Source organism: Saccopteryx leptura, chromosome 5 (assembly GCF_036850995.1).
Source record: "Saccopteryx leptura isolate mSacLep1 chromosome 5, mSacLep1_pri_phased_curated, whole genome shotgun sequence".
In the NCBI taxonomy this organism is placed as follows: Eukaryota; Metazoa; Chordata; class Mammalia; order Chiroptera; family Emballonuridae; genus Saccopteryx; species Saccopteryx leptura.
In genome coordinates this window covers 54,818,605-55,106,962 of record NC_089507.1, presented here as the reverse complement: position 1 = coordinate 55,106,962, position 288,358 = coordinate 54,818,605, and the positions used below count along the sequence as shown (strand labels likewise).

The window sequence follows — 288,358 nt, the reverse complement described above, 5'->3', positions numbered from 1 at the left end:
TAATACCTGTCTTTACTAAGCACTTTACATATATTAACTCATTTAATCCTCACAAAAATCTGTTAAGGCAAGTATTATTGTTCTCATTTTAAGATGGGAAACTGAAGTTCAGAAAGGATTTTACAAGTTCATGTATCTATGAAGTAGTAGAGTCATTTCAAATCGAAGTCTCTCTGATTCCTATAACTATTATGCTTTATTCCCTTTAACCATAAATTTTCATATTAAGGATATACTAGTACCAACTACTGATTAAGTACAATCAAAAGATAAATCATGTATAAATGTCAAAATTGATACAAATCTGAAAATAAGATGATCATTCAAAACTTACTGCAAAGCTACAGTAATCATGACAATATGTAATGGCACAAGGATAGACACAGAAGTTAACATAATAGAAGTAAGAGTCCAGAACTAAACCTTTACATCAATGGCTGACTGATTTTAGGCAAGAGTGCAAAAGCCATTCAATGGAGAAAGAACAGTCTTATCAACAAATGGTGCTGGGACAAATGAATAACCACATACAAAATAATAAAGTTGGACCCATACCTCATACCACATACAAAAATTAACTCAAATGGACTAAAGACCTAAATGTAAGAGTAAAAACTATTGAACTCTTAGGAAAAAATATAGCTATAAATCTTTGTGACCTTGGATTAGGCAGTGGTCTCATATATGATAATAAAATCACAAACATCAAAAGAAAAAATAGATAAATTGTATACTTCCTCTAAATTTAAAACTTTTGATCTCCAAAGGATGCCATCAAGAAAATGAAAGTCACTCCAAAGGATGAGAGAAAATTTTTGCGAATCTTATACCTGATAAGAGACTTGTGCCTGACCAGGTGGTGGCGCAGTGGATGGAGCGTCGGACTGGGATGCGAGAGGACCCAGGTTCGAGACCCCGATGTTGCCAGCTTGAGCGCGGGCTCATCTGGCTTGAGCCAAAAAAGGCTCACTAGCTTGGACCCAAGGTTGCTGGCTCCAGCAAGGGGTTACTCGGTCGGCTGGAGGCCCGCGGTCGGGGCACGTATGAGAAAGCAATCAATGAACAACTAAGGAGTCCCAGCGAAAAACTGATGATTGATGCTTCTCATTTCTCTCCGTTCCTGTCTGTCTGTCCCTGTCTGTCCCTCTCTCTGACTCTCTCTCTGTCCCTATAAAAAATAAATAAATAAATAAAAATTAAAAAAAAAAGAGACTTGTACCTAGAATATATAGATATAAAAACTCTTTACAACTCAATAATAAAGCAATAAATAACTCAATTTAAAAATTAGCAATGGAGCTAGATAGTTCTCCAAAAAGCTATAGAAACAGTCGATAATCATATGAAAAACAGCTCACTATTATTAGCCATCAGAGAAATGCAAGTCAAAACCACAATGTCATTTCATAATCACTAAGATGACTATAATAAAAAAAGAGACAGACAATAACAAGTGTTAACAAGAATGTGGAGAAGACAGAACCCACAAACATTGTTCATAGGACTGTAAAGAGGAGGAGTCACTTTGGAAACAGTCTGGAAGTTCCTCAAATGGTTAAAAATAGCTACCACATGATCCAGTCGTTCCATTTTTAGGCATAATCCAAGAGAAATGAAAGCATAGCCATATAAAAACATGTACACAAATGTTCATAGCAACATTATTCATGACAACCAAACTATGGAAACAACCCAAAAGCCCATCAAATGATAAATGAATAAACTAAATGTGGTATATTTATACAATGGGATGTTATTCAGTAATTAAAAAGAAACAAAGAATGATACATGCCACAACATGGGTGAACATTAAAAACATTATGCTAGCCCTGACCGGTTGACTCAGTGATAGAGCATCAGCCCGCCATGCAGAAGTACTGGGTTTGATTCCCAGTCAGGGCACACAGGGGAAGTGACCACCTGCTTCTCCACTTCTTCCTCTCCTCTCCTTCTCTTTCTCTGTCTTCTCCTCCCGCAGTCATGGTTTGGTTTGAGCAATTAGGCCTCAGGCACTGAGGATGGCTCCATGGCCTTGCCTCAGGTACTAAAATAGCTCAGTTGCTGAGCAATGAAGCAGCAGTCCCAGATGGGCAGAGAATCGCTGAGTAGCAGGCTTGCCAGGTGGATCCCAGTCGGGGCGCATGCTGGAGTGTGTCTTGCTGCCTCTCGCTTAATAAGAAAGAAAGAAGGGAGGAAGAAAGGGAGGGAGAGAGGGAGGGAGGAAGGAAGGGAGGGAGGGAGGGAGGGAGGGAGAGAGAGGGAAGGAGGGAGGGAGGAAAGAAAAAGAGAAAGGAAAGAAAAGAAGGAAGGAAGGAAGGAAGGAAGGAAGGAAGGAAGGAAGGAAGGAAGGAAGGAAGGAAGGAAGGAAGGAAGGAAGGAAGGGAGGGAGGAAGGAAGAAAAAAAACATTGTGCTAACTGGAAAATATAGTTTCAAAGAATCACATACTATATAATTCCATTTATATAAGTTGCCATGAATAGAAAAATAGATAGAAATAGAAAGTAGATTAACGATTAACAGCTGCCTAGGGCTGGGGAAGATGAGGAGATTTAGGGGTGATGGTTAGGAGATGTTGGGGGGGCGGTTCAGGGTAATGAAAATGTTTCAAAATTTATTTTTATAATGAATGCATAATTCTGTAAATATACTAAAAGCTTCTGCACTGTACACTTCAAATAAGTGAATTGTATCTCATGTGAATATGTCAATAAACCATTAAAAAAAGTTGTACATGATAGTCATTCAGGAATATTTAACCTTGAACAGAGAGGCAGAGAATCACACACTGATCTTGAGAGGATGTTGTTAAGTTAGATGTGGATATAAAAAACTACTCATGTAGCTTCTCTTCAGAAATGTATTAAAGACATTATTGGTTTCAAAAATAAAAAAAATTAGTGAGCAGATGAAAGAAAAGTATTTAAAGTAGTGAAACTACTGCAAAGTTACCCTGATGATATTGAAGACACAAGTTCATAAAGATAAGTCATTGACATAGACAATGGACTGTCCAGTTTCCTTTGCTATGAGGAGCGAGGATAAAAATGAGTCAGTATTCTTGTGCCAAAAACGAAGTATCAGTAAACTTGGAGATTATTCATTTTTTTAACCAGCCTTAAACTGACAATAGCATAAAGTCAAAAAATCATATTACTTCAGGAGAAGCCCTCTCTTGAGTTACATCTTTGGAAAAAATGAATTTCTAAAGAACATTGTCATACGGGGCAGACATTTGTAATATCTTAGTAATAAAAAATTGCTTTTGAAAAATATTCATTTTTACTTGGAAGAGTCATTCAAGGGCTCAAGGTAGAAAACACCAAGAATATTCTGAGTAGATATACATGTACATAGGTCAATTAATTTAATGTAAATGTTATACTTATGTTTTATTTTTAATCTTATAATTTATTTCTATAATGTATATATGCATATACACATACATATACATGTTTTTATAATTTTGTATTAAACTTTCATTATTTTAAATTTTAATTGTGAACTGCTATGCAGTTATTTAATGAGTTAATATACCAATCATCCTTTGCTAGATTATGCTACAGTAACACAAATCGCAGTCTCTCAAGGGCCACAATACTTACAACAACAAAAATGTTGTTACTTTACTTGTCAACTGGGGGTTAACTATGTACTCCATATCCTCTTCCCTTCATGATCTGGGTAAAGGAATAGCCTCTATGTGGAACTTTGTCATTGTTGTGGCAGAGGGAAAAGAGAGAAAGCAGAACCTAGCATGGTTCTTAGAGCTTCTGCCAGAAATGGTACACGTAACTTCTGCTTACACTCCCTTGGCCAACGTATGTCATGTGGCAATGCTTGACATCACTGAGCTAGGAAGTACAACAGGAAGAACACTGCTAGTCACATGGCTAAGCCTGACCTCACAGGATGGGGAATTATCAACCTTTCACAGGAAGAAGCAGCAGATCTGTAAGAATAATAATCTGCACCACAAATCACAGAATCTGAAGGAAACCTTAGAGATCATCTCATTCTTCTCATTCAATCTCATCTGTGGGGGAGAAATCAGATGCCTAGAAAGGAAAAATGATTTCCTTAAGGTTATATAATTAGCTAGGGCTAAATCTCTCATAAAGAGTTCCCTCTCTCTCCTCATGGTAGAATTTACCTTTTTTACACGAAAAATCTATAAATGAAAAAACAATAGAGTAGGGCTACTTAGCTATGAATCTGCACAAAAGAAAAATATATGCCAAGAGTAACTATTTCAACCAAAAAATTCAAAGGTATGCTACTACTAATGAATATCCTTTATATTCAACAGGGTATTTAAAAAGAAACAAAAATTATTTCTATTTATTTTTATAAATATTAAAAATTAAGTCTTGATTTTTTGTTTTAATGTTAGATCTAAGAAAATTATGAAGAATATGTTAATGCAGATTAAACAAAGTATTATGTCATATCACATTGTAACAAAAATTGGAGAAATATTCTTTCATTATTTGAAAACTATTAGATTCAGAAATGAAGTCACACACAATTGACGAATAATTGAACTTTCAGCATTGATCCGGTTTTTCTTCCATTTTACTTGTTAAGGTAAACTTAAACCAACGTTTTTATCAACCAGCCTTAGGTTGGGACCATGCTTGTTCATCAACTGCAACTGTAGGGCAGCTTTGGACACTACAGTTTAGTAAAAATAAATAAATAAAACTCTGTGAGAATCAATTGGATATATAAAATTCATAATATAAAACATTATATAGTTTATTAGTATCTGTAAATTGCTATATATCCCTTATGTCAATGAACTTTATAGTAAACATGTTAAATATATGCATATTTTTTTTCAAAACGGTGGTTATTAAACATTTACCAGCAATCACTAAAATAGAGAAATCTTCTGATATTCATCAAATGCTTTTATGTTTATATAATTAAATGCCTGCAAAGTGTAAGAGTCTATTTCTAATTGCCGTGTTAAATACAAAAGTGTAGTCTCCTCAGTTAAAAATCCAAGAGGTTAAAATTGGCATAAATATAACTACTGCAAAGCAGCAAAAAGGAGTAGAAAAGGTAATAATGAAGCAATATTCTAATGCACTTTTGTGAGAAACTTTAAATCTAGAATTAGAAATGATGTTTATACACATTCTAGACATTAACAAAGTTTTACTACAAACTAATAATTAGAATTAGTACTTATCACAGTGCTTCGTGCATGGCAGATGATCAACTTATGTGTCTTAAATTGAACTAAAGGTAAATGTACAAGAAAAAATAAAATTAAATAAAGATCTGTAGAGGGAGAAAGACTGGCAAAGATTGGGTTTAAAAAAGGGACTGTTCTTTTCTTGCTGTTGTTATGGAAAAACAGAACAGAATAAAAAGCCCAGAAATAAACCCTTGCATTTATAGTCAATTAATATTTGACAAAGGAGGCAAGAAAGTACAATGGGATTAAGATAGTCTATTCAATAAATGGTGTTGGGAAAATTGAACAGATATATGAAAAAAAAAAGGAACTTGGACCATCTTCTTTCACCATACACAAGAATAAACCTGCCTGACCAGGCGGTGGCACAGTGGATAGAACATCAGGCATGGATGCAGAGGACCCAGGTTCAAAACCTCAAGGTCATCAGCTTGAGCATAGGCTCATCTGGCTTGAGAGCAGCTCACCAACTTGAGTGGAGGGTCGCTGGCTTGAGCATGGGATCATAGACATGACCCCATGGTCACTGGCTTGAAACCAGGGTCTCTAGCTTGAGCAAGGGGTCACTCTCTCTGCTGTAGCCCCCCAGTCAAGGCATATATAAGAAAGCAATCAATGAACAACTAAGGTGCTGCAACAAAGAATTGATGCCTCTCATCTCTCTCCATTCCTGTCTGTTCCTATCTGTCTCTCTCTGTCTCTGTCACACACATACAAAAAAAAAAGAATAAACCTAAGATAGATGAAAGACTTAAATGTTAGACTCATAATTATAAAAACTTTAGAAAAAAACAAAGGCAGTAAAATCTCGTACAAGTTTCATAGCAATATATTTCTGATATATCATCTCACGCACAGGAAACAAACAAACAAACAAAAAATGGGACCACATCAAACTAAAAAGGTTTTGCGGCCTGACCTGTGGTGGTGCAGTGGATAAAGCGTCGACCTGGAAATGCTGAGGTCGCCAGTTCGAAACCCTGGGCTTGCCTGGTCAAGGCACATATGGGAGTTGATGCTTCCAGCTCCTCCCCCCTTCTCTCTCTCTCTCTCTCTCTCTGTCTCTCCCTCTCCACTCTAAAATGAATAAATAAAAAAAAATCTGCTTAATTTAAAAAAAAAAAAGGTTTTGCACACCAAAGGCAACCTGCAACAAAATTAAAAAGGCAACCCACTGAATGGGAGAACATATTAACTGATACATCTGATAAGCACTTAATATCTACATTTTACAAGGAACTTATACGACTCAATACCAAAAAAAAAAAAAAAAAAAGCCAATTAAGAAATGGGCAAAGGACCTGAATAGACACTTTTCCAAAGAAGGGATACCGATGGCCAATAAACAGATATAAAGATATTCAACTTCTCTCATCATCAGAGAAATGCAAATTAGAACCACAATGAAATATCACCTCATACTTGCCAGAATGGTTAGCATCAACAAATCAACACACAACAAGGGTTGGTGAGGATGTGGAGAAAAGAGAGCCCTCATGTACTCTTGGTGGGAATGCAGGCTGGTGCAGCCACTGTGGAAAGCAGTACGGAGTTACCTCCAAAAACTAAAAACGGAACTTCTTTAAGACCAAGAAATTCCATTCTTGGGAATATATCCAAAGAATCTCAAAACACTAATTTGAAAGAATATATGTACCCCTATGTTTATTGAAGCATTGTTTACAAGAGCCAAGATTTGGAAGCAACCTAAGTGCCCATCAGTAAGTGAATAAAAAAGCAATGGTGGGCTTGCCTGGTCAAGGCACATATGGGAGTTGGTGTTTGCTGCTTTTCTCTCCTCTTCTCTCTCTCTCTCCTCTCTCTCTCTAAAATTGAATAAATAAAAAATATCTTAAAAAAATATGTTGTTAAAAAAAAAGCAGTGGCACATTTATAGAGTGGAATACTACTCAGCGGCAAAATGGAAGGAAATCTTACCTTTTGTGACAGCATCGATGGACCTGGAGATTATTATACTAAATAAAATAAGTAGTCAGGGAAAGACAAGTATCATATGATTTTACTTATATGTAAAATCTAATGAACAAAATAAACTAACATAATAGAAACAGACTCACAGATACAGAGAACAGACTGATGGTGGTCAGTGAGGAAAGGGCTGGAGAACTAGGTAAAAAAGGCAAAGGAAGGCCCTGGCCAGTTGGCTCAGCAGTAGAGCATCAGCCTGGCATCTGGAAGTCCCAGGTTCAATTCCTGGCCAGGGCACACAGGAGAAGTGCCCATCTGCTTCTCCACCCTTCCCTCTCTCCGTCCTCTCTATCTCTCTTCCCCTCTTGTAGCTGAGGCTCCATTGGAGCAAAGCTGGCCCGGGCACTGAGGACAGCTCCATAGTCTCCGCCTCAGACATCAGAATGGCTCCATCCACAACGGAGCAATGCCCCAGATGGGCAGAGCATCGCCCCCTAGTGGGCATGCCGGGTGGATCCCGGTCGGGCACATGCTGAGTCTGTCTGACTGCCTCCACACTTCTGACTATGGAAAAATACAAAAATAAAAATTAAAATTAAAAAAAGAAAAAAATGCAAAGGAATTAAGAAAAGAATAAAAAGACAACAGTGTAGGAATAAAGGAGGGAAAGGGGTTGGGGGAAAGTGTAAGAAGATACAGGGGAGATAGGTAGTGATGGAGGGAGACTTGACTTGGTTTGGTGAACACACAATGCAATATATAGATGATGTTTTATGGAATTGTGCATCTGAAACCTGTATAATTTTATTAACCAATGTCACCCCGATAAAGTCATTAAAAAATTGTAAAGAACGATTTTATCTATATTTTTCTTTGCCCTCATTGTGTAGCAACAAGTTTATTACTCTTCATAAATAGACTCAATCACTTCTGCCAACACTTGAAACTCCTTTTTATCTTTTTTGTTCAGTGGCATGAATTGCCCAAATGGCCAATTGGATGTTTGTACTTCAATTGAACTCTACTTTTGTCCTCTGGTGGAACTATTTATTTTAGCTATTAAGACCTCTAAACCAGTAAAAACTAGTGTTCTAAAGACAGTATACAAAAAATTTACAAGTAGACATTAGATGCAATTCTGTGAACCACCTCTTATAGTTACTGCTTTCAAAACCCATACGTTCTGGTTATAAGAAAAACTGCACCACATTCTGACCTCTGAAGAAAATGCATTCCCACCTTGCACTTTGTCTTCAGTAGTATATCCTGAAAACCTATAAGGTAGGTAGTAAAAGATAAACTGTAAGCTATAAAATCAATTCCTTAGAGACAATGTAATTTGGAAGACAATGAGTGTAAATAAGATAGTCAAAAACTCCATGCAACTATGGAGCTAACAAAAATGTGGCAGGTAGAAAAAACTGATCTGTGTCTTTTCTAACTAAGTGCTCTCCACCTATGTACTCTACTTCAATTTATGGTACTGTGGCAGAAAGACCCTAAGGGTGGCCTTCATGATCCCACCCTTGTTACAATCTCCTCCTTTTGAGTGTGGGGAGAACCTATGACTCAGTTGTAGCCAATAGACTATGGGAAAGGTAATGGATGTCAATCCTGTTGCTACATTATATGGCAAAAGGTGATAGATATCATTCATGTAGTTACATCATGTTAAAAAAAAGTCTTCATCCTAACACACTAGACTGGAGACTCTCCTTACATATAAAACTAGCTATATAATTTGCAGTGCCCAGTGAAAAAGCAGATGTGAGATCTCTTCTTCAAAAATTATTAAGAATTTCAAGCCCTGGCCGGGTAACTCAGTTGGTTAGAGATTTGTTCCAATACGCCAATGTTGTGGGTTCAATCCCTGGTCAAGGCACATACAAGAATCAACCAATGAATGCTAAGTAAGTGGGACAGCAAATCGATGTTTGTTTGTGTTTTCTCTCTCTCCCTCCTTCTATCTCTCTTAAATAAAAAATATTTTTAAATTTTAAAAAAACTTTCAAAACAGCTACAGAAGTGCATTAAAGCAATGGCTTGTGGGTTTGAGGAAATAAGCAGACATGTTTAAGAAAACTGCATGTCAAGAAAATTTGAACAGCCTCCAGACAATTGCCAGCAAAAAGCCATGGCCATCAGTCATATGGCCAATAACCTGAATGAGTTTAGAACTGGATCCTCCTCCAATCAAGCCTCCAAATGGGAATACAATCTGCCAACACCTTGATTGCAACCTCACTAGATCTGAAGCAAAGGACTTGGCTAAGCCATGTGCAGACTTATGACCCATGGAAACTGTGAAATAATAAAATTGTGTTGTTTTAAGCTGCTAATTTGTGATATTTTCATGCAAAAGAAAAACTAATGGATTTATCACATAAAAGGTTGAGGATAAGTTGCTGCTATTGCCAAACTAGGCATTCAGCAATTGTAAACAAATCAGCATTCAGGAGTAAACACTGAGTCAATACATAATCTCTATTCTTGCAAGATGGCTATTTTATTCATGAGCCTATTGAGAAAGAAATAATGTGGCCATGGAAAGAGCTCACTGACAGTTAAAGGAATTATCATTTCTGCATCTGATTATTAAGACCCTCTTCTATGGTACAAACCTTTTGATGAGCATTCATATGGGACAATATTCTCATGTTTTGGGGTCCATTAGAAGAGGTCTGTTCATATTTTACTTCCTGAACTCTTTGTCTTTAAGATTTCAATCTTATCTTCTTTCATACAATTCTGTTAGCCAATGACCATGAATGAATGTGGATTTGTGACTCAGGCCACACCTTGCATGAAAACTGGAAAATTACCTGAAATACTTAAAATTCCACTCATTATGAGAAATTCCTTCTTATGGTACTTAAGGGCCTATCCCAAGTGAGGATGTAAAGCAGTGGCAGTTCAGTTCCACGTCGTACCAACAAGTCATGTAGATTTATCTGTTAACCAGAGTCAAATATTTAGAAAATAAGGAATTTCCCCTGAGGTCCTGAATGAGGCTGAGGGAGAAATAACACTGTGGTAGAAATAGAATGCTTAGAATGTGAGTCTTCTGTATGTGCAACTTACTTATGCCTCCAGATATTTTTATTTATTTTGATGCATACTACTTCCTTGAGGATGGAATACTAACAATCTTAAACATGACCAACTTTTTGGTGATTTTGGTTTGATAGCATGTGGTTCACCATAGGCAGCTATGATCAAGAGTTACTTGGTCTCACAATCAGGAATTACTGTCTGCCATTATGGTAATCATACCAATTTGTCTCTATTAAGTGCTTCTAATTAGCTTGTACCAATCTAAAATTTCTCATACTCACTGAAATAAAGGGAGTCCATAGTTGTTTGTATTCTTCTCTCCAATGTATTTCTCAAGGTCTTAGTGAAAAGGTTGCCTTCTGGAGAATATAGTTGAATGAAGAAAGCAGAATGCATATAACAAATTAATCTAACATTTCTATGTTTCAAATTTTTTCATTCTTTTCTTTTTTCTTCCTTATGGTATGTCAATGTCTTTTCATGTGAGCTATTGTCTTGATTTGTCAATCACTAAAGAAAACAATTAAAACCACTCCCAGGTACATTAGAAGTCAAATTCTGATAACAGTACTTATGCAGGTAAATTCAGTTAAATCTCAAATTACATTCTTCCTTTTTGTTGGTCTAGAATGCTCAGATTCTGTTATCACACATATTGTTCAGATTTATTTTAGCTAGTTTTCAATCTATGCTCTAAGTTAAAAATTTGAGAATGTCATTCCTTGTTTAAGTACTCAACATATTTAGAAACAACACTCCCATAGTACTTTTTATGCTCATCTATATCAGTAACCATATTTAGTTGAAAATGAAAAATAAGAAAGTTCATTTAAGTTAAGAAAAATATAAAATTATTTTAAAATTTTTAAATAGCTCAAAGAATCATTGGGAAACCTAAAAAGTTAGAGGCAGAGCTTTGCACCAAAAAAATCACACCATAAAAGTGGTCAAATAAGAACTATATTATGGCTCCCACCAAAGAACAGTTGTTGCAGCCTGAATTAAAAACAGAGCTGACTCTGTCTACTAAATGACACCAGTAATATTGGTGCCAATACTGCTACAAAATTTAATCTTGTTGCAATGAACTGCACAGCTATCCAGAGTTTCTTTTATCTGAGGCACTAACTCCCAATTTCAGTACAGAGCCAAGATTACATGTCCACTTCCTAGGTGCAAGGGATGCTGAGAAAGCATTTGACATTTCCAGTGTTTATAATGATAAAAAGGCTCTGCCTCCCACCATATTTGTAAAATGGAAAGTTTCCAAAGCATAGGGAGGCAAACTGGTTGATGAGCAGCCACAATGGATGAAAAATGTCAACTATGATTAAACTTACATATACCATAGAAACTGTATGATCCACAAATTCTGCCTCTAAAATTTCTAAAAATAAATTGTCACACATGTTCATGAAAGGAAAAAGTATGCTTTTTGAAATGCTGTATGTAATAACAAAAATGTGAAGAGATCTCAAAGCCATTGGTAGAGGATTCAATAAATAATTTGTGACATGTTAATACTGTATTTTTTTTTATTCAGGTATTGAGAAACTACTGTGTCAGACATGGTGCTAAGCACAGCGGACAGAGACACGGATGGGATGGAGAAAGGATTACAAATAAAAATTTTATTTGTAGATGTCTTTGAGATGCTAACAATAGAACAGGAGGATAGACACATAAGTATATCAGTAGCATATATGTAACATATCAAAGCTTCAAATGAAATCATGTATATGCTGCTGTGAGGGTTCACAAGAGAATAAGATGTAAAGGAGGAGAGATGCATTCCAGACAGTACCAATTTTATTTTCAAAGTCCTTTTACTTACAAAGGTTGTTATAGTACAGTGTTTTTCAGAAATTAGTTTTTATAGTGTTTGCTTTGTTTGATATTAAACAAACAAATAGTACTTTTTATCAGTATTATAGCCTTAGAGAAAACCTCCAGAAAAAAATATTAAGTTTCATAAAATCTCATCTTCAACCCAATACTAATGGGAAACATAAAGTAAACGGAAAAAAATGTAGCACTTCAATTCCTCTTCACATAGATCTCTGCCATAGCTATATAACAACATTGGAAAATTTTTCTACAAATAAAGCAATTATAATTTGGCAAACCAAAGATAAATAATTCCTTCACTGAAAACCAATCAATAAGAAATTTGACGCCAACAAATTGTACAACCTAGAAAAAAATGAATAAATTTCTAGAAACATACAACCCACCAAAACTGAATCTTGAAGAAACAGAAAATTTAAACAGACTAATTACTGGTAAGGAGGTTGAATAATTACTCAAAACCTTGCAATAAAGAAAAGTCCAGAACCAGATGGCTTCACTAGTGATTTCAACTAATCATTTAAAAAACTAACACCAATTCTTCTCAGTCTTCCAAAAAAGAAGAAGAGGCTGAAACACCTTCACACTCATTTTACAAGGCCAGCATTAATTACCTTGATACCAACACCAGACAAGGACACCACAAAAAAAGAAAATTACAGACCAATATTCCTGATGAATATAAATGTAAAAATATTCAACAAATATTAGCAAGTGAAATTCAACAGAACATTTAATCATACACTATGATCAAGTGGAACTTTTTCTTGGGATGCAAGAATGGCTCAACATACAGAATATGCATCAATCAATACAATATATTGCATAACAAAATGAAGGCTTAAAAATCATCTAATCATCTCAATAGATACAGATAAGCTTTTGACAAAGTTCAACATCCATCCATGATAAAAATTCTCAACAAATTAGGTCCAGAGAGAAGGTGTTTCAACATAATAAAAACTATATGACAAGCTACTCAATGGTGAAAAGCTGAAAGCTTTTCCTCTAAGGTCAGGAAAAAACAAGAATGTCCATTCTTGCCTCCTATTCAACATAGTACTAAAAGTCCTAACCAGTTAGGTATAAAAAATAATTAAATAAAAGGCATCAAATTTTTTTTAAAAAGCTTTTGTCTTTATTTGCAAATGATATGATTCTATATAAAGAGAACAATAAAGATAATACCAAACACAACTATTAAAACTTATAAGCAAATTCACCTGACCAGGTGGTGGTGCAGTGGATAGAGCTTCCGACTGGGACCCTGGGTACCCAGGTTTGAAACTCCGAGGTCTCAGGCTTGAGTGTGGGCTCATCTGGTTAGAGCAAGGCTCACTAGCTTGAGCCCAATGTCACTGGCTTGAGCAAGGGGTCACTCAGTCTGCTGTCACACACAGTCAAGGCATATATGAGAAAGCAATCAATAAACAACTAAGGTGCTGCAATGAAGAATTGATGCTTCTTATCCCTCTCCCTTTCTGTCTGTCTGTTCTTATCTGTCCCTCTCTCTGTCTCTGTCTAAATAAATAAATAAATAAAACTTATAAGCAAATTCAATAAAGCTGCATAATACAAAATAAATATACAAAAATCAATTGCTTTGTTTACACTAACAATGAACTATCAGAAAAAGGAACTAAGAAAACAATTCTATTTACAATTGCATCATAAAGAACAAAATAGGGGAGCAGTGGCAAGATGGTGATGGAATTGGCAGACGTACCAACTTCCACTTCCCAGAACTAAAGAGGATTACTATTTAATTTTAAGAACCATCATCTGGAAAAACCAACTTTGAACTAAACTAAGAGGACTCTTTAACCAAGGATCACTGAAGAAGCCACACTGAGACTGGTAGGAAAAGCGGAAACATGGAGAGGGCTGCCCAGCTCCTGGGAGCAAGCGGTAGCCCAAAGAAACTTGTGTGGCAGGAAGTGAGTTTAGCAGAGAGAGGAGGGTCCTGGGCCCCAGGAACAAAGCCCCAGCCTGCAGCCTCAGAGCCTAGAAGAGGTGTACAGACAATATTTAGCTGCGCAAAAAGCCAGGATACTATTTGCAAAAAAGAGACAGATTTCTCAGACCCGGATTCATTTTAAAGGGTCCGTGCAGAAAACATCTTTTACAATCACTCATCATGGGCCTTGGGGGATGGGGAGATCTGAGAGGACTGGAGTAGCATGAAGAGAGTGTAATCTAGGAGGCACAGGGAGAAACATTTCGAGGTACAGCCACCCTAACCCCTGGACTGAGTCACTGTGAATATTTTTCCTGGAACCAGTAATATCAGCAAAGGAAAGCAGAGCACCAGCCAAACAGAAGCTCTCCTGCTGCAGTCAGAGCAAAGAATTGCTTAGAAGCAGGGAGCCATCAGGGATACAGTATTGAGTGCTGAGGTCTGAGCTGCATTGCCACCCCCCTACTGCTGAGTGCTCCCCAGAGGGTGATCAGTGGTGGGATGTGGGAGAACAGTCCCATTGGTGAGGGAAAAAGCCAGGGGCCAGCTGCGTCTGCAGCCCAGGCATGAGTGTAATCCTGCCTGCGGGGCCGGAAGGCAGGGCTGGCTATGACTGAGGCCTGGCGTGAGCACAGTCCTACCCAGCAGGGGCAGAGGCCAAGGGCAGCCATGGCAGTAGAAGGGGCACACAAAAATTGTTCAACACACGAATGCAAGCCGGGTACGCAAGAGCTTGGGTCCCGCCTGCAGTCCCACCCACAGGGGAAAGGTGAAAGCTGGGAAACTGGCTGAGACTTGCAGATGGGCACAAGAACACAGCACCACCTGCAGAGCCGAGGTTTGAGGTCCCATCACGCAAGCACAGTCCTGCCCATGGGGGCAGAGCGAGGGCTGGGGGCCAGCAAGGGTTTGCAGCCCAGGCACATGAGCACAATCACACCTTTGGGAGCAGTGTGGAGGCCAGGCCAGCCAAGGCTTGCAGCTTGGGCATGCAAACACAGTTTCACCAGCAGAGGCGAGGTGAAAGCCACAGTGACCACCTCAGTGGGCCAGTAGGTGCTGGAAACACCAGTGCCCACATGCCTGAGGTGGTGGTAGAAGGGGTGGTGGGTCTGCAGACAGACCACACCTAGAGAACACAGAAGCCACATCCATTTAACTCCTGTGGCCACATCCTTCTTATACACAGACAAAATGGTAAGGCAGAGAAATAAAACACAAATGAATTAACAAGAGAAATCCCCAGAAAATGATTTGAATGAGATGAAAATAACTAAATTACTGGATGTAGTTTAAAATAATGATTGTTAGGATACTCAAAGATCATAGAGCAACAACAGATGGTCATAACAAGCATGTAAATAAAAAGATACCAAGTATAAAAAAGGACACTAAAATAATAAAAAGAATTAGTCAGAAATTACAAATACAATATCAGAAATGAAGACTACACTGAAAGTAATTAAAAGCAGGTTGGATGAAGCTAAGAATCAAATCAGCAAGTTAGAGGAAAGATAAACAAAAGCATGGAAGCAGAACAGCAAAAAGAAAAGAGGCTCAAGAAGTCTAAGAGACTCTAAGAGAGCTCTGTGACAACATGAAAAGAAATAACATCTGCATCATAGGGGTTCCTGAAGGAAAAGAGAAAGAACAAGAGATAGAGAACCTGATTGAAGTAATCATAGCTTAAAACTTCCCTAAATTGATGAAGGAAATAGTCACACAAGTTCAAGAAGCACAAAGAATTCCATTAAGGATGAGCTGAAAATGCCAACACCAAGACAAATCATAATTAAAATACAAAAATGAAGAGATAAAGAAAGAATACTAAAAGCTGTAAGAGGAAAGCAGTCTGTTAACTACAGAGGAGCCCCCAAAAGGATGACATCTGACTTCTCAACAGAAACATTAGAGGCCACAAGGGAATAGCAAGAAATATTCAAAAGTACTGCAAAACAAGAGCCTACCATCAATACAGATAAAAAAAAAAACCCTCAAGGAATTCATTACAACCAAACCAATACTACAAAAAATGTGAAGGGGCCGGCTGTAAACAGAATAAAGGGGGGGAACATCTAGTAAAAGAGGAATGTAGATTTAGAGAATAAAATTGCAATAAACAACTACATATCAATAATAACCATAAAGAAAAATGGATTAAATGCTCCAATTAAAAGACACAGAGTAGATGCATGGATAAGAAAACAGAACATATACATATGCTGTCTACAAGAGACACACCTCAAAACAAAATATACACATAGACTGAAAGTAAAGGGATGGAAAAAAGTATTTCATGCAAATGAAAATTTTAAAAAGCTGAGGTAGCAATACTTATATCAGACAAAATAGACTTTAAAACAAAGGCTATAGTAAGGGATAAAGAAGGTCACTACATAATGACAAAGGGAGCAATCCAACAGGAAGATATAACAATTATAAATATCTATGCACTCAATATAGGAACACCTAAATACATAAAGCAGATTTTGATGGGCATAAGGGCAAGATTAACAGTAATACCCGACTAACCTCAATGGACAGCTCCTCAAGAAAGAAAATAACAAAGAAACAGCAGACTTAAAAGACACATTAGATCAACTGGATTTAATAGATATCTTCAGAATCTTTCACCCTAATGCAGCAGAACATACATTCTTTTCAAGTGCTCATGGTAAAATCTCTAGGATAGGCCACATGCTAGGACACAAAACAAGTTTCAACAAATTTAAGAAGATTGAAATCATATCAAGCATCTTATCAAATCAGAAAGGCATGAAGCTAGAAATCAACAATAGAAAAACTGAAAAACACTCAAACACTTGGAAACTAAACAGCATGTTATTAAATAATGAATGGGTTAACAGTGAGATCAAGGAAGAAATCAAAAATTTTCTTGAAACAAATGAAAATGAACATACAACAACTCGAAATTTATGGGACACAGCAAAAGCAGTCCTGAGAGGGAAGGTCATAGCACTACAGGCATACCTTAAAAAGCTAGAAAAAACTCAAATAAACAATTTAACCTTGCATCTAAAAGAACTAGAAAAAGAACAGCAAGTAAAACTCAGAAGAAGTAGAAGGAAGAAAATAATGAAGCTTAGAGTGAAAATAAATGACATGGGGCTAAAAAAACAAAACAGGGGATAAATGAAACCAAGAGCTGGTTCTTTGAAAAGGTAAAAAAGATAGAAGAACCTTTAACCAGACTCACCAAAAAAAAAAAAAAAAGAGAGAGAGAGAGAAAGAGAGAGAGAGAGGACTCAAATAAATAAAATTAGAAATGAGAGAGAAGTAACAACTGACACAGCAGAAATACAAAGGATTGTAAGAAAATACTATAAAGAACTGAATGCCATAAAATTAGACACCTAGGCAAAATGGACAAATTCCTCAAAACATATACTCTTTCAAAAATCAATATAGAAGAATCAAAAAACCTAAACAGACCGATTACAGCAAATGAGATTGAAACAGTTATCAAAAAACTCCCAACAAACAAAAGTACTGGGCCAGATGGCTTCACATGTGAATTTTACCAAATATTCAAAGAAGAACTAACTCCTATCCATCACAAACTATTTCAGAAAATTCAAGAGGAGGGAAGACTTCCAAACTCCTTTTATGAGGTGAGCATAATACTGATTCCAAAACCATGCAAAGACACTACAAAGAAAGAAAACTACCAGGGGTCTCAAACTCGCAGCCCGCCCACCAATTTTGTGCGACCCACAGACTAATCAAACTTCGTGGATTAGTCTGCGGGCCAGTCTGCGGGCCGCACAAAATTGGTGGGCGGGCCGCATGCGGCCTGCGGGCCGCGAGTTTGAGACCCCTGCTATAGACCATATCCCTGATAAATTTAGATGCTAAAATTCTCAACAAAATATTAGCAATTCGGATCCAGCAATACATGAATAAAATAATACATCATGATCAGGTGGGATTTATTCCGGGGAAACAAGGCTGGTACAATATTTGCAAATCAATCAATGTGATTCATCACATAAACAAAAGGAAGGATAAAAATTACATGATAATATCAATAGATGCAGAAAAAGCATTTGATAAAATCCAGCACCCGTTTATTATCAAAACTCTCAGCAAAGTGGGGATACAGGAATCATACTTCAACATGATAAAGGCCATCTAAGAAAAACCCAAATCCAACATCATAATCAATGGGCAAAAATTTAAAGAAATCCCCTTAAGATCAGAAACAAGGCAGGGGTGCCCTCTTTCACCACTCTTATTCAACATAGTTCTGCAAGTCCTAGCCACAGCAATCAGACAAGAAGAAGAAATAAAAGGCATCCAAATTGGAAAAGAAGAAATAAAACTATCATTATTTGCAGATGATATGATACTGTACAGAGAAAATCCTAAAGCCTCAGTCAGAAAACGACTGGACCTGATAAATGAATTCAGCAAGGTGGCAGGATATAAAGTCAATATTCAGAAATCTGTGGCATTTTTATACACCAACAATGAACCAGCTGAAAGAGAAATTAAGAAAACAATCCCCTTCACTATGGCAACAACAACAGCAAAAAAATAATAAAGTACTAAGTAAATTTAACCAAAGAGGTTAAAGACTTATACTTGGAAAATTATAAAACATTGATAAAGGAAGTCAAGGAAGATACAAACAAATGGAAGCATATACTGTGTTCATAGATAGAAAGAATAAACATCATTAAAATGTCTATATTACCCAAAGCAATTTATAAATTCAATGCAGTTCCTATTAAAGTACCAATGACATACCTCAAATATATAGAACACATATTCTAAAAATTTATATGGAACCAAAAAAGAACACAAATAGCTTCAGCAATCCTGAAAAAGAAGAATAAAGTGGGGGTATCACACTTCCTGATATCATGTTATACTTCAATTCCATCGTACTCAAATCAGCTTGGTATTGGTATAAGAACAGGATACAGATCAATGGAACAGAACAGGGAACCCAGAAATAAACCCACACCTATATGGACAATTGATATTTGACAAAGGAGGTGAGACCATACAATGGAGTAAAGACAGTCTCTTTAACAAATGATGTTGGGAAAATTGGACAGGTACTTGCAAAAAAATGAAACTGGACCACCAACTTACACCATTCACAAAAATAAAGTCAAAATGGATAAAAGACTTAAAGGAAGTCATGAAGCCATAAACATCATGGAAGAAAATATAGACAGTAAACTCTCTGATATCTCTCGCAGCAATATATTTGCTGATTTATCTCCACGGGCAAGTGAAATAAAGGACAGGATGAACAAATGGGACTATATGAAACTAAAAAGCTTTTGTACAGCAAAAGACACCATTAACAAAATAAAAAGACAGCCCACACAATGGGAGAATAGATTTTGCCAATACATCTAATAAGGGGTTAATAACCAAAATTTATAAAGAACTTGTAAAACTCAACACCAGGAAGATAAACAATCTAACCCAAAAATGGGCAAAAGAAATGAATAGACACTTCTCCAAAGAGGACATACAGTTGGCCAATAAGCATATGAAAAAATGCTCAACATCACTAATCATCAGAGAAATGCAAATTAATACCGCAAGAAGATACTACCTCACACCTGTCAGAATGGCACTTATTAACAAAACAACACATAATAAGTGCTGGAGAGGGTGCGGAGAAAAGGGAGCCCTCCTGCACTACTGAAGAAAATGCAGATTGGTGCAGCCACTCTGGAAAACAGTATGGAGATTCTCAAAAAATTAAAAATAGAACTGCCCTTTGACCCAGCCATCCCACTTTTAGGAATATATCCTATGAATACCAAATCACTAATTCAAAAGAAGAAATGCACCCCCATGTTTATGGCAGCATTGTTTACAATAGACAAGATCTGGAAACAGCCCAAGTGTCCTTCAGTGGACGAGTGTATTAAAAAGCTATGATACATATACACAATGGAATACTACGTGGTCGTGAGGAAGAAGAAAATCTTACCTTTCGCAACAACATGGATGGACCTGGAAACTATCATGCTAAGTGAAATAAGCCAGGCAGAGAAAGAAAAATATTATATGACTTCACTCATTTGAGGAATCCAATGAACAATGTGAACTGAGCATTGGAACAGAGGAAGAGGCGGGATCAAAGGGACCAGAGAGAAAGCAGTCACAGGAAAAGTAGAAGAGAAGATGGGATCAGAGAAGGGAAAGAGATTAATGAAACTATATATACATAACACAGCATTATAGAGAACAGGACAACAAATCCTGGAGGGAAGGGGGAAGGCATTGGGAGAAGGGAGCATGGGGGTGTACCTGAGGGGAATAAGGGGGTGGGGGCGATATATTCCGTGGGACATTTGAATCTATGTAAACACAAATTAAAATCATAAATAAAAAAAACAAAATACGTAAAAATAAATTTAAATGAGGAGATGAAAGGGCTGTACACTGAAAACTATGAGATTCATAAAGCATTTTAAAAAATACAAATGAATAGATAAGTATTTCATACTCATAAATTGGAAGAATTAATATTATTAAATTATTCATACTACCTAGAAGTCTGCATATTCAATACAATTCCTGTCAAATTTCAAATGGCATTATTCACAGAAATAGAAAAATAGCCCTAAAATTTGTCTGAAGACACAAAAGATCTTGAATAAGGGTGTTTGAGAGAGAACAAAGCTGGAGGCATCCTGCTTTCTGATTTCAAACTATGTTACAAAGCCAATGCATTGGCGTAAACATAACAGTATGGCATTAACATAAACACTTAGATCAATGGAACAGAATAGAGAGCCCAGAAATAAACCTCCACGTATATGGTCAACTCATTTATGACAAAAGAGCCAACAGTATACAAGGGGGGGAAATAGTTTTTTAATAAATCGTGTTGGGAAAACTGTACAGTCAAGTGCAAATAATAAAACTGTACCTCTATCTTATATCATAAACAAAAATTAACACAAAATGGATCAAAGACTTGAACATAAGACCTGAAATATAAAATTCTTAGAAGAAAACATGGGTTTAGCAATGATTTCTTTTTATTTTAATTTTTTTAAGTATAATTGATATGCAATATTATATTGGTTATATTAGTTTGAAGTGTACAATATAGTGATTCAAAATTTTTATACCTTACAATGTGAACACTCTACTAATTCTAGTAATCATCTGCCACCATAAAAACTTATCACAATATTATTGACTATATTTTGTTTGCCCCTTTCACCTGTCTCCCCACCGCTTCCCTTCTGGTAGCCATTGCTTTGGTCTCTGTTTCTATGTGTCTGTTTTTGTTTTGTTTTGTTTGTTCATTTAGATTACATAAATAAGTGAAACTATACAGTATGTGTCTTTCTCTGCTGACTTATTTCACTTAATAATACCCTCTATCAGGGGTCTCAAACTCGCGGCCCACCCACCAATTTTGTGCGGCCCGCAGACTAATCAAACTTCGTGGATTAGTCTGCGAGCCAGTCTGCGGCCACACAAAATTGGTGGGCGGGCCGCGAGTTTGAGACCCCTGCAAGTCTAGATCCACTTATGTTGTCACTGAAAATGATTTTCTTCTATTTGACACTAATGGTAAGGCAACAATAACAAAAATAAACAAGTAAGACTAAATCAAACAAAAAAGCTTCTGCACAGCAAAGAAGACATCAACAAAATTTTAAAAATGGGAAAAATATTTGCAAATCATGTATCTAATTAGTGGTTAATATCCAAAATATATAGAGAATTCATACAATAGCAAAAAAAAAAAATGACTGACTTTAAAATGAGAAGAAGATCTGAATAGATATTTTTTCCAAAGAAGACACACAAATGACCAACAGATACATGAAACAGTGCTTAACATCACTAATCATCACAGAAGTACAAATCAAAACTACAATGAGATAACACCTCACAGTTGTTGGAATGGCTATCATCAAAAAAGATAAGAGATAACAAGGGTTAGCAAGGATGAGGAGGAAAAAAATCCCTTATTCAGTGTTTGTGGGAATGTAAAGTGATGTAGTCACTAAGGAAAACAGGATGCAAGTTTCTCAAAAAATTGAAAACAGAACTACTGTATGTATGATCCAGCAAACCCACTTCTGTGTGCATATTAAAAAGAAATGAAGATAAGTATTGAAGAGATGTATGTATCACCATGTTCATTGCAGTATTATTTATAAAAGGCAAGCTATGTAAATACCTTAAGTGTCCATTGATGGACACACACACACACACACACACACACACACACACACACACAATTTAGTCATCAGAAAGAAGGAAAACCTGCCTGCCATTTGTGATAATATGGGTGGAACCTGAGGGTATTGTGCTAAGTGAAAAAAGCCAGATGGAGAAAGACAAATACTGCATGGTACCAGTGTATGTGGAATCTAAAAAAAAAGAAAGTCAAACTCTTAAAAACAGATAGTAGAAAAATGGTTGCTGGGGTGAGGGATAGGGCAAATGGAGAGAGGTTGATAAAAGGGAACAAACTTTCAACTATGAGATTAATGAACTGTGAAGATTTCATGTAAAACATGGTAACTCTAGTTTATAACACTGTATAGTATAGTTGGTTTTTCTAAAAGGGTAAAACTGAAATGTCCTTACTAAAGAATTAATAGATAAATAAAGTGATGGATGTGTTAATTAACAAAATAGGGGATTCTTATCACAATATATACATTTATCAAATCATCATGAGGTACACTATAAATATCTTATAATATTGTCAATTGAACCTCAATAAAACTAAATTTTTAAAACAAAAATAAAATTGAGTTAGTTTTCCACCTTAGGTAATAAAAACTTTTGAAAATGATGCCATCTAGTGGCATCAACCTTTAAAATAAATAACCAGTAAATCAGTCAACCATGTTTCCTATGATAAGTTTCCTTAACAATTTAAATAAACAAATGTTACACTGTGCCTCTGTTTTAAGAGAAAACACTCTGCGTTTAGGCTGCTGGGTTTTAAAATTTGGCTTCATCATTTACTAGCTGACTGACCATAGGCAAGTTGCTCAATCTTTCTGTAAAATGCACATAAAAATAGCACCTACCTGTCAGAGTTGTTAAGAATTAATGAGAAAATCCATACAAAGTTGTTTAGCACAGCATTTGGCTCTTAGTACACACCCAGTAAGTAGTAATTATTATACTATTTCACAGGAAAACGATGCTGTCGGTGAAACTGAGGTTCAAGTGATGTATTGGTTAAACCATGGCACTTTATATTGTCAGTGAGTATTATACTATTTCCTTGAAGTAGCAGAAATGTTGCATTGGGAAATGCTTGCTATCTAGATGGTAGGTATTAGTGTCTGGTATTATATAATTTTGAATGATCACTGAATCAAACCATGATTGTGATTTATTGTCAAAAGATTTATAAAGTAGGCCCTGGCCGGTTGGCTCAGCGGTAGAGCATCGGCCTGGCGTGCAGGAGTCCCGGGTTCGATTCTTGGCCAGGGCACACAGGAGAAGCGCCCATCTGCTTCTCCACCCCTCCCCCTCTCCTTCCTCTCTGTCTCTCTCTTCCCCTCCCGCAGCCGAGGCTCCATTGGAGCAAAGATGGCCCGAGCGCTGAGGATGGCTCTGTGGCCTCTGCCTCAGGTGCTAGAATGGCTCTGGATGCAACAGAGCGACACCCCAGAGGGGCAGAGCATCGCCCCCTGGTGGGCATGCTGGGTGGATCCCAGTTGGGCGCATGCGGGAGTCTGTCTGACTGTCTCCCCGTTTCTAGCTGCAGAAAAATGAGGGGAAAAAAAGATTTATAAAGTATAATTTACCCCTGATTTGGTCTGTTGACTATTCTACAAGATAATATAAATCTCTCTATGACAGCATAAATGGAAGTGGAGTAAAAAAGTTTTACTAGTTGTTTTTTTAAATAATCTAGGACTATATATCTTAATATATAATCAGCCCTAAAACTACCCTTCCTGAAGACAGGGATGGAACAGGTCCTCTCTGTTTCTGACATCCTTTGTGCTATAGCATTGTTATGACTTATTTTACAGCCCTTGAAGTTTATTTTAACTTGATCTCACCTGTCCAATGAAGCATAAGTAGTGTGATTTTTAACATATGTTTGACAAATATGTCTCCTAAGAGATCCAAGGACATGATGATAAAATGTAAGTCCAATGACAGCACTATTGAGAATTTACAGCTAGTCAACCAGCAATATTCATAATATTTTAGAGTGTATAGGAATCAATCTGTGGAGAGTGGAGGGGTGGGCATGCCATAAGACTCCATCATGAATGCTCTTTTTGCAATATTATTATCAAAAACTTAGATGAATAAAGCATGCTTAAGTTGCAGAAAATTCTAGATGGACTGATGCGGTAAACAGCCTCTAAGAAGGTCCCAATGATTTATGCCTCTAGTATTCACACCTTAGTATAATCCCCTTCCTTTTGTGTGAACTGATCCTAATGACTCACTTTTAATGAATATAATAAGCAAAAGTGATGGGAATCACTTCTGAAATTAGGTTGCAAAGAGACTATGGATTTTATTTTACATGTTCTTTCTTGCTTTCTCATGTGAACCCTCTGTGATAAAATCCAGTTGCTCTTATGGAGATGCCCACCTGGCAAGGAACTGATGGAGGCCTCTGGCTAACTACCAATGAGGAACCGAGGCCTTCAGTCCAACAGCTCACAAGGAACTGAATCTGCCAACAACCACATGAGTGAGCTCAGAAGCAGATCCTCCCTCATTTGAGACTTCAATGAGACTGCAGCCCTAGACAACATCTTCATTAGAGCCTAATGAGGCACCCAGAGATGCCATGCTCTGGATTCCTGACCCACCCATAAAAATGTGAGATAATGTTTGGTACTTCAAGTCACTCAGTTGTGGGATAATTTGTTATACAGCAATCGATAGCCAATACAGTTGATCAGGGGTCAACAAAGTATAGCCTGTAGGCCAAATCTGGTCTCAGGGCTGCCATTGTATGGCCGTGGAGCTAAGAATGGTCTTAAGGCTTAAAAGAGTTTTTCCTTTAAATGAAAGAAAAAGTAAAATATATAACAAAGACCCATGGCACACAAAGCCTAAAATATCCAGTATTTAGCTTTTTACAGAAAAAGCTTGCCAACCCCTGCAGTAAATAATATAACCAATAAGAGAATCAAGATTCTAAATCAATTACAATAAAAAAACTGAACTAAATATGATAAAACTTGGCACTCTTTAATTAAAAGTTCTGCTCTTAAGTTCAAAATTGCGATCTCAGAAATGTAGGGTAATGATCATGTGAAAAGATTACAGGATTTTAGTGGATCCCAGACTCACAAGAGTTAAAATATTATGTAGGTGCTTAAAAAGAACTAATATAATCCAAGTTGTATAAATATAGATACGAATCCAGTTTGTAGAGAAATGTAACCTCAGGACTACTCTAACTTAGTCATATCACATATGGTGCATTTTAACATGGATCATTTAACAACTTTCTAAAGATAATGGAAAAGGCTATTGTTTATTTCAATGGAAAAGGCTTTTAAATTTATTTCCTTATCTAGTCATAAGATAGATTTTTTTTACATCACATGATAGGTGGAACTGCTAGTATCTGAAACTATGCATTTTTTGTTTAATCCCTCTCCATATTTTCATGTGGTTCTTCCTTTGATGTCTATTTGTATTTTCTACCACGTTGATGTTTTTCTTTCTGTTTTCTTTCCATGTATACCCAAAGGGAAGGGAAAGACACCCAAGCCATAACAGTATTCGATTATGGAAGTGGGAAATAGTCCATGTATTAAAGAGTATTGTGTTCTACATCTCATCTATAACTTCCTGAACTTGGGTCTGTTTCTATTTATCTATGTTCACTTAAGCTGTACACATCTGTGTCTACAAAAATGTATTTTAGAGGTTTGAAGTAAAAGTCATTGCAGAAAAAAATGCACATAGAAACAAAAAGCAGATAATTTAAAACTAACTTTAAGTTCAGATTTATGCATGTTATGAATGACAAGCATAGAGACTAACCAAATGTTTCAACTTATTTGAGTTCAGTGTTTTGAATCGAAATGGATTAAAGACTTAAATGTAAGACTCAAAACCATAAAAATCCTAAAAGAAAGCATAAACAGTAAATATTTCTCATAGCAATGTTTTTTTTTTCTGATATATCTACTCATGCAAAAGAAAAAATAAACAAACAGGACTATATCAAACTAAAAAGTTTTTGTACAGCAAAGGAAGCCAACAAACAAAAAAAAAGAAAAAGAAAAGAAAAGACAAGCCAGTATGGGAGAACATATTCGCCAATGATATATCCAATAAGAGCTTAATAGACAAAATCTATAAAGAACTTATAAAACTCAACACACATACACAGAAAAAAAGAAAATTCAATTAAAAAGTGAGCAATGAACCTGAATAGACACTTCTCCAAAGAGGACTTACAGAATGGCCAATAAACATATGAAAAGTTGCTCAACATCACTAATCATCAGAAAAATGCAAATTAAAACCACAATGAGATATCACCTCATATCTGTCAGAAAGGCTATTATCAATAAGTCAACACACAAGTGTTGGCAGGGATGTGGAGAAAAGGGAACCCTCATGCAATGTTGGTGCAGCTACTGTGGAAAGCTGCATGGAGTTACCCCATTAATTAAAAATGGAACTGCCTTTGACTCAGCGATGCCATTTCTAAGAATATATCCGAAGAAACCTAAAACACTGATTTGAAAGAATATATGCACCCCTATGTTCATTGCATTGTTATTTACAAAGCCAGTAAATAACAGCTTTTTGTCCACTCATCTACTAATGGGTACTTGGGCTGCTTTACAAATACTGGCTTTGTATTAATATTTAAATCATAGATCATGATACTCTAAAAAAGTTTTAACTGCCAAGGGCATAGATGAAAATCAATATTATAATAAGATTCTTAATTATGATTGTCTTCATAAAAATTTACTTCCTCTAAATTCTAGTTTACTTCTGAGAACTAGGAGATAAAAAAAATGCTTTTAGGTTGTTTTAATAACTTAGGGGGAAAGAAGAGAAAACCAAGAATGAAGTAAACCAGAAAATGAATCTGCTTGCTAAAAAGGAAACTACAAACATATATGGCCCACCTTTCTATTTGTATATTTATTACATAGTAATTTACCAGAGATTATTTAAGGTATTAAATATGTTTAGAAGATGACTAAATGGTCAATATCTTTTCACTTGTCTGAGTTTGAAAAGCCACATGTCCAGAAAATATTTCTTTTGATATGAAGTATATAACTACACACGTATTATACCTAAATTTTGAATGAGTTTTCTGTTACTGTGTATTGGCCATAACAGATACATGAGTCAACTAGAAATGAAAATGCCTCTAGAATTAGTATTAATATATATTTGACTGTTTAATTATTATTCAATATGCTTTTATTCATATGATTAAATGTCATTATTTAACATTTATATACATATAATGCAGAACTTTATTTTTCTCTTGATTCTTATAAAATAAACAAACAAAATGGCAATAAAGAAAAAGAAATATTTTTGGCATGCCCCTCTCACACAGTCACTGTTTATTTTACTTTTTCCCCTTATTATTATGCTCATATTCATATATATTTTATTTTATTTATTTTATTTTATTTTTAAGTAAGAAGAAACAGACTCCTGCATATACCTGACTGGGATTCACCCGGCAATCCGTGTCTGGGGCCAATGTTGGAATCAATTGAGCTATCCTTAGCATCCCGGGGCCAAAGCTCAAACCAATTGAGCCACTGACTGTTAACGGGAAGAGAGAGAAGGGGAGAGGAAAGGGAAGAGAAGCAGAAGGTTGTTTCTCATGTGTGCCCTGACTGAGGATCAAACCTGGGACATCTGTATGCCAAGTCAATGTTCTACCCATTGAGCAAACTGGCTAGGATCTCATGTATATTTTAAAGTGATTGCTTTTATGACAGACAAAATGTTATGCTTTACCTTTTTCACTTAAATTATATCAAAACTGGTCTTCTACCTACCGCATAATTATCACCTCAAAGTGCAGATATTCAAAGACTTTGCAAAATGAGGAAACGTGTGGAACGCCAGGTGACTAGTCATGTCACAGTGTATAACTTACCTTGGTAAATTCTTCACTGTCCCTTCATTTTACAGACTGGGAAACTTGATTTGTTCCCTGTCTTAGAATAGATTGAATACAGGGATATCAATTGATTCTAACAAACTCAAAGAGATTGACATATGATGAAACTAAGATAGCAATTTATTAATTTACAATAAGAAGGTACATTCTACTTTCCTATATTTGTTTTGACCCAACTATCATATTGTCTCCCTCTAAGCAAGTTGCATTGGATGGCTAATAATATGGAGGTTGCCTGTTTAGAATGAACTACTTGGAAACAAAAAGGTTCCCTGATGTAATTTGAATGTCTATCCCCATAATAGCTTCAAGCACTCCTAGATAAAGTTAAGGTCTTAATCAATACTGGTTTGGTACACCTGTTTTGTCTTCAAGAATTCTATTTTGGGGAGTGGAGGAGGTGGAGAGGGTAAAGGGGGGATAAATGGTGATGGATGAAGACTTGATTTGGGGGATTGAACACAGTATGGTGTACAGAGATGTGTCAAAGAATTGGACACCTGAAATCTGTATAATTATGTTAACCAGTGTCACCTCAATAAGTTCAAATTTTTTTAAAGTACAGAAAAAGACTTTTTTGTTGTTGTTTCCATCACTGAGGCACCTTATCCTCAATTAGTACATTCATTCATTAAGTGTGTCAATAAGTGCATTTCGTAACATTTATAATATGGGCCTGAGAGCCATTTTCCTCATCAGCCCTTATCCATTAAGCTTTGATTTTACTGCCTCATTCGTGCAAAGAAATATTTTTTTCCTAAATCTTAGTTGTTGAGAAACACCTCACTATTTTCTTCATGTATCTCAAATATCCTTAACAAATGGCAGCATAGTATTTCATTGAGGTCCTGCTCTATAATTTATTTAAGCAATGCTCTATAATTAGCCATTTGTATTTTTCCTTCCCCACTCTATGAAATCATAAGACATGTCTCTAATATTCATAAAAACTTATTCTATGAATATTAGAGAATCAAAGGGAGAAGATGCTGAATAACTTTTTATATTTATTGCCTAATAATTTCACAAAATAGTTTGAGCAAATTATACTGGTAACAGTAAAATACAAAGTATTTCAAAATAATCTCACCATTAGCCATTTTAATTTTCCTGAAATTTTTAGTATAGGAATAAAATAATAATATATTGCTATTTTAAATAGCATTTTTAATTACTCCTGAACTAGTTATTTTTCCATGTCTCATTATTAATTTTTTCTTGTTAAATGAATCAAATTATATTCTTTGTTCTTTTTTGTTGCTGTTGAAAACATGGTATTTAAATTATCACTTTGTGTATGATATAAAAGCTAATGATTTCCCAATTTATTGTTTTAATTTAAAATATTCAGATATATTCTATGTTTTGTAAACCTCTTCAAATTGTGCTGGGGTCACCTAATGCATTATAATGTTTCCTTTTTTGATAAAAATTATCATTACTTCCCCATTGTTTCAAAATACCTGATTTGTCATATATTAAAATAAATAATTATATAGTTAGTTTTCCTTTCCAATATCACTTAAGAAATTCATCAACAATCCTTAATAATAAACAAATCCCTACAGCCTCATAATCTGCCATACACTACATAGAGGTGCCCCTGAGAGAAGCAGCTCAATTGCAAATCAATGACAAAAAATTAAAATTACTTCCTTTGTAAATTTTGATTGAGGCTCATATTGAGAACTCTTGGCTATTTTCTTTGTTCATTATGGTTTTTTTTTTAAGATTTTTCCTTTTATTGAATTTATTGGGGTGACACTGGTTAAGATAATTATATAGGTTTTAGGTGCACAATTGCACAACACACCATTTGTACCCTGTTCACCACCCAAGTTAACTTTCTTACGATCACCATTTATCTCCACTATAACCTCCTCTCTTTTTTGTTCATCCCTCCACCCACCCTCCTCATCCAGCTTCCCAATATGCATTCCTGAAAGGTGTCAGCCTATCTCTATGAGTCTGTCTCTATTTTGCTCATTTGTTATGTTCATTAGATTCCACATAAAAATGAAATCATATAGAACTTGCCTTTCTCTGACTGGCTTATTTCACTTAGCATAATGCTTTCCAGGTCCATCCATGCTGTCACAAAGAGTAAGATTTTATTCTCTCTTATAGCCCAGTAGTAGTAATTCATTGTATAAATGTACCATCGTTTCGTTTTGGGTTTTTTTAAATAAATTTTTATTAATTAATAGGGTGACATCAATAAATCAGGGTACATATATTCAAAGAAAACATGTCCATGTTATCTGGTCATTCAATTATGTTGCATACCCATCGCCCACAGTCAGATTGTCCTCCATCACCCTCTATCTAGTTTTCTTTGTGCCACTCCCCCTCCCCCTTCCCCTCTCCCTCCTTCCCTCCAGCGCCCTCCTTCCCCCCACCCTCAGTAACCACCACACTCTTGTCTATGTCTCTTAGTCTCATTTTTATGTCCCACCAATATATGGAATCATGTAGTTCTTGTTTTTTTCTGATTTACTTATTTCACTTCGTATAATGTTATCAAGATCCCACCATTTTGCTGTAAAATGATCCGATGTCATCATTTCTTATGGCTGAGTAGTATTCCATAGTGTATATGTGCCACATCTTCTTTATCCAGTCTTCTATTGAAGGGCTTTTTGGTTGTTTCCATGTCTTGGCCACTGTGAACAATGCTGCAATGAACATGGGGCTACATGTGTCTTTACGTATCAATGTTTCTGAGTTTTGGGGGGTATATACCCAGTAGAGGGATTGCTGGGTCATAAGGTAGTTCTATTTTCAGTTTTTTTGAGGAACCACCATACTTTCTTCCATAATGGTTGTACTACTTTACATTCCCACCAACAGTAAATGAGGATTCCTTTTTCTCCACAGATTCTCCAACACTTGCTATTACCTGTCTTGTTGATAATAGCTAATCTAACAGGTGTGAGGTGGTATCTCATTGTAGTTTTGATTTGCATTTCTCTAATAACTAATGAAGATGAGCATCTTTTCATATATCTGTTGGCCATTTGTATTTCTTCCTGGGAGAAGTGTCTGTTCATGTCCTCTTCCCATTTTTTATTGGATTGTTTGTTTGTTTGTTGTTGAGTTTTATGAGTTCTTCGTAAATTTTGGATATTAGGCCCTTATCGGAGCTGTTGTTTGAAAATAACATTTCCCATTTAGTTGGCTGTCTGTTTATTTTGTTGTCAGTTTCTCTTGCTGAGCAAAAAATTTTTAGTCTGACGTAATCCCATTCATTTATCTTTGCCTTCACTTCTCTTGCCTTTGGAGTCAAATTCATAAAATGCTCTTTAAAACCCAAGTCCATGAGTTGAGTACCTATGTCTTCTTCTATGTACTTTATTGTTTCAGGTCTTATATTTAGGTCTTTGATCCATTTTGAATTAATTTTAATACATGGGGACAAGCTGTAGTGGAGTTTCATTCTTTTGCATGTGGCTTTCCAGTTTTCCCAGCACCATTTGTTGAAGAGGCTTTCTTCTCTCCATTGTGTGTTGTTGGCCCCTTTATCAAAAATTATTTGACCATATATATGTGGTTTTATTTCTGGACTTTCTATTCTGTTCCATTGGTCTGAGTGTCTATTTTTCTGCCAATACCATGCTGTTTTGATTGTCGTGGCCCTATAATATAGTTTGAAGTCAGGTATTGTAATGCTCTCAGCTTCATTCTTTTTCCTTAGGATTGCTTTGGCTATTCGGGGATTTTTATATTTCCATATAAATCTGATGATTTTCTGTTCCATTTCTTTAAAAAATGTCATAGGAATTTTTATGGGAATTGCATTAAATTTATAAATTGCTTTGGGTAATATGGTCATTTTGATTATATTTATTCTTCCTATCCAAGAACAAGGAATATTTTTCCATCTCCTTGTGTCTTTTTCAATTTCTCTTAACAATGCTTTGTAGTTTTCATTATATAGGTTCTTTACATTCTTTGTTATGTTTATTCCTAGGTATTATATTTTTTTTGTAGCAATCGTGAAGGGGATTATTTTTTTGAGTTCGTTTTCTAATATTTCATTGTTGGCATATAGAAAGGCTATGGACTTTTGTATGTTAATTTTGTATCCTGTGACCTTACTGTATTGGTTTATTGTTTCTAGTAATCTTTTTGTGGAGTCTTTCAGGTTTTCAATGTATAGGATCATATCTGCAAAAAGTGATACTTTTACTTCTTCTTTTCCGATATGGATGCCTTTTATTTCTTTCTCTTGTCTGATTGCTCTGGCCAGAACTTCTAGCACCACGTTAAATAAGAGTGGTGAGAGTGGACAACCCTGTCTTGTTCCTGATTTAAGGTGGAAAGTCCTCAGTTTTATGCCATTTAATATGATGTTGGCTGATGGTTTATCATATCTGGCCTTTATCATGTTGAGATATTCTCCTTCTATACCCATTTTGTTGAGTGTCTTAAACATAGAGTTGTGTTGTATTTTATCGAATGCCTTTTCTGCATCTATTGATAAGATCATGTGATTTTTGTTCTTTGTTTTGTTGATATGGTGTATTACGTTAACTTTTTTGTGTATGTTGAACCATCCTTGAGATTTTGGGATGAATTCCACTTGATCATGATGTATTATTTTTTATTATGTTGTTGTATTCGATTTGCCAGTATTTAGTTTAGTATTTTAGCATCTGTATTCATTGCAGGGGTCGTCAAACTTTTTATAAAAACCGCCCACTTTTGCAGTGCTGGTCAACCTGGCCCCTACTGTGCAACCAAACAGCGCCGCAATTGGCCCATCATGAAAGCTGGAACACCCACTAGTGGGCAGTAGGGACCAGGTCTACCAGCACTGCAAAAGTGGGCGGTTTTTATAAAAAGTTTGATGTCCCCTGCATTAGAAATATTGGTCTGTAGTTTTCTTTTTTTGTGCTGTCCTTGCCAGGTTTCAGTATGAGGGTTATGTTGGCCTCATAAAATGTGTTTGGAAGTATTGCTTCTTCTTCAATGTTTTGGAAGACTTTAAGTAGAATAGGAACCAAGTCTTCTTTGAATGTTTGATGGAATTCACTAGTATAACCACTTTTATTTTGGGGGAGGTTTTTAATAGTTTTTCTATTTCCTCCCTGCTAATTGTTCTGTTTAAGCTTTCTGCTTCTTCATGACTCAGTCTAGGAAGGTTGTACTGTTTTGGAATTTATCCATTTCTTCTAGATTGTTGAATTTGGTGGCATATAGTTTTTCATAGTATTCTACAATAATTTTTTGTATATCTATGATGTCTGTGGTGATTTCTCCTCTTTCATTTTGGATTTTGTTTATGAGTCCTTTCTCTTTTTTCCTTGGTGAGTCTTGCCAAGGGTTTGTCAATTTTGTTGATCTTTTCAAAGAACCAGCTCCTTGTTCTATTAATTTTTTCTATAGTTTTTCTGTTCTCTATTTCATTTATTTCTGCTCTGATTTTTATTATTTTCTTTCTTTGGCTGGTTTTGGGTTGTCTTTGTTCTTCTTTTTCTAGTTCCTTAAGGTAGGAAGTTAAGTGGTTCACTTGGGCTCTCTCTTGTTTGTTCATATAGGCCTGAAGTGATATGAACTTTCCTCTTATTACTGCTTTTGCTGCATCCCAGAGATTCTGATATGTCATATTGTCATTTTCATTTGTCTGTATATATCTTTTGATCTCTGTGCTTATTTCTTCTTTGACCCATTCATTTTTTAAAAGTCTGTTGTTTAGTTTCCACATTTTTGTGGGTTTTATTCCCTCTATTTTGCAGTTGAATTCTAGTTTCAAGGCTTTATGATCTGAGAATATGCTTGGTATAATTTCAATTTTTCTGAATTTGCTGATGTTATCTTTGTGGCCTAACATATGGTCAATTCTTGAAAATGTTCCATGTACACTAGAGAAAAATGTATACTCTGTTGCTTTGGGATGAAGTGTCCTGTAGATGTCTATCATATCCAGGTGCTCCAGTGTTTCATTTAAGGCCAATATATCTTTATTGATTCTCTGTTTAGATGACCGATCTAGAGCCATCAGCGGTGTATTGAGGTCTCCAAGTATGATTGTATTTTTGTCAGTTTTTGTTTTTAGGTCAATAAGTAGCTGTCTTATATATTTTGGTGCTCCTTGGTTTGGTGCATATATATTAAGGATTGTTATGTCTTCTTGATTCAGTGTCCCCTTAATCATTGTGAAATGACCATTTTTGTCTCTGAGTACTTTTTCTGTTTTGTAGTCAGCATTATTATTTTTTTTTCTGAAGCTGGAAACGGGGAGAGACAGTCAGACAGACTCCCGCATGCGCCCGACCGGGATCCACCCGGCACGCCCACCAGGGGGCGATGCTCTGCCCATTAGGGGGCGATGGTCTGCCCCTCCAGGGCATCGCTATGTCGCGACCAGAGCCACTCTAGCGCCTGGGGCAGAGGCCAAGGAGCCACCCCCAGCGCCTGGGCCATCTTTGCTCCAATGGAGCCTTTGGCTGCGGGAGGGGAAGAGAGAGACAGAGAGGAAGGAGGGGGGGTGGAGAAGCAAATGGGCACTTCTCCTATGTGCCCTGGCCAGGAATCGAACCCGGGTCCCCCGCACACCAGGCCAACGCTCTACCGCTGAGCCAACCAGCCAGGGCCTAGTCAGCATTATTAAATATGAGTATTGCTACTCCTGCTTTTTTTTGGATGTTATTTGCTTGGAATATTGTTTTCCAGTCTTTCACTTTGAATTTGTTTTTATCCTTGTTGCTTAGATGTGTTTCTTGTAGGCAGCATACAGTTGGATTTTCTTTTTTAATCCATTCTGCTACTCTGTGTCTTTTTATTGGTAAGTTTAATCCATTTACATTTAGCATAATTATTGACACTTGTGAGTTCCCTATTGCCATTTTATAAATTGCTTTCTGTTAGTTTTGTATCTTGTTTGATTCTTCTCTTTTGTTTTTCTATCATTTGTTTTTGTTTGTTTGTATTCCATACTTCTCTCTTTTGTTGCTACCTTTTTAAAGTCATGTGCTTCTTTGGTGGTTTTTTCAAGTGTGGTTACCATTAAGTAATGAAAAGGGTACCTACCATATTCATTGTAGTACCATATCTTATGAGTGTTTCTGCGCTTTATCGTCCTTTGCTACTATTAATCTCCATCCTCTCCCCCCCTTTTTTTTTTTGTTGTCACAGTTTAAATTTGGTTTTATTGTGTTCTTGGTGGAGCTGTTACTTGTGGTTTTGTTTTGTTCTTTGAATCTGGTTAGAAAACCCCCTTTAGTATTTCCTGGAGTGGGGGCTTTCTGATGATAAATTCCCTCATCTTTTCTGTATCTGTGAATGTTTTTATTTCTCCTTCGTACTTGTAGGATAACTTTGATGGGTATAGTATCCTTGGCTGAAAGTTCCTCTCTTTCAGGGCTTTAAATATTGGGGTGCACTCTCTTCTAGCTTGTAGAGTTTCTGCTGAGAAATCTGATGATAATCTAATAGGCCTTCCTTTATGTGTTGTATTCTTCTTTTCCCTGGCTGCCTTGAGAATTTTTTTTTCTTTGTTGTTGATTTGTGCCATCTTCATTATGATGTGCCTTGGAGTAGGTTTGTTGTGGTTAAGAAAGCTCGGTGTTCTGTTTGCTTCTTGAATTTGAGGCTTTAGTTCTTTCCATAGGTCTTGGGAAGTTCTCATCAATTACTTGTTTGAATATATTCTCCATTCCATTTTCTCTCTCTTCTCCCTCTGATATACCTATTAGTCTTATGTTATTCTTTTTGATGGAGTCAGACAATTCCTGTAGGACTTTCTCATTTTCTTTTAATTTTTGAGTCTCTTTCTTCTTCTCTCTGCTGTGCCTCGAGTTGCTTGTCTTCTATTTCACTAATCCTACCTTCTATCTGGCCTGTTCTATTATCTAAGCTTTGTTATCTCGTTTTTCAGCTCGTGAACTGAGTTTTTCATCTCTGTTTGATTTGTTTTTATAGTTTCAATTTCCTTGGTAATATATTCTTTGTGTTCGTTGAGTTGTTTTCTGAGCTCCCTAAATTGCCTTTCTGTGTTTTCTTGTATATCTCTGAGTATTTTTAGGATTTGTATTTTAAATTCTCTGTCATTTAGCTCCAAGGTTTCCAATATGTTAAATTTTTTCTCCATAGATTTTTTCCACATCTATCTGTGTTACTTCTCTATCTTTTGTATCCATGATATTCTATTTCCTTTTTCTTAATGGTATCTGAGGGTGATCTTGTTGATAGCATGTAAAGCCAGCAGCCAGGGCTACCAACACAGAAGCCCAGCCCATGCAGGTTCGCATTGGATTCAGACAGTCAGTAAAGAAACAACGGAGCCACAAACTGGTGGGCCATCATTTTTAATTTTAGCTTGCACCCGGCGGGCAAGTAAAAACACACACTGGGCTCCAAAACCCACTCACATTCAGTGCTCACAAAGCTACTGACTTATCCGAGTTTCCTAGAATCAAAGGTTTCTAGCTCACCAGACTTATTCACCTCTGTTCCCCAACTCCTTCCTTCTCCCCACACAAACTCTGTATAAACTGGCTTCTCACTCAACACTCTGCTATCTTGGCTGCTTCTCCTGGCCTCCTCCACATGGCCTTCCTCTGCTCTCTGCTCTGCTCTCTCCTCTAATGATAATTTCAGGAACCACGAGAGTAAGCTCCTGTTCTGCCCCCATTTTATAGTGTAGATTCATAACCTTTAATCCAATATACAAAATAGGGAAGTCTCTACTACAAAGTCACTTCTCTGAGGCATGATTGGATTGTACCACCCCACATCAAAACAGGTGGGAAAGGCTTAATCCCAAAACCAAGCCCCAGGCTACAGGGATTCTGCCTGCCCACAGAGACACACATTAATATAACCTGGGCAATGGCCTCCACTTGGGCAGCACCACTTTAACAAAGTGAGCATAATACATTTTATCTGCCCAACATAGCACTAATGAGAATTAATAAAGAATAAAAAGTAAAAAAATAAAAAAGTAAAAAAAAAAAGGAAAATAATTTTGAAAAAAGAAAAAAAAACCCACAAAACAACCAAAAATAATTTATTATTTCCCCCCCTTTTCTTTCTTCTCTTCCTCTCCTCTGTCCTCCTCCTTAGGAAAATATCATGATGACCTGTGAATTATATTCTGCTAAATGGAACAAAAATTGCCTATAAGGGAAGGGCTGAGTAGAGGGGCAGTGTTCAAGGGGCAAAAAAGGAAGTAGGGACCCACAAAATGCAAAAAAGGAAAAAATATGGGTCAAGTATAAAATGATTTGCTTGTAAGTGATGGTTGACTAAGAGATATAATGAGAGAGATAAGAGGGAAACAGGAAAAAGAAAAAAAAAACTATTGTATTAAGTGGAGCAAAGTCTAAATAGAATGGAGATCCTGGGTTGGGAGGAATGCCAATGAGTTAAAAAGCGAAGTAAAAAGGCCCTGGCTGGTTGGCTCAGCGGTAGAGCGTCGGCCTGGCGTGCGGGGGACCCAGGTTTGATTCCTGGCCAGGGCACATAGGAGAAGCGCCTATTTGCTTCTCCAACCCTTCTTCCTCTCTGTCTCTCTCTTCCCCTCCCGCAGCCAAGGCTCCACTGGAGCAAAGATGGCCCGGGCACTGGGGATGGCTCCTTGGCCTCTGCCCCAGGCGCTAGAGTGGCTCTGGTCGCGGCAGAGTGACGCCCTGGAGGGGCAGAGCATCGCCCCCTGGTGGGCAGAGCATTGCCCCTGGTGGGCATGCTGGGTGGATCCCGGTCGGGCGCATGCGGGAGTCTGTCTGACTGTCTCTCCCCGTTTCCAGCTTCAGAAAAAAAAATAAAATAAAATAAAAATAAAAAGTGAAGTAAAAAGCACCCAAAATGCCACACAAAAAAAGTTGAGTCCCAAATTAAATAATTTGTTCCTGATTGAGGATTGAATGAGAGAAAAATTAAAAGGAGAAAAGAAGAAACTAATAGAAAGGGAGAAATAAGAAAAAGGGGAAAAGGAAAGAAAGAGAAAAGAAAAAAAAAACAAAAAGAGAGAGAGTTAAGGGTTTTGGAGTGTAACCCTCATGAGGGTAAGGAAGAAGAAAAGAAATAAAATGTAACACTTATGGGTAGTGTAGTTCAAGAAAAGGAAAAAATAAGATGGGCAGAGAATAAAATGACCAAGGTGGAGGAAATAGAAATAATAATAATAAAGGCAAGAAGATAAAAGAAACAAAAAAAAAAAGTGGAACAAGTTATAAAGTCTGTGGATTTTTCTTGATTTTGAGAGGTTAATTTCTTCTTTTTTCTTTCCTCTCCCTCTTCCTGGTCGGTGACTCTGTACCCCAGGCTCTGCCCCTGTGGCACACTTAGGTAGGGATTTGCAGTTGATGAGACTGTACGGCAATGTCATATATTTGGCTTTAGTTTCATTGGTAGTCAAGGCTTGTTAGCATTTGCAGGCTCCAACAATGAGAGAGTCCGTTTTCCCAGAGCCTCTCTCCTAGTCTCCCCTTCCTGAATTAGCAGCCTGGTGAACCAGCTATGAGACTGCCGCTGACTCTGCCTAGGGGAGTAAGAGGCTCAAAGAGCTGGCAAATCCCCACTCTATCCCCACTCAACGCAGGGCTCTGGGTAGGGCTCTGGCAGTCAGAGCCGCCAGTGTAATCAGGAGGGGCTGGGAGCCAATTGCTCTCAAGGTGACTTTCTATGAGCCTCCAGGCCTGTTCAGCATGCCTAACCCTCAATGGGACCACTCTCCCAGGCTTTCCGCACTTTGTAACCTGTTTTGGCTGGGAAAAAGATACCCTAGTCACTGCCTGCAGTACAGGAGGTCTTAACATCTGCCAAGTCCCTCTTTTTAGCGTATATCCCTGAGTATGAAAGCTCTGTCAATCAGAAGTTGCCCCCACCCCTTTAGCAAGAGGCACTAAAGAATATCATGCCTCTTGTCTTGGATCACTGAACTGAGAGAGATCTTGTCAATTAGAGCCACGTAGGTCAGTTGGGAGGTGAGTAGCCTGTGGGTTAAGCTAATTTCAGCTATTGGATCCGCAAAATTGCTCCAGGACAGACTGCAAGCTGCCCGCTTGCCCCTCCCCCATGCTTGATTGTTAGCTTGAATGGCTGGGTGGGGCGCCCTGCCGCCTAGAGAAGCTCAGGCATAGGGAAGTTCGCTTTGGCGCACTCACTGCGTGCATGGGTGGGCGACTGGGGTGCTCTCTGCGGTAGGAGGCTGGGTCGCCCACGGCAGGCATGTGCCGGCTGCTGAGACACCTGCATCGCGTGGCTTGCGGGTGGCTGGGATGCCCACGGCGTGCAGGCGGCTGTTCGGGTGGGCTGACTCACCACAGGTACACTCTCTCCTCAGCTTGAATGAACCTCTGTGCCTCAGTTAGCTTCCTCTGCACCCTCAGCTCCCTCCCGACTCTCAGTTCCAAGTGAAAGCAGTCCCTTCGTCTTCAGTGTGTGGAACTCCCGGACACTTCAAGGATAGATTTTTCTGTCTCTGGTTGTTAAATTTGTTGAAATTTTGGGGAGATCTGTTGGCCGTGCTGCTCACGCCACCATTTCTGTGACGTCACTTCGGGTTGTTTTTTTTTATCCACTTATCTACTGATGAGCTTTTGAGCTGCTTCTAAATCATGGCCATTGTAAATAACATTGCAATGAACATAGGAGTGTGTATATTCTTTTGAGTTAGTGTTTTGGGTTTCTTCAGATAAATTCCTAGAAGTGGAATTGCTGGATCATAAAGCAGTTCCATTTTAAAATTTTTAGGGTAACTTTTTATTGCTTTCCATAATGGCTGCACCAATCTGCAGTCCCACCAACATTGAATGAGAATTCCCGTTTCTCCACATTCTGGCCAACACTTGCTGTTTGTTGATTTAATGATAATAGCCATTCTGACAGGTGTGAAATGATAGCTCATTGTGGTTTTAATTTGCATTTCTCTGATGACTAGTGATATTGCGCCATCGGTATGTCCTCTTTGGAAAGGTGTCTATTCAGGTCCATTTTTTCATTGGAATATTTGTTTGGGTTTTTTTCTTGGGGGGGTTGGTGTTGAGTTTTATAAGCTCTTTATAAATTTTGGATATTAAGTTCTTAGATGTATCATTGGTGAATATGTTCTCCCATTCAGTGGGTTGTCATTTCATTTTGTTTCCTTTGCTATATAACAACGTCTTAGTTTTATTTAATCCCATTTGTTTATTTTTTTTCTTTTGTTTCTCTTGCCCAAAGAGATACATCAGGACAATAGCTATTTGGTGTGAATGAATCAAAATTATACCCATTTTTTTTGTCAGATTGGCAAATATAATATATTTGATAATACATTATTTTTGATGTGCCACAGAATTTATTAATTAGTTTTTGTATGCCATGAGAGAAAAAAAGTTGAAACCCACTGCTTTAGGCTATAAGTTGTTTACCGTTGTGATCATGTGGCTGACCAACAGCTATGGCTCGCTGCCACTACCCAGCATCATGAGAGAGTATCATACCACATATCATTAGCTCCAGAAAAGATCTAAACTCACAAAATTTGAAGTACAGTTTCTGCTAAATGTTATCACTTTTGCACCTCCTAAGTCAAAAAATTTTAAGTTAAACCATCTTAAATCAAGAACCGTCTATATGCAGACTGTAGTCTTTCTGGGCTTCCTTTTCGGAGTACATATAATACCATATTTACTATGTTACATTATATATTACATCATATTTTTGGTCACTTAATTCTTTTATATTTTTATTTGCATATATCCTAAAACTAATAATTACACATACTGAAATAGGTTGAAAATAATATTCTTTAAAGTAAAATAAATGCTCTGTTATATACCAGCCGTCAAACTCTGCAAATAGAAAAACAAGGAAAGGAGAGAAGAAGAGAAGGAGCAAGAGAGAAATAGCTTACAGTTATAGTCATATGACTTTTTGTGGCATAGAAGTGAAAGTACAAACTGTATTTCTTATATTATTTATAAATGACTGCTGTTTTCACTTCTGAGATTCAAGGCTTTTCACCATTCTTGAGAATAAATATTTACTATCCTAGGTTTCAGTCATACTTAGACATTCTGTAAGGTATGATTTTGTACATCTTCCAACTCCTGTATTCTCAAATTCTAAAAACAGGAATGTTTAGATTTAGATATATACTGCCCAGGGCAAAGAAAGGAGCCTTTCAACTATTCAGGCAAGTCTTTTCCTGTTAGTCTAGTGTCATCTATTTCACTAAAACTTTATGTGTATTTTCAGATTGTCACAATATTTATCAGTGATATGTGAGAAAATGGAAAGTAAAAAAAAAAAAATGTAATGCAGAAGATCCTGGAGTAACAGCTCTGAAAAAATTAAGACACTTTGGGGTGAAAGCAACTAGCATTTATAAGAGACTGATGATGCTATAATTTCTCACTCATAGTGTAATATGAGCAAAAAGGGTTGGGGAGGTGGAGAAAAAGTCAAATATTAAGATATTTACACTATTCCTGGGTAAGCTACATGACCATATTTAAATGATGCATTGGATTTGATCTTGCTTACGGCTCAAATTATTATAGTTAATGATGAATGGAGACTTGTACTTAGATGTTTTCCTACAAGATGTTGTCTGTGCGCACACAATGAATACATAAAACATTTGGCATGTCCTGCTTCAAATAAGAAACAAATCCACGATAGCAACCTACTATTGATGGTGCTCCATGAGTAGTGCATGCAACAATATTATTCAAAGGAATATTATTTTTTGTAAAGTATGTTCTCACAGTATTAAATATAGATAATCCTTTTGTATCTGTGATGAGATTTATTGCAAATAGCATTTCTTCTCGCAATATATTGTTTTCATCAAAATATCTTACATATGCCATCAATAAAGCATCATTATCTGCAATAGTAGATTCATCCAATTGCATGGAATATGAAGAGTTTTGGAGAATACTTATAAGTTTGTTTTCAACATTAACTGCCATTTCATCAATTCGTCGCTTTACTGTGCTATCGCTTAGGGGCAACGTTTTTAAAATTTGAGGTATATCCTGATGCATTACTGTTGAGATAAATTCTTTTATAGAGGGTATTATTACAGTTTCTCCAATATTATAGCTTTTACCACTTTTTGCAATTATTTGTGAAATGCGAGAAGTGGCAATTAATCCATCTTTGTTTGCTGTATGTTGTTTCTTAAATGATGCAACGATAGTTGAACGATTTTGAAATTTTTTATATATTTCCTGAAAATATTCAATGGGCTTGTCCGTGTCATTTGGATGCTTTGTAGAAAGATGTTCTCGCAATCGACTTGGCTTCATTGCCTTATTGGATAATATTTAATGCACAATAAACACTTTCAATGCTTATTTGCAACAGATTCTATGAAACCCATCTTCAGATACTTTGGCAAATAGCCGCATGCGTTTTTGTTTTTGGGGTTTTTTGAAACATGGGCTCATGATATTTTACAATATTTTGTTTAAAACTGTAAGCACGTGCTTGCTCTCAGAAATCTAACTACATACTGACTTTAGTTTTGATTATATAACGATTTAGCTTCACTTACGTAACGTGAACGAAACTTATGCGCTTGAAGTCTGTTGCATGGTTGCGATGTTACAAGTGTCATGGTTGAGCAAGAGTTTGTCAAGACCAGATAAAGTTAGTGAGTATCCATGGTTGTGCGTTTTATAAAATTTTATGTATCGGGTGTTGGCCAATGGCATTACTTCTTTGCGATGGGGGCGAAGGAGCGAGACATCGGCTATTTTTGGCAGTCCAAGGGGGGGGGGTCCTAGAATGTCACCCTATTACCCTAAAATCTGGGAATCGAGACGAAAATATGTGTTAATTGGTGTCTCCACTGTCTGGCAGTTTCTGTCATAGAAAGAAGATCGAACCATAGAGTTCTTTGTCTACAGGGTAATAAAATGACAAACTGCTAGTTTTGGGGGGACAATAGCAGTCATAAACTGCCCGCGGGATCGGGCAGCGGGTGTAACCTGGGGTCAGGTACCTGGCCATTTGCGGATGCAGGCCAGGTGGTCGCGAAAGAGGTCAGGTATGGTCCCAATACAAATGCCCTGTAACAGAGTCTGACTGCTGTCCTGGTCAACAATTAGTATGTAATCACGGCGCCATGTAGTTGCTCCGCTACCACCGACCATGAAAGCTGGAACACCTACTAGTGGGTGGTAGGGACTAGGTTGACTACCACTGTTATAAACTGTCACAATTGATTTTATTATTATTTAAAAATTTTATTTTATTTTATCTTATTTTAAATTACAGTTTACAAACAAAATTATTTTTAATTTTCACAGTTGATTTTAATATTTTGGATTTGCCATAAACCCCCAAACCCTAATTTTAAAAAAAGCATTTTGACTGACCTGTGGTGACACAGTGGATAGGGCTTTGAGCTGGAATGCTGAGATCGCTGGTTCAAAACCCTGGGCTTGCCCAGTCAAGGCACATATGAGAAGCAGCTACAAGATAATGCTTCCTGCCTCTCTCACCCGCTTCTCTCTCTCTTTCTCTCTCTCTCTCTACCTCCTCTCTAAAATCAATCAATAAAAATATTAAAAAAAGAAAAAAATTTAAAGAGTAATCTGTATATATATATATATATAGAGAGAGAGAGAGAGAGAGAGAGAGAAAGCACTTTGGTAAGGGCATTTTACTTAAATTCCCAAAAAGATTTTATTTGCTCCCTAAATATCCTCTAGGAAGAAAGTGATTTTTAAAAATCTATGTTTTTAAAACATAAAATCTTAATAATCATGCCATAAAATTATATGAATATAATTTCTTCTTTTTTAGATGTATATGGCCTTCAGTTAATAAAAACAGAATCTCAGGCCCTGGCCGGTTGGCTCAGTGGTAGAGCGTCGGCCTGGCGTGCAGAAGTCCCGGGTTCGATTCCCAGCCAGGGCACACAGGAGAGGCGCCCATCTGCTTCTCCACCCCTCCCCCTCTCCTTCCTCTCTGTCTCTCTCTTCCCCTCCCGCAGCCGAAGCTCCATTGGAGCAAAGATGGCCCGGGGAATGGGGATGGCTCCTTGGCCTCTGCCCCAGGCGCTAGAGTGGCTCTGGTCGCAACACAGCGACGCCCAGGAGGGGCAGAGCATCGCCCCCTGGTGGGCAGAGTGTCGCCCCCTGGTGGGTGTGCCGGGTGGATCCCGGTCGGGCGCATGCGGGAGTCTGTCTGACTGTCTCTCCCCGTTTCTAGCTTCAGAAAAATACAAAAAAAAAACAAAACAAAAAAAACCCCCCAGAATTTCAGTCTCAGATTTTATGCATTATTGATTTTTTTCTATTAATGTTTCATCATGCCCCTTTTTACCTGTCTAACTTCTAGCTAAAGGTTGAAGTAGAAGGCACAGAGATGTTGCACAAACTGTTGCCAATCTAAACTCCTTTAAAAAACTCTTTTCAACAGTGAGTCCCTATTCACAACTTTCTTCAGAATAATCTACTTCTCAGGGTCCTAGAGTTTTCATAACCTGAACCTAATTATTCTACTTTATTCCCAATAATCCTGCGTGCTCTTCTTGTCTTCTCATTGGGCCATTAAATTCATTCATTCAATAAATATTTGTTGAGAGCTTACTATATGGCAAGCACCAAACCACAACATAGTGGTGGCACAGGCTCCAGAATCAAACAGACTAAGTTAAAACACAGACCACAGTACCACTGCTATGAAGTTCCTTAACCTCCATGTGCCTCTGTTTTCTTATCTGTCAAAAGGAGGAAATATAGTATAAGTTTACTGTAAAAATTATAGGAAATAATATATGTCAAGTGCATAGAACAGTTACTAGCAAATAGTAATCCCTCCCACCAAAAAATAAACAACCAAAGAAATGAAAACAAATTGGGTAAGTGCTATTCCAGGGGATGTAAGTGTTTTACAGCAGGGACAAGTAGGAAACTACTTTGTCAGGAAAGGTTCCCAGAGTAAATGACATTGAAGCTGGGTTCTGACATGTAAGTTAGAGTCAGCTGCTTGAGGATAGAAGAAAGGAGTGGACTAGGCAAGGAGAGCTAAGGCTCAAGAATGAATTAACATAGTACTTTGGAGAAACTGAATAAAATTCAGTAGCACTGAGGAAGGAGAGACCAGGCCACAGAAGTAGAGCAGGATCCAAGTCAAAAGGTTCTTTAAGAAAATTTCAACTTTAAACCAAGAGTAATGAGAAGCAATTTGGGGATTTCAATAAAAAAAGACAATCTGACTACATTTGGGCTTGAAAATTAATGGCTGCAGGGTTGAAAAGAGATTGGAGGAGAAAAGGGAAAATAGAATCATCTCTTCTGCCGTATAATCATGACATGTTTGATTATACAGTATTTCAAAGACCAGGTAAATACTATAGTCACTGAGAAGGCTTTCTTTACTGCTTGAGCTCTCATTGAGTAATTTCTTTCTTCTAAATTCCAATAGATTTTTTAAAAATTATGACAATGCACCTTTAATCTATCACCTCATCATAGTATCTGAGGAGAGGAAGGCTGAAGGGAATGTTAGTCACCTATCTTTCCCAGCACAACTCCAAGAAAGACTCACAAGGTATACAGGTCTTACAGGTTGGATTCCTAGAAAGTACACTCTGAGATGGAGTTTAGTGTATAAGAAGTACTCATGGGACAGAGGGGTACCCATGCATTGACATCTGTGGGAGGGAGGGGAAGGAAGCAGGAGTGGGAAGAAAAAGTCAAGGAACAGCCTTATCCAAACCCACTAAAACTTTGTAGCTCGAAAGGCTTTCAGATGGCCAGGCCTTTATACTCCACATCTATCAAGTACTGGGGATAGGACTTCCTGTAACTGTAACTGAGGCAATTTCTGAAGGTGCAAAAGCTGAAAGCTATCTTTAAATAGCTCCTTCAGCAGCTGAGACTGAATGAAGGGGATCCAGGTGGCATATAACAGTGTCACCAGACTGTGATAAAATAAGCTGGACTGCTATACAAAATCCCTGACCAAGCTGATCAAGATCTTCATCAAGCTTCATACATAGCTATCTACTCATACCTTCCAGTAGCTATGACTTCCTCCTCACAAGAAGGATGACTTTTCACTGTATACAGACAACTGGAGCTGAGGACTGTGGAAGAGAAGAAGAAGAAGAAGCTGAGTTTGTACTGAGCTCCAAACTGAGCTAGAGCATTTTCAGGGAACATGTACAGGCATATATGTTAGATAAGCATCTGCTGTCAGAGGGCTGTTATCAACTAACTAGAGATACACAGTGCTATAAAATCCCGGTGTAATTCGACACTGGACTTCATCTGAGTCTGACATTCTTAGAGGCCATGGGATAATATTTCACCTGATTCCCTCATTCTTAAGAATATATGCCACACACACACACACACACACACACACACACATATATACATGGGCATTATATATGTATATATGTATCCTCAAGCTATATTTAGAACACCATAATATATGTTGTATGTGTATGTGTGTATATAAATATTTGTATATGTTCATTATATTTATTATTATCAAAATAAATATATTGACTAATAAATATGTTATATATTATATTGCATTATAATACATAATATACACACATATATTTATTTATTATACATATATAAATAAATTTGTTTATATTATTAAACAAAGTATATATTATACACATGTATACAACTTCTATACCATCTTAACCTCTAAGAAAACTTCAACAAATAAATCTTTGGGAACTTTGGATTTGAATATCTGTGCTAGATTATGTTGTATGAATTAAGCTAATGCTGAAAATTACAGTTCTCAAAATTCTCTTCCTTCTATGGAATTAGGTTAGTGTTGACCAAAAAAAAAAAAAAAAAAAAAAAAAAAACCTTCATGAAAGTTGGAGGGCAAAAGTGAAGCAGAAGTCATTCTTCAGAAGGTCATTGAAGTCAGCCATGGTGACAAACACACACAGATTATTAGCAAGTCCCGGCTTGTCCTCCTGACATTTGTTTCATTTTCCCAGAAGCTGGCCCTGTTGGCCAACAGTAACCCCAGGCCCTCCACCAGGTGCTTGACTATGGACCCACAAAGGCAATAACTACATGGAGTAATAACACCCAAGAGGTAGCAATTTCCATAGACCTCAGCACAAGTCCTCCTTTGCTGTTGCACTTTGGCAGCCTGAACTAGTTGGCTTCTTGCTTTTCCTTGCAAGCTTTAACTTGTCCACCAGGCAGGTATTTTAAAAGGACTGATTTGTGATGGTTTCTCTGAGGCTATGATTCCCCTCTTCCAGAATTCCTTTCACATTTAATTTATCACTTACTCCTATAAATTTTATAGTGGCTCTATTATCCTGACAAAATCCTCAGTGATACCCTTTACAGACAAGTAAGTTAGAGAAACCAGGTATCAGTGGTCTACAGATGGTACTAACCTTTCAAAAGTGGAAGAGCTTCTCACTTCAATCTCAACCACACCCTGCCATCCACTTCTTCCTCTCATCATGAAAAGAGGCCCCATCGTCTACAAGGAGGAATGCTTGCTATAATGGTACTTCAGGTCGAGGTGAACTCTACCTGTGTACATATTTCTGGAGAAAGCTGTATATGGAAATAATGATACAACATATGAGACTAGGCATGGTCACTCTAAACTCTGTTTTTAGGCCTAAGCCCTCTTACTTGAAAGGCCTTAAAACTCTTCCAGGACCTGATGTTCTTAACAAGGAACAGCACAAATGGCAAGAGAACTAAGCATATATCAGGTGAAGTGTGTCATATTCTTCTGGGAAGTCAAACTCCATATGATGTCTATACCAAGTACATATAAGGCAAAATGACTCTATTCATTTGTTCATGGACATAGTTATTCGTGTCTAAGAGTTTTTTCTCAAAGACTGACATTGCCTAACAACCACAGATAGAAATAATATCTGAAGGAGCTACAGAATTACTGCAAGAAGTCTTGAAGAATCCAGGTGTTGCTCCACTAAGAGAAGCCTAGACAAATGTTGACCTGGCTGATTACTGAGGTGCATTCAAGACCCTAAATATATATGATCCATGAGGATATCCGGTAATCCTTTTACTGATAAAGCTTTCTGATGTATACTACTGCTTTCAAGATTCACTTCTAGAATCAAAGTAGGTTCAGGATGCACTGGGAAAAATTATGCTCTGATCCCTCAGAACTCATTAAAAACTTACCATGGTTTGTCATAGCCTTTCTTTTTCATATAGATTTAGTATAATTCTTAGCACTTCCACCAAGATATGGCACAATATATCTTTTACATTATATCATATTCTGCTTCAGAGCCTGTTGCCTTTCTGACTAAAGAGGTATTCCATCTTCACAAACTACCTGGCAATTCAGAGTGAGACTATGTATTGCAGTTAGCCTTGTGTTTCTAGAGTATATTCCTCAAGTCTTTCAGTGTCTGAATTTACCCCTCTCCTTCTCACTATCCACAGATGAAGTTTAAAAAGAAAGATCAACCAAAAAAAGAAATTTTCTATAGCTATAAATCAAATAAACAATATAACTAGGTAACCCATTTTACAACAGAAAAGTTAGCCTTTAAAAATTTAACAATTTTATATACCCCTTCAACAAATATGAATGTCATGCCCACTGCTTTCCTTTATGCCTAGTACATCCATACTTTTGCCAGAAGTCTATTCCTGAAAGAAGTCCAAAACAACCCAAAGGAGTCATTGACACTTGAGACAAAGTTTTCATGGTTTCCAACATCACTCATGCCCTGCAGCATGTGAATTTTCAGTTTCTAAGACCAGCATTGTCCAGATCTTCTAACATGTGGATTGATAATTTCTGTGTCTATGGCCACTTTGATCAAATCTTTTGGCTACTTTCCACTATCTGTCCCAATCAAATAAATTCACCATGCTTTTCATTCACGATTCCATTATGTCAAATAGTATGGTCACCCATTCTCTGCTCCACCATCATCACCATAATAACACTTTCCACTCCCTTTCTTCATATCTCTCCCCATGCTTTCCTTGACTTCCAAACTCCAGTAAAAAGCCCAATACAACTGCCTGGACTTACCCAGAAAACTCCACTACATTCATAGAAATTTCTCTGGGCTCTCTTGCCTTACTCCCAGGCTTTAATTGAAATCTGGATGTCTCATGAAGACACCACTTTTCCCAAGCCCCTCTCTAGTATATATTTGTTGGCAGTTAAATGAGAAAGTTCTTGTCTCATGGCTTCTAGTTTCTTAGTAAAATAGGAGATGAGATAATCATCTCAAAGTAATCAAAGAGGTTTGTGGAGGTGGTCAGAGATCAGAGTAAAATGTTGTCCTTCATTTCCAATTCATTACCAAGATTTATTTGCTCTAATTTCAAAATATATTTTGAATCCAACCACTTCCAGCTACCCTACCTCCACTACAAACACAGTAGTCTAAGCCAGCATTATATCTTACCTGAATATTCTAAGTCAATATTCTGACTACATCCTTTTTGTCTCCACATAGGCAACTAAGATAATCCTTTCAAAACATTTATCATGGAACTCTCTGGCTTAATACATTTCAATGGCCTCCCATCTTTCTTTAGGTAAAGACAGAAATCCTTACAATGGCTCTCTACGATTGGCCTTTAGTTTTTTCTTAGACTCATCTGGCAACATGCTTTTCATAGCTTTCTAACACAATGACAAGAGTAACATTCTTTCAACTACTTGAAGCCACCATAATTCCTTTTACTACAGAAACTTTGGACGTATAGAGTTCATTCTTCCTTTACCTAGTTAGTTCCAACTATCCCTTATGATTTCAGATCAACCATAATGTGTCAGGAAAGTACTATAGGAGTCCTCGGATTATGACACAGTTCCGTTTCTACGACAGTGACATAACTCGAGTTTTGTTGTAAGTCAAAATACACCCTACTCTAAGTCACATACCTATCTTAACACAGTTGTAAAATCAAAATCTAGAACATAAGAACACAACTAAGCCACAGAAAAAGGAAAAGGACATAAATATACTATACTGTACACTATACTGTAGTAACAGAAAAAAATGAGTGTAAAAAAAAATTTCTTATCTTTATTCCTGTGGTGGCTTGCACACTGGAAGGGGCATTGCAAGGTGGGAGAGAGTGACCTATCAGGAGAAAGAAGCTGGAGAGGCAGGAGAACCTGCAGAAGGTGCTGGAGATACTGGGTCAGGTGAAACAAGATTGCCTAAGGAACATGCAGGAGACGCTGGAGATGATTCTACCTGTACTACAAGTGTTTCATCTTGAGAAGCAGCTGATATAGAAGGTACAGGATCTGTTTCAGGCCTTTCTACCTTCTTAAAGAATTGTTCCAGGCTAGTCTAGAACTAGTTTGTTCACATAGTCCATAAGTATGAAGCTAACAGCGTAAGCTGAAACACTCACGTCTCAGTTTAAGTTTGTATGAAAGTGAGCATCATAAACTCGAAACGCTGTATGTTGAGACTGTAGTAACCCGAGGACCCCCTGTATTATATTCTCTTATAGTACCGTGTACTTTTTCCTTATTGTCCTTGACATACTTATAGATTTTCCTTAATTACAATTATATCATTATATTTATATTTGGTATATAAGATAGTTATAATACTACATTTTGTAATTATATTCATTAAATAATTCTTGGATTAATGTAAAATGTTTTCCCCCACTTAGCTTGTAAGCTCAGGAACAATATGGACCATGCTTGTTTTTGCTTATCATTGTATCCTCAAGTTCTAGCCTAGTGCCTAATGCATACATGGTCAGTGCTCAGTAAGAATCTACTAAATAAATAAAAGATTAAGTTGACAGTCTTGAACACCGAGGGAAACAATAAAAGAGAGCTGATTCTATGGCTCTTCTCATAATAGATATGTACCACCCATCACTACTTTCTAGCCTATGTAAGAACAAGGTTCCTGACCCATAATGTGCAGGCCCTCCACGTCTAGGTTTACCATCCTTGCATCCTAAATTCATTTTCATTAGTCCCTGTGCACATGGCCTTACAACTCCACTGTGGGATCAATACCTTTGCAACTTAACCCAACTGCCAGAAACAAGGAGCCAAAATACACAATAGGGAATGGTCTGGACTTTGCCATTATTATACTGTAGCTAACCCTGATACTTCATCTGGTGGAGATAGTACAAGTAGAGGAAAATATTTATAAGCAACAACTGATGTTATTACTTTATATAAGGTCTAGTGGGTTTTGGTTGAGGCAGAGCTCCATAACCAGCAATGGGGGTTATGGTCCCTACAGAAATGGGATTGAATTCATTCCTACTGAATAATGAAAATAAAGTAGTTTGAAGCAGGAATGATCATTAGAACACTTTTTTGAGAGCAAGCCAAGAATCAAAAAGAGGAAACCAAATACTAAGTCTAGTTCAAAGGACAAGAGCAGGACTATAAATTGGGAATGGAGCCACAGTCAGAGGGCTTATGGACTATGGAAGGAATGAGTGCCGATCAAGAACTAGGGGGCTGTGTACCCAATAACTACAGTGAATACATCAGAGCAGACAAATGCCTGGAGCCATGGCCATAAAGGACTGATTTAAGGCATATAGCTGGAATAGAACTTCAGACCAAAGGGAGCTGATACTTTCCAGGGCAACTCCTAGGGAAGCGTTCTCTTCATGGAGAGGGCAAGCCCAAGTGCTGTGTAACGGTCAGAGAGAAAATTACCCCTAGTCAGTTTTCTTTAATTTGGGCTTGTCACATACTCAGCATGTGACCACCCCAGCTTCTCTGGTAACTAACAGGAAGCTCCATGTAATCTAGCCCTTCTCACATCAAGAGTACTAAATACTCTAGCCCAGTGGTGGGATACAAACAATTTAACAACCGGGTCTTTGTCCTAATGATCATTTTAAGTATAAAAAAAGATTTACCAAAAGGTAATTGATTATTTCATGCACCTAATACTTAAAAACAATAAGAGATGCACAAAACTAGATTATGTTGTAAGAAAGAGTTTTAAAATATTAATGGAAAAATATTAAATAATACCTGACAAAAAAACAATGAAACTGTTATTTTAGATATTTCCATATTGCTTCTTGATTGGCATCCTCACTTGCAATTTTTTTCATCTATGGACGGAATGGACATTATTATGGTCTCTTAGAATTTGCTGCTGTGCAGATGAATGCTCAAAAAGAGTAAGGAATGTAAATTTGTGATTTCTACATCAGGCAGCTGCCCAGGTGCCCACCTTAGAGAGAACCTGGATTACAAGTGCCATTTTAACAACTGGTTCACCGAACTCAACAAAAAATTAGGTATCAGTTCTGCCAAACTGGTGCAAACTGGCTGAATCCCACCACTGTTCTAGCCTCACTGCCATCTTGCTCTTTTCTCCCTATGTATTTGTGTATTGACACAACTCATGACTCTGATCATTCCTTGCTTCTGACAACAGATCAAATTTCATCAACTTGCCCTCCAGCTTTTTACCTTGGGCAATGTTTTATACATGTTTTTTCCATCCTTTAGCTTCTAGCTATTCCAGATAATTAATGAAAGTACCTGATATTGCCTCTGGAGTCTTTTATCTAGCTTAAACCTGAGTGGCAGATTTCTCTCAACATGTCTTAAACCTTTTTGCTCTTAGAGTGGCAAGGGAGGAATTTTAAAATACACAACTTAATATGCATTTAGCCATTATCTTTTAAATGACTGGCCAATCCTTTTGTTTCCTGTAGCTCACTAGAAATATTAACTTTCTTGAGGAATGAGATTAATTATATAGTACCTCTCTGGTACTAATAATACCGAGTACATAATAAATATGTTTAATTTACAAATCACAGCAAATTGTAGATGTGGTACAATGGTTTTGGCACTGTTAAGCCTAAATTAAATGCTACTAGATCCCACTCAACAATTCCACAATCAAATTTAATAAAATATTATAGTCTTAATAAGTAAGATAGTTTTCAAAATTGTGTCTATATCGAACTATAGAAATTTATGATTGGAAAGACTCTCAAAAATGACTTAACCTAACACCTTGCTGTATTATCAAGTATCTATTTAACATTAATGTTGAACATTAATGGGAACAATCATAAAAAGATAACTTACTGAGTATGGCAAAGGACAGTTTCCCTGATAATATGACATTCAAGGCAAATTCTAACTTATAAGCATGAGTTAGTTAGGTAAATGGTGCACAAAGTCTGGAGTAAAGCATGGGGCAGGAGAGGCAGAGTGTCTGAGGAGCTTGAGCTACTGAAATAAGGCTTGCTGAAACAGAAGAGTACGGGGGAGTTGCACAAAGTGAGCTAGAAGCAGCCAAATTTTGAAGACCTTGCTAAAAATTATGAACCTCATCTTAAAAACAGTGAGAAGACATTGACAAGTTTTATAAGGACAATAAACTTAAGTATTCTCACCACAGAAAACATAACTATGTAAGGTAATGCATATGTTAGTTAGCTTGACTATGGTAATCATCTTACAATATAGATGTATATCCAAACATATTGTACCCCCTAGCCCTAGCCAGTTGGTTCAGTGGTAGAGCGTTGGCCTGGCATGTGGATGTCACAAATTCGATTCCCGTTCAGGGCACACAGGAGAAGTGCCTATCTGATTCTCTACCCTTCTCCCTCTCCTTTCTCTCTCTCTCTCTCTCTCTCTCTCTCTTCCTTTCCCACAGCCAAGGTTCTACTGAAGCAAAGTTGGCCTGGGCACCGAGGATGGCTCCATGGTCTCTGCCTCAGGCACTAAAATAGCTCCAGTTGCAACAGAGCAACGCCCAGATGGGCAGAGCATTGCCCCCTAGTGGGTATGCCAGGTGGATCCCAGTTAGGTGCATGCGGGAGTCTGTCCCTCTTCCTTCCTGCTTCTTACTGCAGAAAAATACACACACACACACACACACACACACAACACATATTGTACCCCTAAATATATAAAACTGTCCATCACACCTAGATAAAGCTGGCAAAGACTTTTGCTTATTACTTCAATGTCTTTAAAATAAAACTCATTAAAGAAACAAAAATTAATAACATATTGTGGCATTTATAAAATATGTAAAAGTAAAATGTAAGGCAAATACTAAAAAGGCAAGAAGGAAAAATTGAATTATACTGTTGTAAGGTTTTTACACTATATATTAAGAGGAATACAATATATATTATTATAATATAATATTTGAAGCTAGAATGAGATAAGTTAAAGGTATAGAATATAAATCTTAAATCAACAATTAAAACTCTATATCTTTATTGTGAATAATAAAGGAGATAATATGAAATAAAATTGCATAATTGTTCCAAAAAACAGCAGAAAACAGAAAAAAGGAAACAAAGAACAAATAGAACAAATAGAAAACATATAACAAGACAGTATACTTAAACCCAAACATATCAATAATCACATTAAACGTAAAAAATCTAATTCTTATTTAAACTAAAAATTATAAGATTGGATAAAAAGCAAGACCCCACTCTGTTAACATACAAATTTAAAGTAAAAGAATAGGAAAAAATGCCCCATGATAATACTAGTCAAAATCAACCTGCTGTAGTTATACAAATATAAGACAAAATAGATTTCAGAGCAAATAATATTACCAGAGCTTAAAAGGGACATAAAATGGACAAATTCCTTGAAGTACACAAATTACTAAAGTTTCATTTAAGAAAAAACACATAACCTAGCCTGACCAGGTGGTATTGCAGTGGATAGAACGTCAACCTGGGATGCTGAGGATCCAGGTTCGAAACCCTGAGGTCATTGGCTTGGGTGTGGGTTCACCAGCTTGAGCATGGAAGCACTGGCTTGAGCATGGGGATCATAGAAATGACCCCATGGTCGCTGGCTTGAGCCCATGATCATTGGCTTGAATTTAAGATTGCTGCCTTGAGCAACGGGTCACTGGCTCAGCTAGAGCCTCCCTGTCGAGGCATGTATGGGAAAGCAATCAATGAACAACTAAAATGCAAGAACCATAGGTTGATGCTTCTCAGTTCTCTTCCTTCCAGTCTGTCTGTCCTTGTTTTTCCTCTCTTTCACTAAAAGAAAGAAAGAAAGAATACATAACCTAAATAACTTTATAGCTATTAAAGAAATTGAATTTGTAGTTATCATTTTCTAGCAAAAAACAAACACTATGTCCATATAGCTTCATTAGAAAATTCTGCCAACCATTTAAATAAGAAATGATACTAATTCTTTCAGAAAATCAATGAGGAGGAAATACTTTCCAAATCATTCTGTGAGGACTACATTACTTGATACCCAAACAAGAAAATGACATTATAGAAAAACTAAAGACCAATATAGCTCATGAATAGTGATGCAAAATTCTTAACAAAATGTTATCAAATCAAATACAGTAATATACAAAATGGATAATAAAGCATGACCAAGTGGGATTTATTCCAGGAATGTAAAGTACATTTAATATTAAAAAACCAATCAATATAATCCATTGTAATAATAGAAAAAGAAAGAAAAAACACGTGACCATCTCAATAAATACGGAAAAAGCATTTAAGAAATATAAAATCTATGCCTGGAAAAGTTCTCATAAAACTAGAAGGAGAAAGAAATTTACTCAATCTGATAAATAGCACAATGAAAAACCAACAATTAACATCTTACTTATAGTGAAAGACAATGTTTTCTTCCTATAATCAGGAACAATGAAATGATGCTTATTTTGCCACTTCTACTCATCAATGTACTGCTGCTGACTGAGTCTAGACAGTGAAGTCAGGCAAGAAATAAACAATACAGACCGACTGGAAAAGAAGAAATATAACTCCCTTTATTCACAGACAACATGATTTCTTAAATCCACTTAACATTTTCCACCAGTGGACATACATTTCAATCACTCAAGCAAATGATGATAACCACTCCAAAATAATTATAACTATATTGAATTGAGAATCCTATGTCAAGAAATTTGACTCTATCTAACATCATGTTCCTTTCTTCTTCATCTTTATATATATTCCAGTTTTTTTTGGAGCTATATATAAATTAGCAAATCTTGCCACTCTTTTGTGTATAGAATTTCGCTTAATGGATTATGATAGAGACCTGGACTGGATACAAGAAGTGGTAGTGGTGTGGCAAGAGGTAGCTCCCTCAAGTTAGGTTGCTACAGGGGTCTGAAGCATGGGTAGGACAGTTTCAACGTAAAGGGAAGAGGAACTGCTTGTGAAGAAGACACTGACATTTGATGTTTTGTGGACCATTTAGTTATCTGAATTCACCCAAATGTTCTCAGGGTTCCATTATATCCCATATATTTTAACTATGAGCCCCAGAAATCTTGTAAATTCAACTTTCATGTTAATTCTACAATTTGGAAGATCAGACTCTACATTTTATTTTCAGGTATGATTGTTTTGGACCTAAAGATGCAAGTTTCTTATAGAGCAATTATAGAAACTCCCTGGATCTCTAATCATGCCTGGAGCCTGGAAATGTAAAATTCTGGGTTTGTTATGGCCTTTATTTAAGCTTTATTTGTGCACTTAAAAGTAGACAGCCCATCCCTCCTCATTCTCACTGCAGTCATGCGGTTTGCCAGCCTTGCCTTCAGCAGGCACTTTTTTCCAGGCAATCACAAATGATTATTTAAGTAAAAAATTTCTTGATTCCTGCTTGCTGATGCTAGAGGATTTTTGCTCCCATAAAACTCACCTGGGTCAAATAACTAATCACAGATCCCCATTTCTTGAGATGATGCTGTCTATAGCAACTTTTGATACTATTCAATTAGGCAGAGTTAAGTTGAAGAGAGTAGAACATAAGGTAGTTTAAGCAGAAAGACACATATTACAGGTCATTAAGTGACTTACAGAATTATTTTAATGGACAGATAAAATTGATTTTTGGTGAGCTTCCAGAATTAATACTTAAAGCCCACAATTCAGAATAGGGTCACCAGGGGAGCTACTGCTCCTGCCAAGATCAGGAAGGTACTTATCAAGTGTAAGTCATAGCTGAAGCATCTGGCTCTCAAACCATTTGTACCTCTGTTGTTAAAGCTTATGGGTAAAAAATATCATCTTGGCTACAAGAAGAAAACTTACTGCCACATCTTGAAGTTTATGTTTTAGAAGTTTCTGCCAGAATTTGTACTAGCAAAATACATCTTACCTTCATTCTTTCCCCTTTCCTCATTTCCAACTTCAAGTCTTTTGCAATTTGTATGTGATTGGAGGAACCAATATTAGATATGGACCCCTATTTGCCAGGCAGGCTGGGAAAAGTAGTCTTTACTTTTCCAATGTCTTCTGTACAGGAAGACACATTAGGAGGAGATTAGATTTTTCTTCTATTCCCTTATACGTAATGGTTGTCTCCTCCCCCTTCCCCCCACACACACTTACATACCTCTCTTGTTCTTCCATTAGTTCTTTGTTCAGCTGTCACTTTTAGAACACAGCTTCTCCTAACTATATTGTGGTAGATACAAGTCTCCCTCACATTTGGCATACTATCTCCCTTTTCTATTTAATTTCTCTTTATGTTTTATTTTCTAACTGGAATAGAAGTTAAATATAGGCAGGAGTTTGGTTTGTTAACTGCTGGGTCCCCATTGACTAAGTAAATATTCATTATATGCATTAATTAATGGTGAGCCAGCAAATTCATTAGTTTCACTGTAAGTATCTTTGGTCATATAAAATATTTCTTTGTTTGGTTAGTGAAATTTCTCATATTTTTTTCTTATGGATTATGCTTTTAGTATATTGTTTAACCTAACCTCCATTGTGATATATATATTTTTTTAAGTTTCAAACTTTTGCTTTCTAGATTAGGTTTTATCTATGGTATTAAGTATGGTATTAATACCTATGGTATTATTATTTTACCATATTGTCCAATTGTCTCATCATTTAGTAAATAGTCCATTGCCCTCTTCTCAATTATAATATCCTCGTAGTCATGTACCAAGTTCCCAAACATATATGTTTCTGATTCTGGACTTGCTATTGCATAGGTCTATTTCTCTATTCTTTTTTTTTCTTTTTTCAGAGAGAGAGAGAGAGTAAGAGATAGAGACAGGAAGGGAGAGGAGGGTGAGATGTATCAACTCATAGTTGCTTTCACTTTAGTTGTACCTTGAGTTTCTTGTACATGCCTGCCTTGACCAGGGCTGTGCCAGTGACCTTGGGCTTTTCATATCATCAACCTTTGGGCTCAAGCTGGCGAGCTTTGAGAATGTGTGAAACATTCCCCACTCAAAATGGTGATGAGCACATCCTCAGAGCCAACCACCTAGGATTTGAACCTGCAACCTCAGTTTTGGGGGTTGACGATTTATCCACTGTGCCACCACCAGTCAGATCATTTCTCTATTCTTGTTCTACTATTTTTTAAAATTGATTTTAGAGAGGAAAGGAGAGAAAGAGAAACATTGATTTGTTTTTTCATTCATTTATGCATTCATTGGTTGTTTCTTGTGTCTTCACTGTGGACCGAACTTGCAACCTTGGTGCACAGGGACATGCTCGTCTAACCAACTGAGCTCACTAACCAGCCAGACTAACTGTTCTATTAATTCACTGCATGCTTTCATTGATCCACCGTGGCAACCTTTGTGCTATAATTAGTATATTTAGACCACTGACATTTAAACAGATTATTTATAAAGTTAAATTAATATCCACATATTTGTTACTGTTTTTTATTTGTTGCCTTTATTCTTTGTTCCTATCTTTTGACTTCCACATTTTTCTTTTGTGATATTGAGCATTTTATTTTATTCCATTTCTCTCCTGCCTTAGTATATGAATTATACTTAAAAGAAACATTTTCAGTGGTTTTCCTAAGGTTTGAAATATATGTTTACAACTAATCTAAGTCCATTTACAAATAACACTATACTGTACTGTACCTTATAACAAAATATTCCTAATCCTTTTCTACTACCCACTGTATTGTTGTCATTCATTTTACTTATACATAAGCATATATAGGCATACTTCATTTTATCGCATTTCTCTTTATTGTGCTCTGCTGGTACTGTATTTTTTACAAATTGAAGTTTTGTGGCAACCTTGCATTGTGCAAGTCTATCAGTGCCATTTTCCCAACAGCATATGCTCACTTCATGTCTCTGTGACATCATATTTCTTGCAATATTTCAAACTTTTTCACTATTATCATATTTGTAATGATGATTTGTGATGTGAACTTTGATATGATATATATATATATATATATTGTATTTTTCCGAAGTTAGAAGCAGGGAGGCAGTCAGACAGACAGACTCCCACATGTACCCGACTGGGATCCACCTGGCATGCCCACTAGGGGGCGATGCTCTGCCCATCTGGGGCCATTGCTCCACTGCAATCAGAGCCATTCTAGCACTTGAGGTGGAAGCCATGGAGCCATCCTCAGCGCCCAGGCCAACTTTGCTCCAATGGAACCTTGGCTGCGGGAAGGAAAAAGAGACAGAGAGAAAGGAGAGGGGGGAGGGGGGAGAAGCAGATGATGCTTCTCCTGTGTGTCCTGGCTGGGAATAGAATCTGGGACATCCACACACCGGGCCAATGCTCTACTGCTGAGCCAACCGGCCAGGGCGTGAACTTTGCTATTTTAATTGTACTCCTTTTGGGGCTCCGCATACTGCACCCATATGAGATGGTGAACTTAATAAATGTCATGTGTATTATGACTGCTCCACTGATTAACAGTTCTCCCATCTCTCTCCCTCTTGTTGGGCCTCCCTATTCCCAAGTACACAACAATATTGAAACCTGATCAATTAATAACCCTACAATGGCCTCTAAATGTTCAACTGAAAAGAAGAGTCCCACATTTCTCCTGTAAATAAAAAACTAGAAATAATTAAAAGCTTAGTGAGGAAGTTATGTTAAAAGCTTAGACAGGCTGAAAGCTAGAACCTTGTGCCAAACAGTTAGCCAAGTTGTAAATGCAAAGAAAATGTTTTTTAGGAAATTAAAAAGTGTCACTGCAGTGAAATCATGAATGATAAAGAAAATAGCCTTATTGCCAACAAGGATTCATTTGATAGCCTAGATCAAATCAGCCACGACATTCTTTTAAGCCATAATCTAATCCAGAGCAAGGCCTCAACTCTCTTCAATTCTATGAAGGCTGAGAGAGGTAAGGGAGCAACAGAGAAAAAGTTTGAAGCTAGCACAGGATGGTCCATGTGGTTTAAGGAAAGAAGTTGTCTTCATAACATTGAAGTACAAGGTGAAACAATAAGTACTAATGAAGAAGCTGCAGCAAGTTATCTGGAAGATCTAGCTAAATATAGTTGATGAAGGATAGCTTCTCTAAACACAGATTTTCCATGTAGATGAAACAGCCTTATATAGAAAGAAAATGTCACCTAGGACTTTCATCACTAGAAAGAATCCAATTCCTGGCTTCAAAGATTCAGAGGCTGACTCCCTTGTTAGGTGCTAATGTAGCTGATGACTTTGGACACCAGTGCTCATGTTCTATTCTAAAAATCCTAGGATCCTTAAGAATTAAGTGAAATCTACTCTGCCTGTGCTCTGTCAATGGGCAACTGAGCCTGGATGACAGCACATCTATTTACAACATGGTTTACTTAATTTTTAAAGCCCACTGTTGAGACCTACTGCTCAGAAAAACTAGATTTCTTTTAAACTATTACTGCTCATTGACAATACACCTGGTCACCCAAGAGATGTACAATATAATTGATACTGTTTTCATGCCTGTTAACACAATATTCATTCTGCAGTTCATAGATCAAGGAGTAATTCTGACTTTCAAGTCTTATTATTTAAGAAGAATATACATTTTTAAGGCTGTAGCTGCCATAGATAGTGATTCCTCTGAGGACTCTGGTACAAGCAACTAGTAAATAAGTCTTTAGTAATATAACAGTAAGATACCGGAGAGAGGAAGTGTTCTATTGTCTTATGACTAGGTCTCAGTCTCTTGTAAGCCTGTGCCCTTAACTGAATTTCAATAAGCCTTCTCAGTCTCTTCCCTTCCCTCCCCCAGACCCTCTTAGGAAGAATAGGTTGGCTAGAGAAAGCTAGAATTGGGTATTTCCCTTACCTCAGTAGGATATACTCTGATAAAACCCCAGCAAATTACACTTTGGCAAAACAATATCTTTTCAGGGCATATGTTCTTGTTAAGAACATAATGCTCTGGCATATTTCATAATAGTTACTTTTACCCTCTTCCTGCCAGAAATATGAAAATGGAATTTTCCTTCAACATTCACTGTGAGGACCTGGGAGGGTTCTTCGAAGTAAAACCACACTAAAGCATAGGGCGCCCCATTGATTGGATCTCTTTGTCATTTGTTTTGACCTTTCAGACTTATCCACACTAAGCCTGTAGCTTTTTTTATTTTTTTAATTATTACAGTTCAGGTTTTTCTGCTCCAGCACTTGTTCTCATAGAGGATTCTGCTCTAGCAACTTCAATCCTCTGTGTCCATTTGTCTGTGTATCCAATTTTGAGCTTGCAGGTTGTTCTGTGACCTCACTTCTCTGATAGATCTATGAAGAATTCTTTTCAGTTTATTTGTTGCGAGGATAGAGTGGCAACTTCTAAGCTTCTTACAGGCCAGACCAGAAACTATGCATTTAAAAACTCATCATGGCCCTGGCTGGTGGCTCAGTGGAGAGAGCATTGGCCTGGTATACAGATATTCTGAGTTCAATTCCTGGTCAGGCACACAGGAAAAGCAAACATCTCCTTCTCTCCTCCTCCTTCTTCTCTCCTTCTTCCCCTCCCACAGCCAGTGACTCAATTGGTTTGAGTGTGGCCCAGGGTGCTGAGGATAGCTTGGTTGGTCCAAGTGAGTCAGCCTTAGGTGCTAAAAATAGCTTGATTCTTGAGCATTGGCCAAGACTGGTGTTGTCAGGTAGATCCTGGTAGGGATGCATGTGGGAGTCTGTCTCACTATCTCTCCTCCCCTCACCTAAAAAAATTATTATGTGTGAAATTATCAAAGATTAGTTATAAATTACTCTATTTTCTGGGTTATATTATATAAAATATTTGCATATTTGAGGACTTAAGGTCACTGGGAGGATCTCCTTGCATTTATAAATATTACATTTTTGTATGAGCTATACTCAGTGCCCTAGTGTATGTCACACAGTAGATATTTAATAAATAATTGTGGGTTAATCAATAAATAAATGAATAAAAGTGTGCCTTGGGAATCTATAGACTCTTTCAGGCATTACCAGACCACTCCCTAACTTTTTAATGGACTATGTTGACCTGAGAAAGAAACAAGTCAGAAATTATTCTAAGTTTTAATATTGCTAGTTGTTAATTTATTTGGTTGCTCTAAATATGAACTCTGTAAATGTTTTCTTGATGTTCAATGTGAAAGCAACAAATTTAGAAACTCACAAATCCCTATTTAGTTGTTTTATGCAATTCTCATGTTGTTTAAAATACACAGAAAACCTGAAAATGTCTGCATTAAATGTACTTGGTTGCTCTAAATATGAACTCTGTAAATGTTTTCTTGATGTTCAATGTGAAAGTAACAAATTTAGAAACTCACAAATCCCTATGTAGGAGTTGTTTTATGCTATTCTCATTTTAATTAAAATACACAAAAAACCCTGAAAATGCCTGCATTAAAATGTCCTCAGTGGCTATCTCTAGTTGGAAGTATAGGTCCCCCGTGTATGTTTTTCTGTGTTTTCTTAATGTTTTACAATGAATGTGTATTGTTTTTACAAGGTAGAGAAGTTATGTGACAATATGGAGCATACAATGGAGTAGAGTAGAATCAGAGGAAGAGAGATTAAAACTATTGCAGTAATATGGGTGAAAGATGGTGGAAGCCAAATTAAGGCTATGGCTGTGAGAAGAAAGAAAGTAATCCAATATGAGGATATAAAAAGAACAAGATTTTATAATCTTGGATCTGTTAAGGTGAAGATAAAGGTTAAGAAAACATTGGTTTAAACATGGTTATTCCCATTGGTAATCCTGGATCTCTATGGTTTGATATACGGGTTATAAAGTAATTACCCTTGAACATGGTAATTAAAATTACGAACCTGAATGAGAGTTCTTAGGGAGAATATATATAATAGGAATAGGGCAATGGCATAAGTCATGGGGAACCCTTAACATTTTTAAAAATAATTTTATTTAGAAAATTAAATTTAATGGGGGAACTCTTAACATTTAAGAGCCAGATAGAGGAACAAAGGCCTATAAAGAAAATTAAGTAGGATAATTAGAGAGATAAAGCAACCAGGTTTTAACAGAAACAAAGAGAGTTGGTTTCAAGTAGGATTTCATCCATGATGCTAGTAGAGAAAGCATCTTGTTTTCATTATTTGCTTTCTATGAAAGGATCTCAACTAGTACACGTCAGGAAATTGTGTGTGATCTTTATTAGTAAATTTGTTTATATAGAATATCTGATTTAGCTTTGTCCTCCAGCCTCCAAGAACAAGACTTTCCAGAGATTGAATTCTCATTGGATCCCCCATGCTATCCTTGTCAAGTGCTGCTAGGAATCTGAGGTATAAATCTGCCTAATTCTGGGAATCAGTTGGCAGGTCTATTTCATTTTCACACTAAGCAACGTCAACCAACTCAGTTTTATCAGTAATAAAGTGATATTTAGCCCCCAATTCTACCTTTCACTTTATTTCCCAAATTGGTCAGAACCTACGCAAGAAGAGGGGAATTAGTTTATTGGGATATCCTTAGAAACTGCAACAATTGCCATATTCCACAAGGTTCAGGTAAAGTAGAGGCTGAGAAAAAACTAATGATTTTAGCAATTAGGAAATAATCACAAATCACTATCTTCCTTAATAAAGTTACTTTCTCTAAAAATGGCAATCAAGGAATGTCTCCACGGTGGTGCTGGCAGGACAGCTATAACTACTGCCCTGATCTTTGTTCTGTAAGATTCTCTAATCTTACATAAGTCTAAGGACTCTGGCACTCATGGGAACAATATTCGTTAGTGCAATTTGTGCTGCAAATTAATAAAATCTACCTTAAAATTGCTTAAACGAGGGTGGCAGAGGGAGGTGGGAGAAAAGGCAGAACTCACTGGCCAATTAATTAATGGAGAACAATGGGGGAGTCTATGATCCTGGATTTCAAATGATATAATCTAGACTTGACTCTCTATCACTCATGCCTGTGTTCTGTTCTTGCTATAGGTTAAGAGGCTTACTCCATGTTGTGTCAAAGATAGTCAATAGTAGCCTCAATAAAATTTTCATAGATGATGCTGGAAAGATTGGCTTGGTTTATATGCCAATCTTTAGGGTGAGGGAAGAGTCACATAATTGGTAGTTTTATGATGTAGAGAAAAGGCATTTCTTGAAAGGATGGGCATGCAAAAAGTGTCAACTACATTCCACCCTTTGCCTACCCAGCATCTATATTTGTGCTTCTTTCAGTACATCTAATTTTAAAAATGCCCTTACTTAAAAATAAGACAATGTAATTATCCCATGGACAATCCTACTCCCTAATGGGAGACCTACAGAAGTCTCATCCAATTATTGCATCTTGTTTGAAAATCAAGAATTTTGGATAATGTGCATTTCTTTTGGTGAGGTCTGGGCATAGGTCTTCATGGTATAGCATAATAAAGGTAATTTTAAATAGTGGCATATACTTAACAGGAGTAAGAGCACCCTAATTAGCTAGTAGATGAGATCTTCGGTCAGTTAATGTAGCGGTCTTGAGTTTGCTCTCTGAAAGGCACTCCCTTACCTCTTGCCCACACATAATGGATGCTGGAATTAAGCAATCATAGGCCTTTGTTTGCAAAGCTTCATGTTTCTGTCAACACAATTCTCTTGCAATTTTAGTTGCCTGCTGGTCACTTTACTTTTCGGTAACTCTGTGGTTTAGAAACCAAAAACAGAGATGGTGTGTGAATGTTTTCTAACCCTTAACAATGTGTTTCAAGGTTGGAATGCAGTGTCTATCTGCCAGCCAACTTACTTAACTAAGAATTTCTATTTTGACCTTTATAGCCAAAATTATAAACTGAAAATGAGTTTAGGGGAAATACAGCAAGCTTTTAGCTTTGTTCCCTTGCCCTTGTGTTCCATATCAGTGACTGCCTTCTTACAATACGACTAATTTGACAATCTTTGTCAGACAGGATATATAGACCAAGAGATACATGAGGTGATCAGGATTGAGCATTTTTCAGTGTTTGAGTGGCATATTTTACTGTGTTTCCAATTCCCTACCATTTTTGCACTAACTTTAGCTTGGGAGAGAGAATATGGATTTTCCAAATCAGTAAGCTATAGGCTTCTCAACCCCAAGTCTTACTGAGTACATGCAGAAAAGGGGTGTGAGAAATACATCTTTCTTTTGCATTCAGTTAACTAGTTTAACTATAAAGTGAATCTCTTTCTTGCAGGACCTAACTAATGGACACACTCCAAAATTCTAGTGTTTTCTACCAAATTTCCTAAAATTTCAATCTTAATATAGTCCTTGTCCAAGACCTAAAATTCAACAGGTTGCTTGCTTGGTACAACATAGTAAGTATTGTTAAATCTCTTAGCCAGGGCCCAGGAATTCTTATTACCGTGTCCCACTTAGATTCACCAGTTCTACATTTCAGGTTGTCTCCTTTGTTGACACTGGTACAATTTTATGTACTTATCAGGAATAAAAACCCAAACCTTGCTATTTTGAGATGTCTTACTCTCTTCCAGTTTAACAGTCTGTTTTGAATTTCACATCAATTTTGCATTCAAGTTCAGGGAATTTATTTTTATTCATTTTAGAGAGGGCAGGGAGCAGGAAGTATCAACTCCCATATGTGCCTTGACCAGGCAAGCCCATGGTTTCAAACCAGCGACCTCAGTGTTCCAGGTGGACACTTTATCCACTGAGCCACCGTAGGTCAGGTGAAGTTCTGGGAATTTAAAGTTTAAGGTATTATTAGGCTCTTTTCATCTCAGATTTGATCTGGTTGTTAACGATAAGTTCTGCACCATCATGGCATTGGTGAAGGGGCATCTGGTCTGCATGCTATCTGAATTTGTTGCTGTCCACTGTTGCTACAACTTGCAATCCATTTTCAAAGTGCAACTGTTTTCTCTCTACTCTTACTTCAGAACTTAAGGATGTTAGTGTCCTCTCAACAGAATCCTCTATCCAATCCATGGATTCCCACCACAGCCTCTGCCAGGAGTTTCCATCATTTTGTACTGCAGCAAAGCCCTGGAAGGTAATTGGGCTGTTAACTGTGAACCATATTTACATGCCTTTTAAGGAATTCCTTATTTTCTTTTCAGTCCACTGTAGTCAACTAAGACACAGGTGTGGTTATCACTGCTGCCTGTCCTCTCTGCTTAAATGTATGATACTGCCATTCCTACTTGATTGTAGTTTCTGCATTAGGCAAATTTCTAGGTGGGATGCTGAGCACAAGCCATAGCTCCGTTTTTCGAATTCTGAAGTCTTCATGGATGCATCAATTCCTTACCTCTTAGGGTTTCATTCTTGAGGAAACAGCCAGAAAACCTGTGTCTTAATTCACGGGCTCTTTTCACCTCCTACAATACCATTGAGATTGCCTCCACTTATTACTAATGATTTCACTCTCAGGCAGGTTCATTCCACATGCTGGCTAAAGCCACAGTTAACGTTTTTGCTTAATTCCAGAGTGAGATACTTTTCCTCAACAGTGCTAGCCAAAATGATGAGACTGTCTCTAGTTGGCTTTAATTAACCTGCCTATTCCCAAACCAATCATTATAATTGAGGAATAGTGTACTTCAGCTGGCCTGATTCATAGGCCCACCTTGTGGTATGGGAGTTAGGACCAGATAATGGACGGTTGCACCTGGGGACAGAAGAGTAAGTCTATAACAGAATAAACTCTCATCTCAGTGACTTAACACAAAAGAATATATATGAACTCTAACACAAGTATTCCTAATAGGCAGGCAGCTATGATTCAGAAAACCAGAGTCCTTCCACATTGTGGTTTCACCATCTTCGACACATGGCTTCCAATATAAATGTGTTCATCTTCCTCCAGTTGGTATGGAATGGGGAGATCTTGGAGGACTTTTCCTGTGATATTTTTATGGACCAGAGCTGCAATAGGAGCACATCACTTCTACTCATATTCCTAGTTAGTTAGAACCTAATTGGCTCATCTAACTAGTTAGCCTTATTGGAAAAGAGGCTGGGAAATATAATCTGTGTGCCAAGGAAAAGAATCTGGTCTCTGCAGGAGTCCACTATTATGATAACTATTTATTTTACCTCTATTCATACATATAGAACTCATCCTACCTCAATGGAGGCAACCTAAAGTTCTACCCAGTCACTGAGTCAGGCTTAAAGTCTCGATTTTTTAAGTAATTCATTAGGTCCAGATGCAACCCATGAACTAAAAAGACAAGTTCTCTCTCATATCACCCATGTCCCAGGAAACACAATGTATAGAGATCAGGGACAGGTAACTACAATATATTCTCATTTAGAAAAGAGAAAAATGTGACAGGAGGCAATACAGATGCATGGCAATAATGAAATACTGCACAGGCATTTTATGATTTATCGCCCTCAAGAGTGGAGGAAGTTTTGATGAGACCCCAATTTAGTCTTTGGTAGGAACTTCCTTGTCCTGTCTTCTGTATGGACTTAATATCAGCCTCTGAAATGTTCTTTATCCATCATTCTCCATGGCCATATGCTATGTAGATATTAGGAAGCTATAAGGCATTTAGGCCTTATAACCTACTTATGCAAGTTTGAGATTGAATAGTTGCCTTACTGTTTCAACACCTGAACAATATTTGAACCAGGTTCATGATTTGATTAGTAATATAATTTAGTCTTATGATCAATCTGCTTCCAGTAACTACAGTTGTCCCTCGCCATATCGCAATTCACTTTTCGCGGTCTCACTGTATTGCGGATTTTTAAATTGTTTATGTCTCATTTTGTATCACAGAATTTTTGCTGTATCGCAGGATTTTGCGGTATATAGATATTTTTATATTTTATTATTTTAATTATTATTGCTGTAAAATAAGCAGAGTAAGTGTTGGAAAGGTTAATAACAGTGTGGGAAAGGTTTATAAGAGTGGGGAGGGTTTATAAAGCCTTAAAACATACATAAATAATACATAAGGTTGCTACTTTGTGGAAATTCATCTATTGTGGGGGGTTCTGAAACATAACCCCCCACGATAGACAAGGCACTACTGTACTCCCAAAGTTCTTTCCTACATAATTGTCAAACCTGAATTAATTGCTTCCTTGCCCCCATGTCAGTTTCTCTACAATGTCATCTCAGCTGAAACAATGGTCTTGGATGGGAAGGCCAAAGCCTTCATTTGATATTTGTTCCAAAACTAGATCTTAAAGAAACTGTACTCAAGATTTTTTCATTTTTTTAACCTTCAAGGTCTAGAAAAAAAAATCTTTTCCAATCCTTCCAAATATTTCTGTGCTATTTAATTTCTGTAATTATTTCCATGGCTTCTTTCTTTTAGTAAAATCTTTCTGAAAGTAAAATGTGAAATTAAAAATATATTACTTTTATTCTTTTGAACTATTTCCTCTGGACTACAGTCTTACTAGACAGGTGATATGCTTTTCAATTATGACAGGTAACAGTTTTACCAATTATTTTGTCACTGAAAAGCATGCGTCTCCTTCTTCCAGCCTCTGATATCAGTTTCTTCAAATCTGCTGTACATCACTAAGCCAATACAACATATTTTAGGTTACTGTCTTAGCAGTCCCCCATTTCTGGTACCAATCCAATTTCTTGATTAGTTATGGTCATTCTACTTCTTGCAACATATAAATTCTCAAATCTCAATTTTCTCTCTTATAAGAAGTCCAAAAACAAGTGTTTTCTAATTTGGAGGTGGCTATCTTCCAAGGAGTGATTTAAACACTCAAGTTCCTTCTCTTTTCTGACTCTGTTATCTTCAACATCTAGTTTTCACGGTTACCCTTACTCACTTAGCTTCATGTCCCTGGAGAAAGATGAAGGGAAAATGGGAGGACTTCGCTAAGCCTGGAAATAAGCATATTTAAGCATATCATGTCCATTCATATTTCACTGACAAAAAGTCAACTAACTGCAAGGGCAACTAGAAAATTTAGTCTAGCTGTATGTTCAAGAAGAAGAAATATGTCTCATGAATGGCTGGCCAAGTCTCTGTTACAAGGTTCTTAAAGGAAAAAATGCTAGATATCAATGACAGAAAGTCACTTCATTCTAAAAGATTTGACTTTATCCTATTAGTTCCAGCAAGGTATTTCCACTACTATATAAAACAGTAATAATTCATTTTATTCTAGATAATGGGATTACTTTAAAGAGATTATTTTGATAGTGTTAATAAGCATTTTTAGACTGTAGAGGGTTAATGAATAAAAATCCTATAACAAAGACAATGAGATAGAATACTCTTTAAAGCTTGACTAAAGGAAATATAGAGGAAGCAGAAATATGGACAATTAAAGACAGAAAAGATAGTAAGTGGAAGAAAATGGAATGGAACGAAATGTAATTAGAATACAAATAAATAATTCATCTTGTATAAGAATGGGGAGTGTCTTATTCCTCTGATACTGGAAAAAAGCAAAGAAGTATCTAATTTTCCAGCATTTGGAAAAATTGAAGAAATTTGTACCTAACACCATTTTCTTGTAAAGTTTGAAGTAAAGTCATATAATGAAATGTTGCCAGAATTTAAAGACTTCAGAAAGCATTCCAGTGGGATAGGAGACAAATGTGCTGAAAATATACAAAGTAGGAAGGAGAAATCCAGCTGAGATTATAGAATTTAAGTCTGTAGTGTTAAGATACACAATGTAGCCTACTGTTCTGCACAGGAACTCAGCAACCACCGTAGGCTAGGAACAGGCAGACAGTCAGTACCTTGTGTAAATTAACTATAGCACTTATTACACTGTAAAGACGCTAGAAGCAGAGACTTTGATTTCCTAAACTATGCACACAGTAGACACATGATGAATTTTTGTTTGAATGGATTGATTTAGTCATTGCCAATTCTGCCATAGTATTCTGTAGAGTACTTGCAACTGCCCTCATTTCATTTGGAATGCCAACACCAAAAAAAAAAAAAAAAAAAAAAAAAAAGCTAAAAAAATTCAGGCACATGCAGCTAAACTTAGTAGTCTTAGGATGGCAATTATGTCAGCTGAGATATACTTTTTATCATGTGCTAATCCATCTGCTTTTAATTTTTGCTTCATTTTCCTTATGCCACTGTGCTCATATTGTATCAGAAACGATAATAATCTACACGTATTTCAAAAGTCCCGGAAGTTCTTTAGATATCAACAATAAACGCTAAACCCCCATCACAATATTCCTTCATAGACAAGGTTGATTGTTTATGATGCACATTTCAGAGGTAAAAGCTGAGTCGATGAGGGGTGGAAGAACTAAACTGGGGACATTCAGGTATGCAAAGTCTAGCACAGATCTTGTTTTCTTCCTTTCGGAAACTTGAGCACTGTAGTGATCAAAACTTCATATTACACAAGCGTAAACTCAGGTTCAGGAAGTCTGACCCAAGACAAACTAGGTAAAGAGAGCTCTTTCCCTTATAACAGGTTATCTCTCAAGATTTAGAGCTAGGTAACTCACGATTTGGCAATGAGAGGAAATAAAAAAGGCCAGGAATGAAACTACAAACAACAGCGCAAAACGAGGCCCCACCTCCCGGATCTGGCGGTCCCGGCCTTCCACTCAGAAAGTGTCGGGCCGTGCTTCCGCACTGGCTTCCACCCGGCCCGGTCCCGGCAATCCAGGCACTGTCTGCCCACGGGAGTCAGCACTGCCCTTTGAAATCTCACTTTCGTCCCCCCGCGCGCCACCGTTCAGGCGACGGCTGATGGCGTCACGTGTACTTCCGCCTGCGGCTGCGTTCTAGTCTCAAGCGGGGAAGGAAGAAGGGACGACTGAAGGGCTGTGAGTGGGGCAAAATAGCGAGGCAAGAGAAGAAATCGGAGCACGCGCGGGCGCTACGGCAGTCACCGCGGCCCTCCTCCAACCCCGCTGTTCCCCCATCGGAAGTCGCCCTGGGCACACTTCTCTCGCTTCTTGGAAGTCTCCCCTCCTGAGTCTCCCGACACCCGGGTCTTCCTGTACGCCCCCCCCCCCCCCCCCCCGCGCCTTTGCTCCCTCACTCTCTCCCCTCCCTCCCTCCCATCGCCAGGCTCCCCGCCCTTGGTATCGCGAGACGAGGTGAGAGCTGGCGGAGCGGCGGCGGCGGCGGCGGCAGTAGAGGTGACCGAAGAGGTGGTGGCGGAGGCGGCACCGAGCGCTGTGTCGGCCCCGGTGCGGCCGAAGTCGCGGCAGACCGTAGCCCCCACGCCCCTCCCTGTCCGCGCCCTCCCTCTTTCCCTGGGGATGGAGAAGGCGACGGTTCCGGTGGCGGCGGCGGCTGAAGGAGAAGGGAGCCCCCCGGCGGCGGCGGCAGTGGCAGCCCCCCCCGCGGCGGCGGCGGCGGCGGCGGCGGCGGCGGAGGTCGGCGGCGGCGTTGGCGGCGGCAGCGGGTCTCGCTCGGCCTCGTCTCCTCGTGGGATGGTGCGAGTCTGCGACCTGCTCCTGAAGAAGAAGCCGCAGCAGCAGCAGCCGCAGCAGCAGCAGCAGCAGCCCCACCACCAGCACCAGCACCAGCAGCAACAGCAGCAGCAACAGCAGCAGCAGCAGCAACAGCAGCAGCAGCAGCACCACCACCACCACAAGGCCAAGCGAAACCGGACTTGCCGACCCCCCAGCAGCAGCGAAAGCAGCAGCGACAGCGACAACAGCGGCGGCGGTGGAGGCGGTGGTGGTGGTGGAGGCGGCGGCGGCACCAGCAGCAACAACAGCGAGGAAGAAGAGGACGACGACGACGAGGAAGAGGAGGTTTCTGAGGCAAGGGCCTGATTTAAAGGAAGGGGGGAGGAAGGGACTGGAAAGGGTAGGGGCCGAAGGTGGGAGGGCACTTGCGGCGGGACAGATTCCTGTGGGTTGATTTATCGTAGGGGCCAGGCTCCCACTGCCCTCTTTCTTTCCCTGGCCTAAAGGGTGAGGTGTGGGGCTGTGGGGGAGGGTAGCTGACACGTGGGGGTGGGAGGACCACAGAGTCCAGGGAGTCGGTGAACAGCACATTCCCCGAGGATAGGGAATTGGTTCGATTCCCTACTTGCAACACCCGGTGGGGTCGGCCTAGGGCTGGTAGTGTCTTCTTATTTCTGGGGTGGGGGGCGGGACCATAGCAGGAGGGGTAAGGTAATGGTTAGATGAATCTCTTGGGGAAGGACTGGAAGTTGGTAAATTTCTCCCAATTGTGAGGTTTGAGGAGCAGTTTTGGGGAAGTAAGGTTGTAATTGATTTAGAGTTAAGTATTAGTGTATGTTAGAGACACGTGAGAAGCTGTACTTTTCCATACTATACTGCTGCAGATTTTTTTCATAATTGTAGCTGCCGAAGTTACCTTCGTTTCCTCCATCTTTCAAGAATTTTGCCTAAACTGATCTTATATCCATGTACATTTATATGAAATGCCATAGATGAAAAATACATTTGATCCTTGCGTGTACATTCACATACATCTTCAAATGCTACCTTAGTGAGGAAGAATTATGTTAGGTTCTGTTGTTTTCCAGATGATACGGGGTAGATAGAGTGTCAGCTTAGAGCCGGCTTGGTTGTGGTGAGTTGGAATAGGAAGGCCTCTTTGGTTTGTCCTAGTGATCTGGTTTCATAACTGTTCATAATTTTTTCCTGGGTTCACAGACAGGCGGCGTTGCAAGACCTCATTTCTTCACAGAAGGCCATAGAACCGAAAAGCTCAGGCAAACATACCATGCTGACAGCAAGCTGAGGGTCAGCCTTACTAGTCGTGTGTGTGTGTGTGTGTGTGTGTGTGTGTGTGTGTGTGTGTAACTCTCTTGTCCACTCTGAAATGGAGGCTAGAACATTTTGATATGGACAAAGAAGTTGTAATTTATGGCAGCTGAAGGAAAACAGCTTTAAGGGCTGATTATAAGTTTAGTTTTGAGAGAACAACTGAATTATCTAGAAGTACTATTTGCTGTTTATTCTTTTCCGCAAACATAGAGCTTAACTTGGTGCAAGGCTGGTTTCTTGAAAATTGCGTTATTGGATCTTTGAGTCTGTTCAAGTAGAGATATACTGTTTAAAGAGTTTGAGAATTGTCTATTAGAAGAAGACCAGGTTCTCTCTTATCTCAGAGTTGATGACCGTTATATAAGGGGAGGGGGTGTACTAGTTCACCTATGCATACAAAACGATGGACACTTCCTGCTAATTACACTGATCCATTGAATTCTATGGATAGGTGTGTATTAGATTTTGTATTGACCTACTTGGATGTTTAAGGATAGTTGTTGCTCAGGCTGCATTTGAAACATTGAAGAGAGTATTGTGATGAGATCCCTATTTCCAGTAAAATTGATTACAGTAGGTAGAATTATTGAACTGCATGGTTCTTCACAGAGATGAGAAACATTTTAAAGAAATCTAGTCTAACTCTTTTGTTGTAAAGATGAAGAACAAGGCCTAGAGAAAACTGATTGTAGTGAGTAGTAGCGAAAGTAGAAATCAAAGTTTTCTAATGGTTCAGACGAGAACATATTTTATGACAATTTATTTCCTTGTTATCCCTTCCTGACCTCTTGCAGAAAGTAGTCACTGAGTTGCATGGTAACACAATCATGCTGCTATGGGCAGAATACTAATATTAAGATTTTTAATTCTCCAACAAAATACGAAGCTCTGGTTTGGAACTCAATATCAAATTGAGTGCATACTTAATTGTAATATTATGTTGTAAACTTCACAAATTTACGTAGTTTTGTCTGTTGGATTTTGGCCTAATAAGCCAAACTTTTAGTTATTTCTGAAATCATGTATAATAGTCCTAAATTTGTAGGTGTGAATCAGGTTGGTTTTCCTTGAAAAACAGGAATGGTATATGCTGAATTTGGTCAACTAGGAAGTGTTTCTTTGTTTTTAATTTTTTTATTCTGTCTTCTACACAGTAGTGTAAACAGTGAATTTGTCATTTGTTAATGAAGATGGGTCAGAAGATACAAATGGGAGAAAGTACAATCATTAAAAATAAATCTGGCCCTGGCCCATTGGCTCAGTGGTAGAGCATCAGCCTGGCATGCAGGAGTCCCAGGTTCGATTCCCGGCCAGGGCACACAGGAGAAGCGCCCATCTGCTTCTCTACCCCTCCCCCTCTCCTTCCTCTCTGTCTCTCTCTTCCCCTCCTGCAGCCAAGGCTCCATTGGAGCAAAGTTTGCCCGGGAGCTGAGGATGGCTCTGTGGCCTCTGCCTCAGGCGCTAGAATGGCTCTGATTGCGGTCGAGTGATGTCCCAAGATGGGCAGAGCATCGCCCCCTGGTGGGCATGCCTGGTGGATCCCGGTCGGGCGCATGCGGGAGTCTGTCTGGCTGCCTCCCCGTTTCCAACTTCTCCAACTTCGGAAAAATACAAAAAAAAAAAAAATAATAATAATAATAAAATAAATCTGTACAGGTACATGATGAGGGATGAGCAGACAAAAAGGAGTTAAAGCATGTTTACAACTGCCTCCATACTTGACCAATAATAATAATAATAATAAACCTCAGGGTTACTATAAGCTAAATGGATCACTTGTGCAATGTTTTCCACTTTATTATCATTTTATTGACATGTCAACAGAAGTTTAAATTTCTAGGAAATCTTGTGGCTAATCACTTGTATGTAAGGCCCTTTTCTAATTCATGATGCTATTGGCTGTACAATGAAAAATGTGGATAACATGATCCTTGAGATTCCATTAGAAATTATCACAAGGTTAAAGAGGAATGAAAGGTTATGGTTTGGGGGTATTTAATCAGAAAAGGTGGAGGATAATTTAACAACAATATATACGTTTGCTGTGAAGAAATACCAGCTGGATATTCTCTATCTGTTGAAAGAGAAAAAGTTGGAAAGAAAGGAGATGCAATTTAAACGAGCTCTATTTGAATGTTGAAGAATAAAAATCTAATTCTTTTTTAATGTGACAAAAGGTTATTGAAATAGAATTTTCTGTTCAGTATTTCAGAATAGAATAATCATATTTTAGATAATTTGTGTAACTTTGGATATACCTGGAAACAAAAATACAAGACAAAAAAACTGGCCCTGCCATTTGACTAAAACCTTAGATCAAAAATGAAAAATGTATTATTAGCCTGTCTTTCAGTAACTGGTCAATGTGGAAAATAGAAATGTATTTTCTAAGAGCTTTTATGTTAGAAAATACATTTCTGTTTTCCATATTGCTGTGGTATACTTTTTTTCAAATTAGTGGACTAAATTAATTATTACAAATATTTCTAATATTACAAAGAAAAACGTTGAAATTGCAAGTGTTGATACTCCATTTGAGAAATAGCATTGCATTCTACTGAATGTGTTTTTAAATGTAATTGAATTGTATCAGTGTTTGCTAAAGCAGAATTCAAATGGGAAAAATGTGCTGTTAAAAGTAGGACTCATGTACAAAAGTAACATATTTGTGTGCATAAAATGTAAATGCAACAAAAGTTGATCAGAATTCCATATATTTTTATAGGTAACTTAAGTCTTTAAATTTAAGGGACAGACATAGTTAAGAAATTTTAGACAGGGAAGCCAGTAAATAAGTTAGCACTGACTTACTTTCGAAAGCATTGGGAGAATCTTTTTATTGACATGAAAGAGGTGGGGTTGAGAATGAGGGAAAAAGGAAAGTTATTTCAGAAGTTGCTCAAGTTCACTCAAGTTGCTCAAGCAGATCTTTTCTGCTTTTAACAGAAAAATGCCATCTGTGTTCCTCTGTTTTAGTGGTAGAATCCCATAGCCCAAAGAAGCTTGTTTCCCATTTTCATCTCTTATTTGATGAAGTAGTATTTGTTGGAAAATACTTTGTGGTTTAACTAGATGTTAAACTCTTGGAAGCAATAGTTATGTCATAATTGTCTCCTGTTCTGCTTAAAAACAGTACTTGATAAACATTTGCCATGGATTCATTTAAGAAATCAAGAGATGGAATAATGTTTTGTTTTTCTTGTATCCAGCACTGCCAAATAGTTGGTTTGGATTTCAGCTTAGTTACTTCTCTTAGTAATGGCGATCCTCAATAGGTATGAGAGGGAAAGCCAGTTAAGCCAGTAAACATTGATTATTGAATATCTGATAAGTACCTTAAGCCACCTAGATACATATACATTTTAGAAACATAATAAAAACTATTTCTTATTCAGTGCCTATTGTGTGTCAAGTCTAACATAATGGTTAAGATCATGGCCTAGAGCAGGCGTGGCCAACAGTTTCTGCCCCTGGGCCAGATTAGAAAGAAAACTTTTTTCACGGGCTGGACGAAATATTAAAATTAAAAAATGTTAAATACAAAATGATTCATTTAAGTAAACAAAGTTTTATTATGTAATTTTTTTATGAATAAAGGTGAGTGAAAAAAATTTTAATATACAATATTATTTTAATAAAAATATAATTACAGACCGTATAAATATTCAAACTATTGCAATCAATCGAAACTATTTAATTAATAGAATGAGCTTGAATAGTTATATCGCAAATAAAACAATTATTTCGTTTTACAAACAGCCTGGACACGTTTTCAGTTATCAACTGCAGCTATTGTCTATGCTACAATGCCACTTGATTCAGCACACTTGACCACAAAAATAATGAATTGTTTGACCTTGGGTGCGCACTGGCAAACTTGGCCTGAAAGAAAGTGGGTTTCACATCGCTGCTAAACGTCAAACAGTTCATATTGAGTAACGAGTACAAAAGTTGTAAATCTTTATAATGGAATTTTTTAAAAAATGAAGTATCGCGAATCCATTCGACCAATTATTGGAAGTTAACCCTAGATGAGTCACACGGGGAATTATTTTCTGCGTATCACTACCTTCTTAAATGTCTCGATTTCCAGTAATCAAAGACGCTTCTGCTTCTGAGTAGCTGAGATTTTAAAGTAGCGGAGAATATTAAAAATTTAATCACGGGCCACATAAACTCATATGCGAGCCGTATCCGCCATAAGTTGGCCATGCCTGGCCTAGAGCTTGACAGGAAAGATTCTTTTGATCCATCACCTTGATCTTGCGCAAATCACTTAATCTCTTTCCACCTCAGTTTTCTTAAATGGTAGTAATAGTAGATCCTATCTTATAGCATTGCTGTGAGATTTAAATTAGTTAATATAGTTTTCATGTATTCTCATTTTATTTTCACCAGAACTGAAATAGATGCCATCATATTTGTCTCATTATTCAGTAACTATTTAGAGTCCTACTACATGCTAGGCATTTTGCTGTATTGGGTAAGCAATGGTGAGCAAAACTGTTCTAAGGCACACTGACTTGAATATGTACCAATGATTAAATACAGGTTTGGGGAGTTCTGAGAGTGAGATTAAATGCTTAAATGTAGATCTTTTTTTTTTTTTTTTTTTTTTTTCTGAAGCTGGAAACGGGGAAAGACAGTCAGACAGATTCCCGCATGCGCCCCACCGGGATCCACCCGGCACGCCCACCAGGGGGCGATGCTCTGCTGAGACCAGAGCCACTCCAGCGCCTGGGGCAGAGGCCAAGGAACCATCCCCAGCGCCCGGGCCATCCCTGCTCCAATGGAGCCTCGCTGCCGGAGGGGAAGAGAGAGACAGAGAGGAAGGAGAGGGGGAGGGGTGGAGAAGCAGATGGGCGCTTCTCCTGTGTGCCCTGGCCGGGAATCAAACCCGGGACTTCTGCACGCCAGGCCGATGCTCTACCACTGAGCCAACCGGCCAGGGCTTAAATGTAGATCTTGAAGAGTTTTAGAAGTATTCAAATGTTTGGGAGAGGATATTTGTTTTAGAGGCAAAGATACTAGTTTAGAAGGGTTTTAGGTAACTTCATTAGTGTCACATAGCAAATATGTGACAGAGTGGGGCTTAACCTGTGTTTGATTCACAGTCTGCTCATTTATTCACTCATTCATGTGCTCTGTTATGCTGTTTAATATTGAGTGTAAAGTACATCTTTGGTGTTGACATTTCAGATAATGTTAAGATAAATTTAGATAGTATAGAGCAATATACATTTTGGCAATAGGACCACCATTGAAAACAAGTTGATTACCTGTTTTCTTCCCTTTTCTTGTTTTGAAAAACTCATTAAAAAAAGAAATGCAGATAAATGCAGATAAATACCGTATTTCCCCATGTATAAGACGCTCACATGTATAGGACACATCTTAATTTTGGGGCCTGAGATTTGGAAAAGAAATGTATTATATAAAGTTATTGAACTCAAGTTTTATTCATCATGAAATTCATACAAACACAAAACAGGAAATGCAAGTAAAAAAATCTATAACCATTGTATAAGACACACCCAATTTTTAGACCCTAAATTTTTTGGAAAATGGTGCGTCTTATATACATGGGGAAATATGGTATATTCATATAACCACCATCTAGAATTAACAGTTATCAAAATGAAACTTTATAGTGAAAATTATTCTCTCTGGAGGAAGTCTATTGCTTTTCCCTGACTATCAAGATAATTTACCTTTAAGGTTATCTTCCTTTATTAAGCTAAAAAAAATTTTCTTTTTAAAATAGATGTTAACTTGGGGTCTTGTGAGGCTGTTGTGAATATCCTGAAATTAAACACAACACTTGAAGATGTTTATAATTTTTTATCTTCCCTACCTCCATAGTAAGTGTGCAGAACTTTTATTAGAGGTCCGTGACTGCCCCCTCCCTCCCTCCCACCCACTCCCCGTGTTAAGTTAAAACATTCTTACTGCAGTGGTAGTGGGGAATCAGGCAGGCACGTATGTGGATAGTTTGGAATTGGGAAACTGATTCTGAGGTAAAGCTGTAACAAAGAAGTCCTGTTTGTGTTCTGAAGTAGGGGGTCTAATCAGCCTTCTTAGTGCAGTGGGCAGTGCATCAGTCTCATAATTGAAGTAGGGGGTCTAATCAGCCCTCTTAGTGCAGTGGGCAGTGCATCAGTCTCATAATTGAAATAGGGGGTCTAAGATTTAGCTGTTCTTTCTGGTAAACCTATACCTACCCTCTTTTTTCTTAAATTCTCATATTTTGCCTTTTAATTGATGGAGCAGTTTTCACCTATCCTGCTATGGACTGTCAGATCTGAGGACATACTTTGTCTTATATGTCTTTATATCTCCTGCACTGTACCATATGTATTCTTTAAGTCTTAGAGTTTTACTTCTGGTAGGTTTTTTTGAAATAAAAGTAGTTCATAAATATTTCTTTTTCAGCCACTTACTCTGGAGATATTTGGTACTTCCAGTTTTAGGGTATCCAAACTTGGTTACAGCTATTATGGTGGACCTCTGTCAGATGTTTTCATTGGACTCTTAATTACTCAATTTAGTCAAATCATCATTAAATTTTACCAGCCTAATTGGAGTATTGTAAAATTTTTCATTAATAATCATCAAAGCAGCACATTGTGACTCCCAGAAATTCACTGGACTGCTTCTATTGGGATACAGTTGACTAGGAGCTTGATTTTTCTTTTTTAGGTCTTTAAGGCAGTGTATTTGCATTTATAACAGAATTTTGCATTTTTATAAAGATGATATAGTGGGTTAGGGAATGTGTATTTAGTGAACGTTCTTATGGTTTTTAATATTTAACCATAGATGAAAAGGAATTTTTACCTTATAATGGTAAATGAAGTAGTGCCTGCTGTTACCACTTATGTTTTTATTAGGACCAGTAGGGGGCACCAGTATCCTTGGTAAGCTATGCCAAACCTAACTTCCTTCAACTTTCACCTTTTGGCAAAAACAAAGTCATTAGGGAATTGATGGGTAAATATGAATACCCTTCTAGTTCCTGGCACCTTTCCTATCTTATGCTTATCCACTTGCCATTCAGAAGCAAAATACCGTTTGTGATTTATGGTGGTTAACTTCTTAATCTCTTAGGGGGATGGGGGCTCTTTAGACACTATTCTTATCCATTCATTAGGGACAGTGGAATTGTGGAACAGAATAGTCATAATTTATCCTGATTTATAATTTAGGATTTTAATTATTGAAACCAAACTGTTGGATTTTATTTTCACAAGAATGCTATGAAACTTAAATTAATGCAGACCTGATTATTGAAAGCAAAACTGAGTTGCTTTCTGTCTTCCTACAGAACTCGTAAACATTATCTAGTGCTAGTCTGTCAGAGAGTTGGCATTTTAAATTGCTTCTGGATGAGACTAGAGATAAACGGGGGTCAGGTAGAAAAAAATGTAAAGATCACAATACTTTGCGAATTCCTTTTGGAGCCAATGTTATTTAGTTTCTTTATAAAACAAGTTTGATATATGATGCAGTCTCTCTCCAAGTGTGCAGATAGATTATATTGAATTGTGATTGGAATGAACAATAGGTTGTTGGAAATAGATTGAAAATGTTAAATAGGATTTTTGAGTCATGAGTAAAAGTTCTTTTTTGGGTAAGTGATCTGAATGAAACAAAGCATGCTTTTTTCAGAAAAAGTTCAGCAAATGATTAAGATTAAGGTATTAGAGAAAACCAAAATCATCCATATTTAAATAATGCTATGATACAACTATATAAAATAAGTTATATATCTGCATGCTCTACCATGAAAATGAGCACTAATGCTAGGGAAGTTCTAGAGAGAGATAGTTTAAAATTTTTGGAGGTTTAGGAATGGAAACCATGAAGAAAAAGAGGACTGCAGATAATACTTAATTATATTCTTATTGTTTGGTAAGTAATGTTCAAATTAACCAGTTACTCAAACTGAATCATAACATGTAGAAAAATGTGATGTGTATTAGATAATGTATTTTAGTAAGGAAATAAGTGAACTCCTCATTTCTCATTTCTTGAGGTTATTTGAAAGTATTGTCTAGATGTGACAAATTTACAAAACTAGTCTATAGCTATGCATCTCTAGCAGGGTATGTCACTTGGTCTCATTTAATCTTTTTTTTTTTAACCCTCCCACCCCTTCCAAAAAAGGGAAAAAAAGAGGAGGGGGAAGATAAGTTTTAAAAAGTTAAAGATGAAAACAATAAAAATAATAAAACAATAAATAAAATCATTCTAAAATTCTTGGTCTAGGTTTTTTCTCATGAGTTTTCTTTTAATTAAAGAAGCTCTGATTGAAAAATATTCAGAACTTTGGAAAAATTGTTTTTATCAGTTTTGAATTTGGAATAACACAGAGTTCTTTTCTTTCCCTTTTTCCTGTCACCCTAAATAAATATGAAGAAAGTAAGTCTTCCTGTTCGTATTAAACAGGTCTATTTCCAGTTCAGTCTTTGACTCCATTATTATCTTTTTCTTCTCTATGCCACATTTCCCTCTTATTTTTATTTTAAGTTAATAAGAATAATCCTGATGCAGAGCCTCCATGTAGCTTTTACTCTAGTCTAATGCAAGATGCAATAGAGGAGTTAAGTTTTTTTACCTGACAAACATAAATATTGATTATTTTCTGTGTGTGCCTGTTTTCACTATATAATAACTAAAGTAATTTTCCTCAGTGAATTTGAAACAGCTGTATTTAAAGTCATAGCTGTATGTGTTAAGTGACTTTATATGCATTGTAGTAAGTAAAACTTCTAAACATATATAGATATATTTATATATATAAACTTAGCACATGATGGAGTTTTTTTTTTTATGATTTTTAAAAGATAAGCGTCATTGTTAGTATACATTTCTAACTAAATTTATTTGAGAAGCATTATTGAGACCCAGCAAAATCTCTTAGGGATTATGAGGGAGTTGAAGAAGCTAAGACAATATTCCTACCTTTATAAAAATTTAAATCTTATTGAGATAAAATAATTATTTTGAACTATAAAGATGATTTTAATCTTGTATAATTACTTTATTTGGCAATCTGTTTTCAGTGTAACTGAGTGCCTTTAGAATTGGTTTTATTATAGGGATTGTTTTGTTTCTGTTTTGGAATGCCGGTAGGGTACACTTAACATCTTTTATGAGTGTCTTTTGGAATACTCAGTAATTTTTGGTATTTTTTTTTTTAATGAGACCTGTATGTGATATATTCTAGAGTGTCCTTGACAGCTAAATTACTCCAAAGAATTATCTATTCTAATTTTTACCCTGAAGATTTTGTGAGAAAAGTGGAAAGCTATAGTTGTATACTTGTGGTTGCTGCAAATAGAGATGTTAGAATATGAGATATTTGAGTTACAGACATTGGTACGGTATAATGTTTAAATAGCTTTTAAATTAGATTTTATATATAATTTTTCAATTAAATATTATTAGATAGTATTTAATATTATTATATTAGATAGTATTAAATATTATTAGATAGTATTTAAACATGCATATTTGTAGAAACATACATATTTATGGAAATTTGACAAAATCAAAATGATCTAAAGAAGAATACAAAAATCACCTTATCCTGTTTTACAGAATTAATCATTAGTGTTTGAAATTGTCTTGATGCTTTTTTCCTTATATATTAATCAAGTTATCACACAACAGGGATGTCACTTAGAAATATTGTCTGCTAAAAGTTTCATTGATGAGCATTCTTAAAATATATCATTTGAAGAGATTTGTTTTTAGATAATGGTTGTATATATATTTAACTGTGAAAACTAATGTTGTGTTTGTACTTCTAAAAAAACCAGTCTTCTGCCCTGGCCGGATAGTTTAGTTTGTTAGAGCACCTTCCAGAAGCACAGAAGTTGCCAGTTTGATCCCTAGTCAGAGCACATACAAGAACAGATCCATGTTCCTCTCTTTTCTTCTCTTCTCTTCTCTTCTCTTCTCTTCTCTTCTCTTCTCTTCTCTTCTCTTCTCCCTCCCTCCTTCCCTTCCTCCCCCCTTCCTCCACCCACCCCTCCCTCTCTTTCTCCCCTTCTCCCTCTCTCCCCCTCGCTAAAATCAATAAATAAAAATTTTAAGAAGTCTTCTAATACATAAATGTGGTTTTTTTTGTATTTTCCTGAAGCTGGAAACGGGGAGGCAGTCAGACTCCCGCAGGTGCCCGACTGGGATCCGCCCGCATGCCCACCAGGGGGCGATGCTCTGCCCATCTTGGGGTGTCACTTGACCGCAATCAGAGCCATTCTAGCCCCTGAGGTAGAGACCACAGAGCCATCCTCAGCGCCCGGGCAAACTTTGCTCCAGTGGAGCCTTGGCTGCTGGAGGGGAAGAGAGAGACAGAGAGGAAGGAGAGGGGGAGGGGTGGAGAAACAGATGGGCGCCTCTCCTGTGTGCCCTGGCCGGGAATCGAACCCGGGACTTCCGCATGCCAGGCCGATGCTCTACCAGTGAGCCAACCGGCCAGGGCCAAATACATAAATATTTTATCCCACTCTTTCTCATGGTAAATGTTGCTAACAATTTTGGTATATATCATCTGTTCTGCTTGCTTTATTGGTAGAAGTGAGTCTGTGTGTTTGTGTGTGTGTGTGTGTGCGCGTGTGTGTGCGCGCGCGCGCATTTGTGTCTAAGAGAGTACATTAGGATTTGTTATTTTTATCATTTATTATGAATGTTCCATAGTGTGAAAGTGCGTAATTTACTTGAATTTTTTATGTTGGTAGACATTTATGTGTTTTCAGTACATTACTGTTGCACATACAGTACTGAAGTACATCCTTTTATAGTATTTTTGAGTATTAAAATATTTCTTTGGGGTAGATTCCCAGAAATGGAATTGCTGGACCAGATACTATGCACATGTTAAATCTGATGAATACTCCCAAATTTTACTTGTATCCAAAGTGTGTAAGAATTCTGTTGGAGACCTGGCCTAATAAGCTCCACTGATGCAGTGATTGGCAAACCGCTGCTCAATCAGATTGATGATGTTTTTAGCAAAGGCCAATTTAGGAATACCCTAATTAAGTTAATAACAGTGTACCTACCTATATAGTTTAAGTTTAAAAAATTTGGGTCTCAAAAGAAATTTCAGTTGTTGTACTGTTGATATTTGGCTCTGTTGATTAATGAGTTTGCCGACCACTGGTAGAGCATCGGCCTGAAGCTCAGAGGTTGCTGGTTTGATCCCCAGTCAGGGCACATACAGGAATAGGTTGATTATCCAGTCTCCGTCTCTCTCTTTCTCCCCTCCCCTTTCACTTGGGCTAAAATCAAGTAAAAAAAAAGCCTGGCCTGTGGTGGCGCAGTGGATAAAGCATCAACTTGGAATGCTGAGGACGCAGGTTTGATCCCCAGTCAGGGCCCATACAGGAATGGGTTGATCCCCCCCCCCCCCCAGTCCTCTTCACTCTGGCTAAAATCAATTTAAAAAAAAAAGAAAGCCAGCCTGACCTGTGGTGGTGCAGTGGATAAAGTGTCGACCTGGAATGCTGAGGTTGTGGGTTTGAAACAGTGGGCTTGCCTGTTCAAGACACATATGGGAGTTGATGCTTCCTGCTCCCCCCCCCCTCTTTCTTTCTCTCCCCTCTTTAAAATGAATAAAGTCTTAAAAAAAAGGAATGCTGTTGGACATAGTCAATCTTCTTTCTTAGTTTCTAAAATCTTTTAAAGGTAGTGTTTTTGTTTTTTCTGATTACTATTGACATTAAATACATTTTCATGTTTATTTTTCACTTGGACTTTTTCTTTTAAAAGTTTACTGTTTTAGCCTTTACTTATTCTGTTAGAGTTGACCTTTTCTTAGTGATTTTTTGGTGCTATTTTTATTTATGGGTATTTACTCTTCACAGTGTTATTTGTTACATATGTTCTCTGTTTACAGCATTTGCACAATGTAGACAAATGTTTATTTTTATATAATAAAGTGAATTATTCTTTGATGACTTCTGAAGACCTTTTTGAAAAAGCTTTTAGAAATATTTGCCAAAAATACATGCATTTCTTTTTGGATATAGTAATTTAATTGTTATATCCATTTCTTATTTACTCTTCTCAGTAGCATTTGACTGTGGATCAATTCTTGCCTCTAAAAAGTGCTCTCTATTTGCTTTTAAAATACCACCCTCTTCTGTTTTTATGTTACTAGTTTCTTTTTGTTGATCTTCTTGCTTCCTGCTACTCCACTCACTATATATCCTTTGATTATTTAGTATGTCCTTGTTGAGGTGTGGGCCCTTTTCCATTTTATATCTGGGCTCACTTCCTAGGCGATTTTATCTAGTCTGTGTCTTCATAAATGCATTTGCTAGTGACTCAATTTAAATCTTTCTATTTGAGTACCATGCTGAACCTCTGGCCACCCAACATTTGTAGTTTTTTCTTCCAACACAATCCTTTAGGCGACCCCTATGTTTTGGTCCTTCTATCCCCGCCGGGGTCGCGACCCACAGGTTGAGAAGCGCTGCTCTAGAGAATCAATTCAAAGTCCCTTCCAGTTACTCATTTAGCTCAAAGTGAGGAATATCTACATAATTATTTTCCTAATTCAGTACAGTAGACTGTCAAATAATGAACAATGTATTTGTTTCTCTTTTACCCAACTCTAAAGAAACAATAGACAGTAGTTATTAGACCATATTAGTAAATCTTCTGGGTAGGAGGAAACTTTGCCCTGGCAATATTGTAAATTCCTTAAACTCTTTATTAATTTTGCTCTATGAGGGGATTGCCCTTTTGATTGTTGTGTGTCCTTGGCGTTGTTCTTGAGTAATTCTTCCTTGTTTGTTATCTTCTTAAACCACATCTGAAGTAGTAGGCATTTGAGAATATGACATCCCAGAATTATGCAACTTTTGTGGCTCTCTGCTGATTGGTATACATTTAGGGGCTACAGGGTTAAAGTTTATTCATAGGTTTTTATAGGTCAGTAATAAATTTTAGTGGTGAAACTCTTTCAAAAGTTTTATATATTTCTATTGTTGGTGCCATATGGTAGTAACTACAGCAGATCTCTTTTTGTTATAAGTTTCGAAAATCTATTCATTTTCTTTCTTACTAGTTTCTGTGCTGGGCCTGTTCCCCCCTCCTACCCCCCACTCCCTGCTACCTTGAGGGCATCTGAAATAATAGGCTTGGATGGTGTATCAGGGTTTAATGAGAAAAGCAGGACAAAGCAGGAGATTTATAAAATGATAAAGAATTAGATATGTATTAAGAGATTTATTACGAGGAATTGGCTTACACAATTCTGGGGCCTGACTAAGCAAGTCCAAATTTGTAAGGCACGAATTTAGGAATGGACGATCTCAGGCAGGTTGGAACCCATGGACATACACTATTCTCTATGTAAGGAAAGGAAGATCCAGGAAGGGAGAACAGCTGTAGATTGACATGCTTTGTGGAGTCTCACTTGCCATTCTCATTAAGAATTGGACTAGGTCAGGGTCATTAAGGATGATCACCTTAGGTTAAAGCCAGCTAACTGATCAAGGACTTTAAATTACATCTGCGAAATACCCCTTGTTGGGCAGATAAAATATATTATGCTCACTTTGTTAAAGATGGCGCTGCCCACGTGGAGGCCGTTGCCCAGGTGATATTAATGTGTGTCTCTGAGGGCTGTGGGCAGGCAGAATCCTTGTAGCCTGGGGCTTGGTTTTGGGATTAAGCCTTTCCCACCCTTTTAGATGTGGGGTGGTACAATCCCATCATGCCTCAGAGAAGTGACTTTGTATCAGAGACTTCCCTATTTTGTATATTGGATTAAAGATTTTGATTTCTACACTGTAAAATGGGGGCAGAACGGGAGCTTGCTCTCTTGGTTCCTGAGATTATCATTAGAGGAGAGAGCAGAGAGGACAGCAGAGAAGGGCCACGTGGAGGAGGCCAGGAGAAGCAGCCAAGATGGCAGAGTGTCGAGTGAGAAGCCAGTTTGTGCAGAGTTTGTGCAGGAGAAGGAAGGAGATGGGGAACAGAGGTGAATAAGTCTGGTAAGCTAGAAACCTTTGATTCTAGGAAACTCAGATAAGTCAGTAGCTTTGTGAGCATTGAATGTGAGTGGGTTTTGGAGCCCAGTGTGTGTTTTTACTTGCCCGCCAGGTGCAAGCTAGGATTAAAGGTGATGGCCCATCAGTTCTTGGCTCCGTTGTTTCTTTACTGACTTTCCGAATCCAATGCGAACCTGCAGGGGCCAGGCGGCTGTGATGGTAGCCCTGGCTACTGGTTTTACACCCCTCCCCCCCAATAGCACTACATTAGTGTTTGAGTAAATGAGAGAAGGTATTTAAAAAATGGCTGCTGCCCTCTGTTCCTCATAGCTTAACCAAGTTGACACCTAAAAAACCTTCTAGGGTGGGAAAGCAACACTTTTAACTTGATCTTTGTTACTATATGGCAAAGACTCCTTGAGGTCACAAGGTTATCTCTTTGTATTTGGAATGGAGAAGAAGCTGCCTTTCTCAACCTGACAGGTCTCAAGTTTGCTACTGAGTGACATTGTTTTATCTCTGCTTATAAATCGCCTGTTTTTAGTTGAGTTGATCTTTCTGATTGTTCTTTAAACAGCCAAAACATACCAGTATTCTGAATTTTTTCTAACAGCTTTTGTTAGAGCTGCACATTTGGTAATCATGTGATATGCCTTCCAGGCAAGATTTTTGCTAACTGTTCTGCTACTACACAACTAAGGTCCTTAGCTTTCCAGCCCAAGTTATGTTTCTTTGCTACAAGTCCTCTAAGCCTATCATAGTTTTTTAGGAATTTGTTATAGTACCACTCCACTTCTAATTGAGTCTGTTAAGTATGGGATGGGTTGTTTGAATAAATTGAGTAAAACGGTGGTTCAAGCAAGATAGATTATGTAATACTCTGGGGGTATAGTCCTCAGGTGATACGTGTTGCTGCGTTTCTACTGTTTTGATATACCACCCATTAATTTGTGCTGTGCAGTTGTGGTAGCCACTAGCCACATATGGCTGCTGAGCACTTGAAATATGGCCAGTACAATTGAGGGTCTAGATTTATAACTTTATTTAGTTTTAATTAAATAGTCACATGTGGCTAGTGACTACCACATTGGACAGTACGGATATAGAACATCATCATCAAAAAAAATTTTATGGGACAGTTTTGCTTTAGGGTGTTAACATCATCTGCAAGGTCTACCAGCATCACACCTGTTTTCCAGCCTGTTATGGGCTGAATTGTGTTCCCCCCAAATTCATGTTGAAGGCCTAACCCCCGATATCTTGGAATGTGACTGTATGTTGAGATAGAGCTTTTAAAATGTAATTAAGGTTAAATCAGGTGATGTGGGTGGCCCTAATCCAATCTGAGAGATGTCCTTAAAGGAGAAAATTTGGGCACAGGATTGTGTGCATACAAAGATGAAGCCATGTGAAGAACATATCAAGAAGGTAGTGATCTGCAAGCCAAAAAGGGAATCCTCAGAAGAAACCAAACCTGGCAACACCTTGATCTTGGACTTCTAACCTCAATAACTGTGAGAAGTTTCTGTTGTTTAAGCCACTCAGTCTGTGGTATTTTGTACGGCAGCCCTAGCAACTAATACACAGCCTGTGAGAAATAAGAAACAGAAAGGTGAGCACAGATAGCTTCCTTTTATGGCGTTGACCGAGAAATCGCCAACATTTCTTCCTGTTATATCCCACTGGCCAGAACTTAGTTATATATCCATAACTAAGACTTTGTTTTGCTTTGTGAAGTGCATTAATGAAAGAAGAAGGGGAGTGTGGATATTGAGGGATAGTTAATGTCTTACACTGATATAATTCTAGGATTACATTGTTCTGTGGCTAGCAATACAAGAAGAAAAGTCACTGCACATTTCTGAAATAATCTTGTTGGCCAGGCTTGTCTTGTGTCCATTCCTGAACAAGCCACAATCACCAAGGAAGATGATGCTTTGCTCAGACCTGTTTGTTACCTGCTGTTGAGTTGGCTCTGACTCCTGGCGATCCTATAAATGAGTGATAACTACAATGTCCTGTCAGCAGCTCTGCTCAATTCCTGTGGCTTCTTTTGTGAAGTCACTCCATCTAATCTCATATTTGATCTAGTTTATGTATTTCCACCCTGTCTAGCAGGTGGACTTAGGAGAGAGGTCATTTCTATGTGGGCCTCATGGAATTGTTTCCCAAAAGAGTTTTTCTATTGCCAAAATGTGAGATAGGGGTGGGAAGGGAAAGGTTATTGGACATAAGACCTTCAAAATACACTTTGAAACTTTCTACCTCTCTCTATCCTCACCCTAATCTAGGCTATCTTTCTTGAGCATCATGAAGTCTTCTAATTTGATCTAGCACTCTTCTATCTCTTCATACTTCATTCATTCTTGCAGCAACTAGGCTAATCTTTCTGAAATATAAATTGTTAATTGACTTCTCACTGCTCTTAGAATAAAGTCCAAAGTTCTAACAGCCTGTAAGACTTTGTATGGCTGATCCTATTGTTCTAACCTCATTTTGTATCCCTTTCAGTTCATTCTCTATTTTCTAGTCACACTGTTCTAGACCTTTCTGTTCTCAGAACATGCAGACTTTCTTATTTGGGGTCTTTTTACTTTCTTTCTGGAATGTTTTTCCCTTGGCTCATTGTTTCTTTTCAGCTTTTAGGTTTCTAGTTAGCTATCCTTTATCTTCCAGCATTGTTGGAAGAAACTTTTCCCCCCAATATCACTTCTCTTCTTCATCTTCCATTTCAGTTTTCTGCCTGTAACTGGGTAAGTTTAATTGGAGTGAGAAATCAGAGGCCCTGTTGGTCTTTGACTAACCTTTATTAGTGTTTAATACTTTATGGTCTCTTACCTGTTTCTTATCACTTGGAGATTTGTGGGTGGTGGGAGTGGGATATTTGAGTGTTAAACATTCCCTGATTTCTAACAACTACAATGTGTCTGTAAAGTCATGGTGCACTTCTGACCGGTCACAGGAAAGCAACAAAAGACGATAGAAATATGAAATTTGCACCAAATAAAAGGAAAACCCTCCCAGTTTCTGTAGGATGATGTGGCAGCATGTGCGCATGCGCAGATGATGACGTAACACTGTATACAGCGGAGCAGCCCACGGCCATGCCAGTTGAGATGTGGATGGTACAGAGGAAAGTTCAGTGTGTTCTGTGGCTCGCTAAATTCCAATCCGTGACCAAAGTGCAATGTGAATATCGGCGTGTTTATAACGAAGCACCACCACATAGGAATAAAACATTACTCAGTGGGATAAGCAGTTGAAGGAAACCGGCAGTTTGGTGGAGAAACCCCGTTCTGGTAGGCCATCAGTCAGTGACGAGTCTGTAGAGGCTATACAGGATAGCTACCTAAGGAGCCCTAAAAAATCTGTGCATGAGCCCACATCAAACTGCACTGAATAGGTATGAAACTGGGAAGTTTTCCTTTTATTTGATGCAGATTTCACATTTCTATTGTCTTTTGTTGCTTTCCTGTGACCGGTCAAAAGTGCACCATGATTTTACGGACACACTGTATTTGTTTATTTCTATGTGCACATCAGGTTTTGTTACTAGGTAAATTCTTTGAAATGTTTATTTTGTACCTCAAATATCTCTGATTTTGTATGGTTGAACCCAGTATGTTAGCATGCTTTGACATGCTAGAAGACTGTTCTCCCTTACTGATCTTGGTCAAGAGTTTTAGATATTGTGTGTTTAACTTGTCAAATGGCTTTTGTAAACTGCTGTAAAATATGCCCATTGAGATTTTGATTGGAATTACATTATATTTTGGATTAATTTGGGGAGAAATAGATATATAACACTGAACGTCCCCATCCAGAAACTTGGCGTGCCTTTTTTCAGGTTCTTTATCTGTCTTTAATGAAATTTTAGTTTTCGTATAGGTTATGCACATTTCTTGTGGGGTTTATTCCAGATTGTTTTGTAGTTCTTACTGCTATTATGAATGGTGTGTTTTCTTCCATTAAACTTTCTAACTAAGTATAGTTTAGGAACCTATTGATCTTGTGCATATGGCCACTAAACTGAATTCTCACATTAAGTCAGTTTATTCTGTGTTTCCTAAATAAATTGTTGTATTGACTTAAATAAGTGATTTTGCCTTTTCTTTTCAACATTTATACCTCTTGTTTTTCTTTCATTGCATCAGTTTTGAACTCCTTAAATCTGGAGTAAAAGTGGTAGTAGAGGCTTTCTTTCTTTGTTTTAATGGGAGAGTATTGTAGTGTCCCTATTAAGTATATTGCAAATATCCTGTATTAATTTAGTGTATCTCTCCTACTATGTTTTATCAGAAATAAATACTGAATTTTATCCAATGCATTTTTGGCATCTGGTGAAATGATTTCTCCCCCCCTTCCCTGCAGTCTTGTGCTATTTCTTTTTAAACTTACATGTTATATTTTTAACCATATATACCACTAAGAAGTTGTGAAGGGCCCTGGCCGACTGGCTCAGTGGTAGAGCGTCGGCCTGGCATGTGGAAGTCCCGGGTTCAGTACCCAGCCAGGGCACACAGGAGAAGCGTCTGTCTGCTTCTCCACCCCTCCCTCTCTCCTTTTTCTTTCTCTCTCTCTTCCCCTTCTGCAGCCAAAGCTTCATTGGAGCAAAGTTGGCCCAGGCGCTGAGGCTGGCTCCATGGCCTCCGCCTCAGGTGCTAGAATGGCTCTGATTGTGTTGCAACGGAGCAACACCCCAGATGGGTAGAGCATCACCCCCTGGTGGGCTTGCTGGGTAGATCCCAGTCAGGCACATGCGGGAGTCTGTCTCTCTGTCTCCCCACTTCTCACTTCAGGAAAATACACACAAAAAAAAGAAGTTAGGAAGAAGTTTGATAAAGTGCTTTATCTGATCTTTATAGTTTAGGAATTTTTAAGTGGTTTATGTAATTTGGTCATACCTCTCTTTTCAATAATTAAAAAATGTTTTTTGTGGGGGGGGTTTTGACAGAGAGGGACAGATAGGGACAGACAAGACAAGAAGGAAGAGAGATGAGAAGCATCATCAATTCTTCGTTGTGGCACCTTAGCTGTTCATTGATTGCTTTCTCATATGTGGCTTGATTGGGGCACTACAGCAGAACGAGTGACCCCTTGCTCAAACCAGGCACTATGGGGTCATGTCTATGATACTATGCCAAAGCTGGATGAGCCCACCCTCAAGCCGGTGACTTCAGGGATTTGAACTTGGATTCCTTTGCGTCCTAGTCCCATGCTCTATCTGTTGCATCACTGCCTGGCCAGGCTAAAAAAAAATGTTTAATTGTGGTAAACAACACACAAAGTAATTACCATTTTAATAATTTAAATGTACAGTTCAGTATTGTTAAGAGTATTCATATTGTTGTGCAACAGATCTTCAGAACATTTTCTCTTACAAAACTGAAACTTAATACTCATTAAATAACTCCCTCTCCCCCCTACTCCTGGAAACCAATCATTCTACTTCCTGTTTCCATGAATTTGACTACTTTAGATACCTCTAGCCAGTGAAATTATACAATATTTCTCTTTTTGTGATTGGCTTATTTCACTTAGCATAATGTCCTTAGGATTAGTCTTAAGTAAAGGCTGTCTATATACCATTTCTATATACCATTAGGACAGGACCTATGAACTAACTCTATGAATATGTTTTAGTTCTCTTGCATTATCATTCCAGTGTTCTTTAGTCTTGTTTCCATGTTTTTAAATTTATTTCAGATAAGCTAGGAATAATTTAAAAGTGACAGAGTTGCTATTAAGGAAGTGCCTGAATAAAATACAAGAGCTGCTATAAGATTTGTGGTTGATGAGTTGTAATTCTACTGTAGGGATAACATCATTTAAATCAAAGCTACTAAAGTATGCAGCAGTGATAATTAACTTGTGATATGTTTTATTTCTGCCTACTTTTTTTTTTATGTGGGAGGATTCTTAAAAGGAGATTGCATTGTTTTGTTTTTATTAAACATGTAGTGAATGTAAACTAACTATTTTAACAGTAGAAGAAGAAAAGCAATATGAATTAAAAACTTCCTTAATTTGTATTCCAAGGTATAAATTTTGAGTGTGCATAATATTATGCCCCCTTTTTTGCATTTTTACACATACATCCACATATTAATCTAAACAAATTGTTTTTGCATAAATGGGGCATGATAAAAATATTCTGAAACTTTCTTTTTAAATTAGTAGTTCATCATAGACTGTCCATATAAATACACATCCATTTGACCTTATTAATGACTATGGAGTGTTTCCTTGTCAGGTATCATAACTTCCTGGTTTTATCCAATGTTTATAGCCAGTGTTCTGGTTGTACTCAGTGTTCTGCCATTACAGACAGTACTGCAGTAAACTCTTTTTGACATAAATCTTTGTGTATGCATTTCTATATTTTGGTAAGATATATTCCAGTGGTAAACATCCTAGACCAAATCTACAAGGGTCTGTTTCTATAATTCCCATTTTTTATGTGTGTCAGTGCTGCTATTTTTTAAACTACAATGGTTTTCTAGTAGTTTAGGATATGCTAGGTGTAGTGTCAGCTTTCAAACCCTATTAATATCTATTTCCCTGGATGTCACACTCTTTTGATTGCTGATATGTCCATAAAAAGCCAGATAAAATATAACTTCTTCCATGTGTTGTTCATAACACTTGGAACATTGGGAGTTATAACCTCATTAACTAATATTTCAGTAACTAACATGAATGATTACTATATGCCAGGCAAGTTATAATTGCTTTATTTACAGTATCTCATTTGATTTCATGGTGACCCTAAGGTAGGTAGTATTATTATTGACATATTATCATTGACATTTTGTAGTTGAAAAAAATCAAGGCAAAGAATAACTTGCTCAAGGTCACAGAAATGATGAAAATGAAAAAGCACATGGTCAGTCTTACATCAGAGTCTGCTTTTTTTTACTCCTGTAGTCATTGCCTCCTTACTATCCCCTCCCCCTTTTGTGAGAGATACAGACAGGGACAGAAAGACAAGACGACAAGACAGGAAGGGACAGAGATGAGAAGCATCAACTTGTAGTTGCAGTACTTTAGTTGTTCATGGATTACTTTTCATACGTGCCTTGACCAAAGGGCTCCAGCTGAACCAGTGACTCCTTACTCAAGCCAGCAACCTTCAGATTCAGCCAGTGACCTTTGGGCTTAAGCCAGTGACCATGGGGTCATGTCTGTGATCCCATGCTCAAGCCGGCATCCTTGGGTTTTTTTTTTTATCCTTGGGGTTTTGAACCTATGTCCTCAGTGTCCCAGATTTACGCTGTATCCCAGGGGTCGGGAACCTTTTTGGCTGAGAGAGCCATGAACGCCACATATTTTAAAATGTAATTCCGTGAGAGCCATACAATATGTTTAACACTAAATACAAGGAAATGTGTGCATTTTATGTAAGACGAACACTTTTAAAGTACAATAAATCTCTGAATTCTTTTTAATAACGTCATTATGCTGTTGCTAACCAGTGATGAATAAAGTACTTCTTACCATTAATGCGACTTCTGGTGCTGCATGGTTTTGCTGATGGCTTTTTAGTCTGGTTGATACGTGGTGATAAGCTTCATACAGGCTTTGAGACTTATATCCGTTAAACGTGATAGTATGTTGGTTTTAATGTTCTTTAGATATGAGAAAGACTGCTCACATGCATACATAGAGCCAAACATTGTCAGTACAGCAATACTCACGCTGCAGTCCGCGGAATGAAGTTTTTTCATTTCTCCCTACTTGTGTTTGCTCGCCAACTCTGCTTGCTGTCGTGCAAGTCTTTCCAAATCTTCATTCAGTGACTTGAACTTATTCACCCACATGTCTGAGGCCTTCAGGTCAGCAGTTTGTAGCTTAAATCTCTGACGGAGACACCAGGGATGTAACTCAGGTCGGCGCTGCCCTACACACTCATGTGGATGGGTGATGAACTTAAAAAGATGATTGTGCTCATGAAATTCTCCAAAGTGCTCTTTATATGACTGCAGGAGATTAGATGTGAAGCCCGCTAGCTGCTGGAGATCAAGATGTTGAGCAGGGTCACTTGCTGTGCATGCATCTTTAAACTCTCCCAGTTTTCAAAGTGTAGTAAACGACCTGTTTCAATGTCAGCGATGAAGAGTTCCAGCTTGTTTTCAAATGCAAACTGCCTGTTGAAGGGATAAGACTGTATTTCCAATGCCTTGTATTTTCACATTGAGTTGGTTCAGATGTTCAGTCATGTCCACAAGATAGTAGAACTTGAGGAGCCACTCAGTGTTAGCTAACTCAGGATGCTCGATGTTTTTCATTTCAAGAAAAGTCCGGATTTCACTCAGACAAGCCGGGAAACGGCTGAGCACCTTCCCTCTTGACAACCAACGCACATTGCTGTGCAGAAGCAGACCAGGATAATTATTCCCAACTTCACCCAGCAGTGTTTTAAACTGGCAATCATTTAAAGCTTGGGCAACAATAAAGTTGACCACCCGAATGACCAGCAACATCACCTCACCAAGCTGCTCGCCACACATCTGAGCACAAAGCGCCTCCTGATGTAGGATGCAGTGAAAACTTAGGATGGGTCTCTTCTCATGTTCACGAAGAAGTGCTACGAATCCTGTTTTTCCCCACCATGCACGGAGCACCATCAGTAAACACCAAAATAAGTTTATCCATCGGTAGATTTTTTTTCTTTAGCGAACTCAGTGAAAGACTTGAATAAATCCTTCCCTCTTGTCTCTTTCCATAGGCAAAACAGCACGACTTTCCTCAGGCAGTGTGTCACCAACAGCATACCTTGCAATCACGCTGAACTGGGATAAATGGCTTATGTCTGTTGACTCATCCAAAGCGAGAGAAAAGAATGGTGCTGCATTTATGTCCTTCACTTGTGTTGCCTCAATTTGATTTGCCATCCTGATGGTATGATTGGAAACAGTTCTTGCTGACAGAAGCATGTATTTTATTCTTTTGATTATCTTGTCTTTATCCAAAAAGTCGTCAAAAAGTTCATTGGCAACATCAAGCATGAATGTTTTGGCATACTCCCCATCTGTGAATGGCTTTCCGTTTCTCACAATTACTAGAGCACCAGCAAAGCTAGCCAAATTCCAGTCACCTTATTGGTCCAAACATGGAGTTGCTGCCTACTAGCTTGCACTCTGCACTGTAGCTTTTGACATGCTTCTTCCTGCTGTCCCCCGCTGGATATTTCAATGCAAATGTAGTATGGCGTGTGTCGAAGTGTCGCTTTATATTTGACCGTTTCATTGATACAGTTTTATCATTGCATATTAGACACACGGCAGAACCTGCTCTCTCCACAAAGGCGAATTCCTCTGTCCATTCCTGCTGAAAAGTATGATACTCCTCATCTTTTTTACTTTTAGCCATCTTCTTCATCAAACTGGTTTCTGCAATTAGCTAGCTGACTACTTGATTAAAAGGAGGGAAGTTTACTCCTGACCTCACAACGACCCGTGTACGTTATGCGTTATCCAGTAAAAATTTGAGGTTGTCCTGGAGGACAGTTGTGATTGGTTCCAGCTACCCGCAACCATGACCATGAGTGGTAGGAAATGAATGGATTGTAATACATGAGAATGTTTTATATTTTTAACATTTTTTTTATTAAAGATTTGTCTGCGAGCCAGATGCAGCCATCAGAAGAGCCACATCTGGCTCGTGAGTCATAAGATCCCGACCTTTGCTCTTTCCACTCCATCACCACCTGTTCAGGCCTTAATATTCTTTAAAAAACTTAAAAATTTTTTAATTTTATTATAATGTTTTACTGATTGGTTGACTGATTTTAGACAGAAGGAGGAAGGGAGAGAGAAAAGGAAGCATTCATTTGTTGTTTCATTTAGTTGTGCATTCATTGGTTGCTTCCCGTATGTGCCCTGACCTGGGATCAAACCCACCTGACAGGAATTCACCTGGAAAACCCCATGTGGGGCTGGGACTGATGCTCTGCCCATCTGGGGCCTATGCCTACAACTGAGCTATTTTTTAGCTCCTAAGGGGAGGCTCCATGGAGCCATCTTCACCACCTGGGCTGATGTGCTGAGAACAATCAATCTGTGGCTGTAGGAAGAGAGAGGAGGGGTAGAGGGTGAGAAGCAGATGGTCGCTTCTTCTGTGTGCCCTGACTGGGAATTGAACCCGGATCGATGCTCTACCACTGAACCAACTGGCTAGGGCCAACATGCCTTACTTTAATTTAGGACCTGTGTCTATATTGTTAAACTTAAGTAGTGGTATCCCTGGAACATTTTAAGAGTTGGTCAGACGACCAGATTATAAGATACCCTGCCCCCAAAGAAAAAAGACTTTATCAGAGTGTAGCTAGTAAATATTATTCTGTTCTGTTACATCTTGTTTTCTTGATCCTATCCATTTTGGGAAAAATTCATGTGATCTTGAAGTGGATTTCATGAACTATGAATAATAATATGCTATTCATTACCTTTTCTGGGACATCAAAGTATATATCTTGTAGATGGATGACCTCTTTTATAGTAAGTTCTCAAAATGTGAAAAAAGTTGTTTTTGACTCTCTTACGTCTCTTATTTCATGCTGTCAAGTAAGTATGATAAGTAAGCTGAATCTCAGAGCTTTACATAAAAGATACATAATACCTTTTGGTGGGGGTCAGATGAGATGGATGTGAAAACATTTGTAAACCATAAGGGTCTCTATAAATATTAACTATTAAAACTGTAGAATGATAAATAATAGGGAGCTTTGTGAAAATGGGATTAATGACTAGTAAAGGGTTTGAATATTTCTAAAAAATACAATTAAGGCCCTGGATGGTTGGCTCAGTGGTAGATAGAGCATTGGCCTGGCGTGCAGGAGTCCTGGGTTTGATTCCCGGCCAGGGCACACAGAAGAAGTGCCCATCTGCTTCTCCACCCCCCCCCCCCCCCTTCCTCTCTGTCTCTCCTCCCCTCCTGCAGCCAAGGCTCCATTGGAGCAAAGTTGGCCCGGGTCCTGGGGATGGCTCTATGACCTCTGCCTCAGGTGCTAGAATGGCTCTGGTTGCAACAGAGCAACACCCCAGATGGGCAGAGCATCGCCCCCTGGTGGGCATGCTGGGTGGATCCCTGGCGGGCGCATGCAGGAGTCTGTCTGACTGCCTCCCTGTTTCCAACTTCAGAAAAATACAAAAAATACAAAAAAAAAAATACAGTTAAAAATATACAATTTAGAAAAATCTAGCATTTTTTCTTCTTAATTCTATTTCAGTTTTTTATTGGATTCATAGATTGCAAATAAATCTCTTCAGTTATAATTGTTAGCATAGGGATTGGGATTCTGTAATGAAGATTTCACAAATGATAGTTGTATGGAATAGACCCCCTTTTAAGATTATATTCTGTATTCGTTTGATCTTTAGTATTTAAATAGAATATGTTTATAAATTCCCCCAGACTTAAAAAATGTATAGTACTTTATCATATTGTTAATAATAGACAGATAAGATTAATAAATTTCTCTTTTTTTAGGAATTATGAGACAAATCATATTTATTTTGACTGCTATAGGCTTAGCAGATAATTCTATGGTTCTAGATAAAATGGTAAAGTAGCAAAGCAAAGATTTGACCATGCTCTTTTCTAAATCTCATAACTTTTGAAACATCCCTAAATTGCTGTGGATTGCTCTTTTATTTGTACCTTTTCTTTCTTTCTTTTGTCACTCTACCCCCATATAACCATCTCACAGTATAAAATCCTTTTTACTGTTAACCCAGCTTTTAACTCCAACCCAAACTCTAGTACCTGAGTTTTCTTGACTAGATCCAAGTACTGGAATGTGTTTTAAGTTGTGAATGTGCCCCAGTAGGTGGTTTGTCTTACCTATCTTAGCTTATCACCAGATCCTTGTCTTCTCTGCCAAGACATAAAGCACATGAGCTTGGTTTTGCAGCTTTTTGTCTTAAAAGACTTAGCAACCTTGTTTTGTATTTCATGGAGTCCAAAGAGCAGCTTTGCTTGCAAGAGGACCTATTCATTGGCTTAGGCAGCCTTGAATGTTATTAAGATTCATTCATCTTCATCAAATACCAAGGTCCTCGTGGCCTCACTAACCAGAGAAGCAAAATTTTCCCTGAAAATCTTAAAGGGCAATTAGGAAGAAGGGTCAGATTTCAATTTCATTAAACCCCAGGCATGTAAGTACTTGGCAATTTCTGTGCCTGACATAAAATTACATTCCATTATAAAATAATCCATTTCCTTTGTATTTTCTTATCAATATTTCTCCTGGAAAAAGCATTATATGGAAAGAGTTTGAAATCAAGTTGGGAAAGCAGCTTTAATACTAAAGCAAAGATTTGATTTGTGATTTAAGAAAGTTACTCCTTATTCATTTTCTTCATTTATGGTGGTGCTAATAATTTTTTTCTAACAGATTTTTTAAAGAATGGAGATTTGTACTACTGTCTTATGTCGAAGGTATACATCACTTAGATATTTTTCTGGACTTAATTATTATATATAATTCTTGAATGAAGTTGTTGTTCTTTTGCAATCAGGAGTTTTCTTTATTTTTTTATTTCATGGATTTCAGTTATATTCTAATGAAAATTATGGATCTGTTTTCTCCCCAAGTGTATTTAAATAATATATTGGGTTGGGGAATAAGTTCGTAGCGTTTTTATATTTTCTTTTATTTTACAACGATTTGTTTGCTCTTTGGCAAAGGGTAAGTATTCATTCGATAAAACTCTTTCTGCTCTACAAAACTATGTTAATTGTATTTTTGAGTTATTTAATTTTTTATTAGTTTTGAGGCTTAGAAATGGAATGCCCAGGAGGCAAAAATCAACATTTTCGACACCTGCTCTTCTTTGCTTTTCATCGAGGTCAAAAAGCTGCCGAAGCAGCCCGGAACATTTGCGACGTGTATGGAGAAGGTGTCATAGGCGAGTCTACAGCACGGAAAAGGTTTGCAAAGTTCAAAAATGGCGACTTTGACGTCGATGACACGTCCCGCAGCTGAAGGCCTTCTGAATTCGATGAAGAACGTCTCAAATCACTTTTGAAGGAGAACGGTCGCCAAACCAGTCGTGAATTGGCGGGAAAAATGAACTGCGATCATAAAACGATTCTCAATCACCTCATTCAATGGGATTTACCGAAGAATTAGGAGCCTGGGTGCTTCACAAGCTCAACAAAAACAAAGAAAGTCGCCTTCAAATTGCTTCTCAGCATCTCGCCCGCCATCGAGCAACATGTGGTCATAAACAGCGCTTTTTGTACCGAATCGTCACGGGAGATGAGAAATGGTGCCTATACATCAATATGAAGCAAAGAAAGGAGTGGGTGGCTCCAGGAGATACGCCAAAGCCGAGAGTCAAGCCGGACCTTCATCCAAAGAAGATCATGATATGTGTTTGGTGGGACTGGGAGGGCATGGTGCACTGGGAAATGCTCGAAAAGAATGCCACGGTCAACAAGGAGCTCTACATTGCCCAGCTACACCGCGTGAATGAGGCTATTCGACTGAAAAGACCTGATCGACATGGCCAAACCATACTCCTTCATGACAATGCCAGGCCCCATGTTGCACAAGTCGTCAAAGCCGCACTCCAAGAGCTCGAATGGGAGGTCCTTCAGCATTCGCCGTATTCTCCGGACCTTGCACCGACCGATTACCATCTTTTCCTCTCCCTGTCAAACCATATGAAGGGCGTTACCTTCGATAACAAAGAGGTCCTTAAAAACTGGCTCAACAACTTCTTTGACACCAGACCAGGCGATTTTTGGCGGAACAGCATCAACAAATTGGTCGAGAGGTGGGAAGAGGTTGTAAACAGCAACGGCGAATATATAATTGATTAACTTATTGATATAATTATTGTTTTTTGTTTAAATAAAAGTCTTCGGTTAAAACGCTACGAACTTATTCCCCAACCCAATATATAGCGAGAGCTTTTTCAAATTGTTGCGGGAAGGTTATAGAGTTATTGAGGCTTAGGTCTATGAATCATGGATTATGAACCTTATGTGAAGAGTAATGGAAATCATCATCTATTCAATGAGGAGTTCAGTGTGATATTCTGTGCTTTTTATCACCTCCACAATTAAAAAGTAAACAACCTTTCCCTACCCATGCTCCAATAATCACACCAATAGCTACAGAACTTTTCTTCCAGGGGTTGCCACTGTATAACCATTCAGAGAGGTATTTTTAGGATAATAGCAGATTAGAAAATTTTAAATCACTACCAGCCTTCCCTCTGTCTCTCATTGAAATCATTAGAAACTTGACTCAGCAAAAATCAATTAAGAGATAACTGGATTTTATGTCTTTTTTTCACCCTGGAGTTAAGGCTGCCTTATATAATGATAAGATATACTTAATAACGTTTACATCTGTTTATTTATATGTTTAACACCAAAGTATAAAGCTTTAATTTTATTTGTTGGGCTTATCTTACAGTTGCTCTGACTTTTTTTATAAATATGACAGTTTGAGCAAATTTCTTTAACTTCCTTTATTTTGAATGTCCCACTTATAATTTATTAAAGATTGAATTAAATTATAGTTCTAAAGAGCAGAAACATGTCATTATATTAGTTAAACTATTATAAAGAGGATTAAAAGGACTTTATCAGTTCTGTAATTTTAATGTGTGTTTGCATATGTATGGAATGAAGGCCAGTTAGACTTGGATAAATTTAGATTTGAATCATGTTACCAGTACAGTTTTTCTCTCAATATTTTTAGTCTCTCTTTTTCTGTATTAACTTTATTTTCAGCCAAGCAAAGATGGCTGCCAAAGCAGAGGGGTGGGATGGTTGAGCCAGACTGGGGCGTTGTGGCCACCCTGTTGGAAAGAGTCACCTCCACCCAAATCACATGGAATGTTTTCTCTACAGACAGAGGGATTATATTACTAGTAAAAGGGTGTGGGGAAAAAAGTTTGTTGAGCAGTAAAATGACAGTTCACAGTCCACTACAGGTACCATCAGAGGATCGGATATTTTGAAGAAGATAGAAAGTTCATGGGATCAGACATGCAAAATCTCAGAGGAAACTGGAACCAAAAACGATAGAGGTAAGCTCAGGTTTCCCTAAGGGAATCTCAAAAAAACTCCACACTTGGAGTCTACAAATACAAAGAGTAGTAGTGGGCAATCGGGTAATAAACAAAACAATTTTTTTTTAAGATTTAAAAAAAAAAATTTTATTTATTTATTTTAGAGAGGAGAGGGAGAGACAGAGAGAGAGAAGGGGGGAGGAGCTGGAAGCATCACCTCCCATATGTACCTTGACCAGGCAAACCCAGGGTTTTGAACCGGCGACCTCAGCATTTCCAGGTCGACGCTTTATCCACTGCGCCACCACAGGTCAGGCAATAAACAAAAATTTTTAAAAGAATTATTTTCCAAAGTGCTGGGTTAGGTGGGCCTCCTTCTGGCCTTTTCTCAGTCTAAATAGCTCTGGTGACAGGGGTGCCTGTTTTGGGGCCTGAAGTCTAAGAACTGATTTCTTAACACAGTCTACCAAGTACAGAATAGCTACTGAGTCGGAACCTGAGAGAGAAGCAGAGGCCCTAAAGCAGTGGTTCTCAAAGTGTGCCCTAGAAGATTTCTAGGTGCTCCCTATGGTATTGCAGAGAAATATCTGCCTGTTGGGGACCAAAAAACCAACAGGGTTTTGGAGTTTAGGTTTTTGGGGGACAGAGGTGTGGGAAATTGGCTGTAAACTGATAGTCTGCCCAACCCCCCACCTCACTTGCCTGATTAGGTGGCAAAAGGCTGTTAAGCTGTGTGCTGGATTGTTTACACAACTCCCCCATGTTCCCCAGAAACACTGGAGGCAAGTTTCTTCTATTCTTTGTTTGGTATAAGGTTAAGATTTGCTAATGACCTTACTTTGCCCTGTAAGTAAAGCAAGATGCTGTTTTTGGGCCCGCTTTGTTCTTGCCAGCAGCAGCAATCACAGGATCCTCCAGACCCTGTATTTTCTTAATTCCTCACAGTTCCCACTCGGGACCCCGAATTACTAGCTGTGCTAGTTGGTGGCATGTGTCCAGATATAAAAGTAAATATAGTTACTCTATTATACCATTTTATTACAGAAATAACGCTCTTTTTGTTAACACATCATTATTATATTTATTAACACATCATTATATTATTTTTAGATAAATACATCCAAATAAAATGGATAGATTTCTCAAAAAGAAGCATGATATTGAAGAATCCGATTCTAGAAGTGAGCAAAAGTTAAGTGTAAATAAAATAAGACTTGAAGGCTGACAAGCAGAAGTTAATTTATAGCATTTTCCATCACTTAACACTGAACAACACGATTGGATTAGAAACCCATTCATGGAAGCTTCAAGTGATTTTGGTTTAACATGAACAGAAGAAGAAGAACTGGCAGCTATATCCACTGATAGTGATGATTAAACATAAGGAATTATCTCTTGAAGCCTTTTGGATTTCTATAAAAGAAAAGTATGTGGCAATATCTAAAAAAGCTTTGAACATTTTACTACAATTTTCAACATCCTATTTATGTGAATTAGTATTTTCTACCCTCAACACAATTAAGAGTAAAAAGAGAGGAATTCTTCAATGTATTGACGAGGAAATGGGAATTTGCCTTTCAGATGTATGCCCAAACATTGAAGAAATTGCTAGGAACACATCAGGCTCATGTTTCTCATAAACACAAGAATGAAAAAACTTAACACATTCATGCTGGGACCTGCCGAATTTACTAAATCTTACTAAGAATGTATCTCTATATATAAAAAGATAACTTTTTTTGTTTTTTTAATTTTTTTAACCCCTCTTTTTTACGAATTTTAAAAAGCATAACTCAAAAAATGTAACATAACTTTTTTTTTTTATAACTTGATTTATTTTATTTTATTTTTTTACAGAGACAGAGAGAGAGTCAGAGAGAGGGATAGACAGGGACAGACAGAAAGGAACGGAGATGAGAAGCATCAATCATTAGTTTTTCGTTGTGCGTTGCAACACCTTAATTGTTCATTGATTGCTTTCTCATATGTGCCTTGACCGTGGGCCCTCAGCAGACCGAGTAACCCCTTGCTGGAGCCAGCAACCTTGGGTCCAAGCTGGTGAGCTTTGCTCAAACCAGATGAGCCCGCGCTCAAGCTGGCAACCTCGGGGTCTCGAACCTGGGTCCTCTGCATCCCAGTCTGATGCTCTATCCACTGCGCCACCGCCCAGTCAGGCAACAATGTTTTTTAATGTCAGAATAAATTTAATATTGTATTTATTTTGTTTAATTACCATAAAAGCACACTTGGACTTTATATTTTTTTCTTTAATATTTGACTTAATTATAACATTTCTCAGAAATTTGTATATAGTGCGCCTACAATTATTTGTAGGATTTTAAATGCACCCCGACTTCAAAACGTTTGAGAACCATTGCCCTAAAGCTTGCTACTCCAGAACAAAAAACAGTTTGATGGTACCCAGCGAGCTTGACTTTATTTCTAGGTACCTTTCTGGATTGTGTGCTTATCCAGTGTGTTGTCTGTTTAAATAATACTGCTTTCCCATTTAAGGGAGAAACTGGTTGAGAAAACAAATCTGAACAACCCCGAGAAGTCCACATTGGCTTCCTGTACTCTCTGAAGTAATCGTGTATTCAGCAATATAAACAGGGATAATCAGACAATTGAGAATCACAGTGGAAGAGGATTAAGATAATAAAAGAACTGACCGCAGACATAGTTCAGAAGAAAACTTCAAAGAAAAAGTAAAATGGTATTTCATTTAAGATTTAAGAATGTGTTGCAGTAAAGTTTCACTGAAAAAGGAGTAGAAAACCAGAAAGGATTTTGAAAATTATGAAGAACAAATTTAATGGATGGGCTAAATAACAATTTAGCTGAATGAAGATTGAATTGTTGATGTGAAACTAAAGAGGAAGAACTCTGTGAATATGAAGCAAAATAAAATAAATCTGTAAAAACAAAATTAACAAGGTACAGAAAAGACCATTGATAAAGTGTTAATGTCTGTAAATATGAGTTTGTTAAGCAAAGAACAGGAATAGTGGGTCAGAGGAAATACTAAAAGAAACAATTGAAGAAAAAGTACAGGAGCTGGAGAAGGATAATGAATTTCAGACCTGAAAGAGGTGATCTAGTACCAAGCAGGATGAAGGGGGAAAAATTTACATCTGGACACATTTGGTAAAATTTTAGAACTCCCAAGGATGAAAAGAAAATCCCCAGTTATTGCCAGAAAGGGGGAATAAGAAATGGGAAATCAAATGACTGAGTTCTTAGAAGCCATGCTGAATTCTTTAAGACAGTGGATCAGTGTCTTCATCATTTGGGGGGAATAGATTTGGACTTATTTTCTATATTAACCAGACTATCACATGAGAACAAATACAGATTTTACATTTGGAAAAACTGTGTACCTTACATGAAAATATTTGAGATGCTATAATGCAATGAACACTATAAGATAGAGCATATGATGATAGAAGAGTGTGGAGGGGAGGAAAATAATGGTAGCTACAGTGATAATCTTGGGGCCTTTATCAAGAACTGAAAAAAGCTAAAAGAAAATTAAGAATGTTATTGTTATTAGTCTAGAATATATGGACAGTTATCTTTCATCCAGTTATGTCTAAATAACAAAATTACATTTCCTTCAGTAATTACTATTTATTCACATTATATATGCATTTATTTTTTACTTTTTAGAATCAACCTAGAAAATTTAAAAATTTAAGCTGCATTATAGTTATAGAATAGAATGCATAACTTTTATAATATAAAATATAACCTATAGAATTAGGAGATAGAGGTCAGCAAAGTAAGGGTCAATGCTTATTTTTTAATGGACAGTTAATTGTATATAAAATTGGTGAATCATGAAATGGAAATAAAATGATATTAAAGTTAAGCTGGTACCCAGAGTAGGAGGCTGTTGACGGTATAATAATATATTGGCATTTTGGTGTAGGTGGCTAACAAAAGCTTTATTATTATTCTTGTGCATTTTTGGCCTTTGAATTTTTTAGAAACCCCACTTGCATGCATCACATTTAATATTAAAGAAATTGCAGATGTGCTGCATCTTCCTAGTTAGATAATAATACTTATGTTTATAATGTGACATGCAGTACTACATGGTTTTTAGAAACTATATGAGGTAGAAATGAGGACATGTAGGGATTAATTCCAAAAATTGGAATGTTGCATAAAATACAAGTGTGACTACTTTTATGTAGGATGCATAATTTCTTGACTGGTTTACTTTTTTGTTTGTTTTTCTTAAGATTTCATTTATTGGCTTTACAGAGAAAGGAGGGGGAGGGGTTATGAAATAGTTGCTTCACTCTAGCTCTTCATTGATTGCTTATCAGATATGCCTTGATCTGGCAAGCCTAGGGCCTTGAACTGGTGACCTCAGTGCTCCAGGCCATCCACTGAGCCACCACAGGCCAGGCTTGACTGGGTTACGTTCTTGATTGTGTATGTCAATTCTTGAATCCTTCCCTGATTCTTTTTTTTTTTTTAAGTTAACTCTTAGAAATTGGGAGATAGAGAATATTTGGAGTCCTTTTCCCATTGCCTCTGAATAAGATGACATTTTCTGTTGCTGTATAGAAAACCAGGATTCAAAGCCTGGTTTATCCTTAAGGAGATAGTCATATATATGGCCAAGCAGAGCACAGCTACTGGGAGGGAGGGTGTGTCTTCTGGAAGAAGGAAGCTGGAAATGGAAATGATTTTTTTCATCCTTCTAAAAAGAGAGAGCTGATCTTATGGCCTTAACCAGACAATACTTGTTGAATGAAAGAATTTTATTTTGGTGCCACTTCAATTTAAAGGCAGGTTGGCATCTTGTTTATGCTTCACAAAGGTAAAATGTTTTTTGGAAGCTTAGTTGTGGGAATGTAGTACCAGAAATATGATCTTTTGAGAAACAGATTTCTAATTGTATGATTTTCATATTTGATTTTTAAAACTATAAAACTTTATGATGTCATACACCTTTGAGGATTAAAAGTATAAACTGGAAAGGACCCTATGACCTAGATACATTATAATAACTTTACTTAAATTGTATAGTTTTCTAAGCAAGTTGGAGTGCTAAAAAAATCAAGTTATACAGATGTGTATCTTTAAAATAATTAGGAGCCTGACCAGTGGTGGTACAGTGGATAAAGCGTCAACCTCGAATGCTGAGGTTGCCAGTTTGAAACCCCAGGCTTGCCTGGTCAAAGCACATATAAGAAGCAACTATGAGTTGATGGTTCCTGATCCTCCAACTTGCCTGCCTTTCTCTCTTCTCTCTCTAAAATCAAATAAAATAATATAAAATAAGAATAAGAAGAAATACTTTAAAAACTAAGCATTTTACTAGAAATTGTGAAATGTGTATAAGAGGGAGATGGTTTCCTTAACCATACAAAAACATATTAAGTATAAAATGTTTGGCCCTCCAGTTATGTTTTTAAATATTTTGTAGTGGCTTACCCTTTAAACAATATTGACTACCTTCACTGAGAGATGTGGCTATATATGTTGGAAGAGGATGAAAGTTGATGTTTTCTAAAAAAAATTACTCTGATAAGAAATTGGTGATATAGGAGTTGAAATACATGAATGGGTTAAATTTGATTTCATAAAGCGCACTCATGAAATAACTATTATACCCATCAAAGTTAGTAGATACTGCCTTCAAGTTTTTTATATAGTTAGTTTTTGGATATCTGAAATTTGGAGGGTGGGGAATTTGAAACTAATGGTAACATTGCTTCTAACATAGCTATGTTGTGAAATATTCTCATGATAACCAAAGAAGTAGTTTCACACTTATATTGAATTAAAAAGATATATATGAGCATTGTGTGCAAGTCCTGTCTATATAGCTACCTTGGGAATATTGGAATGTCACTGTTCTCTTCCTGTGAATACCCCCATTAAAGATCTAGCTGGTCAGAGTTAGGTCAGAGGAAAAGGGAGTGGTGCCCCATTTTGTAATTTTTGGCCTAGCCATTGGTAGATACAGTTTAATGTAATTCATTTCTTAGGAGATGCAGTTATGAGTCTGAAAATGTAATGTTTTGGTACTTGGAATAATTGCTTACATGCAAATCATTCATAATTTGCTATAAATAGATTAAGCTGGACGTGGCTTAGTGATAAAAGGGATTTTGAGAGACCAGACTGGAGCTTGTTACTGGCAACCCCAGACCATTAAGGAACCAGAGGAGAGCCACTGACAGCATTTGGATTCCAAGATTACTTTGGGTAGTTTTGCATCCTGTTTATTCTCCATGACTCTGGTACTATCTAAGTGAGTTATCTGAAGCTTTTTTAGTCCCCTTGGGTAGGATAGTTGTCCTTCAGAAGGATGGTGGAAATTGGTGACTCTAAATAATTGATTTGTAATTTTGTATTTTTATTCTGAGCCTTTTCACTCTCCACCATTGTGCATTGTGTGGGGTGGGTGGCCAAGGAGGAGGCTGTGGTTATCTGTGATGTATTTGTACATGTTTGTTGCAGTGGAGCAGAAGACAACTGATGTGTTCTTGACCAATTGAAAAGTACTATTCTATCAATAGATAAAACTATTTAAAGCAAAACCAAAATCATTGAAATAACTAATTTATGTTATATATGTATTTGTTTTATTTATATTTGAAAATGTTGTACAGAGTTGAGGGGTAAATGTGATCTAAAACAATAAACATTTTATAATTTGTATACATAGAACCTATTGTGAAATACTGGGAAAAGAATGAATTCATGGGTAGAGACAACAAATGCAAGTGTCCAACAGGCACGACAGTTATTGGAGATGTGAAAAGATGGGCAAGCTGCATTGTTTCTTACTTTGCTTAGTATGTTACTTATATTTGGACAAGACAGTGCTTGTATTTTGTTATATATGTGGGTGAAATATTTTGTTTAAATATAACATTTTTGTCCTCTTCAAGTGGAGTTTTGGGTTTTATTTATTGCATATTTGGATTACAGGAAAATGAAAAGGTCTAAATCAGAGAAAAGGAAAAAATTGTTAAAGATTTTGATAGTAAACTTCTTCTAGAATTAGGGTCAAGTTTTTCTAGATTATAGACTCTTTGAGATGTACTGATTTTATTTGCTATTCTATATATTGTGCAGTATAAAGCCTGTAACCTTGTAAGTATTCAGTAAATATTTGTATGTGATCAAAAATTATCTTTTAAAAAAATAGTTTACATATGACTTTATAATAGTATTAGCCTTCAGAAAAATTTTATTTAGTGAAGTAAGTAAATTATTATAAAGTAATTCACAAATATCCTCATTAGAATATGCTACGAGATGGCTGTTTATTATTTATGAAATTATAATTTTATATATTATTACTTAATCCTTTGTTACTAAGTCTTTTAGTTATTTCTACACGTATCTAAAAGAGTATCCAACAGTTAACGTTTATTTTGAAGGTTCTAATGAAGGTATAATCATTCACATTTTTAAATATTATCATCAAAATTATTCCTAGGATATATGTCAAGAAACAGATAGAAACTGTTTAGGGATCTATATGTTAATGAAAGCTGCTTATGTGTGGCTCTCTTCTTTGTATACATTTGATTTTGTAAGGATTACTGTAGAATTTTAATTTTATGCTTTAAAAATGAGTAGTATGAAATAAATATATAAGATAAACAATAAATGTATCCAACAGCATAGTATTTTCTTTAGTGAAAATATATCCAAAGAGAATTTAGGATTTTTATAATACTACATTCTGGCAGAAACTTTAACATTTACTCCTAAATTAAAAAACTCATTAAACCCAGATGAAATTTTATTTTAGCAAAAGTAATTTTTTAAAAATTTTAATTGATTATTTGGCTCCTCATTCTCTCTTCTCCCTCCACATTATATACATAGTCTGCATTGTGGCCCCCCCCCCCCCCCGTTTTTTTGTAAATAATTGAAGTTCTAAATCTGTTAGGGAATAAATTTACATGATTTTTTGGTAAGGGGCAGAAGTAAGATGAGAGGAGGTATAACTTTCATTTGCGATTTCTTGAAAAATGGAAATAACGAGAAACTAAAATAAGTCGATCCAGGTTTTAAAGATGATGCCGCTTCTGCCTGACCAGGGGTAGCACAGTGGATAGAGCATTGACGGGGCACTCTGAGGACCCAGTTTAAACCCTCGAGGTTGCTGGCTTGAGCAAGGGGTCACTGGCTCAGCTAGAGCACCCCAGTCAAGGCTTGTATGAGAAGCAATCAGTGAACAACTAAAATGCTTCAACTACGAGTAGATACTTCTCATCTCTCTTATCTCTCAAAAAAAAAATACGAAGCTGTTTCCTGATTTAGGTTTTTTAATAGACTTGTGCCGTTAATACTTAGTATTTGTAGGGAAGGAGGCAGTCTTCTTCATTATCATAATGTATATTCAGGTTGTTTAGAGGGTAATTTAGTAACAAAATTTTAAATACAAATACCCATCAAGAAATTTACCATACAGTTATATTGAGACATGTACAGTATGTGTGCCTTTTCATTGGTCTGCCATTGCAGCATTATGAAGTGTTAGAAACAACACAAATGCCCATCAATAGGACACTGATTTAAAATATAGTACAACTCTTCAGTGAAAATTTAAGCAGCTATCAGAATCAGAGACCTAAATGTACTAATCTGAAAGTTATGAATATTATTAATTAAATTTTTATTATTAATTTTTTTTTCATTTAAAAAATTTTATTTAGACAATTAATTTTAATGGGGTGACATTGATCATTTAGAGTACATAGATTCAGAGAAAACATCTACAGGTTATTTAGACACTTAATTATATTGCGTACCCATCACCCAAAGTCAAATTATCTTCCATCATCTTCTATTTGGTTTTCTTTGTGCCCCTCCCCTCTCCTCTACCCTTTTCCTCTTCTTCCTTCCCTCTTCCTGGTAACCACCACACTCTTGTCCATGTCTGTGAGTCACAATTTTGTGTCCCACCTATGTATGGAATTATACAGTTCTTAGTTTTTTACTGATTTACTTATTTCACTCAGTATAATGTTATCAAGGTCCATCCATGTTGTAATGATCCTGTGTCCTCATTTCTTATGGCTGAGTAGTATTCCATAGTATATATGTACCACATCTTCTTTATCCAATCCTCTATTGAAGGGCTTTTTGGTTGTTTCCATGTCTTGGCCACTGTGAACAATGCTGCAATGAAAATGAACATGGAGCTGCATGTGTCTTTACATACCAGTGTTTTTGAGTTTTGGGGGCATATACCCAATAGAGGGATTGCTGGGTCATATGGTAGTATAAAGTATTAAATTTAATAAATGAGTATGCAGTAACATTTGATTAATATGCTTACATTTGTATAAAAGTAACCTTAGACTGAGATATACTTCATATATGTGGGCTATTTCTAGAAGAATGTACTAACTGGTTGTGTCCTTTAGGAATTCTGAGAGATTAGGTTACTTTTCCTTGTTTTTCTTCTTTATGTAAATTTTCTTTGAGTATATGTTACTTTGCAGATAAAAACCATAGTTAATGAAAAAGTAAATTATGGAGGTAATGAAAAGGTTACTACTCTGCTACATTAGCCATGTAACGAGAACATATTATGACATACATTAGTCATTAGTCATAGTATGGCATGGTAGATTCAGGAGAAATATAGGGATAGTGTTGTTTGATAATGTATGGGCTTTCAGAAATTTGACCAGATATTATTAGCCTTTCCATTTAAATTCTGTTTAACTCAAATACCTCTCATTTATGTTCATTTCAGGCTGTTTTACAGTTGGGTTTCTTATTTCTACTAAAATACAATTTACAGAGTAAACTGAGAAAAAGGAAGATATTATAAAATAATGATTGTATTTCATACATTTTGTTTGAGAGGTGAAATGGGTTCAGGTTTTGTTTTTATGTAGGTAGATAAAATCATCGCATTTGTCCTACCACCAATTATTTATCTGTTTTTGGTTTGAAAATGTGGATTTTGAAAAGTCTTGTCCCTCCCTAGTGGGGTATGTGGTTTTCTTGTTCTTTGTTCAAAAGCCCTGTGCTGGTCCTAAATAAAGCCACAAGTTTTAAAGGGTTCCTTTATTGAGTTAATTTATGCCCCTTTAATAAAAGGATTTTCTCTTTATTTTAGACATTTAATCATCTTTTTTATGATTTAAGTTATTTATATGTATTTTTGTTTGTGTAATTGTTAGTTGTTAACTACTGTTTATACTTTAATACTTTACATTGAAATTCATTTTAAGTAAGTGGGAAAACAGGGTTTTTTCTTTTTGTTGTTTTTGCCTACAAAATGAGGTCTAAATATAAGGAAGGTGGCTCACTTTTAAAATGTAGGGTCTTAAGGCAGATGTATATTAATCGCCTTTCACATCACTTTTGCCCAGTGTATTTTGTGCTGTGGCATATGTCATCATATTAACAAAAAAGACCAGAAAATAAAATGAAAAGAAAATAATTAGTTGTGTAACAAAGATTTACAGAAAGTCTGAAATATAGATTGTTTACTCCTATTCTAAGGATGAAGCAGTTTGAAGCATAAAAAGAATTTACCTGAAAGGCAGGAAATAGAGCCAGTTTGTCAGTTCTTTTTAAGCTAGGTCTTAACAGTGGAAATTATTTTGTTTGAGAATCCTGCAAATGCCAGACATACCTGTACATACATTATAATGGTCTGAAGGAAAACATTTTTAATGTCATCTGTTTCTCATTAATTTCACACTGCCTTTGGAGTGAGATTGTTCTTGTTTGAACCCTACTTAACTCTGCTATATAACTGTGGGTCCTATCTGAGACTTCATTTCCTTATCTGTAAAATAAGGATAATATTTGGAGGAAGTATGGTTCAGAGCACAGACTCTGCAACCAACTGCCTGGATTCACATGTTAGCTTCTCAGCTTAATGAGCGCAGTTGGTAGTAAGCTGGGCAAGTTGCTTAACCTCTTTGTACCTCAGTTTCTACATACGTAGAATGGAGATATTAATGGTAATACTATCCTTTCTTTTAGGATTATTGTGAGAATTAAGTGAGTTAGTAAATACAAAGCACTTAAAATGGCATATATTAAACACAATGTAATTATTAATGTTCTTGTTCTTTTAAATGGTCATTTAGGGTTATTGTGAGGGTTAAATAACATCTTTATGAAAAGGAAAACATATTGCCTGACATAGTATGGGTGCCTCTTTAATATCAGAAACTGAGTAGTAGATACTTTATTTCATTTGATCTTCATATAAACCAATAAGAAATTTTATGTCTTGTTGACTATTCCTAGAACAGTTTCTGATAAACAGCAGAATGAATGTTCTCTCATTTTACAGATCAATAAACTGAGTCCCAGGAGAACTAAAAAATCTCTTTCTACTAAAACATGGCATAATTGTGGGGAGACACTACTGACAGTGTCATTCATATCATCACTTTCTCAGCATAGATTTGGCTGTACTGTGAGTGTTTTCCTTTTCTTTAAAAAAATTCCTCTATATTTAATTGTTTCTTTTTTGGTTGCGAAATTTTAGACCAGAAGAACTCCTCGTTTTAGAATTATAATTAGATTGGTTAATATGCATATTAAAGGAATGCTTCAAATTCAATTAGTGTGGCACTCCTATAAGTGCTAGATTATTTAATGTCACGAACATAAAACATCGTTTTTCCCATTGAATTTTTTTATATTCCAGACTACATAGGAAAGTAATTGATAAAGTAATAAATTTTACTAAACTGAGGAGCAATTACAGTAATAAATATAATATAAATTTGCTCTGCTGTCACTCACTATACTTGGTGTTTAATGATCCAGATACAGTGTTTCTGAATTTCAGTTATCTGAAATATCTTAGTCTCTTGTATTTATGGTAAAGCGGATGGCATTTCTTTGGTTAATAAATGAAATTAAAGGCATTTCTAGGAAGTGAATATAACCATGTGTTATGTCTTGCTTTAATAATTGTAAATCAATTGAATGTTAATCTCATTTTCTTAGATATTTTCAGATTAGTTTATAGAAAACTAGTTTGCCTATTAAAAACATCTACATTAGGAAAATTACTTTTGACACTCCCCAATCAAACCTGTAATATATATGTTATATAAAGCATTTGTCCGATGTAGCCAATTCCTAATTTGGTATTACATTGCCTTCTTTGCATATTTAATATAGCCATTAATCTCACTTCAAGGCTTTACTAAGGATAAATTGCTACGTAACATGCTTCAACCTCTTTTGTTCAACCAGGAAGCCCAGTGTGTTAAATAGCTTTTAAAAATATGTACTATATAATTGTTTTTTTTAAAAATTTTAGGATTTTCAGTTTTGAAATGGTAAAATAAGAGACTTTATCATTTTTGTCTGTGGAAATCACTTGACAGAGTTTGCTTTGGAATAGTGCGTCTGTATCTTTAAAAAATACAGAGTGAGTCACCCCCTGCTCTTTTGGTATATGCCTGGCTAGTGAACAGCTAAGCTGCTTTAGGCATGTAATAGAACATTCCATTTCCTGTTCCCTTGCTGACACAGAGGAGTGTTCCTGCTGGCAATGATCTAATCATAGTGCAGTAAGAAACATGGCAGTTTGATAAAACATGGTGGAGACAGCGGCTGAAATGGAAGCATATGTTCTAGAAGACATTCTTGAGGTAGGGCTAGGTTTGTAAATGAAATGAAAGTTGAAGTCTAAACAAAGAAATCTTATCTGACGGAATTATTTTACAGATGAATAGATTAGAGGAGAGAGCAAGGAGGCAGAGCATAAAAGCAAGATACAGTCAGCTCTTATTCTGTGTGAGAATGTGCCAGTCGGATTCATGTGATTACTGAACAAGTCTAGAATTATTTTGTTTAAACTTCATGTTTCATAAATTGTAGACAGATGTTTGATAAGAAATTTTAAAAAGAATGGACCTCGGACTTAATAAGCAGTCTATGCTGGTGGTGACCTTTAGATTAACTCATTAGAAGGTGGGGTCTTGAAAAGCTGCTTTGAGTAGGTTTAGTATCATATGTCTTAGAATTCATTTACATATCTAAGCCTAAAGCTCTGCATCTAGTTAGCTTACAAACAGCTGGTTATTTTAGTTTTGGGGGTAAAAGTAAGTATATATGTATATCAATTTAATTGCTTAATTTAGCTGGTACATTCTGGTTTTAGATTTTTCATGGACTTGAATTATTATAGAATAAATTATTAAATAAAAACTAAAGGATCCTAAAATTTAGGGCACTATGGTTCAGAGCTTACAATAAAATCTACATTTTGAGTTGTTAGAATTTTAAATTATATATATTTTATTCCTGGTTGCATCAATTTTATAAGAACCTATTTGAATATATAAGTCAGTTTAAGGAAATACATGTCAAACTGAAACTAGAACTGGTTTTGGCCTGGGATGTAGTATATTGTCATACATTTGTTTGTAAGTATAGATATTTAAAACCCATTTTTTAATCTATAGGTTAAGTGTTTTCCCTCTTATTAAGAAAAGACTGGCTAATTCAGATAAAGAGGTTTCATAATGATGAGTGGTACTCCCTTAATACTCAGACTGTTAAGATAATTTATTAAATATTTTCCTATCTTCAGGAAGAGATTTGATTAGGGTGAGAGGGCTTAAGAGAATAAGCTGCAAAAGGCTGCAAAAGAAGGCTAGGCGGGGTTAGCAGGAGAAAAAAGCCTATGCGCATTATAAAGTGCTGCATGATCAATGAGCATTTTCTGGAGTCCCTCACTGTGTGCTTGTAGCTGACATTGCAGCAAGTCTCATGGTTATTCTGCAGAATGAAAACTGATTCCATTGTATTATCTAGCTTCTTGCAGATACCTGCCAACATACTCTTTCCTTCTCTCCTAAGAGCTAGCTTATTGTCTGAGTTGAAGAGTTGAATCTTTTCATTAATTTCCATTTTTTTCATTTGATGTACTATAGGTGAGTTTCCTTAGAAATGATAGGGTGAATTATCCATTTAAAAGTAGTGGTATATGCATTTCATCAAGGATACTTCACTAAATAGGAGTAGTCACATGACTTTAGTGCTTGAGTTTAAACAAGTCTAATTAGATTATAAGGTTCTAGTGCTACATTTTAATTTGCTTTGTAAATTTTTTGCTTTAGATTTTAAAGAAGTATACTTAATAGGTTGCAATAGATCTATTTGATTCTTTTATTGGTCATTTAAAATTGCAGTATATAACAGATTTTAAAAGTTTTATTTTCTAGGAAAACCCACTCAAACATAGTTTTGTGCCCTAAGTGTAGGTTTTTCTAATAGTGTCTGAGAAATTGGCTTTTTATGATTTCTACTATAATTATTTAATATCATTTTAGGATTTTACCATAACTAATTTGTTCATTCTTACTAGTTACTAAAATAAGCTCTTAATTTTAATTATTTGTCCTGATTTTTAATCTCTTTTTATTTGGTTCCTATATACCTGTTGCATTAAAGCACACTAAGTGAGTAGTTTTCTCTTTATTTAATATTATTTAATTTAACTGAATATTTTTCTATAATTGGCAGGCCAGATAAAAAAGTTTTCCAAGTAATAAAATAAGCTTTTATTACCAAAATTGTAAATATTCATAATGACCTGATGCTAAAAGTAAAAGATCAGAGAGTATAAACTTGCTAACTCTCTGAAGCTAAGGGTACCATTTTCTAAAGTATCTCATATTCAAGTGAAAAGATCAAGTTATACAGTGAGCTTTCCAGAAAATTATTTCTATTTGATTAAGGGGTCAAATCCTTGTACAAATACCCAAATAATGAGTAATGAAGTTTATCTTTACACTAGTGACAATTTTACTGTTGTACCTACTATTGAACTATTTTAAGTTTGGTCCCCTTAATTTTCATCTTTGTGAGTTTATTGAGCATCTGGAATTTTATGTAGATTTCTGCTTATTTACATTAAACATTGGATCCATCCTAATTTTTTCTGTCTTCCAGTGTAACTTGTTTCTTAGACTCATAGATATGAATTAAAAAAAACCTTTTCATTGAGAAAGAGAGGGAAGAAAGGGGTGGGGCAGGGAGAAACATCAACTTGTTCCCCTTAGTTGTTCCATTTTAGTTATGCACTCATTGATTGCTTCTCTTATGTGTCCTGATTGGGGCTTGAACCCACACCCTGGCAAGCCAAGTGAAGGCTTTGGTCCCTAGTCACCCCATGAGAACCTGAATCATACATTTTTCAAAGGTACTTTTCTTAAATCAGGATCATCAATGAATATAGTACAGATTAATTCTTATAATGCTATGGTTTATGGTGATTATTATATATTTACCAGTCTTTATTTTAACTTGAATTTTTAAATGATCTTCAATATCTTAAGCAAAATAATGAAATGTAAATTTCTAAAACTTATAAAGCTGGAAGAGGTTATTTTCAATTTTTATCATTGCTTTTTAGGTATGCCAAAGGTAATGGATTAAATAGAAAAACTTGGTTACTTAAATTATTCAAACAATCCAGTTAGTGATTTTCTCTTCCAAACCAAAGTACTCAAAAGTGTTTCTCTTCCTTTGGTTCACCTTAACTAATATTGAACGAAATAGCCCAATACAAATGATAGAAAGCTGGGAACCTATTTATACATCTGTTTTCTTCTATTGTGGAGACATGAATATAATTTAGAATTTTGATACTTTTAAGTCATGTGTGATACTTGTACTCAGAAAGATCAATAAGAGAAAGTCCTCTAAATATTTTTATTTTTATATATTCCAAGTTTGTGTTACCAAGTGCTGTGTATATAAATCTGAAGTTTATATGTAAGCTTTTTAAATAGGAATACATGAAACATGAGGTTGTTTCAGAAACATAATTATTTTAGTCTAGCTTTATTGAACTTGTTTTAGTAGTTTTCTGTATGAATGAGAAAATTTCAGTTATTTCCATAATTTTATTTTACGTAAATTTGTAATACTTTGTTCAGGGTATAGCATTTGATATACTTTTGCTTTAAAAAAGAGCAATTTTTATGCATATAAAACTACAGTTAATTGTGACAGCTGTCATGCCCAGTCTTGTTCCTTTGTCAGCTAAACACAGGTTGTCTAACTGCATTTGTACTTGATTTTACAGGTTTTAAATCTTTATGGTTATTGGTGGGTGGGGGGTTTGATTGAACCCTTTTTGGTTTATCATGGAACCATGTCTTGCTCTGTATTTTGACATCGGAGGGTTTTTATTTAAAAATTAGATTGAAAGAATCACAGGAAAGTTACTGTTTCCTTTTGATTTGTCAATATTATGGGCTAATAGTAAATAATGCATTCTAGTTCAAACGGGAAATCCAGATGGCTATTATTTTAGTTATAGTATAAAGTTACTCATAGTAGTGATATAAAATCTCCATGAAGTAGTCTCTCTTGACAGGTACTTGCTTTATTTCTTTTTATTATATAAAATGTATTGGCTTATGTAACACATTATATATTAGTAAATCTTCTGTGGATTTTCTAAAGTTAAAGCCCTATATTTAGTGTAGCCATGGTGACATTTTTCACTAGGAAGAATTGAAGTATCTTTTGGGATATAAGTGTATGAGTTAATGTAGAGACAGAAAAGTTTAATATGTAAATTATTTGAATTGATACATGTAACATTTTCAATTTATTAAAAGGTTTTTTTGAAAGTTAGACATGTTGAGTAGATTGACTCTTACACTATCACTCTAGTATTTATTGAGCACCTTCAATTTGCTAGGCACTTAAAATTCAATGAGGTTAGTCCAGTTAATAATTTTGCTTCACAAAGGTAAAAGGTTAGAAGACAAAATGTCTACCAAAATGAAACATCCTTGATTTTACGATGCCTACAGATATTTATTCATTTGAATACTAATATTTACTTCATTTAAAAAAGTTAAAAATCTTTTTTTTTAATTTTAGAGATTGGGGGAGAGAGAGAGAGAGAGAGAGAGACAGGACCATCACTCTGTTTCTGTATGTGCTCTGACTGGGAATTGAACTGACAACCTCAGAGCTTCAGGACAGTGCTGTAGCAAACCAGGCTGTCCAGTCAGGGCCATATCACTTGTTTATCTGAATAGTGTGAAACCCGTTTTCAGCTTTCTGAATTTATCAGTAAATAGATATTTTTCTTTATTTAAGCACTTTTAGATAATATTTTTGATGGTTTTCTTCATAATTGTTATGTATTATTATAAATGTTGGACTATCTAGAAGGTTTTTATTTTGTGACAAGAGACAGAGGGACAGATAGGGACAGACAGACAGGAAGCGACAGAGATGAGTAGCATCAATTCTTTGTTGCAGCATCTTAGTTCTTCATTGCTTGCTTTCTCATATATGCTGTGACCAAGGTGCTACAGCAGAGCGAGTGACCCCTTGCTCAAGCCAGCGACCTTGGGCACAAGCTGGTGAGCCTTGATCAAACTAGATGCGCCTGCGCTCAAGCTGGCAACCTTGGGTTTTTGAACCTGGTTCCTCCACATTCCAGTCCAACGCTCTATCCACTGTGCTACCACCTGGTCAGGCTAGAAGATTTTTTAAATCCGGTTTTTATCTTTTTGACCTTAAAGATTTTTCTTTTTTTTATTTTATTTTATTTTATTTTTTTTATTCAGTGAGAGGAGGGGATGTAGAGACAGACCCCCACATTCACCCGAACTGGGATCCACCTGGCAAGCCCACTAGGAAGCAGTGTTCTGCCCATCACTGGTGTTGTTCTGTTGCTCAGCAACTAAGCTCTTCTTGGCGCCTGAGGCAAGGCCATGAAGCCCATCCTCAGCACCTGAAACCAATGTACTCCAATCAAGCCATGGCTGCTGGAGGAGAAGAGAGATAGAGATAAAAGAGGGGATGGGGTGGAGAAGCAGATGGGTGCTTTTGTGTGTGCCTTGACCTGGATTCAAACCCGGGACATCTGCATACGGGGATGACACTCTACCACTGAGCCAATCAGCCAGGACCAAAATTATTATACTGTATTACTGTTTAAATCAGTATAGTTTAGTATAGTATACATATACTTGTATACATATGTACATATAACACACTAACATATGCTTACATAATCTTGATATACACATATTCATGTTACTGCTATATTATGCATTATAAATACTTACTCATTTGAATGTGGGGTTTATATTGGAGGGAGGGGTAGAGTTTGCGACATTGCTTTAACACCCCAACTTCGGAAAGTGCAGGGAGAGTAGAAGACACTAATAATTTCTGTAAAGAAGACTGATATTTTAGTGGAGTATGAAGCCTCCAAATGATTTCAAAATGATAGTGTAACTAAAAGTACTGTGTGTAAATTAATCTATTACTGTATTTGAAAATAAAGGTCGGGTTGTCCAGATGCCACTTGTCTCTCATTAATTTATCATTGTTCAGTGGTTAGTGCATGCTATAGAAAATGAATTAGGACTAGCTATATCATGTATTGTTTCTGTATATGTGTACAACAACATTGGCACTTCCCTGGTTCCAAATTGCTTAGGGCATTTGTTCTGACATTTGACAAAGGAACTTAACTGTGATATGAAGTAATAACTTGATTACTACAAAGTTGGTAAGCATCAAAATCCTGTTTAACCAACAACTGGTTAACATCATAGATGTCAAATGTCTGTAAATTAGTGGTTAGGTTAATATTGGCCATTAATAACTTGGATATGGAATCTGACCTCTATGTAGCTGGGTATATGTTGTACATAGATGCCCACATAGTTTTAGGGTGGGAATAGTAATTGAGCTCAGTAGTTACCATTTACTGAAAAGTTACACAGAGCCAAGTGCTTCACAGGCGTTATTTTTCAATCAGTGACTCCAAGAAGATGTAGTCATCTATTTTCTAGAATGTTGTAAGGAAAAATTAGAAGATCTGTGTAAACTTTTAGCACAACACTTAAGCACATTGTTAATACTAAACTGTTGCCTAATTTTAGGTGATGATAAACCTCATGTACTATTTTATACTTGTAAGTATCATCCTCTATTTGATAGTGCAAGAAAATTTTAGCCTCGCAGAAAATTAGAGTAGCAGTTCTCAAATTTTTGCTCTCATGACTGTTTTACACTAAAGAAACCCATTGAGGACTCAAAAGAGTTTTAATTTATGAGTTATACTTATCAATAATTATATTGGTAGTTAAAATTTAAAAATATTTATTTATTTTAAAATAAAATTAAAGCCATTGCATGGGTTTACTACATTATGTGTTAACATACTTTTATTAGGAATAACTTTTCCAATAGAAAAAATACCCAGAAGTGTGACATTGTTTTACATCTTTCCAAATATCTTTGAATTGTGGCTTTAATAGGAGATAACTAGACTCACATATCCTGCACTCACATTCATTCTGTTGCAGTACATTATTTTGGAGGAAGTCCAAGAAGAAAATCTGGTTTCATACTTACATGAGGATAAAAAAGGGAAGAGTATTTTAATAACCTTTTAGATATTTGTGGAAATTCTTTTTTGATACCATTTCTAAAGCTACTCAAATGGTAGTTTCTTAGAAGTTATAGTGTGGAATCTGAAACTTTATCAGTGAATTTTCTGAACTTTGTTTAAAATTCACTCATTTAGTACACATTTTGAATGGATCTTTTACCCATGATTAATTTTCTAACATAATACATTGGTCATTTGGAAAATACTGGTGTACTTACTTATATTGGTGTACAGTACTGGTGCATTTTATTTTATGATTTTTTAAAAAAACTACATTTGCTAATATCACACTTACCTCCTTAGAAAAGTCAGAAACTGGGAAGCTGTCAACATTTATAGTATCAGATATGTTTGCCAAATTTTAAACTTTTGCTTTAAAGCTTGAATTTTATCACTGATAACAAGAGTGAGTTGTTTTCCTTGAAATGACATGCTCACTTCATTAATTTTCAAGAAAATATCTACCAAATAAATTTGAATAACCATACTCTATCTTAAGTGTTATTCTATGAAGAAAAGCTACTGGGTTAGCTCACATTTACACAAGCATTTTGTTGAAACAACTATATACTTAGATATGCAGTAGAAAATCTTTCATTTTGTTACACAGACTAGTAAAAAGTCATATACTCATGATTTAAATTTTTAATTTTAAACTTTTAAAAAAATATTTTATTTCATTGATTTTTAGAGGAGAGAGAGAAGGGCAGAGGACTGAGAAGCATCAACTTGTAGTAGTTGTTTCTCGTCTGTGCCTTGACTGGGTAAGCCCGGGGTTTCGAACCAGTGACCTCAGCATTCCATCAATACTTTGTCCACTGCACCACCACAGTTCAGGCTAAAAAATTTAAATTAATTTTTTTTTTACTGGCTCATAACGGAATTAGCCTTTTCATCCCTTTTCTCTTTTAATTGTGAGTTCATGGCAGAGAAGAATATTGTGATTGGTGCCATGGCCTTGATGCATATGAAGGTGCGAGCAGTTTTATCCACCATTAATTTCGTATCATCTGTGTAAACCAGGGGTAGTCAACCTTTTTATACCTACTGCCCACTTGTGTATCTCAGTTAGTAGTAAAATTTTCTAACCACCCACCGGTCCCACAGTAATGGTGATTTATAAAGTAGGGAAGTAACTTTACTTTATAAAATTTATAAAGCAGACTTACAGCAAGATAAAGTATATAATAATAATTACCAAGTACTTTATGTCAGATTTTCGCCAAATTTGGCAGAATAAATCTTTATAAAACAACTTACTATAGTTAAATCTATCTTTTTATTTATACTTTGGTTGCTCTACTACTGCCAGCCATGAAAGCTAGAATGCCCACTAGTGGGCGGTAGGGACCAGGTTAACTACCACTGAAACAAATGACATTTTAGGATTATAAAAATGTTTTGACCTAGATCCTTTGAAAGAATTTTAGGGATTCACATGGATCTCTGTCATTTAACTATAATGTAGTAGGTTTAATAAGTGGGAAAATCTTTGTGTAGGAATTTGAATATTACTTCTTTTTATTATCCTATCACAGGTGCTTGCTGCTTTTCATCTGTTCTGTAGTTTCTTTTCCCTGAGACTAGTTATCTTATATTGTCTATGAAAATGAAAAGTAAGATTCTGATAATGCATATCTTTGTTATCCAATGACTAAGCTGTTAGTTTGAAATTTCTTTTCTTGGTAGCAAAATTGAGTCATTTAAAATCTATACCTTCCTCTTATATTTATATTAACATGCATACTTATTTGTAGTACAGTTTTGTCATAATTTGAAGTTGGTATTGAAATCATGCGTTTCTGTGGGAAAAGAGAAACCCATTTCTCAAACGCAGATCCTTCCCAACTCTAGCTTTTAAGCAGCTGTTGAAGTGAGGCCAGTGTTGAAGCAATGTTAAACTGCTTATTGTACTTTCTGCTGCCTGAATTCCTTGTTCAGTCTGACCTTTTATCATTTAACCTCTGAATTTTGACATCGGCTGCTGTCTTCATTTTGATTTTTTTCCCTACTGTAGATTATCCAGATTCTGATCCTCTACTTGATATTTGGATATTGTGGTCAGCCTAACTCCTTGCTTACACGGACTTCATTTGTTGACCTTCTCAGTCATCTAACTAGCGTTTATTCTTAGCTGATTCTAACCTTGAATTTGTCCAGTTGCCACTTCCCTAGTCCTTGTCACATGTTCTACGTTTGTAATTTATGCCATGTCATCATATGACTAACATATATTTGGGTGAAATGTTGAAGCAAGTTTGAGAAATATAGTTTCTACATTCTTATATTTCATAAGGAAATACTATTTAAGATTTTCTTAAAACATGTGCTGGTGTTTTAAGTGATTACATATATTGGAAAACTTTCTTTTTTAATATGTTGTCATATTTGTACAATATTTTATCCCAAAATATTTTTTCTGAGTTTCACTTTCTTATTGTTGATAGTATTCTTCATGAATTAAATGAAGAGAACAGTAGATAGAAAGATTTCTCTTATATAAAACAGTTTCATTTAAAGAACCAAAATAAAACATTTATCTTACATATGTCATTTAATAAATCTTGTCATGTGATCGTCCTTTTGTATTTTTTGAATTATGAAGAAAGCATTATTTGTAAAGTGATAGGTGAGAATGCTGAATTATGTTGACATTGATTTTTAATTATACTTAGTGGGATTCCTTTTTCATTGTCTTGAGCTTTTAGTAGTATTGTCGGCTTTTCTGCGAATATAGTAGTTTTATTCTTCTTGGTATCTCAAACGTAGTAAATGCCTGTTTTTCATTTTCATTTTAGGTAGTGTGTAGTGAAGGAATCACCTTCCTCTTTTCCCTTTGGAAAGTTCTTTGAATTCTTAGCTATGGTTAGGTGCATATATGGAACGAACAAGGAAAATTAAGTCATTCATGTTACTCAAATCAATGCAGGTGATCAGTAGGTTGGAGTTTTAAGGCTCATAATTGTATGCTGTTTGAAATAAGTATTTAAAATTATTTTTTAATTTTTAAAGTTAACTTGTATAGTTTCTCTAAGATTCTTTGTAGATATAAAACTCTTAACTAGATTTTTTTACTTTTTTAAAATTTATTCATTTTAGAGAGGAGAGAGAGAGAAAGGGGGGAGGAGCAGGAAGCATCAACTCCCATATGTGCCTTGACCAGACAAGTGCACGGTTTCAAACCGGCGACCTCAGCGCTCCAGGTCAACACTTTATCCACTGCACCACCACAGGTCAGGCTTAACTAGATTTCTTAAGGTAGTGGCTTTAATAGCTTCTAAAGAAAATGTTTGAGATAATGTGGTGTATCTCCCAAATATTTCAAAAGGTTTACAATTTGTTTTGCAAAAATCAAATCCAAGCTTATTTTTGCACCTGACCCATTACATGATTTATTTCTACCGACCCAACTTTATAACATTTAATTTGAACCGTTTGCTTTACATTGTATTCTAATAACCTGTTACTGCTTACATTGTCTACCTGCTACCCTCTTCACCATCTACTCATTATTCAAAGCCCTACTCCTTTGGGTTTTCTCTCCCCAAGTTTTCCTTTCATGTTCATCATCTCCTACCGTTTTCTGCCCTTTAAAAAGTAATGTGAGACTATGTCCACTTAAAGAAATGTTATGGTCTCTATTATGTCCTTGATTAAAGAATGAATTCTTCAATATGGGTATCTTGGCTCTCTTTAAAAAACAGTACTTGCCTGACCAGGTGGCGCAGTGTAGATAGAGCGTCAGACTAGAAAGCAGACCAGGTTCAAAACCCAAAAGATGCCAGCTCGAGCACAGGCTTTAGCATGGGATCATAGACATGACCCTGTGGTTGCTAGCTTGAGCTCAAAGGTCGCTGGATTGAGCCCAAGGTTGCTGGCTTGAGCAAGGGGTCACTTGCTCTGCTCTAACCCCCACGGGTCAAGGCTTATATGAGAAAGCAATCAGTGAACAGCTAAGGAGCCACACGAAGAATTGATACTTCTCATCTCTCTCCCTTCCTGTCTGTCACGAACTGTCCCTCTCTCTCTCTCTCTGTTACTGTGTCTATCACCAAAACAAAACAAAACATTACTTATATTTTATTTAAAAAAATTCATTCCACATGAAAAGGGATATAGGCTTCTAGGGGTGGTAAATTGTCAGAAGGTAAATATATGTGGAAACTAATGTTAGACAAGGGTTATTTTCTAAGCTTTCTTATTCAGACTTAAGTAGAGAGTGTCACCAATGATACAAGTTATCTCCAGTGTTTAAGTCTTCCTGGTACAGGAAGGCAGGAGGGAACATTTCACAAAGGGGAATTCATGCCCTGCTTTTAGGCAGAAAATGGGAAGACATAGAGTTCCTTTTGCACCTGCTGTTTCTCAGTTGCCTTCAGTAGAATTAGTCCGTATGCCAAAGTGGCATACTATGGTGTGGCATGTTTTAAACTCTTCATCCTTGAGTGTTTTATATTTTTTTAAATAATTGTAAATGGTAATTCTTTTTATTTTGCATTTGTATGTTGCTGATATATAGGAATATAATTGGTATTTTCATCTTAACCTTCTGTCCTACAGGCTTGTTAAATTCACTTAGTTCTTCCAGTGTCTTTATATTTAAAGTATGTTTCTTACATATAGTTAACTCTTGCCTTTTTATCCACACTGTCAATCTCTGGATTTAAATCAGTGTATTTATTCCACTTTCACTTAGTGTAATTATCAGTATTTTATGTGTGAGTCTACCATTTTGCTAATTGTTTTCTGTTTGTCTCAGTTGTTACTGTATTTTTCCTTTTCCTTTTGTTCATGCCTTTTATTTGATTGTTTTTAGTATTCCATTTTATTACCATTATATAGCCTTTCTACCTCTATTTTGGGAGTAGCATTTGGGGTTTGCAGCATATGTGCTTTGATAGCTACCTTCTCATAGTAATATACCAGCTCACATATAGAGTTAGGAACTTTACACCAGTATCTTTTATTTTTCTCCCCTTATGTCTCTTGGGGGATTATTGTTACACATTTTATTTCTGCATAATTGTTAATATTTGAAATAGATTATTATTTAAAAATACTTTCTTTCCTGACCAGGTGGTGGCGCAGTGAATAGAGCATCAGACTGGGACGTGGATGTCCACGTTCAACACCCCGAGGTCTCACCAGCTTGAACCCGGGGTCGCTGGCTTACGCCCAAAAGTCGCTGGCTTGAATGAAGCCCAAGGTTGCTGGCTTGAGCCCAAGGTCACTGGCTTGAGCAAGGGGTCACTCGCTCTGCTGTAGTCCCCGGTCACTCGCTCTGCTGTAGACATATATGAGAAAGGAATCATTGAACAACTAAGGTGTCGCAACAAAGGATTGATGCTTCTTATCTTTCTCCCTTCCTGTCTGTCTGTTCCTAGCTATCCCTCTCTCTGACTGTCAAAATAAAATTCTTAAATCAGAAAAAAGACACCATTTTTTATATCATTACTGATGTTTATTTTTTGTGTGAATTCAGTTTCAATCAGGGTACCTACTTGTATATTTTCCATCTACTTGAATAATTTCCCTTAATTTTGTTTTATAGTCCCAATCTGTAGGTAACACAATTCTCAGATTTTGTCTTCAAATATCTATTACCATTTACATTTAAAGTATATTTTCACTACATACACTATTCTTGGTTGAAAGCTCTTTTTTTTCAGTCCTCTAAAAATATCTTTCTTTTGTCTTCTGGTTTTCATTCTTTCTGATGAGAAGTCAGCAATCATTCTTATTTTTTTCCTTTGTAAATAGTGTCTTTGTTCTCTGGCTGTTTTTAAGGTACAGTATTTTCCTTATTTATTTTATTTTTTGTGTCAAAGTGGCAGAGAGGGACAGATACGGACAGACAGAGAGTTGAGAAGCATCAATTCTTTGTTGTGACACCTTAGTTCATTGATTGCTTTCTCATATGTGCCTTGACTGGGGGGCTATAGCAGACCAAGGCCAGTGACCTTGGGCTCAAGTTGGTGAGTCTTGCTCAAACCAGATGAGCCGGCACTCAAGTCAATGTCATCAGGGTTTTGAACCTGGGTCCTCTGGGTTCGATGCTCTGTCCACTGTGCCACCACCTGTTCAGGCTTTCCTTTTTTATTTAAGTTGAATTTATTGGAGTGACCATGGTTAATAAGATATTTTTCTTAATTTTCAGTAGTAGTATTGTGACATGCCATGATATATTTTCCTTTGGGATTATCCTGCTTGAAATTTGTTAAGTCCATTGGATTTGCAAGTTTATATTTTTGGTCTAATTTTGAGATTTTTTTTAAAGCATCACTTCAAATATATTTTCTATCTTTTTCCCTGGGATTCCAATTACACACTATGTTATATACAGTGTGTCCATAAAGTCATGGTGCATTTTTTACCGGTCACAGGAAAGCAACAAAAGATGATAGAAATGTGAGATCTGCATCAAATAAAAGGAAAACTATCCCAGATTCATACCTATTCAGTGCAGGTCAATGTGGGTTCACACACAGAATTTTTAGGGCTCCTTAGATAGCTATCCTATATAGCCTCTATAGACTCATCACTGACTGATGGCCTACCAGAATGGGGTTTCTCCACCAAACTGCCAGTTTCCTTCAACTGCTTATCCCACCGAGTAATGTTATTTTTATGTGGTGGCGCTTCATTATAAACGAGTTGATATTCACGTTGCACTTTGGTCACGGATTGGAATTTAGCGAGCCACAGAACATACTGAACTTTCCTCTGTACCGTCCACATCTTGACTGGCATGGCCGTGGGCTGCTCCACTGTATACACGGTGTTATGTCATCATCTGCGCATGCGCACATGCTGCCACATCATCCTACAGAAACTGGGAGGGTTTTCCTTTTATTTGGTGCAGATTTCACATTTCTATTGTCTTTTGTTGCTTTCCTGTGACCGGTCAAAAGTGCACCATGACTTTATGGACACACTGTATTTTTAAAGGTAACATTGCCTCTGGACAGGTTTTTTTTTCTTCTTTTCCAAGTGAGAAGAGGGGAGATAGGACTTCTGCATGTGCACCAACTGGGAACCACCCGGCAAACTCCGTCTGGGGCCCATGTTCTTTCTACCCAACTGTGGCCACGCTGGCAACTGACTTATTTTTAGCTCTTGAGGGGCTCCACAGACCTATCTTTGGCATCTGGGGCCAATGTGCTTACACCAATGAAGTTATGGCTGTGGGAGGGAAAGAGAGAGAGAGAGAGACAGAAAGAGAGAGAAAGAGGGGGAGGGTGGAGAAGCAGATGGTGACTTTTCCTGTGGGCCCTGACTGGGAATTGAATCCAGGACCTCTACATGTCAGGCTGACACTCGACCACTGAACCATCTGGCCAGGCCCTGGACAATTCTTTAGTTGCTCTTCTCTCTGTGCGTTAGTTTGGATAACTTCTATGCTCTGCCTTAGGTTCACTCGTTTTCTGCAGTGCCATCTAGTGAATTTTTGTTAAATATTAAATATATTTTTTCATCTATGAAAATTCTACTTGATTCTTTATTTGTATAAATTTCATTTGTTTTCATTGTGTTTCCATTTTTCTTTGACTCCTTGAGCACATTTAAGAGAGTTTTAAAGTCCTTCTCTGCTAGCTCCACACATCATTTTACTGTCTATTTCTCTGTACCTGTTTTATCCCTATTTATGGGACATTGTTTTTGCTTTTTTGCAAGTCTAATAATTTTTATGGTGGACATTTTAATATTACATTGTTGAATGTCTGAATGTTATTGTCCTTTAAAGAGTGTTGGATATTTTTATTTTTTTGACCAGCAGTGTGAATGAATTTCATTCTTTTGAATCATTGTTATGGCTTATTTCTAGTACTCTGTACTGTACAGTTCGGTAGCCTAACTCTTATATATGACCTTTTTGGATTATCTAATAAATACCTCCTGTGTTCAGTGTGATCCTTCTCTGACTGGATCAGTGGTCGGCGAACTGTGGCTCGTGAGCCACATGCGGCTTGTTGGCCTCTTGAGTGTGGCTCTTCCACAAGATACCGTGTGCAGGCGCTACCTTGATAAGGAGTGTATCTACCTATATAGTTTAAGTTTAAAAAATTTGGCTCTCAAAAGAAATTTTAATCGTTTTACTACTGATATTTGACTCTGTTGACTAATGAGTTTGCCGACCACTGGACTAGGTGGATCTCGATACATCCCAACTCTGTAGGAACTCCTATAGTTGTTTAGCTTGCAGTTTTCTAGTTGTTCTTTTCCCAGTTCTTTTTTCTGGTTCTCTGCCCCACAGCTTTTAGCTTTCTCACAGCTTCTCCAATATCTGATCTTCATCTCCTGAATTAAGTAAAGTAAGACTTGAGTTCTCTGCTCTGTTTTCCTTAAGTATTCCTGGATAAGTCAGGAAGATGGGGAAGTAGTTGGGTTTATATCTTTGTTTCTTTTGAGTTACGTTAACTGTTTTGCTTGTTGTTCATTGTCTGAGAAGAGACCAGAAGCCTAGTCAAATACCAGTTACTTAGTTGTGACTATATAAACTATATAGTCACTGTGTTGAAACTACTAGGTTGTGGAGAGAATTATATTAAAATAGACTGGGTAAGTTGTGTCCAATTTGCAATGAAATATTTTTCATGGCTAATTGAGTGCCACATCTTTCTAGCCTTCATCTATTTAGTCATAAAAGTCATTTCGTATTGTGTGTACTCAACAGATACAGTGTTGTACAGTTCCATTACCGATACTCCTGCCTCAGATGATGGCCGGTGTTAACTGTTGATAGCGTACCATGTTTGTATGGCAGCATCTAATGTGCTTATGTTTCGTAGTCCATTTTACTGAGTTCTAAACATATTTAGTGAAAATTATCAAAAATTGCTCTCAGCTGCCTATGTTTAGAAAAGTGAATGAATTTTGAAGCAATTTAAAATAAACTGTTGTAGGTTATTACTAATGGCAGTCACTCTATTTGTCAGCTCTGTAGGGATGGGATGGAAAACTTAATTAATCATATGCCATCATAAAAGACTTGGATAATACAGAGTGGTTCAAAGAAAGTTAAAAATGGATGCTATATTTTAGTGTTTTTCTTTCTATTCTCTATGCAAGTACAGATATATGTACATTTTTAACATTGGGACCATATATGTTTGTCTTGAGCTTTTCCTATTTTTAAATTTTTTGATTGCGTAATACTTAATCTTGAGAATATAACTGACTGCAGTTATATTGTTGGATATCTGGGTTACTTCCAGTGTTCCTGTTGGAAAAAAAGTTTTTTAAATGTCCTTTGGCCATTTTACTAATGGAAGAATGGCTTTATTTTTTGAGAGGCTATGTATTATTGTGAAGCTTAGTCAAATGTAATGAAAACATTTTTTTTCTCAGTTTTATTTGCTCTTTTCATTAAGGGTGTTTTTGAGAAAACTTTTACATGAACATGTCTTGTTTTTGATTACCTTCTATTCTAAGAAAAATCTTTCCTTTTGGAGATCAGATATTACTCTGTACGTCTTTAATCTAGTTTAGCTAGGCTTTATTTTATAATATATAATGTGATGAGATAAGATTCTTAACCTTTTTTTCCCCCTGGCACCATTTAAGCAGATGATTAATTGGTGAGGTCATCCCACCAATTAATTGGTGATTAATTGATGGGATACCTGTTTTTTACAAAATGAATTTTGTTTTTTACTAGGTTTGTCTAAGTTCTGTAAATAATTTTTGCATAAAAACAGAGTTTTAATATCCAACATTGTAGTTAAAACTAAACACTGATCCGCCTGACCAGGTGGTTGTACAGTGGATAGAGCATCGACCTGGGACTCTTGAGAACCCAGCCTTGAAATCCTGAGGTTGCTGGCTTCAACACAATCTCACCCGGTTTGAGTGTGGCATCATACACATGACCCCATGGTTGCTGGCTTGCAACTGGCTTGAGCAAGGTGTCAATAGCTCAGTTGGAGCCCCCCTCCCCAGTGCCTCCCCACCCCTCACTTCAAGACACATTTGAGAAAACAATGAACAACTCAAAGTGCCACAACTACAAGTTGATGCTTCTTGTGTCTCTTCTTGTCTACCTGTCCCTGTCTGTACCTCCCTTTCTCTCTCTCTCTACAAAACAAAACTGAACACTGGTCCCCAGAAGGAATACATACTGCTCACAAAAATTAGGAGATATTTTATCACTTCATATTCATTTTGAAATATACCCTAATTTTTGTGAGTAGTATATTTAGGGTACAACTGCAGTTGTACTCTGATCCAGTGCAACCCCTGATGAAAAGGAGAGAGTTATCATAGTGGTGGTTGAGATAGGGACAATTGAAAGGTAGAGGTGGATACAAGAGTACAGGGATTTGGTTTTATCCATTAGTGCCTAGCATAGTGCTGATGAGTACACTGTAGGTATATTGTGTTTGTTTAATTGCTAAGAGAAAGCATGAGAAAAGTTCTGGTGTCTTTTATGTGACTTATAAAACATTGAATTTTTTTTAATATAAACAAATAGTTAAAATGACAGTGCCTTTCAATTAAGTTATTTTTATCTTGATATATCAATAATAAAACTACTTTCATGAGAGCTATTAATTTTTTTCTTTTAAGTAATTGTTTAACCTTGGTCTTACATTACTGTTACCTAGGGAGCTTTTAAAAATCCTTATGTCCAAGCCATATTCTATAATGATTAAATCAAGATATCAGAGAGTATAACCTAAGCATCAGTACTTAATTCTCTTAATTTCAGGGTGGAGCTAACGCTTAGAAACACTGCTTAAGACTGTGCCTAAAGAAACTAAAGAAATGTGCCCTCAAACTTTCCAAGTGTCGTCTGACCAGGCGGTGGCGCAGTGGATAGAGCGTTGGACTGGGATGCAGAGGACCCAGGTTTGAGACCCTGAGGTCACTGGCTCGAGCAAGGGGTTACTTGGTCTCCTGTAGCCCCACGGTCAAGGAACATATGAGAAAGCAATCAATGAACAACTAAGGTGTCGTGATGAAAAACTGATGATTGATGCTTCTCATCTCTCTCTGTTCCTGTCTGTCTGTCCCTATCTATCCCTCTCTCTGACTCTCTCTCTGTCTCTGTTAAAAAAAAACACAAAAATAACTTTCCAAGTGTCTTAGTCAATTTGTGCTGCTATAACAATGTACTTTTGACGGACTGGGTGGCTTATAAACAACAGTAATTTATGTCTTACAGATCTGAAGGCTGAAAGTCTGAGATCACAGGGCGTCAATATAATATTGAGTTTTGGTGAGGTCCCTTTTCTAGGTTGCAGACTGCCAACTTCTTACTGTATCCTCATGTGGAAAGCAAAGCAAGGAAGCAAGCTCTCTCATGATTCTTATAAGTGTACTAATCCCATTCATGAGGACAGAGTAAGCCTAATTTCATTGCAAAGGCCCTGCCTACTAATGAACATCACACTGAGGGAGTAGGGTTTCAGCATATGACTTTGGGGGGGACACAAACATTTTATGTAAAACACCAAGGGAGTAGAGTGTTTTTTTTTTAAGATGAATGGAAGGAGACCTTTGAATTGGCTGACACTTTGTAAAAAATTTCAGTTGGAGTGATTCATGCAAGAAGTCTGACGTGGCAGAACATTTTCAGTATTGAAATAATCTGGACAAAAATGTTTCTGCTGTCTTTAATTGTAATCCAAATCTACTTCATTTCATAATAATTGTAGAAACAAAAGCTGTTCTGTGTTTCTTTAGGATTCTGAAATTCATGATGGATTAAAAATATAAGTAGGTATTTTAATACAAGAACAGTTTTGGTAGTTACTATTTTTCTAGGGATATATATATATATATATGTTTAGTCCAGTGGTTCTCAAAGTGTGCGCCAAGGCACACTGGTGCACCCCAGAAAATTTCCAGGTGCGCCCTATGGTATTCCAGAGAAATATGTGCCTTTTGGGGACCAAAAAACCAACAGAGTTTTTGGAGTTTAGGTTTTTGGGGGACAGAGATGTGGGGAATTGGCTGTAAGCTGACAGTCTGCCCAACCCCCCACCTCACTTGCCTGATTAGGTTGCAAAAGGCTGTTAAACTGTGGTGCTGGATTGTTTACACTACCCCCATGTTCCCCAGAAAGATTGGAGGCAAGTTTCTTCTATCCTTTGTTTGGTGTCAAGTTAAGATGATATGTATCCTGGGGGTTTTCTGCACTTGGTAAAATTCTTGGGTTGCCTTGGAAACATGATGAAAGATCTCATTTATTTGCTAATGGCTCACTTTGCCCTATAAATAAAGCAAGATGCAGTTTTTGGGCTCACTTTGTTCTTGCCAGCAGGAATTACAGGGCCCTCAGACCCTGTATTTTCTTAATTCCGCACAGTTCCCACTCGGGACCCCGAATTACTAGCTGCGTTAGTGGGTGGCATGTGTCCAGATATAAAAATAAATATAGTTACTCTATTATACCATTTCATTACAGAAATAACGCTCTTTTTGTTAACACATCATTATTATATTTATTATTAACACATCATTATATTATTTTTAGATAAATACATCCAAATAAAATGGATAGATTTCTCAAAAGAAGCATGATATTGAAGAATCCGATTCTAGAAGTGAGCAAAAGTTAAGTGTAAATAAAATAAGACTTGAAGGCTGACAAGCAGAATTTAATTTATAGCATTTTCCATCACTTAACACTGAGCAACATGATTGGATTAGAAACCCATTCATGGAAGCTTCAAGTGATTTTGGTTTAACATGAACAGAAGAAGAAGAACTGGCAGCTGTATCCCCTGATCGTAGATTGGTGATTAAACATAAGGAATTGTCTCTTGAAGCCTTTTGGATTTCTGTAAAAGAAAAGTATGTGGCAATATCTAAAAAAACTTTGAACATTTTTCTACAATTTTCAACATCCTATTTATGTGAATTAGTATTTTCTACCCTCAACACAATTAAGAGTAAAAAGAGAGGAATTCTTCAATGTATTAATGAGGAAATGAGAATTTGCCTTTCAAATATATGCCCAAACATTGAAGAAATCTTAGAACACATCAGGCTCATGTTTCTCATAAACACAAGAATGAAAAAGCTTAACACATTCATGCTGGGACCTGCCGAATTTACTAAATCTTAACTAAGAATGTATATATATAAAAATAATTTTTTTTTTTTTTTAACAGGGACAGAGAGATAGTCAGATAGAGTGATAGATAGGGACAGACAGACAGGAATGGAGAGAGATGAGAAGCATCAATCATCAGTTTTTTATTGCGACACCGTAGTTGTTCATTGATTGCTTTCTCATATGTGCCATGACCGCGGGCCTTCAGCAGACTGAGTAACCCCCCGCTCAAGCCAGATGAGCCCGCGCTCAAGCTGGCAACCCTGCAGTCTCGGTCCTTCCGCATCCCAGTCCAACGTTCTATCCACTGCGCCACCGCCTGGTCAGGCTGTTTTTTTATTTTTTTAACTCCTCTTTTTTACGAACTTTGAAAAGCATAACTCAAAAAATATAACAACAATGTTTTTATTGTCAGAATAAATTTAATATTGTATTTATTTTGTTTAATTACCATAAAGCACACTTGGACTTTATATTGTTTTTCTTTAATATTTGACTTAAGTATAACATATTTCTCAGAAACTTGTATATAGTACGCCTACAATTATTTCTAGGATTTTAAATGCACCCCGACTTCAAAAAATTTGAGAACCACTGATATAGTTATTCACAAGTACATATTTATTGACTGCCTCTTCGATGTCCTGCACTGCTCTTGACTTAAACTATGGCAGTGAAAAAGACTAGTGAAGCTTCTACTTACTGTTGGAAAGACTGACATTATACAATTAATCTAGAAAATAAATAATACAATTTAATATAGTCATTAGTACTACTAAAAAGTAAAAGCCAGCTTGATAAAGTAGTGACAAGAGAGGAGATGCTATAGTTTATAGGGCCAGCAAATATTACTCTGAGGAATGAAAAAAATTAGGCAGAGTTAACTGTAATTGTAAATTTCTGGGGTATGTCTCTATAGTTAATGTTTTGAAGGGGATTAGAATTGTAGAATTAATGAGGGTTTTTTTCATATAAGATAATGAAAAATTAACAGTATTTTACTGAATTAAATAGAGGACTTTCTTGCCAGGAGGTGCTTGTCTACCTCCTTTCCTGTGTAATTGTGCAAACACACACACACACACACACACACACACACACACACACACACACGCATGAGAAGGGGCCCACTCCTATATGGGAATTTTTAGAACACACTTTACCTGCTTTCTCTTGCATTTTCACTTAGGGATTAGGAGTTTTAAGTTTTTTGATACTGAACTCTTCAAATTGTATATATATATTTTCTTTTAATTTTGTGTTACAAGTTTTATGTCTGTGATAGTCAGCCTGGTCCCTACTTACCCACTGGTGGGTGTTCCAGCACTCATGGTGGATGGTAGTGGAGCAACCAAAGTATAAATAAAAAGATAGATTTAACTATAGGCAGTTGTTTTAGAAAGATTTATTCTGCCAATCTTAGCAAAAATCTGACATAAAGTACTTGGTAAGTAATTATTATTATATGCTTTAACTTGCTGTAACTCTGCTTTATAAATTTTATAAAGTAAAGTTATGTCCCTGCTGTATAAATCACCATTACTGTGGAACCAGTGGGTGGTTAGAAAATTTTACTACTAACAGAGATACAAAAGTGGGCGTAGGTATAAAAAGATTGACTACCCCTGTTTTAGGTCAATGTTTTTCAATTGCTAATCTGCCAGAAGTTTTGTGCTTGTCTGCCAAAGAGGTAAACCCTGATGTACACCAGTGGGGTGGTTAACTCGGGCGGACCAGAACGAAATTTTGGGAGGACTGGCACCTGTCAACAGGCAGGTAGTTGGTAAACACTGTTTTAGATCACTTTCTTAGCTAGGATGTTTAAACCTCACAATTCGTAAAATTTCTAATTTCTTCATGACTCTTTATTATTGTCATTCATGTAGAATGTATTTGGGAGGGTGGCTTTGATGTTTTTTGGGGATATATGAGGGAAGCCACATGTCCAATGAAATTGAATTTTATAATTTTGATTTAATCTCTTTCATGATTTGGGGTGATGTAATTACTAAAGTCAAATTTTCTTTTTAATTTTTAAATTTTTTTTCTCTGACATTAGACTCTTCATACAAAGGAATTGCTTTTTGAAGTATTAATGTTGAATCTTGACTTAATAACATTTGAGTTGTCTTATATCTTTTAAAGAAAAGATTTGGATGTAATTTTGCATATGCAGTTGTATGTTAAAGCCATTTTGCCATATAGACTACTTAGCTGCATTTCTTAGGAATTCTTGAGCTTTTGAGTGTCAGGCTTATCCTTAAATATTATCTTTATTAAATGGAACATATTGGCAACAACTAGTCATTTAGTTTGGTGTGTATTTGCAATGTGCCAAATGCGATTTTCATTTGTAGAAACAAAGTAAATGATGATTGATTATTTTAAGGATTTGGTATATGGACTTAAAATTTTTATTGCTAATTAAGTGATAATTCATATTTTTTCTCATGATTCTAGGTAAGGTTAAAGTCTGATATTTTAGTAAAACTTTTGGTCATTGACTATTTCTATAAAAAAACAATTGCTTATATACAATTAGTTGGTAGATGGAGTAACCATGTTTCTGTTTGCTTGGGCTGTTCTAGTTTATACTTGCTTTCTGGGGTAATTTCAGAAATGTTTTTGTTTGGATTATATAATAATAATATATATATTATATAGTTATATATAATAGTATATATAATAGTATAATATATATATATATACACACACTTTAGTTAAGAGGAATGATGGCAGTATAAACTCTGAGGCTTCATTGGCTCATACACAGTTTTCCTAATATTTTTTTATTTTTATTTTTTTAATTTTCTTTTTTTAAAATATTTTTCTGAAGCTGGAAACGGGGATAGACAGTCAGACAGACTCCCACATGCACCCGACCAGGATCCACCCGGCACGCCCACCAGGGGCAACGCTCTGCCCACCAGGGGGCGATGCTCTGCCCCTCCAGGGCTTCGCTCTGCTGCGACCAGAGCCACTCTAGTGCCTGGGGCAGAGGCCAAGGAGCCATCCCCAGCGCCTGGGCCATCTTTGCTCCAATGGAGCCTCGCTGCGGGAGGAGAAGAGACAGAGAGGAAGGAGGGGGGGGGGTGGAGAAGCAGATGGGCGCTTCTCCTGTGTGCCCTGGCCGGGAATCGAACCAGGGACTTCTGCACGCCAGGCCGACGCTCTACCACTGAGCCAACCGGCCAGGGCCTAGTTTTCCTAATATATTTAGGTTTTATACTACTGAATGACAGAAGTTGAGCTCAGAGTATGCTAACAATACTAACAGTGAATACACCAAGTCAAAGAGTAAACTATTTAACGTGATGCTCATTTACCTGAACTTCTTTGTGTTGGCTCAGTTTGGTTAAGTGTTCTCTCTTGAAAGTGTTTGTAACAGGGTTCTCTTTTCTTTTAAAAGTCAAGGCATATTTATTTTAGTATGTTTTTATTTGTGGGAGTTTAATGTCTTTTTAAGTATGCTAGTATTTTTAATACGATAGCTTTTTTTTTTTTAGTGTTTTTGATTAGAGTTGCGTAAGCTTTGAGTGGAATGTCCCAGTCCAAGTTTTTCTAATCCATGTTATTACTATTTTTTTTTCTTTTTCCAAGTGAGAGGAGGGGAGATAGACTCCCCTCGCATGTGCCCTGACTGGGATCTACCTGGCAGCCTCCATTGGTGGCCAGTGCTCTGCCCATCTGAGGCCATACTCTCAACTGAGCTATTTTTAGCACCTAAGATAGAGGCTCCACCGAGCCTTCCTCGGTGCTAAGGGCCAGTGATTTGGAATCAATTGAGTGATGGATGCAGAAGAGAAAGAGAGAAAGAGAAAAGGGAGGGGGAGAGGTGATAAAGCAAATGATTGCTTCTCCTGTGTGCCCTGATTGGGAATTGAACCCAGGACATCCACAGTCCAGGGCGACACTCTGCCACTGAGCCAACTTACTAGGGCCGAGTTATTATTAATGTGCTATTTTGCAGAATGTGAGTATTGTCAGGATGCACTTATTGCATTATAGCACAGTTGTCTTTCTATAAACGTTGCATAAACCTTTATTTCAGTAGGATAAGCAGTATTAACAAGATGACTACAGGATTCAAGAACATGAATGGTATTTGCAGAGTAACTGTCTTGACAACTTTTTCCGCAAGAATCCTTATTATTGCAAATAGGCTACATTAGCAACACAAGATCTAACAACTGTTTCAGAGCTGCTAGTTTAGAGTGACTAAGGAGTTGGTGGCTTAAAGGGTGAATGTACCCATGATTTTGTGTATATGAAGTGTGTTGGAAACAGATGAGGAATGACGCAGACCCTGCCGTGGAGAGTTACTCATTTCATTATTGAGACTCATGGCTAAATTAATTAGCTAAACCATGTTATTGACGTGCCTGTGAAGATTCTTTTAATAATGCAAACGATAATTAATTTTCGTTCTTTGTAATTTAAGATATTTTAATTTTGTATTTGCTTAAGTCAGCAGTAAAACAAACCTGTTCTTAGGTTGAAGACAAGATTTTTGTGCGAACACTGTGATGCAGACTGCATGTCTGCTGCTTCTTATCTGCCAGCAGACAACAAAGTCAGTGACTTCAGTGAGAAACCCAGACAGGGCAAGTTAAAATTAATCCTACAGTTTAAGGATTTTTTTCTTGGGCATGTGTTTATATGACTGTAATTTATTTAAGTCTAGTTAAAGTATTCCAAAATGAGAGCTACTTAATGGTAGCTTACAAAAGGCATTATTTCCAAGGGTCATTTGAGTAATTTTGTGAATATTTTATCAGGTCATGCCAAAAAACAAACAAAACAAAAAACAACCCACAAACTTACTTATGGAAAGCTCTATATGTCTCTCAGTCTTTTTGAAATCATAGAGGGCAGTGCTAATCAAGGAATCCATTATAATTGCTTCTTCTTCTTCTTCTTTTTTTTTTTTTTTTTTTTTTTGTGACCGATAGAGACAGAGGGACAGATACGGACTGACTGGAAGGGAGAGAGATGAGAAGCGTCAATTCTTTATTGTGGCACCTTAGTTGTTCATTGATTCTTTCTCATGTGTGCCCTGAGCAGAGGGCTACAGCAGAGCGAGTGATCCCTTGCTCAAACCAGATGAGCCTGCGCTCAAGCCAGCAACCTCAAGGTTTCGAGCCTGGGTCCTCTGTGTCCCTCCAACGCATTATCCACTGCACCTCCACCTGGTCAGGCTATAATTGCTTCTTAAATATAAACTTTAGGGTATACAGGAACTACTTAATACTCTACTTACTTAATAAAATAATTTTGAAAAATATTCTTATTTACTCATATTTTATAAAATAATTTCATTCTATTAATACATATATACCTTTGACATTTATGTCTTTAACACAAAATCAACATTTTGGCTCATTAGCACAATAGAACATAGCTTCCCTTTAAGATTTGTGAGATGAAGTATATACTTTCACAACTCTGTGTAACGATTGTATCTCAAACCACAAATAACTATTCTTGTAACTTTAAGACAACTTGAGGTTTTCATATTTCTTCATTGTAGTGTATACCCTTAATCTCCACAATGGAAAGACTAGGTGTCTTTATAATAATAACATTCAGCATTTTTGTAGAATTGAAGACTAGGAGTAAATTTTTAATCTTGTTCCACTTCTTGCCTTAAAAAATTGTCATGAGTTTTGTATATAACATTGTTATAGGCTAATGTATCTTCCCTAAACAAGGAAGTGTACAAGGTGACTGCCCCATTTTTTAAGATTATTTGTGGGGAGGAAGAAGGTAAACTTTGCTTTATACATTTTGCATCTATATGTGAATTCAGGTTTTAAGACTAATTTCTATGTAAAATGCAATTAGTTTTATATTTTAAAGTTTTCTGTTCTGTAATTTCACCTAGATTGAAATGTTCTAAAGCTTTACCAAAGGAAGGAATACCATTTTCCAGATTTAGGATTTTGAAATTTAGTGAAAGTCAAAACAAGCATAAAACTTTATTTTTATTGAGTATCATAAAAATAAATGTACCTTCCTTTAGATATTATCTTTAGACTCAGATACAGCAAAGTTAATGATTAGAGAAAAGTATAAGTTATAATAAACAGCAGTGACTTGTTTTGTAGTTGAATTTATCAAATATTATACATGTATACTTCTATTAATTCAAGTGAGCAAGTATCAGTGCTTATTTATTTATTATTTTATTGAGTGAGGGGCAGGCAGACAGACATATTCTCGCATGCACCCCTACTAGGAGCCACTCTGCAAGCTCCCTATGGGGCAATGCTCTGCCAATCTGGAGCCAGTTGCTCTGTTGCTTGGGCAACCGAGCTATTTTTAGCACCTGAGGTGGAGGCCAGGGAGCCATCCTCAGCACTCAGGGCTGACTCACTCAAACTAATCGACCTATAGTTGTAGGAGATAGAGAGAGAAAAAGAGAGGGAAGGGAAAGGGGTGGAGAAGCAGATGGTTGCTACTCCTGTATGCCCTGACCGGGAAACGAATCTGGGACTTCCACACGCCAGGTCCAATGCTCTACTACTGAACCAACCGGTCAGGGCTCTATTGTTCTAATACTACTTCTGCTCACCATTGTTTGATATGCCAAGAATATCCTTTTCTGCCGAATCTCACTGAAATACTAGAAATTATTCTGTGATTATTTTATTGAACTTCTATCATTTTCTTGGAGCTTGAGTTACATAAGTGACTGAAACGTAATAATCCTTGACATCTTGTGATACGTTTTAAGGACTTTGGCATTGATCTAAGTGTAATGGGAGATACAGTACAGTTTGGAACAAAAGAGGAGTAAATATCTGATTAACATTTTAAAGGGAATTGGAAAACTTAGAAAAATAACTTTTATTATTTAAGCCTGATTAAGATTTAGGTATACAAATATATATACACGTGTGTGTGTGTGTGTGTGTATGTGTGTGTATTTATAATTATATAACATTAAGATACGGTTCAGTCATTTATTTGGTTAATGAAAGTCTATTAGAAGTCTCCTGCTATTGCTGCCCTCTATATAGTATCATTTTAAAATTTTATTCATTGATTTTAGTCACTGGAAGTGGGGGAGAGAGAGTCAGACAAATAGACATAGAGTTGTTGTTCCACTCATTCGTGCACTCACTGATCATATCCTGCATGTATCCTGACCAGGATCGGACCTGCAACCTTGGCATAGCAGGATGTCGCTCCAACCAAGCTACCCAGCCAGGGCTATATAGTATCATTTCTGATCAGTGCAGCCAATAAGATGAGTATATAGTAAAAGGCAAGGCTCTGTATGTTTCTCTGGAAAATAATACAGGGAGATAAAGAGGTTTTATTTTGAGATGGGGAGGAGAATACAAAAAGGTATGAGTTTAATTGAGGTGTCTGTAGCACTTCCAGGAAGAGATCTCTAGCAGTTTGCATAATAAAGAACTCAGCAGAGAAGTTTGAGTTTGTTTGGGAGATAAAAATATTTCAATGTTATCACTGAAATAGGCCGTATTTAAAAATTGTGTTTCTGGATGGCATTCATGTTAAGTTAAACAAAACAAACGGTTCAAGATGGAATGTAGAGGACATATCAATATTTAAATGAGTTGGCCAAGGAAGAGAAACTCAGGAGGACTGATTAGAAAATATTGAGGAGCATATTTAATTATGACCCGAGCAGGAAAGAAGCCAGATGACAACGATAGATTGGTGGAAAAGAAAATATTTAGGATTCTAGAATTCAACTAAATACAGGTTTAATAGATAATAAGTGATAGAATTAGAGATTCTAGATATTAAAATCTAATCTAAAACTTCAAAGTTAGAAAAAGATAAATCTTTAAGGCATGACCACGAGTATAGGATCCTTCCTACCTTTATAATTTTAGGATTTTTGTAATGGAGCGTTCATGTTTTTTCTCTTTGTGAATTTAAAAGAAATATGGATGCTAACAGTTTTTCTATTTGACATTTTTAACCTCAAATTTGATGCTTATTGAATAGTAAAATCTGCAAACGTATAGTTATTTTTACCTGCTTTTTATTGTGTCAAAATATATATAACAAGCCTGACCAGGCAGTGGCGCAGTGGATAGAGCATCGGACTGGGATGCCGAAGACCCAGGTTCGAGACCCAGAGGTTGCCAGCTTGAGTGCTGGCTCATCTGGTTTCAGCAAAGCTCACCAGCTTGGACCCAAGGTCGCTGGCTCGAGCAAGGGGTCACTCGGTCTGCTGAAGGCCCGTGGTCAGGGCACATATGAGAAGGCAATCAGTGAACAACTAAGGTGTCACAATGCACAACTAAAAAGTAATGATTGATGCTTCTCATCTCTCTGTTCCTGTATGTCCCTGTCTATCCCTCTCTCTGACACTCTCTCTGTGTAAAAAAAAAATATGTGTGTGTGTGTGTGTGTGTGTATACACATAACAAAACTTACCATTTTAACCATTTTTAAGTATTCTGTTTTCATACAACACAGTGTTTTGTAAATTAATTTCCATTTTTATTTAAAATTTTGGTGAACTTTACAATTATTTTGACTTTGATTTAAAATTTTCATAATTCCTGATCTTCATGGAATTAAGCTAAAATTAAAAAACAAATATCTCTGGAAAGTCTCTAAATATTTGAGAATTATATAATACATCTTAAAAATAATGTGATATGCAGTCAAAAGGGAAGCCTAATGGGAAATTAGGAAACATTTTAAATATAATGAATGTTATATATCAGAATATTTTATACAGCTAAAGCAGTGCTTAAAAGGGAAATTTATAACTGCTTATATTCAAAAAGAATAAACTTTTTGAATCAATGACCTGAAGTTCTGCATTGAAAAACTAGAGAAAAAATAAAAGAGGAAATTAGACCAAAGCAGGCAGAATGAAGGCAATAGTAAACATAAAAGTGTAAGTCAGTAAAATTTAAAATAAAATCAACAGAGGAAATAAAACTGAAAGTTGGTGCTTTGGAAGTATCATTAAAACTGATAAAAGTTCTAATGAAACTAATAGAGATGAGACAAGTTACCAATATCAGCAGTAAAAAAAGGACATTACTAAAAATCTTACCCGATATTCACTAACCAGTTAGTAAGGAACTATTTTGAATAACTTTCTCAACAAATTTAAGTTAGGTGAAATGGAAAAATTCTGTGAAAAGTACAAACTATCAAATCTCACTCAAGAATAAATAAATAACCTGAATAATATATCAATAGAAAAATGGTATTTCTAATTAAAAATTCTCCAGCAAGGAAACTTTGAATGGCTTTATCTGTGAATTATATGAAATTTAAAGGAAGAAATAATTACAATTCTACGCAAACATTTCCAGAAAATAGATGATGAAGGATTACTTCCCTACTCATATTATGAGATGAGCATACCATTTTACCAAAACTTAAGATGTTATTTATAAGATAATAAAATTACAGAGCAAACACCCTGGCTGGATAGCTTGGTTGGTTGGAGCATTGTCCCGAAGTACAGACGTGGTTGGTTCAATCCCCAGTCAGAGCACATAGAGAAACAGATATTCCTGTGTCTTTCCTGCTATCTTCTTTCCTCTCTCTAAAATCAATAAAATAAATATTAAAAAAATTATAGAGTAATATATATATGAACTTGGTTGAAAATTCCTAACAAAATAATAGCAAACAGCATCTATATAAATAAGAACAAGATTTGTACATCATGAACAAATGGCATGTATACCAGGAATACAAAATTAAACTATATTAATTCACTGTACGTATTAACAAACCCCCAAAAAACCCAAAAAGAAATATTTTATAATCTCAATAGATACAGAAAAAGGATTTGACAGAACGCAGCATAAGCTAATAAAAACAATTCTCAGCAAACCAGGAATATAATTAGAGAACTTTGTTAACCTGATAAAGGGCGCTTATGAAAAACATAATTAATATTATGCTTAATGATGAGGATGAATTGTTTTCCTCTAAGATTGGGAGCTGTCCATTTTCTCATTCTTTTTTAACGTAGTAGAGATTCTAGCTGGGTAAATTAAAAAGAGATAAAAAAAGCACAAAGATTAGAAAGAAAGACAACATCTTCGTTCACAGATGATATGATTGTGTTCAAAATCTGCAGGAACCTACAAAAAAAGATACTAGAATTAGTCAATTTAGCAAGGTGTCTTATATTTTATGTTTTAGAAATGAAAATGAACATTTTGAAAATGAAAAGTCTTATAAGTATCAATTATAATGATACAAAAAAACTTAAAGTACTTTATAATTTATATGCTGAAAACTATGAAACATTCCTGTGAGAAATCATAGATGATCAAAAAGAAAAAAAATTTGCATATTGTATTAGTCATGGTTTGGGAGACTCAATACTGTTAACGTCGCTTCCCTCACTTTCATCACCCCTAAGATGAATTCAGCATAATCCCAAACAAAATTCTGAGGGTTTTTTTTTTTTTGGTTGATATTGACAAAATGCTTCTAATACATATTTATAGAAAGGAAAAGACATTAGACTACCCAAAAATTTTTTGAAAAACATGAATGAAGTTGGAATTTTAAGACTTATTCCTAAGCTATATTAACCATGACAGTGTGGTATTGAGGATAGAATACACACATGGACTTGTAGAACAGAATTGAGTCTAGAGAGCATCCATGTCCGATCAATTAGTTTTTGAAAAAGGTACCAGGACACCTTTTCCCAGTAGAGAAAATGTAGTCTTCTCAACAAATGATGCTGGAATATTTGGTATCCTTTTACAAAAAGAGCTTAAACTCAAACTCATGCTTTGCACTTAATCAAAAATTAACTTGAATTGTGTCATAACCTAAATTTAACAGCTAAAACAATAAAACTTCTAGGAGAGACCATAAATAATTTTTGTAACCTTAGGTTAGGCAAAGATATTTAAGATAGGGCACAAAAATACAAACAAAGGGGGAAAATGATAATTTGGACCATATCAAATTTAAAATCTGGCCTTAACTGTGGTGGCGCAGTGGGATAAAGCGTCGACCTGGAAGTGCTGAGGTCGCTGGTTCGAAACTCTGGGCTTGCCTGGTCAAGGCACATATGGGAGTTGATGCTTCCAGCTCCTCCCCCCCTTCTCTCTGTCTCTCATCTCTCTCTCTCTCTCTCTCTCTCTCTCTCTCTCTCTGTATCTCCCTCTCCTCTAAAATGAATAAATTAAAAAAAAATTAAAATCTTATTCAGAAGATAATGAAAGAGAAAATGTTTGTAAACCACATGTCATCTAAAGGATTTGTATCTAGAATATATTAAAAATTCTCTCAGCTCAAAATGAAGAAACAAAAAACTGAACAAAAAATGGGATTTAAAAAAAATTGATTTTAGGCCCTGGCCGGTTGGCTCAGCGGTAGAGCGTCAGCCTGGCGTGCGGGGGACCCAGGTTCGATTCCCGGCCAGGGCACAAAGGAGAAGCGCCCATTTGCTTCTCCACCCCTCCCCCCCTCCTTCCTCTCTGTCTCTCTCTTCCCCTCCCGCAGCCAAGGCTCCATTGGAGCAAAGATGGCCCGGGGGCTGGGGATGGCTCCTTGGCCTCTGCCCCAGGCGCTAGAGTGGCTCTGGTCGCGGCAGAGCGACCCCCCGGAGGGGCAGAGCATCACCTCCTGGTGGGCAGAGCATCGCCCCTGGTGGGCGTGCCAGGTGGATCCTGATCGGGCACATGCGGGAGTCTGTCTGACTGTCTCTCCCCATTTCCAGCTTCAGAAAAATACAAAAAAAAAAAAAAAAAAAAAAATTGATTTTAGAGAGGACAGAGGGGTAGAGAGAGAGAGAGACAGGGACAAGAATAGGAACATCAGTCTGTTCCTGTAGGTGTCCTGACCAGGGACCAAACTGGCAACCTCTGTGCTTCAGGGTGCTGCTCTAACCATCTGAGCTATCCAGCCAGGGTGAGGGAGGGAGAAGTTTTTTTAATGTATAATTTAAGAAAATACACTGTTAGTAAGCAGAGAGAAGATGCTTAATTATCATTCACTAGCCATTAAGGAATTGCAGAATAAAATCATAATGTAACTTAATCTCAGTAGAATAGAGAGGAGGGATAACAGAAAGGAAAAACTGACCATACCACCAACTGCTAGTGAGATTTCAGAGCAACCAGCACTCTCATAGATTTCAGAGGGTAAAGCAAAATGATACCGTCATTTGGAAAAGTGGCACTTTCTTACAAATTTAAATATGTACTTGTCATATGATTTGTTCTTCTCAAGTGTTTACCCAAGGGAAATGAAAAAATGCCCACATGAAAACTTGTACTCAAATATTTATTAGCTTGTGACTAACTAAAAAAATGTGTACATCCACATTATGGAATACTATTCAGCAATAAAAAGGAATGAACTACTGGTATGCATGCTGTGGCTTGGCTGAATCTCAAAGGCATTGTGCATTTATGGAAAACTGTACCAAAAGTCTGGATAATTCCATTTCATTCTGGAAAAGAAAAAATGAAAGTAACAGAAAAGCATCATGGTTGTTAGGAGCAGAAAGTAATATAGCTCCTACAAAGGAACATGGAAAATTTGGGGGTATAAGAAACGCTGTTTATCTTGATTGTGGTGGTGGTTACATATCTGTATATATATGTCAGAATTCATTGATTTGTACAACTAAAAAGGGTGAATTTTATTCTAATTGTGCTTTAATAAACAACTTTCAAAAAGTTTATTAGATACAGAGGAAAAGAATATAATATTTTCTTAATTTTGCTTCTTTTGAGAAAATAAGTACTTTAGCTGAATCTTAAAGACTTGATTTTGATGCCAAGATTTGCTTCATATCTTTAAAAATAATAGGTTGCACATGCATACTTCATACTGAATTACCTATACCAGCATGTTAATCCTGTATATCTCAAAGTAATACAATTGTTATGATAGCTCTTGAAATTTTTGTTAAAAATACAGAAATGGTTAAGTTATTCTTGATATTTTTCTTTGACGGTCTAAAGTACTTAAAAAAATTTATATATATATAAATGGTTTATATATAAATGGTTTATATATAATGGTTTATATATATATATGGGTTTTTTCCCCTAAAATTACACATTAGGGAGTTATATAGTCATTTTTTTAAAAAGGTAAGCAAAATAGAAGGGTACAGACCAGTAAAAAGTAAATCCTCTTACTGATTTTAGTCTTTGATTACCACCATTAATAACTTGTGTTTGTACACCTTGAAAATTTTTGTATTTTTGCATATGCATCCTTTTTTAAGATCAACTTAGATACATACATGTGTCCTTTTTTTGCAACTTCCATTTTTCTTTTTTTTTCTTTTTTTTTTATTGTATTTTTCTGAAGTTAGAAGTGGGGAGGCAGTCAGACAGACTCCTGCATGCGTCTGACTGGGATCCACCTGGCATGCCCATCAGGGGGCGATGCTCTGCCCATCTGGGACGTTGCTCTGTTATGGCCGTAGCCATTCTAGCGCCTGAGGTAGAGGCCATGGAGCCATCGTCAGTGCCTGGGCCAACTTTGCTCCAATGGAGCCTTGGCTGTGGGAGGGGAAGAGAGAGTCAGAGAGGAAGGAGAGGGGGAAGAGTGGAGAAGCAGATGGGTGCTTCTCCTGTGTGCCCTGGCCAGGAATCAAATCCAGGACTTCTACACATTGGGCCGACATTGTACCACTGAGCCAACCGGCCAGGCACAACTTGCATTTTTCATTTGTATATATCTTTCTGCATCAATATTTGCATTAATTCAGTAAATATTTTTAAGTACTTTATATACTTAAGGCTCTATTTTATGTGCCATCGATAGAGCAAAGAACAAAGTAGGGTCTTTGCCTCCAAAAGAACTGCATTGAAGTAAGAGGAAGCCACTACAAAATTGGGGGGGGGGGGAATGTCACTTGATAAATTTCATTAAGGCAAATAATGAAGGCTAGAGGGATGAAAAGTGATGGGACAGAATGAGTAGGACAGGTTCATTGGATAGTCATGGTTTAGACCTTTATATGTAGATCTACTTTATTCTTCAGATAGGTATTATTTCATAGTATTTATTTAATCATCTTTTGGTGCTCATATGGATTATTTATAATTTTTTTCTGTTATGGTCAATATTGTAATGAACACCCTTCTATGTATTTTTTGCTTATGTGTATTTACAAGGATTTCTATAGACTAAATTCGTAGAAGGATAATTGTATTTTTAAATGTTGATTTTCGATTCTGCCATGTTATCTTCTAAAATATTAGACATTATTTGTTAATAAATGAAAAATATGTCATTTTATTTTGTATTTATTTACCTGATTTCCAGTGACGTGCATCATATATTATATTTTGGTGACTTGCACTTTCTCATATAAATTGCCTATTCATTAAGCCCATTGTGGGGTTTGTTATTTTCTTCTGAAATTTTAGAATTTGTTTATAATTCTGTTCATAATATATACATGATATTTTATAAAACTTTTTTCTAATCTGTCAATTGTCATACTTTATGGAATCTTTGGATTTTTCATTTTTATGCTGTCAAACTCTTATCAGTCTTTTTTTGCCTACTTTCTATGTTTTATGTTTTTCAGAAAAATCTTCTTACAATTATTTAGCCTCATATTTTTTCCTTAGTATTTGTTTCTAGTAGATTTTAATTCATCTGGAAATTTAAAAATATATATTCTGTGCTAGGGGCTGCACTATTTTTTTCTAGTTTCATAACCATTCTCCCAAAATAATTTATTGAACAATACATCTTTTTCCCCATTGACTTGAAATACTACCTTTATCCTATTTTAAAAGTCCAAAATACATGCATTCCACATTTAATATTTCATTATTTTAATTATTGTCATAAAATATTTGACATCTGGTAGGGCACCCCTCCAATTGTTTTTTTCAAAAAATATTTGGCAATTTCTGTGTATTTTCTCTTCCAGATGAACTTTAGAATCAACCTGTCAAGTTCCATTAAAAATCCCTTTGGGATTTTGATTGGAAGTGCATTGAATTTACAGATTAATTTGGGGAGAATTGACATCTTTACACTATTGAATCTTCCCATCCAGGAACATGGTATGCCTCTCCATTTCTTCAGGTGTTCTTTTATGTCCTTTAGTAAAGTTTTAAATTTTTTTTTTTCCATGTAGGGCTTACGCTTTCTTGTTAGGTTTATTCCTGGGTATTTTATAGATTTGTTTTTATTGTGAATTGCATCTTCCATTTTACATTTGATTTTTCAATTGGTTATTTGATATCTATTGGAAATTTATTGGTTTTTATATGTTGATCTTACCATTCACTTAGTTTTCAATTAATTTTCTTTAAATTTCTAAAAGGATGGTTTTGTTTTCTGCAAATGATGGCATTTAGTTGTTTCTTTTCTTTTTTAGTATTTACAGTTCTCTAGGGCTGTTTCTGTTTGTTCTGTTTGTTCTTCTGTTGCATTGGTTAGATTTTCAGATCTGTTCATCAGTAGTTCTGATTTGGGCATCTTTCCTGATTTAAATGGAAAGCTCCAAAATTTTAAACTTTTACATTTATCTATGCTTTAGATTTCTGATGGAATACATTATTGGGAACAGAAGTTTCCTTTGTCTTAAGAAATGTTTTTATGGTAATGGGTATGGGTATTGTTTCATTGTGTTTTTGCTGAGATGATCCACATTTTTTTCACCTCTAATTATTTAAGGAATTACATAATACATATACCTGATATTGATCCTAATGTTTTCATTTCTAATATTTCTTCAACTATTATTTATTTGGATATTGTATTCTGCCAGTAACTTGACCATACACTAGTACGAGCTCTTAAGTCCAAATGATTTATTTTAATATGGAAAAGATAATGTTAGGCTGTGATAATACTGTGGAAGAAACAAATAGTGTGGTAGAGAGATGAGGAGAGTACTTTCTTTTATAGTGTCATTTGAAAAGGTAAAATATAAACTAAGACCTGAAGAAGGAAAGAACGCATTGGGAAAAGCATTCCAGGCAGGGGAAGATGACTGTTTCTGTATGTACAATTAATCATATTTTTTAGTATTCTCTTTATTCTTTTTCTTATATGTATTGTATGATATTCTCTTATATAACTGCCAAATTTAATTTTCTAATAGTTTTTGTTTAATTTCTTTTTCTATTACTTTTTAGGTTTGCTAATAGGATTATTTATGCTTATGAGCTAGGGCGTTTTCTTGGCTTTGTAAATAACATGATGTTCTATTACTTCTGAAAGGTAGATCTGTGACTACCCTTAAGATTTCTTCTAGGGATATATTCTGTTACAGTTCTGTGTTTTCTTAAGTTTTGTAATTCTTTTTCTTAGAAAACCATCCATTTTGTGAAGACTTCATATTTATTGATTTATAGTGCTCTGTTTTCAAATTTTAATACTGGTTTTTTTTCCTCTCATTTGCCTAAAGCTTGTCTCTTGCTAGACTTATCCAAGAAACAGTTTTTTGTTTTATTAATTACTTCTGTCTCTTCAATTTCATTTCTATTTTTATTATAAATTATATTGACATATTTTGATTTGTATTTTTTTAAACTTTTTATGTATTTTAAATATTTGTGTGTTCTGACGAATACATTTAAGGCTCAGATTTTTTCTTTAAGGACATCTGTGGCCAAATCCTATAGGAGATAATGCTCACAATTTAAATTTTCATTTCCTGTAAACTCTGAGAGTTAATTAGTAGGCTCTTTTTCTTTTCTTTTTAAGTTATCACGTAGAGTTATATTTATTGAAATTTTTTTGTTCCTTTTTGCTTTATGGACTAAGAATATAACCTGTATTATTTTTTTAAATTTGCTGAGACCTTCTTTGCTTAAGATATGGTCAGGTTTTTGTTTCAAAGGCTTTGTATTCTCTATTCATAATTCACTGTTTTCTGTCATTATGAAATAGACATATACTTCATTTATTTCTGAATCCTCATGTAATCTACTTGCCTCCTCATTTTCTGAGAAGTATGTGTAAAAGTCCCACTAAGTTATGTGAACTTTCTAGTTGCTTATATTTCTAGCATTTTTACTTCATATGTTTCTATGTTAAATTGTTAGGTGCATAAAAATTGAGCTATTACTTTATTTTGGTATATATCATCATTATAAAATATCCTTTTTATTATTTCATTCCTTATAACTGATATTAATAATAGCACCCTCCACTGAAATTGCTTTCCCATACCTCTGTTTTCAACCTTAATAACTAAAAATTTTAGATTTTCCTCTTATAATAGCATATAGTTGTTTTTTTTAACACTAGTCTATGTGTCATTTTGCAAAATGGGAAAAATTTTCCCACTATTATGTTAACTTGGTCTTTCTCCTAATATTGATGGTTACAGCAAACATGTATTTTCTTATTATTCCCACACTCCCATCCCTTGTCTTTAGCTGAATTTATTGAGTTTTCTTTATTTTGTTTGATTTCCAGTTTAAAAACTGTGTTTTAGTCTGGTTATTTTGTAGGTATTGAAAAGTGAATTAAACAGTATTTATGACTAATTGCCCCTTTCATAGGCTTTTGGCATTATTTTATTCAATCTTGGCTTCCTTATTTTTTAAATAATCTGACATTTTAGTAATATGTTTATTATGTTGTAATATGCCTTTAATTTTATGACTTTGAGGTATTATTTTTTTATTAACAACTACCTGAGATGTTAAAGGTAGGTAGTATTATACTAGCTTCTTTTCTGTCTGCTTAGTCTTACTATTTTAAGGCCGCCCTTTTCTTGAACTGATTTTTGTTGTTGAAGACATACATTGTTTATATTCAGATTTAAGATTTTTTACAAGATGGAATTTAAGTGGTGTGTTTTAATTTTATCTCATTTCAGTATATACGTTGATCACTGTTCAGTGCTGATTTTATCTTAACTGTACAGAAAAATATATAAAAAATATATTGATTTTGAAATAATTTACTCTTTATTAAGATGTATTATTTTAGTTGAAGTTAACTCTTTTAAAACAGGCAAAAGAACAGATCAAAGAAGTTTTCATTAGGTTTCAGAGCCATGTACAAAAGAATAAATTATTATGACTATAATTATGAATGTCTTATTTTGCATATAATAAATCTATGTCTGTATTCAAAGAATAAGGAAGAACAAATACCCTGCTTTTCTGGGCTTGTTTGAGTAACATAATGTGATCTTTTAAGAATTTATTTAGTTAGGCCTGACCTGTGGTGGCACAGTGGATAAAGCATCAACCTGGAACGCTGAGGTTGCTGTTTCGAAACTCTGTACTTACCTGGTCAAGGCACATATGGGAGTTGATGCTTCCTGCTCCTCCCCTTTCTCTCTCTCTCTCTCTCTCTCTAAAATGAATTTAAAAAAAATTTATTCAATTAGAGTTAATAAGTTAATAGATTCAAGTTCCTCAACTTTTTAATATACACCTTTTGTACATAGCTTTTTGATATATTTTATATGCAACAGATTTTTTCGTAATAAGTACTTCCAAGACTCAAAAAGTATTGTTGCTTTGAGTTAATGTTTACATAGGCTCTTCTCTGAATATCATTGAATAAGTGATGATATCTGCAATCTTGTAATTCAGTCCACAATGATGGCTTAAGGCAAATTGTTCTAATGAACTTTTATTTTTTGTAGGTAAAATGGTATTAGTTATGATCTACATCTGTAAAACCACTTTAGGCCATTGAAATGACTAATTGCTTATAAAAATCAAAACAATTACTAAAAGGAAAAATCATGAAAAATATTCTTTTGGAGAAATTTTTCTGCATTGACTGGAATAAGAGAGCTTCACATTTTAAGCATGGCGAATTTTGGATTGAAGATAGCCTTGCTTTCCTGGGGCAAGGGTAGGAATTCTTTGTTATTTTAAAAATATTTGTAATATAGTCAAGATCTACATAACTATTCTTGAAATACAGATTAACATCTTGAAATTCACATTTCCAGCTTAAAATTCAATGGTAAATGAACAGGACATTTTCTAGGACAACAGATGCTATAATAAATTGGTGGGTAGGGGTAGCATGGGAGGATGGGGAGTGTTAAAGTTCAGAAAGTCCAAATTCTGGAGTTACTGGATTTGCGTTTTCTAAAGTATGTTTACACTCAGAGACTGCTGCTTCTTCCCATCCCCACCTCACATAATTTATCATTTGACATATTGAAGTAAATTCTGAATATTTTTTTTTATTGTCACATCAATCCAAAATCATCTTTCACCAGGTTTTTGGCCCTGGCCGGTTGGCTCAGTGGTAGAGCGTCGGCCTGGCATGTGGGAGTCCCAGGTTCGATTCCCAGCCAGGGCACACAGGAGAAGCGCCCATCTGCTTCTTTACCCCTCCCCCCTCCTTCCTCTCTGTCTCTTTCTTCCCCTCCCGCAGCCGAGGCTCCAGTGGAGCAGAGTTGGCCTGGGCGCTGAGGATGACTCCCTGGCCTCTGCCTCAGGCACTAGAATGGCTCTGGTTGCAACAGAGCAATGCCCCAGATGGGCAGAGCATCGCCCCCTGGTGGATCCCGGTCAGGCGCATGCTGGAGTCTGACTGCCTCCCCATTCCCAACTTCAGAAAAATACAAAAAAAAACAAAACCAAAACCAAAAACAAAATCATCTTTCACCAGGTTTTTAATTATCTTTTCAAACACTGATTATTTATCTTACTATAGCATTCCTCAGAGATATTGCTGGTTTGGTTTCAGACCACTGCAGTAAAGTGTATGTGGCAATAGTCATGTGAATTTTCCGCTTTCCCAGTGCATATAAAGTTACATTTATACTAGCCTATTAAGTGTCCACTGGCATTTTGTCTAAAAGAGCACTTAAAAATACTTTATTGCTAAGAAATGTTATCCATTATCTGAACCTCCATAAGTCTTAATTCTTTTACTGGTTGAAAGGTCTTGCTGCTGAGTGACCAGGATGGTGGTTGCTGAAGGTTGGGATGGCTCTGGCAGTGTTTAAAAATATGACAGCAATTTAGTTTGACTCATCAATTGACTTACACAAATGATTTCTCTGTAGCATGCAATGCTTTTTGATAGCATTATATCCACAGTAGAACTTCATTGAAAATTGAAGTTGATCCTCTCCAACCCTGCTGCTTCTCTAATCATCAAAGTTTATGTAATTTTCTAAATCCTTTTGTCATTTCAAGTCTTTATAACATCTTCACCAGTAGATTCCATCTCAACAAACCAATTTCTTTCCTCATCTATAAAAAGCAACTCTATCCATTGAAGTTTTATCATGAGCTTTCATGTATGCAGTCACATCTTCACTCTCCACTTCTAATTCTAATTATCTTGTTTCTATCACATCTACATTTATTCCTCCCTGAATCTTGAACCCTTCAAAGTCATCCATGAGGGTTGGAGTCAACTTCTTCCAAATTCCTCTTATGTTAATATTTTGATTTCTTCCCGTGGATCACGAATGTTCCTAATGGCATCTAGAATGGTGAATCCTTTCCAGTAGGTTTTTCTGTTTACTTTGCTCATAATCATCAGAGGAATCAGCTGTGACTTTATGAAATGTATATTCTTAAATAATAACACTTGGAATTCAGAATTTACTGCTTGATTCAAGGGCTTCAGAATGGAAGTTTGTTAGCAGGCTTGAAAACGTCAATCTTACTGTGCATCTGTCTCAGAGCTCTTGGGTGACCAGGTGCATTGTCAATGAGCAGTAATATTTTGAAAGAAATTTTTTTCTGAGCAGTAGATTTCAACAGTTGGCATAAAAGATTGAGTAAACCATGTTGTAAATAGATGTGCCATTATGTAGGCTTTGTTGTTCTATTGATAGAGTACAGGTAGAGTATTTTACACATAATTCTTAAGGATCCTAGGATTTAGGGAACAGTAAATGAGCATTGGCTTCAACTTAAAATCATCAGCTGAATTAGCTTCTAACAAGGAAGTCAGCCTGTCCTTTGAAACTTTGAAGCCAGGAATTGACTTTTTTTAGCTATGAAGGTTTTTGTTTTTTTTTACAGAGGCAGAGATAGACAGGGACAGACAGACAGGAATGGAGAGAGATGAGAAGCATCAATCATCAGTTTCTCGTTGCGCGCTGCGACTTCCTAGTTGTTCATTGATTGCTTTCTCACATGTGCCCTGACCGCAGGCCTTCAGCAGACCGAGCAACCCCCTGCTGGAGCCAGCGACACTGGGTCCAAGCTGGTGAGCTCTTTGCTCAAGCCAGAGGAGCCCGCGCTCAAGCTGGCGACCTCGGGGTCTCGAACCTGGGTCCTTCCGCATCCCAGTCTGACGCTCTATCCACTGCGCTACCATCTGGTCAGGCGCTATGAAGGTTTTTGATGGCATCTTCTTCTAATGTTATGGCTGCTTTATCTGCATTGAAAATAAGTTGTTTAGAGTAGCTACCTTCATTAACTATTTTACTTAGATTCTCTGGATAACGTGCTACAACTTCTACATCAGCAATTGCTGTTCACCTTGCACTTTTATTTTATAGAGATGGCTTCTTTCCTTAAAATTCATGAACCTTTCTGTGCTAGCTTCAAACTTTTCTTCTGTAGCTTCCTTACCTCTCTCAGCCTTTCTAGAATCGAAGAGTATTAGGTCCTTGCTTTGGATTAGGTTTGGTTTAAGTGAGTATTACAGCTGGTTTCATCATCTGTCTAGACCACTATAACTTTTCTCCTGTCGATAATAAGGCTGTTTTACTTTCTTATCATTGAGTGTTCACTGCAGTGGCACTTGTAATTTCTTTCAAGAATTTTTTCTTTGGCACAAGAGGCCTAGCTTTTAGCCTGTCTCAGCTTTTTGACTTGCCTTTCTCTCACTAAGCTTAATCATTTCTAGCTTTTGATTTGCAGTAAGAGATGTGGGATTCTTCTTTTAGTTGAACATGTAAAGGCCAATGTAGGGTTATTAAATGGCCTTATTTCACCATTCTTATTTCTCTTTGAATGGTGAGGCCCTACAAGAGGGAGATAGGGCGGACTTCTGGTTAGTGGAGCATTATAACATGCATGACATTTATTGAATAAGTTCTCCCTTTTATATAGGGGAAGCTATGGTGCCCTGAAACATTCACAAATGTAACATCAAAGATCACTGATGACAGATCACCATAGCAAATATAACAATAATGGAAAGGTTTGAAATAGTACAAGAATTACCAAAATTTGCCATAGAAACACACGGAGTAATCAAATGCTGTTGGAAAAATGGCACTGATGGACTTGCTTGATAAAGGGTTACCACAAATATTTAATTTGTGCAAAATGAGGTATCTGCAAAGTGCAGCTAAGTGAAGGTCAATAAAACAAGTATGCCTGAATTGAACTCTTTTCAGTCACCTACCATACATGGAATTTCCCCACATGTAAGACACACCCTTTTTCGAAAAATTTGGGGGTCTAAAAACTGGGTGCATGTTATACAGTGGTTGTAGATTTTTTTTACTTGCATTTCCCACTTTTTTGCGCTTGTTGTCTTTGCACTCATCGTTTTGCACTTGTTACCGGTATATTATGGTAGGTTATGTTTTGCCATGATCTGCCCAGAAGTGGCTTAGAAAAGAATTCCGTACAGTGCTGAATTCAAGTTAAAAGTGATCCAGTTTGTAAAAGTGAATGGAAATTGTGCTGCTAAACGTAAGTTTGGTCCTCCTCCTACTGAGAAATCAATCCAAGACTGGCTACAGGAAGAAGAAACCCTACTGAAAACACCATGGCAGAAGAAGGCCATGATAGGCAAGTCAGCAAAATGGCCTGATATAGAGAGGGAATTGAAGATATGGATTTATGAGCAAAGGACAATTGGAATTTCTCTGCCCACAAAGATGGTTTGGCATGAGGCAAGAAGAATTGCTGATGAAAAAGAAGTTACTGATTTCAAAGGAGGACACAATTGGTCCTTCAGGTTCATGAAACGGAATAGACTAAGAATACGTACATGCACCAGACTTGCCCGAAAGATGTGGGGTCCTTGAATTTCATCATTTTGACATTCAATGTCGGAAGTCACATCAGTTTGATTTGGGACAGATTACAAATATGAACAAAGTCCCCTTTCAATTTGATGTCCCAAGTAACAGAACTGTTGATAAGAAGGGGGTGAAAACTGTAACTGTGAAGACAAGTAGACATGAAAAGAGCCATTATACAGTTGTTCTAGCTTATTGTGCCAACAGAACCAAGCTGCCTCCTATGCTGATTTTCAAAAGCAAAACAATGCCAAAAGAAGATATTCCTCAAAGAGTGATTGTCCAAGTTCATGACAAGGGTTGGATGGATCAGGATGGGATAAAGATCTGGTTTGAGAAAGTTTGGAGAAGGAGACCAGGTGGGCTCTTATGCAAACCTGCCCTATTGGGGCTTGATCAGTTCAGGGCACACATAACAAAAAAACACAAAGAAGATTGCTGCAGAGCAAAAAACAAAACTTGCCGTCATACCTAGAGGCTTGACATTCCAGCTCCAACCGCTTGATGCCAGCATTAACAAACCCTTCAAAGCTGCTCTGAGAGACGAATGGGCCAGTGGATGAAATCTTCTGGGGACGAATTGACACCAGTAGGAAGAGTGAAGAAACCAACTATAGTGGAAGTTTGTACCTGGATGAAAAGATCCTGGGATAATAATCAAGATTGAGATCGTTGTCAAGTCATTTAAGAGGTGTGGCATTTCAAATGCCATAGATGGAACTGAGGATGAGGCAATATATGAAGACAGTGATTCGTCAGATGCAAATGAGAACAAGCTAATGGATGGGAGTTTTAACAGTGATGAGGAATTGTATGAATTTTATGATGAATAAAACTTGAGTTCAATAACTTTATATAGTACTTTTTATTTTTCAAATTTAGGGCCCCAAAATTAAAGTGCGTCTTACACATGGGGGCATCTTATACGTGGGGGGATACGGTAAATTCTAAGCTTCTTGGTACAGTATTTAAAGACCTCATGTTCCTTAAGCATTATTCTTTTACCACTTTTATTCATAATTGTTTGTTTTCTCTGTAATCACTGAATTAGTATCTACTTAGTACTCTTTTTAAATCTTAGGTATCTTATGTGATATAGTTAGCTGTTTGCACACAGAGTTGTGGAAGGCATTGGTTTATAATAAAATTATTTTTGCCTTTTAATTCTTTTTTGGCTATCTTACTGCTTTGAATATAGCATGTAATTGGTGGTAAATATTTAGTAAATTGAATGAAGTTTGTATTTGTATATGATGTCCAGTTGATCAGAATATACTATATCCTTACCCTTTGAAATAAATACCAGTTTATTACAGTCTAAAGTGGACTGCTCTTCTGTAATGGCAGCAATAATAAATATCTTTTGAAGAGGGATTAATTTGAAATGTAATGCTGATATTCACAGTGGGTCCTAATGAATGTCTGCATTTCCAGATTTCCATGTGGTTTTGTGTTTTGAGTATAGAATGGTACCATTACAAATCTAGGCATAAACAAAACTAGACCTCTGTTTACATTGTCAAGTGTTTCTTTTAAGTTTATTTGGGGAAGAAATTTAAAGGAAAAAAGCGTTTTAATCACTTTGTTAATTTAAGTAGTATAATTGTTAATAAATTTTTAAAAGCAATCTGTAATAAAACATCACCTTTAATCTTTCAAAACCAAAAGGATTTAAAATGTACAGAAGTTTAGAGGCTAATGTGATCAAGCCTCTATAAATACTAAATCAGTGAGGGTAGCATTTTACTTTACCTGTTGCCTAATTTACAGATTTTCTAAATATGTCCTTAAATTTATTTTCTGTAACGCTGCCTTCTCCAAATGCACAATAGCTGTTTATGATCTGAAAGGAAAGGATCCCCAGACCATCTTCTGTTACTCTCGAAATTTAAGTCCTGACAATAGGATGGGCATAGTTCTAGTTGCTGGAGATATATATATATATAAGTGAACCAAACAAGTCCCTGTTTTCATGAAGGCTAGAAAGACAATAAATACATATAATAAGTCACATGTGATTAAATTTGTGGGAAAATTATGCAGAATAAAAATCTATAGATAGTTGAGAGACTTGCTTAGATCTCACAGGTAGCAACTGAAGTAGTTTTGGTACCTAGGTCTTTAGGTCCAAATAGTATCCTTGAAATTAGTTTTCTTCATGAATCTTAAACAGGGAGCAGGGAGGATATAATACATATCTATTCCTATTTTGCTTTCTTTTTATCCTAATACTCTTTAAAAATCTACATACAGAATTTCTTAGTCATTTGAATTTACTGTTTTAAGTCACCACATTTTTCACAATAGTAAGAATATTGGATTTAAAGAAAATCAGGAGAGTTTGGAGAAGTTTTAAGTCAAAAAGAAAACATTTCTGTACTTAGTATCTGTCATGAAGAGATTGATATGCATTTTTCTTAGTGAATTTTTACCAAACTTAGTTAAGATACAACCTGATGTAGGAGACTTTGTGTCTGAAATTCACTTTCGATTGCCTTCTATAATATAACTTTTAACTTTTTTTTTCTACTAGTAACACATTCTTTCTTCTCTTATACAAATTAGTTATTTCAGTCAAAATTCTTATTATTCTTTCTTCATGCAGTGTCTTCTTGGAACAGTTTTAGAACCTCTGATTTGTACTTAAAAAAATTTTTTTTATTGATTTGTGAGAGAGAGAAACACTAATTCGTTGTTCCACTTATTTATGCCTTCATTGGTTGACTCCTTTATATGCCTTGAGTGGAGGATTAAACCTACAGCCTTAGCATATGGGAACCAACTGAGCTACCTGCCAGGGCTGATCTATACTTTTAAGTTGACACTTAACCATTCACTATTCTTTGAGATCTTTTGTTTTCTAAAACTTTAAAATATTACGTTTTCATCTGTTTGTATTATGTTTATTTTTCTATGCTAATTTCCTTAAATAGTCTTTCTTTTGTCTTCTCTCACTGATCAAACTTGGGTATTTGGCAAAAGTTCTCAGAATTGATAGAAGTGAGCCTGTCACTTTAAGGAAAATGATTGCCAGCTGTTTGGGGTTTTTATTGTGGCAGTTATTTGTTGCCACCGATAAAATTAAGCTTTAGACACAAATTAGAATTTGTAAATGTATTTGCCTGGGCTTGATATCTTTTCAGAACTTAAAAACTTTTATGATGAAACCAGTCGTGATGTTAATGAATGTAGTTTTTTGAGATTATAACTTAATTTCTAATGTGGTAAATATTAATAAATTCAACCTTTATATGAAGTCGTTGGGAGTACACTGCTTTATAAGTCTAATAAAGGGGCCCTGAGAATAAAACATCCAAGAACAGGTGATTTAGGTCCTCTACTTAGGTTAAAGGTTTCACAGTTTGAGAATTAACCTTATAACCTCCACCTACCCAATCCTCACCCCACTACATTAGAATAGAAAGAATACATATGATTTGTTTTTTAAAAATTAGACTGCATGTGAATAGTACAAGTGTAATTTTCTCCTTTAGTTAAACAGTGGGCTTATATAATATCTTTGATTTTATTTAGAATTGCGTTGCATTTATTGTCGTTGATGTTTATATTAAAATATTTTTTTTCTCTTCTTCTTCTTCCTGCTTTGCCCTTGTCCTTTCATTTCTCCTTTCCTTTCTGTTTGTATTTGTTTTCTAGGTGGAGTCTTTTATTCTGGACCAGGATGACTTGGAAAATCCAATGCTGGAGACGGCTTCCAAGTTGCTCTTGTCAGGTACTGCTGACGGTGCAGACCTCAGGACAGTAGATCCAGAAACACAAGCTAGACTGGAAGCTTTACTAGAAGCTGCCGGTAAGGCTGCAAACTCCCATTTTGTAACCACATATGTAATAAGTCTGCCTAATTATCCAGTTACAATAAATCTAAAAACTTCCTGTTGTTATCAATGTATGATCTTAGATATTTAGTATAATAGTATTCATAAAGATTAATGCATTATTTTTTTAGAGAATTACATGAATCATGTCGTTAAAGTATTTTTATTACCAGAGTAAAATAAAAGGTTGCTGTCAGCCTTATAAAGAACTTCTTATACAGTCGATTTTCATTAGTCCCGAATTCCATATTTGTGAATTTGCCTACTTGATAAAATGTATTTGTACCCCAAAATTAGTACTCACAGAACTTTCTCAGTCTTTCATAGAAATGCACAGAATGGTGAAAAATGTGAGTCGTCCTACACACATGTTCCCCGCTGAGGTGGAATAAGGTGATGTTCTGCCTTCTTGTTTCAGCTCTCATACTGTAAACAAGTGTCTTTTTTTCACGATCTACTTAGTGTCACGTTTTTTAGGTTTTTGTGCCTTTTGCTGGTATCTTCACTATATAAAATGGCCCCCAAATATAATGCTGAAGTGATTTGTAGTGTTTCTAAATGTGAGAAGGCTGTGATGTGCCTTAGGAAAATTGCATGTTAGATAAGCTTCTTTTAGCCATGAGTTATAGTGTCATTAGTCATGAGTTTAATGTTAATGAATCAACTATGTATTAAATAATGTCTTTAAACAAAAATAAACATAAAACAAACATATATTGATTCGTTAATGCAAATATTGTGACCTGCAGCTTGAAGGAACTTAGCCCTGTTTTCCTATAGAACAAATAGTTCAATATTCATTAATTCAGTATTCCAAGCAACTTGATAGAACATAAATACTATAAATAACGAGAATCGACTGTATATAATCCCCCCACTTTTTTGTCGTAGGCTGTCTCTTGAAACCCTGTAAAATGAATGAGATTTTTGTAAAGTGGATCATCATTATATTGTCTTATAGAACAGTATTTTAATTAGAGTTTACATAATATAATCAAAGATTAAGCACTATAAATATAGTATGCCTTAACTATAGGAGAATAGTAACTTGATCATTTAAATAACCATATATACATATTTTCTTAACTTTTCTAAAGTAGACATAAATATACTGTGAACATTAATTGTTTGTGGTTTGAGCATCTTGGTGTTCAGTGCATGTAAACTGCTACTTAATAATAGCATAAAACTGACCTACTACTATTTAGTAATTCTTTCAGTAAATATCTTTTAACACAGCATCTAAATATTTGGAGGACTCATGGTTAAATTTGATTTCTATCCTGGGTAAAATTCTAGAATGGATTCTTAAAGAGCTCTTAATCAAATACAGATGAAAACGTTGTAGGGGCACATGCAAGGTCCTGTCCTTGATTATATAAGACCATTTATACAGAAGAATAGAGATAAATTTAGCCTTTGCCACAAATTCTATGTCACTGTAGAAGTTGATGTGAAGGAAATGGGAATTGTGAAATCATTTGAAAACATGTCACAAGTGGGACAGGGAATCTTTCTTCTGAAGGTGAGAAGACTCAGGTGGAATATAAGAGGGATGTTTGTTTTATGTGGCCTCAAGAGGCAGGACCAGATTTAAAGGTGCTGCTGTGTGAAGTCGATTTCAGATGAAAGGAGCTACTTTGGGGGCTGGGATAAGTTAGCCTGCCTACTTCCTCTCTTCCTTTCTCCTTCTTTTCACTTTTTGTCTTCCTCGCTCATCTATTTTTTTTTCCCTTTTTAAATGAAAATTTTTACATCTGAAACCCAGAAAGAATAGCGTAATGAACCCTTGGCATACCCATCATCCAGCTTCAACAGCCATCGATGTATGAACATTTTTTTTTCATCTTTACACATTACCACCTCACTGACCCGTCACCTCACGTTAATTTAAAGCAAATATAAGCATCATATTATTTCATATATAAATACTTCAGTATGTACCTCTAAATTAAGAACCTTTTAAAGAGAAATATAATCATAACACCATTGCATATCTAAAGAATAAAATAATAGTAATTCCTTAATATTGCTAGATGGCCTGTCAGTGTTCAGATTTTCCCAATTGTTTTATAATGGTCTTTCTTACAGTTGGTGTTTGAATTAGCATTCAAACAAGTTTTATATTATTTTTTGTGTTTATGATTTTTCTTGTGTCTTTTAATCCTAACTGACACAAGATTCCTCTTTTCCTTTCTGCGGATTTGTTGAGTCGTTTGTGTCACTTAACGGATTTTCCCGGTTGTACTCCTATCTGTTATTTCCTGAATTAAAATTCAGGTCCAGATACTTGACCAGATTTCAGTTCATTTTGTTTTTAGCAAGAATAGCCATTCCGCATGTTCGTGTATTCTTATGTATCACATAGGTACTCTGATTGTTTCCCTTTTTATGATGTTGATATTATGTTTAGGCATCTTGAGAAAAGATGCTTGAGAAAAGTTTTTGAAACCTCCTCTGAAAATGCTTTTCATCCTATCCTCATAGTTTGACAAGGTGTAGAATGCTGGTTTAAAGATCACTTTTCTTTCAGACATTTGAAGTTACTGCTCCATTGTCTCAAATCTAATTTTGATGTTGCAGTTCAGAAGTTTGATGCCCCACTTCCTTAGGATATTCTCCTATCTCTGCTACTTTTCCTTGCTCCTCCTTCTCCAAAGCATTATAGTTTTTGGCACGTTAAGACTTTGATCTTATTTTGAATATTTTTGGCTATCTTTCACATTTAATATTTCAAATGCATGGTGAACCTGGGATTTTGTTTGTAGACAGTAGCAATGCCATTAAAAGCTAAATTCAGGCCTGACCTGTGGTGGCGCAGTGGATAAAGCTTCGACCTGGAAATGCTGAGGTTGCCGGTTCGAAACCCTGGGCTTGCCTGGACAAGGCACATATGGGAGTTGATGCTTCCAGCTCCTCCCCACCTTCTCTCTCTCTGTCTCTCCTCTCTCTCTCTCACTCTGTCTCTCCCTCTCCTCTCTAAAATGAATAAGAAAAAAATTAAAAATTAAATTCAAAGATGTATGTTTATGTTTGTCAACTGGTATGTATTACCATATAATGTACATTATGTATTATATGTATAATATCACTAGTTTCATATTGCAGTATAACAGTTTACAATTAACAAAGCAGTGTGACTCAATACCTATTTACTATCCTTTAGTTTCTGTAGATAAGACATCAGGGCACACAATGTGGCTGATTCTCTTGCTCAGAGTCTCATGGGCTGAAATCAAAGAATCACCTGAGTTGAGTTCTCATCTGTAAGCTGTAGGAAAAAGTCTGCTTTGAAGTTTATTGTTTGTAGTAGAGTTCAGTTCCTTGGAGTTGTAGGACGGAGGTCCCAATTTCCTAATGAACTGGTTAACTGTGGCTACTCTCACCTCTTTGAGGTCGCCCACACTCTTTGTATGTGGTGCTTTCTGTCTTTGACTACTTTTCATATGCATCTCTGACTTCCTTTTCTCCAATCATTCAAAGAAATCTGTTCATGGGTCATGTGATAAGTTTAGGCCCACCCTGATAATCTCCCTATCTTCAGGTCTTCTGTGCCATATAGTATAACCTCATGGGCATAAATCTGTCAAATCCACAATCCCAAGGATCATGTGGCACAAGGGTCGGGAACCTTTTGGGCTGAGAGAGCCATGAACGCTACATATTTTAAAATGTAATTCCGTGAGAGCCATATAACGACCCGTGTACATTACGCATTATCCAATAAAAGTTTGGTGTTGTCCCAGAGGACAGCTGTGATTGACCCCAGCCACCTGCAACTATGAACATGAGCGGTAGGAAATGAATGGATTGTAATACATGAGAATGTTTTATTTTTAAAGTTGTTATTTTTTTGTTAAAGACTTGTCTGCGAGCCAGATACAGCCATCAAAAGAGCCACATCTGGCTCGTGAGGCATAGGTTCCCAACCCCTGGTGTAGCATATATACTGGAGCTGGTTTATCTTGGGGACATTTTAGAATTCCTAGTATAAAGTGATTGGATAGAGATCCTTCCATTTCTCTCTGAGAATCCCAGATGTTAACATCTTTAAGCCTTTTCTTTGTGGCTTTTCAAATTCTTGAGAAAATCATCTACCAGTTTTTGTCTGGTGAATTATAAACCTGGCTGCCAGCATTTGGGGAGCTAAAAGTGGGAAGGGAGCTAAGGATCTCACTGTTTATCATTCCTGTTTACTTAGTGCCTCATTTTTAATTTAGTTTCTCATCTCCTCTTCTTCTATACCTGGTATCTCCTAGTCTAAGGACTTTCTGGTTTGTTTTCTTTAGAGAATAATCACCTGACTGTGCAGTTTGGGAATGGAGTGTTAAGAGTCTAACTGCTTCTCACAGGTGTTCAGTCAGTCTGTTTGCTGTAATTCCTGTGTCCTGTGGGATGATCACCTTGTTTCTCTTTGATATTTATGCTTATATTTATTTTGTCCTGAGAAGCAGTTATATCTCCTGTTTATTTTGTCTTTATATATATTGTCTTAGATTTACAAGTCTTTTATCAAAGACAGATTTCTTTTATCAAAGATAGTTCTCCTTTGAATAAGTTATAAGGGGAAAATAATTACCTTAAAATTATCTTGGGCCCAGGCCAGTTGGCTCAGTGGTAGAGCATTGGCCTGGCATGCAGAAGTCCTGGGTTCGATTCCCGGCCAGGGCACACAGGAGAGGCGCCCATCTGCTTCTCCACCCCTCCCCCTCTCCTCCTCTCTGTCTCTCTCTTCCCCTCCCGCAGCCAAGGCTCCATTGGAGCAAAAGATGGCCCGGGCTCTGGAGATGGCTCCTTGGCCTCTGCCCCAGGCGCTAGCGTGGCTCTGGTCGCGACAGAGCAATGCCCCAGATGGGCAGAGCATCGCCCCCTGGTGGGCTTGCCAGGTGGATCCCGGTCGGGGGCATGCGAGAGTCTGTCTGCCTGCCTCCTCGTTTCCAGCTTCAGAAAAAAATAAAAAATTATCTTAAAGTCTGAAATCTAGATAATCTTATAATTATTTCTTTCTGAAGTCATATAATTCTGTTCAATTGATTAAATTTCAGAATTTGGGGAAAATAATCTGGTCATATATATTTTATTTTTTCATCTTTACTGATTAATATGTAATAACGATATGAATAGTAAAAAAGGATTATCGTACTGCAGAGTAGGTAGAATAAACTAAGCTTCAATCGCTATTCACTTGAGAGGTTACTATGTATGTCTTAGTTTGCATCCTAGTTATCCTTACTAAAATAGTTTTGTGAAAATATATGACTTCATAAACATTTAATACGGATTTTCTTTTGTGTGTTTTTTTTTAAAGCAGTGATTACTTTCTACTGATTCAGATGTATCCTCTTGCCTGGTTCTGTTGTTAACACTGAGAAATTGTTGTATAGCAAATCTGAGTTGGCTAAAGTAAAATTGGAGCTAATCGTTTCCTGTGAAAATGCATCTGTGATCTTGGTCTCAGTAGTGCCTTAGAATACTTACTGTATTTTTTGCTCCATAAGACGCACCTGACCATAAGACACACCTAGGGTTTTAAGGAGGAAAATAAGAAAAAAAATATTTTGAACCAAATGGTGTGTTAAAATATTTAATAAAATACGGTAACTAACCATGGTATCTTATTGAAGAAATCTACTAGAGCAGATGCAGTCTGCAGTTGACTTTTAATATTAGTGACACAAATTATACAATACATAGCAGTCTTATTAGACCAAAAGTGCTTTTATCCTTTGCACATCTTGATTGTAGCAGATACTACATTTGACTGCTTTGAACACATGTTATATCCAAAATCATAAAGGCTTTATCCCAGTTTTATGTTTGGTTACATATATGTAATATTTGATATTTTGGGTTTCTTAGAAAAAAGACTAAATAGATATACAATTTTCTTTTGTACACTTTAAACAAAATTTTATTTCCTCCATTGTTATGAGAAACCTGTACAAATATGTCTATTACTTCCAGCTGAGTGGTCTTTTTGGTCTATGACTTAAATAGTTTGCTTTAAAACTTCTAATAATGTTACTCAAACTTTACTGTGCATCTATATCATCTGTTTTAAAAACGCAGGTTTTGAATTAGTAAATCTTAGGACCTGAGATTCTGCGTTTCTAACAAGCTCCCAAGTGATAGTAGTGCTTTTAGTCCATTGACCACATGTTGAGTAGTGAGGATTCTATAATACCTATCATAACATTAGATGTTTATTTTCAAGTTAGAGCAAAAGTTCTTAATATCCTGTGTGTGTATCAGAATCTTCTCAGAGCTTTTAGAATATGTAGATGCTGAGGCCCCGCATCTACTTACAGAATTACATATTTAGATATAGGAGAGCTCAGCATCTAAAGTTCTACTCCTTGATGGACAACCTGGATTAAGTACTACTGAATTTAAGGGTTAGAGATAAGCTATCTTTATAGTGATATCTGGAAAAGAAGTTATGTTTCATGCAGGTGGTTACTAATAATTTCTGCTTTTGAAATTTTTGTCTTTTGCTATTCTGAATTGGAAAAATATGATACATTTAGATAGGCTTTTGTTTTATTTTTTGTCTTTTTTGTATTTTTCTGAAGTGAGAAGCGGTGGGGAGGCAGACAGACAGACTCCCGTAAGTGGCCCACCGTGATCCACCCAGCAAGCCCACTAGGGGACGATACTGTGCCCATCTGGGCCATTGCTCTGCTGTGGCCAGAGCTATTCTAGTGCCTGAGGCGGAGGCCATGGAGCCATCCTCAATGCCTGGGTCAATTTTGCTCCAGTGGAGCCTTGGTTGTGGGAGGAGAAGAAAAGAGGTAGAGAGAAAGGAGAGGGGGAAGGGTGGAAAAGCAGATGGGTGCTTCTCCTTTGTGCCCTTGCTGGGAATCGAACCCGGGACTTCCACATGCCGAGCAGATGCTCTACCGCTGAGCCAACTGGCCAGGGCTTAGATCGGCTTTTGAGTCTAATAAGTTGTAGTCATAATTTGAAATAGATATTTAAATATAGGCTTTTATATGGCCTATAATGTTTTATTAGGCCATTTTTTGGTCACAAGTGATACTAGCCAAATTAAACATTTTTAAATAAAAGTGAAAATTTACTAAAATTTTAGGAATAGTGTTGACTTCTGGCACTACTCATGTCAATGAGTCAAAAATAACTTTATCAGAACTCTGTATCCTTTCTATTTCTCTGTTCTTTCTTCTCTGTGTTGACTTACTTGTGGTAGTCTTTTTCATTTGTGGTGAAATAGATCAAAATTACTATTTTAGCAATTTAGCAACCTTTGATCATAGATTCTTCTCTAAGACCTATGGCAAAAGTAAGTTTTTAAAAATTGTCTCAGTTTAGCCAAAGACCCATTTCTGGTACTAGCGAGTCACAGGGTCAAGGAGTTATACATCACTCACAAGTAATAAGATTAACAGAATTGGAAAAGAGTGATTTCCCCAAGTTTCAGAGCAAACAATGTATATTTACGATGCATCATTTGTAGATTATTTGATAACATCTGTACAGTTAAGTAACCTAAATTTTGCTTTATTTCTCCTTTTGGGTGCATTCATTTTGGTGTGAAAATAATCTAGGAATAGGCAAACTATCCACAGCCGATGGTAAAGCCTTTGCAGATCCTGAAGTGCTTCGGAGGTTGACGTCGTCTGTTAGCTGTGCGTTGGATGAAGCTGCTGCTGCACTTACCCGAATGAGAGCTGAAAGCACAGCAAATGCAGGGCAGTCGGACAAGTGAGTACATTACACTGTGATCAATATAAAAACATTTTCTTAAAGATGATAAAAAATAGGCCCTGGCCAGTTTGCTCAGTGGAAGAATGTCAGCCTGGAATGTGGAAGTTCTGGGTTCAATTCCTGGCCAGGGCACAAAGGAGAAGTGCCCATCTGCTTCTTCACCCTTCCCCCTCTCCTTTCTCTCTATCTCTTTCTTCCCCTCCAGCCACCAAGGCTCCATTAGAGCAAAGTTGGTCCAGGCACTGAGGATGGCTCCATGGCCTCTGCCTCAGGTGCTAGAATGGCTCCAACTGCAGCAGAGCAACACCCCAGAGGGGCCAAGCATCGCCCCCTAGTGGGCATGCCAGGTGGATCCCGGTTGGGCACATGTGGGAGTCTGTCTTCTCTGCTTCCCCTCTTCTCACTTCAGACAACTACAAAAAATAAAACAATAAAAAGTAATAGCTAACATTTATTTTGTCCCTGGCACTATACCAGCCACTTTACATGTGTTCTCATTTATACTCACGAAAAGCCTTAGGCATGGATTTTGTACTTCTCATTTTTCTCATGAAAACGTTCATAGATGTGAGTAACTTAATCAAGTTTAATTAGGTGACAAGTGGCAGAGCTGGAACACCAAAATGAACTTTGGCTTTCTTAGCTAGTATGCTATAAAGACCTTTTCCTGATTTAGGTGTTTTTTTTATTTTTTTTATTATTATTTTTGTGTGTGTGTGTGTGACAGAGACAGAGAGAACAGACAGAGGGAGAGAGATGAGAAGAAGCATCAATTCTTTGTTGCGGCACCTTAGTTGTTCGTTGATTGCTTTCTCATATATTCCCTGACTGGAGAGATGGGGGGCCTATAGCAGAGTGAGTGATCCCTTGCTCAAACCTGATGAGTCCATGTTCAAGCCTGCAACCTTGGAGTTTCAAACCTGGATCCTCTGCATCCCAGCCTGATGTTTTTATCTACTGCCTGGTCAGGCAGGTTTTGTTTTCTTTTAATGTTTTGGTGACAGAGAAGTAAATGTTTCCTATTTAGTCACGCTTCCAGTTCATGTACATAGTTTTGACTGTTTTAAAGGGCAAAGTTTTTATTTGTTTGTATTATGAATGGTCAAAAAATGTCATAAATCTAGTTCCCATTACTTAAATGTATGTGCTACAGTTCCTTTTATTGTATTTTTCTGAAGTTGGAAACGGGAGGCAGTCAGACAGACTCCCGCATGCTCCCGACCGGGATCCACCCGGCATGCCCACCAGGGGGCGATGCTCTGCCCATCTGGGGCGTTGCTCGGTTGCAACCAGGGCCATTCTAGCACCTGAGGCAGAGGCCACAAAGCCATCCTCAGCGCCTGGGCCAACTTTGCTCCAATGGAGCCTTGGCTGAGGGAGGGGAAGAGAGAGACAGAGAGGAAGGAGAGGGTGAGGGGTGGAGAAGTAGATGGCACTTCTCCTGTGTACCCTGGCCGGGAATCGAACCTGGGACTCCTGCACGCCAGGCCGACGCTCTACCACTGAGCCAACTGGCCAGGGCCAACCATTTTTGTATATTGATTCTTCTTTAGGTAATTTCAGATTCTATTCCTTAGTTAATAGTTCAGTTTTTCTGGCCTATAATATTTTTTAATGTAGTGTATTAAAGCTAATTCAGCCCTGGCCGGTTGGCTCAGCGGTAGAGTGTCGGCCTGGCATGCAGAAGTCCCGGGTTCGATTCCCGGCCAGGGCTCACAGGAGAAGCGCCCATCTGCTTCTCTACCCCTCCCCCTCTCCTTCCTCTCTGTCTCTCTCTTCCTCTCCCGCAGCCGAAGCTCCATTGGAGCAAAGATGGCCCGGGCGCTGGGGATGGCTCCTTGGCCTCTGCCCCAGGCGCTAGAGTGGCCCTGGTCGCAACAGAGCAACGCCCCGGAGGGGCAGAGCATCGCCCCCTGGTGGGCAGAGCTTCGCCCCCTGGTGGGCGTGCCGGGTGGATCCCGGTCGGGCGCATGCGGGAGTCTGTCTGACTGTCTCTCCCCGTTTCCAGCTTCAGAAAAATACAAAAAAAAAAAAAAAAGAAGAAAAAAAAGCTAATTCAAACTGGAAATGGAATAGAAAGAAATCCTCGCTTTTTTGACAGTGAAAATACTAGAAATTATCAGCAGTACCGTAGAATATGTTTGTGACATATTCATTCAGCAAGGCTTGAGAAATATAGTAGAGTGCAAGGAGTGCTATGTTCCAGATTTTAGGTTTGTTAAGTGCTGTGTCATGTGCCACATTTAGTATACCCTTTGCTTCCAAGTTCTTAAACTCAACTGTTGCCAGAGTCGCTCTTTATAAAGTTGTTTTAAAGCTAGTGTATACATACAGAAATTGAATGCACTTCTAAATGGGAAGGTAGAGGGTGGTTTGTTCTGTAAAGAAAGAATGAGAGACCACTTGAAAGAGAAAAAGTTGTGTTCTTAAACAGGAAATGTCTTGCGGGAAGGATTTATTCTAAACTTGCTTAAAGATGATAGAGAACACTGATAGTCTAGCAGTGGTAGTCAACCTGGTCCCTACTGCCCACTAGTGGGGGTTCCAGCTTTCATGGTGGGCGGTAGTGGAGCAACCAAAGAATAAATAAAAAGATAGATTTAACTATAGTAAGTTGTCTTATAAAGATTTATTCTGCCAAACTTAGCGAAAATCTGACAGAAAGTACTTGGTAAGTAATTATTATTATATGCTTTAACTTGCTGTAACTCTGCTTTATAAATTTTATAAAGTAAAGTTACTTCCCTACTTTATAAATCACCATTACTGTGGAACCGGTGGGTGGTTAGAAAATTTTACTACTAACAGAGATACAAAAGTGGGCAGTAGGTATAAAAAGGTTGACTACCCCTGGTCTAGAGGGACTCTCAGTATCCTATAAAATGGAAGATAAGAGACAGGCTTACCAACCTCCTGGTCAAGACTTGTATGGCACACAATGCTAGGAATTATGGGCGGGGGGAATTGAATGGGGAAGTGCTAGGGCAGTGTTTGGGGTTGGAGGTCACACTGCATTTTTAATAGGATGGTCAGGGAGATCCTTACTTAAAAGGTGGCTTTTAGCAAAGACCTGACATAGATAAGGGAATGAGCTGTGTCTAAGAGAGGAACTGTCTTGGTAAAAGGAACAGCAAATACATATATCTTGGCATTGGAGCTTTAACCTTTTCAATAAAAAGTAGAAAAGTTGCCCTGGCCTGAGAGCTTCGCTGGTTAGAGCATTGTCCTGAAGTGCAGAGTTTGCCAGTTTGATCCCCGGTCAGGGCACATAAAGGAATGGCTTGATATCCCCCCCTTTTTTTCCCTCTAAAATCAATAAAATAAACATTAAAAGAAGAAAAATCAGGAAGGTCAATGTAGCTAAAGTGGAAAGAGCAGGAGTGAGAATAGGTGAAGAAACCAGAGAGGTTAAAAGGAAGAGTGTGGGATGCTGCTTCTGAACAGATCTTGTAAGGATTTTGGCTTTTATTATGAGTAAGATTGAGGCCATTGGAGGCCTGAGCAGAAGAGTGACATGATATACTTTCCATTAAACAAGATCTCTCTGGCTTCCTCATTAAAAACAACCTGAAGGGAGCCAGAGTGAAAGCAGGGAGACTGGTCATGAGACTGCCATATTCAGAGCTGAGGATGATGGTCTGAATGTAGTAATAATAGAAGTATGGAGAAGATGTTATCGATAGATGCCTTTAGTATTTGAAGTGACAGAGACATGTTTCAAAAGGATGATATATGAATTGAGTTATATTTGAAATGAAGAGAAATTAATAGCCCCTGGATTTAGTGTTTTTCTTAGAATGATTTTACCCTAAAGTGAGAGAGAGTCTTTAGAAATGTCCATAGTTGAAAATATTTTGGGGCGGTTTCTATGGCAGACACTTGACTCTCAGTCTAACTTCCTGTTGCTCTACTTTTTCCACTCTCCTTTTGCTTGAATTTAGCCTTTGCCTTGCCAGATATTATTCACGCTCCCCGAAAACATGATGACATAAGTAAATACTTCAAAAAATGATTCTTTTCTTCTCAGTTATTCATATATTAGTCAGAATACATGTTCACATTTTTTCCTGACTGATTTCCCTTACTTGGTTTAAGGACTCCGATAGGCCGTTATAATTAGTACAAGTTTTACTTATTTCATTAAATTTATAAAAATTTCCCAGTAACCAAACAAAATGAAGTATAACCGGACCAGTATTTTGTTCATGTGATATTCTATGAAGTTTTATGCTTTAAAATTTTGGTTTTTTACACTTACAATAAATTGAACTTTATTTTTGCATAATAGAAAACATTTTATAATGTTAAAATTTTAATTCAGTGACTTTTATGACTCAATGAACGGATAACTTTTAGTTTTCTTTTTGCTATAGGTCCTATTGAAATAATTACTCTTGCTTTCCAGTACTGTTCAGTACTTTGGCTATACAATGTTATATACTCTCATCCTGATATTGCAACATTCTTCCCCTAACAGCCGCAGTTTGGCAGAAGCCTGTTCAGAAGGAGATGTAAATGCTGTGCGAAAGTTGCTCATTGAAGGGCGGAGTGTAAATGAACACACCGAGGAGGGGGAGAGCCTCCTTTGTTTAGCTTGTTCTGCTGGATACTATGAGCTTGCACAGGTTGGTATTATCCAAATAAAACTCGTGAATTTTTAAAATTTGTTTTGTTTTTAATCTGGCCTGCTTAGTAAGGAAATAATAAAGGCAACCATTAGGCTCTTTTTAACCAATGGTTTTGTTAGCTACATTTTGTGTTAATTGGCTCTTTTCTACTATGGTATGATCACATAGGTGTTAACATATGTTCAAAATATTTTACTGAAATTATCTTCTAATTTTTTTAAAACTTTTTTCATAAGGTTTTGTTGGCAATGCATGCAAATGTGGAAGATAGGGGAATCAAAGGTGATATTACACCTTTAATGGCTGCTGCTAATGGAGGACATGTCAAAATTGTGAAGTTGCTGCTAGCTCATAAAGCTGATGTCAACGCACAGTCTTCAACAGGTTATGTGTATTTCTTTTTAGTTTTGTTAAATAATAATATCCTTTGATAATTATTTCACATGAAAGTGATCATTAATGATGCTTTTGCAGTTCTATTACAAGTTTGCATTAGTCTGCATTAGGTGTAAAGTATGTAAAATATGTTTTTTTGTTTGTTTGTTTGTTTTTTGTTTTGTTTTGTTTTGTATTTTTCTGAAGCCGGAAACGGGGAGAGATAGACAGACTCCCGCATGCGCCCGACCGGGATCCACCCGGTACACCCACCAGGGGGCGATGTTCTGCCCCTCCGGGGCTTCGCTCTGCCACGACCAGAGCCACTCTAGCGCCTGGGGCAGAGGCCAAGGAGCCATCCCCAGCGCCCGGGCTTTGCTCCAATGGAGCCTTGGCTGCGGGAGGGGAAGAGAGAGACAGAGAGGAAGGGGGGGGGTGGAGAAGCAAATGGGCGCTTCTCCTGTGTGCCCTGGCCGGGAATCAAACCCAGGTCCCCCGCACGCCAGGCCGACGCTCTACCGCTGAGCCAACTGGCCAGGGCTGTAAAATATGTTTTGAATGATGTTTCTCCTGTTTTGTGTATGAGGGCAATTACTTGACCTTTTACAGTTCTTTTAAATTAAACACTGGTCCAGTTAGAACTACTCTTGCAAATGGAGAGGTATGAGCTAAGAATAGAATAACAGAATTTCCTGTCTTTTGGTGAAGGGAAGAGAAGATATGGAGAACAAGAAGAATATGGAACAAAAGGCAGGCCTTTTATTGCCTACTCTTACTAAACTGGGGCCTGTAGAGAAAGAGAGTAGATGAAAACATGTCCCCCAGGGACATAACTTTAGTCTAAACTAATTTTATTTCTTTATAATATGGGCACAGATAGATTTCAATAAAGCTCTAAAATTATATGAAAATATATTTTGTTAATTTTTTTCATGCCAGTTTTCAAAATTATTAAATATTTTAAATAATTTTTGAAGTCTACAGATTCTAGTTTACTTGGGTTTTACCTGAAAAGTTGTTTTTTTCCTGTAATGTGAGGAAAGGATTAATTTTGAAATTCCTTTAAGTTTTATTAGTTAACTGATATATGACGTTATGGAGAAAACAGATATGTATGATTAAAGGGACTGCGGGAGCCACTGGCCTGAGAAGAGTGTCGCCTTCCTTTTCCTCTCCACGTCATGGTGTGTGCTCATCCACGATATCAGTGCAATCAGTGCACTCTGAGAAGGGAGACTCATCTGGCAAGAATGTCACTTTGTCTGCTGTGTCCAAGGCTCCCATTCAACCAGATAATTGTGAACTTTGTTCATAGCAACTTGCGCAAAAGTAGTGGATATCCCTACGTGATCCGTGAATCAGGAGGTCATCAAACCAGTGCTGAATCTAGGGGTACTGGCGGAGCTGTGGCTCAAATTCCCAGAGTTCAAGGTGGGGGGGCTCTTCATTCTTGCTAGGATACTTTTGGAACTGCTATGTGTGTCGTGGAGGCTGCATGTTTCCACCAAGCAAAACCTGGTGCTGTTGGCACCACAGAGTGAACATAACACGGTGGCGATGTGCTGTCCACGTGGCCCTGGCTGCCTCTGCCTCGCCAGCGCTGGGCATGTCTACAGGTCATCACGTTAAGGAAGTCCCTGGACTGCTTTGGGGGTTGAAGATAAAGTTGAAGCCTGCAAGAAAACCAAGGTGGCTCTTTTGCTTAAGAAGAAACTTAAAGCCTGGAATGATAGCAGAAATGGTATCAGAAAGGTCTGTGCCTCTTAGTGAATGAGAGCTGGCAAGGTCAAATAAGAAATTGTTGTTGTGTCCAGAACAGGGGACCTTGCATCATCTACAGTGAGGACAGTGGTATCATCAAAGCATTCAGAAACGTCCCTGGAATTACTCTGCTTAATGTAAGCAAACAGAACATTTTGAAACTTAGTGGCTGAGGACCATTTCTGCATTTGGACTGAAAGAGCTTTCTGCAGGATAGATGATCTGTGTGGCACTTGGAGTAAAGCTGCCTCCCTGACGGGTAACTACAACCCTCCCACACGCCAAGTTGCTCAGTAGTGACCTTAGCAGAATCTCTGAAAGCCCAGGGATCCAAAGAGCCCTCTGAACACCACACAAGAAGATTCATTCCACAGTCCTGAAGAAGAATCCACTGAAAACCCTGAAATCATGTTGAATCTAAACCCACATACAAGGATCCTGCGCTGGAACAGGAATCCTTGCCAGGCCAAGAACCCCAGGCTCCAGGCAGATAAAGCTGCAGCGGCATCAGAAGCCAAATCAGATGAGAAAGGGGTTCCAGGAAGAAGCCCGTGGTAGAGAAGGAAGGAAAGAAGACTGTTGCCCTTCATAAGCAGAGGAAGCGTCTGGTGGGAAAAAAGGCCACAGCTTCCAAGAAACCAGCAGCTGAGAAGAAGCCCCAGAAACCCACCACAGAAGAGAACAGGCCTGTGGCATAGACTTAAATTTGTTTATTTATTCCATAAAGGTCAAATCATGTTGGACAGCTAATTTTGAATAAAAAACTGATGAGAGGCAGTGAGAAAAAAATACTAGAAACAACATGAGGTGTATCTACAATGTATATGATGAATACTGAAGATACAGAAAATAAAGCTTGTGGAACATTTCTCTAATTAAAAAATGAACATAACCTATTTCTCATTTGAAAAGTTAATTTTAGTTTTAGAGTTGCTAAGTATTTTATAACTACAATTATGATGAGTCTATCTGACCCTGCTTTTTAAATGAAAAGAGCGGGGAGTTGATTTCAGTAGAATAAAATGCGGTAGTAAGGAAAGGAATTATATAAGTATGTTATCTAAATTTATTAAGGTTATAGTTTCCCATTTCAGTTTTCCTTTTTATGCTAAATTAGATTGTTTTATTTTGGTGTTTTATGTTAATGTCTTTTGTCTTTCTTCACTAAAATAGGCAACACAGCACTTACATATGCGTGTGCTGGAGGCTATGTAGATGTTGTAAAGGTGCTCTTGGAATCCGGTGCTAGTATCGAGGACCATAATGAAAATGGTCATACTCCTCTTATGGAAGCTGGAAGTGCTGGACACGTGGAAGTGGCCCGATTGCTGCTAGAAAACGGGGCTGGCATTAATACGCATTCCAATGAGTTTAAAGAGAGTGCCCTTACATTAGCTTGCTATAAAGGTACAGTAGAAAACATTTTTTTATAAATGGTTTTAAACACGTGAAATGCCAGTTTATGTTTTTTAATTAAAATAAAATGAAAATGTGGTAATAGTATAGACGAGGGGTAGTCAACCTTTTTATACCTACCACCCACTTTTGTATCTCTGTTAGTAGTAAAATTTTCTAACCGCCCAACTGTTCCACAGTAATGGTGATTTATAAAGTAGGGAAGTAACTTTACTATATAAAATTTATAAAGCAGAGTTACAGCAAGTTAAAGCATATAATAATAATTACTTACCAAGTACTTTATGTCGGATTTTCGCTAAGTTTGGCAGAATAAATCTTTATAAGACAACTTATTATAGTTAAATCTATCTTCTTATTTATACTTTGGTTCCACTACCGCCCACCTTGAAAGCTGGAACGCCCACGAGTGGACGGTAGGGACCAGGTTGACTACCACTGGTAGACAGTCCTCGGGTTATGACATGGTTCCATTCCTATGACAGTGATGTTACCCGAATTTTGGTGTAAGTTGAAACACACCCTAGCCTAACACAGATGGAACATTTGCACTTATAACAGTCCAAAATGGTGTAGGTAAGTGAACTGGGGGATACCAACTCCCTTACTCTTATGCGACATTACTGTGTGTTATTCCGCTGCGTGCAACCACACTATTTCCTACAAGTAGTTCATAAGTATGATGCTAATGGCACAAGTTGAAACACATCTTAGTTTTTTGAAGTTTTTATTGGAACGAGCATCGTAAACTTGAAACATCATATGTCGAGGTTGTCGTAACCCAAGTCCCCCTGTAAATAGCATGTAATTAACTGATAAACTGTTTTAAATTTTTCTAAGTAAAATTCTAATATGTAAACTTAAAATATAGATTCAGCATTATAAATATTGGGAATGAAAAATGGCCATTGATCCAGTTACTTTATTAGAAACAGTTAATTTTATTATGCACTTTTAAATGGTGTTGCATGCTAGAATATTTTCTCTGGTCCAAACCAAAGAATCATACTGAATCCAGAAGTATTCAAGTATTCAACCTGTAAGTTTAAAAGAAAACACAAGAAAACTAGCCAGAATGATCTACTAACAAGAAGGTACTTAAAGTATTTCTTATGATACCAAGAAGAAAAAGGAGGAGATATGAGAAGAAAAATGAAAAGTGGTGTGGAGGGAATTTAAATTCAATAGAACAATTTTAGAGTGTCATCAGCACATTTATATAGTACAGTTAGAAGTGAGAGCTGGTTGAAAATGAGAATGTCTACCCATATATACCGGTATAAAGAGTGGGTGCATGAGATTTTCAGTGATATAAACCAACCTGAAAATACAGATAATATAGAAAAATATTCTTTTTTGAGAAAGAGAAAGAAGGAATAGAAAAAGAAGAATTTGGAGGGGGGGAGAGGGGACAGAGAAGGAGAAGAGAGAGATGAGAAGAATCAACTTGTGGTGACTTCAGTTTAGTTGAGTGCTTCTCATACGTGCCTTAATGGGGGCTGATGCCAGCCACCATGGGGTCATCTGTGATTCCATGCTCATGCTGGCAACCTTGGGGTTTCGAACCTGGGACCTCAGTGCTCTAGGACAACACTATCCACTGCGCTACTACCTACTGGTCAGGCCAGAAAAATACTCTTTTTGGGGAAGGAAGGACAGTTATCTGAAAAGATGCTTTGTTGTTCAGCTAGCAAAAGATGTAGATTTCACATTCTAAAAAGACAGCCACAGAACCAGATATTTTTCCAATCTCACCTTTGTGACAGATAAATGGCTATAAAATCAGGAACTTTTTAGAAATCAAATTTCATGCAATATTAATGTGTGCATAGCCATAGCCATTCAATTCAATGTTTAATATTATCTGCAGCTGTTCCATGATAGTGTCATAAAATAAGTGATGAATTCTTGACCCTGAGGCATCAAGAAAAAGCTCTTACAAGGCGAGTATAAAATTTAAGGAGACACTCACTCTTAGTGGCTGTATCTTCAGTTACCCAAGCTTGCGAGTGAATACCTCTTTAAATTTTGCATCCAGAACTTGGTTGCCTCACCCTAGTTCTGGGCCTGGTGGTGGTTTGTTTCATTCTGTTTCAGAGTGGCCAAGGTTGTGTGAGTTCTTCTGGAATAATTTCCTTAGTAACATGGTTAAAATGACTAAAATTTAAGTTAAGTGTGAAAATACCTATCTATAGGGTTTTTGATTATCTGGTGTTAAATGATTTTTAGATACAGGGTGATTGTAAAGCACAGCTGAAGTCCCTTAGTTCTCAAGTTCTGTTGGGTAGTTAGGTAGAGGCTGGCCTTCTGGAAGGAGAAGAATTAAGTGTTGGGGAAGCCTTTTTAGGGCTCATTGTTTGGGTGGCTCTCTGCCATTTTCACAAATAATTTTCTAAACCTGGCTGCAAGACGGGCTACACATAGCTACTCCTCCCTATCACCTTTGCTTATAGCCATACCTGCTTTCCAAAAGGGACATCTGAGGTTGGGGTTTGCAGGCTTTAACTAGAAGTTGGATATAAATTTGAACTTTGGGGAACATCTCTAGTATTTTCAAAAATCCAAGGGCCCTCTCTCCCTTTCCTGTATTTCTGGTGAGGTCTCCTAAGCCATAGATTGACAAGAAAGAGATGGGGAAGGGATAAAACTCAGGCTGAGACTGAAGATTGATGTGGATCTTTGGGAAGGGGAGAATGACAGAAAAGGGAGGGTAGAGGATAGGCATTAGCAAAAACAAGGGATGGTCGATGCTGTCTTAGCTCACCTAAGTTAGTTTTGTTTTAAGTGTTTGTCTGTAATTCTACCGTCCACCCCTCTGAAGTCCCAGTTGATTGAGAATTGACTGCAGTTCATTCCAAATAATTTTGGGGAAAAAATTATTAATTTTTCTATTATATCTGAAGTTGTTCCTAAAATTTATCTTTACAACGACTCATAAGGTGTCTTTATCTGAACTGAAGCGTATAGTTTATTTGAGACTGCATAAATATAAGTGTGTGAGTATAGTATATGTACATCTAAAAAAATGAATAAATATAGACTAAATGGTATTGTTTCAAGAATATGTTTATATATGCAGTTCTCAGTTTACTGCATATGTAAAATGCAGGTTGTTCCTAAAAAGTTTGAAACTTAAAATACTTTTTCTCACTTCAATGATTATAAACATCTCATGCTACTAGTTCATGTTTATGATAGCTAATTTATTCCATATTATAAGTAAAATAACTATAGTATGCCTGGGCTCATAAAAGGTTGTCGAGGGGATATTCTGGGTGTTGGATTTTAATGTCATCTTTGCTCACCTGCAGGAAGGATTTTAGTAGCCACAGTCTCTAGGGCAACAGGATAAGGAGCAGTACAGCAAAGATCACTTGTATAAGTTGTATCCAGCAGTTGTGGGTAGCTTATAGCTGACGTTAGTTTTAAATTTTATTGCTCTAATTTAAATAAAACTTTTTAAAATACTGTAATTTGTGTTACATTTTTTGGAATAAGATTTTTAAGTAATCTTAATACACTTTTGGTTTAGGACACCTAGAGATGGTGCGATTTCTTTTGGAAGCAGGCGCAGATCAAGAGCATAAAACAGATGAAATGCACACTGCTCTAATGGAGGCTTGCATGGTAAGACTGGTAACATATGTACATGAAATACATTCACAAATTAGGTAGAGACAGTGTACAGTGTGTCTTTTTAGGAGGCTCAAAAATTCTGTTTATCATAGACTTCTTACTGGGTGGAACCTCAGCTATCTGAATTATCAGTAGTTTTCAGAGCAGTTGTATGGCATTACCTTCTATTAGAAGTGTTTTCTGAAGCTTTACAGTACAGTACTACCTTCATTTTCTTGTCTCAAATAACTCTCCTGGTTTTATGTAGTTGGCACAAAAAATGACTCTTTAGAAGGTTAAGGAAGTTAAAGAGACTGTAATCCACAGAATATGCACATATTACTAGCATAACATGTTTATCAAACCAGTAATTTAGGAAAAATTTGAAATCAGAATATCATTTGTGTTACATTTATTACGGTCTTTTCTGAACCCTGAATTCCTGAAGTAAGAACTCTGTTTTAGAGTTTGTTCGCACTAATGGGTAATAATTGTACTCTTCAACTTCTGTATCTCAGTCTATGATTTGTGGCACAGAAATGGATCAGAATAACATTATAGACAGATTTGTGAGAATAACATGCCATAGGTAGATAAAAGCCCCAATGAATTTGAAGTTTCTTATCTCAACTTTCCTTCAGAGAATGATTATTAAAAGGACATTAGCCTGACCTGTGGTGGCGCAGTGGATAAAGCTTCGACCTGGAACGCTGAGGTCGCTGGTTCAAAACCCTGGGCTTGCCTGGTCAAGGCACATATGGGAGTTGATGCTTTCTGCTCCTCCCCTCTTCTCTCTCCTCTCTAAAATGAATAAATAAATAAAGTTTAAAAAAAATAAAATAAAAAAAAATAAAAGGACATTAATTTTTAATTACTAATTTAAAATATATTTAATACCCATTTAAGACTTGAGTTACCTTTTTTTTTTTTTTAATGCCATGCCAGTGTTTGCTTTTGTGATATTTTTTTAAACATACATTAGTGTGTTTTTGAAGGTTTTGAGTTCTGCATCTTTTAACATGAGGAATTATATCTTTCTCTGGGGGTGTTGTGAGGATTAAGTGAGATACTATGTTAAAACACTTCAGTGATATCTCCATGATAAGGAACTGAAAACATCTGCCACCCCAACTGAGAAACAATTTATAGTAGATTAAGAAATTAAAGTGGAATACTATAAAGATCTAACCGGCATGCATTGGAAGTTAAGTGTTGTAAGTATTGTAGATGAAAGATATTATAGTAGGGGCCAGAGAATATAGGAGTTGACTATGGAGGGAGAAAATTCTGAGCTGGAGGAACATCAAAGTAAACTTAGAAATAAGACATTGAAGTGGTGGTATGACTGATGGCGGCAATTAAATGGGCATGACATGTTAAAAAGAAAATGAAATGCTTGTGAGGTAATATATAGGAGGAAAAAGGATATTAAAGGAGAAAAAGAGTGGAATGGGGAGCCTTGGAGCAGCGAATAGTTAGGAAAGCTATAGTAAAGGGGTCAGAGGATAGAAAGAGAGAACTTTTTTTCCCTGAATTTTCACTGGCATTTGACTGTTGAACAACACAGGAAGTACCATATGCATATTGTGTTCCCTTCCCTCTAGCACATCATGTACAGTTCTCCCACTCCTAAACAGTTCTGCATTTTTATTTTTCTACCTGATCAAAAGTCTGCTTGTTCCTGAGGTTTCTACAAAAACAAAATCCATTCTAACCTTCATCTTTTTAGCATTTAAGTGTATACCATGAAGTATTGACGTTGCAGTGGTCTTTTGTTTCATGTGCTTACTGTTGTTTTTCCTAATAGTTAATAAACTTCTTGATTGAAGGCTTTATTTTTCTACATGTTTTATATCCTCCATCTGTTTTTTTACTGTGTGCTAAAGAAATACAGATAGGTCTTAATACTTGCTTACTCAACTGTTAAGTGTAGGTTTATTAGTTATTATTTGAACATAGCTCAGTAAACATTGTATAATTGAGAAATCTTCATATTTTTAAAGATTTTTTTAATGGTATTGATTTAATTTTTTAATTGCATTGAAACTAGGATGGCCATGTTGAAGTAGCTAGGTTACTTCTTGACAGTGGTGCCCAAGTGAACATGCCTGCTGATTCATTTGAGTCACCATTGACTTTGGCTGCATGTGGTGGGCATGTGGAACTTGCGGCTTTACTTATTGAAAGAGGAGCTAGCCTGGAAGAGGTCAATGATGAAGGTTATACACCGTTGATGGAAGCAGCTCGGGAAGGACATGAAGAGATGGTGGCGTTACTTCTAGGCCAAGGTAACCATTCTAATAAAGACACTAAAGTATAAATGTGTAAAAATGTAAGATTATAATTTAATAGAATTAAATTCAGTTTTTTATCTTTCCAATAGATTAGTAATGAGAGTTGTCACAAAAACCAATGCTAAAGTATTTGCTTTGAACATGGCTACCATACTTTGCTAAACAAAATCTAGTGGACTTCTTTAATATAGAGCTTTCAGAGCCATCATGTACTGCGTGGTTAAATAGAACTGGAGGTGGAGTAGGGTTGTAGGTTATGTAGGAGCAAATATGAGATTTAACACTTCTCAAGCTAATGTAAGAATTCCTCTCGGGGTAGAATATCTATTAATATGTCATATGTCTAGTATTTCGTAAAACAGTATGAGAAATCCATGCTACATGGATTAACTTGATGAGAATGCTAGAATGTACATATAAGATGCTATCAAAGAGCTCAATATACATGGACTTCTGGGAGAAATATGAGAGTTACTTTTTCAAGATAGCCTAAGTTTAGAAGTAATCTCTCATTTCTCTCCACATGTATAGTCTAATTTTTATATTTGCTTTAGTAAAGTTTGTGTTTGTATGAATTTAAGAGGGATGGCACATTTTAATAAAACCTTTTTATTTGAGTGATAATAGTGATTAGCATTTTAAAAGCAGACTTCTTGGAAGGTTTGAATCACAACTCCACTGCTTGCCAAATTGATAGATAACCAAGGCAAGTTTCTAACTTGTGCCTTAATTTTGTCATCTGTAATATTTTGTGAGTGTGTGTGTATCTTTTAGAACATTGTTTATTGTATAGTACATATAGTACCAGTAAGTGTTAGCTATGGTGTTGGTAATAGTGATGATAATGTGACCTTGAGCAAATTAATTAACCTCAATTTTCTTAGGTATAAAATGGTGCTAACAGTAACGTGTAAAAAGCTTTCAATATTACCTGGTAAATAGTACTAGCATATTAAGCATCTGCTATCATTATCATCATCCACATTGTTATCATTATTTTTTCATCTTTATCAGGAGGTCAGGAGGGAATGTAGTTTATTTTTCTAAGCTCTTGTATCACCTGACTTGTACCTTCTGGCTGAATAAATCTTACTTCAAACTTGCACATCAAATGTGGACTAGTGGATATGGTTTATTTTTAACTGCTTCTCAGAATAGGGGAGAGGCACTTTTTTAGTAAAGTAATGTACACATTTAGTTTTGAAGTATAGTTTATTAGGAAACAATCATGTTTTGCTTATCTCTGGAATCAGTTAATGACTTTCTTTAAATAATTATTTTAGGAGCAAATATCAATGCACAGACAGAAGAAACTCAAGAAACTGCCTTGACTCTGGCCTGCTGTGGAGGCTTTCTGGAAGTGGCAGACTTTCTGATTAAGGCGGGAGCTGATATAGAACTAGGGTGTTCTACCCCTTTAATGGAAGCTGCTCAAGAGGGTCATTTGGAGTTAGTTAAATACTTACTAGCTGCAGGTAGGCATTTTTTTCATTTGGGAAAAGTTTTTTCTGTGATTTATTTAAGTAAAAATGTTATAATGCAAATAATTTTTTCTGATATTATAATACACTGAATGTATATGGAAAAGTAACATGATAAAATTTGTTATTCTGAATAATTTACCATATCGCTGTTTGAAGTATCTGTAGCTTAAATTTCAAATAGTGATGTATTTCTATTGGTTTTTCTTTTTTTTTGCATTTAAAGATGCTGACAGTTTTCTATTTCTAGAAATCAGTAAGGCTATTTTGTCTAATTTGAGGAGGTATGGCTTATCTAGAAGAAATTTTATGTCCATCCCTTATGTTCTATGATTGTTGTTTACTACTGTTACAGGAGCTAATGTTCATGCAACAACAGCAACAGGGGATACAGCACTAACATATGCCTGTGAAAATGGTCATACTGATGTAGCAGATGTCTTACTTCAGGCAGGAGCAGATCTGGTAAGCTATGTTACCTTTTAAGTCCTAATATTTAAAACTAATACAAGAAATTAATTTAAAATTACATGGAGAAAGCAGACAAAAGGTATTTCTTTATTTCTAATTTTATGTTGGCCTTTTGACTATTATTTATTCATTCACTTTTTCTTTCTACACTGTTTGGTGTCCATTAGTATTTTCCTTGTTAGCAGAACTGTTGAATCTATTATCACTCATTCCACACAAAACAAAAGGGAAAACTTTGTGTTAGATATGTTACTGCAAAATTATTTTCTCTTAAGTACTTGGCCATTTTTAGGAGCTTTTTTGATTTTGTAAAAGACAAATATGGCTTTGAAGCAAGTCACTGTGCTTAGGAAATAAATTGTTTCTACACTGTTCAAAGCATTTTTACATAAAAGAAGTTTAAAAGATGAGTAATAAAAAATCTTTTCCCTCAAAAAACTTAATTTAGTAAGAAGGGTGAATAACTGGTCATTACAAGGAAGATTATTAAGAGATCTCAGAGGACAAGTACAGAGAGTGAGCAAGATCGGAAGAAGTAAAGACATCATCTGAGATACTATAGTTTGGGCTAGGTAACATTTAGAAAGGTAGATATGGCAATGTTATGACAAAAGAGATATTCTAGTTGAAAGAACTAATACACAATAGGTATAGCTTGAAAGGCAGGGAAGTATAAAGCAAATATGCGTGGGGAAAATACTAGTCTTCCAGTTTAGCCTGTGAGAGGGGCGTGAGACCTGAAGAAGTGGTTTTAGTTTTAGTAAAAATAGAAGCACTCATATGTTCTTGGGATTGAGATTAACCAATAAATGTGTTTGCCTGAAGTTCATAGTTATGACAGAATTTTACGTACAGGCAGAAGCAGGCTCCTCTATAAACTTCTCTTCCCTCATTTATGAAAGGAGAGGGTCGAATTAAGATTATTAGTGTGATCCTTTCAGGTCTGCATGTGCTGGTACAACTCTTGAAGCGTTTATGACACACAGTATTCTAATTAGTTGTGTGTGGATTATTCCCTTACGAGATTTTTGAGCTGCTTCAGTTCAGGAACTATATTTCCAGTGTCACCACAGTAGCTATGAAACATGCAGCGATGTAATATTGCTTAGTTAATTGCAATTAGAATAACCCAGTATAGGGCTTGAGATAAAAATCAAAGTTCATCAGATGATGTGTTGAAACAACAAAAAAATATACATATAATATTTTATAAATGGTATTTTTTTCTCAAATCTGTATATTCTAAGATCTGAAAATCTTTCTGGTAGTATTCTCAATTACCCAGCAATCACAAGAACACAATTGATTCTCCATCCTTTTGAGATTTTGAAATCAGTGGTTTCAGAGTTGCGTGAGTTATCACTAGCCTTGCTGTTTTCATATAAAGTAACACAGAGATAATGGGAAATCATAAAGAGAGCGTGGCATACTTACAGAAATTCATACAGATAGGATACAAACTTATGAAAAGAAAATCACTTGGACTGGATGAGATTAATGCTGCCAGTGTTGGTCATTTTTAGAGGGCTAGGATTATGCTAGAGTTTAATTCACTATTCAAGTTTCACAAAAAATTATCCCGATGGCTTTAGATGAGGGAATCACAATCACATGACTATAACTCCAGTTCTTAAATTATTTCTGCTGGACATGTTTCTAAATTTAGGTTTCCTAAATTGAAAGATGTAGTCCTTAATTTCTTTCAAAGAATATTTAATATGTTTAGCTTCAGATATTGGTCCAATTTCCCTTGTGATTTTCACAAAAAAATGAATAATTGTGCACTAGCAATTAAATATAAATATTAATTAAGTCTGTGTTTTTTTAAACAGGAGCATGAATCTGAAGGTGGAAGAACTCCTTTAATGAAAGCTGCAAGAGCTGGTCATGTTTGTACTGTGCAGTTCTTAATTAGTAAAGGTAGGTTTGTTAAAATTCTAGGGTTGTTTTTGTGTGTGTGTGTGTGTGTGTGTGTGTGTGTGTGTTTGGGTTTTAATCAAAGGTGTATATTGTCTGTCCTCAAGATATTTAAAGATAGAAAGATAAAGGACATTTTTTTAATGTCATGTACTGAGATTTCTTGGGTGGGTAGTTGATAAACAGAAGAATTGTCATACTGAGTTCCACCTTTGTCAAGAAACACTTTTATGTAGAAAAATTTCTCTGTATAGAACTGTGAGGGTTTAGATAACTTCTGTTCATGTAATAATATATATATCTTGAAATCGATATTTTTGTTTATGCCATTCATTGTTAAGCAAGACAGTATTTAGAAAGACTATGAACAATTAGAAAGGCAGTGTATGCCATTTTCTTCTGACCAGTTTGTAGTTGTTTATAGGTAAAGAAAATAAATCAGAAATATCTTATTTGATTAAGTCATTTTGGGCAGTTTGAACACTTAGAATATATGTTTATACCATAGTATTTTCAACAATGCAATTATTTACATAATCACTATACTCTTCTTTGGTAATTTTAATGAATCTGATTCCAATTTCTTCTTGCTATATTATTTTCATTTTCCACATTGCTTAGTACAGTGCTCTATATCCACAACAAATACTCATTTTATTCTCAGGTATTCCCATTAAAAAAGGATGATACCATCACTTTGTATTCTGTGTTCATTCTCTACATATTTAGCCCATGGGGAATATTGTAGTTTATTTTCATTGGTTTTATTCCTCTTTTCTGCTGAATAACTTATAATGTAGATAAAATTTTACATTTTACTTTTTAAAGACAGTGATTACATTACTTGTGTATTCTTTTACCCTTATCTTTTACTGGCATATGCTGAAATATTTATAGATGAAATTATATCACGTTTGTCTAGGATTTGCTTTAGAATAATTCAAGATGAGAGAGGAGAATTGATGTGAGTTTATGTGAAATGAGATTGGCTGTTTATTTATAGTCTTTGAAATTGAGTAATAGCTTTGTAAGGTTTTATTATACTGTTCTTTCTTTATGATTTTGAAATTTACCATAATAAAAGAAACTGCACTCTAATAACATGATTTTTCTTACCTTGTCTGTTTCAGGAGCAAATGTGAATAGAACTACAGCTAACAATGACCATACTGTACTGTCCCTGGCTTGCGCAGGGGGTCATTTGGCCGTGGTGGAACTACTTTTGGCTCATGGGGCAGATCCTACGCATCGTTTAAAAGTACGTAGCTCCAATGTTTCAGGTAACACTGTGGATTCTTCACTCTTGTATATTAGAAAATGTCTTGTACAACTTTCATTTATAATGGCATTCTAAGTGTATTTATTGTCTACTGGTTTATTAGAGGAAAGCGTTCTTAACCGAACCTGTGATTTTTATGTGTCTGGGCCTATTGGCATTATCTTTCTTAATAGTTCTGTAAAATCAACTTACTTAAAAATTTTTTTTTCTTTCATATCCACTTTTTTAGGATGGCTCAACTATGTTGATAGAAGCAGCAAAAGGTGGCCATACCAGTGTTGTTTGCTATCTTTTGGACTACCCTAATAACTTGCTTTCAGCCCCTCCACCAGATGTCACTCAGTTAACCCCCCCATCCCACGATTTAAACAGGGTAAGATTAAAAACTAAAACACTATATATTTCCCCTTTGCTCAGTTTCAGTGTGTAAATTAGATTGTTTTGTTATTGTTATGATATGTATTTCCCTTTGTAGATGTGTTTAAGGAACATCTGGTATAATATTCAGATTTTAGATTGATAGGGCTTTGCTCTCTTAAGGTCAGAATAACCATTTGAATTTAAAGGCTATAAAAAATGTCATGGAAAATAATTGGTTCCAACAAATTTTAAATAAATATGTCATTGTCTGAGAGTAAGGCCATGTTAAGAATATTTTAAATAAATCTGTAATTTACTCTTCATATAAAGCATGTTATGTAATGGAGTGTGTAGGAAAAGCAGAACTACTATTCCTTTCCTCTGTTTCAGGCGCCTCGTGTACCAGTTCAAGCACTGCCCATGGTGGTCCCACCTCAGGAGCCTGATAAACCACCTGCCAATGTTGCCACTACACTTCCCATCAGGAATAAAGGTCAGTTACACTTCTAAAGACTGTTTCTAACATGTTGTTCAAGTAAAAATGATAAGATTACAAAAGCCTAGCCATTTAAAATTGTTTTTCCACAAAAATTGAATTCTATTAAGTTGGCATAATTAAAGATTTTTTTTTTTTTACCAATGAAAAAGCATGTTATTGGGAGAGAAGGTAGTTAATAGTACTAACTAGTGCTTGAATTAGAAATATTAGTAAAAGAAATTCAGATGCTCATCTTTGATGAAATTCTGATTAGCCATGATTTCCTCTAAATAGTCATTTCTATTTATGTTAAAATGTTAGGCTGGGTGTGTATGTAGGCAGGTAATTTTTTTGTAAATTAAATTTCTGTAGTGATATGAGGTATAAAATGAACAAATTAGATTAAAATTAAAATACATTTTATAGTAACTGGTATAATATGTATTTTATATCTGGGATACCTTTTCTAAACCAATAATTTAAAGTTACTGCAGATATGCTTGTTTGTTCCTCTAGAATTCTGAAGTCCATATTTGACTTGTGGATGTCACACCATGCATGCTCATAAGTTATGTCCCAAAACATTACAGCTACCAGTTTGAATCAGTTTTTCTTTTTAAAACGTTTTACCTGAAGAACCAATGTGGTTTTAATTTTTTTGGTTTTTGGCTACTTATATTATTTTAACAACAAGAATACTAAGTATTTCTACCAGCTCTTTTCAATCACTACTACCAGTCAGAGCCTTGGCACCTTTTTCAGTTGGTATAGCAAGAAAGTGATTGCTGTACCTCCAGCCAGATCTGTTTTTTCATCTGGCTATCAGAAGATTCAGTGGATGGTGTAGTCCAACTTCTTTTCTTCCAGGGAAACTGAATCCCAGTTCTCTGCTGGCCAGGTAGCTGTGTGAATATGTGAATTTATATCTTAGCCTTTATCAGTCTTGAAGATGGTAGGCCCCAACAAAGACATATTTTAGTTGGATTCTAATTTCCTGGTCCTTTTCAGTGGTTTGGGTACTCTTTGTATGTATGTGTGTGTGTTTAAAACTTACAAACTATTAAAATGTGGAAAAACCTGGCTTAGAGGTCTAAGTTTTCCCTACATCTTAATAATAATTTAGCATTATTTTTATTTTTTTGATAAGTTTTTACATCATTATGACCAGATTACACATAGCCTTAGATTATACTTTAATTGCACCTCTTAGATATCACAAACCTGCATCCCATTATTGTCTAATTTTAGCCTTGTGATACTTTAAAAATTCTGAAATTAATTTCTCAGAGATAACTATGCACATAAAATACATACATTTTATATTTATGATAAAGAAGGTGAATTTGTTTTTAACTCCTTAAAACAGTGCATTTTCACCTTCTATGGCTATGATAACTTGGTGCATAACTGTTGGCACTAAACCTCCCAACAGTAACTCTGTAATGAGGATGCCATTCATGTGCACTTCTGAGGGGGTTTCTTTTTCACACAGCTGCTTCTAAACAAAAGTCCAGCAGCCATTTGCCAGCAAACAGCCAGGATGTACAGGGTTACATCACCAATCAGTCTCCAGAGAGCATTGTAGAAGAGGCTCAGGGAAAGTTAACAGAACTGGAACAGAGGATAAAAGAAGCCATAGAAAAGAATGCACAGCTGCAGTCCTTGGAACTGGCTCACGCTGATCAACTTACCAAGGAGAAGATCGAGGAGCTGAACAAAACAAGGGAGGAACAAATTCAGAAGAAACAAAAGATTTTGGAGGAACTACAGAAAGTAGAGCGAGAGTTACAACTGAAAACTCAACAGCAGCTAAAAAAGCAGTATCTAGAGGTTAAAGCTCAAAGAATTCAACTTCAGCAACAGCAGCAACAATCTTGCCAACATCTGGGACTATTAACTCCTGTTGGGGTTGGAGAACAGCTTTCCGAAGGAGACTATGCACGATTACAACAAGTGGATCCCATTTTGCTTAAAGATGAACCCCAGCAGACTGCTGCTCAGATGGGTTTTGCACCAATCCAGCCTCTGGCCATGCCTCAAGCTTTGCCTCTGGCGGCAGGTCCCTTGCCTCCAGGGTCCATCGCAAATCTTACAGAACTGCAAGGAGTGATAGTTGGACAGCCAGTACTGGGCCAAGCACAGTTGGCAGGGCTGGGGCAAGGAATTCTGACAGAAACACAACAAGGGTTAATGGTAGCCAGCCCTGCTCAGACCCTCAATGACACGCTGGATGACATCATGGCAGGTGGGTTTATATTGTTATGAGCAGGTATCAAAAATATGATATGCTTAAGGCGAGTAAGAATGTGCCAAAATTTTTGCCATTTCCCAAGTTGAGAACTATTTTTGGACTCCTGACCCATGTATATCTTTAGAAATATTAGTTCAGTCTCAGAAGTTCTCAGAAGGATACAGGTCAAATGAAAGATTAGCTCATTCAATTCAAATGACTGAAGCTTTCTGGCTTAGCTGAGTAGGCTGGGAATCTAGGTTTTTCGGTAGTGGGGTTGATGTTTGATTTTTTATTTTTATTTTTGTTTTTTCTCTTTAAGTTCAGAATACTAGGAGTGAATTTTGTCTTTTTTGCTTCTGTATTCACACCAATAAGCTGGGAAATCCATAGAAGTTGAAATGCAAAATTTAGTGGGACATCAGGAAGCTTATTTATGAACAGAAATACTATATCCGAATGGATCAGACTTCAAACCTGATGGATATTAAAAAAACTAATTTAAACACCTTTACAACAGTAATAAAGTACCAAACCAAATAGGGTTTGATTATACTATATGTCAGTGATTTTATCTCCTGTGAATGTTAATGTGTAGTTCTTTCTAATTGTATTATGGGAAGGTGTGGTCCCCTACAGTATCATAAATTCTTCTTTAAATGTGTAGTCAGAGAAATTTTATTCCATTATAATTAGTTTCATTGGCAATAAGAAATATATTTGAAGGTTGTTATATGGTTTTAGTTTTGGGTACTTATTTTTTCATAAATTCTGTAACAAAGTAGTGCAATGACATTTTACAGGATTATAAGACATAAGACTGTTATACTGAGAAAGATCATTTTCTTTAAAAAAAACTACAGAAAAAGAAAATTTGAAGAAGGAAAATGGAAAAACAAAGGGAGTAAATAGTTTTCTATTTTTACTCTTTGGTCTATACTTTAAAAGATGTCTGAATTTTTCTATTTTAAAACTGTTTAGTAGCATTACGGATTATGAGATTATATGTGATTTAAAATTCAGCTTTTAAGAGAATAAACTAAATTGTGTAGTGTTGTCATATTTAACATTCAGAAAATAAGAAACCAGCTAATGAGAGATTTTTTTATACTTACAAATTACTCTAAAGTTTCCCAGTCCCCTTTAAATATCGCCTTAATAATAATATTTGAAGTGAAAGTCTCTGCTAATCTTAATGAATACTGTAACTACCTTGGGGGAAAATGCTATTAATCAATAGTAAGAACTGGAGAAGTTCTCATTGATAAGTATCTATAAAATGTTTCTATAGACTTAAAAATTACTACTGATCACTATTAGCTGGTTGTAATACTTTGGAATACAGTTTAAGAGTTAGCTAGCTTATGAAAATTGGAGCATAGTAGCCAAAATTCTATGTTAATTACTTCCATGGCCATTGATCTAGATCAGTGGTAGTCAACCTGGTCCCTACTGCCCACTAGTGGGCGTTCCAGCTTTCATGGTGGGCGGTAGCGGAGCAACCAAAGTATAAATAAAAAGATAGATTTAACTATAGTAAGTTGTTTTAGAAAGATTTATTCTGCCAAACTTAGCGAAAATCCGACATAAAGTTACTTGGTAAGTAATTATTATTATATGCTTTAACTTGCTGTAACTCTGCTTTATAAATTTTATAAAGTAAAGTTACTTCCCTACTTTATAAATCACCATTACTGTGGAACCGGTGGACGGTTAGAAAATTTTACTACTAACAGAGATACAAAATTGGATGGTAGGTATAAAAAGGTTGACTACCCCTGATCTAGATAGACCATAGTGGTGTTCTCTTTTGTCAGTTGATCTACCAAAGAATATATAGAGTTAAGTGTTATTTATCAAATTAAATGAAGAATGAACATTCCATACCAAAGGATATTTAATATTTTGGGGGCATAGTTCACAACAATGACTTTTCAGTTAGTTGTAACGTATTTGTTGATCAGAAGTTAGAAATATTAGAGGTTTATAAAGTAGTTTTTCTGTTGATTCATTTACCAAGCAAGAACATTAAATTCTGCCCATGTATTTGAGGTGTTTTCATACAGAAATTTTTTTAAAGCACATAACTTTTCAGGAAATATGACAAATATTTGTCATATGATGAAAATTCCTCTCTATTCTCATTTACATAGGGATAGGAGAGATGGCCAGAAGGAAGAACAGGATTTTAAAAAATGCAGCTATCTACCTGCAACCTATTCTGTCATCATGCATGTGCGCGTGGCATGCATGTATATTCATGAACTCACTTCTGCAACCTTTCTTTGAACTTCTGTGGTAGTTCTTGTTCTTTCAGTTGAGTAATGACCATTTTTGTTTCTTTCTTTGGGTTTTTTTTTTTTTAATATCTTACAACCTCATTATGCTGTGTCATCCTTCCTCTTTCAGCATAAACTGTTCTTTACCCCTTAGATCCAGTTTATTAGACTATTCTTAAAAGGTTTCAGTGTCTTTTTCTCTAGTACTTGGCTGGCCATAATATGTCTTCCTTGTTCTATGTATTTGGTAAAGCAAAATCAGTTCTCTGTTTAACGAGTCTTAATGCTGTGCTCTCAGGTTCCCTCATTCCTTTCTTAATGTTAAAACTTCTGAGCATCTGGTTCTCCCTGTCTAAAATCAAAACCCAAATGAAGTATCACATGTAAAGATCTGTACCAGAGTTCCTTCACATATCTACATATTTATAATTATTAATTTTAACTATAGAGAATAGATGAGTGACAGGCAGTTATTTAGTTTTAGTAAATCAATTTTTTAGGTACCTCAAAGAAATGAAATGAGGGAATTGATTGTTCCTATCTCTTTTTACATGAGGTCATAAGAACAATCAATTTGACAAAAAATAAAACTAATTTTAGTATGTTCTTTAAAAGAACATACTCCGTTTGAAATGTAAATTATATTTTAGTCATTTAATAATAAAGCTTAATTTCTTTTTTGCGTAATAACAAATAAAAATCAGTTTTTTGGACAGGTTGGTCATTTGGTTTAAGCTGGAAAAATCAATCCATATAAAGGAGAATATGGAATCTGTATTAAGAGTTATAAATTTTATACTTTTAAAATTTGTAAGTTGAATGTATACATTTAAATTATCTTAATTTTTAAAATTAGTGTACAGGCTATCAATATGGAATAATAATATCAAGGTCATTAGATGATCAATTTAATATATTAACATAAACCCTTTTCTATTGATCTGATTCAGCAAGGATTCAAACAGTGTCTTGTGTTTTGTTTTATTTTGTTTTGTTTCCTTCTTTGTTTTTCATTTGGCTTTTAAGTGGATTTAAAATGTATTATTATAGAATGTGTGTTGCTATAATGTATAGTGTATGTTTGTGCCTGAACTAAGGATTTCATGTAAAATAGATTTCTTAATTGATAATCATGTTTATTATTGTTACAAGACCAATTCTAGTTTTGTTCTTGGCAGGATTATAACCTTTTTTGCCTGGTTTCAGATCCAGTTGTGAATCATGATTGTTTTCTGTCTAATGTAGTTAATAACTACATTGGTAATACACATCTTCATTTCTGTAGACTGTTCAAAGATTAATGCCCAGACTTTAGTTCTATAGCATTTTTAATCTGGGGAAAAAAAAGGATTGGTGTTCATGTATCAATTCCAGAAGTGAGTCAATGAGGGAATAAAGTACCCTCAACTACCACCACCTTGGAGTTCTCCCACATCAAGTACTGAACTGAGTAGTCCATTCTTAATTTGTACATTTTTGTGAAAGTAATATAATGGTAAAATTATACTTAGAAGAACTAACAGTAATCTGTATTTAGGATAATTGAGTGCATACATTTCTTTCTACTCTGACCTTTGGATTTTGTCCTCATATGTCCGTGTGAATGCTGGATTGCTTGGTGGACATTTTACTCCCCTCAGAATACTTCTACATGTGAGAAAATGTATTTTTGTGTGAGAATCAAATTTTTGTATTTGACTATGCTGTCATATTGAGGACTACAATTCAGACTGTAACTATCCCCCTATCTGCTATTAGCTAAATTGTAGGAAGTGTTTTTAAATGATTGGATAGCAAGGTTCTCCTCAAACAGTGATATTACTTATATTAGTTTTAGAATATAAGGTGTGAAACTGGGAGTTAAAAAAAAATCACATTTTCTCCTTCTGAACATGACTATTTTTTTCTTTTTTTTAAATAAGAAGATATAATGGACAGCTTGTCCATTGCATTTATATTTAATTTTAAGTCGTAAAAATATTTTTGTTTTCAGTTATTTTAAATTAAAGTTTTGCGATTACATACAATTATAAGAGTGGAATGTATTTTTTAGATGCATTATTTGTTAGGAAATAAGTTACTCTCAATATACATTACTATTTTGGACTATTATCTAAAGTCAGAAATAACCAGAAAAATGAGTTACTAGTGCTGTGGTAGTCTACCTGTAGACATTTTTTTGTTTTTTAAAGTCTTCAAATATTTTCTAATAATTATTTCTTACTGTTACCTAACAATGTTTCATCCTTATTAAGTGCAGTCATTTTGTTTAACAGCAGTCAGTGGAAGAGCATCTGCAATGTCAAACACTCCCACCCACAGTATCGCTGCTTCCATTTCCCAGCCTCAGACTCCAAGTCCAAGTCCCATCGTCTCTCCTTCAGGCATGCTTCCTATCTACCCCGCCATTGATATTGATGCACAGGTAAGTTTCACATTCAGGAGTGATAGGTTTTAGCATCAGTTATGTTTTTAAAAACAAGAATTAATGACCTAAATCATTTTACACTGCTTTGTCTTCAGGCAAAGATCTAAGCCACGATTGTAAGTAAATTGCAATCCACGTTTTTAAAAATAAAATACCATACCAAAGACGTAGTATTACTAATAATTATATGATGGTCTGGTTTCCAAGGTCATTAAATAATCTTTTTTAAAAAAACTTTAGAAGATATAAGAAGAAATAAGATTTGTGTGTATTTTCTTTTAATCTTAAAAGATACACTTTAAAATTAATGATGTGTTGCATGTAAAAGAAAAGATTGTTCCATTGTATTATTATATATACTCAATTGTATTTATATCATCTTTGAAAATTCTGATCTTGCTGACTGACATATGTACTGAGTCTTTGTGTTTGTGTCTGTTAAACACTGTTAAGAAAAAAAAAATAATAACAAAAAACCCAGTTCATAAAAAAACAAAATGTTTTCTGTGAAATCTCAGGGGCAAAGTGAGGTTGGGGAGGAGAGGATAGCTTATGTTTTCTCTTAAAGAAATCCTAAAAAACCTAGCTTAGAAGATAGTTGAGCCTGACCAGGCAGTGGCTGTGTAGTGGATAGAGCATGGGACTGGGTCGCGGAGGACCCAGGTTTGAAACTCCTACGGTTGCCAGCTTGAGCACGGGCTCATCTGGTTTGAGCAAAGCTCACCAGCTTGAGTGCAGGGTCACTGGCTCGAGCAAGGGGTCATTCGGTCTGCTGAAGGCCCGCGGTCAAGGCACATATGAGAAACCAATCAATGAACAACTAAGGTGCTGCAATGAAGAATTGATGCTTCTCATCTCTCTCCCTTCCTGTCTGTCTGTCTCTCTCTCTCTCTGTCCCTGTCACAAAAAAAAAAAAAAAAAAAGTTGAATTAGGTAAGGGTATAGGCGGACTTTCTTCAGGACTGAGAAATGTTTTCAGTTTATTTAGTTTTGTACATTGACGGGGTGTGTGTGTGGGCGTGTACATTATTAAACTTTTGTAAATGATCAATTCTTTATGAACTTGAATTTCAGGAAGTGTGTGTGTGTGTGTGTGTGTGTGTGTGTGTGTCTAGTGTTGCTGTTGGACCGTAAAAATATGTGCTCTTAACCTTTTAAAATACAGCCTGTCATTGAAATGTGTCTTGGTAATACTGTGTAAAAAGAATTTTATTTTCATTGTTACTTGCTTCACAAATGTTTATTGCATTATATGTGCTTTTTTTTTTTCTCTGTGTTTTTCTGAAGTTGGAAATGGGGAGGCAGTCAGACAGACTCCCGCATGCGCCCTACCCGGATCCACCCGGCACGCCCACCAGGGGGCGATGCTCTGCCCATCTGGGGCGTCGCTCTGTTGCAACCAGAGCCATTCTAGCACCTTAGGCAGAGGCCACAGAGCCATCCTCAGCATCCGGGCCAACTTTGCTCCAGTGGAGCTTTGGCTGCTGGAGGGGAAGAGAGAGACAGAGAGGAAGGAGAGGGGGAGGAAGGAGAAGCAGATGGGCGCTTCTCCTGTGTGCCCTGGCCGGGAATCGAACCTGGGACTCCTGCACGCCAGGCCGACGCTCTACTACTGAGCCAACCGGCCAGGGCCGCTAACTTTTTTTTTTTGAGCACTTAATATTATTAGTGACTGTTTTCAAGGAGTTATCTCATCTTATCTTCAAACCACATAGATGAGGTAGCTTCTGTTAAATAACCATTTCCCTGATGAAAATGAGACCGAGAGATTACTTATTTTACCTTCATTCACTTCATTTAGCTACAAAGTGGTGGGGCTAGGAGTGAAACTTAGGTCAGTTTGGCTTCAAAGGCACACTTTAACATACTATTCAGCCTTCTTTAAAAATATGAGGCATTCATTTGATGAACTTCATTGGCTTACATTTAATGTTTTTTAGTTTAACCTTGATATTGAATGTGCATTATTTTTCTCCAGTCTTCTTAGCTCAAGGCTGTCATGTTTTAACCAGAAGTATATATTTTAGTTTTTTTGGAATCAAGAATTAATTATTGTAAAGCAAAAGTAAAAACTTAACTAAAATGTAAAAGGATTTTTTTTCAAAATGCTTTTCAATAAAACATCCACAGAAAAAGTTCCTCCGTGGATGATCGTGATTTCATTAAATTTGAAATGATAGTAGTGACAGTGAAATTTTTCCTGACTATACCACTCAACTAGTCATCAGTGTGGTACAAATTAATCTGAGAAGTTTACATAAATACTTTTTAAATGGCTTTTTTAATTTAAAAAAGTAACATATTTTAAATGTAATAACTTGTATTTTAAATGCTTATGTAAAAAGATTTGACTGTGGCTCCCTAAAATCTACTTGCTTCTTTACCTGGTCTTTATCACATGAAGATTTTTCAGTTGTGTTAGCCTAAGATGAGTTACATTACTTTTTGTGCAGTGTACCATATTGCTTAAACATTCAAAAGTTTCTTTCTTGGAAAGCATAATATAAAATATTATGTAAATAATTTTTCACCTTTTTTTTTCTTCAATTTTTGATGTTAGGTTTTTGTTTTGTTTTGTTTTTAATTTACTGATGTTTATGCTGCTAAGCAGGTATTGTAACTGGTCAAAACAAAGATTCTTTTATACTCAATTTGTCTTGAAATTTTTTTCTAGATCTTAAAACAAAAATTGTGATTTTTACTTAATGAATATTTTGGTTTATATGTGACAGTATTTTGTAACAGACAAGTAATATGAGAAAAAAAATTAATACCAAGATTCCTCCTCTGTTTTGAAATATTAAACATTCTATAATAATTGGATCCTTTATTAGATTATTTAATAAGCCTTGACATGCAGATTTAACACTTTATTACTTCTTTAATTTAATTTTTATAACAACCCCTACAGTAGATACTGTTATTATTCATGTGAAGAAAGTGAGACTTAGGAGATGCTAACTACCTTGCCCAACAGCTATTTTATGGTATAGAGCCAACTCAGGCTCTAGAATCTGTGCTTTTAACTAGCATACTTTCTATGCTATCTGTTTTTTCAGTTTTTGTTTTAGGTATGAATATTGAATTTAAATTACATTAATCTGATATGTTACATTAGATTATAGAAAATGAGTCCACCACCTATGATGGCAAAAGGTCATGCGTCCTTTGTGCATCTTTTCAGCATGTTCCTTTGGCCATTCTGCATATTTATATCAGATCTTAATCTAAGGAAGAACAAAAGAGATGTTAATTTTTAAAAAGCACCTATCTATATGTCTCCTTTTTAAAAATGCTAATGGTTCTTAAAATGATCACTCTTTAAACCCCTTTAATTGATTATTGTATTCAGGAATGAATAGTTTTAACAAGGATTACCAGGAACCATGATTAACTTCTAGACATCGAAGAGTGCTTTAGATAAGGGTTTACATTCTTTATTATAAGGTTCCTCAAATCTTATGTTGTATAACTAGAAATCACCTTTGGTATGCAAGCATGTGCCACAGGCTTTTTACCTCTTGTGATGGTTTTATTGAATCAGATCTGGACATTTTCAGAATTTAAGGTTAATACCACATTAATCAAAATTTATCTTGGGTAACATTAATAAATGATAGTTTGAAGGAATTATTTGGGACTGTTTTACTACAACTTTTGATAGCTCACTCAAATCCTTATTTTTATTTTACTTAAATGATAAAACTTATACTGGATACTCTAGATACAGAAATTAGGAATTGTACAGAGATTTTTAAAAAAGCATTAGTTTTATATGAAGTAGTAAATCTGGTTAAAGGTTAGAGTTGAATGTCACTGACTCAAATATTTTCTGTATTTTATTGTGTGAAATTTTGATGAACTCCAGTGGCCACTAAAAGTGAGAAATTCTGTCATAGATTAGAAAACTTTGGGTTCCATCTCCCCTTTCCCTTTTTTTCCCTATATTTCTGAACTGCTTGGCATTTACTCTCCTTGAACTTGGCATAACTTATTCTAGTACATTTCAAAAATGGGAAAAATATTTCCTTATGCAATTTTGCTTTTTTCCAGTTTTTAGTAATTAACATATATCATTACTATCTTTTGAAGAGGGTAGACATCAAATTTAACTCCTATATCAAGACTGAAATGAAAAGGATGTAAAATTACATTTTACCTTTAATGGTATGAATATCATTGGATATTTTCTCTTTTCCTGAAGGTTTTACAGTTCAGAGACCAGTTTTATCACATTGATTTAATGAGAGGAATTAAGCAGACAGCATAATTAAGTTAATAGTGATACGTAATATGCTGCCATTTAAAGCATTTCATTTTAAAATGCATGCATTCTACTTATGTGTGCCATTAAACAGGTTATTTACTATTTTAGTGATGAATCTTACTTATTAAATACCCTAAAGTACTATCATTTTTCATCTTAAATGTGCCCCTGACATAATTAGAGAATAAGGTGTTTAGGATTATGATGGTTATGGAGGTCTAAGAAATTAGCACTTTAAATTCTAGTACTTCTCAAAGTCTTTAGGCATTATAATAGATATCTTTCCTTTTTTACAGATAATTCAGGAATGTTTTTTCACCTGCATTTCAGATCATTTAAAGTTGCCTTTTCATTTAATATTACATCTGTCTTAAGATTTCTTGCATTTTCATTCTTACAAAATGGAATAGTCATATTGATACTTAGAGAATATTTTTACATTATATAAAATTTTATCATTTTTTATAAGCCAGAATCATTATAACATCTGTTATGGTACAGAATGGTATATTTTATGGTATAATGGGCAAAATGGCATTTCTCTTTAGATTTATAAACCTGGATGAACTCTTAACAAAGCTCTGGGCATCTTTTTACTTTTCCAGTTTCTCTTAGATATAGGGCAAAGAATGTGATTTGTTTTCCTGTATAATATAACATAACTCCTGTGGTATTTTGCCTCCAGGAAGTCATTATCATTATTTACTAGATAAGCAATATTTAAAATACTTTTTTTTTTTTTTACCTTGTCAGTTACTGTTATCTTAACACAAACTTCTACTTTAGTTAATTTGTTTCTTGATGTATTGCAAATCAGGATAATATCCGTTATCATTTTTGGATTGAGTAGGTCTCTATTTGGAATGGGACGGGTGGAAACTTCACTTCAAAAATTCTTTCATTCTTGTCTTTAAAAGATTGTCATAAAATGTTAGTTGCTATACTATCTCCTTAGTGCAGAAATACAATGTGAAATTATCCACTCTTAACTGCCCCAAGGAATTTGACCAGCCCTCCTTTCTTAGTTTTAAATACTGTTTCTTCAATTCTTAAAATACATTGTTTATATTTCTCTCTTAGTTTGAGCTTAAGCTTGCCTTGTTTAGTAAGTAGTAAGTTCCTAGTGAGCAAGATTAACTCTACTTAGCAGAATACTTTGATATAAAAATGCTAACTACGTCAGTTGAAATGATGTTTTATAATGTGATAAAAAAAACAAATTCATGCTTATCTTTTTCAAATTTTGTTTCTTCATTCTCTAAGATTGGCAACACTTTCCCAATTACTGTTCAACACCCAGTAGATTTTTAGAAAGCTCATAAGCTTCATAAAGTTGACTCTTTTGCTATACACTAACAGAGAGCACTTAAGACAGATAGGCTTAATGTTACACTGACCTTAGTCAGCTGTGCGTCAGGACTGCTCTGTGATGTAATGGAAGAGCAGGATTTTGTTATCTAAAACCTTCCTGGTTTTTAAAGCCAGCATATATAGGAGTTAATAGCTTGTGTGACCATCAGAAGGTTATTTCTCTGAGCCTTTGTCTCCTTTTCTCTGAAGTCAGACATAATGATTTCTTCCTTATAAACCTGAAATGAAGATCAAATACTAACACAATCAGAGCTGTCACTCATTGAAGTATTCATGTCCTTCTCCATTGTTGTAGTTGGTGCATCTCTCCCTTGTGGCCATCCCTGATCTCTGCAGTCAGTAGCTCTGCTCTCTGCCAGCCTCTTCTGCAGAGCAGCTTTTGCGGTCACCCTCTTCATCACTGACTAGTAGGCTTTTCTTATTTCTTGACTCTTTTATCAATTTTGCCTTTTGTCTTTTGTTATTCTTTTTTTTTTATAATGGAGTTTGGTTTTTAGAGCTATTGACCCTTCTGGGAAAATACGCCTTACCTTTTTATATATTTATTACATAAATAAAATTAATAATTTATATATAAATACAAATAAATACAGCGTATTTTCATATATACAGAGTGTGACAAAAGTATTTGTTAATCATTGTATTTTTCATACAAACTACTGTAAGCCTACTTTTGTCCCATCCTGTATAATCTTTTGTTTTATTAGTAATGGTCTTTGAATGTGTGACCCTGTTGTCATTCATTCAACTTAACTATTATTTATTATTTTCTAAAAAATAAAGCATTAGTTATAGGTGGAGAATGCAAACATGATAAGGCATGTTTATTACCTTCCAGGAATTTATAGTCCTCTGAGGGTGATAGATACATAACTAATATAGCATAAGGAAGGTTGGTGTTAAGTGCTATAATAGAGGTGCATATGTAAAAATGAGGTAAGATGGCTTAGAACAGTGCTGTCCAATAGAAAAATAAAATGTATACAATTTAAAATGTTCTAATATCCACAGTTAAGAAAGCCAACAAAATTAGGTGGAATGAATTTAAGAATATATAATGTTTAACTTAATTTTTCCATAATACTATTGTTTAAACATGTAATCAATACAAAAATATTGCTGTTAGTTTACATTTTTATTTCATACTAAAAATCTTCAAAATTCAATGTGTATGTTATAGTTATAGCTCAAAGGTATCAAATAAGTCACCCCTGAGCAAATTGGGATGGTTTTCACCCTATTTCAAAAATACCTCAATTTGAACTTCATTGGCAATAACTTAGTTTGCACTTAGTTTGATTAAGTGCAGTTAGTAGATTTAAGTTGAAAAAGTAGATTCATAATACATTGTTCTAAGCATACTTGGAAAGCTTTCAATAACCAAATCAATTAACCATTTTAAAATTTATTTTAAATTAAATTTAAAACTCAGCTCCTCAGTCATGCTACACTTACATACTTCAAGTTCTAATAGCTACATGTTGCTAATGGTTACCTTTTTTTTGGTGCAATGCCCGTTTAGAGTACTAAAAGTATGAGGACTTTGATACTTCACCAAATTACATGTACATTATGATAGAGTAATGATCACTAGTGAATCCAGTATTGGTTACTACCATTAGCCGAAGGCAGAAATAAAAACTGTATAAACAGTGTCATTTCTCAATTAAAATAGTCTTTATCTTCCCCCAAACTCTGTATGTTATGTATATATATTTGTTCCTTTACGTATTTGGGAGCTTTGTTCTTGAAAGTTAAGTTATTGTGAAAACAGTTAAGTTATTGTGAAACAATTTTTTCAATTCAAGGTTTGATTTTCAGCTTTTTAAACTAGGTCCAGAACAGCTAATATGGCCTCACTGCTGAGGATTTTACTTACTATCATTTGTATTTTGAGGTCTTTCTACTGTGGAGGGTGGGAACCAAACTATTCCTGACCCTATATAAGCTCTGGGTATTGTTCATCCTGATCCCTTCTGGTGGTCTTTCCTTGGCCTCATGCATATGTGCTGATCAAAACTCAGTGGAAGATTCAAGGGGACCCTTTGCAGATCTCTGGAGTATTCACTCTGTAGCATTTTCCTCTCCAGTACCATGAATTCTAGCACCTTGACCTCTCCAAACTATCTTCTCAACTCAGGGAGACTACCAGGCTCTGTTTGGGTACCCTCTTCCTGCACTACAGCCTGGAAACTGGGCAGTAGTTGAGTAAACCATTTCTGTCCTCAACTGGGCTATAGTTGAGTAAACCACTGTCATTTAATTGCCATTAATGGCTGGAAGCGAAAAAATGAGTCCATAGTATTTCTTTTAATCATGTATTTGAAAACAACATATGGTAGAAAATCATTTTTCTTCATGTTTGTTTCAAGAATTGTCCATAAAATTGAAGTATTATATTTATCCTTTAAAAAGATCACAAGTTGATCACTAATGGAAATAAAACTACTATCCAAATGTTTACTGCAGTAGAGTGGTACATATCTATTTGTTTGTATTTGGTACATGTACATATTGTGGAATTGATGTTAACAGTTTTTATTAATTTTTTACAGACTGAAAGTAATCATGACACAGCGCTAACACTCGCTTGTGCTGGTGGTCATGAGGAGCTGGTACAGACACTGCTGGAGAGAGGAGCTAGTATTGAGCACCGAGACAAGAAAGGTATGGCTTATAACTTAATTTTTCTCTGGAATATTTATGTTCTGTGAAAACATACTACTACTTCTAAGTCCTATTTTGATGGAAAATAGGATTGTTCCTTTTTTGTAGTGAGAATATTGTTATTTTTCTCCAGGTTTTACTCCACTCATCTTGGCTGCTACAGCCGGTCATGTTGGTGTTGTGGAAATACTGCTGGACAATGGTGCTGACATTGAAGCCCAGTCAGAGAGAACCAAGGATACACCACTATCTTTGGCTTGTTCTGGGGGAAGACAGGAGGTAACATTTTCTCCAGTGTGATTTTTTTTTTTTACATCCAGTGTTAATTTTTTTTAACAAATGTGTGCCTTACATGATTTTATGGTAACAATGGATTGACATTTAGATTTATCACAGTAAATGAAACTTATCTATTAGCAAAAGGACAAGTATCAGTATTAGCACACTCTGTCTCATCAGGAAAATCATACCTTGTTTATATCCTGCTTATCTAACAGCAGTATCTGCTGTAGGAATCCCAGCATGCTGCATTCAGGCTAAGAGAATGATTAAGGTGTTCTAAAACAAATCAGTAAGCTCCTGATAAGCAGGGTCTATCTATATTCACTCATCTTTTCTTGTCCCAGAGCACCTGAGATGAGAGCTACATAAGCTCAGTCACTATTGCTCCCTGTGTTTCAGTTTTTAGTCATTCTGAGGACTCTTGTCTTTTAATTATTCCCCACTTTTGTTCAGCTCTGGAGGAAAGATTCTCAGATAAGATCATTTGACCTTAGAGTTATAAGTAAGATAGAACAACTGGTGTGATCATGTGGAGTCCCAAGAAAGCACAGTGTACACTCCCTGTGTATCTTTTTGCATTTAGTAATCAGCGGGATGACCTAAATTTAAAAATGTAATCCTGTGTACAATGGATTTAAGGCTTTTGATTAATCAGTCGTGTTGTCTCTGTAGATTGACAGCTTCTTAGTCAGGGAGCTGTTGACTGGTAAATTTATTAGGAAGCACTCAAGATCATCCGGGTCAGTTTCCTACTTAGCTTAAATTGTTTTCCCCCACCATCCTAATTATTACAAAGTTCTTTTACGTATCAAAGCTGAAGTATGCTTTCCCTAAGTTTCCTCACTATTCCTACCTCTGTTCTTGAACTACTGCCTTGTATCTTCAGATATTTGAGTCTGTTTGCCAGTCATCTAGTCTCTGTGAAACATATTCTGTTCTTTTGATTGTTAGCTTGAGAATACCTTTTCCAAACCCTTCACCTGGTTATCTCACACACTCTCAGTATTTATTCCCCCTAAAATACATGTAAATGTACTCTGACCAGCAAATTGGTGAACTGTTTTTCGTTTCCTATTTGTGTATCTTTTTTTCTTTTTGAATTTTTGTGACTTTATTTGAACCAAACTGATAACGCCAGGAGCAAGATCTTAAAATGCTCCCTTATTTGTGCATCGTAAACTTGTCTCCCTCCACTCCTTTGCTACCCATAGCACATCAGGTTATGTTGAATTCTAATTAGTTAAACCACTAGGGTTTTTAATAAAGTAGTAAATAAAATTTTTTAACAGAATAATTTCTGCACAGAAAGAATAGACAATCTACTAAAATGGTGTATGTATAGAAAATAGAGGTTGGTGATACCCCTTATTTTGTGGGTTAAAAAGAGTTGGAGCCTAGTGATAATATCAGCATAACTTATACAGTTTTTGCTTTGACTATTTCTATTATATTTGCTTTCTTTACATTTGGAGTTTTTATTGTATGTGAGGATAGTTAGATGCACTGGCTCATAGAGGTGTTCTGCACAAGAGACAGTAAAACGTACCCCTGCCTATCATGCTATTTCTTCTGGTTGATAACATGAATATATTTGTATTTTTTTTTCTATTCTTTTCTGTACTCCACAGTGGAGGTAATTGTGATAAAAGGATTTTTAACCAAATAATATTAAGATAGTAAAAAATAAGCTATTTCATTTGATAAATTATTTCTACTGCATCAAAAAAAAATAGGTCTTGGCCCTGGCTGGTTGGCTCAGCAGTAGAGCATCGGCCTGGTGTGCGGGGGACCCGGGTTCGATTCCCAGCCAAGGCACATAGGAGAAGCGCCCATCTGCTTCTCCACCCCCCACCCCCCTCCTTCCTCTCTGTCTCTCTCTTCCCCTCCTGCAGCCAAGGCTCCATTGGAGCAAAGATGGCCCGGGTGCTGGGGATGGCTCCTTGGCCTCTGCCCCAGGTGCTAGAGTGGCTCTGGTCGCCGCAGAGCGACGCCCCCTGGTGGGCAGAGCGTTGCCCCTGGTGGGCGTGCCGGGTGGATCCCGGTCGGGTGCATGCGGGAGTCTGTCTGACTGTCTCTCCCCGTTTCCAGCTTCAGAAAAATACAAAAAAAAAAAAAATAAATAAATAAATAAATAAATAAATAAATAAATAAAAATAGGTCTTCATTAGTTTTGAAATGTGATGGCAGAAAATTTTGCAATTAAACAATAGTATTAAATGGAAAATCTTAGAAATATAAATGCTTCTGTTTTGAAATATTATGAAAGTAAAATTTTGACTTAGTTGAAATTATCAGTCATTATGTAGCTTACTTTAATAACTGCTTTATATAATAACAGATATTTCAATGTTGAATCAAAAATAAGTCAGAGGCTGGGTGAAAAGGGCGGAGGGATTAAGCAAAGAAAAAAACTCATAGACACAGACAACAGTATGGTGATTACAAGAAGAAATGGAGGCTGGGGGAGGCAAAAGAGGGGGCCAGAGAGGGAAATGGTGACAGAAGGCTTGACTTGGGGTGGTGAACACAATGCAGTGTACACATGATGTATTATAGAATTGTACACCTGAAACCTATCTAAGTTTCTTAATGGCACCCAAAAAAATCCAATTAAAAATAAATAAAAATAAAAAATTAAGAAAATTTAAAAATGAAAAAAATATCATAGCCCTGTCTGGGTAGCTCAGTTGATTAGTATTGTCCTGATATGCCAAAATTGCAGATTTGATCTCCATTAAGGGCACATACATGAATCAACCAATGAATGCATCAGTAAGTATAACAACAAATCGATTATGCTCTGTCTTTTTCCCTTTCCCTCTCTCTAAAATCAATCAATAAAAAAAATTTTAAATATAAATCAGTTGATTTTTTTCTTTCAAAGACATAAAATAAAGCTTATAGTATACCATAATCATTATGTGTTCTTATTAAAATGTAACAGATGGGCCTGACCAGGTGGTGGCACAGTGGATAGAGCATCAGACTGGGATGTAGAGGACCCAGGTTCGAGACCCCGAGGTTGCCAGCTTGAGTGCGGGCTCAACTGGTTTGAGCAAAGCTCACCAGCTTGGACCCAAGGTCACTGGCTCAGCAAGGGGTTACTCAGTCTGCTGAAGGCCTGCGGTCAAGGCACATATGAGAAAACAATCAGTGAACAACTAAGGTGTCGCAACGAAAAACTGATGATTGATGCTTCTCATCTCTCTCTGTTCCTATCTGCCCCTCTCTCTGACTCTCTCTCTGTCTCTGTAAAAAAAAAAAGGAAAGGAACAGATGGGGTTATAACAGTTAGTGAAGTCTCTTTAGGGTAATAATTTTGCCTAAAACACTAGGTTATTTTGATTTAGTGTTATTAAAACCGTTAAGTATAGCCCTGGCCGGTTGGCTCAGCGGTAGAGCGTCGGCCTGGCGTGCGGGGGACCCGGGTTTGATTCCCGGCCAGGGCACATAGGAGAAGCGCCCATTTGCTTCTCCACCCCCCCTCCTTCCTCTCTGTCTCTCTCTTCCCCTCCCGCAGCCAAGGCTCCATTGGAGCAAAGATGGCCCGGGCGCTGGGGATGGCTCCTTGGCCTCTGCCCCAGGTGCTAGAGTGGCTCTGGTCGCGGCAGAGCGACGCCCCAGAGGGGCAGAGCATCGCCCCCTGGTGGGCAGAGTGTCGCCCCTGGTGAGCGTGCCGGGCGGATCCGGGTCGGGCGCATGCGGGAGTCTGTCTGTCTCTCCCCCTTTCCAGCTTCAGAAAAATACAAAAAACAAACAAACAAACAAAAAAACGTTAAGTATTTTGAAATAATTAGTAAAGCATTGGAAGTCAATTTACTATAAAATCACAACTAATTTCTTTTGTATTGATTGCTTATTACATAATGGGAATAGGCATTCCTTCTGAGAGAAAACAGATCAGTTAACTTTCATAGTGGAATCTAGAAACTTTAGAAATATGATTAAGGTTTTCTGTTTTATTTCTTAAGGAATTTGTTGTAAAATAAAATGGCCTAATGCCATATTTTTGGTCTTGTTTTTATATACAAGACTAGGTGGTCTTGTTACATAAGCCTCCTAGCTTATGTTAACTGGCTCTAAAAGAAAAAATGTGATGGACAGAAAGTCATAACTAAAATTACTCATCTCTTTATTCAGACAAAGTTTTAGCCAGTATTAAGACAAAACATTGTTTATTAACATTTCTTTATTTCCTAATTATTATTTTAGGATATATTATTAATAGCAAGAGCAAAGGTAGGAGTTCTAATCTTAAATAATCCTTCACTTCTCTGTGCCTTATTTGTAAATAGAAGATGAAAATACTAGTATCTGTTGTCATAGTTATTTGGTACATTTTAAGACATAATGGACAAAAGATTTATGCATGGCCAAAAAGCACTTAAATGCTAAATATCTTTGGCTATTAGAAAATACAAATTAAGACTCCTATGGGATACCACCACACCCCCCCTAGAAAGACTAAAATTATAAATATTATCAGTACCAAATGTTGCCAAAGATGTGGAGCAACCAGATCTCACTTTTTTTTTTGATGGGAATGTAAATAGTACAACTAGTTTAAGATAAGGTTTGGCGATTTCTTAATCACTAAACATACACCCAGAAATTCTACTACCAGGCAGAACCTATTAGCTGCGAAAATATATTTTCACAGTAGTGTTCATAGCAACTTCAATCAAAATTCTCAAACTAATTCCTAAAGGTCATCAGTAAAGTAGATAAGCTATCGCATATTTGTTTTAGCGGAATGCTCCACAGCTCAGTGGTACCTTGAGATACAAGTTTAATTTGTCCTGTAACTGAGCTCGTAAGTTAGTCAACTCGTTTATCAAACAAATTTCTCTCATTTAAAATAACTGAAATAGATTTAATCCATTCCAGCCCCCTGAAACATCCCCAAACATCGTTAATTATGAAAAAATCCGTTTTTAATTAAGAAACACACATGTATACTTTACCAATGTATAACAAAATATATGAAATAAAAGAAAAAAGTGTTATTTAGTACTGTATTCTTACCTTGGAGACAGACGAGTGCAGCTAACGGAGGTGAATGGCGGAGGAGGAGGGAGGGAGGAAGGGATGCAGGCACTGTAGACACATAAACTAAAACTTCACTTAACACTACATGTAAACTAAAACTGTATTTTCTTTACTTTAAACAAAACTAAAACTGCACTTTCTATACTTTAAATGAAACCACAAAAACTTAATTGTAAAAAAAAATGCATTCTTAACTTTAAACTTAACCTAAGCTTAACATTATGTATTTTTCATTTAATCATCACCTACTTTTTGCCTTTTTGGCTGCACTTTCAGCACTTTCACTTGCAGGACTTTTGAATAAAAATCTATCCAAAGAGGTTTGCTTTGGCCTGCCTTTTAAAATGTTATGGAAATGTGACACGTGTCATTAAAAGGTGCTGAAGCATGATCAGTTGAAACTTTTTCTGGGTTCTTTTCAATGAAACTTGAAAGCTTCTCCCACATTGCCAGCATGTCTTTAATTTCACTTGTAGAAATCACTTCCTCCAATTCTACCTCCTCCTCAGAAGCTCCGTATGTTGCATCATCTGTAGCTCCTTCAACTCCTCAGTTGAGAGTTCCTTCTCATGTTCCTCGATGAGCTCGTTTACGTCACCCTCTACCTCTAGTCTAGACCCATCAACTTTCTGAGGGACACAATCTCCTCCAATGCTTCTACCAGCTCTTTCTCTTTCACCCACACTAGCAGAAGCTTCTCCATTTCTTCATGGACATCTGTCCTTAATTGGGATAGAATTGTAGTTTCTTTTGCTGGATTTGCGCTTTTGATGGCATCCTTTTGTTTAAGGATGGTACAAATTGTAGATGTATTGCGGTCGTACAGCCTTGCCATTTCAATCACTCGTACACCACGCTCATGTTTTTCTATTATTTCTTGCTTTACTTCTATCGACATTATTCCCTTCTTCTTCTCCCCACTGTCCTTTACACTCTCTTTCTTTAGCCCCATGATAGCACACAAAAAAAGTTAGTAAAAAAATGCAAAAGTGATGCAAGAATGAGTACAGCGCATGAGATTTGACTTGATTCTGTGGGTAACACGTGAGAAAGCATGAGATGCTGGTGTTGTGCTGCTGATACTGGACTCGTGTGCCAACACACCAACTAGCGGCAGCTTTCCGAATCACGACTCGTATCGGAATTTCGCTTGGATTTCAAACAAAAATATGGACTGAGTCGCAGCTCATATCTTTAAAAATTCATATGTTGGTCTGCTTGTACTACTGTACACACAAATGATTCCCAAACACCAAGATTGTACATGTGTGAAGCTCTTAAGATAGATGAAACTAATCTGTGGCTAGGACTGACTAGGAATGGGCATGAGTAACAAGGATTGAAATTACATTAGGTTTATGAATGTATCTGTATTCAATAAATGTACACTTAAGTTTTTAGCATTTATTGTTTCATTTAAAAATTTACCTAAAATTTCACTTAGAAACACTGAAAACAAGTACATTATCATCTAGTTAATGATGTACTTGCTAATGTACTCAAGGAAAATGGAGGGTGTCTGCAATTTACTTTGAGATGAAATACATTATAAAATGATAGAAAAAAGATGGAGAAATGTGAAAAAGTAAGGATAGTAGAATATTGTAGAACCTAGGTGGTGACTGTATCTAATTTTTTAAACTTTTCTATGTATTTGAAAATTTTCATAATAAAATGCTGGGGGAAAATTTTTTCAGTTTTTTAAAAACATTTAGTTATTGATTGTAAGTTTAAAAAATATTTTGAAGACATTCACATGTTCAAATGAAAAAATTATGTTCTATTTTACTGTTATGTGCTAGAATAACAGAAGTACTATTTCCAAAATAGCATTGTTTGAGAACACATATAGTCCGGATCTTTCACTAACATGCCATTTTGTCAGATTTCTAAATGGATTTTACTTGGAAAGCTGTCTCTTTGTTGACTTACAAGACTTCTTGCTATCATCTGAAGCCGAGTTTGTGCAAAAGATGAAAGAAGGACTTTCCCTTCTGTTGTTAAAATAGACCCGAACAAAGAGAAATAAAAAATACACACCTTATAAATTGTTTCACTGTAAGAAGAAAACATATTTTCTTTTTTTCTTTCCAGGTGGTGGAGCTATTGTTAGCTCGAGGGGCAAATAAAGAGCACAGGAATGTTTCTGATTACACCCCTTTAAGCCTGGCTGCTTCTGGTGGCTATGTGAACATTATCAAAATATTGCTAAATGCAGGAGCCGAAATTAATTCTAGGCAAGTTTTATTTTTCTGCAAACCCTTTACGAGTGTTATATTAAAATGATATTTGTAGAACAATTATCTTTTTAATGCCATATTTAGGAAATTTCTTCATTATAAATTTAGAATCCAAATTGTTAGAGATTAAGATTAATTTTATTTACATATTTCAAACTGTTGAAACTCTATTTCTTATGGTACTTAAAATAAACATTGTTCTTACAAGTCTTTATTAAGCAAGTATGTGATTTAAAATGGAAAGTCCATCTTAATAGTCACCCAAGTCATTATGTTGAATGAGATGCAGAAAGTATTCTAGTTCTGGGTGGTAAAATATTGGTGATAGAGTCTTGGTATTATCTCTTAAGATTTTCAAGGGCTAAGAAAAATGATTATTTTAAATAATTCTGAAAAATAAAGAATATTATATCCTGAAATAGAATTCTAAAATATCATCCAATTTTCTGGTACATTTAAAATGTGTATTTTCCCTTTTGTTCTCCTCATACCTCCACCCCCAGAACTGGTAGCAAATTGGGCATTTCTCCTCTGATGTTAGCAGCTATGAACGGGCACACAGCCGCAGTTAAACTACTGTTAGACATGGGCTCTGACATAAATGCTCAAATAGAAACCAATCGGAACACCGCCCTTACCTTAGCCTGCTTCCAAGGAAGAACAGAAGTGGTTAGTCTTCTGCTTGATAGAAAAGCAAATGTGGAACACAGAGCTAAGGTAAGAAAAAGCTTGAGATTTATACATGGATTTATTGGTTTGATAATTAAGGTGTACAGTAGCAAAATGCTCAGTTCCTAGTAACATTTATCTCACATATATATTTAATCAGAAATCACTCTTTATGACTCATTCAAGCTTTAATTCTCAAAAATACAATAAATTTTATAGGTAATAATGACATTAGGATTATCAGGTGAAAATTATATACCATTAATGAAAGAGGGAATACTTATTAAGTGCTAATAACATGCCAAATGCTTGTATCATACAGATTTATTTCAAAACAAATTGACATTGGGTTGAATTATCCTTTAATAGGTTACACTGTACTTCAGAGAGGCTAGCACTATCATTGTTGACATTCAGTTGAGTCTTTGTAACAACCATGATTGCACCCCCAGACTGTTGTTCTTTAACATTTTAGCTCTTTCTTTTGTCTTACGTGTTGTTGTTTTTTTGTTGTTGTTTTACTAAACTTAGACTGGACTCACACCACTAATGGAAGCTGCCTCTGGTGGATATGCAGAGGTGGGCCGAGTTCTTTTGGATAAAGGTGCTGATGTTAATGCCCCTCCAGTGCCCTCTTCGAGAGATACAGCTTTAACCATAGCAGCAGATAAAGGGCATTATAAGTTCTGTGAGCTTCTCATTGGCAGGTATGATGTTACCATACCCTTCATATGTGACCATGGTGTTACTTGTGATTACTGTTCTCTCTGGGCAAATTGTGACTATTAAAAAATCAAATAAGACTACTATAAACTACATGTTTTATTTTCTAAACCTACCTCTGTTATTTTCTACCCACACAGAGCTGTGCTACATTGTCTAATTTATTTCAGTGCAACCTAGAAATATTTTTTCTTTCTCTGTGTGTATATACATTTTTAAAGTACTATAATAAAGTATCTGAACATCCAGCTATTGTCATCCATATTCATTTACATGTCCTATAGTTTTGAATTTTGCAGAGTACCACTTCAAGTGCTAAAACTGTGGCAATAATCTAAGTCTTCATTGTTTGTTTTCATGTTCTTTATAGTAACTTGGGCTTTTAAATAACAGTTCCAAGTTATCAGACAAGATCCAGGACTGTTTCTGCTGTCAGTCACTTAGAAGCTGTCTGGCAGTTTTCCAAAGATACTTGCCTGTTTAATTGGATTTTTAAAAGACCTTTGCATGGTGTCCTGAGCAGTAGTATTTAGTAGTAACCACTAACAACTACTATTATTCATTCACCATGAGTCTTATTTAAGATACTTGCCTGCTTAATTGGATTTCTTAAAGACCTTTGCATGGTGTCCTGAGCAGTAGTATTTAGTAGTAACCACTAACAACTATTAGTCCTTCAGCATGAGACTTATTTATTATGATGCACACTGAGTTCTAAACCTGCATGTTATTCTGAAGCTAAATGTGAATACATGAATACGAGTCATTTGAAACAGATGTAATTGCCTATTAGGATAGTATTTGTGACTCTAGGATGCTGTTTATTTAATGTTTTAATTATATTAATGGGACATACTTTTATGTTTCACTAAATTCACATTTTCTCAGAATTTGAAACTTAGAATTATAATGAGTCATCATTTTTAAAATAAAAATCAATTATTGTATATGGTTATTTTTTTTAATTCAGTGGCATATATTTCAATAATAGGAAACTCTTTGTAATGTTATTTTGAGAGAAAAACACATTTTAGTCCTTGAATATTAAACAGTTTTCATCTTCACAGAATATTTTTATACTACATAGTTTATTTTTAGCTATGTCATTTCATTTTAAACAATGATATCCATGTCATTCATTTAGGGGAGCTCACATTGACGTACGTAACAAGAAGGGGAACACTCCATTGTGGCTGGCAGCAAATGGTGGACACCTTGATGTGGTTCAGTTATTGGTGCAAGCAGGTGCCGATGTGGATGCAGCAGATAACCGCAAGATAACTCCTCTTATGGCAGCATTTAGAAAGGTAGAATTCTTTTATCCTCATTCACATGGATGCTTTTCAGTTAAGCTAGGAAGTACATAGTTTAGTGATCACCTAAGACTCATCTAAACAGTTTTACCATTGACTAATTACTAAGAAAAAGGAAATTAAATGAAAACCCAGCTGCCAGTATTTAAAACTATTGAAAATCAAGTGTACTAATTCAGAAATAGAAATACATTTTGTGGAAGCAAGAGAAACTTATTTTCTCCTTTTATAGTACATAGCATAGAACTGTGTATAAGTAATTTCTTAATAATTTGGTTGATCTCTTGAATGCAGTTTCAGTTTATTACTGGAAAAGGATATTATTTCAGGGTTTATAATTTTGAGTTCTGTCATTCTGAGACATGTAGGTAAAATCCCTGTAGATTCCATATTATTTTGTTGTATTGAAAAGTTTTACGGCCCTGGCCGGTTGGCTCAGCGGTAGAGCATTGGCCTGGCATGCGGGGGACCCGGGTTCGATTCCCGGCCAGGGCACATAGGAGAAGCGCCCATCTGCTTCTCCCCCCCTTCCCCCCCTCCTTCCTCTCTGTCTCTCTCTTCCCCTCCCGCAGCCAAGGTTCCATTGGAGCAAAGATGGCCCGGGCACTGGGGATGGCTCCTTGGCCTCTGCCCCAGGTGCTAGAGTGGCTCTGGTCGCAGCAGAGCGACGCCACGGAGGGGCAGAGCATTGCCCCCTGGTGGGTAGAGCTTCACCCCTGGTGGGCGTGCCGGGTGGATCCCGGTCGGGCGCATGCGGGAGTCTGTCTGACTGTCTCTCCCGTTTCCAGCTTCAGAAAAATACAAAAAAAAAAAAAAAAAGAAAAGTTTTACTATATAAATTGCAAGAAATCATGTCTTTTGTTATTATTGTTCTCTCTGATTCTGGCTCTTTTTTTGCTTGTTTTGTTTTTAAGAATTTTTTAATTTTTAAAAAAATTTTTTATTTTATTTTTTTTACAGAGACAGAGAGAGGGATAGACAGGGACAGACAGACAGGAACGGAGAGATGAGAAGCATCAATCATTAGTTTTTTGTTGCGCATTGCGATACATTAGTTGTTCATTGATTGCTTTCTCAGATGTGCCTTGACCGTGGGGCTACAGCAGACCGAGTAACCCCTTGCTCGAGCCAGAGACCTTGGGTTCAAGCTGGTGAACTTCTGCTCAAACCAGATGAGCCCGCGTTCAAGCTGGCGACCCTGGGGTCTTGAACCTGGGTCCTTCCGCATCCCAGTCCGATGCTCTGTCCACTGCGCCACCGCCTGGTCAGGCTGATTCTGGCTCTTTATACCACCTCTTCCCTGGGTATCCTAGATTTCTCAGCCACTGACTCTTCCTCAGCAGTCAAACTTACTCTTTCTCACTGGATACCTGCCTCTTCTCCAAACAAGCTAGCATATCATTATCAAGTTAATCTTCCTAATAACCACTCCACTATGTTAATATTCATCTTCAAGAACCTTTTCCAGTCTCCCTAGTCTCTGTAGTACTTTGAAATCCACTTTTAGTTTGTTATTCAAAGCCACCATACTAGTGCTCTAAGCTCATTTCACATTATGAGCCCATAATTTGGAGAGTCCTCTTGCTTGGTCATTGTTCCTTTCTCTTACATCACCTTTTTTCTTATCATTGGAATGCCCATGCCCCTCCTAACTTTTCCAAATGTATTCATTCTTTAGATACAATATAAATTTTTCCTTCTTCCAAACCTCTTTCTAGCCTACTTGAGTTCACATTGTTACCCAATCCCCTAAAAGTAGAAGCTCTACAATCTGTTACTATCTTTATCATCGTGTTTGACAACTATGTATCGTTGTCTATAACTGTATATACTCTAATGTCTATACCTTTCCAGATAGACTTAGCTATTTAAGGACAGTGTTTACCTTTTATACTCTTGTACTCATTCCATTATTTATTTTTTTAGTTCCTACCATGGGCAACTCTAATGGTTGTGATTTAATCAGGGAGTTAAGATCCACACAAAAGTCAGGTAACTGTGAGTTGTCCCATATGAATAATTTAGGTACTGTAGAAGTGTTGGCAAGATGTCAAAGAATGATACAAAAGGTGTGGATGAAAATGAATAGATGCAGTTGAGAAAATATACTAAATATAAACAATGGTTTATACAGACTGGCTAACTTACAGGTATTGTGTCAGAGAGCAGTAGTGCATATTGGAAAAAGTGGGAAGCCTTTTGAATGCTGGTGTGAAAAATTTGAACTTTTCTTAGTGAACTGTGTTATAATGAATAATATAATCATAGCTCATGCTTTAGGAAAGTATTTTATTTCTTTCACTATCTACTGCAGTGCTGTGCATTCAGTTTTTATCTGAGAGAACAAAACTGTTATTTCTATTCTTTGTTTTAAAATTTTATTGAATTTATTGGGGTGATATTGGTTAATAACATCATGTAGGTTTCAGGTATATCTACTCTATCAATGCTTAGAATTGAACAGAAGCTCATTTCTACTAAATTAGGGGAAAATGAAGTGTTTTTTCTTTTTCTTTCAACATATCCCCATTTCTTCATACTGACTTTGGGGTTTGATTTTTTGTTTTATTTAGAGTGATTTATATTTTAAGTCAGGTTATTCTGTGCTTTTTTTGGAGAATGTGATGAGAATGAACAACTTATTAGAACCTAAGCCTCTTTTTCATTTGTAGTGCAAAAAATGCTTGATTAAGGCTTTATTTTGTAGAACTAATGGCAAAGGACTCTTAGTTAAGATAGACTGTAGATTTACTGAATTCTGTTAAGAGTCTGTTTTAAATATGACATTAATATCTATTTTTTAGGGTCATGTGAAGGTGGTACGCTACTTAGTTAAAGAAGTCAATCAGTTTCCATCAGATTCTGAATGCATGAGATACATAGCAACCATCACTGATAAGGTAATATATTGGTCAGGTTCATCCCACTGTATGAGCTAGGGATATCTTTGGTTTTATATACAAATATCCCATGCTAACAGTCTTCGTTTGAACTATAATGTGTGGTATATAGCAATTTTCATTTACGTATTATTTGGGAATAAAGTATGCTATTTATTAAGAGGCTCTTAACGTTATTGCTAATGAAGCAGTAAAATATTCTCTGTGTTAGATTTACTTTATCTTTTTAAATGGTACTAAACTAATTTAGTTTTATGTGAATACTAAACAATCTACAGCAATTGTTATTATTCATTAGTGCTATAATCTATGTATGTTTATCCAGGCTGATAATATATTCTGAAATAACAAGCCCAGTAGGTTCTTCTTTCATACCTAAACAGAAATGAACGTAGTATGTACTTTTAATCATAGGAATAAAACTTGAATGTCTTCAGCATAAGATAAAATCTGGAGTAACTGTCAGCTAAAGAATGATCTGGATTGTATTCTTAGGATTTTTACAGGAAAAGTAGGTAAAATAAAATAAATTCTATTCTTGTGAGAGATCTGATTGAGAGCTTACCTTGGTAGTGTTTTGGTTTTAAGTTTATAAGACATGGTCTGAAAATCCAAAGAAGTCAACCGATATAAAAATGTCTTATCACATTTTCTTAGCAGTTATTATGTAATAGTGAGCAGCTTTTCCCCATAGATTTTATTTAACAGGTAACTCAATGTCTTGCCTGCCTTTAGATTTCCCTATGATAATTAACATTCCTGGAAACCATGAGGTATTTTTGTAAGGTAGGAGAAGGTTAAAAATAAGGCTTTTTGTCTTAATAGGGAAATAGCTCTTTCCTATCAAAAACAGTCTTCTGAAAATGAAATCACTGAGAAAAAATTCTTGCACATGAAGCTGTAGCAACAAAACTTTAATATGTGACAACAGTTCTTGTCAGTTAAGTATTTAAGAATTTGTAAAATTTGTCTTTTATTGATATTGACCTTTTCCTTAAGCCCGTTAACCAGCTGACATAAATTATTGCTCTTCTATTTGCTGTAAAATTTCTTGTATTCAAATTATAGAAGTAAATAATAGTAGGTTCAGAAGTACCAGTCAATGATGATTATTTTGAAGAACATTAGAGTCTCTTTGCTTGTGCATTTCTTTTTATTGCTTAGAAATTAAATTTAATCAGGTGACATTGATTGATAAGAGTACATTGGTTTCAAGTGAACATCTCCATAGGCACGTGCATTTTTAAAAATGTTTTTATATGCATTCGTTTTTGTCTTACCACTGATCTTTATAGCTTATGTTCATTCATTCAAGTACCTTAATTAATATCTTCATGTTTTCAGGAATCTCTCTAAACATGAATTGTTTTTTGAGACTGGAAACATCTTAATTTTTCATTTTAGGAGATGCTGAAGAAGTGTCATCTTTGTATGGAATCAATAGTACAAGCCAAAGATAGACAGGCTGCTGAAGCAAACAAAAATGCCAGCATTTTATTAGAGGAGTTAGACTTGGAAAAGGTAATGATCACCTTTACATCTGAATATACTTATTGCCTTCCTACTTTTTCCTCTTACTTTGTAATCTACTCTTGTTTCATTTTTGTTGTTGCTTTTGCTTTAATTATGTACATGGTTTTCTCTCCAAGTTTGGCTCAAATAATAGAAAGAATTAGGAGTATTTTTAAATATCTTTAAAAGAACATTCTTTATATTCAAATTAACAAAATTTTATTATAGAGATAGCATTGATTTGAAAGTCAGAAAACCTAGCCTATAGTGCTCAATTTTAGTCCTCTCTAAGCTAATGAGCTATTAACCCCCATCCAAGTCTATATACTTCATTGATCCTAGACCTGGTAATTTGTTGCTAAGTTTTATTAGAAGTACCAAATGCACTAAGCCATAGCCAACTAATGAAATACAACCCCTTGGTGGAATGTTTAATGAGTAAATTTTTTTCTTATTTATTTATTTATTTATTTATTAGTATTTTTTAAGTGAGAGAAGGGGAGATAGAGAGACAGACTCCTGCGTGAGCCCTGACTAGAATCTCCTGACAACTCCTGTCTGGGGCCGATGCTCGAATCAGCCAAGCTATCCTCAGTGCCCAGGGCTGTCGCTCGAACAAGTCAAGCCGCTGGCTGCGGACGGGGTAGAGAGAGTGGGAGAGAAACAGATAATTGCTTCTCTTGTGTGTCCTTACCGGGGATCGAACATGGGACATCCATGTGCCGGGTTGATACTCTCTTCACTGAGCAAACTGGCCAGGGCCGAATGCATTTTTTAAATGGATGAATTCTCTTGTACTTTTCTCTTTCAGGCAAACTACAGCATCATTCCCATCCATTCCCAGCATAATATTTGGATAGTCCTATAGTTGGTTGGTTCTTTACTCTCCATTCCCATCAATAACTATCCTCAAGAATGTAGTAGAAATATGTAGAAATTATACAGGAAAAGAATTGGCTGACATTGAATGTTATACAATACATATTCTGTCATATTTCATCTTTTATAAAAGGATTTAAAATGCTATACAGTTTAACATACACTGTTTAAATTTGTAAAAGATATAGTGATAGTTAAAACCTTTTGTGATTTGAGTAAGTTCCATTTTTTACTATTACACTTGATGACTTTACTAAACTATATATTTCATCTTGCATAAAGAAAATATAAATTATTCTAAAGATTTTATTCTAATTTAAATGTGGAAATATACTGTTATTATCTGTAAACTATATTCAGTATTGGAGATTTTCCTTTAAAATATTTCTGGTATAGCCTGAACAGGCAGTTGCACGTCAGCCTGGGGTGCTGAGAACTCAGGTCACCGGCTTGAACACGGGCTCATCCAGCTTGAGCGTGGGGGTACCAGCTTGAGCTGCAGGGTCGCTGGCTTGAGTATGTGATCATAAACATGACCCCATGGTCACTGGCTTGAGTAAGGGGTCACTGGCTTGAGCAAGGGGTCACTGGTTTGGCTGGAACCCCCTCTGGTCAAGGCACATATGAGAAAGCAGTCAATGAACAACTAAGGTGCTGCAACTATGAGTTGATGCTTATCTCTCTCCATTCCTGTCTGTGTGTCTCTGTCTCTCTCTTGCTTAAAAACAAAAAATTCTGGTATAGATTCTAATCAAACAAGAATTAATTTTTTTGGCCATTTTGAAATTTTTATAAAAATGAGCACATTGGACCCTGGCTCGTTAGCTCAGTTGGTTAAGAGCATTGCCTTGGTTGCGTGTTTGATCCCCAGTCAGGGTGCACACGGGAAGCAGCCAGTGAGTGCAGTGGAACAACAAATGAATGCTTCCCTTCCTCTTCTTCTCTCTCTCCCTTCCTCTCGCTGTCTCTCTGAAACAATAAATCAAAAGAAACTAAGCCCTGTCTGGATAGCTCAATCGGTTGGAGCATTGCCCACTAAAAGCTATTTCCTACTTTGTAATCCACAAGTATACAATAAATTCTAAATGTATTTAATGTCATGTATAAACATCAAAGGTATGAGAAAATAAAGATTTTATTTAATAATAAGTGTTATGTTTAGCTGTAGAAAAAGTTTTATAGATTCATAAAAATGCAAATGAAACAATTCATCAAATAATTGTTACTTAGATATTCTAACATTTAAAAATAAGAGAGTAAAAAAAAAAAAAGAGAGTAATTAAATGCCCATTCCACAGTATCAATTTTGTGCATTTTATACTTTGATTAAGTTTCTTCAATTTTATACATTTTATTCTCTGATTAAGTTTTCTATCTTTTTATCTTTGCTCCCCTAGAATTCTATCTCGAACAATCCTGGCAACACTGCCTACCAATAAATTATAGGATTAATTCATCCTACCTACTACCGTTCACTGTTCCTTACTTGTTTCTTTCTCCTTATATTCTCATCTGTACCCAAGTAACTAAATATGTATAGAAAGAAAAAAAAATTCAACCTTGATGACCAATTTTAATTTTACTTTAAATATGTGACAGCGAACCCTTTAATGCTGCCTGGGAGCCATTCTGTGCATGTCTAGTTTAATCCACCATCTCAGCTGTCTACAGCACTATTACTTTGCCCTTTAGTCTTGGACTTGGAGTACATTCTCTCCTTCACACTGAGTTGATGACCTAGCATCCTGTATCAGTGAGAAAACTGAAGCATCAGAAAACTCCCAAGACTTTTTCCACCCCGTCTACCCACCCACCAATCCCAGTGCCCATATACTTTCTGCCCAGTTACTAAATAAACTTTTTGTAACCAGTCCCTCCATTTATGAACTAGATCCCATGTGGTTCTCCCTGAATCAAAATGCTGTTGTAGCAATTCTCTTTTCTCTCTGCTATATCATTTAAATTTCTCTCCTGAATTATTCTTAACATATACAAGCTTATTTCGCCCATCTTAAAAAGAAAACTTTGTTCCTTCCAACCCCCATTCTCACTTTTTAACTACAAACATTTCTTTACTCCCCTTTGTAGCAATCCTCATATCTATTTTGCCTATCTCCAACTCTTTCTCTTTTTTGAATCTACTCCTGCCAAGCTTTTACTCCCACAGCTCCACCAAAACAGACTATGCTTTTATGGTCTCTAGTGACTTTCATGTAGCTAAATTCAGTGATTGGTCTCTATCCTATAATCCTAAGCCTAATAATGCCTGACATACTCTCTTCTTCACTTGGTCATTACACTACACACTCTTGGTTTTTCTCCTACTTCTTCTGTGTCTCCTTTGCTAGTTCCTCCTTGTCTCCCCTCTTAGTTGGTGAGCCCTTAGCTTATTATGTGTTCTGCTTCTTTATCCACTGGTCATTCTTGCCTCTTAGCTTTAAATATGTACCACCTGATCCCAAATTTTATCATTAACCCAGAGAGCTGTCCCATTGTGAACTCCTTCATCTTTGCCCACCCCAAACCCACAACTCTTATCTTGTAGTTGCTCAAGCTAAAATCCTTGAAGTCATCCTTGATTCCTACTTTCTATTATGTTGGAACCTCTTATTACCTTTGCCTTAGAACTATATCTAGAATCTTCATTACTTTTATCACCTTTCACCCTGGTTGAAGTAAATATCATCTTTTACATGTATTATTACCTTTATAGTTATTTAACTGGTCTCTCTGATTCCATATTGCTCTTTATTCTCTGGTTAGCACTTAAGAGTAATCCTCTTATGTTATTTAAATCAAATGGTCACTCTTCTTCTCAAAACCCTCAGAATAAAAAGATAAAGTCTTTTTAAAATGCCCTGTCAGGCCTTAGTTGAACAAACCCCCTGATACTCTTGACAGTCATTTTCTACTATTCTGAGCTACACTGGCTGCTGGAACTTTGCAGGTCTACTTGACGATAATATACCTTATGTAAGTATGGTCGCTGTTTTTGCCTGAAATACTTCATACCTTTTAGATGTTTGCTTAAACTTTTATGAGGCTTACACTGATCATCCTGTTTAAAAGTTAAACCTTTTCTCTATCTCCATATACAGACTTCTCTTCAGTCTGCTCTTAGTATTTGTTTTACATTTACATAACCCTCTTTTAAAAACTGCATACGGTCGGCAGGTTTTGCCTCTGTAGATTCAGCTATATCTGGATTGAACATATCTGTAGGGCAGCAATGTTATGTTGTTGCTCACATGTACTGTGTGGTTAGGCCTACCATGGTTGTGTCTGTACTGAGCATGTACAGGACTTGTACTTGTCATTATTTCCTAAAAACTACAGTAAGCTATCTAGAGATGATACAAAGTGTACAGGAGGATGTACATAGGTTATGTGCAAATACTTAGCCATTTTATGTAAGGGATTTAAGCATCCTCAGATTTTGTGATCTGCGGTGAGAGGAGCAGTGAGGGAAGAGTAGTAGTCCCCCATGAATATTGAGGGTCAACGGCAATGTGTTTATTAAAATTATTATCTGTGTGCCTCTCCCCCCTACATACATACACACTTAATATTAGCTTCCTCAGCTTCATGAGGGAAGGTATGTTTTTGTCTAGTTTACTGAAGAGTTTTAAGAGACTAGAACCATGCTCATTTCATAGCAAGTTATCAATAAATTTTTTATTCTGTTCTCATTTTTTTTTATCTTTTCTGTTGATATCACTACTCATTATTCAGAAACGAACTCTCGATATCCCTTTCAGCTTTTCACTTCTTGCTTCCCATTCCTTAAAATTAAATGAGTTAATGTCGTAAATTAACTTAATCCAGTGCCTGACATATGTTAAACCCCGTACACATTAAATAGATTCGTGTCATCATCATCATCATCGCTATCACTTTACCTGAGCTTTGACAGTTGCTGTGTGAGCTCTGTTCCATCCTCTTACGTCATCCCCTCTCACTATTGCAGTATAGGCTTATTAACAGTCTCCCTTTTAAATAAATATCTCTGCCTCTGTCGCCTTTTGCCTTCAGTCTCATCCTCCTTCGTGCCAGTGTACCTCTTCCACAGTTCCCTTAGTTTTCTAATAGACCAGTGAGATTGCCTTACTCCCTCTTCAAACCTTTGGTCTCTTCATTTGTCTTCATGGGAAATTTTAAACATTCAGCTCCTCCTATCTTAATTTTCCAGGCTCATCACTCTTAACGGTTTTCTACTCACATGTCTCTTTCTCTTTCATATATTTACATTTGCACATATGATATTTCTCTAGTCTGGATTACCTGTTCCTAAATCCTTAAATTCTCATTTTAAAAATCTTAACTCTCAACCCTCAATTAAAAAACACCAGTGGGGTTAGTGCCTTTTTCTTTTCCACAATGAGTTATTCTACAACTTGACTCCTTCAAAGCCTCTACCCTCTTCCACATATATTCCCAGTTCCCTAATAAGTTAAATGAGGCCCCTGCATGTACCTTGTGAAAAATTTAGGGTGTAGACTGAATTTCTTACTTATTTTCCTGTGCCTCCAGACTTATTTGAATCTTCACGGTTTAGTTATTCTGTTTTTATCTGTTCTCTTTGGGATCATGTATAAGTTATTACCACCTCCTCATACGCTTTTATATTGAGTGTCTGCTATTACATTAACTACTGCCCTCTGCCTACATCTTAACCTAATATCCTAATGAAACTTTAACTCAAACTTAGTATTTTATTTCCATCTCCAAATTTTTTAAGAGAGTAATCTTATTGACCCTACTTTTTATACTTTTATTCCTCAATCCAGTATCATTTGCCTACTCCCCACTATTCCAGTGAACCATGACAGAGATCACCAACAGCATCTTTACTGCCAAATCCTGTTACCTCTTTTCAGTTCTTACTGATACTTTGTGATGCTTACCAATGTTGATTTGCCTTCCTTCATAAAACTCTTTTCCCATTGAAGCCACTTTTTCCTGATTGTATTCTGGTGCCCAATATGGCTTCCCTAAAGTCTCATTTACTCTTTTTTCTTTTCTTTTTTTCAAGTATTAATTAGGTACTCCCCCCTCCCCCCCTTATGCACACACATAAATATACACATATGTAGAGTTATAACTTTTTCCTTTTGGTAATCTCATTAAATTCATTAGATTCAACTACCTGCAAATTTATGATGCCTCCTGAGTCTGTATCTATCTTGTCTAATTCTCAGTTTTAGAGAGTTCCATGCCTTGTAGGTCTTTGCAGCCATAGTCTGAGATCTCTCTCCCAAAATGTCTCACTAAGACTTCTGAATTTGTTTCCCATTTTTTAGTGAGTCCAAAGGTTAGTAAGATCAATAAGATTATCAAAATACTAGTCCTAGAACTTTAATATTTAGAAAGAAAAAAAGTTTGATAACTTGAGTTTGTGTTGGCAAAGGGCTGGCTTCCACTGAACTCCATAAAGCCTAGACATGAGCATACCTAAGATAGCCACACCCACACACTAATACCTACTGTAGCTCGTCATATCCCCTCACCCCAGTCTAAGCCATGTGGGCTTAGATTAGAACCTGCTTACTGATTTAAACTTTACTATTTTTTATTAAATTATTTTTTAACTTTTCTACTTTTAAAAAATGTCTCCCTCTCCCTTGGTTACTAATCACAGTTACCTCCTGCCACTGTACAAATTTTAAAATCCAGCCAAATCAAAAAAATCCATCCTAGCTGAGTCAAGAGTCTTGAATTTCATTTGTTATTTTGATTCCCCAAAAGCTATTCCCTGTACTTTTCTCAAGGCTTTTATGTTCGTACAGACATAATATAGATTAAAATGTTTTATTATTCCTAATTCTGAATTGGACACACTTTATATCTATAGCCTCAGTTGCTTTAAAAATATATTTGATAAACCCTTTACCTCCACTTCCACTGTTTCTCTCTCACCCCTTTATTCCATCAAAATCAGCAAGAGAAGACAACCACATCCTCCCTCACTGCAGCTCATGCAGAGAAAGCACTTCTGAGGACCAACAGGGTGCCCCACTAAAGCAAGTAGCTACGTTACATGTGCTCAGTTCCTACTTTTAAATATCTCTAATCATATATACATGGCCAGTAGTTGCCGCTGTTTGGCCATTCATATGCAGGTTCCCATTGGATTCAGGCAGACAGTAAAGAAACAGTGGGGCCAAAAAATGGTCAGCCATTCCTTTATTCAAGTCTCTTACCGGCCGACAAGCAAACACACAGGGAAAACACTTCCCTTTATTCATTCAGAGCTCACAAAGCTGTTGACACATTCTCCGGTTCCACACCCAGGAGAATCTTTTTCCATTCCTCCTAGAATCAAAGGCCCCACCAGTCTCAAAGTCCCTCACTCCTGGTTCCCCGTCTACCAACATGGCTTCTTACTCTGCTAGCCAGCTTCTTTCTCTTTCCCTGCCACCTTGGCTTCTCTCCTCTTTCTCCTTCTCCTTCTCTTTTAAAACTTTCCTTTGGGGTGGGCTCTCCTCTGGCAATATTAGCATAACAATGGCCCTTCTCAAGCAGGAAGGTAATTTGCAATTTCACAGATCACATACCTGGCTCTGCCCAGCCCATTTTGTAACAATAAAAGTGAGCAACCTCAAAAATGATATTTTTCAAATTCAATTGCCCAACAATATTTTACTCCTCCTTTGCCATGAACTAGGGAGTAAAGGTCACCAATTACTACTTTTTTCCTAGTCTTTACAAGTTAAAAGCTTCTCCCTCCTTTTTAAGACTGGAAACTGGTGTACTTAGAAATTTCTAGTGGGTGCTATTAAGACGATTTCTAGAATTTCAACTTAATCTGTATCCTTTCCTGAAGTCTATCTGCCTGAGAAAGTATCATTTTTTTTTTTTTACAGAATCGCCTGTTTCCCTTTTCAGGAACAAAAGACTTATCTCTACTCCCAAGAGAATATAATTATAGTGTATTGCCCTAGCAGGGGTCGTCAGACTTTTTATAAAAACCACCCACTTTTGCAGTGCTGGTCAACCTGGTCACTAGTGGGCGGTCCAGCTTTCATGGTGGACCAATCGCAGCGCTGTTTGGTTGCACGGTAGGGACCAGGTTGACCAGCACTGCAAAAGTGGGCGGTTTTTAGAAAAAGTTTGAAGACCCCTGCTAGAGCCATGATGGAGAACCTTTTTATAAAAACCGCCCACTTTTGCAGTGCTGGTCAACCTGGTCCCTCCCACCCACCCACTAGTGGGCGGTCCAGCTTTCATGGTGGGTGGTATTGGAGCAACCAAACGGCGCCACGATTGGCCCACCATGAAAGCTGGAATGCCCAATAGTGGGCGGGAGGGACCAGATTGACCAGCACTGCAGAAGTGGGCAGTTTTTATAAAAAGATTCGCCATCACAGCCCCAGAGTGAAAACTTTAAAGGTTTACAGAACCTTTCAGATACCTAACAGGGTAAGTTGAAAAGGCAGGAGGAGTCCTTAACAAAAGTGAAAGACTTAAAAAATGAAGTCAGAAATTTTATGAAAAATAAGTTAATTTGGCTTATGCGCTTGTCTTTGAGCTCTGGTTTCATTATTTAGGATATTGTGACCTTTTCCATACACTGAATATCATTGTTTTGACATGATATTTAAAATACATGTAAAATATACAGAACACTAGATTATGAGCAGGGGATACATAGTTTGAAAGCATTTATAAGGGAACATAAAAACAAAACAGTTTGAACAATTTTCCACTCTATGAACCAAAGAGGAAATTTAATAGTTAAATGGTTTAAGAGATATTGGACTTTTACACTTATTCTTAAATTTTTTAATATAATATGTTGTACTCATTTTGACAAATCGAAACAATGTACAGTTATGTAAAGTAAAATTGAAAGTCACCCTTTCAGCCCCCTCTCTCCAGTCCCATTCTCTAGAGGTAGTCCTAGTAAGCCTTTGATGAGGGATCCTTAGTTCTTTTTTCCAGTACAGGACTGCTATAAAAAGACTTACATAAGGGTGACTTGCCTCTGTAAGTGAGAGATTTGGTCTGCAGTGTGCTCTTCATCCTACCAAATGTAAATTGGGAGCATTTCCTCCCAAGTTTACAATTAAAATACTTTTTATGTCTGCCTAGTATTCTGTGAATATGTATTATTAATTTGTTCCCACCGTTGGATGAATTTACTCTCTTTTTTGTTAGTTGCCATTATAATTAATTTTACAGTGGAAATTATTGAGTCAGTATTTTTTCACTAGAGATAGTCATTTTATAAAGAATAAATTCTTAGGATAAACAACTTGTAATTTTCATAACAGGCTTTCAAATTTCTAAAATGTAAATATACCCATACCAACATAGGAAACAACTTATTTTCAAAACTTATGCTGATATGAGACATTTTTATTTTTGACAAATTAATGACTGAAACATGGCACCTTGTTATTTTAATTTAGATTTGTTTAATGATTATGAAGCTACATATCTCTTTATCATTTATCCATTTTAAAATTAAATTTTTGGCTGCATGATTTGGGTAGGAGGATTGCCCTGTGTATGCCGCCGGCTTTTTATAATAAAACTCCTCAAAATTCATATTGGACTTGGTGTCTCTACATGAACCCGCATAAATGAGGAATTTTCATCAGAACACTGTTTGCACATCCAAGCCAGCTTTAAAGACCACAGCAGAGAGAGCAGCAAAAGAAAATATGGATGTTGGTGGATGTGTCCCCGGGCCATCTTCCCCAAATCCAATTCATGCCTGGCCTGTGGTGGCGCCGTGGATGGAGCATTAGCCTGGAACACTGCAGTTGCCAGTTCTAAATCCTGAGCTTGCCCAGTCAAGGCACATATGAGAAGCAACTACTATAAACTGATGCTTCCTACTCCTACCCTCCCCCCCCTCTCCCCCTCTCCTCTCTAAAGTCAATAAATAAAGTCTTAAAAAATTAAATTTTTAGCATTAATTTGATCTTGACCCTTTAAAAATTATTTTCTCTTTATAGTGATTTGAATATGGTCTTGATCAAACAATGAATTGAGCAATATGACTTTGAATTTTATGGTATCCCAGTTTCTGTATAGTAAAATGACATTATATGCCACTGTTTTCCCATGGTGGATTCCAGTGTTACTCTGTTTTTATTGATTCTTTAACAGTTAAGAGAAGAAAGCCGGAGGCTAGCTTTGGCTGCCAAAAGAGAAAAGAGAAAGGAGAAGAGAAGAAAGAAAAAGGAAGAACAAAGAAGAAAACTAGAAGAAATTGAAGCCAAAAATAAAGAGAACTTTGAACTCCAAGCTGCTCAAGAAAAAGAAAAACATAAAGTTGAAGGTATTTTCTCTAAAAACCATCTCATTTGTTTGATAAAATACATTGTTTTGAAAGTTATAGTTTTTAAATATCAGTAACTTAGGTAAAAATATATTTCTAAGTTAAGGCCTCAAAGTATTAAATGCTATTTTCTTTTATAGACACCTCCCTAGCTTTTTATTATGAAGAATTTCAAACCTACAAATTGAAAAAATGATAAAACAAACACCTTTTTAAATGGGTTCTAGTTAAAAGATTATTTGAGGTGAGATATTGTGAGGAGAAACCATTGCTACTAAACCACCAAATATGTATGCAATGTTGTGTATGTGTGTGTGTGAATTCCTCCCTCCTCCAGCCTTTTATTTTGAAAAAAAATTTGAAGAAATGTTTAATCATTAGTATGATGAACACATAAATGTCACCTAAATTCTTATAACATTTGACACATCTTTTTTTTTATATTTTTTCTCTCTCTTTTATGGAATAGTTTGCGTATAAGCTGTACTTATTATGCAAAATCACCCATACATACTTCAGTATGTATTGCCCAGGAAAACAGCATTATTTTACATAACCCTAATAACATTATTACACCTGAGAAATTTAATTACGTAAAGTATGCAGTACACAATATATATTCATATTTCCAAGATTTCCCCCAATATAATTCCTTATGATTGCCCAGTATGCATTATTGAGGACTTAGGGACAGAGAATAAATAGATCAATCATATCCATCTCATTACTGGTGAATGATGGAATGACTGATGACTTTATGTCTGATAATAGCAAAGTAACTCCTTTTATTTTTCTTGAAGTGCTTACAGCTAAATATATTCTAAGAATTCTTAGAATTTGCTAAATCATTATTGCTGGTTTTACAGAGGAGCCTGAAGTCTTGACAGAGCCTCCAAGTGCCACAACTACCACCACCATCGGTATATCTGCAACCTGGACAACTTTGGCAGGTTCCCATGGTAAAAGAAATAATACCATAACTACAACCAGTTCAAAGAGGAAAAACAGGAAAAATAAGATAACTCCAGAAAATGTTCAAATTATATTTGATGATCCACTACCAATCTCATACACTCAGCCAGAGAAGGTGAACGGAGGAGAGTCGAAAAGCAGCAGTACCAGCGAGAGTGGGGACAGTGATAACATGAGGATCTCCAGCTGCAGTGATGAAAGTAGTAACAGCAACAGCAGCCGAAAGAGTGACAATCATTCACCTGCTGTGGTCACCACCACTGTGACCAACAAGAAACAGCCATCAGTTCTGGTTACATTTCCAAAGGAAGAGAGAAAATCTGTTTCTGGCAAGGCTTCAGTAAAGTTAGTTCCAATTTTTAATTTTGTTATTTATAGCAGTGGTCCCCAACCTTTTTTGGGCCACGGACCGGTTTAATGTCAGAAAATATTTTCACAGACCGGCCTTTAGGGTGGGATGGATAAATGTATCACGTAACCGAGACAAGTGTCAAGAGTGAGTCTTAGACGGATGTAACAGAGGGAATCTGGTCATTTTTTTTAAATAAAACACCGTTCAGACTTAAATATAAATAAAACGGAAATAATTAAGTTATTTATTCTTTCTCTGTGGACTGGTACCAAATGGCCAATGGACCGGTACTGGTCCATGGCCTGGGGGTTGGGGACCACTGATTTACAGTTATGAGGAAAAGCTTTGTTGCTGAATTTTTTGATAAAACAATCAAAGAACTGACAAAATAAGGGTTTGCCTTTGTGTTAACAAGGGCACAATTTTATTTGATTTGAAAAATAAGCTACTTTTTAAATTTTGTAATAATTAGAGATAAAATTATTTTTACTATGTAATTTATTTATTTTGGTTGTTAAAGTTAGCCAAGAAAGTATTGATTATGGTTTCTCAGGGATTATTATTCTGATTCAACTCTGTTAAATGTGACCTCTATATACTGTCTTTTTAAATATTGGCTCTTTATATTGTGCTAAGTTTTAAAAAGTGAAAAATAAGTTCATTTGCTCATATTTCTACAAATAAAAGAATAAAGTGATATAATTGTCTTTCCCACTTATAAATTCTGCATCTGTTCTGTATTTAATGTACTTTTCCTCCCTCTGTTACAGATTGTCAGAGACTGTCAGTGAAGTGACCAGTAATTCTCTGTCCACTTGCACAAAATCGGGTCCGTCTCCCCTTTCTTCTCCAAACGGGAAGTTAACAGTAGCAAGTCCTAAGCGTGGACAAAAGAGGGAAGAAGGATGGAAAGAAGTTGTAAGAAGGTCAGTGGTTTTTACTTGATTTTTTTTTCATTCTTTTAATGTACTCTATTTTCTAGTGAAATGTGGTTTATTATCTTATAATTAAATTCCTCCAAATTCCAAAGGTTGCAAACTGGTGACCCAAGGCTGATTTTAGCTAATGGAGCCAACTTACATTATGTATTAGATGGAAAAAAAAAAAAAAAAAAAAAAAAATATATATATATATATATATATATATATATATATAGATACTCTTAAAATTGGGAGCTTTTACATAAAAAAGATGATGGCATGTGCTTTATTCCCATAGGTACTGGTATTTGGTAGAGAACTAATGTAAATTCTTTAAAGTAATAGTTTTTGTTCAAATTTGTAATCAGAGCCCCTGTATTATCTACTACATGCTTGTAAGTATTTGAAGAATGAGTAAATATTGGATTTTTTTTTTTTTTTTTTTTTTTTTTTTTGAAGCTGGAAACGGGGAGAGACAGTCAGACAGACTCCCGCATGCGCCCGACCGGGATCCACCCAGCACGCCCACCAGGGGTGACGTTCTGCCCACCAGGGGGCGATGCTCTGCCCTCCGGGGCGTCGCTCTGCCGCGACCAGAGCCTCTCTAGCGCCTGGGGCAGAGGCCAAGGAGCCATCCCCAGCGACCGGGCCATCTTTGCTCCAATGGAGCCTTGGCTGCGGGAGGGGAAGAGAGAGACAGAGAGGAAGGAGGGGGGCGGGGTGTGGAGAAGCAAATGGGCGCTTCTCCTATGTGCCCTGGCCTGGAATCGAACCCGGGTCCCCCGCAGGCCAACGCTCTACCGCTGAGCCAACCGGCCAGGGCCTCTAAATATTGGATTTTAAACTATTCTTGTCTTTAAATTATAGGATACTTTTATTTCAAGGATTTTAGGACTAAAATAGTATTTTATTATATTTTGCTTGGTTTTTTTTTTTAACTAATATGTGTTAAAAAGAAAGACAGTATTCCAGAAACTAAAAGATGATAAGATACTACAAACCCAGAAAATCCATTATAAATCATTTTTCTCCATTATAACTTATTGTAAAGAACTCCCCAGAAATTCCATCAAAAAAGTAAACTTTTGATTGTTTGAAACAAGAGCTGTCTTTGTTTCTACTTCTATCTTTGTCTCACACATACACACTTATTCACATATGCAATTGAATTAATTGAAATTATAACATCAGAGTACTCTCTACAAAAGGTAGATCAGTTTTTCTACATGCACTTTGTATTGTAATACACAGACATTCCTAACTGATTTAAAAATAATGATCACTGGTTCATTATTATTCCCTTTAGGGAAGAAGGAATTGTCAAGTAATTTAGTCATGTTTATAAAAGGGAAGAAATCAAACCTTTTAAAAATATAACATTTAATTTAATAATTATTTTAAATAATTTACTTCATTAAAGCATAATTGGCTCATTCTCTTTGAGAGTTATACTATATTTCTTTTAGATGTATTCTTTAATTTAAACTTGACAGAAATTTGTATCTGCCTTTCCTGAATCTGAATGTTTAAAAATTGTAATATAATTTTGCAAATGTTAGATGCGTTTTGCCTTTTTGAAATTTCAGTGGACTTCTCTGTTTTTTTACACTACTGATCATCCTTTTAGTGAGTTTCCATATCTGGATAATTTTAATGCCCCCAAAAGAATGCAGGGAAACAACAAATGTTTAATACCATCCTCCTAGTTATATTTTAGAGAATAAAAAGAATGTGAATCAGTTATGTGCGCCCAAGAAGCCATTCATGCCTCTCTTATTTGCTATTCTGTTTGTATTAACACAGTGCATGTCTACATAGAATATACTTGACAAGTATTTATGAAGGATGAAAGTCAGAAAAGCCAACGGTCTTTGGTAATGAGATGTGAAGTTATAGCAAAGCTTTCCTTCTCTCTCCCTCTCTACTCTTTTCTCCCTGTCTTTTCCTGTCCTTCTCCTCTATCCTTCCCCTCTTCCTCACCCTCTGCCTTTCCTCTTCCCTCTTCCTTCTTCCCCTCCTCCTCCCTCTCTCTGTCCTTTCTTTCTTTTTTCTGTCATTCCTAGTTGCCTTTTATCACCTAGAGTGAGAATAGATAGAAGAATCTTATTCACCAGTAATCTGTATTTTCAGTAACATATTTTAGTAACACTCTCTTATTTTAATTACAACCAGTGAAACTAATGATTTATCTTAATTTATCTTTGTAACTTTTAAACAGGTCGAAGAAAGTGTCTGTTCCATCAACTGTGATTTCCAGAGTGATTGGAAGAGGAGGCTGTAATATTAATGCTATTCGGGAGTTCACGGGTGCACACATAGATATTGATAAGCAGAAAGACAAGACAGGAGACCGGATAATAACTATAAGGCAAAACTTTGTCTCTTACATTGCTTTTCCTTTATGTGTTATTGCACTATAGCTTAATATAAGCATTTGCGTTTTCAATGGAACTTCGTATTTTATAGCATACTTTTTTAAAATGAGAATTTGAGAAGATAACCTTTTTAATTTCTTTGCTGATTTGTGCTCTTGTAAAGTATTTCAAAGAACGTTAAAGGATTTTTGTGTGTGGCAAAGGTTTAGATAATCCTTTACTTACGTTCACATGATATTCTTAAAAAATTTATTGAGACTTTCTAAGAAGAAATGGGTCTCTTAATATATTTTAAGCAGTAGGTTTCCATCTTTCTTTTAGCATTTGAGCTTTGTTATTGTGAGATTGTGTCCTTAGAATATGAGGTCAGTAATAGATGTAAACCTGAAGTGGGTATTTGTCTTGAATTGAATGTCTGTGTCTGAATACCTTTAAAATATAGATGATACTCTAAGAAATTATAAGTTTGGTTGGGAGGGACAAGTGCTTCTTCATAGTAGTAGGAGAGCTGATAGTTATATAGCTTATCACCTCAAGAGGAATGAGGCTCCATTTTGTATTTATTTTCCTCTCCTATTTTGTATTTTCTCTCCTGGGATAGGTGGGTAGTTACAACCTACCTTGACTAAAGAGAAGAAGAAAGCAGATACCCTTTATAAGTAATTTCCCCTGTAGGGTTTTAATAGATTTTCCTCACAATTAAGTATTTTTCTAAAGATCTAACACTAGGTTTGACCTTATGGCCTTTGTTGGCATTATCCTGATTCCTCTCATTTTGAGACATTATTCGAAAGGAATTATAATATTCTACCAATAGAGAAACCACTACTGAATTTGTCACAGATAGGGTCTTCCTAGTACCAGAATTTAAAATAAAATTTTATTTTCTTACTCAGTTATATTATTTTCCTTGTGTACTTGTACTTGTATTGCTTTTGTTATTGATCAACCATTTAACTTGACAGTAACTTAAATAGGCTTTTGAGTGCAGTGGTTTTTCTAACTGTAATTAATTTATAGTAGGAAAATTAATTATTCCTTAGTCTTAAGGAAAACAGTAAAATGAATTTCTGGAAAATAAATCATTATTCTTTTGAAAAATTTAATGACATGTGAAGACAGTTTATGGGTTTTTTTGCAGAATACTTCAAGAGTAGTCAGAGAATTGCTGTTTAATCTTAATCTTGGTTATTGTTCTCTGTATATCTGTATATACAGACTTGCAGATGAATTTAGGCTTTACATATTAAAAAAAGTAGACCTAATCTTTTACATCAATTTACAGGGGTGGCACTGAATCAACAAGACAAGCAACTCAGTTGATCAATGCTCTGATCAAGGATCCAGACAAAGAAATTGACGAACTTATTCCAAAGAATCGTTTGAAAAGCTCCTCAGCAAATTCCAAAATAGGGTCCTCAGCACCTGCCACCACTGCTGCTAACAGTTCTTTAATGGGAATTAAAATGACGACTGTAGCTTTGTCATCAACATCTCAAACTGCCACAGCACTCACTGTGCCTGCAATTTCTTCTGCATCTACTCACAAAACCATTAAGAACCCAGTGAATAATGTGAGGCCTGGTTTTCCAGTTTCTCTTCCATTAGCATATCCTCCTCCCCAGTTTGCACATGCTTTGCTTGCTGCTCAGACTTTCCAGCAGATCCGTCCACCAAGGTTGCCCATGACCCACTTTGGAGGTACTTTTCCACCAGCTCAATCCACTTGGGGTCCTTTTCCTGTCAGGCCTTTGAGCCCTGCCAGAGCTACTAACTCGCCTAAGCCTCACATGGTGCCTCGCCATAGCAATCAGAATAGCAGTGGTTCTCAGGTGAATTCAGCAGGTTCTTTAACTTCAAGTCCAACAACTACAACCAGTTCATCAGCTTCAACGGTGCCTGGTACATCTACAAATGGCAGTCCAAGTTCACCTTCCGTCAGAAGGCAGCTTTTTGTCACGGTTGTAAAGACATCCAATGCCACCACCACAACAGTCACAACCACAGCAAGCAACAACAGCACTGCACCCACAAATGCCACATATCCTATGCCTACTGCCAAAGAACACTACCCAGTCTCATCCCCATCTTCCCCATCACCACCAGCCCAGCCAGGAGGGGTTTCTAGAAACAGTCCTTTGGATTGTGGAACAGCATCTCCAAATAAAGGGGCATCCTCCTCTGAACAGGACGCAGGGAGTCCGCCAGCAGTAGAAACCGCTAATAGTAGACCTTCAAACAGCAGCAGTGCTTCTGGGAATTCATCAGTTCATGCTGCTCAGCAGCAACCTCCAGGATCTGTTTCTCAGGAGCCAAGACCACCTCTTCAGCAGTCTCAGGTTCCTCCCCCGGAAGTTAGAATGACTGTTCCTCCTTTAGCAACAACAAGTTCTGCTCCAGTGGCGGTGCCTTCTACTGCCCCAGTGACTTACCCTATGCCTCAGACGCAAATGGGATGCTCCCAGCCTGCTCCTAAAATGGAACCCCCTGCTATTAGACCACCCTCTCATGGCACAACTGCCCCTCACAAGAATCCAGCTCCAGTGCAGAATTCATCTGTTGCAGTCCTCAGTGTCAATCACATTAAAAGACCTCATAGTGTTCCCTCTTCTGTTCAGCTACCTTCGACCTTAAGTACACAAAGTGCTTGTCAAAATTCAGTACATCCAGCAAATAAGCCTATTGCTCCCAATTTCAGTGCGCCCTTACCATTTGGGCCCTTCAGCACATTGTTTGAAAATAACCCTACTTCTGCTCATGCCTTCTGGGGAGGATCTGTTGTTTCATCTCAGTCAACACCAGAATCTATGCTATCAGGAAAATCCTCATATTTGCCAAATTCAGATCCTTTACATCAGTCTGATACTTCCAAAGCTCCAGGTTTTAGACCACCACTACAGAGACCCGCTCCAAGTCCCTCAGGTAAGTTTGTATTTTCTGACATTTCTGTAGCTGGTCATTTACACAAATAATGTGAAAACTCAAAGTCATTTTCTAGTATTTTTACTTTTACTGGGCCAGATGGACAGAAGTTGCTGTATTAATTTAACTTAAATGCTTTAATCTTCTTAGAAATAACTGGGTTTTATTTTTGGCTTTTTGGATTTTTGTTTTGTTTTTTAGTGAGAGAGACACACAGAAAGGGAGAGAGATGAGAAGCATCAACTCATAGTTGCAGCTCTTTAATTGTTCATTGGTTGCTTCTCATATTTTCCTTGACTGGGGGCTACAGCCAAGCCAGTGACCCCTTGCTCAAGCCAGCGACCTTAGCCTTCAAGCTAACGACCTTTTGGCTCAAGTCAGCAACCCTGGGCTTTTGAATCTCAGTCCTCAGTATCCCAGGTTGATGCTCTCTCCACTGTGCCACGACCGGGTTAGACTGGTGCATTTTATTTTGAATTTCCCATAAATAAATATTTAGTTAAGTTTTTCTCTCAAAAGTCTAACATATTTGAATAAGGTAATGCCATCAAAAGTTTGCTTTTATTTCAAATAAAATATAATTAACAAAAGAATTTTAAAATTTGAATTTGGTTTTTTTTAAATAATGGAAAAACATTTTTTCATTTGTGCTATTTAAATTAAATAAAATTGAAGATTTCTTTTAGTCAAGCTGCCATATTTCTTACTGTAATATTTTTTCCAGTTTCAGTGAGGTATAATTGACATGCATCACTGTATAAGTTTAAGGTATATGGTATGATGGTTTGACTTACATATATTGTGAATTGATTACTACAGTAAGTTTAGTTAGCATGCATCATTTCATATGGTACAATAAAAAGAAAAACCAAAAAAATTATTTTTTTTTATGATGAGAACTCAGGATTTACTCTTTCTTAACTTTTACATATATTGTACACCAGTGTTAACTATAGTCATCATGTTGTATATTACAACCTTAATTCTTATTTATTCTGTACTTTGACCGCCTTTCACCATTTCCCCTTCCCTACAACTTCTAAAATTTGATCTCTTTTTCTAGAGTTTGTGTGTTTGTCAATTCCATACATAAGACTCACAAAATTTGTTATTCTGTGTCTGATTTATTTCACTTAGCACATTGCCCTCAAGGTCCACCCATGTTGTCAGAAATAACAGGAATTTTTTTTTATGGCTGAATAATATTCTACTATATATATATACACACACACACAATTTCTTTATCCATTTATCTGCCAAATGGACACTTAGGTTGTTTCCATATCCTGGCTGTTGTAAATAATGCTACTATGAACATGGGAGTGCACATAATGTTTTTTCTGTTTCCTTTGAATATATTCCCATAAATGGAATTACTGGATTTGTAGGGCAGTTCTGTTTTCAATTTTCTTAGTATCCTCTATATTTTGTTCCATAGTGGCTGTTAGCTGGCCATATTTCAGGTGCTGAACTAGCATATATCTCTAGTGCCAATACCATATTGGGCAGTACCAATATCAAACACATATATTATCATAGAAAGTTCTTTTAGTGCTGATGTTTATATAAATATACATTTATATATATGCACTAGAAAGCCTGGCGGTCATACGAAATGACCGCTGTTCTAGATATTATAAATTGTAATTAAAATGATTTGTGCAAAGGTGTCTGCTAATTCAAACTGAATTACCCAGGGCAGGCGGCAAGGACGCTCCTTTGCTTAGTGCCCCACGGGGTTTCCCCCTTCTACTTGCTTAATTGCTTAAAGTAGAGTGCAATGAAGGAAACCACTGGCGGTACATTTCTTAAGAGCCCCCGCTAGCTCAATAAATAAAGGTGATTTAAATAATAAAATGTTAATTCACATGTCAAAGATCTCTTTGTACACAACATTTCTTGTGTAAATCTCTCCATCATTTTTAAGCTTGCCTTGCAGAGGACCATCAATAATTTTTAATTTTACCTCCGTTCTTTCATGAACTCTTGAACAGGCAATAAAATCCTGGTCCAGGCAAGTCAATTGGTTTGTTTCCCATGGACGCAAAAGCAAACGAACTATTAATGGATTGAATGCTATCCATGTACTGTTTGCTATTTGGATGCTGATTAGTCAATAATTTATTCAAGAGTGGTGGATAATTCTCAATTAGTGGAACTACAATGTTTCCGTACTTGCAACATTGAGAAAATCCTTTCTTGCCATGGTCAAATCGATTAGTTTCTAACTTGAAGTTTAAGGACTGACAGTGTTCACATTTAATATTCATGTCACCAGAGGAATGCTCAAAAATTAAAGTTTCTCTGTTTGAAACTGTTTTAATCCTTTTTGTGTTTCGGTCAGCATTACTCTGTCATTTTTTTGCATTTCTCTCCTGCCTTTGTTCAAGGGACTCATTTTGTCGAGACAGGCTTTTTTGTCTTGCATCTGAGGCAAGCCTTGTTTCTCTATGCTCATCAGTCTCATTTTGCCGAGAAAGACGCATTTGCTCTGCGACCGAAGCAAGCCTTGTCTTTCTCTGCTCAGTGGTTTCTTTTTGTCGAGAAAGCCGTTTTTGTGCAGCTTTAGCTCCTTTTCTCTCCTCCTCAGTGCTGTATTTTCTAGGAGGCATTCTTAAAAGAAATTACATTAAGATGTAGTTTTTATGTAAAACAGATGATTGCCAATGCAAACAAATGTTCACCTTCCCCCTGACACGCTCAATTTGGGTTCAGCCTTAAATTGTTTCAAAAGCAGATGATTGCCAATGCAAACAAATGTTCACCTTCCCCCTGACCCGCTCAATTTGGGTTCAGCCGTGGCAACTTCACCCCATTGGCTAGTACAGTTACGCAAGCAACCAATAAGCTATCGGCGACAAACAGACACTTAAGCCGCATATAATAAAGATATTTATATATATATATATAGAGAGAGAGAGAGAGAGAGGGTATATTTATGAAGGATTATTTTTTTAACTATTCACTTTGAAATATACTTAGATTTATAGAAGAGTTGTATAATTACTGCGGCTTCCCCTAAATAAACATCTTATAGAACTTTGACATATTATTAAAACTAAGAAGATAATATTGTTACAATATAATAAACTATAAACTGCAGGCTTTAATTAGATCTACATGTTTTTAATACGAACATTTCTAGCAATTAAAGATAATCCATACTAGTGACAGACAAACAATGGTCCATGGGTCAAATATAGCCAGTTCTCTGTTTTACATTTGTAACTTACTAAAACTGAGATAACAGCCTGACCTGTGGTGGCGCAGTGGATAAAGCGTCAACCTGGAAATGCTGAGGTCGCCGGTTCGAAACCCTAGGCTTGCCTGGTCAAGGCACATATGGGAGTTGATGCTTCCAGCTCCTCCCCCCCTTCTCTCTCTCTGTCTCTCCCTCTCCTCTCTAAAATGAATATAAAAAATAAAAAATAAAACTGAGATAACATAATTTTTTAAAGAATAATATTAGTGACACAAAAAAACAGGAAATTCCAATTTTAGTGTTCATAAAGTTTTCTTGAAACATAGCCATGACCAGTCATTTAATATTGTTACACCTTCTTTCATGCTCTAATGACAGCCTAAAAGTATTTATTATTTAACCTTTTACAAAAAGGTTGTGAACCTGATTTGTGTTATTAAAAATATGACATTCTGTAATAAAAAACTTTCTAAATTTAGTGGGAATTTGCTATTATTTTTACTTATTTATATAACATGTAACTATAATGTAATGACCATTTACTTCAATAATTTTTCTTGCTGGGGGTTCATTGAAATACCTATGTGTACTTTCTAAAACAAGTTCTCTTATACTAAAACAATAGAATCTATAATTTGATTTTAAAAGATCATATACTGATGTATTTGAATGGTTTTATATTTCATTTTTATAATAGTTGGAATTTAGTGATAGTACTTCACCTTTCTTTCAAAAATATGTGAAAATTTATGTGATGTGTTGAGAAAGACTAAAATTAAGATTTAGAGAAAAGGAAATCTTATTTTGTGGATTAAAATAAGCTCTAACCCTGGCTGGGCAGCTGGGTTGATTAGAGCGTTATCCAGATAAACAAAGGTTGTGGGTTCGATTTCTGGTCAGGGCACATACAGGAACAGGTCAGTGTTTCTGTCTCTTTCTCCCTTCCTCTCTTTAAAATTAATAAATAAAAATATTTTTAAATTAACATTTCTTCCAGCTTTGGGATAAGACACCTGGCTCCTTAGAAAGCCTGATTTTAAAAAAATAATAATAAGGATATAGTAAGCTCTATAAAGGAGGCAATATTTAGGGAGGTTGTACAGTTGATGAAAGCCAAGAGAATTCTCTAGATTCAGGTCAAAACAGGCATGTTTGCTTTTATAGCTATTCCACTATTAATAGTGGTATAGACCTAAGAAAATTAACATTAATTTAGTAATAACGCCCAATATGCAGGTACCTTTATCCCAAATACATCCTGTATGCCTATGTGAGGTTTTGTTTTTTTCCTTCTGATCCAGGATCAAATCAAGGTTCATTCATTGCTTTTGGCTATTACATCTCTTTACTCTCACCCAGTTTAAAACATCTTAATATCTTCCTTTGTTTTTCTTGACATTGAATCCTTTGAAGAGTCCAGTTGTCCTAAAAAATGTCCCACATTTCAGATTAATTTGATTCTTCAATCCGTGATACATTCAGGTTACACATTTATGGCAGGAGCATCAGTTAGGTGGTGTTTTGAACTTCACACTGCGTTATATCAGGACACACTCAATGATAGATGATTGTTCCACTGTTAGCTATGCAAAGTATGGCCACTTAGTTAAGATGCTGATCGTCACATCTCTGTTTAGCTACAGCCTTTTCTTTTTATTCTATAGTTTTCTTTTTAAGACTATGAATTTTTAATAGCACTTTTAGATTCACAGTAAAATTGAGAGAACATTGAGAGATTTCCTGTATAGCCCCCCCCCCCCCCCAATCAGGATCTCCCATCATAGCAGTACATTGTTACAATTGATGAATCTACATTAATACATTCTTATCAAAATCCTGAGTTTACATTTGGGTTTACTCTTGGTGATGTATATTTTATGAGTTTGAACAAATGTATAATGATCTGTATTACAATTACAGCATCGTACAAAGCATTTTCAGTGTCTTAAAAATCCTCTGTTTTGCTTATTCATCCCTCCCCCCCTAAGTTTTTAAAGACAAAATTTTTATGCAACTCCTTGGCCATTAAAGCTTTTTAAATTCCAATGTTGATATTAAATCTAAAAGTATTTTATCACTAATAAAATTTCAAATATTAAAATTACATTTTCAATAACTTTTATACTTATATTTATAAAATAAAGGGGGAAATGATGAGTCAGTGAACAAAGAAGTAAGCAAGGAGACATTTTTTTAACCTAAAATTTTTTGGATATATTAAGGTCTCTTGAAATTTTAGGTTTTTAAATTGTTTTACCTGGGGTGGGGTAACCGCTATAAATTATGATTATCTTCTACATTATAGGTATTGTTAATATGGACACGCCATATGGTTCTGTAACACCTTCTTCTACACATTTGGGAAACTTTGCCTCAAACCTTTCCGGAGGTCAAATGTATGGACCTGGGGCACCCATTGGAGGAGCACCCGCAGCTGCTAACTTTAACAGACAGCATTTTTCCCCACTTAGTTTGTTGACCCCATGTTCATCAGCATCAAATGGTGAGTAATATATACTGTAATTTCATAAGAAGAGTTTGTATATATGTTTCCTTAAAAACAAAAGGATTTAAGTTTTCAGTTAGGACTTTTTAACTTTTAAACCTTGTCATAATTTTAATACTGTAAAGCTGTAATTTGTATTCATGGCAATCTATGAATTTCAGTAGAGCTTCTGGGATTTTAAATTAACTGAAATTAACCTTAGTTATATCAAACTTAGAATATTTTATTAAAGTTTATTTCTTTTTTTTTTTTCATTTTTCTGAAGCTGGAAACAGGGAGAGACAGTCAGACAGACTCCCGCATGCGCCCGACCGGGCTCCACCCGGCACGCCCACCATGGGGCGACGCTCTGCCCACCAGGGGGCGATGCTCTGCCCATCCTGGGCGTCGCCATGTTGCGACCAGAGCCACTCTAGCGCCTGAGGCAGAGGCCACAGAGCCATCCCTAGCGCCCGGGCCATCTTTGCTCCAATGGAGCCTTGGCTGCGGAAGGGGAGAGAGACAGAGAGGAAAGCGCGGCGGAGGGGTGGAGAAGCAAATGGGCGCTTCTCCTGTGTGCCCTGGCCGGGAATCAAACCCGGGTCCTCCGCACGCTAGGCGGACGCTCTACCGCTGAGCCAACCGGCCAGGGCTAAAGTTTATTTCTAAGAGGGATCTACTTTTTGTCTTCCTCTTTTCCAAATGAGAGGAGGAGAGATTGAGACAGACTCCCGCATGCACCCTGAGCAGGATCCATCCAGAACCCCTGTCTTGGGCTGATGCTCTGCCCGTCTTGGTTCATGCTCACAATTGAGCTATTTTTAGTGCTTGAGGTAAAGGCTCCACGGAGCCATGCTCAGCTCCTGGGCCGATGCACTCAAACCAATCAAGCCATGACTATGGAAGGAAAAGAGAGAGAGGGATAGGGGGGTGGTAGAAAAGCAGATGGTCGCTTCTCCTGTGTGCCCTGACCAGGAATCAAACCCAGGACATCCACATGCCGGGCTGATGCTCTACTACTGTGCCAACTGGCCAGGGCTGAGGGACCGTTTTTTCACCCTGCCAAGGGATCATTTTTTGAGGAAAAAAATATTTCCTATACCACCAGTTGCTTTACCTTGACTTTTTGTTTTATTTGAGAATACAGCTGCCTGACCTGTGGTGGTACAGTGGATGGGGCATCAGCCTGGATTGCTGAGGTTGCTAGTCTGAGGCCCTGGGCTGCCTGGCAAGGCACATATGGAAGTTGATGCTTCCTGCTCCTCCCCTCTTCTCTCTAAAATGAATAAATAAAATCTTTAAAAAGAGAGAGAGAGAGTACAGCTGCCAAAGAGAAAGATTTCTAACCATAGAAGTATAAATGTCACCTGCTTTCTGTCCATCTTTAAATCTCATGTCCTATGTTAACAGCACAAGGGATTTCACATGATCAGATGTGTATTTTTAACTGTAATCAGACTTTGGAAGTACCGATTAGATTTTCAACCTTAAGGAACATCAGTCATAAAGAGGGAATTCACTCATATTAAGAAAATTCTGTAGTAAGGTTATTGGATTTTTGTGTTTGTGGTTTTCAACTTTTTTTGTGTGAGGATAAAGACATCGTATTGCTTCCTCTTTGGGAAAGTATAATAAGAACCATTTTTTTTAAATTAAGAATTTCTTTTAAGAGTGTTAGAAACCAGCTAAACTGTGCATATCAAAGTATATTGCCAGCTAAAGCATGAAATTACTTGTGAATTTGCATGTTGTATAGTTTTCTTGTGCTTGTCAAATAATGAGGAACAATAATGTCACAAAGGAAGAATATTAATTATTCTTGCACAGATGACCCTAAGTGTGAAGTGGTTTAAGAAAGAATTTAAAGTGATTGTGATAGAAACATGCCAGAAATAATGTAAGAAGTTTGAAAATAATGTACCAGTTAAAGAAAAAATTAATGTACCCTTCAGTCAGAAGACATATAGGCTTCAGACAGATCTTCACTTCTACCTAGGACGTTTGTTTGGATTTTTTTTTAGTATTATGGGTAAGCAAGCCTAAAACTGTATGAGATATACTGTAGGATTGAGAAAATGAATAAATAAGTACAGTATATTGATGTTGTAATCTAGGGTTCTCACTGAGAGACAAATGTAGAATGGGTTAAGGCAACACAAACCATGTGGAATTGGATTGGAATTAGAGGAGCAATGTGAATTCATGAATTTTTAATTACATTGTATTTGATTGAATCATATAAAATTGACATTTTTCTTCTAGTTCTGTCTACTGAAAGCAGTGAATCTTTAGTAGCAGTGAACATAGCCAGTGTCCAGATCATTCTGTTAAATAATTTTTTCCCCTTAAAGAAGGTAGAACTTGGAGAAATAGCTAGGGCATAATAGGTATTAGAGGAGCCTGCAAAGTCTTAGAGTGTCAGAGAGTAACTAAGTGCTCAGAATGATGGGAACATGTCAGAAGGACACAGGAGACACCTTGAAGGGGTCCCCACTGGCCAAATCCAGAACAATTTGACCACCAAAATGAATAATAACAGCTCATTGGGTAAATCAATCCATGAGTCTGTAATGATTACAGTATAAGTAAAATGTTATGTAAGTGCAGGAGAAGGGAACACTCTTCCCTACAGTATAATAACAACTCATAAATGTACAAGGAATTACAGTCTTCATTTGCAACACTTAGAATGATTGCTTCAGTCAAGACCTTACAACTTTTACCTCTAATTCTGAACTTTTAACTAGTATGCATTTTTCTAGCCTAATAGAGATCTAAATATTATTGCTTTTTAATGACCATTTAGTTTGTTTTGTCTGACTTCTAACTCTTTAGGCCATTTGTTCACATGGGTATTATATTGTATTTTTATTTTTTTATAGTATTCTTTAAAATTTTGTTTTCAGTAATTATCTAGATACTGTTCTTAAAAGTTCCATTCTGGATGCTGCTGTTGTAGAACTTACTGCAGAAAGATAACTTATTTTTCACAGTACATTTATCTGGTTATTCGTACTTGAACAGGTCCTGTCACGTTTCTTCAGAATTCCACTCCTCTTCCCCTTCTGTAGGACATTAGGACATGGTATTAGGACCCTGGCAAATCAAGTTGAGATGTGGGGGACAGAGCCTTCTAACTTTAAAAAATAATAATAAAAGAAAGCAATGAACCCTTTTTTGAAGCCTTAGGACAACAGATTGGAGATGTCTAAGAACCTTCTACATACCAGATGGGCAGAGATCAGCTAAGTCCTTACCCCACTCAAACTGCTAAGGTCTATCCTACCAACACTCATCCAGTTCATGCATCGATACTGATCACTGGCTCTGGTCTGTGAGTTTCAGTCCTTGGCAGAGCTAGTCAGTGGGCCGTCTTGACATTCAGTCTTATAAAAATGTTGTCAGATTAAAATGCAATAAAAAAGTATTACATTTTTGAAAGAAAGAAACTAATTTTACAATCATATATATGTACATGTGTATGTGTAGTTAAAATAATATATTTACAAAACAATACTTATTTTTATATGTTGCACACTGGTATTTTCTATTTTGTTTTCTTTAACCTTTACAATTTTTATGCTAGTCCTGACCAAATACATTCATCTCATGACCTACTCTAGTTTAATAACACTGAACTGAATGATGAAAACACAGTGTAATTTTTCAGCAGGGGCACTTTTACAATTTGTAAAATTGCTCTTTCAGTGTGATTTCAGGACCCTATTGTCATCTCAGAACTGAAGTGGATTTACCACGAAGCCATGGCGCTTCAGCTTCAGAGAACCTCTTTTGCAATGGGCCCTGCCAATATCCTGTAACTAATTTTGTATTCTTTTTCTGGAAGAGGTTCCCAAAATTGTATAAGGCCCCACAGAACTTCTAAAATCTGTTTTTTCTCTAATATATAAGCTGACATATTTTTTAAAAAAATGGCTCTGAATTAGAGTTTGCTGTTTTCTTATCAAAGAAATTATAATAATTAGAGACAAGAAAAGAAATTATAATAACTAGGCTCTTTTCATGGTAAGGGATATATATCCACTCAAGTAGTCTTAAAGAAAATGGTGTTTACTTAAGGCTATACAGGGACATTTTCAGACATCCCAAGTTTGGAACAGCTATTTTCTCTTTAGAGGATTATGATCTCTTGCTCATGGTCTGTTTCTTATGAATCTCTTCTGTTTACTTTCTTTTCACTAGGCTTCTTCACAGTCTAATCTTGTATATGATTCTCAAGATTCAGTTCATAGTTAATTAACCAGCTTTTCTCTGCTTATTAATTGCATCTTCCTGAATGAGGAGTATGATTGGCTCAACTCTTTATGTTCAAGTCAGGCCATGTCATAGATTACTGGCTAGCCTGAAATGGATCATTCTTTAGTCAGAAGTGTGTTGTCAGTCCAGACCTGCAGGGAAAAAGCAGGAAACCATGTGATAAAAAAAAAAAAAAAAAAAAAAGCTATGACTGCTGCAGTGGCAGAATCTGCGAAAGGGCAAATGTCTCAATGGAGCAGGTCAGCAGGCAAACCTAGTTATTCTTTTCATTTAAACAGAATGTTGGGCCTGACCTGTGGTGGCGCAGTGGATCAGGCGTCGACCTAGAATGCTGAGGTCGCTGGTTCAACACCCTGGGCTTACCCGGTCAAGGCACATATGGGAGTTGATGCTTCCTGCTCCTCCTCCCTTCTCTCTTTCTCTGTCTCTCTTCTCTAAAATGAATAAATGAAAATAAATAAATAAATAAATAAACAGAATGTTGGATGGTTGCTGTTATTGCTCTGCTTTTGTATTTGGAGGATTACAGGAAAGGAAACTAGATCATACAGATGTTAGGGCAGACTCTCAGGAATGGGCCTCGGGGAAGGTAAGATTCATTCATCTCTCCTTCTGACCTTCCTGCCTGCTCCTTTTGACTCTGTCTTGGTGTTAGTTGTTCTGGTTTAATTTTTCATAGATATGTAACTGTACCTTTTCAATACGTAGTTTAGAAAACAGTAAGCAAAACTATTTCTTGTGTTTATAGTTCCTTATAGTTCAATTTATTTAGTCTTTCCTCGAGTCTTTCATTTCTATTTAATACTTTCCTGAGTTTTGTCATCTTGTTTCTAGTTTCACTAACTCTCAATTCTTCTGTTTTTTCATATTTTTTTCCTTTTAGCTTACTTTGGAATTTTAGATTATAGTTTTTTTCTAAGGTGTCTTTGAAATATTAGGATATTAGCTTTCTTTCTGGCATATTTTTATTGTCTGCAACATGTTATGATCCATATCAGTTTTATTTCATATAATAGCTTTCTTTAGAATTTGACTGCAATTCTGTTGTGTTTTGCAGTTTTAAATGAGTTTTCCTGAACTTACAGAAGGGATATGTGGATCAGCATATGTTTTCTAGCTTAAAGGTACCAGAATTCCCTCTTTTAGGGAAGTGTGTGAAATATATAGCCTTACACTTCTTTAAATCTGCTGGTTTTGTTGTCCTTACCCACCTACCCCTATCCCATCTGCCCTACTCTCAACTGGATGTTCCCTTTACTTCTCTTGTCCGTTTCCTGCTCAGTTTGGAACCTGGTTCCAGAATTTTCTCATCAGTGTGGGCTTTATGCTGGAAGGAGGCTTCAGCCGGTTGTCTTGAGAGTCTCATAGGGCTTGTATTGCACCAGCTTTTTTAGACCTTATTTTGAATCCCTTGCAGTCAGCCCCGCACGGGCAGACCTGTCCCCATTTCACCTGGTGATCTCAGGTTGGCCTGCTCTGCTTTCCTTTGAGTACCTTTGACTGTTTTGTGGTGGTTCTCGTATTCTCCTGTTCTTAGACCTGGAGAATTGCTTCCTTCCACATAGATGGCTGGTCCTGCACGAGCTGTGGTGATTTGTCCCATTCACTTGTATTTTTTGATTCATTTGGATACCTTGTATGTTCTGCTTTAGATGGTATCCATGAATTTGTTTGCGGCTTCACTAACTTTGTGGATTTTCTTATTTTATGGGTGGGTTTAGGAAGCACCAAAACCTGTGCTGCTGCCTCTTCCATCTTCTTAAATTCCCTCTTACACCAGTATGATTTTAAGGTGAATTTTCAAATACTGATAATTGTTTTAAAGACACTTCTGTGGCTTTTCCATTTCCTTATAATTTGTTAAATGTTGTCAAGTAATGCTAGTAGATTCATGACCACAGGAGGTCTGCTCTGTCGTTAGAGGGTAATAGTTTTCTTGATTTACTTAATAAGCCCGTCATGTTTCACATTATAACAATATCTGTATGTTATCATTTATGAAGTACTTTCACATTCACTCTTTTTAGTTAATAGTCACTACAACTCATTTCTGGGAGATACTATCAATTTAATCAAAAATAGACCTCTGCAGGATGGCTTTGATCTCCACAGTACTTTCCATTCTATATGATTCTAAAATATATATAAAGGCCCTGGCCAGTTGGCTCAGTGGTAGAGCGTCGGCCTGGCGTGTAGGAGTCCCGGGTTCGATTCCCGGCCAGGGTACACAGGAGAAGTGCCCACCTGCTTCTCCACCCCTCCCCCTCTCCTTCCTCTCTGTCTCTTTCTTCCCCTCCCGCAGCCAAGGCTCCATTGGAGCAAGGTTTGCCTGGGCGCTGAGGATGGCTCTGTGGCCTCTGCCTCAGGCGCTGGAATGGCTCTGGTTGCAACAGAGCAACGCCCCAGATGGGCAGAGCATCGCCCCCTGGTGGGCGTGCTGGGTGGATCCCGGTCAGGGCATGCGGGAGTCTGTCTGACTGCCTCCCCATTTCCAACTTCAGAAAAATACAAAAAAAAAGAAAAAATATATATATATATATTTGACTTCATATATATATGAAGTCTTTCTTAGAACATATTCAGGCTAATAATATTACTAAATTTTTTTTTTGTCTACCAAATTCCTGGAAAAGTACCTTGGGAAATAGAAGCACTGTGCTTCTGTGTCTGCATGCATGAGTGTGTGCATGCATGTGGATAGATTAGATAGATAGATAGATAGATAGATAGATAGATAGATTAGATAGATAGATAGATAGATGATAGATAGATGATAGATAGATAGATTTTGCAAATATATTAACTACCTGGATATTTTGGATAAATACAGACACACACACAATATTACATAAAATAACATTGGGTAATGAGGCATAGCTTTCTCTTGGTATTTTTTTTTCAATGACAGTTTACATTCAGTATTATTTTGTAATAGTTTCAGGCGTATGGTATAGTGTCTTGGTATTTTATAAGCATATTAAGATTCTGTGAAGTCCTGATTTATTTATTTTTAAAGATTTTATTTATTGATTTTAGAGAGAGTAAAAGGCGGATGGAGAAGCAAAAAGCATCAACTCATAGTAGTTGCTTCTGATTTTGTCTTGACCCGGTAAGCCGGGGGTTTCAAACCAGCAACCTCAGTGTTCCAGCATAAAACCCTTTATCTATTGAGCCACCATAAGTCAGGCCTGTGAATTCCTGATTTAAAGAAACATTTCTTTTTCTTCATCTAGCTTTTCTCCAGACTTGATAGATAGCTGAATCCCTTTGTTTTTTCATTATAATATACCAAGGGACAAGTGTTCCAAGGAATACAGTTTGGGAATTGCCAATATAGGCATGATTTCCCCCATCTCCATTTTATTGTTAATTTTTTTTAATGTAAACATTGTCTTATTACTCTGCTGTTGTATTTTACTCAGTGTCAAGAATTCATTTAAATATTAGTTTAATGATTTATTACATATGTAGTTGCAGAATTTACATCTTCACATTCAACTACCAAATACCTAAATGGTAAAGTGTGAGTCATATATAAAAATGACTACAAAGTCGTGGAACTTACCGACTTTTAATATGCACAATTTATTTAAGCATTATTTTCATATTTTATTTTTCCTCAGAATGCATATTTAAGATATCTTTAGAATTTAAGCCTCGGTGTCACAAAACTATATGCTCTATAGATGACATGTATGCTATTCCAAATATCTTTCCTCTAGATTCTGCTGCACAGTCAGTATCCTCTGGAGTTCGTGCACCTTCTCCTGCTGCCCCATCATCAGTACCATTAGGGTCGGAAAAGCCCAGCAACGTCTCTCAGGACAGAAAAGTCCCAGTCCCAATTGGGACTGAACGTTCTGCACGTATCAGGCAAACTGGAACTTCAGCTCCATCTGTTATTGGGAGTAATTTGTCCACATCAGTAGGCCATAGTGGCATCTGGTCCTTTGAAGGGATTGGTGGCAATCAAGGTATGAGATGCTATTCTGCTTACAGGAAATTAAGTTTATGCATTTAACTAAAGTATTGTAATCAGTATTTAATATTCAGTCATTCTTAAAGGATGGGTTTTCGTATCTCTTTGTTTTGACTAACATGTTTTTATTTAAGAGTTCAGAATATTGATTCCATGTGATTTCCCATTGAATTTATCATTGCTCTTTGAAAATAGTCTAATATAAAGATATTATTTTCTTCATTTCATATTAAGGAGATGTTAATATTTCCTTCACGTCTCCTTAGCCTTTATCCTAGCTTTTCATCTTTTGTTTTGTAACACAAAGTGTTTAGGTTTTTTATTAGGATATTATATCACTACTTACAAACATGGAAATACTGAAGTAAATATATAAAAGCAAGTTATTATTCTGAAGGAACTCAATTCAATGTGGAAAAATTAGACACATATAAAATATTTTATTTTACTGTCTTCTAATTTTAAATATCACCGGTTATTTTTTTTTCTGCCTCTTTGTTTTCCCCTCAGACAAAGTAGACTGGTGTAACCCTGGGATGGGAAATCCTATGATTCATAGACCAATGTCTGATCCAGGAGTGTTTTCACAGCATCAGGCAATGGAGCGAGAGAGTACAGGAATTGTAACTCCTTCTGGTACATTCCATCAGCATGTTCCTGCAGGATACATGGACTTTCCTAAAGTTGGGGTAATGGTGATTTAAATAAACATTTTCATTATTTCCAAATGTTTTCTTTATTAGCCTTATGTCACTTTCAAGTGGATAAGTGTTTGTGAAATTATTCTGGGGCTTTGGCTTATATATAGGTCAAAATCTGGCCTATATATAGGTCAAATATTTATAAATCTTAATTTTGTCTCAGTTGACAAATGTTTCTTGACAAAATATTTTGGATATAGTAGGCTTATTTATAATCTAATATTAGAAGAAATCATACAGTGGAAAATAATTTTTAAATTACCTAGATAACTTATACTTTCTAAAACGAGGTGAAGTTTCAAATATCAATTTTAAGGCTATTGATTACATTGGGACTTGAATGTGCATAATATTTGTTTTCTCCTTTTTTAAGGGTATGCCTTTTTCTGTGTATGGGAATGCAATGATTCCTTCAGTAGCACCTATTCCTGATGGTGCTGGAGGACCCATATTTAATGGCCCTCATGCTGCAGACCCCCCTTGGAACTCCCTGATAAAGATGGTTTCAAGCTCCACAGAAAATAATGGCCCTCAAACGGTAAGGCTGACCATTCAGAGAACATTTTTTTAGTTGCCAAGACAACTAGAATACAGATAAATCATGGTAGTGAGTGAGTACGGTGAATGTGGCAGCTGAGGAAATTGAGGAAAATTTAATATAGCTGAGATACAGCAGAGGGATGTAGAAAGTGGTACCAAAGGCAGTGGTGGAGCTAACATTATGAAAGGCATAATATATTTTCATTGGGCAGGAGGTGGTAAGGAAAAGATTTTAAGTTTCCAAGTGTTATAATTGTATACATCAATATTTATTAGTGTTATAAAAAGGCCATCTAGAGCTTATTTATTGAAAGAATTATAAATGTCAGAACCATGTAGAATTATTACTTACAATAACTGCAAATTTATAGACATTTGTATATTTTACCTTTTTTCATATATGTTTAATATCTTTGACTCATTTTTCTTACACAGTCATAATTCTTTATGTAGTCAGGTAATTTTTTAAATTTTTTTTTGACAGAGACAGAGTCAGAAAGAGGGACAGACAGAAAGGGAGAGAGATGAGAAGCATTAGTACTTCATTGCAGCACCTTAGTTCATTCATTGTTTTCTCATATGTGCCTTGACTCTGGGGCTACAGCAGACTGAGTGACCCCTTGCTCAAGCCAGTGACCTTGCCTTGGGCTCAAGCTGATGAGCCTTGCTCAAACCAGATGAGCCCACGCAATAGCCAGCGACCTCAGGGTTTTGAACCTGGGTCCTTTACGTTTCAGTCTGATGTTCTATCTACTGCACCACCACCTGGTCAGGCAATTTTTTTTTTTTTTTTTATATAGACAGAGAGTCAGAGTGAGGGATAGACAGGGACAGACAGACAGGAATGGAGAGATGAGAAGCATCAATCATTAGTTTTTCGTTGTGCATTGCGACACCCTAGTTGATCATTGATTGCTTTCTCACATGTGTCCCGACTGTGGGCCTTCAGCAGACCAAGTAACCCCTTGCTTGAGCAAGCAACCTTGGGCCCAAGCTGGTGAATTTTTTTTTTTTTTTTTTGCTCAAACCAGATGAGCCCACGATGCTCAAGCTGGCGACTCGGGTCTCGAACCTGGGTCTTCTGCATCCCAGTCCGACGCTCTATCCACCGCGCCACCTCCTGGTCAGGCACAATTTTTTTTTTTTTTTTTTAAATCTGTTTGGAGAGATGAGAGGAGAGGCAAGGAAAGAATAGGTAAAATGGTTTATCATTGCTTTTCATTGTTTCCAAGTATGTTGCAAATTAAATGAGATTTAGCTATTTTTAACCATAGCTAGAGTTTTATTTTAACCAAGTATATGTTAAAGACATATTTAATGAAATGCATGTTCTTTATCATAGGTGTGGACTGGACCCTGGGCACCTCACATGAACAGTGTGCATATGAACCAGCTTGGCTGAGGAGGACCAGCTTGTTAACCTGCAGATTCCTTTTCATTCAGAGGAAATCACAAGTGGCCGAAAAAAATTTATGCTCCCAAATCATTCTACTGATGTGCTTGACTGAAGTGTGTAGGCTTTTTGCAGAAGAACTTACTAACTGACCTATTTTCTGTGAACATTTGTGACCTCCCATTCCCCATCATCATCTGTTTTACCTTAGTTAGCATTTTCTTATCATTTTTCTTTTCTTCTCTTCCTCTTCCCCTTTGGACATAACTTTCTGTTGAAGCTGTTCTTTGGCTGGTTGGTATTAGTACTGTAAACTGCTTCTGAGCAAACACGGAAAATTTAGCAAAATTATGTAAACTTGATCCTGAAGTTTTAGAATGGAAAATAAATGTACAATTGTTTACATAACAGAAAAGGCTAAGCAGAAAGTAAATTTCAATATGTCAGTATAGAGGCTCTACTTTACGTAGACTTTAAATTAATGTGAGATATGTACCTTCATATTCAGAAATCTGGATGTTTCCTTCATACATTAAACTATTAATAAGCATAACTTTTCTGCTTGTGTAATTTAAAGTAAAACAAAGGGCATTATCAGTGATGTTTCCCAACATGGGCTTTTTAAATACCCATCTTGCTCTCTTTTGAATTTGTTTGCAGCAAAGCACGTATAGAAGAAGAAATCACTTTTCTAAGTCTTTTTATTACCTTGTCACACTTAAAACTAATACACACTTCACTCTTTCTCTCCTCACCTTTACCACTAATACCAGTAAAATTCTCTTGCTGATCATGAAGTAATTTGTAAGCATTTTTAATGTAATGGCTACTATAAAGACATGGAGCACCTTCCCCATCACCTGTGGTTTCCTCTAACCATAAAATGTTTAGCTTTTCTGAGAATTTAAAAAGCCACCACCACTGATTCCCAGTCAGTATATACAAGCTCTTAATATACTGTTTATTATTAAACAATTCAGTGTACTAGTTTATATTGGATAATATTGATTCTTAACTCTGGCTTTCTGGTTTCAAGAGTCAACATAAAATTCCAATTTTCAGTAATTTAGGGGAAAGTATTTCCCCCCCAATTTTAAAGGCTTTTGTTCTCTACACTTGTGTATTATCATTGAAAAGGATCAAGCTAACTTGAGGCAAGTAATAAAAGGAATTTTGCATTTGTCATGAAGGCAATTTATGGTAGACATGAATACAGATTACAAAATAAAGTCTTTATTTAACCTGTTTATATAAGATACAGGGCCACACTAAACTATTCAACGGGATTTATCTATTCCATTCACTTGAAACAATAAACAATAACGTATCTAAGAAGAATGTGTCCTACCCTGTCTCATATGGAAAAATAAATTTGTATGGTTGAAATGTAAAGAAATAATCATAAAAGTGAAATAATGTATTTATCAATCTGGTTTCTTTTTTAATTAGACAAATTCTACAATGGTGAAACAACTAAAATTCAGATAAATCACTGAATGTTGACAATATTAACGTAGTTCTTTGGCTCTTTTAAGTAAATGAAAAGATTTTTTTTTCTGATAGCCTGAATAAAGAGTAAAAAAGGAGATTTCTCAAACATAACTGGAGGTTGTAAATGTATCTTAATTTAGGAGGTGGTCTTAAAATAAATTTATTTCTGTTCCTATGATTGATAACAAATTTAAAGGAAAACCTAAGTAAGACCCTACAAATAAGTATAGCTATGAAATAAAATTGTAGCACTTTACTATGAAAGGGGTGTAATGCTATTTAACAGAATGTTTTATATGACTTTTGCCACTATCCTATAATATTTTGGTTAACTTCTTTCCTATATTAATTAGGGTTATTTTCTAATTAAAATAATCCTGCTAGGTAACAGTTACCACCCAATATTTATTATGACATGTGAGTTATATTGATTCATAAAACTGAATTTCTTAAAATGGGATATCTTACTAAAAGAGAAAAAGCCCTATATTTTCTTGACTTTAAAATTCTGGTGTGGGGATATAGATTGGAATGTTCCGTATTTAATTTTGGAGATTGGGCTTGTTAAGTACAATACCATGCTTTTAGAAGTCTGTACTAGGAACATTTTTCAAATACATTTTTTTTTATATTTCAAATGTAATGCAGTGCATTTTTATTTTAACAATAAAAAACATTATCTTTTGAGACCACACAGGTCTTCTTCCCCCCTTTTTTTGAAAGTATGTGGTATGTGTAATTGCAGATGACCCAATGCATTTCTTTTCTCTGTTCTTTTAACAAGTGACTTAATTCTTGGAAATAATGCTTAGGTTAGTTCATACTTTAAATCCCCAAATAGTCAATATCTCAGTTTATGTAATGTATTTATACTAACCATATTACTTTAGAGATGATTTTGTTTACCTATGACAACAGAATGCCCATTTCATGCCTTTCAAACATATTTCAACATAGTCACAAAAAACTGATTTGGGTATTTTATTTGAAAGACTGTTTTCCCCTTCTGTTTTTCATTTCTATAAAATTAAATCATTTTATTAGTCATTGAAAATGACTTATAGTCAACTCAGAAAAGAAAGGGGGGTAGGGGATAGATTCCTAAATGATCCTATCTTTTTCTTTATGAAAATATTCTGTCAGAAACATTCATTCCCACTGATCTGGCATTACATAACAGAACATTTAAAGCATGCCAAAACATTTTTAAATAACAAATTTTAAAATCAGCATTATTTTGAAATGACTGAAATACTAACTAAAAACCATTCACTGTTTTAAGTCACTGTAATATCAAAGTCAATATTTCATTCACTATGATAAATGAACCTATCCAAATTTTTCTTTAATATTGTTTGGTATACTTACGTTATGCTTGATAAATTCTCAATGCTCCTAAGTCTCTTTGGAAATATATATCCCATTGATAAATGCTTGCTTAAACAAGTCACAACACTCAAGGACCTAGAGTTACTAATTGTGAATTAACAGGTGTTAATTCCAGGTGACTGGAATTTAGCATGACAGCATCTTTAGTGCTTTAATATAACCTATGTTGTTAAAACACCTTGATTGATTGCAAAAATATCACCACTTGTATTGTGGTTAAGTAAAGATAGAAGAGAAATGGGCCACAGTGGTTTTGACATAAAAATTCCTTTATAATGTTGACAGTTGGAATACAAGATTAATAGATGTAAGAGGTTTCATACTAAATTGCCTTTAAATGAATTCACATTTTTGCAAGGTAAAAGCCAATTCTGCATGCTCAATGCTTAAGAACCAATCTTAAGAAAGACGATACAAGTACTGTTTTTCAATAAAGGGAGAAAATAAACTAACACTGTATTAGGTAGCTTTGGTTTTGAAAAGGAACGCCTTAAATAGGAGAAAAAGAAAACTAAATCTGATTCCAGAGGTCACTTTAACAATTGTGAAAATATCTTTTAAAGTTTGTTTTGTCAAATACTTCAGAAAGCATGTTTGGAAAATGAAAAATTTAAATAACTGTACATATACATAGTTTATAATGCCCTATATTCAATTTTTTTTTTAATTTCATTTATTGATTTTGCAGGGGGCAAGGGATGAGAAGAATCAGCCCATAGTTGCCTCACTTTAGTTCATTGGTTGCTTGTGGTATGTGCCTTGATGGGGCAAGCCCAGGATTATGAAGCAGCAACCTCAGCGTTCCAGGTCAAAGTTCAATCCACTGCACCACAACACTCTGGGGCCTACATTTCAAATTTTGAGCTCCACTCCTTTGTTAAGTACTGCGATGGATAAGAATTTCAGTAGCTGCAGACATACATAGTCTGTTTTTAAGGAGCTTAAATATAAATTTAAAAAATTAGTCATTTGACATAACTAATATTAAAAATAGGAATAGGCTCATTTTAAAAATTGAACTTAAAAAGGTTTTAATATTTTGCACAAGTTGATTTTCAAAGTATTAGGTTTGACATGATTTTGGTTGGATTGCTCAATATTTATATGGTCAATTTATACTGTACTTTGCAACTCAAAAGATACAGGACATCACACTGTTGGATGACTAGTACATACACGTTAGTGCTAATATTTTACTTTTTTATTGGACTTTATACTTGACATTTTCCCCCTAACATTCTTTAAGAAGTAAATTCTGATCATCCCCATTATGAGTTAAGAAATGTATTTTATGTATATGTATGAAATAAGTTAAATACTCTTAAATTTTATTTAGATCACAATAGTCAAAACAAACACTTTAAAATGAGAATAAGGTTACCCCAAAGAGTAGCAGAAAAGGAAGACCTACACTGACTGTTTCAAGAGGTCCCATTCCTGACCCCTGATACAGCTCCACAGTAGGAAGTCTTGGGGATCTGAGCAATAGCTGGAAAACTCTGGACTTGGATTATATGAATAGTGAAAGCATAAATAAGGATATTTTGTTTTAGGATATTTTAAAGTAAATTTCTTCTGGGTATTAAAAGGCCAGGCGTAACTGCTGCTGTGTGAGGGACCAACGAGGGTCAACAATTCTCTGGAAGGAGAGGAATGCAACAAGTCGCATCTTTCACAATCTATAGGTGAAGATATTTCCATTTTAAAATGTTTCCATTTTAAATCAACAGCAACCAGTTGCTTCTTTTCAAAGCAGCTATTTTCAACCTTATTAAAGCAAGCAACGCCTATTTAGTTGGGGCACTCACCTTTCCCCTTAGATTGTCAAATGACAATAGCAGTCTGGTGTGAGTGAATCAAAATTATACCTTTAATTTTTTTGTCAGATCGCCCAAATATATACTTTTGGTATGCCGCAGAATTTTGGTTTACACGTGCCATGAGATGACAGGATAAAAATCTGGCTTGGAGATATATATTGCTCACAAAAATTAGAGGATATTTCAAAATAAATATGAAGCAATAAAATATCCCCTAATTTTTGTGAGAAGTATAGTATATACTAGGATGTGTTTAAACACATTTAAAAATTCATATGAATTTGTCAGTTTGAAGGAAGATGTCTTACAGGATCCAGAGAATATCTGGTATCAATTGCTACAGTTTGACATTAACCCAACATTTATCACAAGCTTCTTTGTTTTAATATTTTATTCCACAAAACACAACATGGCCTCTTAAATCTAGGGATGACCCTTTTATGTTAACTCCTTCATGTCATTCCAGTTTACTGTTACCAGCAACAATGTAAGAAATTAGTGCATGTAGACTTTTTGTTTGTTTTCTGGGGTAACATTGGCTAATAAAATGATACAGCTTCCAGGTGCACAATTACACTACACAACATCTGTACGCTGTATTGTTTCACTTCCCCACACACCCCATCCTCACCTTCCTTCATCATTTAGTCCCCCATACCTCCTCGACCTCCCCACCCCTCTCCAAAGTCCACGTAGACCTGATGTATTCCTTTTAACCGGAAGACATCTGATGTTGCAGTTCAGACTCGACAGTTTACATAGGACACATACATACAAGCTCTAGGAAAGAGTTCACGTGCTGCCATTGATAATTCCCGTTGACTAAGAGGTACTTTACCCTTAAGTTTTGCTGCTGTTGTATAATGAAAGATAAGAGGAAACTGTTTGCAGGTGGGATGAACGTGTAAACTAGTACAGATGAGCCAATTCAATGTTGATACTGTGCCTGTGCATAAGAGGTGCTGATTTAAAAAGGTCGGTCAGAAACATGCCTCTCTCCAAGCTGGCAGTTCAGCCACGTGTTGACTCAGGCAGTATAATCTATTTCGATCTATTGTGGAAGCAATCAGGACGCTCATACATAGGCGGGGACTATCCTAAGATAACAAAAAACACTCATCAAGCTTAACTCGCTACGAATGACACGATTAGTTTAAGCAAGTAGAATGAAAAGGCACGCGGCAAGACGGACTTTACAAACGAACAGGCCCCGCCCCTGCCTCTGCAATTCCGGTCCGGCTGGGAGGAGGGCTACGCACGCAGCACACAAGTTTCGTTTATGCGCAGTAGGCCTGCCCAGTGCCGCGTGGGAAAGGCGGTACTTCCCAGTCTCGTACGTCATCGCTAATGCGACGCGAACGTCACTGGCTTGACTGGAAGGTCAACAGAGGCTGAGAGCCGGCGTGCGCTCACTTTACGCCCGCGGGTCGCCGACGCATGCTCACGGCGGCTTCGACGGAATTGTACCTGCAGGTAGTCTGTGAAGCTCGCGTTTTGGGCTCAGCCCTGGCGCAAACATGCTTTGCAGGCTTGGTGGTAGGTGGCTGCAGCCGCTGCCTGTCGTGCGGCTCGGAGCCCGGGGCCCGCAGTTTGCGCCGGCCCCACCTGGCGGGGGCAAGTGCACCGCTCTTCCCGCGTGGGCGGTGGCTTCGGTGTCTGCAGTTGGCGCGGGCGGCTGGTACAAGGACCTGGCCTCTTCGGCGCCGGTGCAGGGCGTGGAAGAGCTGCTGCTCGGCGCGCACAGCGCCACGGGCCTGCCCTGGTGGGGCAGCATCCTCCTCACCACCGTGGCCCTGCGTGGCGCCGTCACGCTGCCCCTAGCGGCCTACCAGCACTACATCCTGGCGAAGGTGAGGGGCGCCGAGCGCGTGGGCCCTGCGCGTCCACCTCCTCGGTGCCAGTTGGTCAGCTTGAGATACCGCCTCCTTGCCGAGTGCTTAGTGTTAATCGTCGTGACCACTTCATTGCTAAGCAAGCTAACAGGCATTGGATGTGTGAAATAGGTGATGTTTCAGGGCACGTGAATCTGTCATTTCGTTTACCCTACAGGATTTGTGCTCAAGGCGCAAGTGCTTACTAAGCTTGTTAGAGAGTGAGAGAGGAATCAGAAGCAGAGAAAAAACTGTGTGATGAAACGTATAAAACTACGGTCTTAGAGGTTGTAACGGCCGGTGTGTCTGCAGCATCATTAGTCCTTAAGTATTCCAACTGATATTATTAGGAAAGAAAAAAAAAAACTAAGCTAGCGATTTGCAAACTTGGTTCCTTATCGAGGCCGTTCCACCTACAGGTCTGTGTCTGGTTAGCCTTAGCCACTCGAAGGTCGGTGGGATTAGGATGGTAACATCTTCCTGCCCTACTCCACAAGGTTGTGACATGAAATCACACGATAAAGGGCTAAAGTGCATTGAAAGCAAAGTAGTATTCAAAGGTGAGACTTCAAAAAATGCCTTTCGTACAGTATTTTAAGATTATCATCATCGGGGAAAACCCTGAATACAAAACAGAAGGATTCGTCAGCATCATTAAGGTAGTGAGCTACTTTACAGAAAGAATTAACAAAGAGCAGATACAAATGCAAAATTCTGGGGACTCTGTCACAGCATATTTTAAAGATTCGTAATTAATTAACTTCTGTTTGCTCAGTTTACAGTTATTAGGAAACCCAGGGATTAAATATAAAAGTTCAGGGTGTATTTCTTACATAATCCTTACAATAACTCTGTCAAGTAGGTAGATACTGTTAAACACATTTTATAACTGAGGGAACAGCATCTTAGAGGTTAAGTAACTTGCCCAAGATCACACAACTAAGTGTTTAATTTGTAATTTGAATTTGGCTGTTTTGAGGATATCATATGCAAATTAACATCTTATGCTTAGACTTAAGGTTTCTTGACGTACTCAGGAAATCACACTCTTAATAAGTTGAAGGAATAGAAAGTAAAATTATGAGTGGTTATAAATAAAGGTCCTTTATGTGCTCATAACAAATTCTACTTTTTCTTTAGCTAGGTGGAGAATTTGCAGCCAGAAATAAAAAACATTGCGAGGCATCTTAACCAAGAAGTTGCAGTTCGTGCAAATCAATTGGGGTGGTCCAAAAGAGTTGCCAGGTAAGTTGATTTTATGCATATAAGACTGAAAATATATGTATATAATGTGTAAGTGAAGACGTTAACTATAGGTTTGGCTCTTCTGTAGCTTTAGAGCAGTGGTTCTCAACCTGTGGGTCGCGACTCTGGCGGGTGTCGAACGACCAAAACACAGGGGTCACCTAAAGCCATTGGAAATACATATTTTATTTAATAATGTATTGTATAATAAATATGTATTTTCCAATGGCTTTAGGCGACCCCTGTGTTTTGGTCGTTCCATCCCCGCCAGGGTTGCGACCCACAGGTTGAGAACCGCTGCTTTAGAAGCAAAGTAGTTCTTTTTACTATAACATTTTAATAAGTTTATGTAGCATGATAGTTTTGTATACTGGTCTGAATGCAGAGAAATGGAGAAACAATAAGAAGAGCAAGTTTCTTATTCTTAAGGGTCTCCAGCCTACTGAAAAGACCTGCAATTAAATAATAACTGAATTAAGTATTATAAAAAAGGTTTTGTGGTCTGACTGGTGGTGGCACAGTGGACAGAGCATCGACCTGGGACACTGAGGTCCCAGGTTCAAAACTCTGAGGTTGCCAGCTTGAGCATGGGCTCATCTGGCTTAAGTGTAGGCTTACTAGCTTGAGCATGGGATCATAGATATGATCCCATGGCTTGAGTCCAAAGGTTGCTGGCTTGAAGCCCAAGGTCGCTGGCTCAGCTGGAGCCCCCTGGTCAAGGCACATATGAGAAGCAATCAATGAACAACTAAAGTGCTGCAACTACAAGTTGATGCTTCTCATCTTTCTCCCTTCCTGTCTCCCTGTTTCTCCCTCTCTTTAAAAAAAAGGGGTAGGGGTGTGTGTAAGCAGTTGGATCATTATGCAAAGTCAGGGAAGGTTTCACAGGATAAAAATACTGTGCCGATCTTTTGAAATTTTAGTTATTAACAAGTCATACGGGTTATTTACACACAGCAGGCACACAGGAATGGGGATGTAGGAAATGTAAGTGTCATGATAGAAGCAAGTGGATAGCCAGGGTGCTGTCCACCCATTGGAGTTAATCTGTGTAGTAATCTTCCTGGGCTCTTAGAAAACCCTAGCCCAAGGGTGCTTGACCATGCTTCATCCTCCACTGGGAACTTCTTAGTCCTCCTGCTTCAGTCAGTCTAGCTATGACTTAGTTTCCCAAATTCTGATCCTTCTTAGACTGTGACAGAGTGGTCACCATTTCAGAGCAATGAGAAACACACACACACACATGTACATACGTGCTTATTCATATATTTTTATTTTATATGTGTAAATTTACTATTTTCAATATGAAATTGTTTCTATTTATTTAGTGTTAAAAAGACCTGACATTTAAAAGTCATTGTGATAACTTAATGTCTTTACTCGATAAAATCAAAGGATGGCAAACCTGCAGTATTGAAGTTTTACTAATCAGAAAAATCTCAGGACTACAGCTCTAGGCCAAAAGGATGGATTTGCAACTACTCACCTGGGTTGTAAATGCCGCCTCGATATGTCTGTGGCACCCTGCCTGTACAGCACTGGAAGGATGAGTGTTCAGCCACGTCCTCACACAGACGGTGGCTTTCTGGGAAGACACATCTGCAGGTTTCCTGCATTTCCAATGGGAACTGAGTGCTGAAAGGTGAAAGGCTGTCAGACGGACAGCCCCGATAGTGGATTGACCACACGGGTGATGATCATTTCCACAGGTATGGCGATGTGGAAGTCTAGTTTGTTGGATGACCTAAGTAACTCAGGCACTGGAAAGTACAGGGCTCTGTAGGGGAGTGCAGGAGAGAAAGTTGGAAGAGGGGGCAGAGGCTAAATTACAAAGAGCCTGGAATGGCGGTATGTACTGTCTTAATTCAGTACGTTATACTTCAGTTAAATTTAGCAAACCTATTGAATGCCTTACCTATGTAAAAAATGTGCTGCAAGAGATTTAGTGATGAATAAGACCCAATATTTGACCTTCAAGGAGCCTGTAGGTAAGAAAGTGGGACTTGAGACAAGAATGGGAATAACTAATATGATTAACAGAAACAAATGAAGCAAATCTTTATGAAAGAGAACTGAAGAATGGAGATGTTTTGACAAGCTAAGAGCATACACAGTACAAAACCACATTACTACAGAAAATATATTCAGGAACCAAATAATTGAGCTTGGCTGGAGTGGAGGGATTTGAGTAGAATGTGCTTTCACTATTAGTATTTCTGATAGAAATTGTAGTAATACCATGTTAGCAGTGAGGTTTTCCTAGCTAGAGCATCATTGGCCAAAGATCACCATGCACAAAGCCTACTGTCTGACAACATTAGGTTTATAGGGGGTCCTCGGGCTACGACAGTCTCAACATACGATGTTTCGAGTTTCTGATGCTCACTCTTATAAAAACTTAAAAATATTAAAACGCAAGTGTTTCGGCTTACACCGTTAGCGTCATACATAACGGACTGTGTGGATGAACTAGTTTGGTTGCACACGGCGGAAGAATACGCAGTAACGTGGACGTTTGTGTTTTATGTTCTAGGTTCTGATTTTACAACTGTCTTAGGATAGGTGAGTGACTAGGCTAGGGTGTTTTTCAGCTTACATCAACATTCAAGTTGTGTCACTGTAGTAGGAACAGAACTGAGTCATAACCCGAGGACCCCCCCTCTTGAATTGTTACATGATTTGTGTACATTACCGGAGAATTTTCAGTAAAAGGCTTTATTTTCTTTTTGTGTAGGCAGTTTCTTTTTATATATATTTATCTTATTGATTGATTTTACAAAGAGAGGGAGAAAGAGAGAAAAGTGAGGGGAAGAATGGGAAGCATCAACTCATAGTAGTTGCTTCTCCTGTGTGCCTTGACTGGGCAAGCCCACGGTTTTGAATCAGCAACCTCAGCTTTCCACATCGACCTTATCTACAGCGCCACCACAGGTCAGGCCTAGACAGTCTTTTAATAAGGCTTATGACAATTAAAAATCCTACACAAATCCTTCAGCCAATAACCACGACTTGGCTGTGTTTGTGCTATGATCGTGAAACACAACTAGTGGTCAGATGACATTTTTCTCCTTTCCCTTTTCCCCTCTTCCCTCAAAATAGGCTCACGTATCTAAAGAATATGCGGAGGCACGTTTCAGAGCTGTATGTTCGGGATAACTGCCACCCTTTTAAAGCTACGGTGTTGGTCTGGATTCAGCTTCCAATGTGGATCTTCATGTCTGTTGCACTCCGGAATTTTAGCACAGGGGCAACACATTCAGAAGGTAGTTATGATAGAATCTGTTTCCCCCAAATAAGTTTTCTAACATTGTCTTTGTACTCTGAAGAAGAAATAAAAAATAATACTTTTAATAATTAGACTACTTTTTAATTGACGTTACTGGGGTGATATTGGTTAATAAAATTACATGGGTTTCAGATGTACCATTCCATAACACATCATCTGTACACTGCACTATGGGTTCACTTATTTATTTATTTTTACAGAGACACAGAGAGAGAGTGAGGGATACACAGGGACAGACAGACAGGAACGGAGAGATGAGAAGCATCAATCATTAGTTTTTCGTTGTAACACCTTAGTTGTTCATTGATTGCTTTCTCATATGTGCCTTGACTGTGGGCCTTCAGCAGACTGAGTAACCCCTTGCTCCAGCCAGCGACCTTGGGTCCAAGCTGGTGAGCTTTGCTCAAACCAGATGAGCCCGCGCTTAAGCTGGCGACCTCGAGGTCTCGAACCTGGGTCTCAGCATCCCAGTCCAACACTCTATCCAGTGCGCCACCGCCTGGTCAGGCTGTTTGTAAACTTAAGAGCAGAAAAGCTTTCATAGTTATTAAAGTAAACATTAAGAAACAGTATAAACTTAAACATTTGTACTTTACTTTCATGTAAATGCATTTCTAACCAAAAATCATCTGAATAGACTTGAAAGAAGCGGCCTATGACTGCATAATTATTTAAATTAAAGTATGAAAAGACAGCTGCTACGTATTTTTGTGCTGTTTACTACATAAAGCTGCTTGCTTCTTTCTCACTACAGAGAGGACTGAACTTGTGTTGTGGAATGAAAATAGCTTGAATAAAACCATTTCAAGTCTTTAGTGTGAGGGAAACCTTATTGGAATTATCATACTACTTAGGTCTTGTATGTTTCCTTGTGCTGTTTTTAAAAATTATTTTGTATATAAAACTTTCAGCAGGTTTTTCTGTTCGGGAGCAGTTAGCCACTGGTGGGGCCCTGTGGTTTCCTGACCTCACTGCACTGGATTCCACTTGGATTCTGCCTGTCTCCCTTGGTGTCATCAATTTATTAATAGTAGAGGTCAGTGGTTTTAAACAAATGTACTTGTCATTTAAATTACTAGGATTTCTGTTGTTGCCATTTTGACATCAAATATAAATGTATTTGATTCTTAATTCTAACATAGAGCTAGAATTAAACTTGGTTTCTGGTTGCAGATTAGCCATTGAAAAACTAATTGTCATAGGCCAGTTCCTTAAGCTCCCTGGGGAACAGAATGCTCATAATTAAAATAAGAGACTGAATTAGGACACTTCCAAAATCCCTTTTAGCTTTAAAATTATATGATTCTAAAACATTCAGTTTTATGATGACTGATTAAGATGCCTAATCAATCTGGTTTTATTCCCCACAACAGATTGGTATTTTTGTACATACGTTTAATATGTAAATTTATAGGCAGGGAACAAAGTCACTACCTGATTGCTGTTTCTTAGTTTTGTGACCTTAGAAAAATCATAGACATTCTTTGTGAAATGGAGTGGAAAACCACACGCATATTAGCTTACCATTATCCTGTGCTCCTTTACTCAACAGTTTATGGGAAGCATGCCTTTAGTTTAATATAGTGTTGTTCTCAGACTCTTGAGTAGAACATAGACTCTTTGAACTGTGAGAAACTTTATAAATAGTCTAAGTCAGTTGAGATCTTAGACCTCATGTTTACTGGTGTCTAAGAAATCTAATATATCCCTTATTTTTTTAAACAAGAAAAAAAAAGGATGCTACTATAAGGTGTTGGGTGAAAGTTTGTTGAAGAAAGACTCCAGTCTAAGTGTATATCCCTAGGACCACCTAGCAGAATCTTATCTTATGAACATGGTTGATACTTAGTGAATATTTGTTATAAAGAAGAAAGTGATCAACACAGGGTCACCATGGATTCATCTCAGTTCTCTAGTCTTTCCTTATAGCAGCGGTTCTCAACCTGTGGGTCGCGACCCCGGCGGGGGTCGAACGACCAAAACACACACCGGGGTCGTGACCCACAGGTTGAAAACCACTGCCTTATAGCATCCACTCATCCAATGTACATAAGTTCAATAAAAGCGTGTTCTTACGTAACATAGGCCATGTTTCAGGTACTATTTTAGCAGTTTACATTAATTAACTAAATTCTTAGACTAATCCTGTGATGTAGGTACTGCTATTACACCCTTTTTAAGGTGGAGAAAGTGAGACACAGAAGTATTAAGTAACTTGTGCAAAGTTACATAACCACTAAAGGCAGGGCTGCCACGTGAACCTAGGAAGTTTGGCCTAGAGTCTACACTTATTGTCATTATGCTGTGCTGCCTCTTAAGTAAGTAATTCAGGGTCATAACTACTCTTCCTACCCTTGATTCTTCCCTTAATCCGTGTAGCCAGATCACAACCCTTTGGGATACCAAGTTCCTTCTTCATGTGAGGCGCTGTATTTAAGTACCAAAAAACAAGGGTCACGATTCATACATAATACCTATCTTGAGGGGATTTTCAGTCTTACAGTCTTTAAATAATATTGACTTGTAAAAATTATGTTGTGATTCTATTTAATATAGCTGAATCTCTTCTTTATTGCTGTTAATTAAAGCTACATTTAAGACTTTGCATAATTATTAAGTTTTATAAAAGATAAATGATGAACCAAATAAATTTATCAGTGTTTTATCATTAATATTTTATATATTTTTTTTGCTTTTATTAAAATATAAGTGGAGGCCAGTCAATAATCAGTTTGTGTTTAAAGCTCGTCTAATTTAATATGCATTTTAATAATCGGTGTGTGTGTATGTATTCTACCCCTTCAGATTTTTGCTCTGCAAAAAATTAGAATGTCTCGTTTTCAGGCGTATGCTACGCACTTGGTTCGGGCAGTATCAGTGTTGATGATTCCGATTGCTGCGACAGTACCTTCAGTGAGTAAGCACCAGCATCATGTGCTAAATCTTGTCTGATCTTAGCGTAGCCTGACTGGGATTCTGCCTCTTCTACTGAACTTTCTCTGAGTACTCATTCCCTTACTGGTTTCTATAATAACTAATTTACTGTCTGTCACCAAGTGACACTTAAATATTTCTTTGGATTGGTTGATCTTCTATTTGAATGTGTCTGAACTCTTCTACTAAGTCAAACACTTTTTTCATTTTATAATCTTGCAAAGTACCTTGCATAGTACTGTGAACAAAGTATTTTTTCTGATTAGTTGATATATTGAATTCTTCCTATGTTCATAGACCAGGCCAAGAATGGTCTTAAAGAAGCAGTAAAACTTTTGCCAAGTCTGTATAGGTTTATATGTAATATTATTTAATCTGAGACAACTCTTTATGAGATAGGTACACTTATCTTCATTTACTTGTAATTAAACTTTGACAGAAATAGAAGATAGTTTTGTTTGCAGTTATTTTGTGATTTTAGTCTTTTGCTCATTTCCCACGGATACTTAGTGCTAAGAGGAAAGCTATGTCGCCTGTAGCTCTCCTTGCTCGAAGCTGACACGACCATGAAGTAGAATTCACTTGCTGCTGATAATGAGGGTTATGTCAGTATATAAAAGTTTTTCATAGTACTTGTCTTAGGAATCTGGAACAGTATGTTTTTAACATCAAAAATTTATTTTTAACCTGACCAGGCAGTGGCGCAGTGGATAGAGCGTTGGACTGGGATGCAGAGAACTCAGGTTCAAAATCCCGAGGTTGCCAGTTTGAGTGCGGGGTTGCTGGCTTGAGCGTGGGATCACAGACATGACCCCATGGTCGCTGGCTCGAGCAAGGGGTCACTTACTCTGCTGTAGCCCCTGGTCAAGGCACATATGAGAAAGCAATCAATGAACAACTAAGGAGCTGCAATGAAGAATTGATGTTTCTCATCTCTCTTCCTGTCTCTCTGCCCCTATCTGTCCCTCTTTCTGTCTCTCTGTTTCTGTCACAAAAAAAGAAAAAAATGTATTTTTAAAGCTATCCCTTGGACATAATATTGTCACTAATCCTGTGTTAAATAAGTTTTCACATTTCTAAAATGGATATTATAAGGTCTGTGAAAATTAATGAAATACCGAGTGCCTATTATAGTAATTCTTATATAATAATCTGAAATATCCCTTAGAAATAGAAAAATACAGATTTTCACTTTATTCCTGGCAAGAAATAATACCAATCATAACCAAGGAAACCCATAGCTCAGATAAAATAAGAGCAATGAAGTTTAATAAGAGACTGGGTTCAAAGTGAGTCACAAATCTAAAAATGTCTTAAATACCCAAAAGTTTATTCTCTCAAATATAGGAAATTCAGTTAGGCAGTTTAGTGTAGAGCCAATATGGCAGCACTTGAAAGACAGGAGAGGCCCTGCCTGCTTCTGTCTTAATATTCCATCATCCACAGTCTGTAATCTCTGTCCTTAAGGCCAACAATATGGTCATGAAGGCTGTGGGAGCCTATAATCTTGCTGGGATGGTAAGAAGGTGCTTTGTGTGCTTGTAAGTAGCCTTGCCAGAGGTCTCACCAAACACTGTGCTTGTGTCTCTGTTATGTGGCCACACCTTACTGCAGAAGAGGCTGGGAAGTTGTCTTGTCTTGTCTTTGTGTGTGTGTGTGTGTGTGTGTGTGTGTGTGTTACAGAGACAGAGTCAGAAAGAGGGATAGATAGGGACAGACAGGAACAGAGAGAGATGAGAAGTATCAGTCATCAGTTTTTCGTTGTGACACCTTAGTTGTTCATTGATTGCTTTCTCATATGTGCCTTGACCGTGGGCCTTCAGCAGACTGAGTAACCCCTTGCTCGAGCCAGCGACCGTGGGTCCAAGCTGGTGAGCTTTTTATTTTTTGCTCAAGCCAGATGAGCCCGCGCTTAAGCTGGCAACCTCGGTGTCTCGAACCTGGGTCCTTCCGCATCCCAGTTCAACGCTCTATCCACTGTGCCATCTCCTGGTCAGGCTGTCTTTTCTTCTTGAGGTAACAATATACTCAGCTGAAAATTAGGACTTTATCGCGAAGGAATAAGAACAGTTTTTAGTAGAATACTTGTAGCCTGTAGAGTTGAGTTCAGGGAATTTTTTGCTTAGTAGGTAAATCAGATGATGTTTATAGCTAATGTTTAGTCAACATTGACTTTGTGCCAGGTAACATTTAAAGTGGTTTACATATATTGGCTCGCATAATTCTCCCAACATTGCACTGAAGTAGGTGCTATTATAATCTGTACTTTAGTGATAAGGAAACATAAGCACAGAGAGGTTAAGTAACTCATCCAAGGTTACTCATCTATTATGTGGCAGAGTCGTAACACACATCCAGGCAGCATGGTTCTTGGTCTTAACTAAAGTGCTACTCTGCCTTTAACGATGCGTTACTTTCTGCTCCTTACAAACTTGCTTTTGGAACAAATGCAAGTGCTTAGTATGGGCCATACACTGTGTTGACCACTCTGTGAATGATCTCATTTATTCTTCAGAGTGCCTGTGTAGATAAGGATAGCCATTGTATACATGAGGAAATTGAAACAGGATAAAAATAGCTTACCCAGTGTCAAATAAGTGGAATTTATACTCAAGCAGTTTGACTCCAGGGCCTGGATTCAACCACCACATAGTCATGCCTCAGGGACCACATTATTTTCTGATGCTAGAAAAGAGTTTTGAATATATATATATATATATATTTTATATATATATATATATATATTTTATATATATATATATATATATATATATAGAGAGAGAGAGAGAGAGAGAGAGAGAGGGAGAGAGGGAGAAAGGATTGTTTTGAGAGGCTGCAGAACTTAGTCACTGACCTACAGAAATCAGTCTGAATGGTAGTACAATAGAAAACGGAAGGTAATGCTGAGATTCTGTGTCTTAGAAAAAGGCAAAGATAGTGCATTCCTGACTACACTTAACTGATTACTGGACAAATCTGGTAGGTAGATGACTACATGGAGGAAAACATGGTCTAGGGAGGCTTGTGTTTGCTATCAGAAATGGCCGTGCCTCCAGTACGCTGCCTCCAATAGAGCAGTTTGCCGGGACTCGTGGTAGTAAAGGAGCATGCTCAAGTGCCAAAGAAGGGAGCTGAGAACTCGCTTGCACCTTTGGGAGCTACTCTCCGTTACCCACTTTCTGTGACGAATGCCTCTCCTTTTGCTTTCTTTTCTTTTTTGGTCTTCCTTCCATCCTTCTTTCTTACCAATTAGGTCTATTAGGTATCTAATAACCATTGCAAGTCTTGTTCAGTCTAGAGGTACTTACGTTTACAGAGATTATAAGTTTTTTTTTTATTGCCTGCTTGTCTCTGGAGCTTGGTGTCCTTGGAGAAGGCAGAGGTGTTAACATTTATGTCTTTTCTTTTTTTTATAGTCAATTGTTCTCTACTGGTTATGCTCCAGCTTCATGGGCCTTTCACAGAACTTGCTGCTGCGTTCTCCTAGGTTTCGCCAGCTCTGCCGAATACCATTGACCAAGGGAGAGTCAGACACTCCTTATAAGGACCTCTTTGCTGCCTTTTACGCCAAGTTCATTTCAAGAAAATGACGTACTTTTCAGCAGTTTTGAAACAAAAGTGTCACTACCACCTTATTAATATACTTAGAAAGTCTGTTCAGATATGATTTAATTTGCCTTTATTTAAAGTCATAAACTCTGAAATACTTGGGTTAAAATATAACCCAGTTATATTTGATAATACTTAAAATTTTTTAAATGCTAGAAATATATAGTGTGTTTAATTGTATCCTAAGAATGTAAAAATGTCTGGATCTGTTTATAAAATTACAGCTTGCTAGAGATGCTAGAACTTGGGAGCGTAGGACTGGATACTGAGTAATGTCAAATTGTACTAAACAATCCCTCACATTAAAATTTTATAAAATAAGAGAATCCAGTGAGGCGATTCTTAACATTTTGGAGGTGTGAATGATCATTAACCTGTTGGAACATATGATAAAACTGGTTTTCTCTTAAGGAAAATCCTAGGACTGACAACATGGGGCCTTCATTGACCACTGCCCTGAAATGCCTCTGGTAACTCCTGGTTAGGAAATCTTACTCTAATGAGCATAGATTGACAATGAGGTAATATATGATTTTTAAAATAATGGATCTGAAATACATGATATTAGGGTAGTCCATGCATGCTGGAAAGCACCTAACATGGTAGGTTGTGTTGCTTCTCAACCATGTTCTGAAAGAATACAAAAAGTATACTTTCCTTTTCTATAATTTAAGAAGTCTGGAACACAAAGTATGGAACTAAGTACTACTAGAGACCAAAGTGGAAAAATCTTAATTAAGAATTAAAGTTTGTTTAGACAAAGGAGGATACACAAGAAGGGGGCTACCTATTAGGGAGGTGATTTTATAAACTGTTGTTTATTTGGAAGGATTAGATACTCCAAGGGTAAGTTTAAACTATGGTAGATAATTAATATCGGAAAAATTGGCAGGTAATGTAAAATGAGGACCCAGGTTGCTTGTTTAACTTAAAAAGATAATAAAATTAATTCTGGTTGAGATATTTAGGTATAAATTTGGCATGCATTTGAGAAGATTGTAAGTTATAAATTTTCACTGAGTCGGAATATGGTCAGTATTCATCTGAGATGCTCTATCATTCCATCTTATTTTTTACAATAAAATAAAAACTGAAGAGAAATTAATTAGTCATTTTTTGAGTGATGTTTATTATCTTAGCCATTTTGGTTACCATGTTTTTGCAACTCACTGAGAATTTAGAGGTAGCAGTTGAGGCTAGATTCTCTGACTTCCGAGCCTGGCTTATGATTGCCCTATTGAGAAAACCATGTTTCTCAGTAAAGGAGTTAAAATTTATGTACAGTTAATCCTCAGTCACAAATTTTGTGGTTGCCAACTTGTCTTCCTGCTAAAATTTATTTGTAAACCCCAAATTAATACAATTCTTTTGATGTCATTCTTGGACATACATAGAGTAGCAAAAAATTTGTCACCTGAGGCACATTTCACAGGAGGTCAAACAAGGCAGTGCTGTGCCTTCATATCTCAGCTTTCAAACAGTGAATAAGTCCTTTCTGTTGTCTGTTTAGTGCTGTGTTTTCTTCTCATTTTTGTGCTTTTTACTGTTTATTTCTGTATTTAAAATGGCCTCCCAAGTGTGCTGAAGTGCCATCTAGTGTTCCTAATCACAAGAAGGCTGTGTAGTTTCTTAAGAAGAAAACACCTGCATTAGGTAAGCATTCAGTCATGAGTTCTGTTGGACATGAATTTAGTTTTGATTTTTGACAAAACTGAGCAGAGGCTTGCAGGATCCGAACCCTGTATATATGTAGGAGCAGTGGTTCAGTATTCAATAATTCAGTCATTGTGCTGACCTTATAAAATAGAACTGCCTTGAATAACTATTTGTAGCATTTACAATCAAGGAGACAGACAGAAATACTTGCGGTTTTTATAGCAAAAATAGGAAAGAAATTTGAGAAAAATTTTGGCTGTCTCTCGAACAAGGTAACTCTTGGTATGCATAACATTGTTTACTGATTCAGATATTTGTCTCATGATGGGATGTGGGAAGTCTGCTTCCTTCATCCTACTCAAAGAAGTTTGTCATTTTCTTAAAAGTAAAAACGCCCTGGCCAGATAGCATGGATGCTTAAAGCATCATCTCAAAGGGCAGAGGTTGCTTCAGTCCGTGGTGAGGGTACTTATAGGAACAGCTCGATGTGCCTTTCTTGCTGTCTCCCCCCTTGCTGAAATCTATAAATAAAAATAAGTAAAAAATAAAGGAATGCTTGACTCCTTTTCAAATAGGTGAGTCTCGGCCCTGGCTGGTTGGCTCAGCGGTAGAGCGTCGGCCTGGTGTGCGGGGGACCCGGGTTCGATTCCCGGCCAGGGCACATAGGAGACGCGCCCATTTGCTTCTCCACCCCCACCCCCTCCTTCCTCTCTGTCTCTCTCTTCCCCTCCCGCAGCCAAGGCTCCATTGGAGCAAAGATGGCCTGGGCGCTGGGGATGGCTCCTTGGCCTCTGCCCCAGGCGCTAGAGTGGCTCTGGTCGCGGCAGAGCGATGCCCCGAAGGGGCAGAGCGTCGCCCCTGGTGGGCGTGCCGGGTGGATATCCCGGTCGGGCGCATGCGGGAGTCTGTCTGACTGTCTCTCCCCGTTTCCAGCTTCAGAAATAAAAAAAATAATAAAAAATAAAAATAAAAAACAAATAGGTGAGTCTCCTTTCGTGTGTACTTTACCTTGTTTATTGTGAGTCCCCTTGATTCCAAATTGTACATTTGTATTTTTTTTTTCAAATGTATGTTTTGGCCTGGCCTGTGGTGGCGCAGTGGATAAAGCGTTGACATGGAACACTGAGGTTGCTGGTTCGAAACCCCGGCTTGCCGGGTCAAGGCACAGATGGGAGTTGGTGCTTCCTGCCACTCCCCCTTTCTCTCTTTCTTTCCCCCTTCTCTAAAAACAACTGAATTTAAAAAATAGAATTATATTTTACCTAGTTTCCTATTACCCTCCTATTTTCAAACTTTTTGACTTGCTTTTCAAATGTATACAGTAAGTTTATTTGAGAATACAGGGCCCTTCCCTCCAGGTTTCAAAATAATTTCTGGTAGAGTTGCGAGTGGCTACGATCTTGAGATATACTCATGAATAAAAGAAACCAGTGTGGTACGAACTGAGGTGAATCAGTCCACTGACTGCGAGCTGGTAAATTATTTCTTTCTCCGGCCGATTTTATAGTAAATAGCAAGACATAGCTCGGAAAACTCCAAGGCTGTGGTCTGTAATCTTATTTCCCAACAGTTTGTTACAATCTGGAGCACTCCCAGAGCCTGAGGTCAGGCAAGGTGGGTACTAAATGGGCACAAAGAACACATTCTGTTGTGATCCCTTGACAGCTTTCTGCCTGGTCCTTCTATCTCTGCTTCTGAGGGACTCCTGGCAGAGCTTGTCCTGGGCTCTGTGGAGTTCAAAAAACCTTTTGTCTTTTCAGGCGGGGGCTGTAGTCTATTTATCTGTACCTTCTCTCTCCCTGAAAGGGATTTTTTTTTCCCTGTGGATTTTATTTTTGTCTCTGGACAGAGTTCATTTTTTTGTGATTGTCTCAGCCCAAGAGTCAGGAAGGGAGACTCACTGCTGGATCCATTTATATCATACCATTATGACACCTGAGCTCAGAAGTGTTACGAGGTGGAACTGGTCTACCTGGAATGATCCAAAATTAGTTTACCCTGATCCTCTGGCCCTGCTGGTGAGAATACAGACTGGTACAGCCACTGTGGAAAACAGTACGGTGTTTCCTCAAAAAAATAAAAACAACTGCCTTATGACCCAGCTATCCCACTTTTAGGAATATATTCTAAGAATCCCAAAACACTAACTCAAAAGAAGATATGCACCCCATGTTTATTGCAGCATTGATTACAATAGCTAAGATCTAGAAACAGCTCAAGTGTCCATCAGTGGACAAGTGAATTAAAAAAAGCAAGCGGTGGTACATTTACACAATGGAATACTATGTGGCCATGAAAAAGAAGGAAATTTTACCTTTTGTGATGGCATGGATAGACCTGCAGATTATTATGCTAAGTGAAATAAGCCAGGCAGAGGAAGACAAATACCATATGATCTCACATATATGGAATCAAATGGACACAATAAACTGAGGGACAAAATAGAAACAGGCAGGGTAACAGGGAACAGATGGACAGCTGTCAGAGGGAAGGGGGATTAGGGGATGGGATCAAAGAAGGTGAAGGGATTAGCCAAATTATATATACATAATACAGATACAGATAACAGGACAGCAAGCCCCAGAGGGAGAGGGTGGATGGAGGTGGGAGTATGGGGGGCCAAGGGAGTGAACTGCATGGGGCATGGAAGGCCCAATGTGGGGAGTGGAGGGTGTTAATAATATTGAGTGGAACACTTGAAACCATGTCAACACAAAGCATTTTAAAAAATTAGTTTTCCCTGGAACCATTGTGAGAGAAAACCTGAACAGTGCTATCCGGGCCAAATGTCATAGGTGGGAATTGTGGCTTTAAAAAGGAAAATCAGAACGATTGCCGTCCTCGCAGAGAACCCAGGAGCGGCTGCAAAACTACATGAAGGGCCTGACCTGTGGTGGCGCAGTGGATAAAGCGTCGACCTGGAAATGCTGAGGTCGCCGGTTCAAAACCCTGGGCTTGCCTGGTCAAGGCACATATGGGAGTTGATGCTTCCAGCTCCTCCCCCCTTCTCTCTCTCTCTCTCTGTCTGTCTCTCCCTCTCCTCTCTAAAATGAATAAATAAAAAATTGAAAAAAAAAAGAAAAAAAAAAATTAAAAAAAAAAAAAAAAAAAAAAAAAAAAAAAAAAAACTACATGAAGGACCTTGAAGGGACAACCAAATGGAAGAATCTTCTCCAGGTACCTTTAAAATCATACAAGAGCTAACCACCAAAGCACTTCTCAGAAGAGGTACAGCCAGTCCTAGACTACATTGGAGAAATCATTTCTGGGAAAATAATGGAAAAAAAATTGGTGCCCAAATAAACCTCAGTAGATTCTCTATTTTGTATCTGCACTTAAATCATCCATATATCTTCACGGTTTCCTCCTCTGAGGATCTCAGGAATCATTTTTTAAGAATCACCTTTTAAATTGCTTTAATATCCAATTAAACCCCAAAAGTAATAATAATGAAGACCCCAGAAATAAATAAAATTTTTCCTCAAGGGGGATAAGTGAAGTTATCACAGATTGCAAAATTTGAAACTCCATGCATGACATTTGAATCATGAAAGAATTTAGATTTCTGTATTAAAGCTAAATATTTCTATTTATAGCTTTATGCAAATGTAAAACATGAGATTACAGTTACAGTGGGCTATCATAAACACTTGTATCTTTTGTGAGATAATTCTATCAGAACAGAAATAATCTGGAAAATACCTGAACCCATAGAAAAATCTTTATTTGAAACATGTTCAAAGTTGCAATAACTGTTTAATAGACATATATATATCATATTTTACAAATTATTATTTGCTTTGGGATATTTGAATTTATGCAGTATTAAAATCAAACATAGCCCTGGCCGATTGGCTCAGTGGTAGAGTGTTGGCCCAGCATGTGGATGTCCCAGGTTTGCTTTCTGATCAGGGCACACAGGAGAAGTGACCATCTGCTTCTACACCCCTCCCCCTCTTCTCTCTCTCTCTCTCTCTCTCCTCTGCAGCTATGGCTTGATTGGAGTGAGTTGGCCCCGAGCACTGAAAATCGCTCCATGGCTTCTGCCTCAGGCACTAAGAAGAGCCTGGTTGCTGAGCAACAGAGCATCACCCCAGATCGGCAGAGCATGGCCCCCTAGTGGGCTTGCCAGGTGGATCCCAGTCAGGGAACATGCAGAAGTCTGTCTCTGCCTCCCCTACTCTCACTGAAGAAAAAATAAAATTGTACACATATTTATAAAAATTTCTGAAATTTTGGCCGTTTATACTGTGTTTAAACAAGTAAAATAAGAATTTATACATATCCATCTCTGTATGTGTGTGTAAATTTGCATCCATGAATATTTCAAGAAAAACCTAAAGATCTTGAATTTACATATAGTTTTTGCTAGTCATATGTACTAGATTCCTCCTTGAGAAGCCTTTTAAAACTGAGTACCTAGGACTGGGATAAAGCCAATGCTAATTGGGTGAATCCTTTAGACTTGTAAACAAACCTTGGTATGACAATGCATAATACATTGGTATGAGGAACATATATGACAAAATTTATGATTTTATATCTTAGAAAAAGAAGCAAAGTAATTTTTAAAAGCTTAAAAGATCAGGATATCATTTAGCAAATTTTAAAATAGTACTGAATACATGAAAGTAGTTTATTTTTCAGAGAGAGAGACAGGAACATTGATCTGTTCCTATATGTGCCCTGACTGGGGATCGAACTCACAACCTTTGGGTAGCAGAACGATGCTAACCAACCAAGCTATCTAGCCAGGGTGAAAAAGTACATTACTTTTAATGTTACTAGAAAATAAGTGAAAAGTTACCATATGCAGCCAAAGAGCATGAATATGAATCTTGTACTTATAATTATGCATTCAGTCACTAGAGAATGCAGGTGGATCCAGTAAGTGTGAAATAAGATTGTGGGAGAGCCTGACCAGGTGGTGGCACAGTGGAAAGAGCATTTACCCAGGATGCTGAGGACCCAGGATTGAAACCCTGTGGTTGCTGGCTTAAGCACGGTCTCACCAGCTTGAGCACAGGGTTGCTGGCGTGAGCCCAAAGGTAGCTGGCTTGAAGCCCAAGGTTGCTGGCTTGAGCAAGGGGTCACTGGCTCAGCTGGAGTCCCCCGGTCAAGGCACATATGAGAAAGCAATCAATGAGCAACTAGGGTGCCACAACTATGAGATAATGCTTCTCATCTCTCTTCCTGTCTGCCTTTCTCTCTCTTGCAAAAAAAAGAAAGACAGAAAGAAAGAAAGAAGGAAGGAAGGAAGGAAGGAAGGAAGGAAGGAAGGAAGGAAGGAAGGAAGGAAGGAAGGGAGGGAGGGAGGGAGGGAGGGAGGGAGGGAGGGAGGGAGGAAAGGGAAGGGAAGGGAAGGGAAGGGAAGGGAAGGGAAGGGAAGGAAAGGGAAAGGGAAAGGAAAAGAAAGAGAAAGATGTTGAGAATTCTGGAGATAGAGCTGTTTGCATATTTTCCGTCATCTCAAAGTACAGTAGACCCTTCTACTAGCAGCTGAAAGCTGCAACTTTCTAAAGTTTCTAGTTATCAGCTGCTAGAATGCCAACAAACGAAGCAAACTGAAACAACTGAACCAAACTCATCAGGTGAGTACTACACATAGCACAGAGAGGGAGTCATTGGGTGACTCCAGGACAAATTAACTTGACTGCAAATCAGTTGAATGCAGTATAACAGCAAAAGGAATTATTAAAAAAAAATTTTTTTTAATTTTATTCATTAATTGTGATAGGGGAGCCCAAAAGTGAGAAATTTGGCTTTGGTAATAGTAGCTTTTTAGTTGTAATGAATAGGAGATATGTAAGGGTTAGAAAATAGTTACTGTGTTTGCTATTCTCTTAATGGCTCCCTGCCCTTTACTTTGAAATGCGTGCAAAAGTTTACCTTTGCAGGAATGTTAGAGAAATCTTACATTAGGGAGGGACCTGACAATTAGGGGAGTTTCAATCATGATAGTTGTTTGTAAAAACCTAATTCCAGGATTTACTGTGAAAAGTTAAGACCTATAAATTACTTAGAAACTTAGTTCACAAATCTTAGTTTTTATTTTGTTTTCTAAAGAATGCAGGGGGTCCCTTTGCAGGAGCAGGAGTCTCTCTTGTGGATGGTTCCCAGAGGCACTGCCGGACCCCATCTGTTCTGGAGATAACATTAAGGACACCAGTGTCAAAAGGACATTCTGGGGAGGCATTCTTACAAACTGGACTCCCATCTCTTGTGTACTGCTAAATGACTAACTGCATGCTCTACAATAAATTACTAACCTCCCAAAGATATATAAATCAGACAGCACCAGGAGACTGTTAAGGCAGTTCTTTTGGACAGGAGTTCCCTGCCTTCTCAAGTTGCTGCAATTTGAATTAAAGATGCTCTTATACCTACTTAGTTGTAGTCTCTCATGAAATTGGCAAAAAAAAGGGTGACAAACAACATGAATCCTGGCCTGTTCTGGTAACAGTTGTACTGCTTTTATTAATATTGCATTGTTATTTTGGTACTCATTTACTGTCAGGTAAAGTATATAAATCTATTTACTAGTGTATTAGTTTTCTGTGAAAGTTGTAACAAATTTCTTATGCTGCTTATTCCACTAAGACCAAGATATTGAATGTATTTGTTGGCATTATTAAAACATATAGTTGACCCTTGAACAACAGGTTTGAATTATCCTGGGCCACTTATAAGATTTTTTTTTTTCAGTAAATATATGGTGGGCTATCTATATTCCTGGGCTTTCCATCCATGGTTCAACCAACCACAGATTGAAAACTATTTCCTATTAGTAGTTGGGAATCTGGGCATGCAAATCTATAGGTACAAATCCACTAATTTGGAAGGCCAATTTATATCATACTTGGATATTTGACTGTGTGGGCGGTCTATGCCCCAACCTCACATTGTTCAAAGGTAAGCTGCATATATTTTTTTCAAGTTTTTCCCATAAAATATATTTAGGGATTGCCTGTGAGAAAGAAATTGGTCCCTCCCCACATTTCTCTACCCCCACACTGAGAAAGCCTTCCCTTCACATCTGAGACCTTTCACAATCTTAAGAAACAACCACATAACCTTTGACGGATGATTGGTTAAAGATGTGTTACATAATACAGTGGAATACTACTCAGCCAGAAGAAATGATAAAATGTTTCCATTTGAGATAACATGGACTTTGAAAATACCATGCTAAGTGAAATAAGTCAAGTCAGGAAAAGCTAAGAACCATTCGATTTCACTCATATGTGGACTATAAAACTACAACTCATAGTACATAGACAACAGTATGGTGGTTACCAGAGGGAAGGGGGGATAAGGGGATACTAAAGGATAAAGGAGGCCAATATGTGGTGATGTAAGATAGCTTGATTTGGGGAGGTGGACACAAAATGCAACATAGAGATCCTGTACCCTAGAAATGTACACTTGAAACCAGTATAATCTTATTAAGCAACATCACCACTTTATAAATCCTGGCTGACTCTCATTCATATGAACCACAAGGTCTGGCTATAGGGAAACAGCTGTGTTAGTCTTGCTCACTGGTTTACCAGCTGCAAGCACTTTGCACAATTAGTGCATGAGCACGTGGCCAAAAGCCACGTGTGTGTCTCTATGAAAAGCTATGTGTAATTTCCATTGGTGGCGATTCTCCCAGATTGCTCTCCCACCACTGCGAGGTGTGGTTCCCCGATTTCCCTCAGCTGCTACCTTAAGGGGTGGTTTTCCTGATCCCTTGCCCCCCCCCCATTGTGAAAAGTAGGTTTCCCTTTATTTATTCACTCACTCACCTGTCTCTGTGAGTCTCCAATAAATGGGTAATGGCCCAACGCTCTCCAGCTCCGCAGTTCCTCTACCGTCTGCCTGAATTCAGTGTAACCCTGCTTGACTTTGGCCACCAGCATTACATTGGCCAATGCCACAAGAAAAGAATAAAGTCGATTACCATGTGAAGAATCACAGCAAAATTCCCAAGAGTCAACTGAACCAGTGTTTTTCAACGGCTGGTCCACGGACAGGTGCTGGTTCACAGATCAGCAGTTGAAAACCACTGAACTAGACTAAGCCAGGAAAGCACTTTCATACGAAGGCCTTGCCTAGTTCTTCATGGAACAGTAACTTTTCACTTTGCTGTAACTTGAACATGAGGGAGATACAAACTCAAACATCCCCAAAGGAATAGGTGACAGAGAGAACCCTGTCCTCTGATGTTCTTGACAGCTCAGGTTTTAGGTAAGTGTTGCAAGGTAGCCTTACATCTAATTGCCTAGTCCTGTACGGTTGTTTTTGTCTTAGAAAATGAGAACTTCTTGGTGTTTGGGAACAAAAGTATTTATGAAAAGACCTGAAATAAAAATAAAAGTAAATGCTTCAAGAAAGCAGCCACTCCTATTGCATTATTTTTCTATCTAAGACAACAACAACAAAAAAATTTCTATCCCTGAAGGTCTCGGCTAGACTCCAGAGGTCCAAATATTTCATGAAAAAGAGTCCTCTAGGGAAAGTACCCAATTTTTCTGTCTTTTCCATTTTGAGAAAATTTCACAGGCATGCTTCTCTCTCTTTGTATCCCTGATAAAGCAATTACATTTGTTTTGCCTTAGTTGGGAAAGGCAGCATTGAATTTTATTTAGCATTGATTTTTTGTCTTCTGGCTATATTGTAGCTCTCCAGAGAAACTTAAAAATAGACTATGAAATATATCTAACTATATTCTTTTCATTGTGGCTGCATTTCTGCATGTGCCAAGTATAGCGTACAATTAACTCGAGGGATTTCTTTTAATTATAACCTCAAGCTTCCTGGATCTTCTGTGAATAAGGGATGCTTCTAAAGGTAAGGAGTATTAAAAATATAAAATCTGTATGTATGAGAGCATTAACAGCTTCAGATCCCATGCTGTTCAAAATTTATCCCATGTGTTGCTTCAGGTACGAAAATCCGTTCTGTGAGGTTTTATTAGAGAAGCTTCAGTTTATGCTTGTTTGAGTTTTCAAATACAAATATTCTATTTGGGGTTCCAAATAAAAACTGGAATTCCCATTTAAAGTTACAGTCACAACCAAATACAGATTTGAATTGAAATATCTTCTCACTCATCTTTAACTCTCACTTATCTATGTGGTGAGGTGTTATTTTACTTTAAAATACAGTCTATCCTCATTTTTCACAGATTTATATATATATTGTATTTTTCTGAAGCTGGAAACGGGGAGAGACAGTCAGACAGACTCCCGCATGCGCCTGACCGGGATCCACCCGGCACGCCCACCAGGGGCGATGCTCTGCCCCTCCGGGGCGTCGCTCTGCCGCGACCAGAGCCACTCTAGCGCCTGGGACAGAGGCCAAGGAACCATCCCCAGCGCCCAGGCCATCTTTGCTCCAATGGAGCCTTGGCTGCGGGAGGGGAAGAGAGAGACAGAGGGGGGGGGGTGGAGAAGCAAATGGGCGCTTCTCCTGTGTGCCCTGGCCGGGAATCAAACCCGGGTTCCCCGCACGCCAGGCCGACGCTCTACCGCTGAGCCAACCGGCCAGGGCCCCAGATTTATATTTTGAGTTCAGTTACTCAAATGTATTTGTAAAATGCTCATGTTGCTTTTGCTGTCATTGGTAGACACTGGGCATGTGTGTTTAAATCAGCAAAAAAGTACACATTGCCCCCGCACACATTCCCAAGGTGATACTTTGCCTCTTTGTTTCAGTGCTCATACTGTAAACAGGTGTTCTTCTTGTGGTCTACTTTAGTACTATGTTTTTCTCATTTGTATACTTTTGGCTGATGATTTCTCTGTTTAAAATGGCCAGTGAGCACTAAGTGTAAGAAGGCTATAATGTCCTCACAGAGAAAATGTGCTCGATAAGCTTCATTTGCATGAGTTAGAGTACTATTGGCCATGAGTTCCAGGTTAATGAATCACCTTTGTAGATTAAATAAGGTCTCTTTAAACAGAAACACACAACAGGGCAAGGTTATATCTCGAATGGTCGACAAATTGCTGGGAATGCAGCTCGAGGAACCTAAGATTTTATTTCCCCTAAGAGTAGTGGTTCAATTCTCAATAATTCAGTGCTTCCAGTGGTTTCATAAAACAAAAGTACCAAAAATAATGACAGTTCACTATACTTCGACCTATGCCATGTGGTATAATATGCCTGTGATTGTTTGAATTAGGGATCCTCAAATTATAGCCCATGAGCCAAATCTGGCTCAATACTTTTTTGTACAACTCGAAAGCTAAGACTAGTTTATATATATTTTTTATTTATTTATTTTTCTCATCAAAACAGACTATTGGGACTTGAAAACAGCAGAAATTTGTATCTCCCAGATCTGGAGGCGGGGAAGTCCAAGATCTAATGAGGAGCCAGAAAATTCAGTGTCTGGTGAGGGCCCACTTCCTGGTTCAAAACTGCTGTTTTCTTTCTGTCCCCATGGGGCAGAGGAAGGTGGAAGCATTCTGAGCTCTTATAAGGGCACCAATCCCATTCATGAAGGGCACCATACTGGTGACCTAGTCACCAAGGGCCCCACTTCCAAATCACATCATATTAGGAATTAGGTTTTACCATACAAATTTGGGAGGTTACAAACAGTTAGCCAATAGCAGATGCTTTGGTTTCAGTTTCTGTAGAAGAATCATAAAGTAAATGTCTTGGATTTATGTATCCGTACCCACTATTCCCTTATACATTTGGTTAATACTCTTCTCTAGATACCAGCCTCATTTTAAGATTCAGTAATATCTAGCTAGAGACTTGGGTTCAATTACTTATTACTGTGTATTATGCACCCTTGGACATGATATTTAACCTCTCTAAGCGTGAGTGTCATTGTCAATTGGGGATTAAAACAGCCCCTAACTCACCAGGTTTATGCAAGGAATAAATGAGCTAAAAGCATGAAACGCTCTCAGCTCAGAGCCTGCCACCAGTTTCTCCTGTCCTAATAATGTAACACCGGACAGACATGAACAAAGATGGCAGAGGAGAGAATTAATGATATGGAAATATCCATGGTGCGATTAATGGGGGGAAAGCAGATTATAGGACAAAATGTGTAGATATTATTTAAAAGTAAAAGTTAAATGTATAGCCTACAAAATAAAAACAATGATATTTTCTAAATGTTAAGATTTGGGGGATTTCTATAATTTTTTGTGATTTTTCTGAAGTTAAAAATTTATTTAGTCAAACATGACTTTTGTCATCATAACAAGTGTTGTTATATACATCTTTTCAGAAACACATCTATTTGGTTAAAGCAAGAACCTATGTAATTGTTCTGGATCATTAAATAAGATCTTAATTCTTTCTTGAACAATTGTAGTTTTAATGAATTGATATTTAAATTGTTATTTGAAATAATTAATGGTTGAACTACAAATGATATCACTTAGAATGAAGTCTAATGGTTAATTTATAGTGAAAACCAAAGAAAGCAATAATGTTGAGCTTTTTATTCTTTAAGTTTTTTACAGATTTACTTGGTGGGTGTATCTTATAGCAATCACGAGACAGTGATTACAGCAATGAATAGGTGGGCTGCAGACAATTCTTAGGAAAATATTGCAGAGTTTATTCTTTAGTGCCTGAGTAATCTTATTGCCTACTCCACAGGTTGTATTTTTGGCAAGTGGCCCAACACTGCCCACTAGTGGTTTGAGAAACAAAGTATCAATGCTAATAAAAGGCAGATGTTTTTATAGGCTTTATTACCAAGGACTTTCAAATTACCTTATAATGAAAAATACTTTTATGTTTATAGAGTTTTATAATTTATAATAAACAGCCTCTTTATTTTATAGATGAGTAAACTGAGATGTTAAATGAATAGCCTTAGATCCCACAGCTAAATAGTAATAAAGATGGGACTAGAACCTAGAACTCCAATGTCTCTAGCCAATATAGTTTTTGCCAAGCTGAGCTGCCTTCTAGTTAGTTCGCTGATATGCAGAAAATCCAAAGATTTGTTAAACATTGTCTTGAGTTTGGGGTCTCAATTATGCACAGGAAATTCATAGTTTCTCATTATTTTCAATTATCCCTTAACTGCGCCAGGTGATTTGTAATGTCTTTGGTATAGATAGACCTTTGAATTTTGGGGACCCTCCTTATTTATCCCAGTTAATGTTTTGTAGATGAGATGTACTGATGATTAATTTACTATATCACCCACATATTTTGTTACTGGTGATGAGATAAAGCCTACAGTTAAACTTTCTGGAAATGCACCCCTTGTCCCTGACTAATAGCAACCTTTCCTGGCAGGATCTGACATCATTTATTGCAGACATATCTTCATTGTTAAAAGGGCATGTTATTTCTTGAGCTAAGGCTAATGTGAAATTATTGTGGTTCCAATGTCATGATCTCCTGACACCACAAAGATAGAATCATGGCTTTTACGTCATACATCTTTCTTGTGGAACAGGCAGTAAGTGAAACAAAGGTATCAACAAATGAGGCAGTGAGACAGATAAGCCTAAGATTTGGGCAGGATGTGCATGTTTACACGTCTCCTCTTCATTTGGTCTCACTCCCCTCCCCCTGACAGTGTTTACGGACGGGAGCATTTTACCTGATCAAATCTCAAATCTGTAACTAGAGGGAGAACTGGATTTTGAACTTCAGGGTTCATTGAAATGAGAGTCAGACTTATGATTAATGCCTCTAGGTGGTGCCTGTGACCTGTATTTGGAGTCAGCAGCTGTGTTGACAGAGCAGAGGAAGAGCACTCATGTAGGGTGCAGGCTTTCCTTTTCCCTCCGGTTCTCAGTGGGAAAGACAGAAACTGAGCCTGGGAACCCTGTGTGCTGATTCACTTCTCATTTTCCCATTCCCCCTCCTTTGTAAAGAAAATCCACCAAGTTGACATAAATAAGAGGATGAGACTCAAGGAGGAAATTGGAAAAATTTAAGGCCCAGACATAAATTAATGTTTTAGGAGTGGTCAAATGTCTCTTCCATGTGGATGTTAGCATATGATATTTGTATCATAAGTATGTATAGACAGTATTCTGTGAGAATTCTTTTTATTTTAATTTTTAATTTTTTGTGTTGACATGGTTTCAAGTTAGAGTTCTAATATCTTTTCCTCTGTGATGCATGGCCAGTCCCTTCCTCTTCCTTTGTATTTCAGTCCTAGAGTGTCTAGAATTGTTCCTGTATTCAGCTTTTGATAGTTAATTTGATCACTCAAGTTTTTGTTTGTTTTTTTTCCCCAGGGTGATATCATGTATGATTGAAGGTTCCGTTTGTGTTACAGTATAACTAAGGCAAATGTCCTTGTGTTAGTCTAGAAAGCAGACCCGGAAAAACCTTCAGAAATCAGCAAGGAAAGGAGTTCTCAGATCTTTGGTTTTCATGATCAGTAACCTTTCATGCGCAGAGTCTAATCACATCTTAGGTTTAGAAAAATTAGACAAAGCACACAAGGCCACACAGTTTATAATATACAAAGCCTGGACTGAATTATCAGAGCCTGATTGGCTGTCTCCCGATTTCTCTACCTTTCTATCATATCCACTCTTTTGGTGAATTCCACTGATTTCATAGACCCCAAATTTGGGGGTCACCTTAGGGTTGGTAGTGTTTTAGTAAAGACATTAAAACTGCTTCTAAAATCATGTCACTGCTGCTTCCTAAATGAAGGGATATTTTAACAACAGATGAGTTATAAAAGTATTTACTCTTAGAATCATAGTTAATCTTTTAATTTAATAGTTTAAATTCTATAAAACTTGATATTTCCGCAGGGACAAATGAACTCCTCTTTGCTGCTATTCCAAGGGCTGCAGCAGACAACCACTGATCTGGGACAAGCTCTTCATTTTTCACATGGAGAAATCAAGACCCAAATAAATTAATTTGTTTTAGGTTATATATCCAGCAAATAGCAGAGAACTGAGTTTTCCTGATTAGTTTCAAGGGGTAGAATCTTGGATAGCTGTCCCCTCATTTTTCAGCTGTTTTCAGCTATTGTTCAGTGAAGGATACAGCCCGAAGCTAAGGAGAAGCAGTACATGTCAGGCAGAAACCAGATTCTATAATGAAATTTTAAATTCTATATCATTATGACATTTTGATTTTCTGTCAAATCCATTTTGTTTTTTCCCTTTGTTCTGTTTTGTTTTCACTTTAATTTCCCCACAGCTTTACGGAGGTATAATTGAAAAATAAAATTGTATATATTTAAGGTGAACAGCATGATGATTTGATATATGCATACAATGTGAAATGATGAAATGATGATCACAATCAAGATAAGGAACATATCCATCACCTCACATAGATACTTTTTTTTTTTGTGGTTCGTTTTGTTTTTGAACCGTATTTAGAAATTTATCAGTAGTTATTCCAAGAAAGGAATAGTGTTTCTGAGTGTTTGCTGTTTGGCAGGCACTTTGCTAGTTGTTTTGCATAGTTATTTAATCTTTGCCTGTCTCACAGCCACGAGTGAGATCTATATGAATAACATAAAATGCCCAAGTTTTTCAAACCATTGACTTTCACGATGTTTGGTTTTTTCTTTAGAAATACAGAAAACCACTTTTTGCCAGTTTGAATTAACCATATTATTGCCTATATATGTCTATAAAGTCTTCATAGTTCTTCATTTTACTAAAGCTGTGGTCAAAGGAGAGTTTTTTTGGAAGCACAAGCAATAGGGTTGGTGGAGGGAAATAGAGATGAGTTGTAGTATTTACATGTTGATTAATGAAGGCAGAGGCTTAGGAGAATCCAGTCAAATACCACTTCATCTTTTGGAATCATAGCCTCTGTCGGAAAATGGGTGAAAATCCTGGAGCAATCAGTCTTTGATAATACGACCACCAGAGGGCAGTCTGCACTGTCAGATTGAGATGGTTTCATCTGCAGTAAAATTACAGCAACACAGGTTTTTCTGTAATTTTGTCTTTCTCTGTGTCCCTTCCTTCTTCTTCAGAATGAGTCCACTAGGCATATATTTTGTTTGTGTGTGTGTCTGACAGAGACAGAGAGAAGGACAGATAGGGACAGACAGGAAGGTAGAGAGATGAGAAGCATCTATTCCTCATTGTGGCATCTTAGTTGTTCATTGATTGCTTTCTCATATGTGCCTTGACCAGGGGGCTACAACAGACTCAGTGACCCTTTTCTCAAGCCAGTGACCTTGGGCTCAAGCTGCTGAGCCTTGCTCAAACCAGATGCGCCCACGCTCAAGCCGGAGACCTAGAGTTTTGTGCCTAGGTCCTCCGCATCCCAGTCCAACACTCTATCCACTGTGCCATCGCCTGGTCAGGCCTATATTTTGTTCTTTAATGAGTCTTGAGTGCTGGTGTTTTCATAGGATTCCATGGAAAATAAATAGTGCTTTAAGAGATTAGACTATACATTATATATGAAGCATTAAACTTGTTAGTTACCTTAATCATCCTTAAAGTAAACTTTCCATGAAGACGCAGAAGGATGAACATGCCACTGGAATACCCTCTGCCTCTCACCTCCAATTTTCTCATTTTATTCAGTTCTGGCCCATTCTTTATGGCCAAGCTTAAATTTCTTTCTTTTTAATGAAATATTTTTCTGGCTCCTTAGTTTTCGGAGAACTTTCTTCTAAAATCTTAGCAGTGTTTAGGTGTCCATTCCTAGTTCTACACTTACACCATTAACTTTTCAAGGGTTGCTGTCTTTCCTCTGCAAAGGCTTAGAACTCCTAGAGGAAAAGAAGTTGAAACCTTTTCCCCAGACCATGACAAGATAGCAGTGAAAGTAAGGCCTCAGTGACAATGGTCAAACATATTGTCAGTTTTTTGCCTTTTTGCATCCCAGAGAGCAAGGCAGGTCACCGCAGCTCGAC

At 36.7% G+C, this 288,358-nt stretch overlaps 2 protein-coding genes and 1 pseudogene across 8 annotated transcripts; all 3 read left to right on the top strand.

Annotated features, from left to right (window-relative positions):
• Positions 1-71,316: 71,316 nt before the first annotated feature.
• Positions 71,317-254,345, top strand: ANKRD17 (ankyrin repeat domain 17). 5 transcript variants are annotated; one of them, XM_066386211.1, is made up of 34 exons: positions 71,317-71,964; positions 161,024-161,177; positions 168,768-168,924; positions 173,405-173,552; positions 173,792-173,939; positions 176,865-177,098; positions 180,640-180,734; positions 182,773-183,010; positions 184,300-184,491; positions 184,853-184,962; positions 186,801-186,888; positions 188,016-188,143; positions 188,394-188,537; positions 188,915-189,017; positions 190,495-191,247; positions 195,791-195,936; positions 204,133-204,244; positions 204,378-204,523; positions 211,670-211,812; positions 212,319-212,532; positions 213,016-213,191; positions 214,352-214,514; positions 217,325-217,420; positions 218,825-218,941; positions 228,929-229,100; positions 229,967-230,417; positions 231,195-231,350; positions 233,563-233,712; positions 235,005-236,641; positions 242,149-242,346; positions 250,329-250,580; positions 251,096-251,274; positions 251,660-251,824; positions 253,169-254,345. In XM_066386211.1, the coding sequence occupies exons 1-34, from the start codon at positions 71,455-71,457 to the stop codon at positions 253,226-253,228; spliced, it is 7,935 nt and encodes a 2,644-aa protein (XP_066242308.1). In that variant the 5' UTR covers positions 71,317-71,454; the 3' UTR covers positions 253,229-254,345. The 5 variants fall into 5 exon arrangements, with proteins under 5 accessions (XP_066242308.1, XP_066242307.1, XP_066242311.1 ...); XM_066386210.1 differs by having other exon boundaries at positions 195,788-195,936; XM_066386212.1 differs by lacking the exon at positions 71,317-71,964 and adding an exon at positions 114,481-114,612 and having other exon boundaries at positions 195,788-195,936.
• On the top strand, positions 175,112-176,389 carry LOC136405958 (large ribosomal subunit protein uL4 pseudogene; annotated as a pseudogene).
• A 4,939-nt stretch (positions 254,346-259,284) lies between the features above and the next one.
• COX18 (cytochrome c oxidase assembly factor COX18) lies at positions 259,285-273,063 on the top strand. 3 transcript variants are annotated; one of them, XM_066385541.1, is made up of 6 exons: positions 259,285-259,769; positions 260,935-261,035; positions 264,135-264,298; positions 265,233-265,357; positions 267,166-267,234; positions 270,672-273,063. In XM_066385541.1, exons 1-6 carry the CDS (start codon positions 259,437-259,439, stop codon positions 270,843-270,845), a joined length of 966 nt encoding a protein of 321 aa, XP_066241638.1. In that variant the 5' UTR covers positions 259,285-259,436; the 3' UTR covers positions 270,846-273,063. The 3 variants fall into 3 exon arrangements, with proteins under 3 accessions (XP_066241638.1, XP_066241637.1, XP_066241636.1); XM_066385540.1 differs by having other exon boundaries at positions 265,236-265,357; positions 267,127-267,234; positions 270,672-273,062; XM_066385539.1 differs by having other exon boundaries at positions 267,127-267,234; positions 270,672-273,061.
• The last annotated feature ends 15,295 nt before the right edge of the window (positions 273,064-288,358 follow it).

Bases quoted from the DNA above. Each gene is read 5' to 3' on its own strand.
- ANKRD17 (XM_066386210.1), top strand. From the start codon at position 71,455: ATGGAGAAGGCGACGGTTCCGGTGGCGGCGGCGGCTGAAGGAGAAGGG. The intron at 71,965-161,023 runs GCAAGGGCCTGA...TTTGTTTTCTAG, and splicing joins AGGAAGAGGAGGTTTCTGAG to GTGGAGTCTTTTATTCTGGA. The intron at 188,538-188,914 runs GTAAGATTAAAA...CCTCTGTTTCAG, and splicing joins CATCCCACGATTTAAACAGG to GCGCCTCGTGTACCAGTTCA.
- COX18 (XM_066385539.1), top strand. From the start codon at position 259,437: ATGCTTTGCAGGCTTGGTGGTAGGTGGCTGCAGCCGCTGCCTGTCGTG. The intron at 259,770-260,934 runs GTGAGGGGCGCC...TTCTTTAGCTAG, and splicing joins AGCACTACATCCTGGCGAAG to GTGGAGAATTTGCAGCCAGA. The intron at 265,358-267,126 runs GTCAGTGGTTTT...CTACCCCTTCAG, and splicing joins TCAATTTATTAATAGTAGAG to ATTTTTGCTCTGCAAAAAAT.